The 288358-nt window shown below is 36.6% G+C and overlaps 1 protein-coding gene across 3 annotated transcripts; it reads right to left on the reverse strand.

The window, feature by feature from the left end:
• Positions 1-6363: 6363 nt before the first annotated feature.
• Positions 6364-216386, reverse strand: GABRB2 (gamma-aminobutyric acid type A receptor subunit beta2). Of its 3 annotated transcripts, none has more exons than XM_033096466.1 (11): positions 216322-216374; positions 214929-215157; positions 214683-214774; positions 213613-213680; positions 148767-148987; positions 113888-113970; positions 51642-51779; positions 49833-49985; positions 46173-46417; positions 41691-41804; positions 6364-12419 (listed from the first exon to the last, which is right to left on the reverse strand). In XM_033096466.1, exons 2-11 carry the CDS (start codon positions 215003-215005, stop codon positions 12072-12074), a joined length of 1539 nt encoding a protein of 512 aa, XP_032952357.1. In that variant the 5' UTR covers positions 215006-215157; positions 216322-216374; the 3' UTR covers positions 6364-12071. The 3 variants fall into 3 exon arrangements, with proteins under 3 accessions (XP_032952357.1, XP_032952358.1, XP_032952359.1); XM_033096467.1 differs by lacking the exon at positions 216322-216374 and adding an exon at positions 215855-215871; XM_033096468.1 differs by lacking the exon at positions 41691-41804 and having other exon boundaries at positions 216322-216386.
• Between the last annotated feature and the right edge of the window lie 71972 nt (positions 216387-288358).

The following is a 288358-nucleotide window of genomic DNA, read 5'->3' on the forward strand; positions in this document are numbered from 1 at the left end:
ATATATAGCTATAATGACACGGAAAGTTCTCCCAAATGAAGTTTAAGTTTTTACCTGGAAAAAAAAATGAATAGAAATTAATGAGGGGGTGAATTTTGGGAATGATGGAAAATGTTTCAGGAGGAAGAAACAGGAAGAGCAAAGGCTAGAGGCAAGGGAGCAAATGGTGCCCCATGGAACTGAAAGTCATTCACCTTGCTGGGAGGCTGGGGTTCAAGGGCAGGATGAAAAAAGCAAGGTCTAGAAATAAGCAACAAACAGGTCACAAAGGACTTTGAGTACCATGACAAATTTAGGCTTTTCCTTAGGATTAAGTAGAAACCTTCTGATTAGATTTCCATTGTGAAAACTTTACCTTGGCTGCATTATAAGGCATCGGCTGTTGGGCTGCCTAAGATTATGTGTCAACTTGGCTGGGCTATGATGCCCAGATAGGTAGTCAAATGTTATTTTACATGTTTCTGTGAGGGTGACTTTAGATGAGATTAGCATTTAAATCAGGGGACTTCAAATAAAGCAGATTGCTCTCCACTATGTGGGTGGGCCTCATCCAATCAGTTGAAGGGCTTAAGAGACCAAAAGACTGACTCTCTTCTGAGCAAGAAGAAATGCTGCCAACAGATGGCCTATGGCTTTGAACCACAATATCAGATTGTTTCTGGTCTACAGCCTGAGGACCTTTGGTCTTGAATTGTAATATTAGCTCTTCCGTGGGTCTCCAGCCTGCTGGTCCAGCCTGCAGATAGATTTTGGATGTTTCCAGAATTGTGTGAGAAAATTCTTTAAAATAAATCAGTCTCTCTCTATACACACACACACACACACACACACACACACACACACACACAGTATATATAAAATACACATACACACACATTCTATTGGCTCTCTTTCTCTGGAGAATGCTGACTAAGATGGCTGAGAAGGAGAGATTGAAAGCAGGAAGCCCCACCAGGCTAAGCACATGCTTTTCCCTGACCTCTGCAAACCAGGGATCTCACAGGAGCTGTCCCTACTGCTCCTGGAACAAGAACGAGAGCCAGGAGCCAGTGTCCTTATTAGCGGCCAACGCTGAAACGGGAAAAGCTTACTTCAAACTGGCAAGATTCCTGTAATTTAATTTTAGATGAAGTTTCTAAAACATTTAAAAGTTTTTATTTATTAATCATCTTGTACGTTGTATGCATCAATAAGTTTTGTTTTATATATAGAGGGAGATCCTCTAAAGGTTCAAATGAATTCCTGGCAAATGGAATGAGAAACAGAATGAAAAAATAAAGATTTGGCAGGACACTTCTGAAAGGTTGACAACCTTAAATGAATCTTTGATCCTTTAAGGGTGTTTTTAAGCATGTAGAGAACTAGGTGAAGTAACAGTCCTTCCACTGTTTGTAAATCAGGCTTCATCCACTCAGAGAATGAGAGATGTAAAGTCTACCTCAGGCCACTGCTATGCCAATGTTCCAAGAACCCCCAAGTTTACCTGCTGTGAATCTCACACAACTTTCAGAAGCATGAATTAGCCTGCACATTCAGAAACTCTCTTGATCTCTTGGGAAGCTTCAGGCTACTCATCAGCTTTCCACACGACCCAATATGTATACCTTCTTTTTCTGTATTGCCTTAGCTCTAGTGAAAGGTTCTACCTTTACTTTGGGGACTTAAAAAAACATCACAGTATAATCTTCCACATTGAGAAGTATTTCTTTTATAATTCAAAATGGTTTTAAATGAACAGAGAGAACAGCTAACCATATTTAGAGAGAAAGAAAGCAAGAAAGTAGATGTTCAAAATCTTTTGGAAGATATGTTTAAGTTGCCAATTCCTTTACTTAAACAACTCTCTGCTCTTGCCCAGATAAATTAAAGGAAACATCAACACAGCTAGAATTTGGCAATTCTCAGCTTTTAAGAATAACATTAAAAATGTAAAACTATAAACATAAAATGGAAGTTTAGAAGTAAATACTTCTCCCTTTTCTCCTCCTAAAAATTTTGGTCTTGTTTCTAATTTCTCTCTGAAAGATGTTATATCTCCAAAAGCTGAACTGAAGCTATATATATATATATATATATATATATATATATATATATATATATATATATATATATATATAGCGTAGCAGCAAAGTAAAGGGGTTAAGTCCATGGGGTTTGGAGTTAGTCAGCTCTGGGATGCAACACCGATTGCTGCCATTTTATGTTCTCGGTAACACAGTTATGGCAATAGTCCCCACCTCACACTGCTATTTCCAGAAATAAATTCACATCACATATTAGAGGAGGAGGGAGGTGTCAAGTGCTGAAGATGTTTCTAAGTTTCTTCTTTCCTTCCTCCCTTTATCGTTTATTTTTTCCTGTCCCCTTCCCTTTCTTTCTCCTTTTCTCCTTCCAGGAACACGAAGGGTGGGACCAGGTTCTTTAGCCCACCACTATGGACTAGTGGTTTATAAACTGTCTTATCAACTCTCCACATTTATTAGTGTAATTAGACCAACATTTTTTCTCATTTGCAGTACCTCCCTCCCCCCACCCAGAGTTTCAATTTCTGTGGTTTCCATTTACCCATGAGCAACCACAGTCCAAATCTATTAAATGGAGAGTTCCAGAAATAAACAGCTCATAAGTTTTCAATTGCATGCCGTTCTGAGTAGTGTGATGAAATCTCACGCCATCCCGCTCCATCCCACCTGGGACGTGAATCATCCCCTTGTCCAGCATCTCCACACTGGATGGACTCCCTGCCTGTTAGGCACTAAGTAGCCGTCTGGATTATCAGATAGACTGCCACACTGTCGCAGTGCTTGTGTTCAAGTGACCCTTCTTCGACTTCCTAATCACCCCAAAACACAACAGTAGTGATGCTGGCAACTCGGATATGCCAAGGAGAAGCTGTAAAGTGATGTCTTTAAGTGAAAAGGTGAACGTTCTCGACTTTAATAAGGAAAGAAAGCACTTGTGTGCTGAGGTTGCTAAGACCTATGGTAAGAACAAATCTTTTATCCATGAAATTGTGAAGAAGGAAAAGTAAATTTGTGCTAGTTTGCTGAGAGAGAGAAACCCCATTCACATAAATTCATTACAGTTTATATTTTTCTAATTGTTCTATTTTATTATCAGTTATTGTTGTTATTCTCTTAGTGTACCTAATCTATAAATGAAACTTTATCATAGGTTTTGGATGTATAGGAAGAAACACCTCGGTACTATCTGAGGTTTCAGTCACCCACGGGGGGGTTTTCAAACATAACCCCCTCAAATACGGGGGGGCTACTATATAGTGCCCCTCTCCTACGACTGCACTTCAGCTCAGAAATTTCTGGGTAATTTTTTTATCAGTTCTTCACTTCAGATGACTTCACTAAGCTCCAGTCTATATAGGGCCTTTGGGAAGGTGGAAAATTTACCTTGTGAAAACTTCTCCTTACAATGTTCTGTACCTGTTTATACCAAAAAGTAAAAGTTTCTATATCTTTCTTGTCTTGAGACAACACAAAAAAGTCTCATTTTACTTGTTTACATTTATAAGGTATCCGCTTCCAGTAAAGAGAAGAAAACTAATCTTGCTACTATTATTATATGATAGCATTGTTCCATCTACATACATTCTCATGGAGCTTGTCATATGCTTCTTCTTCAACCTTAGCTTGAGGAGTACAGTTACGGGACATCGGTGTGGGCTTTCTGGCACAGGAAAGATAACAGTTTCATTTTCTCTCTGATCATACTATATCTGTCGGGAAAGTAAAAGATTTCGTGTGTTGGAGGATTTCTTGCTTCTTGCATTCTAAGCTTATTCCGGCAACACTGGACTTGCAATTCCTCAAGGCAACGATGGAACAGGCAGGGCTCAGTGGTGTCTGCCTGTTTAAACTGAGCTTGTCCTCCCCAGATATCCACAGCACCACCCCCCCGCCCCCAACTCCCAGTTGTTTGCGCTAGGCCAATATTACCCATTTACAATTCCTCTTAAGCCCTGTGTACACATTTGAGTTTCGAAGACATAGGATATGAGATATATTAGTCCTCTAACCAAGTTTTGTATCTCTCGTTAACCTTCTAACTTTCATAACCGGTGTCAATTATCCCCAGACCCTTCGGACATCTATTCCTAGAAAGAGTAAACATGACTGATCCGATATCAAATTCATCCTGTTTTTTCTCATACCGCTTCCTGGCAGGCAGGGACCAAGGACGCACTAAGTCCAAGATAGGAGTATAATGGTGGCTCTAACTTCTTAAATGAAGCTGTATCGGAAGAACCACATTTGTTTTCTACTGAGATGTTCTAGCCTGTTGATCCTTTGGCTATGGACATAAGACCCTGCTGCTTTAGAGGCCTGCCTGGGGCAGTGCCAAGGGCTGACCTCTTCAGCTCCTTCGTGCCATCTGCTCTGAGGTCTGCCATTTCCCCAGGTCACCACCTCTGACTAGTGTGCAAGTCTCCACTCCCATGGAAACTGCTGCCCTTCTTCTCCTCTCAGCCTCAGAGAAATTGTTCCCGCTCTCTCCTTGTGTTTACAAACACTCATTTTCCTCAGTACTTGTGGGACTCAGCATGTCCCAGTGGCTTCTCCTTTCTTTCCAATAAAAATCTCTGAAGTGAAAAAATAAATATACAAATAAATACTAATGACCTAGCTAGCCACTTGAAACAAAAGAAAAGAGCACGACACACAGAAATCAATACATTGCGAAGAGGACTTGACCAAGAAGCCTAATCATTCTGATGCTTGTCTGAAACTTGTCACGCCAAGATTATTCCTTGGTTCTCGTCTATGTGGTGAAGTGATTCCGTGGTGGGTAGGGTGGGAGAGGGCTTGGAGAAATATTCTGCATGAAAAGTGTCACATGGTATTTCAGAATTAGAACAAGCTTTGAAAGAGAGCAAGGATATCTAAAGCTCCATGTTAGGAAATTATAGTTGGAATATGAGTGGGGGGATTTTCCCATTACCTTTTGGGAAAATATCTAGGAATGTTCCCTTCCCAAGGTAAGTAAGAGACCATGAAGTTCACCTGTTGGTGGCATTTCCTGTTGGTCCTCCCACAGTCCCCCACCCACATGGGTTCATGCACGTACACACTCACGTGTGTGCACACACACATGCACCGCCAGCTGTGTGAACATGTTCATGTGTCTGAGCATACACGTGTTCTCTCTGTTGGACACAATGCCGAAACTTAGCAGGGGTGTGGGGGTGAGGGGGTGGGATTTCAAATGCAAATGGAAGTCCTTTACATTTCTGGATTATACAGTTTGCGATTTACAATGTAACGTGAGAAGAACTAGGTTGTCACTCATCTTACAGGTGAGTCTTTCAGTAGCATCACTCCTTGGTAGCTATAGCTCCTGTAAATCATGACTTTATTGGACAATTTTGTCCTGACAGGCCGCCTCGCTCAGGCTGACAGAGTCTAATGAGGGGCTGTTTGGACATTCTAAAGTCACCAAGAGTGACAGACACTAGGCTTGTCACCAACTAATTCATTGGCCTTAGGAGAGTTGCCATGTATTTGAGAGCTGCCGTATGATCCAAGAGGTCAGGGCCTTGTGCACAACATGTGGCAGATGGCAGGCCCTCAGCAATGTTTCTTGAGAAAGGACCAAAGTGAATGAGAATTAAACAAGCCCAGTCACTTACTTTTCATGATGAGGTGGAAAGCGATTTCAAAGATTTGGGGGTGTGTCCAGCCTGGGTAGGAATCCGAGTTCTTTCACTCTCACAGGCAAGGTTCTTATTCTTTCTGATCTTGAGTTTCTTCTATTTTCAAGAATATGTTAGAGATTAAATATTAAATTTGCAAAGTACTTAGCATAATGTCTTCAGCAGATATATGTTGAATGTTAAATGAATAAGCACTTTATGTTTATCATGTTTTCATAATTGAAGCCAAGTTCTTAATCATCCTTACTAAAAAATATCTAACCTAAGGAAACAGTTAGTAATTGCTGTTAAGTTTTAGATATCACAATAGAATTTGTGATATATATGCTGAAAATTCTAGTAATGATAACTAACAATAGCAACAATAGTACTCACTGCTTACATACCACTTACCATGTATCTTGTACTGCGCTAAGGATGTCTTATGGGTTATCTTTACAACAGGCCTTTGAAGGCTGTGCAGTTATATCTCTGCTTTACAGATAAGAAATCTGAGAGTCAGATCAATTAAGTAGCTGTACAGTCAAATATCTAATACGTGATGAGTCGGAGCTCAAATTCAAGTCTGCCCAACAGCAGGTTCCAAGTTCCCAAGATTTTTGTTGCTTTTCACAAAAGCCTTCACTCTACAATTTAACTCACACTAATAGATACAAAAAGTTCTGAGCCCAATGAATCCACACACATATATCCTTTTAAGTTTTATTTATATTTCTTAGTTCAAGAATTACACACTAGCCAACATTATTATATATGTACATGCTGAAACTGAATGTCATACGTTTAAATTCAAGAAAATAATTCTTATGGGCTACTCATCTATAATCCTCATATGTTACTATCTCATGTATCCCAGAGATTTTAGTAGTCCTGTTTTTAGAAAAAACATGAAAATAAATGCAATGATATCCACTTGTGTTTTGCACTTTCTAGCCATTGGAAAAATGTGCATTATGTGCATAATAAGAAAGGCTACAAGGTAATTAGTAAGGCTGATTATCACTACATTGTGAAGAAACTAGAATCACTTTTTATAAAAGGACAAATCAGAACTGTGCAGGGACAATATTCACAACAGAACTATTTAAACACCCATGCAAATAAAAATTTTAAAAAAGTGATGGAATTTAAATTATTTGCAATCTTGTTTGAATTAATAATGTTGAAAGTGACTGACCATGGTTTAACTCAAATTATTGACCTGCAAAGGGAAAGATACAAGCTGAGAGAAGTGTCAACTTGCTTCAGATGGAACAAGGACATACATGGGCATCGATTAGTAAACATGTGACAGGACAGAGACATTTGCTTGTGAAAGTTAAAAAACACCAAGTTTTGTTTTTCATCAGTTTGGATCATATTTACCTTTATCACAAAAGAATTTCTCAAAGCAAATTAAAATCTAACGTCAGAATTTCGCATATATCTACAGAAATGTTTTACTTCAGTTTCCAAATAACGAATATTAAGAGTGCTGCTGCTTTTATTTACTTTTTCTTACATGATTTCTTTAGGGTAGTATCTTAATTAGCATTATATTGGCTCTTTACTATTTTTTACAGTTTTCTTAGTGTATTTGGAAAATGTTTTTTAAACCTTTGGTGTGAAGCAGTGTCTTTTTTTTTATTTTTTATTTTCCCTCATTTTTCTCTTTTTTTCTTTCCTTTTTTGTTTTTTAATACTTCTGGAGTCTTTGGTTGAAAGGAAGAATACTATCTAAGGACAAAACTGCTACTATTTAAAAAAAAAAGTCTTCTAGTATGTATTGTGTATAACAAATTTCTGGAGCAGGTATGAATAATCAGCATTTTTATTTCCTGTAGTGCCATCCATATAAACTTTTACTCTTTGAAAACTGAGATTTAAGTTACAACCTTTGGTTTCTTGAACTCTGACACATAAAAAAACTCTTTCGAGTTATCAATCATTTTTGCTTTCCCCATTGCCATTTCTAAGGCTATCTCTTCGTTGTTACATTCGCTACATAAACACTATGTGTTTCCCATACAGGAGACAAGAGTAGGAGTGAGTGAACAGGCAAGGGGAAGAGTATGTGTGGTTGAATGTGCGTGTGCGTGTGAGTGTGTGTGTGTGTGTGTGTGTGTGTGTGTGTGTGTGTGAGAGAGAGAGAGAGAGAGAGAGAGAGAGAGAGAGAGAAACAGGAAATTGAAACCCTTCTGTCTGGGATTCCAAACCATTTATGCAAAATGATGTTTAAATTACTCTGTTGGGGCACTGCAGTAACTGTACTTAGTAAAAAATAAACAAAAATTAAGAAAAAAACTAAACAATTATTTGTATCTACTGACTATTCATTTACAGCATGTTTAATTATTTACATAATATTATAACACATCAACTTAAGCCATAAACAGAATTAGCACATTGCCTTACCATAAAATACAAATTAGAAGTTAAAAATATTTAAGAAATCTGTTTCAATATTTACATACGCTCAGTGAAAGTCATGGCTGCTCACATTACATGGACTCTGTACACTTAGCAAAATGGCGTGATTGCTACAGTTGAGAGTATTTGCCCTAACCAACATGGTGGGGTTTAGCTATTTTTTTTTTCCTCCTCCTAGAAGGATTTTTTAAAAACATTTTCTGTTTTCTTAAGACATTTTTATTCTTAAATCACCAATGGACAACATTATTTGTTTCCTTGAAAGAGAGAGCAAGTTGACAAGCGATCTGAGAACTAGTTAATTGCCGATGTTCTGAGGTACAGTAGTATGATAGTGTCAAACTGTGCGATGGTTTGTGGGAACTGCAGGTATTGATTTGCTGATAGAGAAATGCTCGGTACCCTGTATCACTTGTTTTAACATTGAATTTGTTGGTGGCCAAATTAAAAATATGCATACACTGGCTTAATGAAGGAAAGAAAACATATTAGCTTATTCCTCGTTTTCCCACATATGAATGCATACATATGTATGTATGTTTATATGGATCTATATATACACATATATACATGTACATTGTTGTCATACCTCTTGTTTGTTGATATTTTGGCTGTTTTTGTTGGTGAATACGAAATTAATGAAAAAGTGGAACACAGTTATCTATAGAAAATGAAAATTGTCTTAGTTGTCAATTCAATGCAGGTCTTGTTTAAAATAAACACGATTCATTTTCCCATTATGCTTTCCACTGAACTTTGTCTGTGTTTTGTGCTTTTTGAAGCTAACAGTTTTTTTTTTGTGTGTGTTCCTAATGCTAGAATGTAAAGTATTTTGGTTCTTAAACCATTATTATTATTTATTATTATTATTATTTTTAACTTAGCACTGCTTTTGAAGAAATGAGAAGAGAAAAGGTCTAGATGGCACTGCTTAAGTCTTTTCCCGTTGGTGAATTGCAGTGGAAAGAACTGTAACATTCCCTATGCAAACACATGATTATGTTGCATGAGTTTTCAATTCTGAAAATGCATTTCATACCTACTAGCAGTCATGTACTATATATATACAGATTGAGAGCAAATATTTCATTTAGGCTGTGCATTTTAGAGTCACAATTTGCCTATGAATTTCACAAAGATGAAAAACACCTTAATTGCTGGCTATCTGGCTGTTTCATAATAAAAAGAAAAAGTATATGCATATGTATAAACTGATAGTACTACCACATCAGAATTTCCAGAACACACTTTTGTGGTCCTTAAATTTAACCATTGGATAGCAAGCTGACTGGTCTTCGTAGAGTTATGAGATCTAGCACCCTCCCCAACCCTCCCCCAATTTGGTGACTACAATTCAACCCCAGTAAAAATGTAGTTTAATAACACATTCTATATCTATTGTTACCTCTGGGCAGGATGATCAATTGTTTCTACCTACGTGGTTATTGAATGCTGATATACGGATTTTGCTCTAGGGCATTTGTTCTAAGGTCCCATCTTTTCTCCTTTTCCTAGTTTCTCATCACTGGGAGCAGAAATGAATCCCTGGTTATATGCTTTTGACACTCATGCTGCTAAGTTTCTTCTTTCCTCTTTGATCTAGATTACTCTGTTGATGTCTCTGAATATCAAAATTTTAAATGACAATATCAAGGATTTTTATGGCTTTTGCGATAATTGCAAATAAGAGCCCACTTCTAGAGTTGGGCTCTGAGTTGTCTCTAGAAAAACCTTTCCAGAATGGCGTTTTGGAGTTGTGCACCTGAGGTATTGATATGCTCCTTCCTGATATATGCTAAGCAAACTTTAACCCCTGGAGACAAAGGGCAGGAACTTTTATTAGTGTGATGCCCCAAAATGATTGCCCAGGAGAAAGTGTGACCCTGGTGAAACTTGAAGAATCTCCACTCTGAGCCTATAGGCAGAAACTTGTTTGGATTCTGCCCCAAGATCATACTCAGAGGTGTTCAAGTGTATAATAAAAGAAGGGCCACCGTTCCCTGTGCTGGTGGGGGAGAAAAATATCAACTGATCTTGAGGCAAATTTACAAAGTTAAGTGCTAATCTTTTTTTTCTTTTCTCTTGGATACTTGGACTAGAAGGTCAGCATGGCTCTATCATATTCCAAACTGCTGAATCATTAGGGGAAGAAAACATAACATTTTATCCACCGGCAGATACTGGGCTATGCACAATTAGGAATATTACTCTGAAAGGAAATGATTTTTGTTTTTTTAAACAGAAATAGCGAAGTCATCCTCCAAGAAAAAGTTCAATCAAATCAAACTTGAAGGAAAATTTAGCAATTCACTATTTTCTTCAAGAAAAGCAAAATACGAACCTTACACTGACAGAAATAAATTAGCTTATTCTCCTTCCTGTACAAATAGGAAATGTGTGTGTCCAATTCGTATAGCAAGAAGCACAATGACATAATTTAAAAATTGAATAACAACTATACATCGTGCCTACCTGATGATCGGTTAGCTATTTTTCTGCAGTATCAACTGAGGTTCATAACCTTCATCATGATAATGTGGCTTTGTTGGTTTCCTATTTTCCCACTCATTTTCATATTTTCCTTGATTAGGGAGATTGCAACATATATAACGAAAGCACCCTTTTGAAAAAAACTCAAACCTAACAAACCCACCAATTAACTTGTGCACATAATCTTTGAAGTAGTGTTTGCTATGTAAAATACAAGGATGAACTTCTTTGCACATAAGGAGACAGAGAGTTCGCTCAATCTCTCTGAAGCCTTACTTTGTCTCTTAAGAATATAATCAGAATTTCAGAAGCAAGAAAAACTGGAAAGGATCATTAATCCTTTAAAGAAACGAACAAATCCTTTTGAAATTCCCTATTAAAATCAGACAGAAACTTAGAGGGAAATGTTGCAGAGACAGCTGACACTGTGGTAGAAAAGCAACCTGCTTGCTTGCTTTTGTCTGTGCTCTGTATTAGCATATTTAAATGACTTCCAATCTTACTTACCTCTATGGTAATTCTCATTCGGCTAACTTTTCTCTTTTATGGTTGTCTTTTAATTACATAAAATATACAAATCTCTGAAGGTATGCTGTCAAAAGTTTGTGGGATTGGAAAAAGAAGTTTCGTTCTACCTTTTGCCAATGAACACAATATGTATAGACCAGATGCTGTGTGGGGCTGATAAGGGCCTTGATGCTTGCTTGCTTTAATTTTGTTACAACAGTTATTTCTGGATTTTCCACTCTGCTCTGGGCTGTTAACTCTTCTTTTAACCATCTAGGAAATAGTTTTTTAGAAAAATTTCTTTGGCCCCCATACATAGTAACTTTTAGAAGTCTCCTGGTCTCTAAATGTCAAAATGGAAGATGTCACAGTTGATACCCTGTGCTCAAGCAAGCTGAAACAGGCCAGGTTGGTTTCCTGAGTCTGTCTTGACTCCCCCTACCTTGTTTGAACTACCCGAGAACCTTCTAGAATCCAGTGGGAATTATCTTCCCATGGCACCGTTATCACCTTAATAAGACAGGTACAGACCATCTTCCATAAGCCTGTTCACATGACATTGAGGATAATGTTTTCTAAGCATGGTGCCATCTCAACAGCATGCCAACCTTAGGAATGAAGATGGAAGTATCTGGATATGATCACTTCTCAGCAAAATGACTGACAGTGCTATCGAGCCTTCTAGGAATATCTTCTAGGTAACTCCCCTCTGTGTAGGCTGCAGACTAAGCAGATAAAGTGGAACACTCAGACTCAATCTTGTCAGCATGTGTACAAATCACTTGCACTCTAACTGGAAAACCACAAGGACTTCAGTGTATTCATTACTTAGCAGAAGCAACCCAAATGGTATGAAATGGACCACAGGATAGGCCAGCAACTAAGGTATTTTAGCATCACTTTTGTCCTGGATTGATGTGTTCTCCAAGTCCTACGTCAGGCTGTACAACTGGTTTGAGGAGGAATCTAGTCCTTGCTTCCCGTGAGAGGCTATGTTTTAGTTCACATAGTAAAGCCAATAGACGATGTTGAAGAAGGAAAAAACCACTGGGAAGAATATGCGGGACCACCGATCTATGGCATTCACATCAGTCAAGTCGGGGATGGTGATTTTCAGTTGGGAGGCACGTCTTCGCAGGCGGCTTTTCTTTTGTGCCACGTGTCGTTCCAGGGCATTTCGGCCAAAACTATGCCTGGGCAACCCAGGTTTGCGATACTGGATGCTGGAGGCATCGTAAGCCAGCATGGTGCTCCGGGGGTCTCCCAGTCCCATCACAGCTTCAGATGTGGCCATTTCATTTTTTATCTCGAGAGTGCTCAGTAAAATGTTCTCATGGGGGTCCATCTGCAAGGGAGAAGAATCAAATACGACAATCAACACAGCCTTACTGGTGTTTGTTATTCAAGGGCGCTATGACGTAGACGTTTGGTAGTACAGTTGACCCTTGAACGACATGAGCTTGAACTGCCTGGGTCCACTTATACATGGATTTTTCTCCATAAATACTTGTACTGTTTTCAATCTGAGGTTGAGAATCCATGGAGGTGAAGGGCCAACTGCATGCGTCGATCGGCACCATTTTGTATAGGGGCTTTGAGCATCTGCAGATTTTGGTATCCACAGGGGGTCCTGGAACTAATCCCCCACAGACATGGAGGGACACCTTAAGTTTTTGGGGAGTCAAAAGTTAGACACAGATTTTCAACTGTGTAGGGATTGGTGCCCTTAACCCCCATGTTGTTCATGGGTCCACTTGTATTTATCACAGTAGTTAAGAGAACAGGCTTTGTTATTGGTTACAGTCGCTAAATTTAAATTGTGACTCTGCCACCATAAGCTACGCGAGTTTCTGTTTCTTCATCTTTTAAATGGATTTAATAATCCAACCCTACAAGATTGCTATAATGATGTTATAGACTGTTGCCAGTATAACTTTCATTATTTCTACTTAGGACATGCAGGGAAATAGAAGCCATGCTACCATTTAAAAAATTTACAGTCTTGATACTAATACATAAGAAAACCAAACTGTACTAGTATAAAATAGTATTAGGGGATTAAGTACTGAACTGTACTCCCAATAGGGGCCTAATTACAGATGAAGTAATTATAAAGCCAGAACTAAAAATAGAGGGTAACATTTATTAAGCACTTGCTGTCTATGCCAGAAACATTTTTATATAACTTCATTTAATTGATGCTTCTTAACATCAACAGTTACAAGATGTCACCTTAAATTCGTAGTATCAATATATACAGGGTGAAGGAAGAGTTTTGGACAATATACATGCAGGCAACATGTGATCTGTCAAAACACAACAGAACTCAGAACAATAAGGAACTTGAAAATGACAGCTGGACTGACGGTGGGTGATGGAGCGGTGAGTGGGTGAGGGACAAACTTGAGAGAGAAGGAAAGGAGGCAGGATTGGAGAAGAAAAGAGTCAGCCACAGTTGGCTGTACTGAGTTGAATTCTGGCCCAGGGAGGAGAATTAAGGTGGCTGTGCAGACAGGGTGATCCTTTTCTCTCTTGGGTGATTTCTTCTTGGCAAAGCTAAAAGTAAAGGGTGAATACTGACAGCATAATTCCCAAATATTAAATGATTTATAGCTTTTTTTTTTTTAAGAAGAGAAGATTTGTGTGTCTTATTTGTAAGAGGCCTCAATTGCTATTGATAATAAAACCTAGCCACAACATGTTATTATTACTAACAAGGTATATTTATTTTGGTGGAGAATCAGAATATACCAATTTCCAGTAAAATTTTTGAAATTACAGTACAAAGGAAAAGTGGCCAATGATAGGTACCGATGATATATGGGAGCAAGGGATATAAGTAAACACTTAATTGGAAGATGTACTGGTCTGAGCTTCATGAATTATGCAGAAGGCAAAACGAATGTTGCTAAGATTATATACTATCAATTAGCTTTCAAATGTGGCTTAATGACTCTGAATTATAAATTCAAATCTGAAATCTTGTGAGAAATGGAAGCTATAAAACTTGCTGGGACATAATAATTGACCAATTAATCTCTGCCCACTGATCAGACATTCTGTATGTTTGGTTTATGGTAGCATTTGGTTTATGGTAGCATCTTAATGGGAATGTTAAACAAACACATTCTTAAGAATAAGTTAAAAAGTTTATAAGACTTGGAGATTAAACCCTGTCAATGTTGAAATGCTTCTGCAAGGAAGGGCCATGCAATGGCCTTCATGATGGGTTCAATGGCCCTAGGGAAGGATAGGAATACTTAAAGGTACATACTATGTGCCAGTGCTTTGCAGAAACTATCTCACTGAATGCTCACAACCATATTTGAAAAGAGTTTTGTTTTCCTAGGTTATAAGTGAAGGCATTCAGCAAATATCCCAAAGTCACATAGTTACTAAACTCAAACCTTGATCATGAGACCAAAGCTTGGGGGAGAAGAGTGGGGCTTTCCGACATTCAAGGAGAGTGAAGCTGATAGAAAGCTGATAGAAACTCTACCGCACCTTGTTATTTCAGATCGTATGCTTACTTTCTGTTCTCTGGGTTGTTAACTGTTACTTTGCCTACCTAAGAAATAGCCGTTTAACAAAAATTTCTTTGGCAACTATGCATGATTATGTTTGGGATTAGGATATTTGCTTTTCTACTGAGCAACTGTAGTAAGAACAGTCATGAATATGCAACAGACTTGACTGAGGTAAAAACATTAACCAATAATAACAATTGTAATAAAAATAATAGAAGCCATGCATTATTATTAAGGGAAAGTTGTTTTAAGTTTAGGTCAAATGATCCTTGGATAATCTAATTTTGGTGAGTTTCTGTTCCATTATCTATGAAATTCAAAATCTGTCAGATGAGATAATTCCTGAAGCTGTATTATTCATTTATTTTTTTTAATTCACAAATTAAAAAAAATGTATTGAAAAGCACTCTGTGTCTGGCACTGTGCCAAGTACCATGGGTACTCTAAGAGTCTCCAGAAAGAATACTGGATTTGGAGTCAAAAGAATGGAGTTCTGGCTCCTCTGTTTGTCTGCTGATCTTGGAGAAATGATTTAATCCCCCTGAATCTAGGTTTCTTGAACTGTTAAGAATAGCGTTAGGGGAGATTAACTGAGAGGGGATACGTGGGAAAACTTGGGAAATGAAAGCAGTAAGTAAGTTGATTGCTATGACATGCTATGAATATAGTCGAGTAACACAAGTTCCAGTGAGGTGGGAAAACATAGCCCACAGCTATGCCTGAAAGCAAAGTAAGCATGGTGCCCTTGCAGAGTATTGGGAATAGATATGTGTCAGGAGCTTTCTCTGTAGTGGACACAGGCTGAAGTGGGAGCCGGTGGTGGTGGGAGAGGGGTATTCAACATCTGCTTCAGTGTATGAAGTACTCCTGGATGTCTGTCATATTACATTAGAATACTTCAACCTCAAAATATGATTACTTGTGTGGTCTTCATTAAGGGCATTCATAGTCAAGGAATTAACCTTAAAAACAAGCACTGTTTTTCCAGAAATGTTTTACCGCTAACCACGGAGCTGTGGAGTCAAAAGGAGTAACGTACAACCATCTCCATTTTTCTTTCTTTTCCAATTAACAGCCTGTAGAAAGCCTTCATATGCCAACCTTATTCACTTGCCTCCCAAAGACCAGTGAACTCCCGCCCCTGACACTTCACCACAGTGTCCATTTACCCCTTCTGCTTTGAGATCACCCGTTCCGAGTTCTTTTGGAGGTCTGCAACAGTGGCTCAATCAGCACTGGGAACTGTGTCTCTGGTGAGAAATGGGGATGTCAGAAATGGGGATGTATAAGGTGCAGTGTTTCCGGGTTCTGATTCTGGACTCAGACAATCCAGTTTTGATTCTGGGTTGAACTACTCACTAGCTTGGGAAAATCATTCAGACTCTGAGTTGAGTTTGCTTATATGTAAAGTGGGGGAAATACCAGTACCACTCTCCTAAGGTTGTTTGAGAGAATTATATAAGATAGCACAACTTAGCCCAGCTGTGCACATAGTAAGCACTCAAAAAAAATCATAACTGATCTTGTCATAGAAAACAATAAGTAATCCTTAAATAATACCTTTGCTTTTGTACTGCCTTTTTTATTTTTAAAGCCATGGACTGTGCAAACAAACCAGAGCTTTGAATCCTTCATATTATTGGATTTTACTTTGGTTAATGGCTTCTGTAAAGTGCTAACATAGTGGTTAGAACATAGTACACACTATTTTTTGTTATAATACCTAAATAAATTTATAATATAATATATTAAACATAATAAGTCTCGACTGAGTTACTTCTGAGTGCTGAGGTGAGACTAGTAGAAGCTGCTCTTCATTTCATAATGGAGAGGAAATACCAGATTCATAGGTTCACAGAGGCCACCAGCATCATTCTGACCACAGCGAAAAGACAGCCTTAGGCCTGAGGTCAAGAGGGAGACACCTCCAGGGATGGTGTTCAGAGCACTTTGTCACTCTACCATAATACTCATCATTCCTACCTCTTGTTTAGTATGTCTGTCCCACCACACTATATTTCTCAGTAAGGGCAGAAACAAGGTCCTTCTCGTTCACTGCTGTGTTTCCAAGCTCGTGGTATGACACCCGGCACATAGCAGTGGCTCAAGAAATGCTGATTGGATGGAATCAATTTTTTTTGTGACCTTTGGTAACTCACTTAACCTCTTCGTTAGTCATCAATAAGATGAGTTTCATTTGGCAATTTCAGCTTCTAGTCTGAAGATTGAAACTGCGTGGGACTACGTCTTGAGTTCCTTTCCGACTCTGAGGCTTCTCTGCCTCTATTTATGCAGGTCTCTTGCCAGAGAAGCAAGCCCAGGTGCCTGAGACCTGGAACCAGCATTTCCCATGGTGCCCTGGACCACTTACATGACAGATGTCTCCTTCTTACCCCAGAGAAGGGAGATTATTGAGTACAACTAGAAGCCAGGACTAAGCATTTTCCATACTGACCTCTTTCAATTACCCCAGGAGCCCTATGGATCTCATGCCCAGAAAACAAGGCCCAGGGAAGTTACGAGACTTAATGCAAGTTCACACAGGGAATAAGGCGGGGCAGGAATTAGCAAGTGAACTCTGTCCCTGTGCCATGTTGAGGTACAGCAGCAACCCCACCCCCTGCAGCATTCTACAGCTCGCTAAAGAAGACCCTCTCAGTGCATGGTAGGGGCAGTCATCTCCTCAATGAGAGGTGGATAAAAGTGTCTGTATTTAAATACGTCACTGAGGATGAGAGCTAATGCAAAGTTCTGTTGACTGCAACATTTTCAAATCCGTCGAGTAGGCATCTATGGTTTGACAGTTCATCAGCCTCACTAGTGACAATTTCTGCCTGGGAACCACTACTTCGTCACCCTCGGTTTCAGTGCACCCAGTGTGGCTGTAAGCCAATCAGAGCAACCCTGACACAGAGATTGGCTCAGTGACGGGCATAAGACCTTTATGGAGACAACAGCATGTCATGAGCCTGCAGAGAGGCGCGCACCAGAGTGAAGACTCTCAAACTGTGCCACTGGATCTGCACCTAGAACTTTGTGGCTCGGAATCTACTGAGTCTGCCGGAGATACTTCAAGTTCAAGAGGAGACACTAACTTGAAAAGGAGCCAACGTAGGGAGAAAGAGAATCCAGGACTTGATGACACTGTATCTTTATCTGGATATGACTGATTTGCTGATGCTACTAAGCAAGATAATACATCCTTTCCTTCCCTCCCTCTCTCATCTCTCTTCCCTCTTTTCGTCTTCTCTCTTCTCTTTCCCTCCCTCCCACCTCTTCCCCCACCCAGTCTTCCCCCTCCCTTAAGCCAGCACACATTGGGTTTTCTGTTACATGAGACCTAAGGAAGCCTAATGGAGATATAATTCATCTCATGTAAGAGTCTCAACAACCCTGTAATATAGGTAGGGCACGAAAGGCATGAGAGCTGTTTCACCTATAATAAAAATTTTTCATAACTCAAATTGAAACTAAGGAAATCCGTTACAGTAATATAATATTCAGTATGAAGACTGTGCTGGGTTTCAATCCTTCTGGCTGGGACCGAAAGCACCTAGCCGCTGCTAGGTTTGAGTAGCTGGCTGTTCAACAGGCTGCACTTCCTTTTGTTCCCTTGTTGTATTTATTGTTCTTTTCCCTTCGGTGGATTTGAATTGTGTTGGAAGCAAAGGTCAAGGGCAAAGGAAAAGCGAAGACTAACAGGCTTTTTAATGTTTCAGAAAGTAAAAGGGGAAAGCCTTCAGAAGTTTAGCTTGTAATGGGAACCTACCCTTAGAGTTGATTTATTTTTCATATCTTTCATCGTTTAAATAAAAGAAAAATACGACTTTTTTATTATGAATGGAGAATTGAATGGCAATTATCCTTCCTGCCGCCCCACTCCCCTTTGAAATAGGGTGGTTTTTGATATAAGTTTTTTTGTAGGATGTACCTACTGTATTATAGCAGGACAACCTGTATTCTTATTTTACAGGCCAGGGAAATAAAGTGAGGTAATTAAAATCTTACTACTACTAATTAGTAGACCAGTATAACAATTGTGGGCTGTTGATGATGAGCTCAGTGCCGTAACAGTCCATGCTGTCTCCGGCCTGGCTCTAAATCAACAAAGCATGTCTGACTCAGGTAGTGGCTTGTAGAGTAGAATAGTCTACTTCAGTGGTTCCCAAACCTGGGTAGGCATCAGAATCCCCTGGAAGCCCTGATAAAACACACATCTCTCGGTGCCCCTCTCAAGTTCCTGAGTCAGGAAGTCTGGGATGCTGCTCAAGAATCTGTGTTTCTTAAGTTCACGTGTGAGGCTGGGCTGCTGGGCTGGGGTTCACCCTTGGAAAACTATTGCCCTACTGGACCACAGCTGAAGGACATGACTTCACATAAAGAGGCAGCAGAGGCCTTGAGAAACAATGAGAAAGCTGAAGGCTCTGACCATAGTCCCCATACTGCCAAGCTGAAATGCAGTTTTCATAGACAGAGAACATATACAACTTCAATTTATTGTTTACTAGAGACAGGCATTGTATTAAAGCCTTTACACAACTACAATATTTAATCTTGACAATAACCCTGTGAGGGTGTTAATTATTAATATTCTCATTTTTTAAATATGAGGAAATTGAGAATTCGAGACAGTGAATTGCCCAGAGTTGCACAATTAGTAAGTAGAGCAGCTGGCACTTGATCTGTTTGTTCCAAGTTTCCTGCATCTAATGACCAAGCCATGTCATTAAATATCAAGAGCCATTACTCAGTTATGAGTTCTGTCTTGGAATGCCTTCTCTGTATCAGGCTGTATCTAGGCGATGACAGTTGAGAATGGAAGGAATAGGAATTGTCACATGAATTTAGCTAATCTTTGAGATTGGGTCTCCACATCAACCTTTTCAGACTTGCCCAAGTAGATTTTGTAACTATCTTTTTCTCCAGTGGGGCAGCGGAGACACAGGAGAAAACACTAAACTGCCCTGTTTTGATTAGAACATTAATAAGAGAGTTTCTCTTTAATCAGAAAGACCATGTAGCAATCTCTAATGCCTTGGAAAACATATAAAAATACTTATCAAATTTTCCTATCTTTGGCAATTTCACAAGAGACAGAAGAAATCAAAAATAAATGAAAGAAAACAGAAGAAAGAGACTAGTGAATAAACCGTCATTCTTGTAGATAAATTGCCTTTGCAAGGAGCTATGTTGCAGGCCTTGCTTTAGTCCAAGGGTCTACACTAGCTGCTTTGTAGAGAGGACTTTTACTCACAGTGTCTGGTTCAGACAACACGGCTTTTGGGAGAGGTCTCCTCAGCAGGCCACTGCCAACAAAGAAAGTCTCCTGTTTCTGACTCAACAATCCACTCTTGAAATTATGTTTTACCTGGAGTGATTGTGCCTATTAATCAAGAACTCAATGCCGAAAATTGGGGAAACAGACTGATTTATTTGCACCAGTATTCCGGAGCCCCGTACAAATGAGCTTCAGTGAATGAGGGCAGTTTGCACACCAATGCATCAGCTCTTCTACTCGCATTGGGTAGATGGATGGCCTTCTATGCTGACTTGAGTTATTTTCCAGACCAACCCATGCGCTGAAGGGGCTAACCATGACAAATTGACGTCATACACTTGGATTAAGAGGTTTTCTTGTCCTTCTTTCCATTCCCCATTCCAACATTTTTCCCAATAAGAAAAGAAACCTGCTTGACTAACAGAGTTCCATCTTGCCTAAAAGATACTGCACTCAACAGCGAAGAGTGAGCCTTATTTTTATATGATAATTCGTTAATTCCAGGTGTGGTTTCCGGGGTGCGGCTTCCTTTCCGGCACCTTTCTCAGTGACAGGTGTATGCTCTGGCGGGATGCCCTTATCTTACAGTCACATATGGGGACACAAATCACACCCAGCAACATCACATGCTTAGCTTGGGAAGGGAGAATGGGGCTATTTTAAATTCCAGTTCACCATTCATATTGTCAAGAGAAGAGAAATTGTAGAAATCCATGAAATCCTAACTCTGCAATTTCCAATTCCTGTGACTAGTGTGTGGGTAGGAGATCTTGTTTTATCTTCTATGAAATGACATTGTGACCTGAGTAAATTGAAATGCTAAGGCTCCGAACTGTTAACCACCCGGGATTACTCAAAGCACCCTTTCCAAAGGAAAAACACTCTGAAACTGCCCAGCATGCACTCAGTATGCTGAGAGGTGAGAGGAAGTTCACCCAACTAGAACACAAAATGGAAATTCTAGGAGAGCAAGAGAAGACCAGCACTGACTTTTCGAATGACTCCACCAAAGCAAATGGAGAAATAGTAACGAAATATGGCATTTAGATGTGGACTGCAAATACAGGAGACTACTGCTGAAATACCCAGGTAGTTACAGGAGGGTGGTCATTTTTAATAAAAACTAGGAAAAAAGGGAGGAGGGGCCGAGATTATTTTTACTGTCTTTTTTGCTTCTACTGTGCTAATATAAAGTGTCTGAAATGTCACAACCATATCATGAGGATGGAGTCAATACTGTATTTGTAAACAGCCCTTCCCATCAAAATACAGGAGTTCAGAGGTAGCTAGGAGCTAATTAAGTGGTAAAATGATAATTTAAATTTATGATTGCAGATTTCAAACCTTCAACTCTTTCTACTGAATATTTTCACTGTGGGGTGAAATACCTATGAAGGAGACACGAGTGGCACTCAGATATGAACAACCTGGTTGGTGTTTTGATTTTCAACTTTTTAATTCTCATGGGTAGGTCATGTTAGTACATATCTCAAGGGTTACTACGCAACCCTTAGCAAAACAGTTCCTTATTAAGGATTCAAATGAATGAATTCTTTCTTATGGGTCAGCAACCTGTGTGACCCTATTTTTTAGTCATTACCAGGTGAAAAAGATTCTGCTTCAGACACACACACACACAAATCCATCTGGCCAAGTGGGTGATTCAGACAAGCTTAGTGAGGTTTTCAGCTGTTGTTGGGGTGATAGTGAAGTTTTTAGAAGAAGTAAGAAGTAGACCTCTTAGGGTTTTCCTCTCCAAAGGACCCCAGCAGGTAAGACTTTTGTTAAGGCTATGATTAATATAGGATCAGCAGTGAGAAGACATTTGACAAGGGTGAGCCGTCCAGTGAACTGATGCTCCTGCTTTTTGGTCCTTCCCATACGGGCCCCTGAGCCTTTCAAGACCCACAATGAGAGTAGAAAGAACGACTTCAGAGATGAGAACTGGTTCTAACCCTGGCGTACCCTCGGCCTCAGTGTTCATCTAGAGAATCTAGGTGGATTTAGGGAAGTCTTTGCTCACTCCCTCCACCACCTTAAATCTCTTGCTCTGACCTCAGGGAACCCTGTGTACCTCATGACGGCAAACAAATGGGCAGTAACTGTATCTTGCTGCTTATGTATCCCTAACGCGGACGACTACAGTTGGTATGAAGTAGTATTCAAAATAAAAAATGTAATTACAGCATAGAGAATATAGTAGACAACACTGTGATAGCGTGGTACGGTTTTACACAGTTGCTGGACTTACCGTGGTGATCACTTCTCTAGGTACATAAATGTTGAATAACTACTATGCACACTTGAAACTAATATAACATGATATTGTATGCTAACTCTATTTGTAATGAAAGTCTTTAAAAAACTTGCTTACTTGAATTACTGAGAGTGTTACAGGATTACTTGATCTGAACAAGCTATGGAGATCATATAAAAGCGTGGAACAGATGTAGTAATGGAAAATAAAAAGTTAGCCCTGAAATGAATTAGACTAAAAAAATACAGGCCTGCCTGAAGGACATACAAATTCACATTTTTAAATATCACTAACAGTGGTTAAAATCACTAAGCTTGATGCATCAAATTTCTTTTAGATTTAATTTGGAAAAAGTTTGCCTTTCAGTTCCATTTAATCTATAATTACCAATTGCTTTCTTTAAAAAATGTATGGGATAACACAGGAATGATGGATAAAGAAAATTCACCTGAAAAAAAAATCCTGTAGTCTTGGAGCTCCCTTGTAAACTGCAATGCTGATCCAGTACTAGCATTTGTTTTCCCCACTGGGAGGGGCCTCGCTATAGCAAATTCTGCAGTATCTCTCTGTGCTTGAACTTTGTAAGTAATCTTCCTAATTTTTTTGTGCCTTAATATCTTCCATTCCTTTTACTCTCACAGAATCAAATGCACTTCTCTTGGAAAAATAATTCCTTTCTATGAATGTGTTAACTTATGTGAATTCATTAAGAATGCTATATAACTACAAATCACTGATTTTTTATAAATAATATTTGGATTGCAATAGAACGATGAATGTTAAATTTGGGGGAAAGGAGAATATATTCAAATTTCGGTATTTAATAATAATAATAAAGTACAATTAATAAAATATATGCTAAATTGACTCATTTCTTTTGAAAACTCAGTTTTGGTTTCATTTTCTTAATTTAATAAAGTACAAGCTAGAAGTTTCAATTAAAGTTTAAAGTCAGGAGTCATTTTAATTGTATGGGTAAAAAATAAGAGATTGGGATCATACTGAAACCCCCATGAAAGAGAAAAAGTGAAGGTAACTATATTTACAACCTATTAATTTTATGGACATTTCTTTTATCCAAAGAAGGACTCACTTTAAATTAATACAGACCCTTAGGACGTGTGCAATGGAGCCAGGTTTTAAAATGAGCTTTCCTAAGCCCAAAGTTCTATTTTGACAAATTTCAGAGCGATAGATGTGAGAATCTGCCTACCCAATTCTGATAACTTAAAGAAGTTTTAACACCTGCGGGCTTAAATCCTGAGGGATGAGGTTTGTTCTCATTCAATTTTGATCTGAATTATTGACTCAAGTTCAGGCTGGAGAGACATGATTGATCTAATCTTTTTATTAGCTGGTTCATGCAATTCAAAGCACTATGAGCAATGACTTGCTAAAGATTTGTATGCACATCATGTAATTAGTAATTCACAATTTCTGAATTCATTTTTAAACAGTACCATAGAGGACATTTGTTTTGGTTTCTTTTCCCAGGGCTGGAAACATTCAAGTGTTTCCAACGTGCAGGGGTAGAGGGAGGCGAAGAATGGTGACCATTAGCAGAAGACAAGATCTAATTTTCCCCTGTGGCTTACACATATTGTCAGTGCACATGGCTAAGAGCGAAGGAAAGGGGTGGCTTTTCCCTCCACATATCCCGCCTCTTCATAATCTTCCAAAGCCCAGGATAGTGAGTAATGAATGTGCCACATCAGGTCAAATTTCAAGACCCAATTGACGGGCATTGACTGACTTAAAGGTTGCGGCCCAAATCCTCCCAGGTCATTGGGAGACTCATGGTTTCCTATTGGTCCTGGGTTTTGAAACGGATCCTAACCTTGTCCCATAAACTAAGGAGGATGGGTTTGAGCATATGGAACCACCCATTGCCTCAGTTCTGGGTCAGAGGCGAATTATAATCTGATTCTACCTTTCAGCTAAAGGCTAGGAGACCAAGGTTTGGTTTCTGTCTTCCTTCGGCAAAGTACTAACATTTTAATGCATCTAAAAATCTGACAATTCTAGGAGATACTGACTTGACTAGAGAATTTCTCAGTCCATTGACTTCAAAAAAACCCTATCTAGAATGTAATCAGGTCCACTCATAGGTATCTGAGACACTCCTTTCCCAGAATCTTACCCACTGCCGCCTACTGCTTTTTTTTTAGTTTGACTAAGAAGCCAGAAAGCTGACGGAATGCAGACCATATAGGCAGGACTCCCATGAACACGTAACAAAAAGGTAATAGGAAGAAGCAGCATATTCAACTCCACAGAGATGCAGGGAACACAGCCAATGACCTTGGTTTCTATGGACTCAGAGTTTGGTTTGGTTCTTGAGTGGTGGGGGCATGAAGGTGGTACTCAAATGGGTCTCCTGAAGAGAGGTAGGCTGGATGGGAAGGGTACGTGGATTAGCATAAATGAGTGACTCCGTAAGTGGGAGTTCAGACATGTTGGGTACTAACTAGCACTGGGTCTAGGAGCTGTGCTTAAAAAAATGCACTGGTGAAAGCTGAATTAACAGTAATTATAAAAAAACGATATAGTCAAAATAACAAAGTGTATATAATCAGTCCTCCATATTCTTGGGTTCTACACCCACATACTCAACCAACCACAGATTGAAAATATTTGGGGAAAAAAAAAACCCAAAACAAAATGTTATGTTGTTGCTGACATGTACTATGTAGTTAGGCTTATGATGGATGTATATATTATTATTCCCTAAAAAAATATAGTATAGCAACTATTTAATTAGCATTGATATATTAGGTATCATAAGTAATCTAGAGATGATTTAAAGTATGAGGGAAGTTGTACATAGATTATCTACAAACACTATGCCATTTTATACAAGTGACTTGAGCATCTGCAAATTTTGGTGTCCAAGGAAGGGGGGTCCTAGAACCAGTTCCCCTCGAATACCAAGAGAAGACTGTACTTATAAGCATGTACCCATTGTATACAACAAAGACAAAATAACTGATGCTATGGGCAGTGATTATAACAAATATACATGGCAAATAATTAATTACAACAGAAGGAGTTGTAAGCTCCAGACAATTTCTTAATAGAACATTATTGATACTGAATAACATGTCCCTGTTTAAATAGGACCAATGAATTTGTAACATTTTCTTCATCGGATAATTGGAAGTAGGAGGACCCCTATTTGTCCTTCCTTACTCTTATACATCTTGTATCTTTTAGACCTCAATTCAAAAATTCCTTCCACTGGTGGGTACCCATGATTCTCCTTCACTACATTAGGTCCCTGATATGCTCTCCTAGTAATGTAGACACTTTCCTCACTGCCCGTTTCATTTATAATGATGTATATTTCTACAGGTATTTGTTTAAGGTGTATCTTCCCTTGGGGACGTGGGCTCAATGAGGGCAAGGAGTCAGTTTGAAAGGGACTCAAGAAGTAGCTCCTGGCTCAGCAGGTAATACCATTAGTCAGTATCTAGAGGACATGTCTGCTCTATTCCAGGCACAGCTATAAGCACTCTGCATGAATTACTCCATCGATTCCTCATCACAATCCTTTGGGGTAGGGCTCTGCTTAATTCTGAGTTAATAGCCGAGCAAGCTGAGACTCTGAGAAATTAAGTCACTTGCCGAAAGTAACACAAGGAACCTGAGTAAAATGAGGGATCTGAGATTTGAACCCAGACAGTTTTATTTCAGAGTCATCACACTTAGGATTGATGGTATATTAGGACCTATTATATGTCACCTTGAAAGAGTGAAATTCCCTACTGTTCTGAGGGGAAGACGTTTAAGAAATATAAACATGCAGCATGCAACTCAAGGAACAGTGACAAGAACACAGGCAGGCCAGTGATCAGAGCTTGAGCACAGAAGGGGAGGACAAAGGCAGCCCTGGGCCTTCATCAGGGCAGGGTCAAAGGCACACACACCTATCAGGCCTGGGGAAAGGAAGAGGGAAAGCAGAAGGGAGACCTCTACGAGTAAGTGCCAAGTTACACAGCTGGACACATCTCATTTTCTCCCCCGGGATCTTTCCTGCTAACTTGGCTTGACTGCATTTTTAGGAAGAGTCACTTTGTGAAATAAGAGGTTAGAGTTTAAAATAGGCTACCACCGTATCTAAAGCCTTTACTTCTAGACTGCAGGAATTCTCAGGGTGAACCTATAAGCATCCATCTTCCTTTGGGCTGAGGCCATAGTGGGCTCTGAAGACAGGTTAACAGCAGACAGGGTGAAAGGCAAGGTCACTAAGCTTTATGATCTTGGGAAAGATACTGAAACTTTCTGAGCCTCAGTTTTCTCAACTGTAAAACTGGTATAGTGGTATCTGCCTTATTGGGTAGAGGTGAGGATTAAATAACTCATATAAAGCACCTAAAAGAGTGCCCTATATGATAAACTCAAGGAACAGTTACTTTTGTTATTATAGAAGCAAGCAGGTGGAGGAGCTGAACTTGTCCTGTGTCATGATCAGGAGAGGTTTGGGATGCTAAACCAGTTCCCAACTTAAACTGCTGTGGAAGTGGTGACAGAGGGTGACACAGCAGGTACTCAACCACTCTTTGGGAAACAAATGAATGCATCAACACAGATGTGTTTCTCTTTGCTACAGCCATTCGGCAAAAAACGTCCTATATGTTTTAGGCTGTGTGACTCTTCTAGTTTCAGTCCCCCAGGAAAGTGTTTAAAGCTGAGACCTCATTATTCACATGCATAAGAAAAGAGGTTGTGAATAATGTTTCTTCCTGATGCTTCGTTTGGGAACCTTGTTTTGTTCTTTATCCTTACCGTGCGCAGAGGCCAAGAGGTAACTCAAAATGTCTCTCTTTGTTACTTGCCAACAGGATGAGTTAAAGTGTGGGAATGGAGAGTGTGCACCCAACAACAAAACTACGTTTTCAGATTTATTTCTGGCTTCACTTATGGGCACTGGGTCATTCTCCAAATTAAATGCATTTATAAAGAAAGTTTCACTATAATGATAATGACAACATGAAGTCACGTTTTGTAGACAATCTTTGCACAGCAGAATTTTAAATTTCAGTGTACATAAGAACATCTATATAGCTAAGTCTTGACGACATGAGTTTTGGAATCAGCTTTGAATTCTAGCTTCTCTACTTATTAGCTGTGTGACCTTGGGAAAGTTCCATAGCTTAGCTGAGCCTCAGTTTTCCTCATCTTGGAAACGAAGCCACATTATATGAAAGCTTATTTTAAGATTGAAATAAGTTATTTTAGGATCCTACCACCACGTCTGGCATACAATTAGGTACGTAACCAAAGGTAACCATTGCTATCATAGGTACTAATTTATATAAGTAGGTAGGCTAATTCTTTCTATTTTCCAGTTAGCCCCTTGTAGCTGTAGTGGATGTTGTAGTTGAATCTATCCCACCCATTGTAACAGCAGTAGAGACCGACTCTTGTTCCAGGTGGGAACTGACTGCTAGTCTTGGTATTTCTCCTCCCCTTGCTACAGATTGATTTAAGGGTAGGAGACCTAAGTCAACTGAGTCAATTAAAAGACAGGAAAGGTTTGCTGGAAGCCTTTGGATTAAAAAAATAAAAACAAAAAAACCCCAAGAAACAAAATCCCCATCTCGCCTTCTGGGCATGAATGAGGACCCTGGATCCTTATTGCTACTGGCAGCCATCTCATTCCAGAACAAGATATCACTGACAAGATTTTGGCTCACTTGCTCCCCTTCCACACCCATGCCTCAATGCATGCTTTGCACAGGCCACATACATTAAAGGTGGGTGGAAAATCAGAAGGATGTCATTAATACAATTCAAAATAGTAATACTCAATTGTTTCGGATGAAAGTCAACCTAGGACAGTGGTAGATCATGTATAATTCATAATTATAAAATATTTTTTTCTTTTCAAAATCAATAGTCTTGTGAGAAAAGTTTAATGTCATCCTACAGCAATTTTAATACTAATAAAAAAATGTCCTCCATTTATTTAAGTCACTTATGTTTTGTCAAAGGGCTTTCATATATTTTATCTCATTGCCTCCTAGAACATCAGAGTGAATTTGAAAGACCCTGAGGGCGTAGACTTCCTCATCTCCTGGATAACAAAACTTAGGCCCTGAGAAATTCTTTTCCCAGAGTTGCAGGACTTTTCAGAGGCTGACCGAGGGTGAGTTTCCTAGCTTCTTGAATCCAAATTGGACTCTGTGGCTGGTTCTACCATTTTACAGAATTGAGGACATTTTAAATGTTTCACATGCAATCTGTGATTAAAATGTACAAGTCAGAAAGAGAAATCTAGGTTTACGTTACAGCTTTAGTTAGTTCCAGCTCTACCACTAACTAGCTTATACAACCCTGAGCAGACAAACTGCTGATATTTCTGGATTTCAGGTTTTGCATGTAAAAATGAGATACCACAAGAAAAAAAAATTGTAACTATGTATGGTGATGGATGTTAACTGGACTTATTGTGGTGATCATTTTGCAATAGATATTAACATTAAAACATTACATTGCGCACCTTAAACTAATGTAATGTTACCTCAAAAATAAATAAAACAAAACCAAGGAACTAAAAATGTTGTAAAAAGTGCAACTACAAATAAGAAGTGTTAATTAAAGAAAAAGAGAGATCATTTTTTGAGGTGAGGTTTCCTGTTCTTAAGCTTGTGATTTGCACTGCGAATTGAGCAGCTAGTCTGAGCCAACTACAGAATCCTCTGTGTAGCCTTAAGGCGGCCAGCACTAGTCAGTCAGGGTTCATATTTAAAGTACACCTCATGTGTGGTCCCTGGGTGAGGCCCTTGCTATTCAGTGTGGTCCGCGGGTCAGCGTCTTTGGCATCACCAGGAACTTGGTTAGAAATGCCGACTCTTGAGCCTCACCCTAGAGCCACAGAATAAGCATCTGCCTGTTAACAAGATACCCAGGCAGCTTTTATGCACACTGAAGGTTGAGAAGCACTGGTTTCAATGATCTCTTAAACTGCTAAAAGTCAGTGACTAGAATTTTTGTTTTAATGGAATTTTCTAAGAACCTTGGGTGGCTCTCCAAACCAAACAGAATCTTCCTCCTCTATACAGTAAACAGGGGGAGGAGTTAATTGGTGAGGTTTTCTGTGCTTCTTCCCCTATAGAATGCTGAATTAATCACAACCAAGGTACCAACTAAGCCCTGGGGGGAGACTGAGCCGGAAAGGGAACGATCAAATCCACCTCTACCAGGGATCCCTTGTGCAGCTGCGGTCTGATGGCTTCTGTGCGTTTAGCCAATTACACGGTGAATTACCCAAGTGAGGATATGCCAAAGGCACCATCCACGCTCACAGCCCAACTCTCGTTAGGAGAACTGCTGTTACTCTGACAAAGCCTTGTCAAACATCTGTCCGTTCCGTTTTAACACTAAATGACCCTCAGCTCCGAGATCTGCGATGATGGCACACAATAAAAAATGTGACTATACTTTCCTAAGGATAGGCTGCAGGTTGAGTTAGGAAAACAGGAAAACGGTGAATTTGGGAAGGTAGGAAAGAACATCAAACCCAACTGCCAGTCTGATGCTAAGGCTCTGCATAAAAAAGTGAAAACTCTCAAAACAAAACCAAAAATAACCCCGTGGATTCAAATCCCAGGTTTGCCACTTATTAGCTGTGGGACTGAATATGTTACTTCTCTCTGGGCCTCAGCTTTTGTCATCAGTAAAATTTCAGAGGCTTATAAGAATATCTAGTAAATTAGCAAGCTTCATAAACATCAGAATCATTTGAGGGATTTGCTAAAATTTAAATACAGGAGGGTAGCAGCAGGGATGGGACATTTGCCACTCACCAGAACGGCTTTCTGTTTACTATCACTTCTCGGAGTGCTTTATTGGAACAATGCAAGGGACTGAGGAAAGATGCAGGCCTAATTATTGTGTACCGCCAAGTTGAGGAACGAAATGCAATGTTGCACAAGGGGCAGGTTACGCCCCCAAACTGGAGTCTTTGTTATTTAATGGCTATGTGTCCTTCGACTAGTCACTCCCGCTCTCTGGGGTTCAGTTTCTTCATTTATAAAATGAGAGGATCCTTAAATGTTTTTGAAGGGTTAAGATACTGTTGTTCTATTTTGGCCATGTACAACCTGGCTGGGCAGAAGAGCTGCTTGCTTCCTTTTTTGAGACGAAAGCTTTTCCTAAACATGCATTTGAAGGGAACATCTCCGGCCTCTGAAACTCAGCAGCATGTATCATCTGTACCATAAACTATTCAGTCTGATTATCTCATACAATTTAAGAGAATATTACAGGGACAGTGAACCATTCCATCAGATGGAGAGGGACCTGCTACTGAATTTAGAAACAAATCTTAATAGGAAAAGTCAGAGTTGTGCCCTTGTGATCTCTTTCATGGTAGCCGTCATCCATTTTAGATGGTAACCGTTCATCTAATGCATACGACCTGACGAGAACTTTCCTTGTACTGCCTCCTGCAATCATTAACACCATATGCTGAGGGTGGAACTGTGAGCCCCATTTTAAAAATGAGGAAACTGAGGCTCAGAGAGCTGTTCCCATGATCACTTAGGTAATGAGTGACAGTCACGGGGCTTGAACTCAGGGTTGTCTCAAATCCAGAATCAAGTAGGACTGATTACCCTACGTCTGCCTCTGTCCTTTAACTACTGTGCTTTTCTCCAGGAGCTATGATTTGATCAACACTTTCTTAATGATCACGCCATTGGGGGTGTTCCTTGCAAATGTGTGTCGTTTGTGAGGCAAGTCTAACGTTATCCTTTAGCGGCTAAGAGGAGGGAAAAGAATGCAAAGGAAAGACTCTTTCTTACAGGAATGCAGCCCATGTCTTTGGCTTCAGGGGGCCAACATTCTCAACTGCTGAACTAAAGGACCCAATGGATCCCAATCCCTCCCAGGCTGAGGAAATCTGCAATGCTCTGTAAAGCTGCTGTATTTACTGCTGAGGGCTCCTAGCTGCAGGGCACTCTCAGGATGATGGCACCTGGGGTTGGCAGGTTTGCCCTTCACGACTGACTCAGAGATGCTTACTCCCCTGTGGGGAGTCACAGCAGGTGTCCTCAGTGGAGGACGCCTGCTGTGGTGTCCTTGAAGCCCATGCAAATTCCAGAAATTTTTCTGTAGCAGAAGCTAGAAGGTGTTGAGAGGCAAAGAGACAGCTTGTTTATTGCTGAAGGAGATTTCAAAATTATGTCACGGTTCACTTTTGTTACGTCTCCCTAGGTTTCTTTGCCAAAATGAAACAAGCATCAGGCAATCCTGCAAACCTCTCCTCAGCAGAGACCATAAAACATTCCTAATTTCTTTAGGAAGATAAGGTTGCTAGAGGTGCTGTACTTGTTGTTTTACAAAATAATTTAATATTAATGGAAGGATGGTTAATAAAAATTTAATGCCAGTCTTTGATTCCCACGGCTGCCCATGGAACACAGTTTTCTGTCTTACTTTGTATTTTTCAACATTTCAGAATGTTTCCAGAGTTTTCTCAGTAAACATTGTATTTATGATACTAGGGCTGTTACTACATTTCCTAGAATCTGAGATTTTATCAACTGCAAAGTACACTATGAATTTATTGACAGATATTTATAAAGGAGAAGAGGAAATAAATTAAATATTTATAGTATATGTAAGTATTATATTAACTTAAAAACTTTAAAGGCCAAATCTTTGTCTCAAAATGGAAAATAAGTATATTTCTCCTGAAAGACTATGCTTGTAATCCACTACTAAGTGGGGTTGACTTACAGTACTGGAGGCATATGCTGGTGGTGTTATAATATTCAAATATTAATAATAGAATGGTATAGTGTTCAAATATTAATACTAGAATGGAATTGAGCACCCAAAGAGACAAAGTATTATTGTGTGCTTTGAAAACCACAAAGTGTGACATACATTTTTTCTGTGGTTTTGTTTAGCGGTGACCTGGGTATTCTGACAGAATAAACGTATTTTCAACTTTTAATGCCTTGTTCATGATTCTCATTCCAGGAAAATGAGTCAGTAAATGTTTGCCTCCTTGCTGAACAGGAGATGGCCAGGTTCACTGAATCAGAAGAGACTTGCTGAGAAACTGACCATGTAGTGGAAAAGAACATGCCAGACACATTCCATGGCTTTGGTCCTAAGCATGTGTTTCATTGCTGGCTTCCTAGGTGTCTGTTCCATTTTCTCATCTACACAATGGGGATTAGATCCACTGTTGCGGCCCAAGCCAGGCTGCCCCATATCCTACAATGGCATATTGATTATTTTGAATTAAAGTTACTTAAGAATTCTCCCATGAACGAAGAAAATCTTGACCTCTCTGAGCCCCTAAAAGCAGGAGATAAATCTCCCTCGTGATGGATACCCTCCCCTCTCCTGAGACACATAATGTGTCTCTATGTGAGGGATTTAAATGATAAATGTCTAACTATTACATTGTTTTGTGCACCTGAAACTAAAAAAAAAAAAAAAAAAAAAAAAAAAGAACCCAGGTGAGAAAAGCCTGCAAGCAAGCTTTGGAGCACCTTTCCTGATTTACCACCCAAGCCCAAATCCGGTTTGGATCCCTCACTAACAGACACCCACATCTTGCTTAGTTTCCTTTCTAATGAGTACCAGTTTTAACTGCCTTGTGAATTTCTTCAGCGATGTGTTGCTTCTTTGTCTAAAACTAAAATGTTGCCTGGTTCAATCATTTCTTTGAGTCTCATTTTATGACCTGAGTATCTTATTGTGATTGTCCTATGTGCACGTATTAAATTTCTTTCATTTTGTAATCTACACTTATGTAGATTTTATTATTAGCCCAGTGAGAAGAACTAAAGGAAGGTAAGCAGAAGGAATCCTCCTCTTCCCTGACACTACCTCCTTGTATCTGGTGATTTCTGAGATAATTAAATGAGGTATGGCGGGAAACACTGTTAAGTACTACACCAGGGCGCAATAACATTGAATGTAATGGGCTTGCCTGTTTGGTTATTTACTACTTATTTTACAGTTTACTATTTCATTCCCTTCTAATTTATCCAATGTAAGAAGTGTATCTTTTCAGATGAGTCATTTTTAGAGTAAGAATTGAGTCCAAAATAGTTTTAGTTGTTTCTGACACAGGAAAGTATTTTATCATGTTTGTCTCTACGGCCTTTTTTTCCCTTCACATTTTTCCAAAGTGAAATTTGTTAAAGAATGATTTTTAACCACAGAGTATAATATACTCTGTGCAAGTGTTTGTTAATTTTAAATTATAAGCAGTTGCTTGTAGTAGAAATAAATGATAGGTTTGCTAGAAATGAGGCTATGTGACTAACAAATTTCAGAACGACAGACTCAGTAAACATTGTAGAACTATGATTTTTTAAGATGGATTACATCTTGGAGATCACATCATTTTTTTTTTATAAGACAGATTGAGTCGACCGATGTTACAAATGTGGTTTGTTAAGTGTCAGAGCTGAGACTTGAATCTTGAGATTCCTGAGTTTCACTGCACTGAGTTAGAAAATTATTGTTATTTTTTCCATGGGACCAGTATCTGCAGAGGGCTATGAACAGTGCTGCTAAATGTATGTTCAAGCTTGGGAAACAGTATTAGAGAGGTCTCTTTAACTGTGTCACCAGAATCTTGACTCTCTGGTGACAACATCAATAAGAAAGCTGAACAGCATGGACCTGACTTCCCCGGGAAGAGCAGTACCTGTTCAGTCCAGACAGTTGCCTCATCCCTCCTCCTTCTCCCTCCCTCCTTTCTTCTTTCCTTCCTTCCTCCCTCCCTCCTTCCTCCTTCCCTGCCTCCCTCCTTCTTTCCTCTTTTCTCCCTCCCTCCTTAACTCCCTTCCTTTCTACTTCCTTCTTTCTGACAGCAATAATTATTAGAATACAATATAAGCAATAATTATTAGAAATGAGCATGTACTATTTATATTAATTATCTTGGGGTATTCTGGTTAAGTGATGTATGAAAACTGGGAAAGTAAGTCGTTTTTGTGTGGTTTGTATGTATATGGGTGTGTATATGGGTTTGTGTGTATATGGGTTTGTAGGTATTGTGTGTGTGTGTGTGTGTGTGTGTGTGTGTGTGTGTGTGTGTGTGAGAGAGAGAGAGAGAGAGAGAGAGAAGGACCATACTGGAAGATCAGGTGAGCATAAGTATACATGCATACACTTACTTTCTTAAATCTTAAAAGTAATATATACTCACTGTAACAGTTCAAACACTACAGAAAGTTATATAAAGTGAAAACTAGCAGTGTTTCTACCATCCCATTCTCCAAATATAACCACTGGGAAGAAAGGTTTAAAAAAATAATGCAATAACGTTGGTGCTATTCGTTTTACCCTTGGAAAAAATATGAAGTTGACCATTATTTTGCACCAACAAGATGGTCTTTCAAGATGGATTAAATGTAAAACATGAAGCAATAAATTAAGTATATAAAAAAAATTTAGACTCGTTTTACCCTTGGAAAAAATATGAAGTTGACCATTATTTTGCACCAACAAGATGGTCTTTCAAGATGGATTAAATGTAAAACATGAAGCAATAAATTAAGTATATAAAAAAAATTTAGACGACTACATGCTTAACTTAGAGTTTCAAGAGGAATTTTTATCCATTCCAGAAATTACAAAAGTACCAATAATTAGACAACATAAAAATTAAAAACTTGGTATGGCATGAATGAGAGCCTAGAAAAATATCTGCAATTCGCATACTAATAAATGGTCAATATCTCTATTATACTGTAGTTTGCTTTTTGTATTCTCTTGATTCAACTTGATAAGTTTATCTAAGGATTTTTTCCCCCCAGTGATAATCATTAGTAAAGTGGATCCAGTTTCCTTTATGTAACTTTTGTTTTTTTAGACATGGTTTTGGCACTTTATTTATGTTATGCTACTTTCTAAAACATTTGGAAGTTTTTTCTGCTTTCTGCTCTGATCTGCAAGAAGTTAAATACTACTGGAGGTATTTGCTTTCTAATGTTTGACTTGATTTATTGGTGAAATCTTCTAGGCCAGATGCCCTTTGGATGTGAGAGTTACATTTCTCTATCTTTTAAGTTTAATCTTCAGTCATTGGTCTGTTATTGTTTTCTCTTTCTCCTTGGGTCAGTATTGCTAATTTATATTTTCTAAGGATATCATGTATTTTATCCACATTTTCCAAGATCTTTACATAATTTTACCTTTCTATACAATTATTATACTTTAAAAATTTTTTACTTTGGTGTATCCATATTGGTTCCCTCTTTGATTTTACTATATATATATATATATATACATATATATATATATATATACACATATATATGTATATATATATTTTTTTCTTGATCAGTTATTTCCCTATTTTACTTAATATTCTTTTTTTGAAAACTGATTTATTTGAACATTATTTTGTTTTGATTTTCTAATTTGTCTTGATTAATACTTTCTTCTGCCTCTTTTAGATAAGTTCTTGCTCTTTTTTAACTTCTTGAATTGTACATTTAATTCAAACTTTAAAATTACTTGCTAGAAAGTTGTCCACTGTTAACTATTTTAGCATCCCATAAGATTAATTATGAAGTATATTAAATAACTATTTTTCTAAATGTTCTTCAATTTAATTTTTATATATCTTTGACACATAAGTTATATAAAGTGAGTTTATACAATTAAACTTTAATATATTACTTAGGTAATGTTTGTCATTTTCTCTTTTTATTTCCTATCACTTTAATTTATTTGGATGCTATTCAATTTGAATTTTATAGATTATATATGGATTATTAATTAATAATTATATCTTTATTTTGGATCACAATTTTTATAAAGATATCTGTCAATATTTTTTATCTTCAATTCATCTTTATGAGTAGTAATAGCCAATCCTATTGTCCTTTGGATTTATATCTGTCTCATTTGTTTTTGCCTGTGGCTTTACTTAGAATATTTTCTGATACTTTAGAAGTATTTCTAATAAATAGCATATGTTGGGTTTAGCTGCTTGATTCCATCTGAGAATCTTATTCTTTTGAGAGGTGAGATGATATATGCTCTAATTATAACAGTTAAGACAAGCTTGGTCTTCATTTTATCATCTTCATTTCTGCTCTATATTTGCTGTTAAAGTGTCCTTATCCTTATTTCTGATGTCTAGCTTCAGCAACATTACCTGTATTTTTCTTTATTCTATTTCTTTCTTATTATTACATCTAAAGTTTTTACAACATGGGTTGTAAGTTTTTGATTCTTCTACCATTATGGTCCTCAGACTTCCATGCCTCAGAGTAAACTACAAAGATCTGAGAGAGAAAAATGTAGATCTCTCAGCTTTCCAATTAAATATTTTGATTTAAATGTGTCCAGTGGAATTGACTTTTTAGGCAAGTCGCCAAGATGACCCTGATGTAGGTATTCTATGGGAGTCCCTTTGGGAGACACTGTCGTAGTAGTTACCTATGTTAATTTAAAACCTCTCCTTAGTCTCTAACTTCTCGATTCATAAACTCTAAAAATAAGGGTACATATTTGAGTCCTTGCTACAAATTAGAAAACAAACACTATTTCCATCCTCAACAACATCCATCCCAATTTTTGTTATGTATCTTCAGGATTAGTTTAAAAATATTTTAATTATCTTTTATTCTGTAACTTTAATTTTTGAAGTTGTATAGCTTTAGTTCTACCCTCTATCTTTAGTTCTATATGATAGCATACTAGCTTTTCCTATTCTAAAGTTTCTTACTTTACCTTTTTTAAGGGGCTAGACTGTTTTATTAAGCTATTATTTTACTTTTTAAAAAAATACAGACTCACTGATTCTACGTTCTCTAAGATCTTGCATGTTGAGGATAGACTTTCTTTTGCTTTTATATATCAATAATAACATTCTTAGGTTACATTGTCTCCCCCTCTAAACCCTGTCATATTTTTCCATTGTCTTATAGACAATGCTAAAAATGGTAGTTTGAGAACTAGCTTTTTTTATCTTCCTTGTAGGATATTCACATTTTCTGACTGAAAGTTCAGTATTTTCAAATGGATATAATGTGTTGGTAATGAGATTCTATCATTTTTATCTTGGAATCTAGTATATCCTTTTGGTATACTGATTAATTTCATTATAGATATGTATACATATATGATATATAGCATAGTAGTTAAGAGTGTAGCCTCTAGTCATATTTTCTGTTCAATCATTTGTTAGCTGTCTAACCCTAAGTTAATTACACTCTCTGGGTGTGAGTTAATCATCTGTAAATGTATAACAATATAGGGTAATAATAGGGACTTATATTATGATGTAACATATGCAATGTGTAAGCACGTAAAAGGAATTCAAGAAGTATTTATTAGTGTCATATTATAATTAGTTAATGTCATATTTAAATACAATCATGTGTCACATAACGATTTTTCAGTCAACAATGGACCGCGTATAAGAATTATAATAGAGATTATAACAGAGCTAAAAAATTCCTATTGCGTCGTGATATAGCCATTCTAATGTCTTAACGTAACACATTACTCATGTGTTTGTGGTGCTACTGGTGTGAAAAAACCTACTGTACTGCCAGTGGAATAAAAGTATAGCATGTACAATTATGTACAGTGCATAATACTTGATAATGATAAGTGATTATGTTACTGGTTTATGTATTTACCATACTATACTATACTATACTATTTACCATACTATATGTATTTTATGTATATGTAGTTTATGTATTTACCATACTATACTATACTATACTATACTATACTATACTATACTATACTACCATACTATACTATATCATTATGTTAGAGTGTATTCTTTCTATATATTAAAAAAAAAAGTTTGCTGCAAAAGAGGATGTCGTGTTATGCCGGCAGCTGCCTCATAAATCTCCTGTTCACTGCATCTCTTGATTGCATCATTTTCTCTTGTGCTTGATTTAATCTTGTGTTGTTTTTTTTTATACAGTAACATGCTGTATAGGCTTGTAGCCTAGGAGCAATAGACTCTACCATATATCCTAGCTGTGCAGATGATACAGCTATGCTGCACCATCTAGCTTTGTGTAAGTACAGTCTGTGATGTTTGTACAGTGACAAAATTGCCTAACGATGCATTTCTCAGAATGTACCCCCCCGCCCCATTGTTGAGTGGCACATGGCTGCATTTTTTTTTTTCTATTCCATTTTCTCCATTCTGTACTTCACTAACGTCATGGTTGTTCATGTTTAATCCGATGTACTTGTCTTTTACATTTATTATGTTTTCTCTAAATGGTTTTTCTCTCTACATCTCTTTTCCTCTGCATTTGTCATGTTTTTCTACAGGCTGAACTTTGTGTTACTGCCCCGATTTTTTGCCATACTGATTTTCTCTTTCTTGTTATTTGAGATATAGTTATTAGTTTCTATAAAGATTACTTTGCCTTCATTTATACCTTTTTAATCGCCTCTTGTTTTGTCATCTCATTCTTGACCTTTCGTTTCATAGTCTCTTTCAATTTTTGGTAAGAAAAAAACTTTTGTTATGAAAAAGAAAATTGTTAATTTATCCTGAAATACCTTTTTTTCCAATAGAATAATCATTAGAGACTGACTGACTGACTGACTGACTGACTCATTGGTAGTTTTCCTGCACAGCTGCCATGCTGTTTCTTTGTTTAGATGCTTCATTTTGATATGGGACTTTTTATAGGGTTTTCCCATTTGCTCAAATATAGCTTGGGTAGATTTCTCTGGATCCTGCTTGTACCAATATTGGCCCCGCTTATGCGTCTCTGCCTCTCTGCAGAGCCTAGGTTTGAGTTGGGTGTTGATTGTTTTTGTTTTGTTCTTCTATTGCCATCTCATTCTCTATGCCTTTTGGACAGAGAGGAGAAAAATTGCACATGGAGTTTTCAATACTTCTGTCTCCACTGCTCTAATACTTTTCACAACTGAACACAGACATCAGTTTTCTGTTTCTTTGTCATTTTAAGGGCCAGGTGGTATGGGTATGGGTGTATGGGTGTGTGTACACTGCCATGTTGTTCTCTCTCATATGGTGCTAGTAGGTATGTAAACTACAGAAATTTTCTAGGGAACAAATCGGTAATATGTATCATCATTTTAAAGGCACATAATTTAAGACACAGAAATCCCATTTTAAGAAATAGATTGAGTCAATAGTGTGAAAATATGTCAGTAATGGGATGCTTATTTTAGAGATGTTTATAATGGCAAACCATTTAGAAACAATGACAACAGGTGCTCTTTACATAAATTATGGTACATCAATTCAATAAAATGTCTTGTAGCTATTAGAAATGATTTATCTTTATACTTAAAGATACAAAATAAGTGGAAAATAGCAGTATACACAATAGAAAAACATAATTATGTATGTAAAAGGATGTCACTAATGGTGAATAAAAGCCAGTGTCAATAATACTTATATCTGGATGTGGGGGTTTGGGTGATTTTCAATGCCTTTTGTACATTTTTAAAAGAGTGATCATGAATTAGTTCTATAATTAGAAAAATGGTAATAAAGCTGAAAAAGAAAAACTGAGGAAGACACACACTGTCCACTAGCACCTCCAGAAGAAGAGCAACTATTTACTGAGTGCTTTCGTCTGACACTGTAAAAGGCCCTGAACACAGTTATCTCATTTAATCCTCTCAGCAGCATCATGAGGCAGACATTAGTGTTTCGCTTTTCAGTTGGGGACTTTGAAGGATGGAAAGGTTAAACATGTCTAATATCATACAGCTGATAAAAGATCACATCTGAATGTGGGCCAAGTTGAGTCTGATTCTAATAGGTACCATCTTCTTAGTACACCCTACTGCCTCTGAGGATTGTCACATACATCTCGATGCTTTTACACATTACAGGTTTAACAGCCCATTATTTACACTTCTGAATACCCGTTCTTATTTCATACTTTAAATAGGAACCTAAAGAACTCAAGGGACAGAATAAAGACACACCCAACAAAGAAAAGTATAAAAGCAGAAAACAGTAAGATTCATATTTCATTGTAAATCATTGAGCATTCTCTTGAACATGGCATCAGAGAGTAGCATTAACTCTTTCAAGCCATGAACTGAAAAATTTAATGCACCGAAGAGGCAAATTCTCTTTAAAACATCCTCATGACCGGAGGATTTTCCTGAATTTTCATGTAACTCTACCCAATCATTAGACCAATCATGTAGTATACTTTCATTTTGGTTTGGAAAATTTGCAACGTTCTTCAACCATTTTCATTATAAACCCAAACTCCAACCGTCAAACATGCTTTCCTCTACATGATTAGCATTCCACCCAGAAAACTGCTCAATCAAATCAGTCTACTTAAATTTCAAAAAGAGTAGCTAGAATTAAAAACAAGAAACAGCAATCGCAACACAAATGAGATAGCTCGAGGGAACAGACATAGTAGAGACTGGATGTTTAGAGGATTGGGACTAAAATAGTGATTAACAAAATCTCAAGCATCTCTTCTCCTAGAATCTACTTAGTACCATTTATCAGACTGTGTTACTATACGTTACATAACAAGTATTGAAGTTAAAAAACACTTAAAATACCAAAACAAAGTAGCAATTTGATAGGTCAACCGTTCTTGTCCCCCCCCCACAGGCAATAACAATGAGATATCAAGGAATTTGGAGTCAGAGCAATACAATTAAGGAAGAACATGATACTTAGGAGATACAATAGTGACAGCCCACCAGGCATCAAGTCCTCATAAGAAAGATCACAAGCATTTAATATCATTCACTGCCTCACCAAGAAATAGAAATTTAAAAAAACAAAACAAAACAAAAAACCCCAGACTTGGATAACTATTGGATGATAAGGTGGAATGGTGATGATTCTCATCCGCTTCCTCCTCTTCCAATAGGAACGACAATTTGCCAATTCAGAATTACAAACATGAGGATTCAGAAAGGCAATTCTAAGTATTAATATTAGCCAACATAGGCTTTCTTTGTAAAAGTTGGTTGAAGTCAAGAGTTCTGATAAGGAACAATCTCAATCATTGCCTCTTATCTCTCAATAGTGATGGGCCTGCTTAGATAATACTTATCTGTAAAATAAATAACAACAAAGCAACAAGGACTTGATGCAAACATAACATTCCCACACACAATCATCTAGGGCAAAAAACAGGTTCCTGAATTCTGAGTCAACCAACGGAAGGAATGTCCAATTTTCCACCTATTCCACTAAACCAAAGAAACACAACAAGAAAACTAAGCAATGCCAGAGTATGTAATAACACCCTGTCCTCTCAACACAAATAAAAAAGTGTCTCAGGATAAGACCCACTTGGTTTCTCTCTCTAGCACAACAATAATGACTGAATGGAACACTGAAGCTCAGGTTCATCACAGCTACATTTAAAAAAACAAAACAAAAAAAACACCGGGAAAACCCCATTAGGGTCTTACAAAAACATTTAACTTATCCCAAGTCTGTGAATATGAGTCCACAGGATATCTGCAAAGACCCCATACATTATTTAAAAGGGAACAGCTAAACAAATTGGCTTGAACAGAAATACAAATAAATGGATTAAAAACTGGCTATCTAACCGTATACAGAGAGAAATCGTAATTGGTAGTCCGTCTAGTTGGGGAGAAGTTTCCAGTTGGGTCCCACAAGGATCGATATTGGGTCCCATTTTGTTTAATATCTTTATAAAAAATCTGGAAGACAAAGTAGAGAACGTGCTAATTAAGTAGACTGATGCCACTAGATCAGGATTGGTGGTTAAAGTAAACTGGACATAGATAAATGCTACTGGTCTTTAGAAAGACCGATGAGCACAGAGAATAGAACTTCTGATTAGTTATATCTTTTAAATGTACTATTTTAAAAAATAAATTCCAAGCACTAGAAATAAATAGATTGAAAAGATCTTAGTGGCTTTGCATAACAAAAGATTAGGCACAGTGGGTACACACAGAGACACAACACTCATAAATGTAGAATGAAGAATGCCCCCAAATGGAGACCTTTTTGGTGCAGCTTTATTTGGAAATCTGGTGGTTGTAGGTCTCTCAATTATAAAAACATTGGAGTCATGAAAGAACCAATGGGGTGGAAAGGCAGAAGTAACTAAACTCACAAATACATATATACTGAGTTATTGGCAGAAAAATAAACAAGGAAACAACATAAAACTTAAATGAAAAAAAAGGAGAGCTGAAAACTTAAAGACATGAGCAAGAAAAGTGGGTGAAATTAATCAAAAGCAAATTCTACACACACACACACACACACACACACACACACACACACACAAATAGAAGAATGCAAGGGATAATAGGAAGGATTCTCCTAACACGAGGACAGAGATTATATTTTTTTGAACTACTCCAGAAGACACTTGGGGGAAAAAAATGTTCAGCAGAGCTCTTGTTGGTTTGAGGTTTATTTTTAAAATCTTAGTATTTTACAACTTAGTTTGTCATATGAAAACAACTGTTAAATTGACACTGCTTGTCAGCCATGGACTCTCATGTGTAGTCAGGTGGGTTTTTCAAGTGAAATGAATGTATAAATTAATGGGGAGTCAGCTTTTTAATTTTATATTATTTTTTCACTTGCTAGCCCAGGGGATCGCACCCTGGATAAGGACTGGAAAATTCAGTTCAAGTCTCAGAAATTTTGTTAACTTTGCTATACAACCTTGGATATTTCACTTTCCTTAAGAGTCTTAATTTCTGCATCATTTAAATGACAGGGTTTTAAGAGTGGCAGATACTCTTATTAAAATAAAAATTTACAGGAAACTAATAGAGAGAAGAGATCAGAAAAATGTGAAAGCATGCCTGCTGTGGAAATAACGTGGGCTCCTGCTCAGCTAGCCTTCCATTTGCGTCCCTCTCTGACCTCAAAGCACAGAACAATATAAAAATCACTTTAGATGATCTGACTTGCTGCTTCCATCTCTATGAAACCATCAAAAGGAGGATAAAAAAGTCAATTCCTTCCCTCCAGAGCAGCTAACAATACTTAGTTGATTATATGTGCCCTATTTTTGGGAGGGGGGCTTTAGAATGACAGTTGAAAAGAAGGGACCTTCCTGATTAAAAAAAAAAAAATAGAGCAGCTTTATTCATGATGCTGACACAAAGGAAAACACTGTGCAATCAGAGCCCAGTGTGTATCTCCCCTCACCTTTCCTGCTGGGTTAAAAAAGAAACTGGGGGAGTCTGGAAGTTTAGATGATCACCTTTTGGTTTTAATCTAATCAAACTAGCTGTAAGTACTCTGGCCTAAGGAATAATTGATAAAGTCTGAAGTACTCCATTTGCTGTAGATTTTACAGCTAGTATCTGTTGATAAATGGTTTCCCTGCTTTGACTTTAAAACTTCTAACCTGAAGCATTCCTCTCTAGATAATTCTGTCTCTTAGGAATGGGATTGCATCCTATAATGCTATCGATGTAAAATACACAAGCAAGCATCGCCAGTAGGTCTGGAGGTTGTGCATTTTATTTTAGAAAGTAATAATGTCTACTGTTTATAATACTTTAACCTTTTATTTCTATTTACCACTTACTGAGTGCTTACTACTGTGTTTCCCCGAAAATAAGACCTAACTGGAAAATAAGCTCTAGCATGATTTTTCAGGACGCTCATAATATAAAATAAGCCCTACCGTATTACCCCGAAAATAAGACCGGGTTTTATATTACTTTTTGCTCCAAAAGACGCATTAGGACTTATGTTCAGGGGATGTCATCCTGAAAAATCACGCTAGTGCTTATTTTCCGGTTAGGTCTTATTTTTGGGGAAACCTGGTATGTTTCCCCTAAGGACTATGTTATCCTCGCTATCCATTATCACAAACAATCTTCACAAAAACCTATGAGAAAGGAATTAACCCAGTTTTACAGATGAGGAAACTGAAGGTCAGCAAGAGTGATTTTTTTTTTCTATTGTCATACAATTATTAAATAGAGGGTAAATCTTGAACTGACTCCAAAATATTTCTTCGGTACCACTGTGCTAAAGCATAACTCCTCATGTCTACATGTTATGCTTGCTGATCAAAGAAAGTGGAGAAAACCACTTGCCTTAAAAAGAATTTTAAGAATTGGACAAACATCTTATTGTGTCTGGGCCTTAGTTTCTCGTGTTTAAAAGCAGAGCAGCGGACCAGAGCGGGGCTTTTATCTCAGTGATGTGGACGGTTTGGGATGGGTCATTCTTTGCTGTGGGGGCTGCCCTGTGCCTTCCAGGGGGTTGAGCAGCACCCAGGCCTCTACCCGCTAGATGCCGGTAGCAGTCCCCTGCCCCCAGTTTTAACAACCCAAAATATCTCCAGACATTGGCAGAGATCCTGTGGGGGCAAACGTTGCCTGCGTTTTGGGACTGCTGTCCTAGAAGAAGGCCACGTACTCTCTTCTTCTTTCATACTCTATGCTCTGACTTGTGGCTCCAACTTCAGCCAAAGGATGAGCTGTTTCATCACTATGGGCTACCTGCCCAGTGAGACGTTCCCTACCTCCATCGCAGTACATACACTGAATTTAAACTATCTCAGGCTCTCCAGGTTCAGTTTGCTATAAAACGGCCACTCTCTGGATCTTTAATTTATCATTTAAATGCAAAATGGTATGAAAAAATAGTGTAGATAAAGTGAAACAAGATCAGATGTTATTAAGTCAGCTTTGCATTAGGTGACTGATTTAGACTCATTTCAAATTGCGGTCTTATGAGATAGTTTTATTTATTTATTCATTTTCTTTTCTCTACTAAGGCAAGGACAATCATAAAGTGGGTTTAAATAGCATTCTCTCATTTGACACCCCGAGAGAGCCGTAATGCTTCAGTGGAATCTACTGACAGTTTTCAATAAGTGAAACCTCAGGCACTGCAGAAAATCGACAATTTCCTAGACCTGTGGTTCACTGGGTTTCAAGGGCTGTACTTAAAATTCGCATCATTACGAATAACATCTCCCAGGAAAGCAGTGCCTTTGATTACAGCATAGTCCAAAATCAAATATCAGACCTATAGCTACGTGGAAAAATATTAGTGAGTCAGAAGCTTTCCCTGGATTTAATCCAAATGAAACTCAGTGGTAGACTTTATGTATGGTATGCTATCCTTGGAATTAAATGGACGTTAGAAACACTAAAATGTCAAGTAAATAATGATTGGTATGGTTAATACTTCCAGATAGTTTAAAAGTATTCCTGTTTTCCTAGCTCCATCACTATGAACTCTGAGGCCCAGGCATAGCCCAGAACAATTTAACCAGAATTTCTTTTAATGCTCTCCCGGCCATTCATCTGGGCACTCAAAGTTGAGGAGCAGATCCTTCAAGAACGAACCGGGCTTACAATGGCATGAGAATTGTTCTTTGACTATGTCTGACCTGAGCAAGGCCGTGGACTCCTACAATCAGATGCTTCAGCGATTTTCAGTGGTACGTGTGCAAGGCATTAAGTAATTATCTGTCACTTGAGGAGAAAATTATTCTTTCCTCCCCTGCACTTCTCTTTCTATCCTTCTGATGACTTCAAGGACAAAGTCTCAGTTTGCAGCTGGTGAGTATTTAACACATCTCTGTACTTGATTATCTGTCCTTTAAATCACAGAGAACTTAGAGTTCAGGCCCAGAGCCTTCATCTGGTATAACCTAGAATTTAATAACGTAATTTTAGTTTTATTTATTTATACTTAAGTTGATCTTTAGCAAGTGATCCCGATTTATGTGATAGGAAATTTCATTTTTAAATAAATTTAAATAAAGTGAGTAAATTTCAATAAGTCTAAAGTAAGTAAGAGGATGCATTATACTTACATACTGACAAGTCATAAAGGTGGTTCTCCGATGATGATGGTTGGGACCACCCTAGTGTTAAGGTAAAGGGCATCTGAGTGGGTTTGGGCTGTAATTGTGCCTCTATCACTAATTAGCTTTGTGGTGTGGGGAAAATTACCCTTCTCTTCCCTGGGCCTTGGTTTCCTCATTCGTTAAACAAGGCCTTTAACCTATATTGCTGGCATTCTTCTATGCGTTTAAGAAGCAAGGAGGGCTTGCCCTCTGGATTTACCTTGTTGACATCCAGGCGCATCTTTTCACTGTTGGCACTGGCAGCTTTTTCAGCTGCTTTCTTTTGGCGTTGGGGTCCCCTCCCAAAGAAGATGTAGTTGACCAGCGCATACTCCAGAAGGGCCATGAACACAAAGACAAAGCACCCCATCAGGTACATGTCAATGGCCTTCACATAGGGGATTTTAGGGAGAGTCTCCCGGAGGTGGGTGTTGATGGTGGTCATTGTAAGGACAGTTGTAATTCCTGGAAAGAAAATAAGAGAGAGTAATGATGCTTCTATGTCCTTGCTACTCTCATTACAGTTGGAAAGATTATTGTACTCTTTTACTCATTCATGTATGCCACAAAATATTTACTGGGCACTTACTATATACCAGCTCTGTGACAGCCCTGGAGATTGGCATAAATCATTAATTTACACTAAACATTAATCATGTTAGAAACTTCTCTAATTATATTTTTATATTTATAGTTATAAAACTAGTGGGATAGGCTAGATATGTGAACTGAGTGCGATGTTAGACACGTATGTAGGGTGAAGTTGAGAATATAGAGAAAACCCTAGTTTAGTCTTGTGATGTGACAAGGAAGAGATGAAGAAATGAAGACTTTGGAGCTGCATCCTTGAAGAATGATTCGGAGTCACCCAGGCACCAAGGACTGCAGGTCCAGAGTGATGCAGACCTAACAGCACTGGTGGTAGAGAGAGCTTTCTGTGTAAAACGGGGGCTTTGTGGGGTGAAAGTATACAGCACATCGAAAGAATCTCAAGAAAGTCAACATGGGTACAGTAGAGGATATGATGGGAAGAATGGGGCAGAGAGTGAAGATTAAGTAGGAGCTACATAATGGAAAGCCATATATGCAGAGCTCAATGGGGAGTCTAAAATTAAAATTGTAGGTAATGTGAGGCCACTGACCAGCTTTAAGCAGGGAGATATAGGGACAAATTGTGTTTAGGAAAATCATCTGGTAGCAGTGTGGGGGAGAGGGGGGAAGCATACAAGATGGGGATAAAAAATATTAGTTAAGAGTTTCTCAGAATAATTTAAGTGAGTGATGGAAGGGAAATAATTTAAAACAATCACAATTATAGTACAATCAGTGAATGCATTATAAAGATGATATGGACAAATGATTTCAAAAATTTGGAAACTGGAGGTGTTGGGTAACCAAGTAGGAATCTAGCCCTCATATTTCTAGATTGGGTCGCCAGGCATGTCATACAAATATAAATAATACGGAAGTAGTACATGATTCCTTCTGGGAATTGTCACACTAGGTGATGGCATTTATAACTATAATTATTCATCCAGCTGAGTAAGCATCTCTAACAGCGGGGAGCAGTTTCCCTCAAAGGTATAATTGAAGGGATAGGCATAGATCAATGCTGGAAAAACCACTGGGGGACCAGAGTCCTGAATATGATATGCTCCAGCTTTGTGAAAATAGAGCTCAGAGGTCAAGACCACACAGATGGGAGGTTGTACAGGCAACATATGAACTGGAATCTGACTCAGAAACCTGTGTCCTAACACACTATCTAATAACACATCCCAGAAGTTCAGTTTAATTTCTGTGATTTTTGGGGGGACTTACGTTTTCTGATTTAATTTTACCTCTCTAATAAGATCATAATATTAGTCATCTTGAAATATTTTCCAATTTCATTTTTCTCTTCATCATTTCAAATACAGACTATCCTATACAACATGGGTCTCATAAAATTGACAATGCTGATTGTACTGTTTACCTAAATCTCATTTTAAGGTTATTTCTGCCCTAGCACTCAATTATTCACATAAAAAATTTGAAATTTCTTTTAAAAAGTAAATAAATTATTGATTATTCCTATAATTGACATAAAAGAGATAACAAATTTTCCCTTGGGAACAATAGGATTTTTACAAATTTCATTTATTTTTTTCGTTCAGCAAATATTTACTGAACACCATTTCACTATGTGAGACACTACAGACATCACAGAAGCAAAATTAGCATATGCACCCTTCTCCAATGGATCTTTGAGTATCACGAGGAAAAATGACATCACAAACCAAATAAATATAAATTATAATCGTGATTGGTCTACACAGAGGAGTTGTAAAGCATTTTAAGCAATTCAATCACAGGGACTTGACTCCGTCCAGGAGGTCATTACATCTCCCTCTCACCCTTGACCCACCACAATCTAAGCCAAAGTGATCCCTTTAAAGCTGAAATCAAATCACGTTACTTCCTTGCTCAACGACTCTCTAATTTCACTCAGAATAAAAGTGAAGCCTTTATTATGGCCTCCAAACTGCTTCATAGTCTTTCCATTGTCTCCTGCCCATATGACCTTTGACTCCTGAACTCTCTCTGTGTTCACTCCACTGGCCACCCTACTGACATGCTGGCAGGTTACTACCCCAGGGTCTGGAATGTGCTCATCCAGATATCCATGTGGCTGTTCACTGCTCCAAGCCTTTGTTCCACTGACAATTTCTGAATAAGGTCTACTCTGATTATTTAAAACTGTATCCCCTGGTACGACCCTCCTCCCTTACCTTGCTCATCTCCCTCTCTGGACTGACCATAGTATATAATTTGCTCGGCTACTCGATCTACTGCCTATTTTTTCTTACTGCTAGAACATAACTTCCAGAAGGGCACTGCTTCATCTCCGGTGCCTAGTATAGTTGGCATGGCAATAGGTGTTCAACAAATAACTTGTTGGATGAATAAAGAAATGACCCCTCCAAGGAAGTCACAATTGAATTAAGATCTCTTGGTGGAGGAGTTAATTCAACATTTTAAAGAAATTAGCCAGAACTCAAAATAATAAAGATAATGTAAAAGCTCATAAACTCACTAGATTTGGAGTTAGCAACGTAAACATGTTCATGAAATCTAATTCATTCTCTTCCTCTGGTGTTATAACAACAACAAAAAAAATCAAGCATAGGATAAGTGATGCCATAGACGATTTTTCTACAATTTTTACTTGGTTGTTTCCTGCCCTCTGCCATACTATTCTAAAATGTTAGTAAGATTTTAGAATTCTTTCTGCTTAGTTGTTAGTTACATACTACATTTCTTTGTTTCTTGCTCAGAAGAAGGAAAAAAAAGAAGAGTGGATGGGAGCGCTTCCCAGGTAAGGAAACACAGATACAAATTTAATAATTATCAAGCAACATAATACGAACTATGCTTCAATAAAAATATCACACTGATGAGACTAATTTCATTACCAACAGCTATATAGTTAACTAATTTTGACATGAAAGAGCTTTAAAACGTGCTTAATTGATTTAAGGCTCAATCAGATCACCCGAAGTCTGAGAGTCAAATCCTTGTGCTGTGTGCATTCTGGTCTCGTCTGGCATCACAAATTCCAGGGGAAGGAAAGTGCATTTGCGGACACACCACACACACACACACACACACACACACACACACACACACCACATACCACACACACACACACACCACACCCTCACCACACACATGCACACACACCACACACACACACACACACACATCACATACCACACACACACACACACCACACCCTCACCACACACATGCACACACACCACACACACACACAAACACCACACACTGTACCCCCCCACACACACACAGAGTAAAATTCCACAAACAGAAAATGGCCTACCTAATGCCACTCTTGCAGCAGAAGCATCATAATTAATCCAGAAGGAGACCCAGGAGAGGATAGTGATCAGGATGGAAGGCATGTACGTTTGCAGGATAAAGTAACCAATATTTCTCTTAAGCTTGAAGCTGAGGGACAACCTGGGATAGGAACCTAGAAAGGCAATTTTAGAACATCATCATTATCAATCAATACTTGCAGGATACTTGCCCTTAGAGTCCTATAAACAGTTTGTACATCATCCTAAACTCAATTTTAGCTCTGGGTCAAAAGCACTTTCTCCTGCAAAAGATGTCTGAGAACTCTGGGTTTTTACATACAGGAGTGACTCAGTGTTGAATACATCCCATACTCATCAATAATTAAAAGGGTGCCTACTTTTCTCTGCTTAGCCTCATATAGCGGATCAAAGATAACTCATTCTCTACAACTGTGATGAGAAGACAATTTGGGACAGTCCCTGTGTCCCCGCTCAACTGTTTCTCAGCAAGTCCCATTTATTAAGTTTTTTTACATGTAAGATTAAGGCTGCGTACTCTGATGATAGTAAAAGTTACCTCTTCATAAAGCCCCAGGATGATTTTAAGCCTGGAATCCATGGCTATGCTTCAAGTAATATAATACCTCCCTGAAATTTTGTGAAGGTTTTCCTGTGTATGCATTATTATTTTTTCCGTAATTATTGCATCCCTCAGAGTCCTAAAGGGATCCCTGACGCACCTGAAGGTGGAGAATCACTGCTCCTGAGCAGGATTTGTGGGAGATATAGCTAAAGGATCACATTCCTGAAGCTGGGTCCTTTGTGGTGATTTGGGGTGTTACACTTTAGTCAAGCTACGTAACAGAACACAGCCTTAGAACAAAACAATTCACACCGATAAATAAGTGTGTGTTGGGGGTCGTGGACGAGTAGCCTAACTAATTGAAAGAAAGCCTTGTCTAGCTTTTTGGGGCTATACCAAGCGTCTTAATATTAAGAGTATTTTAAGTAGGAACTCATTTCTACAGTCTCAGGGATTCAGAGGACCTCACACTTAGGAAAAGCTGCTGTTATTATTATTCTTTTTTTTTAGAGCTAGAGGCGACATTGAATTCTTACCAAGTCATACAACTCTCATCTGCAGTAGTTTCCAAGGACAGAAGTGCTTGAATCCTTTGCAGAGGGGCAATTCAAAAACTACAGTTACAGCACTAGCTTTTTCCTTAATTAATATGTAGCAAATAATTACTTTCTTGGGCTTTTTTTGTTAAAAAATTTGTCTAATGAAACCAAGTTAAAAAACCTAAGACCTCAATACTGGAAGTGTAAGGATGGCGAAGGCATAAGATAATCTCAACATCTGGAAGGGTTTTTAGCTCCAAAACAGGAGGTAAAGATACATAAAGAAATTCCTACCCGTTGAGGGAAATGTGAATTTCTCCTCTCCTACTCTCTTTAGAGAATTTCATTGTGATCAGACTTGAGTGAACTCTGACTTGACTCTCCCCAGGACATTTGGAAAAAAGTATGACCAATTCTGTGAGATGAATGAAGTTGAGGGAACAACTCTGACCTAGATCTTCATTTCTCTTTCTGTATTCTGTCTCCAACAATTAGTCCCTTCTCTGGCAAGTGAGAGACACAGATCTAACCCTCTCAGCTTTGCCTTCTGGAAAATAAATGGATGGGCTGCAAATGAGCAAAGGTCTTGAGGAGGGACTGAAGGTTTTCAGCAGATCTAAGGCTTCTAGAGTCCCCATCCTTCCCTGGGACCCGAGACTGAAGTAAGGGAAGACTCTTTCACCTTAATCCTCTTCCCCAATACAAACCTGTGGAAAACACCACCTTCTTGGTGATAAGTTTGTAATCTACGATAGAGAACTGTGGAAGTTCAATCTTCGTTACTCCTGTTACTGCATTATCATCACCACGCCAGTAAAACTCAATGTCATCAGTTGTGTATCCATCTGTAAAAGGAAACACAGACACACACACACAGATACACAAAACAAAAAACAAACAAAACAAAAAGAATAAAGTTTAGAAGATGAACTATGTAAGTGACAATAGGTACCAGGCTAAGCACCTCAAGTATATCACCACATTTAATCCTCAAAACGATCTCATGAGGGAAGTACACTTAGCCCCACACGAAGCCACAGGGACTTAGACAAAATAACAGCTTGCACTAAGTCTTGCAACTAGGAAGTGGTAGAGTGGGGACTTGAATCTAAGTTTATCTGATTATGAATGTCCCTCTCTCAAATATTATCAGATTATCACCTACCCTGGATGGAACTCTAAGGGAAGACAGAAGAGGAAAATCATTTAAGTTATCAATACAACAGGAAATTCTCTCAAACTCTCCCACCCCAATATAAAATATTTGAATTACAATATATTTGGGTTTCAAGTCAGAAGTGATCAGGAAGAAGTGAGTCATAAATTTTTAACACGCATAGAAATGATCTCCAAATTTGATTTTGCAGCATATCTGAAAAAATCCCCCCAAACAAAACACAAAACAAGATTAATTCCAGTAGTTTTAAGCCGTCAATACAAATGCATAGTGTAGACTATAAATGCACAGGGCATTTAGAACTTATGCTTGCATTTATTCAACAATTACTGACTGAGCACCTCCTGGGCTCATCAGTCCACAGTTACTGGGGATAGGACTCTGTATAATAAAGGCAGGTCCTCTGTTATAATTACACTTTCAATCCATGGGACAGAGTAGAATAAGCACATGTATCCTCATTAGTAAGCACACACATAACTGCAGTTAATAAGCACACATTAGATTGTAAACAGTGCTACACAAGGAAGCTTGCAATGAAATCCAGTGAATATAAATATTATATAAACTAACCCACAAAATATCCCTCCACCAAAAGCATACATTATATATGACATTTATCTCTTCAAATAACTTTTGCATCTAAGTAGGTGAATATTTACAAGTATTGGAGATGGGACGGACATTGCTCTCCCAACTTCAAAAGCAACAGAACACTTTTGACGTGTGACTAGTTAGTGCAACACTGAGGACTAGAGTGGCAATCCTTTGACTCTCAGCTCTTATGCTTTTCAATAAACCCCATTTCCTCCAAAGAGAGAGAGAGTCAAATCTCCAAAAAAGTGGAAATGGATTATTTTTCAAAGAACTGCAATGTCCTCGATTTAAGTATTTACATCAACCATAGCACAGCTCAGGCAATGTCTTAAGTTTTCTAGAAGTCTGCAGTTCCCTTTATCCATAGTAGCAACCATTTTCATCTGGTGCAGAAATATAGGTTTTTGGAAGAGCTACTGAGACTTGAACTTCTGGTTTTGCAACTATAATCTTCTGGATAATAGCTAATGGTTTTAAAAAGGCTTGTTTAGTTGCAAATGCCATAATTATGTTGTAATCAAAATTACAGTTTTAATAAATATGATCAACATGTTTATTAGCATGATCTTGATTTCAGACAATGTCTTTCTTCATGTAAAACTCTGATTTTAAATGAAAGTCCAGGTATTAAGTGAAAGGCATAAGGAGCAGATTCTCAGAAAAGGTCTCACTCATCATTATCTATCTCATTATATCCTTTACATTATCCTTAGAACTGAGGTATCTGTCCCGAAAGATAACTGCTCTTTTTCTCTGATTGCAGCTCTCCTGAGATGGCCTAGGATCCCTCACAGTCCAGAATTTCATCTCAAATATAAACCTATTCCTCATTTGTTATTCGCACACATCTATCCATTATGAAACTGTTTAAAATCAATGACAAGCCCTCCTTTAACAAAACTGTTTAAAATAACAAAGAAAAGCAAATTTTGCTCCTAGAATCAACTTAGATAGTTAGAAATGCATTGTAAAATTGAATTTGTGGTATATAAACATGAATAAAGGTATTTATGAAACAAGAAGGCAATAGTTTTTTGTAGAAAAGCATTTGTCAAATACAGCCATCTTCAAAAGAAGAGGCTGAGAGAAAAGTCAACTCTCAATATTTCTAATAGATGATTAAAACTAAAATAGTGAAGAATGTGTTCCTGGTACTCTAGCTTCTTCTCTTCAGGATTTCCCTTCTTTGCCCATCACCACAAATCTTATAACAGAAACCCTCTGTAGGCAGAGGCAGGGGAATAGCTATGGCATTTCAATACACATGTGTAGGAGATGTGTAATAGTTGTTTAATAGGTCAAAACATTATTATGAAATAACAGACTTTTGTCAAAATGCCGGATATTTGACACAGTGCTCGCTGGATAATACTTGGCAGAGAATAGGCTCTTGGGACATATTGTGGAATAAAATAGTTATTTAATACACATGTGGATTTGGGTGATGGTTGTTTTCTAGATGCTTGGCATTCGCCATTAAAAGGTACTCATCGTGTTTACACCTCTGTCTCCTGCTCCCAGCACAGTATCTGGCACAGAGTTGGCATTCAATAAACATTTTCTGAGTGACTAACAAAAAAGTCACCCAATGATAACATAGCCGTAAGAATAACCCAAGGGTTCTTCAGTATATAGTTCTCTTTATGTAACAATTGGGCAAGTTACCTAACCCTCTCTGTCCTTTATTTTCTCATCTATAAATTGGGATGATAACAACAACTACTTCCCAGAGTTGTTAGTTAGTTGCAGAAAAAATCAGTTGCTACTTGTAAAACACAACAGTACCTGGTAGATACCGCTTAAAAAGGTTAGCTAATGCTTTCTTTTTAAATATGAATTCTTTAAAAGCAATAAACTATCTTGTATTTAATGATGCCGGTTTACTGCTAGTTCACGAACACACAGAAGAACTTGCACAATGAGAAACTGAACCGCTCGACGATACTTAGAGAACTCTCAGAAGTGTTTAGAAATTGATAATAAAGCATTTGAAGGTTAGTTTGATATTTAAGATTTTGGAATCTGACACAATCGAGAAACATATTGTATGTATTTCTTAGCTAGTGCTGGTCTTAAAAACCCCAATCTTCTTAACTTCATTTTGGGTTAACCAAGTATAGAGCATTGCAAATGGAAAGAAAATGTATGCTCTTGCATCAGTGCTTTCTGAAGATGAAAGACCAACAAATCCAGGACAGTTCCAGGGTGGTGAAGTTCAAAAGCTAGCTGAATATATTGTGTAGGGTTAGCTGAAAGCAAACCTAATTTTCTTTGAACCTTCTCTGAAGGAATATTTAGCAGTATTTCAAAGTGATTAAAAATAAAACATATGCAAATATATATGACCTGACTTTGACAGCTTTCATAATAACAATGAGTGAAAATAATTAGATTTATTTTTAAAGTTATCAGAAGGAAGAGATGCACTGGAGATCTTCATTAATGTCTTGCAAATGAAATTCATCTTTTATAGTTTATTCATGGGATTCTAGAAACTGAGTCATTAAATTATATTATATTATCATTAAAAACATAACCCAGATAAATTCAGCTGGCCTATGAATACACCAAAATACAAATGTACTGGAATTTACCCGGAGGAATTAAAACTGTATAAAATGTTACAAGCCTCTGACCAGGAAAGATAAATATGAGAATTTATAAATCTATGTAAGACATGAATGATAGCTATGCTCTCTTTCAAATATTGGAAAAACCATGCACTATGAGATCTAAGGAGTAAAAATGCCATTTTAAAAACATTCACATAATAACTGAGCATATTCTCACAATTGTGACATTATCTTATTACTTAACATGGCATTTTAAAACGTTTTTTCTCTCTTAATGTCAGCCTAACTGTCTATGTTGTTATCTACTAAGTAAATAGTTCATTTTAGAAGGATTTTTCTGTGCAAAAATATGAACCTGTACCAAGAAATTAAACAGTGGTGGCTGGTAAGAACATTTAGAAGAAATGACTTATCAATGACATTATTTTTCAAGTGGGAAGCTAAAGTGGCTTATTGTTTTCTTGTTACTTATTTCAACTTAGTTCCTCAACTGGATGGTGGAATGTTCTAGGGTAGTTATCTGTTTCTATTTCCCACTGTGTCTTACACAGCAAATGAAACACAGCAGTTGCTATAATCTGTTAATTCTCAGTTGTCACAACCGGTTGGTGACAACTGACAAGTAAGGACTAGTGTAATTGGGATAATTCACACTAGTCACGGATAATTTCAACTTTTTAAGAACTATCTTGTCTCAAATTTTCTGACCTTTATATGTCTATCACAGCACTTTAAGAATGTTTTCGAATTCAACACCTCACTGAAAAAAAAATTCGCACGTTACTGACCTATTAGCATTTAAAATTTTTATATGAGTATTATTATCAGTTTTTAAATAACTACTAGTAAAACTTACTCTATATTCTGAGGAACACTCATCCTACAATGTGCTTCCTGGAAAGGGGTTGTACTGTCCATGTATTTGGGAGTCACTGTACATGGTGGCCTTTTCTTATCGTCACAGATATTTAACCTAGTCAAGTTTAGGAAACCCTTCAATAAATAATGTTTAATTTTACTTACCCCTGGATTTTCCCAAACCTATTTTTTAAGGTTATAAAAAATGCCCACCCAGGTGTGTTCCATAAAATGCTGCAGTTATTCACACATTTGTGGTGTTTAGATATGTTCTTCACAAAGCCAGGTAAGCCCTTGAGAAGGCTCATTGTTCTTTAGAAACATATCTTGCTTCTTTAGTGGATGAAACATTTTTTTTTCCCTCTAAAAAGGTTTCCAAGAAACAATAAAATCATTTGCAAACAACTGAGAACAAATTGCCTTTGAAGGGAGAACAGCAGACAATCATTTCAGGGACGCAGCACTCAGTGTGCAGAGAAGGCAGTGCTGCCATGACTCACTCAGCGACCACACCGAAGTGTGTCAGTCCACAGTCACGATGGGCACCGCTGCTTGCAGAGGCCTGGACGCTGCGCAAAGGGACACGATGGAGCACAGCTCACACCAATGACAGTTACAGGGGTGTCTCAAGAAGGAGAGAGATACACACTGATCAGCCACAACATCTTAAATTCAGCAATGAAATGGACCCAGAGACACTCACTGACATGACTCCTGAATTGCATCTTATTTTTCATTCTGTTCTTCAGATGGACTGCGAGAAATTTTTTTCCCCTGTCAAATCATTTCTAGACCTTGAGCAGCTCAAAATAAACAGCCTAGGATAGGTCAGACTTGATCCTGTGGCCTCAAGTCATGGCCTAGTGTTCGTCCCACATCAAAAAATAACCTATTTTTTTGTGTTATTCCCATTCTCAAATTCAAATCTTATGGTATATGAGAATAGGAAATCAATCATAATCAAGTAAAATGTCCTATTTTGTGCTGTAAAGAGCACTTCTTTATTTGAATTTCAATGCAAATCTTAGTCTTTGTTGTCTCTGTGTGGGAGAAGGGTGATCTGGTGGCTGTGTCTGCACATTTAGCTCCATGATGTGTTTTTTTAAGTTTTTTTCTTTATATCAAGAAAGCTGAAACAATTAGGCTAGTGGTCCAAGTAAGAGCAACCAATTAAAAATAACAGTAATAAACAAAACTAGCCACAGCAATAATAATAACCACAGCTGCCAGTTACAGAGCCCTTATGTGTCACACACTGCCTTAAATTCTGTGTATGTCTGTACTTAGAATGATATAAACTAGACTCAGTTAGGTTACCAGGAATCCTCCCTTCTACCCAACACTGCTGTTTTCATATGCATGAGCCCTAAGTCCTGAAGGAATACAGAAGAGGCAGAGAACTTTTGGCTAAAAAGATAGGCCGGTGATTCTCAAATTCGATAGAAATAACCTGGAAATCTTGTTAAAATGCAAACTTGAATTAGGTAAGAGGAGCCTGAGATTCCACGGTTCCAATAAACTCCCAGGTTGTGGGGATGCTGTTTGCCCATGGACAAACAGCCATTGGAAGCAAATGATTTAGAGACTTTTACAGAGCAAAAGTCACTATAACTTGGCATGGATGTCGGGCAAGGAACGTTTGGCCCAGAGAAGAACAATGTTTCTTCTGAACAAAAGTATTGTAAGATCAGAAATTAAAATATCGTCTCCCAGTTCTGCCTTTCTTACAAGGGACAAGAGGTAATGTTTCTGATGCTATCTCAATCCAGTGGTCTGGTTTTCTTTAATAATCTATGACCTGCAGTCACCAATAAGGCAGTGATTCAAGAAATGGGGCTAGGTCTAAAGGTTTTCTGCAAATCCAGGCCAGTTTCATGTGAATATTTAGCCTCATTAGGACTAAGAATATTCCATTTTAACATGCGATCTCTGCATCTGTTATATATATATATATATATATATATATACCTCAATAGATTAGTCAATAACTTTTTAGGTTTCTGCTTTCTTCTAGCTTATGCTACTCATGCTGCTATTTTCACTTGGTATAAAAACCGGTTGATGATGCCATTTATATACCTTAAAAAAAAGAGAAAAACAAAATTATGGAGAACTTCCTGATGGCCTTCCCAATGGGTTCAGAATTAAATGCAAATTCTTCAGTAAGGAATGAAAAACCCCATTACTGGGGCTTCTTTCTACCTTTGCAGTCTCATCTGTTACACTTCTTCCTCTTCCAGGGCTCCCGTCTGCTGCCCACCCTCTTCAGGAATCCTGACCTCCAGGTTTGGGTTCAAGTGATTTCCATTACTTGAAACACTATTCCCTCTCACAGCTAATTTCTACACACCTTAAGGGCCCATGTCAGCTTTCACCTTTCCCAAGACAGTGCCTCCTTTTTCCCTATTGAGATCCTTCTCTCTTTCCTTCCTGGTGTTTCCACAGCACTTTGCTTGACTCTCCACTCATATAGTTCTCACAGCCAGTTTTGCATGAGAGGATTTGTGGATGTGTTGGTTTCAGCCACTAGACTATCCCAGAGGGTAAAGAACCAGGTGGGACACTTGTCTGTAGGCTTTCTCCTCCTTAACAGAGGTCTTAACTAAGGGAGGCACTCGCACCAGATGGCTGAACTGAGCTGTCAATGTGTAACTCTTTAAGTGTGGTTTACCAGGTCCCGCTGTTAAAGAGTTTAGTGATGAGCACACACTGCTGGATTGCAAGGAGGCAGGACTGCAAACCAAGCATCGTCCGTGTCTTGGGATATGGAATTCCCATGCTCCAGCCTCAGTCATTTCAAGAAAGGCAGTGATGCTGGAACCAGTTCATAAAAGGGAGTTACCACATTGAAGCAAAGGTGCCTGTGTGGAAAGAAACTTCCTGATGTTTCTGACTTTTAATATATATTGTCATTCTTAAGGGAACAAAAGTATCTCAGGAGTGGCCACTGCCCTCTGGCAATGCCTTTCCCTGGGCTGATAGATTTTGCAAACCAATCTGCACAATTGCCTCCAGAGGCAGCTGATACCTACAGCTCAAATGGAATAATGCTCCCTAGTGAGAAGGGGATATGGTCACACAGAACAGTCTATTAACTCAAGGGTGATAAGAGAAGATGATAAATTAACAAGGCCAATTGAATGGCCTGGAGATATGTACAGCTGTGTAGTAAAACGTCATCAAATGCTACACCAACCCATCTGCTTTCCAGTAAGCGGTGGCAGAGGAAGTGAAGGTGTAGCTGAATGATGTTGGAAATGCTCTGAGCCTCTAATCTTAACCCATTCTTTCACAAATTTCTTTGTGATGGGAGTCAGCTGAGGACCCAGATATTTAAGGAAGTTGGCAGGATGCTCTTGTAGAAGAATTTTTGGCCTAAAAGTGTGGCTAGCCTATGATGTGGACTGTTAGCATGCATCCTGACTAATAAGAGAATTTTTCACACTGCCTTTAAATTCCAGATATGAGGCCCCTTTCCACTGTGCTTGTATAATATCCTTATTAGCATTCAATAAATTCAATTTAAATTATCTGGTAAGGAATCTATCTCCTACACAGCAGGCCCCCGGATTACAAATAACGTCATTTCATTCAATGTTTTGTTATAATGTTGACGAGATGCTGTAGGAACTTAACTCTTGTTTATATCAATTACCTCTGATAAAATTGGTTTCCTTATATGTCCTTTCAATTATAGTTGCAGAACCTACAATGATGTTAACTGAGGACTTACTGTACACAATTGTGAGTTCTTATGTAAACAGAGAGCATATATCCATCAAATTTGTAACCATGGGCTGGAGTGGAAAGGTGGCATAAATCAGAGTATACATTTGCTGAGCAGGACTGGAACTGTGTTTGGTGAGAGGGCTTGTGTGAACAGCAGGAGGGAGGTCTTGGAGGCTGCTGGCATGCAAGCTGCTCATGCAGACCTATACGAGGTGTGATCAAACAATACGGTGAATGTTTAAATAAATAAATAAATTATGACAGTAAAAGACACATTGCCATTAATCCCCCTGAAAATATTCCCCCTTGCTCAAACACACTTATCTTGTCGTTCTTGCTACTTTCTGAAGCAGTTCTGGAAGTCCTCTTTTGTGAGTGACGTTAGTTGTACTGTCATGGCTGCCTCGATGTCCTGAGTCATTTTGAGTTTGGGGAAGAGCCAGAAGTCACCCAGTGCCAGTTCTGGTGAATAAGGTGGATGAGGACATACCGTAATGTTTTTATTTGACAGAAAGTGCTGTACCAGAAGCGAAGTGTGACAAGGAGCCCTTCTGTTGTGATTAACGGAATGGTGAATGCTGCTGCTGAGTGCCATCCAACAGAAATATAGGGATCTTCAATATGGGAAGTGGTGCGTTGAACCTTAGTAACAGTGTGTGACAAGTTTCAACCTATTTGGTGCAGTCAATCAGGTGTGAGCTGCGGTTGAGAGAAGTGTGTTTTAAAGTGTGCCATAAATCATCCTCCATCATGACAACGCTCCTTGTCACACATTGCTTCTGGTATACAGCAAATTCTGTCAAATAAAAACATTATGGTGTGTCCTCATCCACTTTATTCACTGGATCTGGCACTGTGATACTTCTGGCTCTTCCCCAAAGTGAAAATGATTCAGGACATCGAGGCAGCCATGACAGCGCAACTAGACACTCGCAAAAGAGGACTTCCAGAACTGCTTCAGAAAGTGGTGAGAACGATGGGATATGTGTGTGTGAAACAAGGGGTAGTATTTTGAGGGGGATTAATGGCAATGTGTCTTTTAGTGTAAATTTTTTTTTTAAATTTAAACATTCACTGTATTATTTGATAATATCTTGTATGCATAGTTAAACATGGCATTGTTATTTTGTTTAGGGGAGTCAGGAAGAATCTATTATGCTGATGCAAGGGATTTTAAAATTACCCCAAGCTACATTTTTAAAGCATTTCCTGTGTGAAGCCAAGTGCTTCACAAGCATTATCTCATTTAATCCCTTTGAGGTAGAAACTGTTATTATCCCCATTTTACAGATGAACGAATTACAATTTAAAGAGGGTAAGCATCCTTCCCAAATATCAGAAATGGGATTTGAACTAAATCCTCTTTCACACTAGGTCTAATTCCTCAGTTACTATGTTTATCACATCACACTATTATTCAAAGTCAAATTTTTGAATTATTCTGTACTATTATAAAAATGTGTCTGTAAATTTTCCCCTCACTATACCCACACTCCTTTGTAGTGTGACTTTGCAGCTCCTCCTGGTAAGAGGTACAATATTTCCCTACACCTGGAATCTGAGCTGCCCTTGTCACTTGTTTCAAGGAAGCAATGTGAGCCAGTTCTGAGCTTGGGCTCCTTGAGGCATAGAAACTTATCCTGGCTCTTTTAGAATCACCCAAGGACCTTTGAGAAGCATTGTTTTAAAGAATTTCTAATATCAAAGTGTTATTTAAGGAAAACTGTAAATAATTAATTTTAATTTTAATTATTAAGAATTACCAAAACCTAGCATCCTGTTTCCTTTAGTAGCAATAAAAGTAATTCCCTTTTGAATAGCGAGGGAGCAGTGCATGTTCCATGCCTCTAAGTGGGCTCTGACTCCTGGCGACCTTATGAATGATTGACGCCCACAATGTCTCATCTTCAACACCTTTGCTCAGCTCCTGTAGACTCATGCCTGTGGCTTCCTTTTTGGAGTCAATCATCTCATGTTTGGTCTTCTTCTTTTCCTGCTGCCTTCTATTTTTCCCAGCATTATTGTCTTTTCCAAAGAACCTTGACTTGTCATGAGGTGCCCAAAGTAGGACCGCTTCAGTTTGATCATTTTTGCCTCCAGTGATGTTTCAGGCTTAATTTGCTCTGGGACCCACTTGTTCATCTTTCTGGTGGTCCAGGATATACATAACACTCTCCCCTAATACTGTATTAAAAGCGAATTAATTTTTTTCCTATCTGCCTTCTTCACTGTCCAACTTTCACATTTGTACATAGTAATTGGGACCCTTAAAGGTCATTCCATAGACTAAGTTAAAATAAAAATCTATACATATCTATATACCTATATACCTATATACCTATATACCTAGATATCTATATCTATATCTATATCTATATCTATCTATCTATCTATCTATCTATCTATCTATCTATCTATCTATATATATACCTATATCTATATCTCTATACACACACATTTGAAATTCTTAAAATGAAATGTGTATCATTTGATTCTTAGGTGAAGTAGAACTTACATATTTAAAAAAGGTTAACTAATACATTTGTATACAATTGAAGCCACTGTCCACCTATATCAGACTATCAACCTAGTGGAAGGTATACATACGTGAATAAAGTGAACCGCCAATTCTCTTTGGCCACTAAATACCTATGGAAAGTAATTCATTCTATAATGAAAGTGACTTTATCAGTGTGTGCCAAGGAGTTAACATTTGGAGCTTCTAACATGGAATAAAATATTTCCATCTTAAAAAAGAAAGTTTTATAGAAAACAGCTCAAGTAATGCCTAAGACTTGACCAATGTTATGCAAATCTGCTTTTTTTCTAAAATACTGATTATATTCCTGGTTTGAGAAACAAAAAAATCATTCCTTAAATAAAATTTTAAAAAATGTTGACACCAAAGATGAAATATAGGACATGTGGCTATGTCCACATTTTCTTTGAAATTTGTACCCACAAACAGTGGAGCTTAATTTCCCTGGAGTGTGGGCTGGACTTGGTGATGTACTTCTAGGACACAGAATATGGCACAAGTGATGGGATGTCACTTCTGTGATTAGATTACAAAATTACTGAGGCTTCTGGGTAAGTTTTCTCTCTCTCTCTCTGTCTCTCTCTCTGTCTCTCTCTGTCTCTCTCTCCTTCAGATTCCTTGTTCCACCATCTTGTGAGTTGCCCTGTGGAGCGACCCAAATGATGAGGAACTGAGGTCCTCAGTCCAACAGGAACTCCACAAGGAAATGAAACCTACCATAATTCTGTGAGTGAGCTAAAAAGTCCAGTTGAGCCTTCAGATGAGACCACAGCCATGACCAACGGCTTGACCACAACCTCATAAGTAATCCTCAGCCTGACCATCTAGCTAAGCCACTCCTGATTCCTGACTCCTAGAAACTATAAGATAATAAATGTCTGTGGTTTTAAGCTGCTAATTTGTTTTCAAGCAATAAATAAATAATAAACCTGCTATCCAATGCCTAACTGCTTTAAAAAAGTGAATAATGCCACCCGTATTTTCCAGGTTCTAAGAACTAGAGAAAATGCTTGCAAAGCAATCAGTACCCTGACTTAATGATTACTGGTTATTATTATTCTGATTACTGATATCTTAGTTAAAGCAAAATTTTTATTGTTATTTTTAAATTTTACATAGTTTAAAACTTAAGCTTTGAAATCCAACTTCCGGGTTCAAGTTAGCAACCAGTCATACCAACAGCAGCTGGCAGTCATATAAGGGCTAAGATTCTCAAATGATTCAGGGGCCAAAGACAATGAGTTATGTGTAAGTCCTGAGGACAGTGGTGATCTAGAGAGTATGCCCCTCACCCCATCTGAAATTTCAAATTCAAGTACTAACACCAGAAATGACACTGTACTAAAAGAGTAAAAAAGATTAAAAAAATAAAAATAAAAAAAATAAAGGTATATTATATTATAGGTAAATGTGTCACCTGAACCCATGAGTTTATATCCTAAAAATGAAAGAAGCATATTTCCATATGTGTAGAGTAATCTGCTGATCACCTCTGCTACCATCTTGTTTCCCAAATTGGGTAAAACCAATCTGGTCGAAAAATGTGGAAGCCCCTTCCATCATTGGTTATTAAGAGACACAGAAGCTTTGCTCTTATCCTAACCTAAAGATAATTAAGTCAGTGATTTCAAACCAATAAATACCAAAAGCAAACATAATTTTCAAGATGATGGGGTATTTAAGTGATTTGTGCAAGCTGTTGCCAGCCTTCTGAATTGTAGCTCTAGCATTTACACTTTGCATATTTGCAACCCAGCTTGTCTAAGACAAGTTGCCTGAATGTCTAAAAATAACTAAGGCAATACCTTTGATTTGACAGCAGATAAGTCCAATGTACACAGTGCCTTATGCTTATCCGACCAATCTAAATCCACTTTTTTTATTAGTAGCTTTTCCATACAGAAGTTGGATATTCTTCAATATCCAACATTAAAGCAAACTATCCACAAAGATTCGATAAAGCAAAACAAAAAACCCAAAGTACTAAAACTTATTTCCTTAGTCCCTAAGGATTATGCAATTGCAGATAATAGGGCAATTTTCTGACTAGAACAAAACTCAATTGATTTTCAAATTCAAGGGCAGCTTTCTCCAAACCACATTATCTTTATAGAACTATAGTTTTACAGTACAAATGATTTCTGTGATGAGAGGGGAAAAAATAAAAGTCTAATATTACCAACCCAGCAAATTAGTACTTAATATAATAGCTCTAGGATTTAAAGAGTGATTCACCTCAGTGGTGTCCTCAAATTTTAGTGAGCCAACAAATCACCCCCAGGACTGTTAAAAATGCCCATTCCGGGGCCCTACCTACAGAGAATCTAACTGTGCAGGCTTATTGTGTACGTACAGTGCTAAATGTACCAGCTGATTCTCATGGATGATCAGACTTGCATGCATGGAGAGAAATTCACTCTAGAGTTTAAAAAAATTCCTTAAAGTATTTGAGAATATTCTAGGACACAGATATTTATATTTTCTTAGATGTGGGGTATGTTAGGGACCATGGGACTCTACAGTTTTGGAGTCTCTATCTGAGTTAACAAACCTCTCCTCTGGCTTAAGGCATACATATATCTGCAAACTTGTCACGTCCACACGTTTGAAATAAAACTCCAGCATGTTCTATGGGCTCTGCCTTCAAAATGTATTCATCTAATTCTCTCCATTTCCCACTACTAATATCTTGACTATTGTCGCCATGCAGCAGCTAAACCTCGCCACGAAACAGCTTAACTGTTTTGTTTCCTTCTACCTGCCCCCAAAGAAAGGAGAGTCTGTAAGACGGAGCCTTTCAGGGACTTTGCTAAACCTTTGTGTTTGCACCTTCTGCCTCCCTGTTTGGTCCCAGAAAGATGACTGGACAGTCAATGACGAGTAAGATTCCTCACGGAAGGAACAACTCAAGCCAGACGCAGTCGCAGTGGGGACCAACAGGAGAACCCACAGGGCTCACAGAGGTGGGCACAGCCCCCCACCTTCCTCAGGCTAAGGAGAGCCTCAGCCTCTGTGGCCGCATTCCTTCCCAGAACCTGCAAGGGAAGTGATTAAGTGAGGTGCTCTCCATCTATTCATCTGCATATAGGTTTTTGTCCCTTAGGGAAGTTGAGACTTACAGTGGTCCAGCTGTCTGCAGGCAAGGGTGATTGACTTAAATCGGTTTCCTACTATGATGTATAAGATTCACAGATCTTGAGATTGACAAGCTTTATCTCCTTTGCTTCCCCACCGAACTAATAAAAGTTATTGCGCAGGCCCAATTAGGTGCCACAGCCCAGACCTTGAGGCTGCTGGTCCCTTGGCCTCCGCACTTAAACTCTATTCATGGCTGCTGTCTTTTCTTAATCCTGCGCTGCCCTCCCCGCTCCCCACAACTCTCGTCGCACAGTATGCAACAGACTATGACTACATCATCTCATACCTGCAAAGCTGCCGACCTGTTTTCCCAGCTTCCACGTTTATTTCCCTATAATCTACAGCAGGCAGTGAGCTTTAAAAGAATAACTGACCATGTCACTCTACTCACAATCTTCCAAGGGCTTCTCATTTTACCTTATAAATAAAGCAAACGAACTTCCTTACATGACCTGACTCTGGGCCTGCCTACATCTTTCCGCCAAACTCTACTGGCTTTCTCTTTGCTCTTTAAACACAACGTCATTCATTCCTGTCTCCAGGCCCTGGACCTTACCTTGCATTCTCTTCCTTCAGATCTTCCTATGGTCATCTCTTCCTCTTCAGTCAGGTTTGCTTCAGTGACCTCCTCAGGAAGTCTGGTCTGCCTATCTTATGGGGAGCTGTCACCCAGATTCCTCTCCTCGCAACAGTTGCTCTCTACATTTTTACCTTGTTTACTTTTCTCTACAGTTGATCTTTCAGGAGTGAGCTTCTTTATGTGGAATGAGCTTCTCTATTCAGGAATGAGCTTCTCCATAGCCTGTCTCTGCACTAAATATACATTCTGACAGGGCATGGAGGCAGGAATGTGTCATTTTTTCCACTGTGCTACATAAAACATCTAGGATATTGCTTAGTACCCTAGTTGGTGGTAAATAAATGTTTTTGAATAAGTAAACACTTGATTAACATTATATAATAGATAACATTGGTCTCATTATCTGCGTGTGTTCAAAATAAACCAAAAACATCTTTAGTAGGGGTGTAGTTTAAAATCAGATTAATAACTGACCCTTTAAAAAAAAGCATTGGACTTAAGCCACATCGCAATATACAAATACACAGATAGTAAGACATCTCAATGATGCTTCATTTAAATGGGAGCCTTGCCATTTTGTAACATGTATGAGAGTGTTTGAAGGCTTATTTAGTATTCATACTATAAAGGCACAGGTCCTCTCGGTTCATGTTTTATGGAGTGACGATACTTTTATAAAGTGTGTTATTTATATCACAAAAGTGTCTTACTCCAAAAATTGACTTCCGTTATTAACTTGTTGACATACTACTTTAGTTCTTATCCCTTATTTTGTTGTCATCCTCAAGTTTCACCAACATAACAAGGCACAGTGATGGATATATAGTTTTAACAAATAAAAGGATCAAACATGAGGTAAATGACATTTAAAACCAGAATTTAAATTTAAAACAGAGTTTAGAACCAAATACATATACACAAATAGAATACAGATCATTGAGTAGGCTAACTGGATACCATATTTTAAGATGTGTTGCAATAGAAACACCTGAATAATTTAAGGTCTTTTTAGAGTAGTAACGTGACCTAGGAGATCACAGAGGCTCTGACTCTGGCTCCTCTCTAGCTTCACAATTTATGCAAGAGGTACAGCATATGAAAGAAGGTGAGTACAATGGATACATTTAGCACTCTCTACCCACCCAAAACCAAACATCAGTGGGAACTTTTCCTCTCCACAGCTCCTGTGGACCCTGGACCATGCCCCTTTCCCAGCCACGGCTGACTATACTTGGTTGGATGTCTCCTCCAGGCTGGATTGATCATGTTCCTTTGCTGAGAATCTGGAATCCAAACATGGAGAGATTAAGCCATTGTGTTTACCAGAGAGATATGAAAAGGTCATGACTTGGTACGGGAGGTGAGATTAAGGAACAAAGAGACCATAACAGGCTCTGAGACAGTGGAGGAAGTCAATATGCAGAGACAGAACAATGAAGCAAGAACACCAGGGTGAAAGATACATGGGGCTCCTGAAAAATCAGAGAGCCAGAGAGAGACATGGAAAGAGAGGTACTCTGGTTCCTAAAGCCTACTTTAGGTCGCAGTTCCCAAAAAATCCTGGATCTCCTTGGAATCCCGGATATTCGCAAATAATCTTGGACATCCTTTTCTGGGATATCTCTGAGAGTGCCTGCTCTGTTTTTATTCAATGCATATTTATTTAATGTCTACTATGTGCAGGCATGCTTCTCAGCACTTATGGCATATTGGTTAAAAAAATTATTAGAAAAAACCCGCTGCTCTGACTGAGAGTACATTCTAGCAGGGGGTGACAGACAATACGCAGAAGCATAACAAACAGATGAAGGATATACTATGTTAGGAAGCAATAAGATTTATTTCTGCTTTGGACAAATTAAAAAGTAGAGAGCAAGGTCAGAAGTATGTGGAATTGTGGGAGGGCATTTAGGTTGCAATTTTAAATAGGGTAGTCAGTGCAGGCTTCATTGCAAAGCTGACGACATACGAGCAGAGACTGAAACCTGATGCAGGACCTAGCCATGAGCCTAACTGTGGAAGAGCATCTCAGGTAGAGAGAGCAGAGAATGCAAAGGCCCAGAGCTGGGGTGATGACTAGGGTATTGGAAGGACAATGAGAAATCCAGTGTGACTGGAACAGAATGAGCAAGGTGAATGAATAGGAGATGAGGTCAGAGAGGTACTGGGGCAGGGGCGCATATAACATGGAATCACGTAGGTTATTGTTTGGAATTTAATTTCTACTCTGAGTCAGGGCTTTGAGCAAAGAAAGGACAAAATCTGGTGTCTGCATTAAGAGGATTATTCCAGCACCTATGTTGAGAGTGATAAATATGGGGATTAGTGAACTGTGAAGAAGGGAAACCAGTCAGAAGACTCTTGCCGTAATTTAAGTAAGAGATAATGGTACCTTACTTATAGCGTGGTAGAAGCAAAAGACGTGGTAAGATGTGGAGTTTTCGAAATACTCTGAAGTCTCAGCTAATAAGATATCATGTAGAATATGAAAGAAAGAAATCTTATACCCTAAGATTTCTGCCCGGAGAAAATGGAAGGATGGAACTACATTAAATGGGATGGGAAAGTCTCCCACACCACAGATTTGGGCAGGAAGGTAAGGAGTTCAGTTTGGGACATACAACTGAATATATAAAGTCTAGTGTTTGGGAAAGAAGTCTGGATTGGAGATGACTATTTGGATGCCATCAGCATATTGATGTTATTTAAAGCCATGAAACTTTACGACGTAGCCTAAAGAAGTGAATGCAAATTAAAAAGAAATCCAAGAACTGAATCCTGGTGTGCTCCTGTATAGAGAATTCAGGATGAAGAACAAGACACTGCAAAGGAGACTGAGAAAAAACGAGCAGATAAGAAGGAAACCTAGAGAGAGTGCAGTCAACGAAATCAAAGGAAGGACATGTACTAAGAAGGGAGTGATCAACAGTGTCAAACAATCCTGCTGTAACTCATCACACAAGAATTCCCACTTGAGTTAGCAATGTGATAGTCATTGTCAACCATGACACATGCAGTTTTGGTGGCACAGTGCAATGGAACGGAATACCGCAATGGTTTTATAATAAAAGAAGAAAATTAGTGACTAAAGCAATTGTGCTGTAAGGTGGGAAAAAGTAACAATGGTAACTAGCAGGGTTTGTCGGGTGGGGGACTTCTTAAGTTGGAAGAAATAACAACACCATGTTTGTAACATTGATGGCCGTGATCAACAAAGAACTAAAAATTGATGGTGTAGGAAAGAGGGTGAATTGCTGGAGTCGTCCCCCTGAGTGGGCAGGATGAAGGAGTTATATTTAGATGGAAGCAGGATAACAGCAGGGGTAAGACAGATGTGTGAGTGTGAATGCTGGAAGGTGGGTAGCTGTGGTGGTGGGAATATTCTGAGTTCTCTTATGATGACTCAGTTTTCTTAGTGAGATGGGAAGCAAGCTTGTTAGCTGAGAATGCGACTCCAGGAGGAAGTGTTGAGAAAGTGAGAAGAGAGGCGACAACTGACGAGGTAGCTGTTTAGCAGAAAGGGAGAATGAATGGACCAGGAGGGTATACTATTACTATCCAGCTGCATTAAAAGAGTATTGGAATCTGTGGTCATGAGGGTAAAGGTAGACCAGTCGGTGTCCTTCATCTGAGCTAGTTTAAGTGGGCCTTTTCTTTGTACCCCAAAAGCCTTGACCAGAATATACAAGCACATGGATACAATCTGTGGATGGCAACTTTTTATTTTGATATTTTAGTAATGAAAATCCAGGACACCATTACGGGTTGCTGTGTTTTTGTTTGTGTTTTTGTTTTTGTACTGGAAGGGGGAGAAAACCCTAAATCATCTGAGCATAACTAAAGAATACTTCGTTCAAACTGTTAAGGATTTGCAAGTTAGATGTGCTGGAAAAAAATATGTATGTAGCTACAACTCAAAAATGCAATTTTTGAAATATCTGCTATTTTGTCTTGCTTATGTCATTTTCCACTCCTTCACTGTTATGCAGTGCTGATAACATAATACATATTTTTACGACTTCTGCATCACAACAAGCATAAACTTCAATAAACCTCGAATTTATTGTTCTAAATAGCATTGCTGCTAAATTGGAAATGAAATACTCTTCAAGAGTATTTCGAGGTTCCTTCTTGCTATAGACTAAATGTTGGCGTCTCCCCAACTTCATCTGTTAAAATGTAATCCCCAATACGATGGGATTTGGAGGTGGGCCCTTTGGGAGGTGATTATTAGATCATGAATGTGGAGCCCTCATGAATGACATTAGTGCCTTATAAGAGACCGCAGAGGGCCCCCTCACCACCTTATCATGTGAAGACACAGCAAGAAGCTGGCCATCAATGAACCAGGAAGTAGGCTCTCACCAGACACTGAATCTGCGGGTGGCTTCAACTTGGACTTCTACCTACAGAACCATAAGAAATAAATGTCTTGTTGTTTATAAACTACAGCATCTATAATATTATTACAGCAGCCCAAAAAAACTAAGGCCCATCCTAAACATACACACACACACACACACACACACACACACACACACACACACACACACGGCTCTGAAGCCACATAATTTCTCTTAGGGTATAGAGGAGCAGGGGGATTGATATGTCTTTATTAGGATACTGATTCTGATGATGATGATAAATGAAAACAAGAGTCTATTTATTAAAACTTTGCCATATGCCAAACACTATGAAATGGTTTAAATTACCTCTTACTACAATAATCCTATGAATGGGTTATTTTTATCCCCATTTTGGTTTATAAACTGTCAGAAATGTTGAGAATAGGGATTTTCACTATGGTAGGAAAGAGCTACAGATGAAAGAACAATGGGGTAAGTATATCTGTAAGATTTCATGTGTGTATTTTACCTTTAAAAAATTAAAAAGAATACGTTATTTCCTAGATCTGTCCCCTGAAAGAGACTGGAAAACGAACTACCCTGTAGCAATGAATACGTACCCTGGTTGCCTAGGTTGCAGTCTCTGTCACTTCCCACTTATTTAGGAAAATAGCTGATTCTCAGACTCGGGCAAGAAATATATTAATACAAGATGAGCCTAGAATATCTTGTCATATTAGAAAACAAGGAGGAAACCAAAGAATACCAGGGTGTATCAAAAAGGCTCAGGTGTTGACTTAAAGGGGTTCCCACTGGTAAAAATAATTCAGTGATTTGAGTATCAACAAAGATGGTGTGTGTGATGGATCAAAATACTTGTAATATATTTAAGTGCATACGTTGTTTACACAGGCACACACGTGCACGCACACACGTACACACATCCCAACACTGGAGGATATTAAGCAGCCAACTCATTATTTTGAAAACTGGTGAATAGAGAAAGCATCAGCATTTATTCTGCCTTTTCTGTTCTCAAGGTAATCAAATAATTGATATAAGGGAATTGTTTTTCTATAGAAATACTTCAGCTAATAAATTAAGATACAACAATCCGATAAGAATATGACCATTCTGAAAGTTTTAATGAAGTATTGAATCTAGGCTGGTACCAGCACAAAAAGAGTCAAGCAAATATTATGTATTTCTTGATGAAAAGATAATCCTCACTATGAAGTATTTTGCCAAAAAACTCCCACAAAACTGAATCTGGTTAAGACTCTAGATCTAATTAAAAAAACAAAAAGCAAAAACAACTATGGAAAATAGAAAAAAAGGTAAAAGATAAGCAAATATGAAAAGACACCACAGTATGCAATCAGCAGTCTTTCTGTGGGAAACTCTAAAGAAAAATATGACTCAGTTTTTTTTCTTTTCAGCATAAAAATTGTTAGTAAAAAAGAGCAGGCAAGAAATTATACACTAAAAATGAGTTAAGAGACTGAAATGATTGCAATTGTATGGACTTCATTGGATCTAGTTATGAACAAATTGTTTAAAAAAAAGATAAGTACATGTGAATAATGAATTTTTGATGGTATTAAGAAATTACCGCAAATTGTTAGATGGAATAAGGGTATTATTTATGTTTTGAAAATGTTCCTTATCTTTTGATGTTACAACTGAAACACTAATGGATACTATTATACTATTATATCTGTGATTTCATCCAAGGTGGGCATACAATAAGCATATAGATTAAACACAACTATTGAAGCTAGGTAGTGGGTACGTGAGAGTTTATTGTACTATGCTCTCTGTTTTTCTATATGGTTGAAATTTTCTATTAAAAGTTAGAGAAAAAAAGACAAAATTTTACTTTTTCACCCATGGGCTAGTAGACAGAACAGAGTTAGGATTTAAGCCCAGGTCTATGGCTTGTTTGTTTACTTGTTCATTTTCATATTTTTTCTTTTATTTTTTAAAGCTACGTCTTGCTGTTTCTACAACATATGAAGCATTTGAGTTATAAAGCAAAGCTTTTTCTTTATATGGAAGCCACAAACTACATTTACAAATAAGACAGAATGGAGTGTTAGGAAAATTTAGGTTTTCAGAAACACAGACAGCTGCTGCTGTTTTCCGAAAAACCAGAGAGGCTATTATAGCTATAGTCATAACATAATTTTAATCAAAAAAGATTCTTAGAGAAGTGGAATTTAAATATTAATGTTTTGTTTATAATTTTAACAAATGGAAGGGGTAAAAAGGTTATATTATTTTAGTAAAACTCATTTTTCTCTGCTTCACATTTTACTAAGGTTGCTCAAGTGATAAAAATCATGTATTTTGTTTTAATATAATACATTAAACATTCATTCTGTAAATGTGTAATCCTGGGATAACACTTATCCAATTATATTATTTATTCTATAGTCCACACTACTTCAATTTTCCTGAATATATACTGAGTAGGAAATACACAAAAATATGGTTCTTTTATGATTATATGCATATGTATAAATCTACATAATCCGATTACGTAACACATGTATTTATTACACACACACACACACACACACACACACACAGGGGGTGCCAAAAGAAAGTACACATTTTAAGAGATGTTATCTATGTATTACTTTTTGAAGTTGCATTGAATTACGGTTCAATGTGTATAGTATAACATTTGCTCAAAAGATGGCGTTAATCAAATGAATGCTAGCGTGATTCATTGTATTACAATTTTAATACAGTTTTCTCCTTTCTTAAAATGTGCATACATGTTTTTAGCACCCTCTGTATATATAATTCTATTATTTGGTAATTGTTTTATTTTTAATTCTCAGTAGGGTTTTCCTCAAGGCTGATGTGCTAAAATAACCTGGACACTGTGATAACTAAATAGGGAAACTATATGACATAGTTTTTGGTTTATTTCCCTCTGTTTTGTTCACTGTACTATCACAGTTGCTTAATAGGTTATTGATAAAAACAGAATGAATGGTGCTGAATTTTAAAATCGCGATAATCCAAAATATTTGCATGAGAATGATCATTTACATATAAAATTTTGGATATAAAAGGGTTTAAAATTTATCTACTCCATCTGCCCATTTCATATGTGTTTATACCTTTCTATGTACATATAGATACGCTAAAAAATACCTTATGGTGAGAAATATAAAAATAATTTTGACACAGGCTTCGCTTCAAATATTTAAACTAGATCTTACTTGTTGACTGATAATAAGACACCTCTTTCTCTAATACAAAAACAATCTATTTGTTTCTTTCTTTAAGTTTGATGGTTAATATGTAGCAAATGTACAAGAAGTACCATATAATCACTATAATGATTACATACAATAAGCAGGATTTCTTGCAAATTCATTTTAGATTACTGAGTGATTTTTATATTATTTAAAAGAATATTTATCCTATAGGATAAAGTGACTTGCCCAGAAGAGCCTCTCTCTCTCTCTCTCTCTCTATATATATATATATATATATATATACACTTAAATGCCTTGATCCAGAAAGCCATTCTAGGTTTTATTAGCTGATGGTTCCACAATCTAATATCACTCACATGGATTTCTTCAGGTCTACAGTCATTATCACAAATGTAAACTTTTTCAGATGAAGAAGGTGTTAGACATGTTAAGACAAATTACTAGCACTAAGTAAGGCTCAGAGCAATAACTAAAGGGAAACTTTGTTAGGAGAGTGGGTGGGAGGTACAAACCAATGCTCTTGACCATAGACCTATGATGAGATATCCCAGCTTTGCCTAGTTCTAAAACTTATTCCACTGTATGGGGGAGGAAAAAAAAAGTGTCCGTGTCTACAAATCTATCTTCTCACATATTAAACTTTTGAGGCTGAGATTAAATGGCTTCTTACAGGAAGACTTGATATCTCTAGCCTACATTAAACCCCCTTTCCTGAATAACTGAAAAAAAAAATGGCATTTTTATAAAGTACTTAAATTTTTTGATAATTCTTTGATGACTGCGGTGTTTCCTGAAAGGCTATTTAATACAGTACAGTTATATGTCTGAATCACTCATAATGCACATATGACCTTATTAGATACCGTGTTTCCCCGAAAATAAGACCTAGCCAGACCATCAGCTCTAATGCATCTTTTGGAGCAAAAATTAATATAAGACCCGGTCTTATTTTAATATAATATTATTATAGTATAATATTATTATTTAATATAGTATTATTGTAATATAAGATTATAATATAAGACTGGGTCTTATATAACATAATATAATATAATATAATATAAAACCGGGTCTTATATTAATTTTTGCTCCAAACCCTATTAGAGCTGATGGTCCGGCCAAGTCTTATTTTCGGGGAAACACGGTATACTTCGCTACTGCACCACCACCACCACCACCATATTTTAATAACCTACAGACATTTTTTAATAATCAGACATTTTTATGCACGTTAAATAACCCTAATGGAAAATATTATCACAATTTTTCAGATGAAGACTTAGAGATAGAGAGAGGTCAGGATATCTGCTCCAATCAGCCAGCTAGCTAGCAACAGAGCCAGCATTCTATCCTTTGCCTGTATATCTCCAAAGGGTTTTCTTACTCACTATGCTTTGGAGCTTCTCTTATGAGCTGTCTTGTTCAAGTAAGATGCACAGGAGGCTCTGAAATGGCAGTGTAATGAAGATGTTGAGAGCTAATGATGTTTTATTTTTATTCTTGTTGCAAAGTGGGTTTTGTGAAAGACTCTTCTTTCTGTCTCTGAAATCTCACCATGTTACACAACTTGGGACACCCCTTAAGGCTGGGGTCATGCTTAGGTGGGCCTTTTGTCTGTACCTGGCAGGTATTAGGTACTTCCAGTGTTCAGTGAGCTGGCATTAAAAGTTCTCAACTTATCCAGAATGACTTCTGTAAAGCCAGCTAAGTAGACACTTTTATGTCAGGGAGCCTTTTGTTCTGCCCAATTCCCTGGAGACTCAATGTTATAAAAAGTAACCTAGATTCTAAAGAATACAATAAAGCATTTCGAAAGAAAATGACAGTCATAGAAAGGGAATCTCTTTCAAAACTGCATCTAAAATGAAAAGTATGACTGGCACAGCTAGCTCCAAGGCAGAAGGCTGATGATGATGGAATGACCAAAGAATATCTATTATCTCTCCACCACCTAAGGGTTGCTGTTTCCACTGCTCTTAGCTAGGAAATAGGCAAGTGATTGTCTTCCACATTTGGATACTTGAATCTCATTCAAGTAAATGTGCACAAAGGCCTATACATTTAGAACCGATCATTTGACATTATCTGAATAAAATCAGCAGAGATCTAATTTAACCAAAGAAAAATTTCTATCTAAACACCAGTCATCTGGCTACCTTGAAAGCAGGAGTAACATTCCCCATTGTCCTACTTAGCACATGGTAAATGCTTAATTAATTCTTAACTGAAAGAATGTATGCATGAATGCATACATGAATAAATGAACAGTGCTCCATATTTAATAGAAAAATCTGGGCATGGTTACTAGGACGAATTGGTTATTTATCTACTCTGTTGTAGATAAAGATTATCAAAATTTGTTTGAAAAAAAATCTACCCTTTTAGAAATTCAGATGTTGCTGTAAGATATAGTCCCTAGAAAAGCAGAAAAAAAAAATCCGTGAGAAGAAATAAACACATTTCCTAAATTATTGATCTTTTAAGTTCCTCTTGATATCAATAGTCCATATTAACTTCTTCATTCCTTGAATTTCTTTACCGTGCAATTTAGCATTTTTATAAACTATTTCAAATTGTAAACATCAGAGAAACTTACTGTATATGATTTTAAAACACATTAAAATGCTATAATTGAATTAAAACACATGGGTTATTGTGAAGACGTAACGAGATAATCCATACGAAAATGACCAGCCTCAGCCCTGGTACATATTAAGAGCTCAATCAATGTTAGATATCATTTTTGTTGTAGAAAATTGAAATAAAATGGTAAAAACAACCAATCGCATATTTTGAGTTTGCTGAAATATTATGAGGTAGCATTTATTTTTCTCTCCAAAAGCAATGAGTAGGAATTATCATCTCCTTTCAATTCTCTCCAGTTTATACACTGAAATTTCTGTTTTATTTGTTGTATTTAAATCATTCCCCCCCACACACACATTTCCTATTACCAGCACAATTCATACACCCATATGCATTTATTTTAGGTTGTGTCTTCTTCAGTTTATTACTTAAAGCCTTCTTTTCCTTATCTTTAAAACACCCCAAGAAATGTCACTTTGAGTGTCAGAAAATGTTACATGTTTCAAAGTACAGTGGGAATCACATATATATCTAAAGACCAAGTTTAGCTTCAAAACATTAACACCAGGAAATAGTCAACAGAATGTCACAGCATTAAATGTCTCCTTCAAACATAAGGAGGCATTTTAATGAAAAACGTTTAAGATTTATCTGGAATAAAACTTCACAGTCCATCTGTAGTCAGGTGATTCAGCATAGATTCAGCTCACTGCACACAGCATACCTGATGAAGATACCCCAAATCTATTGTCTACACGGGTAAATCTAAGCTCCTACCGACATTGTGCTTTAACTTTGGGACCTCATTACACACAAATAACCTGTTTAATTTATGGTTCAATTCTCACATGCACACACCCCTAGCCCGCTTTCACACACATTCCTATCTCCTAAAAAATTTAAAAGACAAAGTACATAGGGAAAAAAATCTTTAGAAAGGAAGATAAATGAGACCTCTCTCAACTAAAGACAAACATTTCCACAAAGTATTAATACTTTTCCAAAATTGCTGAAAAATCCATTGAAATGACAGTGAATGGCCAATTACAGGCCAACGATTTGATTCGAGGCTTCTGTGTCACTGTATTGGCTATTATTGCTTACAGTATGGGGTGACAAATGTAGAAAGTGCTTTTGGTGTCCACAGCATCTGCCTCTACAGAACTGGTGACGTAAAAATTTTACTAGACTAGAATTTGGGAAACAAATGTATCACTTCAGATTTAACTGCTGATCAAACCTGTTTCTCCCCCCCCCCAAGTGTTTTTATTTTTTTAATTAAAACTTATTGGGGTGATGATGTTCGAGAACCATATGATGTCACTGATATGTGGGATATAAAACTGAAAGCAACAAAGGAACAAGACAAACAAAGAAAGAAACAAAACTCATAGAAACCTGTGGTTTTAGACGAGCCGCCATCTCTCTTACATACCCCTTCCCCATAAGCAAAGTGGGGATCAAAGTACTTGTCCCAACCCAAAAGGTTATTGCAATTATTAAATGAGAAACATGCACGTGAAATAGAAAAGCATAAATATCACAAGACATTGCAAGTAAGTGAAATGAGTGTTTTTAAGTGATTAAATTGCCAGAGTACAGAAAGCAGTCAGACCATAATCTCCCAAACCTATTTTCATTACTGAGACTTGGGCTCCCTATACTGTTTTTATTTCTCAAAGCTAAATGATACTTTTCTAACTATACTAGTTTTTCTACTCCTCTTGAACGTCCCAATCTATCAGTTCAATTTTTCCTGCCTAAACTAGAAGATGCACGAACTGTGCCTCTGAAGTTAATTCTTAGCCCTGTATCCTGACCTGTGTCTGAATGCCATCCCACACAGCTAATAAGTGAACTACCCAAATACAGTAATGACCATACCACCTTTCTACAGGAAAGGCTTTGATGGGTTCTCCATCTCGTATTGCATAAATTCTGCATAATTTTGCAATCAAACTGGACTCTCAGATCTTGAGTACTAGAACCAAAATTCTGGTTTCCTATTGCAGGTCATGGAAATTGTGTTACATTATTATGCAGCAAGATGTGATGCAAGGCCCAGTTTTAGGAACATTTATCTAGCAATGTTTTAGAGATTACAACAGAAGACAGAAAAACCTAAAAGCAGGGAGCTGTAGGGTCAGAAGTTGCTGAGCACGGGCCTACCGGTCCAGCTCCACCTACAGATACTACTTTGTAGCAAAAATTTTAAATTTGAGAGATTTCTAATTTCCCTTGGGGAAAAAAAACAACAAAAACAAAAACCAAAACTATTTGGCAACACTCTTCTGGAGTTGAGTAGAGGCTGCCTGCTATAGAAGTTGCTTGCTCTTTCTACATGGTCTGACTACTTTATTTATACATCCCGTCTGGTTTTTCTTGGAGGGGGTGCATTTCATTTTCCAGTGCCTGTCTAAGAAGCTATAGTGGTCCTAACAAGATATGATAAAGACTTAGACTAGAGAAGTATTTGTGGGATTGGACAAGGGAAGAAGCTAAGAGACATTTAGATGGAGGACTTGTAGAACCTGTTAGAGATTAGGTGGAAAGGATGAGGTATAATTTTAGTTAACTATGTCTTCCAAATTCCTGGACTAACAGACTGCTGTTTATTCCATCTCTACTTAAAGTACAGTTTTTCACATTTAAAAATGACTTTGAAAGTACAATGTAGGGTTCTGTATAGGAACTTTTATTTTTAGGACAGAATCAGTGTCTTTAGATCTTTGTTTTTTAAAGGGAAGCTAGAAATTGACCCAATTGTAAATGTTGACAACTAAGTAATGCCTGTGGGTCCCACTGAACCTGTAGGTCTCCAGTTGGCAACTACTAACCCTGGGGATGCCTGCCTTCATATGTCTTTAGGTTTTGTTACTAGAACAACTTGCTTTAGAATTTCCGATCAAGTTCCCAGTTTCTCTTGTATAGCAGTGAATAGATTAGCATGTCCAAATCTACCCTGTGAAATAGATTTCCAGCAGGGAAACCGGCAGCGCCTGCTGAGAGACCACTGAATTGTTCTCAGTTAAGTTTTAAGAGACACATTTTTTCTAAAAATAATATTTTACATAGCAGTTCTATTTTTAGTCTGTGTAGATAAAAATATGCATTAAATATGCACATAAATGAAGTGCAGATTTCTTATACTCATGAGAGATTACCTCCATTTCCTCCATAAAGATAAAATTTATACAAGACAGAACTGAACTTTTCCTTTAAACTGAAAGGAACAAATTACTTAGTGTGATCATTTAAATAACATGAACTTAAAAACCTAATTTATAATGGGGAAACATGAGAGTTCTCAGAGAGAGAGAGAGAGAGAGAAGGGCAGAAGGGGAGAGAATGGAGACTGCAGTCTTTCACATGGGTTACTAAATGTATCAAGATGCCATAAGAAATTCAAATTAAAAAAACTCCTGCATAGTAAAGGAAACCATCAACAAAATGAAAAGACAACCTATGAAGTGAATGAAAAAATTTGCAAATCATATACCTGATAAAGGGTTAACATTCAAAATATATAAAGAACTCATACAACTCAATAGCAAAAAGCAATCTGATTTAAAAATGGGCAGAGGAACTGAATAGACATTTTCCCAAAGATATACAAATAGCCACCAGGTACATAAAAAGGTGCTCAACATGAAGAACCATCAGGGCAATGCAAGTGAAAACCACAATAAGATATCACTTTACATCTGTCAGAATGGCTACCATCAAAAAGACAAGAGATAACAAGTGTTGGTTGGCAAGGATATGGAGAAAAGGGAACCCTCGTGCACTTTCGGTGGGATTGAAAATTGGTGCAGCCACTACGGAAAGCAGTAAGGAACTTCCTCAAAAAATTAAAAATAGAACTAGAATATGATCCAGCAATTCCACTTCTGGCTATATACGCAAAGGAAAGAAATTACTCTCGAAGAAGAGTTACCTGCACCCCTGTGTTCATTGTAGCATTATTTACAATAACCAAGATATGGAAACAACCTAAGTGTTCATCGACAGATGAGTAGATAAAGATGTATGATTCTGCCATAAAAAAGAAAAAGAAGAACTTGCCATTTGCAACAATATGGATAAACCTTGAAGACACTGTGCTAAGTGAAATAAGTCAGACAGAAAGACAAATGCTGTATGATGTCACTTATATGAGGAATGTAAAAAGACAAAACAACCAAACAAAAACAAAGCTGAAATAGAAACAGAGAACAGATTGGTGTTTGCTGGACACAGGTTGTGGGAGGAATGGGAAAGGTGGCCAAAAGGTATAAATTTCCAGTTATAAAATGAAGAATTTCTAGGGCTGTACTGTACAACACATTGACTACAGTTTCCAATACTGTATTGTTGATTTGAAAGTTGCTAAGAGGGTAGATCTTAAAAATTCTCATCACAAGGAAAAAAAGTGTAACTATGAGGTGATGGATGTTAACTAAATTTATATGGTGATCATTTTGCAATATATACATATACTAAATCATTGTATTTTACCCGTTGAACTAAAACATTATATGTCAGTTATTTCAATAAAACCAGAAGAAAAAAAAAGAAATTAGAGCTGATATACTCTAACAGTTTCTTTCTGTACTTGGGAATGGATTTGCCAAGTTATTAATAATACACACTTCTCATTACAAGTTTGCTACCTTTTCCAACAACTAGAATTCAGCCATGTTAATACTGATCTGAAAACTTAAAAAAAATATTCGTCAGTACACTTGCTTCTCTTCTTATTTGTCTTCCTTCGGAGTTTAATATTAAATGGTGGCTTTCTTATAGTTCACCTAACTTGAGAAGGTAATTGGTGGTGTCAAAGAAGTTTCTTTGACTGGTCGCTTCAAATCTTTTCTTTTGTAATAAATTAAGCAGTTTCTGCTTGCCAGTCTCCTCCTTCCAATCTGTTGAAGACCAACTGATGCTTAGAATCTTCCAGTAATTTTTATCTATCATCTCGGTGATAGCTAAAACTCAGTAGAATGAAGTCCTCAGTAGGGCTAAAAATCATTAGGCTCATTATTAAGAAGAAAAGACAAAGGTGACACTTAGCATAGTAGTACATGGCACTGGAATCTATGCTTTTCAACAAGATATTTCTTTTTCAAAAATGAAGGGGAAAAATACCAGATTGCACGCAGGAAAACAACCGAAACATTTGCTATCAAGGAGAAATATAGTGAGTTAGAGGAAGTGTCATTTGGTCTCTTGTCCTTTTGTTAAACACTAGTAAGCTCACTAACAATCCATTAATCACAACACTGATGAAGCTGATCTTAGCTCCAGTTTTGAGAGATCTGGGTTGTGTGGAAGCAGAGCTAAAAATATTATTAGGAGCATACGTGACTTGGGATAGGCTATGTAGAAAGAAGGATGCGAACAGATCTACCATCTCCATTTATCAGAATGTGCCTGTGACTTTGCAGCCAAACTCCGTACATCTGTCATTTTGCCTAGATAAACCGTTCTATAACTTCCCATCAACTGTGGGTAATCCAAAAACATTTTGCTCTCCTTTCTTCTCCTCCAGCATTCAATTTGGTATTTTGGTAAGACCAGGCACTCAGAGTATTTCAGGGAATTAAATCTTCTGCTACTTGCAAGTAAAGAAATGATTTAGTAGCTCACACACTTAAGAATCTTCCTTTCAAGGAGGTGGCAATAAACCCGAGGTTATTAAGCAGCAGTCACCTTATTACTCACTGGAAAATCTAACTTGGAAAAGTGGCCACAGGTTATTAAAAATGTCCCCTTTGGTGGCCAGGTTGGTGGAAGAGCCGGGGATGTGAACATGACTAGACTTCAGCCTTTGGGAAAGTCAGCATCTCCTTTGCTGTGAATTTTCTAGAGTGCACCGAATAATGTTCCTAGCCTGCTTTTAGAAATATCATGTAACAGTATGCTATTATTTAAGACTTCTGAGGTTGGTATTCCTACACTTTTTCTCACCTCTTCCTCCTTTTAGCTCTGACAGCTGGTCACACTGGGTACCAAGGGTATGTTAAGCTATATTCTTGTCTCCCTCCCTCTCTCTGACAAGAATCAATTTCCAGAACATAAAAGAGTGGATATTGTTATTATTAGTCAATGCTTTGTTTCTTAGCCATGATCTAGACAGAAACTTTCTTGGAAGCACAGTTTTAGAATGTCAGGGTAAAAACAATGACCACTCATTTAAATATATATTTAAATCATACACAAAGAATTTTCTTGTAATAACAATGTCTATTTAACTAATCTATTATCTATCCATCCATCCATCCATCCATCCATGCATACTGTGCCGTTTCTAAATTTCTAAAATATGTATCTAACGATAAAACAAGGCACAGTATAATCTCTTTTAATAGCCTTTAATGCATCCTGTGGACTAGAAATTTTAAAAGCCTGCTATGTTGAATTTATTTGAAAAGAAAGCACTAATGTGAAAAGGGATGATGTGAAATGAAACCACCATCAGCCTATGCAGCAGCCTTATTCCAGAGCTGGTTGTCAGGGACAACAGCTGTTTAATACGATCCTGAAGGAGAGAAACTCTATATACTGATGCTAAGAATCTAAGAGTGGGAAGAGGTCCCAAAAGTCCTGTTGTTTGACCCAAAGGAGTCATAAAAATGTTTCACAATGGCATGAATTCAATTATTAGTTAATTAATTAAATTCTTTCTTGTCTGTTGAATTTTTGATATTGCCATTTTCCCCAGAGGTGACAGATCAAATCAGACCTGCAGATGTGTTGCTTTGGACCACCCCCCAGTGTTTAAAAAATGTTTCTTTAATTACCTGCCAAATACTTCATGTCTTAATTTCACATAACTGAATTTGAAAGTTCTAGAAAAATCTGAGAATGTGACACCATTGGGACTGCATTCCTGCACAGGATGGTCCCACAGGCCAAAACCAGCTACAGCTGATGCTACAGGGAGGGGGGTGCACTCTTCTAATTCCATATTGTCCCCATGATGTGTGCATGGTCAGCCTCACTTACTTTTTTTACCTCCCTAACCTCCACAAGTATTTGAGATTGTGGCCCTTACTTTGGGTCATTTCTAAGATATGTCCTTAAGTCTGGGAAATGTACTCACTTACATGTGTCCTACTAGTCAGAATCACCTCACACCCACTAAGGCACACCGATCATCACGGCTCCCCCTTTGCATATACTTCTCTTCATTGTAAGGAAAGCATTCGTGCACCCGCCTTCCTTCTAGCGACATCGCTTAGATAATATTCATAATAATAAAAGCCATTCGTACTTATTGACGGCTCACTCTGTTCCAGATATTGCCCTCAGCTTTTTGGATGATTCATTCATTCATTTAAAATTCATGTCAAGTCTAGTTGGGTATTGTAATCTCCTCTTTACAGAGGAGACAATTAAAGGACCAGTTATGAAAGCAGTGATGATGAGTCGCGATCTGTATCTGAGCAGTGTGGATCCAAGCCTACCCTCCACTCTGCTAGGCTGAATGCACTAAGCTCTAATGCATTAACATCATTGCAACAGGGTTCCTTCACGCAGGGGAGAAACAGCTCCTGGCTTGTTTAGGAAGAGAGCACTAACACAGAATACTCATTTATGGGGAAAGTCAAAACTGTGAAGTGCTGGGGTCATCACTATTGTAGGTTCACATACTCTCTGTTCTTAGGTAGATGCCTATATTCTTTTTCCTTTTTGGAAATCCCAATGCACACCGGAATTCTACACGCAAATGTATCTTACATAAAGACATCCCTTGGGAATCCAAGGACAGTATCTATGGGTAAATAATCATTTAAACATCCCAGGTAAGAGTCCCTTCTCAATTCATACACAAGATATATTAGTAACAGACATATACGTCCTGCCTTTCTGGGCTAAATATCTCCACAGACTCCCACTGATTCAAACAGAAGCATTTCAAACAGATGACACATTTCTCTACACTCATAACACCAAGAAAAAATAAAACAACAAATAATAGACATACCCGACAGGACTTGTGTTACATTAATTCTGGAACTGTGCTTCCCCCCAAGAGACCATCTCTATGAGTTAGAAATATTCAGGAATGTCCTGAAAGATCTGAGAAGTAGATGGGAGAATCAAGTCTTCTGATTCTTTCTCAGCTATTAATTGTCTCCTCTAGCCTCCGCATGTCAGGGCTTTGTTGCCTCAAACTGTGTTTATTCTACAGTTCCACCTCCTCTAGGGGCCATCTCTTCACTAAGCAGTTGCCAGCATTTTCAGTCCACAATGCAGCCATTCTCTGAACACCCACAATACTTCAAGTCTGTACTTACTTGAGTTCCTTCTTTTATCTCCTTTTTCATATTGTCCTCTCTAGCTCAGTCTTCTCTTCTGAGCTCTCACCTCTTGTATCCAAGTATCTTCTTGACATTTCAGCTAGACTCAACTCAATTTGCACTACCATTAGACTTTTACTCCTTTGGTTAAAATGAAGCTTAGGGATTAACGCCTGTTAAATTATAATATAAATGCTGTTCCTGGGAGGGGTAATACTTGGAATCATGGTCAATGTTTTTGCCACAGTGTGAAAATGTTGAGTGCATTCTTTCTAGAGAGCAAATGTGAAAAAATACTGAAAAAAGTCTGAAGGAGGAAAGGGACAAGGTGCAAAAAAGCGGCAAAAGTACTGAGAGCTCAACACCTGCTAATTTTGTAGAGTTTATATCAGTTTTTATATCAGTTAAGTACCCTTACAAATGACTTTTCTATCTTTTTTTATTTTTTTGCTTTGCGGTTCTATCTCTACAGAATCTGATTCGTTGAGTTCAGAAGTCTACATCTTAATCATATTCGAGGTCACTGTGATGCAATGGTCCAAGGACCACACGTTATCAAACACACCCTCTGAAACCAAGTCTATTATTATTGGAATCAGGTCTGCCTTATTCCACAACTCTATAATGAAAAAAATTTCCCTCCACAAAAATTTACCTCTTCAGGAATTTAATTTACCATTGAGAGTATGAACTGTCACTTGGGCAATGGAAAGAGACTTTATTATTTTATGAAATGCCAGATCACCTTCACTGGTAGCTTATCAAAATTCTGGACTTTATAAATAAATACCTTTCTCTTTCTTTTGCTTTATGGCATGCTCAAATATTCTATAACTTCCTGTTTAGAACCCAAGTACATCAGCTTTTTACCTAATTGCATTTGTAAGTAAGAGCTTCTGACTTTGGGAGTTGAGGATTGAGCTGCAATGCGCCTGTCCAGGGATTTAGCTTCCTGTGCAGTTATAAGAGCAAGGCTGAGTCACTAACCTTTCTGCTGAGGACATGCAATGCTCTTGTGAAAAATAAATTTGTTGAAAATTAGAAAACAGAGAGTGTTGAGAGCTGAGTTCAATAGATTTTTAGGTAATGCAGAAATATTTGACAATACAATGCCATAGACATGAGGGTGAAAGCATTCCTATTACATGGAAGCAGAAGGAGAGACTGCAATAATGAGGTAGAAAGAAAATGGCTGCATACTGGTACAACGCAATGTGACATCAGATGGATTGTTCTCAAGATTTTACAAGGGGGGAAACAAAATGGGCTTTATTAAATGCGAGGGAGAGTAAGAGAGGGGTCAAAGGAAAGAAATAAACATGTGCTGGGTGCTAAAATAAACAGATCTTTACCTGACTTCAAAGGCCTTACCACAAAACTTTGGAACAAGAGAAGATGCTGAAAGACAGGTACTTGTACCCACATGGCTGATTTACCAGAACGTTCAACTTTCCCAGTACATATTATTATTTCCCTTTTCAGTAGAAGAAACATGAGCTTTGAAACCAGGCAGTGCTGGGTTCAAATCCCAGGATTTGTGTTTACCAGTTTGAGTGACTTGGGTGAATCACTTAAACTTTCAGAGCCTCAGTTTTTACAGCGATATATAAAATGGAGATCACGATATCTACTATTGGGACTATTGTGAATGTGTCAGGCTCTGAGTATAGAGAGCCATTATCTCTAACAGTACCACCATAACGGCATTATCATCATAAAGATTTAGGATGAAGAAAAGGGTAAGAAGTGAACTGACGCCCTCCTCTGCAGATAAGGCAAAAAGGGTACCCAGGGTATGGGGTCAGGCGTGAAGGGGAGAGTCCACAGGTGACTTGGATGAATAACCCATTTATTATGTGCAGAGTTGCATTCTGACAAGGTTGACTGATTGAGGTGTTAGGATAAGGTCACATTCCTATGGGAAGGGGTGGGCTTTATTCTGAAGGGGATGAGTGGATATTCAGTGTGCTCTTTACAAATAGAAAAATGTCCTCTGACACTTTGAGGAAGGTAGAGTGATACCTTCTAGAAGTCTCCAAGCTGAATATGAAATAAGAAAGTATATCGAAGTAGTTAAGAGCATAAGCTTTGGAGTAGTCAAACTCTCAGTTAAGTTTGGTCTCTGTGACTGTTTAGCTATAAACTTAGGCCAAAACATTAACCTTAGTTTTCTTTTCTATTAATTGAGAATAATATCTAGTTCATAAATCTGGTGTGCAGATCAACTAAGATAATATTTACACACCGTATAGTATGCATATTTTCAATACATAGTAATCCATTAATATTATTAATAAGATATGTTATCTGCCTGCACGTGTTAGGCTTTCTGTTCATCCCCCTTTTGATGTCATCACACCTTCAGTGATGTACTGCTCAAACAACCAACCTCACCTCAGCCTTGTTGTACAGATAAAAACATCTATTTCCTTTTTGTTTATAATTGAATCAACTCATTGAAGAGAAAAGAGACACAGAGAAAGGGGAGAAAAATGGAGAAGAACCTGTAAGTGGCAGATGAGGACAAATGGGAAAGGGCTGTGTGGCTTAGCTCGCCTTCATTCCCAGGGAAATCTCTATCCTCTGTAGCCAAGTTGAAAAATCTGGACAGTATATTGTTATGGAATAGGAAGTGTTTCATCAGAGACTTCCCCAAAGTTAGTCAGATACCCATCAGATGGACGGGCACAGCACTGCAGCTCCCCATCTCGCAGTTCAGCACGAATCCACGGGTCTTTCACTGTTTCTACGGATCATAGTCTGAACTTTTCAACCCTCTCTGTGGGTCACAGTCTTTAATCCTGTAAGTGAATGATTCCATAGCAATAATATGTCTGCTTATTCTAACAGATTCTCCTTCCTTGCTGGGTACATGAACACTTGGATATCACTCTGATTTCATGGGTACCCTTCACCTTTCACCCCAGGTCTTGCTCCTTCCTGGCCATGCTCATTGTTACATGACTGGCCTCCCAAGGACCTAAATTCCACTCACTGCTTTAGAATCTTCTGGACTATATGACATGTTGTATTTCTGCCATATATATATATATATATATATATATATATATATATATATATATATATTAGGATACACACACACACATATATTAGGATATATATACATACACATATATATGTATATAAATAAGTATGCACACACACATATATATGTACACACACACACACACACACACACACACACACACATATATTAGGAATGGTAGTCCTATGGCTCCATTCTAGATTGCTGTTAAACACTCACTCTACAATCTGATCATATAGGCCTATTCTTCACTTTGACAAAACAAACTTCCATTTTTTTCTCAAGCAACTCTTGGATAGATACCCAGAGTTTCCAGTCCCACCATCTATCCCCTTGCACCAGTTTCCTGGTAACCTTTTCTGAGGCAAGGCTACCAAGGACCCAATAAACCTCTGCTTAACCTTCAAGAGATCTCTGGATAGACAACGAAAGAATATGGTTTTAATGAATCAATCCTGTCTTCTCCCTTTGTTTATGTTTGTTTCCCCCAAATTTTCTTTTTAATGTTAGAAAATTTTGTTTTGCATTTTTATTGTAGTAAGACCATTTAATAGGAAACCTGCCCTTTCAATACATTTTTAAGTGTACCATACAGTATTGCTAACTAGGCACAATGCCGTACAGTGATCTCTAGAACTTCTTCTTCTTGCATACCTGAAACTTTTTACTTGTTGAACAGCAACTCCCCATTTTCCTCAACCCCTACTCCCTGGCAACCATCATTCTACTCTGTTCCGATGAGTCTATTTTAGATTCCTCATAGAAGCAAAATCATAGAGTATTTGTTCTTCTGTGACTTGTTTATTATAGACTATTCCAAACACATACTCGAGAACACAGCTTGCATAACAATCATATTCCCAGCACCCAACCTTAAGGATGACCACTTCATGGACAACTCTGTTTATTTGTTCCTGTGCTGTCCAGAATAACATTTGCCGTGTGTTAGTTAGTTAAAATAACATAAAGTTTGGATCCTAAAGTGCAGTGGCTACATTCCAAGGCCTCAATAGCCACACTGGCAGGTGACTACCATACTGGACAGTGCAGCTCTACGAAAGAGTTGAATACCTTCATTATTACAGATTTTTTTACTAGACAGTGCTAACTTATATCCAACCCTCTTCCCTTACCACATAACATTTTGAAGCAAATATCCTGTCATCTAAACATAACACCAATACATGAGCAATATGTTATGATATAATATATAATAATACATAATAACAAGAATAATAATATAATGGCATCGAATATGGAGTCAGGAATAAAATGTCCCCATTATAATAAAGTTCCTTAACCTAGGTTACGCGGGGTACATGGGGAGTGTTCAAGAGCTCAGCAAACGCTTTTAGGTTATATGGAAAGCTTTGTTAAAGCATATACATGTATTTTTCTGGGGAATGATTTTAAGGTGGTTCTAAAATTCTGATAAAGGTCAGTTTTTCCAAATTCAAGAATCACTCCCTTAGGAAAATGTGTGGTCAACTAGATAAAGAGATGAAGCAGTTTATTTGCAAAGACAACTGTAAAGCTAACCTTATAAATGTAGGGTAAAGAATTTATTCTTAGAGATATCTTTTTGCTACACAATTATTATCTTTAACTTGTTGGTGTATAGATGGGTGTCTGGAGTTTTCATCTGCCACATGGTGGTGTGTAACTGACGGAGGGTGTGCAGTGGCGTGGAGCGTGCCGCTCAGTTTGTCTTTGGTATAATTAGGTTAAGACTTCTTAGAAAAGTAGAGAATTTGCCCTAGGCTTCTCTTGTGGTAACTAAGTGTTCACCTTCATTCAATGACCCAGTCGTTTATTCATTCATTCAGCCAACATCTAGTTGGCTAATAGCACCCACTAGGTGTCAGGAAGAGAAGTCTTGGTTTTGGTATGAATAAAAGATGATTTCAGCTCTTCATGAACCCTCATCTGGAATGAAACTTTGGCTCTTGGGACATTTAGCATTACTGAGGATAACAGCCAAGGCCCGGAAACAAGTTGAGAAAAGAGTTTTCTTCATTCAAAACTATCATTTATCCAATAATTACTATAAGGCAGGCCCTGCACTAAGTGAGCCACACAGATGCAGTCTTTCCCTCACAGAGATGATGTTCTCCACTGCATCCCACCCAACATCCCCATCCTGAGTGTTGGCAGGGGGAGGGATGTCTCCTGATATATAGTGTTCAGGGTAGTTAGAAAGAGAAGTGGGTTATATAGCGTTTCATTTCCTGGGACTCCTCTTCTCTCATCCTCTGAGTTGTGCTCCTGATTTCTACTCCCAAAATGGCGACTTGTTGCCCCTTTACATACTCTTCCCCAGGACCACAGGCTAGACACCCAAGAAGTCCACTAGAGAATGAGCAATTCCCAGCTGCAGCAGCAGTCTCCTTGTTGAGCATCCCTGACCCTTTCCAGAAAGTTCCAAGTCCCTGATTTCCTCTGGATGGGTAGTTTCTTCCACTCCAGCTGCAAATATCTGTATCTCTACACACTCTGTACATACTCCCAACAGAATTCTAGCACATCAATAATTTTTGAAGTCTTTACTGCAAACTTTTTCATTAACATTTCCCTGTCAATACATTGTCCAGCAAACTTCTCCCCCGATTTCTTTCTCGGTAGTAGTGACGGGCAGAGGCCCTTTCATTTGGAAAATTCTTTATGAAACAAACAAAAACAGTCTTCTTTATTGATGGTTTAACTAGTCACTACATTTCCTTAGTATTTCAATGCTGTTTTTCTTGTTAGGAATGGAGAGAAAGTTCTGGGTGGCAAAATGGGAGAGAGGGAGATTGATCTTAGTTTGTTAGCAATCAGTAGTTTAAGAATCCCTGTACTCATAAAACTGGAAAGCCAAGGTATTTTACCATGTCAACAAATATTAAGTGCTTGTTTACTCTGTGCCATGTTCTGTGCTAACCCCTGGATATTGAATACCGGATGCTGTAAAAATGGTCCCTTCTCTAGTGAAGAATACACTTTAATGGGAAAACACATTAAACAAATAAACAGCAAAGTAAATACATACTTATACATTGCAAGAAGAGCGATGGAGTAGGAAAAATGGAAAAATATCTGGCACTGAAAGCCGTAAAAATAAGGAGGCTTAGCTAATTTGATTGGTGAGGGAAACTTCCAGAAAAAAAAAGTGACATTTAAGCTGCATGGTGGGAATTAGCCAGGTGAAGCTGGGAGAGATGGTTATGGAAGTATACCCCTCAAACAGGAAAAAAGATTTGCCAAAACAATAAAGACGAAAGGAGTTGACCAGTTTGAAGAGCAGCATAAAGAGAATGGGAGAATATGTTGCAATTAGGGGGTCTCCTATTTGTCATTCTGACGTGTCCCTTCTTTCAAATGCAGGATAAGCTTGGGGTACACTTCTGTTTTATGCATTATTTTTTTTCCCAAATAAAATGAGTTTTGTCTCTTGTGCATACTTGGACCCTCGATATTATCTTCAAATAAAAGGCAATGGAATTAATAAGATAGCAGGTGAGTCTAAAGTCACTGTGGAAATCCATTTTAAATTACAAGTTTACTGCTGCACTGATACTTCCGTTGGTGGATTTACAATTGTTGGTTCGTTTTAAACCTGCTATTACAATGCGGTCTTTGCTAATGTTATTGGCAGGGAGAGTGTAATGATCACCCTAGGAAGGTCGAAATATCTGCATTCTGTTCTGGGGTCAGGAACTAACATTTTGTGTGGCCATTGGCAACTTATTGAAAAAATTATGTGCCTCAGTTCCCCTATTTATAAAAACCACGATGAAAAAGTTCGCCTTGGGGAATTTAGCAGATAGCAAGGATAATTAAATGTATAGAGATCGTGAAATTATCTTGAAAAAATAGGAAGTGCTATGCAAATGTTCCCTATGTCATTTTTTCGGAGTGGAGTTGTTAGGAGGTACCTGGCAGTCTGTGCCGTGGCCGTGCACTTCGGCTCTGGAATCAAAATGCCAGTGTCCAAATTGCCTCCCTCATTTCTACCCGTGCCAGGTTAGCTAAGTGATTTATCTTGTCTGCATGTCTGTCTCCTCATCCAGAAAACAAGAAAAATAAGTCTCTGTTCGCACACTTATTATGAGGATCAAATGAGATAAGTCAACTGAAGTTTACAGAACAGTGCCTGTCACATAATTAGCTTTTAATAACTACTACCTATCATACGTGCGTGTAGGGACGTAATATATAGAAATAGATACTGAGAAGCTGTGTGGATCCCTTGATGTCACTGGGTATTTCTTGAGAACTCCCAACTCAAACTGTTTCTTGGCTGCTGTTCCCTTTTCACGTCCAAATTATTCTGCTAAAATAATCACTACACAATTTTCACACATCTTTGGTTTAATGCAGTGGACCCAGCCAATAATCATTTTCACCCATCTGAGGTTTGCACTTAACCTTAGTGGCCCTCATAGATTTATTTAAGCTTGCAATCTCTGCCAATATTATAAATAGTGACATGATTTCCCCCATAAATTGTACCAGTGTAAAGGGTCTTAATATGATTTAATTCCACAGGAAAAGCTTTAATATTTCTACAGTAAATACAATCCAGAAATTAAAATATGAAATAGTTTGGCACCCTACTACATTACACTTTTGCTATATTTGGAATGCCAACTCCATCCATTCTTTTGATTGACAGTACACAGGCTTGTTCCTTATGCAGCCTGGGGGGGCTGACGGGCATTTATAAATCTGCCAAAGAATTTAAGGAACTCAACTTGTTATGGAAATACTAGGTTATATCAGTAGATTGGAAGAATATATAAAATTATATAAGTAAATATTTTTATCATTTTGGGGTAGCAAAGTATCATAACTAAAACACAGCACCTAAATTTAAAGGTAAGAAAGCAAAAGACCAGGTGATGAGAGCTCATAAAAAAATGCAACTTCTCTATGATGTAATTCACCATAAACTAAATAAAAAGACAAATGACGAACTGAAAAAAGTGTCTTTGTAAATATAGGACAAAAGATTATCCTTCCTCAAAACCAAAAACAAAATGAACAACAAAAATGAAACATTTTAAAAAGAAGAAAAATTAGCATAATATTGGCCAAAAATTGATAGGAGAAAAATATCAGTATCTGATAAATATTTGAAGAGATGCTCACATGGACTAATGGTCAGAGAAAAACGCACGTTAATTAAAGAAAACAGTCTCTACTCGAAAATTAAAATAGTGATAAAATAACACCATTTGAGAGTTTGCAATTTACACAATTCTTAGAGAGCAATATGATGTATCTATTCCATTAATTTGATATTCTCTAGAACACGAGTGCAAAGACAGGTGGAGAGTGCTTTTCACTGCCTCCACTGTATGGCAGTGAACAGAGAAGACCTAAAGGTTAATCAACAGGATAATGATTAAACAAGTCACGGTGTATTGACATGAAGTGTTGAAAAAGTGAGTGATGGCTATTAGTACTGACACTGAAGGATGCTGATATACACAGTACCGAGGGGGTTTGATTGTTATCGTTACATAACAATATGTATTGAAAAAAAATTCTAAAGGGGGTATATAACCTATTAACATTGGTTGGCCCTGGAGAGTACAAACAAGGGATGACTATATGTATATATATATACATATATATATATATATATATATATGTATATATATATATATATATATATACATATATATATATATATATATACACACACACACACATATATATATATACACACACACACACACTTTACTTTGTATGTTTATATTTGTATATCATGATCAAATACAAATGTGATAATATGCCATTAAAATACCTAAAATGTCTGTTTTCTAGTCCTATGGTGGGCACTGATGGGGCCTGCCATGTTCCCTCTGCCCTTAGTCTTGTGAATTCCCGACTTCACATATTTGCACTTTGGTCCTTCCAGCAGCGTGTGGTAATCATGTTGGAGTTGTCAGTATAACAGGTCTGTTCACCCAACATGAGGCTCCCTATGTCCTGACAGTCTCTCACCCAAGATAGGAAAAGGACTAATCCCATGAAATTTCCCCTGGGAAACCGGGAACTGAGAGGCTCTTCAAGCAGTCTGCAGCCTGGCATCTTCTGTTTGCTTTGTTGAAATTGTATCTTTATCAGAGTAACCTGAAACTTGTCTAAGATTTACTGCGTATCCCCGAAAATAAGACCTAGTTGGAAATCAGCTCTAATGCGTCTTTTGGAGCACAAATTAATATAAGACCGGGTCTTATTTTACTATAAGGTGAGGAAAACTTCCTTATAGTAAAATAAGACCCGGTCTTATATAATATTAATGTAATGTAATATAATATAATGTAATATAATACCAGGTCTTATATTAATTTTTGCTCCAAAAGATGCATTAGAGCTGATTGTCCATCTAGGTCTTATTTTCGGGGAAACACAGTATGTGTCAAAATATTAATTTTTTTTGATCGAACCCTGTTCTCTGAAGGATTTCATAGAATCGAAGAGCATGTGAATAAGATCATTGGTACAAATTAGTTGTACAGAAAGTGTAGCATATCTGTACCATACAGAATTCATCTACTGCCTAATGCCAATATTTTCTGATTTTCATGCTGAAATAAGGCCGAAACAACAGATGTGAACAATCCCTCTTTCATGTCAACTATTTTTCTTTAGGAAAACACTATACAGTTAAAATTTAATATTCAAACCTAGGAAGTCTAAAATCGAATGTAATATTATGTAAGAAACTGTTAGTTTATATAAACAGTTAAACTACTAAAGACTAACACGTCTAGAGATTTTTAAATGCCATACTTTAAAAAAGTGAACCAGACACAATTAAATCAGGGAATATATTGATATACAAATCCTAACAGCTTTAAGGATTTAATTTCAATTAAACCTTATAAAACTGGCACAGAAAACCTACAGCAGGTTTTGAAAGTCCAAAATGTCAGTTGATTAGAACATAGACAATGGAACTATGATTTGGGATTACAAACTAAGTATATATATCGTTTGATTTAAAGGTGCCTTCAATCCACTACGTGCAAACTTGCTGACCAGAACTCTAAGAATCCATGGGAGGAGGATTTGAAACAGTGGGAAATTCTGTTTTAACACAGGTTCCTTTAAAGATGTCACATAGAGGAGTTGCCTTCCTTTTGATTCCAACTTGTGAAAAACATTTCAGAAAGATTCAGTAGAAAAGGTTCTCAAAAACATCATTCATCAAAGATGTCAATAGAAGAAGGTTTTAAAAATTAGTCTGTTAATACATTAAAAGCAACCATTTAACGAGTCCACGAATTTGTTATGTATAGCCTAGCCACATTTTTCAAACTGAGAGATATAATTTGGTTCTGATGTTGGCTTTTTATTATACAAACCATATTTTTTGTTGGCACAAATGTTGTCTTATGAAAATAAGTAACAGTCTCGATTAATTTTAACTCTAGAAGATAGATAAAATAAGATACATTGGCCATTATGCATTTAATCATTCTTGTGCCATGCATCACCCTCCATAAAATCAGATGTTTTAAATTTTTTTAAATTTAGATTTTTTACTGCCAATGAAATACAATAAAGTTTAATGTATCACCAGATCTTTAACCATCCTTAAATTCCAATTTGCCTTTAATGACAACAATACATTGATTGATTACTCTAATAAAAACATAATTTTCCTTTAATTTTGGTAAAAATGAAAACACATATAATATTCACATGATATACTGTAGGTTTTGGATACTTCCTCCCTTAGAATCACATGTGCAAAATAAATATAATAAGACAGCTTTATTTTCATCAATCCCCAGCTCATTTTTTTTTTTTTTTCAGAATCAGAATAAAAAGAAGGGACTTATAACCCAGATATTCTAGCCCTGGTTCTGTCACTAACAGATTAATGACCTTGAAAACATTGACTACTTATCTGCAAAATTAAATTGTTGAACTAGACAAACTCGCAATACAGTATATTTTATTACAACAACAGGCAATGGGAATAATACCAGAATTTGATGCATCCAAATTAATGCTTAAACGTAAATTAGAAGTTGTTTTTATAAGTTTGTAATCACCCAGATCAGCCAATTTAGCAGGACGCAGCATGTCAAAACTGCAGATAATTAAACTTCTAAGATATACTCCTAAAATTCTGTCTTTTTACTGACTCACGTTAAAATGTGAGGAAAAAAACCTAGACTTTGACTCATCATCTTTGTGCTGAAGCATAAGAAATTTCACCAATTAATGAGATTTGTTTTGAAAGCTTGATTCTTCATAGATCTCATATTCAGTTATTATATTTGCAGATATATAGATAGATAGATAACAGGTAGATGGCTACATGTACACACACACATAAATATATATATACATATATAAAATGCAAGAATGTGAGGGTGTGTGTGTGTGTTGCGTGCAGAGAGAGAAAGAAATGGGAGAGAGAGAAGACGGGGGATTAAGAAATTGTTTTAGAATATTTTTTATCAATATTAATGAAGTTTTCATAGAAGATTTCATTAATATAATATCCGTATCTGAGATAATTCTATTAAAAACCTTTGGAATAATAATAAAAACCGTCTGGAATACATTCTTATTATAATATCTTACATTACCTCCTGACAGAGGAGAAACAAATTACAGAAGCCTAAAATTTTATTACTTAATGAATAAATAATATGGATTTGAAGTCAGAAAGACATAGCTGTAAGGATACATTCCACAGATAGGACTTGTGCTACTGGGAACTTCACTGAATGTTTCCTGAGCTTACATTTCCTCAAATTCAAGAGAAGGATAATAATAATGGTGATAATGGTGATGATGATGGTGGTGGTAGCACCGAATTCATAGGGTTGTTTTGACAATAAAATTCGGCAACATATATATACAAAGCACAGTCAGTGCCTGGCACATACTACAGTACTTGGTATTATTTTTCTTTTTGAAATAAAATTTCCATATGATAAAATTATAACTGATGTTTAAAACTAGTAAGACAATTAGTTCCATTTCATCATACTGGCCTTTACATGGGCAAATGCAAATATCTCAGTGTAGCCTGTTCTCCTCCTCCTTTGAGTCAGCTCTGCTAGATTTTGTGTATTTTCTGAAGAAAGTAAATTAAAAATTTGGGTGGATGAGTCTAATCATGAGAAATGTCAGACAAACCCAAGTTGAGGGACATTCTAAAGATATTTGACCAGTCCTCTTCCAAGGTTACGAAACAAAGGAAGACCGAGGAACTATCACGTTAAAAGATACTACTCTCAAGGCATGAGATTAAATGCGACATCTTGATTGATTCTCGAACAGAAAAAGGCTCATAGTAGGAAAAATGGTGAAATTTTAATAAAGACTAGTTTAATAAACAGGGTCTTACCAATCTTAATTTCTCAGTTTTGATAAATGCGTTGTGGTTATGTGAAATGTTAACTTTAGGAGAAGCTGGATGAAAACCCCAAGAAAACTCTGTACTAGTTTTGCAACTTTTCTGTACATCAAGTTATTTCAAAATAAAAAAAAAGCTAAAAAAAATTGGGTGGAAACTGAGGATTAACACTTTCCATAAGTGATCAGGCCTTCATATTAGCCTCTAATTCCTTTCTCCCAATACTTTACACCTAGGTTTCTCCTGTAACAAGCCTCTCAGCACTGTCCCGGACCCACCTATGTTCTTGCATCCACACCAGTACTTCTAGGAAAATGGTTAAGAACAGCATAATATACCCGCATTTCACCATCTGCACCTTCTCAGATTTCAAATAAGTGTCAAAAATAGAAAATTTATGGTCCAGGGGCTATCAGTGTTGTTGAACAGAATTCATTCCAGCTAAGTTTTAAGAGCATGACATCTTTTTATTACTCTAATAAATTAAGAAGCAATGACAGTTTTGGGCAATTAGGTTACATAAACTTCTTACCATAAAGACACATCATTAGGTTATATTTTTAAACTTCCATATGTCACCCAAAGTTAGGCAGAAAGAAACATGCAATGCAATCTTTATGACAGATTTTCTTAAATCCAGCAGTTTTCCCATTTTTCCTGACATTTTGTTGAAATTTTAATACTCGACACTTTGGCATTTGACAGGTTTGGTTCGACTAACTTTGTCAAGTAGGAGCATATGTTATAAAATGGCAAACCATGCTCTCTCTCTCTCTCTCTCTCTCTCTCTCTCTCTCTCTCTCTCTGTGTGTGTGTGTGTGTGTGTGTGTGTGTGAGTACAGTGGGTCAATTTAACAAAACAGATGTTTAAAAATCTGTGCTATCAAAGAAGCATGAGTAGGCTATACTCTTTGCAAAACAACTTTTATTTGGTTCTGTAATCACTGAGATGTCCTCTTGGGATGGAGTGGTGGGGGTAAGAGGAAGTTGGATGTGAAATAGTTTCACAGGGTAGAAAAAGGACTTGTTCTATTTAAAATATAAATTCTGAATTCTCATATGGCATAGAAAACTTAACCTCATAGCCAGCAGAGAATATATAATATTAGCATTAGGAATTATGTCCCAGAAAACTGGGACCACGCCTTAAGAAACATCTCTTGTTTTTTGTATATGCAAGATCTAAGTAAACATGTTTCATTATTTCTCCAATTAGAAAGATAGTGACCCACAGAACCTGGATGCAGATATCAATAAGATATAGTGAAAAATTCTGCCCTTCTCAAGTCTAAAGGGCAAGAAATAGTAGAGAACAATACACCAAACCAAGACACTCGGCATTCATGATGGTTCATTGGTTGTCACTAAGGCACTGAATCATGTCCCCGTATTAGGGAGCATCTCCCATGCCAAGCCTTCTCCTATCAGTGCAGCAGTCCACAACTACCGTGGAGGGACAGAGAGCAGGACTGGAGACATGATTTGTGGGGTGCAACATTAACATGAGGGGTCCCTTGCTCACAAATTATTAAGAATTTCGGAACAGGGACTGCAAAACATTGTCAAGCTTGGGGCCCCTCTAATCATGAGGACCTATTTGCCTGCCCAGGTCTCATGCCCATGAAGCCAGCCCTGACAGGGTTAAATTCTGGATGCAGCCAGAGATGTGCTCGAACTCCAGTTCTGTCACTTACTCGGACACAAAAATACTGCTCTAGGACCTTCACAAAAGGTCCATGTGATAGTATTTGTGATTCTCCTTGTCTCCATTGGGAAATGATCAGGAAGCTAAATAAATAAGAATAACCATAATATTTTGTGTAAAAAAACTAGGGACTGTCTGGTCTAACTCCTACACTCTCTGAAGAACTTCACGGATGTCTGGCACTAGTCAACGGCTCTGACTTAGGTCTCCTGACGCCAAATACAATGCCCTTGTGGTAACATTGTGGTGTAAGAGGGGTTGCCATGGCTCCAGTTTTAGAACCAAGCAGCCTGGGCCCAAATTCTGACTCCACTGCTCTGTGACACCTTGGGCAAGTTACTTAACTTTTCTGTGCCTCAGTTACCTCATCTGAAAAAGGGCAGATTAAGAGTACTTCACAAGATTAAATTAAATATTTCATATAAATAATTCAAAACACTGTCATACAGAGAGTGTTCAATAAATATTAGCTATTAATATTTCATGCTTCCCCTCTAACCCCCACCCCCTTTTTGGAAACTCTATGGATAATTACATTGATTGGGAGGTGAAATGAAAACGAAATTAGAGAGTTAAGTGGATTTACAGCCAGTTGAATAACTTTCTAAAACAAATTTGTATTAATGAGTTGATGTGTATGTGGCAGGGCTACTCTTAATATTATTCAAACTCTTTACTAACAGTTTAGGGAAAAAAATGTTGTGGTATGGTTATAAAAGTTGTTAATGGAACAATTCTAGGAGGGATTTAAAAAAATTTTTTGAGAATCAAGACACAGAAATGGCTGACAGAATGAAGGACTAAATTAAATAAGATGAAATTTCACAGGGAGACCTGATTTATTTTTTTATTAAAAATAAAAGATATAAAAGACTTATGACCATAAAGTTGACCAACGCTCCAAGTAAAATCACAAGATACTGCGATTTCCCAGAAAATAAATACAATTTTAAGCTGCATTAATAGGGTAACCAGTGAAGGAAAGGGTGAAACATGCTCAAATTTTAGTGTCACTTAAAAGTGGGGTCAAAAGTTAACAGGCCAGGTCTAAGGTTTCTCAATATACTCACTTTTGCAACTGTAAAAATGCATGCCATACAAAAACGGTTATGAGCTGGACTTGTCTTACGGGTCATAGTTTGCAAAGCTCTGCTCTAAACATTTTCATCCAATTAAAAAGTGGAGATTGTCAAAGCATATAAAAAGTAAGACCCTACTATGTGAGACCTACTTTAAATATAAAGGCACAGAAACAGTGAAAATAAATGGATAGAAAAAGATTAATAATGCAAAAAAATGCATGATAGTGCCAGATGGCTCTTTTAATATCAAATAAAATACACTTTTAGCCAAAAAATATTACCAGAGATAAAAAGTGACATTTCATAATAATGCAAGGGAAAATTAGTCAGAAAGGCATAACAATTATCAATGTGTATGCCACAAAAAAATAGTCTTCAGATACAGGAAGCAAACATTTACAGAATTAAAGAAAAATTACCCAAATATAGTAGAAATTTTTTACACCTCTCTCCCAGGATTTAATACAGCTAGGAAATAAAATAGTGAAGACATAGAGTATACAAACAATATGTACTATTAACCATCCGACCTAATTGTCATGTGTAGAACTGTATATCCTTCAGGTACAGAATACCCATTCTTTTTAAGTACACATGGCGTATTTACCCAAGATAGACGAGGCTCCATCCATTTTTTTTTAAAAGGATAGAAACTGAAAGGAATGTATTCTCTGATCACAACAGGACTGAATTAGAAATTACTAATGATACTATATCTAGGAAAATTCCAACTAATTATAAGTAAAACAACACAATTTCAAATAATTCATTGAGACAAAAATGAAATCACAAGAGTAATTAAAAAATATTTTGAAAAGAATGACTGTGAAAATACATGAAAATTTTGGGAAAGCCAAATAAAAAAGCAGGGCTTAGAGAGAAACTTGTATCTGTAGATCCTCATATGAGAATAGAAAATTTTGATTGAATAGCCCAAGATTTCACATAAAAAAATCTAGAAAAAGATGAGTAAATATAAGAGGAATGTGGGAAGAAAATAACAATAAAAAACAGGAATCAATGAAATACAAAACAGACAACAGAGAACATTGACAGAATGAAAAGATGACTTTTTGAAAATAGTAATGAAATTGGCAAATCTCTGGCATAATTAATCAACAAAAAAGAGAGAAGCACAAATCAGCAAAATCAAGACTGAAAAAGGGATTATCACTACAAATGTTATGGACATTAAAAGGATGATAAGAGAGCACTGTGAACAACTGTATGCCAAAATTCAACATCTCAGAAGAAATAGACACTTATTGAGAAATATAACTTACCAAAATGATACAGGAAGAAACAGAAAATCTGATTAGCCATATACCTACTAATAACATTGCAAACTTTATCAGAAACTTGCCCAAAGGAAAACTCCAGGCCCGGATAGCTGCACTTGTGAATTCTATCGAACATTTAAGAAAGAAAAAGAAACCACCAAACTTACACATTTTCAGAAAATGGAGGAGGCGGATGAATGTTCTTAGTCATTTTGGGGCCAGTAAATCTCCAATACCAAATCCTAACAAAAGCACTTACAAAAACAAAAAATTATAGCTCAATTCCCCTTATGATGCAAAAGTCCTATCACCCATTTCTCCTGGTGCTGAAGTTGGACCATGGCCCCCTGGGATGTCCCTATGTTAGGACAGAGAGATGACAGGGACTGAAGATTTCTCATTGCCCCAGGACGGTCATTCATCTCCTACTTGGCAATGGAGAATCAAGCAGATTATCCGTTTTGTTTTCCTTTCTGGAAAACCCGATGAAGCATTCTAATTGTCTCAGATTTCTCAGAAGAAAAAGAGGGTGAAAATGAGAATCACAAACCTCTTTTGCTTTCAGTAAATACTTTTGCTCACATTTGAACAAGTCTTTTTTATATAATTTCTCCCAATTCTTTTCATGGTTTCCCAAGCCTGGAGAGGTATCGATAAGTATGTTATGTGTTTAAGAGAATATGAGCTACAGTTTGAGTTCTGTTCTGATGCCACCATTGTTTCTATTAACTAAACGAATGAACACCAATAGAACGGTTAAGTTACCAAACTTTGTAATTAGACCTTCGGGATTAAAGGAATTCCAATCTCATCACTTCCAAATGTGTGTTTTAAATTACTTAACCCTCAGTTTCCCCATTTATAAAATAGGGATGACATTGTATCTACGCAAAGGGCTACTGTGAAGATCAAGTCAGATTATTAATGTGAAGATTAAAACGCTCAGCACAAAACTGGCATTCCAAGTGGTAGCTGCTGTTAGTGTTACATTGAATATGCGTCTTCAAATCTTAAAAGGGTCTTTTTGTTAAACCTTAAGAAACATTCTGCTAATGTATCTTCACAATCAGAAAATTGTTGCCGGTTAGTATGACCTTTATTTACTTAAGGTGCTAAGAAGAGAAGTTGGAAATGGAAAGACTTATTCAAGTAACAACTATTTTTGCATATGTAAGTAATTTATACTACTTTCTGTCTTCTGCTCATATATTAAGTGACTGGGATACAATTACGATTCAGAACAGCCACAATTATCCAACTCTAGGCCAGCTCATCCTTAATCTATTTTGCCCATTTCTGACCACCAACCCTTACCATTTGGCCATAAATTGATTAAGTTTAGACTCAAGTAGTACTTTATGTCAGAGGTTTAAGTACAAACAAAATGCTTCAGAATATATATCCATAATAAATATTTATTTCTATAGGTGATAAAAAGAAGCATTTGAAATCAATTATTCTAACAAGAGTGGCTTTCTTTTAGTGAGAAATAAGTCTTTTTAAAAAATCCCTGTTTATCAGAAAGGAAATATTAAAACTTATGAATTGTTCTGGAATTTTCCACTTAATATTTTGGACCATTGTTGACTATGGGTAACAGAAATCGCCGAAAGTGAAACTGTAGATAAGGAAGAACTATTGTGTTCTTTTAAAGCAGATGTAGCTGGTGATATGTTGATTTTTGAGAAAAAGGTCCTTGATGATGTCTGTCTGGGACTGAATCCTGACTCCACGCCTCAGTGTGTGACCTTTACTTAATCTCTTACTCTCAGTGGGTTGATATAATACAAAGAGACAATACATGTAAAGCATTTAGCAAGTGCTCAGTAAATTCTGTCTATAACTATCTGTCTATCTATCCATCCATCCATCCATCTATCCATCTTACCTACCTACCTACCTACCTACCTACCTACCTACCTTCCGATGTATCTTTCTAATGTGGTCACCAGACAATTCACATAAAGTCTCTAACGTTTTCATTTAAGTAGCCTCAAATCACTTACAAATAGCTTGCGGAAAAGGAGAGTGATAAATCCCAACAGAGAGGCATACACTTAGGAAATGCCTAATTCTACTACTTTGTTTTGGGAGGTCTTGGATCTAGACTGAATTGGGTGAAATAAATAAATTAAATTGATGAAGAATTTCCTCACTATCTGTCATCAAAGCAATGTAGGAGATAAAAGATAATGTAAGACATAACCCTTCTTTCAAGAAGCATAGCAATCTAGGTCTTAGCTGCAAACAACATAAACTGACTTGGGTTAAATTAAATAGAAGACTCATTTGTTAAACTGATATCGGAGAGCTTATAGAAGGCCAAAGAGCCGGGTGTGAAGCTATGAAGTCAGGAACATGTCCATAATCATATAGCAGAACTGGTCTAGGGATGTTAGCTGTGCCACTTCCACTGCTGGGTAAGGGTACTACAGCTCTCATTGGGGAGACATCACTGACACATGCCCCTGAAATGTCCACTATCCACTGCCATGGCTCTTACCTTTCTTAAGCTGATTCCCACTGCTGAGATTTCCAATCTCTCATTGGAAATTAGAGATTTCCAACTCAAAGTTATATAATTGGTAACACCTTGATCTTGCACCCACCTTCTAGTTGCAAGGGAGGCTGAGAGAATGAGCATCTGTCTTTTTTAACTTTTGCTATGGGTGATGGACTCTCTTATAAAGCAGGAAGTTCTTTAAATTTAGTGTTCAGTTATGAGGCCAGTTATGAGGCCATTTGTTATGTGGGCAACAAACATAACAAATATCCATGGAAAGCACATAAAATTCAGCAGACAGGATTTAAAATGTATAGAATTATTAGAAATACATTATTTATAATTCCAAAAGAAATGCATTAATTTTATGTTAGGAATACAAATAAGGAAACGGCAGTATAATGGTTAGAGACATTGGCACTAAAATCAGACTGCTCTGGGTTCACATCTCCGGGTGGTCACTCTGCTTAGTACTGGGTACTTGGCTGACTATGTTCCCCAGGCTCACTTTTGTCTATGGTTCTAAACGTGATCCAGGCTCTACCAATCAGATGCACTTGCTGGAGACCTGAATTCAGAACTGAACTGAGTGGGGAGAGTGGGCAAGGCATAAAACATCTTTCATTAGCACAGACTACCTGAGAAGCATGGACTACCTGAGAAGCACACATTACCTGACAAGCAAGTCTATCTAAGACGTGCAGACTACCTAAGAAGTACAGTCTACCTGAGAAGCACAGACTACCTGAGAAGTACAGTCTACCTGAGAAGTACAGTCTACCTGTCAAGCACAGTCTACCTGAGAAGCACAGACTACCTGAGAAGTACAGTACCTGAGAAGCACAGACTACGTGAGAAGCACAGACACCTGAGAAGTACAGTCTACCTGCGAAGTACAGACTACCTGCGAAGTACAGACTACCTGGTTTGGGGCTGGCAGCTAGAGCAGTGGGCTCTATTGAGCAGGCAGTCATAATACTTCGGCAGGAGCAGAGATGGCCTCACCAATACAAGGTTGGGCTGTAATTGTGGGAATCATATCTAAAAGCTTAGCTTAGAGTCTGTTTCTTCAGTCCTTCCAAGAAATCTGTAAGCCAAGTAAGTCTCCTTCTGCTTAAACCAGCTAAGTTGGATTCTGTTTTCTTCAACTAGACATTCACTTGCTAACCTGTGTGGCCTTTTGTAAGTTACACAACTTCTCTAAGGAAACAAGTCCTCATTTGTAAAAAGGAAATGACAGTAGCAGCTGCCATAAGGTTCATTTAGGTGAGATTGTGTCAATATAAACACAGCAGAGTCTGGCACAAAGTAAGCATTTAATAAACGGTAGTACTGTTAATGGTGATGGTGGTCCTGACAATATAATAATCATGGTCCTGGTTACAATGGAGGTGGCAGCAGGGACAGATGGTAGGCTCTGGAGGCTATCCTGAAGATTTGCAAAAACGAATCATCAGTATTGAAAGCCTACTGAACGGAAGTATCTTCAACTGGTAACATAGGGAGTTAGGTCCAGGATCTGAGAAAAAGCAGCCTGATTTGTAATTCATTGGGCTTTAATTATTATACCAAACAGAAACAACGTGAGGCCGCTGGTAATGCTTCAGGGAAGGTCTGTGGGTGTATTTACACCTCTGGCTTATGATGTTCACATCAGGTTTCACAAAGTGCTCTCTAGCCTACACTAAATATGCTACTAGAAAAGCCACAAATGTGGCATTTTCACTTCATTAAAATCACATATAAAATGAAGCCCAGCCAAAAATGAGACAGTTTTTGCAGGATGATGGCATTGTTGGCATCTTTCCTGAGCCTAACGGAAAACCAAATAAACAAGTTTGTACCCCCACCCGCCATGAGATTTGCCATAGAAAAATGTGTAATATACAATGAACACCTAAACTGCATTTTTAGCCCTGATGGGCAATTTCAAAGCAGGAAAAAAAATGAGCATTACAAACATAAAAGAAGGTGGACATCACTCACTCTCAGAAAGATAAATATACATAATGTGAGCTTCTGAGCAGAGCCTGATCCAACACTCAGTGTCCTCAGGGACTTACACACTCACTTAATCTTTAAGGAAATGCTTTGCCTTTAAGAAGCCATAAGGGGAATCAGTTTCCTTGTAATTGATCCTGGCTGTTCTTTGAGTCCCAAGCTGAACCTGTGCAACACATCCCTGAGCTTACCTCATGGTCTGAGGGGCGAGCAGTCCTTAGGCTCTGGGCCCATTTACTCACCAAGTCAGCTTAACACAGGTGAGGGATGGAAGCCAGTGCATTCTGTTTACCTGGGTTTTGCATAGTGTTTATACTGATGCCCTATCAATGTTATAAGACAAAAATTTAATAAAGGATTGTGTCTACTGCTAAAAGATTTCTCTCCCAATTTTCTGTATCTAAAGGTTTAGATTCCAAAGGTACCTTGTTGATTCACATGGAAGTCCTGATTAGGGCCAGGATAATCTAGTTTATGCACATTCTATCCATGGGCAAGCAGTTACTATGGTACATATGCACACTTCATTAACTGCTTCACTTTGCACATCGCATCAGAAACAGCCTAATGTACATTCAGGAAAATGAAGCAAGAAGGCGGATGTTCACCTGTGGGATTGGCAGCTACTAATTTGATACTATGTACTGTTCTTTTTTTTTTTTTGGTTTTTTGGTTTGCCCACTGAGGAATAATAAAATAATGGTTTCCTTTGCAATTAAGACAATAACTATAATTCTTCAATTCTAATGAAATTTAGGTTCCTTTTACATTTCAGTATTTTTGAAATCAGGATATATCTACCAAAAGATGAGTACATTCAATGTAGGATTTTATTATTCTTATTAATATAATACTGAATCTTATAATTGGTGGTATTTAAGATCCTGAAGAGGCAGGCCATCTGATCAGCATGCCCACTTCTCCTCTTGCCCCACCCTATTCAGAGAAGAGGCTAGCTATGGCAACAATCATATAAAAATGCAGAGGAAATCCATGTCAGGTCAGAGAACTTACATCAGTAACATATTTTGGTCAAATTAGCCCTTTATATACCAATATGAATACACTACGAAGATCAGTAGACGTATAAGGAAAACTGTCACCATGAAAAAGAAAGATCGTGGTAAACATACATCTTTACAAAAGAAAACAGAAATATAAACAGAGTGGAAAAAAACTTGTAAGAAAACTTAAACTGATAGCCTTTAAATAAAAATAAATTGATATCTCTTATGGAATGTCACAGATTATGACATTCCATAAGAGAAAAAATGAGTATGGAAAATGAGTAATCAAAGAATAAGGAAGAGTTCTTAGAAACTGAAAACATGATTGTCAAAATATAATACTAGTAATAATTTTAGATTAAAATAAGTATTACTAATGTGGAAGATAAAACTGTACAAATTTTAATTCAGAGCCTCGGCAGGTAAATATGGAGAATCCAAAATCTCTCTAGTGAGGATCCCAGAAAGAGAAAATAAAGACTACAGAAATAAAAATGAAAATTGTGAATTAAAAAAGGAAACATTTCTGTTCACTTAGAGAGGAAAAACTAGAGTTCACTATTTTTATTTTTCACATTCAAAATCAAGATAAATCCTTCATAACCAAGTCACTGTCTAACAATTGAAGAATTAGAAGGGAAAAGTCTTAAAGTTCCAGATAAACAGTAAGGTCACAAATAATATCTGCATGAAGTGCCAGAAGTTCTAAATATATATCCTGGCACTTGTCTAGGGACACGAGGGACTAATAATAGTTAAATAAAGATCATGTTTCAACAAGGTATCTGCACCCAGCAAGGACAGGGAGACAGATCCCTCACTTCCGCAATGCTAGATACAATTTAGGAAAATATCAGAATAGGACAGCAATGTAAATTAAATTTGTATGCAGTGACTCCGGGGAGCATTTGCGGTGCTCTTTGCTTTTTCCTCAATAAATAATTATGACTAAAACTCAATGGAATATCACAGGAATATTTTTCTCATTTGAAATAATTCAAGGATCACCTAAAATACTGGTTGTGATTCTAAAAGCCTCAGTGGGGTTATAGATTATTTAGAAAGCCAGGAATTTGGGGGGACTTAGCCTCATTCCTCAGAGATACAACTACAAAATGCACTCCTGTGAGGAAAATCGGAGAAAAAAAAAGATTACTAGGTAAATAGCGACAGACCATGAGCAACACACACACACTGTTCTGCTTAAAATCTTAGCGAGATGTGATTTGCCTGTTTTCCTAAATAGCATTGCTCCCAGAGGTATATGCATATGGCATCTGCACCCTCACATAAACCAGTGCTTGGCTAATTGTCCTTTAACTAAAGATCTACTTACTCTTGCTGGTGCCTAATAACTACCAACCCAGAGCTCTTTAGAAATCATATAATCCCATCATGTGCCCAATGTAAGAATTTCTTTTCCAGAAAATGGTTTTACAGCATATAGCAACCTAGAGGATTTTTCATCAGCTATAATTGCCATGACTTTTTCTTTTTAATAGTTCAACTTAAAATTGCCTTTTGGCATCTTTTGCCATTAGTCTAGTTTTGCCCTTAGGGCAGACATAGTCTGCTCTCTTACGAGGAAATTCTGCAGTTATTTGAAAATAGCTATTCCATTTAAATACTACCACTCTGTTGCCCTAAGTTTCCTGTCCTCAAGGCAAAAGCATCCCTTGCCCTCCTCATTTCTGATACTGGTTCTTCATACTCCATGATTTATGAATCTTTTACATTTTGGTCTTCTGATAGATAAATATCCCTCTTAAAATGTTGTGACTCTCATGGAGCATAATATTCCTGGAATAATTTGATAATGATAACAATATGCTATAATAACAGCTGCTACTTATGGAAATATCAGAACCAAGAATTGCACAAAGATCTGTCTTATCTGTCTTATCTGATTACGTGTAAAATACTGCAATGCTGCAGAAATGAGAAACCATAGCTTAAATAAGCTAAGTGACCTATATAGTTAGTTTGAGGATCCCATAACAGACATCTACCTGTATTCAATGAATGTCCTCTCATCCATTATACCACACTCGCTCAGAACCCTATCTGATTACTACTTCCTTTGTGATAGGTATTTTGAATCTACTGACATACTTTAAGGTGCCATCAATTTTCACTTTAGGAGTAGAACACAATGAACTCTTGTTTCCTCTAAATTCTTAAAAATATTATATGCATACCTACTGAAACATTGACTAGTACATAGCATAAACTGGATCCAAAATATATTAACCCTGTGCCATAGTAAATTTGGTCAATGCCTCAAGCTGCTTTAATGTATTAATCTATATTGACCTCTTTAATAAAGAGTATTTAGGAGGAAATTGTTGAGAAGAAAATAGAGCCTTTATTCCATCATCAACTTAACAGCAAGTTGTTTTTATATTATATCGAAATTGGAATTCCCTAAGATGACAACGAGCACATTTGTATTTTCTGATTTCCTAGAGCATGGTATCTGCAGGAAGAGGAGATGCCTGTGCCAACACACTCTCACACTCACAGGGACCTCTGCCGCACTGACTACAGAGGCTTTACATCAACAGCAGGTGATGGCTGTCTTCTGTGGCCAGTTTAAATGTTAACAAAACCATGAATGGATTATACTTAAAAATGGACTGCCTTTCACTTCATCCAAGTACAGATGTCAGAGAGCTTTTAAATGCTCCTCTCTGGATTTTTTGGGCTAGCTATTAATTTATTTCCCTTTAGCCAAAGTAAAATAAATTAATTTCCATTTTATACTGTAGGCATAGCTGGCTGAGGCATTCTATGAGGAAACAGATAGCCCTTCAGATAATGAGACTTAATTGAAATATAAATGCAAGGGCTAGAATGAGATTTACAAAGGTTGAGAAGGGCAATGCTGTGCTTTGGGTCTCCCCTTGGCTGGATACACTAGATCTCATAATAAGGGCAAATCTGTGGCAGTATGGGACTTTGAAAATATAATAACCAAAATTAGTGTGGTTACAGTAACGACTATTAATTACTGAGGCTACTGTTTATTAGATATCTACCATTTACAGGCAAAGTGCTAGATTCTTAATCTGCATTAGTTCCTATTAGTCTATATTAGTTCGTTTAATCCTCATAACAACCTCATGTGGTAGATACTGTTATCCCCGTTGGAGGAAACTGAGACTCAGCTAAGTAGGGTGACTTTCCCCATGTCATGCAGGTAATCAGTGACTGTAAAAGGCCACCAAGAACTGGTTTCTGATGCTGCTACAAAGGGCAGTGGTAGGAATTTTTTTTTAAGATCCTAAAAGGAGCTTAAAAAGTTTTTTTCCTGTTAAACTGGTCTCTCCAAAATCAGTGGCTTTACTAACATAAATCAGCTATCAATCACTACATCAGCTCCGAGCCACTTGCCACTCAGTGGTTACATGATCTTGAGCATATCATTTTACCTCTTTGAGTCTGTTTCCCTAGTTGTAAAGATACGAATGTTAATGTCTACCCTGCAGACTTTAAGCTATAAATGCTTACAGGAGACAAAGAAGGTCATTATGTAATAATAAAGGGGTCAATTCATCAAGAAGATACAACAATCATAAATATTTATGCCCCCAACATTGGAACACCTAAATATATACAGCAAATACTAACAGAACTCGAAGGAGAAATAAACAGCAATGCAATAATTGTTGGGAATTTTAATACCCCACTCTCGACAATGAATAAATCATCGAGACAGAGAATCAATAAGGAAACAGCATAATTGAACAACACTATAGACCAAATAGACCTAACAAACATATACAGAACATTCCATCCAATAGAAACAGAATACACATTCTTCTCAAGCACAGAGAAGCAATAGAAAAGGTTATAAATATTAAGAGTTGGCTTTTGGAAAAGATAAAACAAAATTCACAAACTTTTAGATAGATCAATCAAGAAAAAAAGAAGGGAGGACTCAAATAAATTTAGAAATGAAAGAAGGGCCATTTACAAGTAACACCACAGAAAGACGCTGGATCATAGGAGACTGCTATGAACAATTATATGACAATAACTTGGACGATATAGAATAAATAAATTCCTAGAAATATCCACTAAGACTGAATTATAAAGAAATAGAAAATCTGAACAGACCAATAATGGGTAAGGCGACTGAATCAGTACTCAAAAACTTCCCCAGAATGATAAGCCTAGGAAAACATGGTTTCACTGAATTTTACCAAATATTTAAAGAAAAATTAATGCCAATCTTTCTGTAACTCTTCCAAAAAGTTGAAGAGAAAGGAACTCTCCCAAAGTCTCTTTACAATGCCAGCATTACCCTGACACTGAAGCTAGGTAAAATACAATAAGAAAACTATATGCTAATACCCCTTATACATACAGATGCAAAAATTCTCAAAAAAATATTAGCAAACCAAATTCAACAAAACATTAAAAGGATCACACACCATGAATGAGTGGGATTCATTGCTGGGATGCAAGGATGGTTTAATATTATACAAATCAATAAATGTGATACATCACATTAATAAATAAAAGATAAAAATCACAGGATTGTCTTGGGAAAAAAGCATTTGATAAAGTTTGACACTGTTTCATGATAAAAATTCCAACCAATTGGGAATATTAGAAATGCATGTAAACACAGTAAAAGCCATATATACGAAGCCCACAGCTAACATCATACTCAATAGCGAAAGGCTGAAATTTTCCTCTAAGATCAGAAACAAGACTAGGATGCCCACTCTCACAACTCCTTTTCAACAAAGTACTGTGAGTCCTAGACAGAGCAAAGGGGTAAGATAAAGAAATAAAAGACATCCAAATTGGAAAAAAAAATAGTAAAACTGTCTCTGATTGCAGATGACATGAAATCATATCTATAAAATGCTAAAGACTGCAGAAAACTACTAGAACTAATAAATGAATTTTATAAAGTTGCAGGATATAAAATCAAAATATAAATACAAAAAACAAGTTGCATTTCAATACATAGACAATGAACCCTCTGAAAAAAAATTAAGAAAGCAATCCCATTCCCAATAGCATTAAAAACAATAAAGAGAAATGTGATATACAGGGGTTGCCAAAAAATGTATACAAATGACTTGTATTCATCTTTTGTTATTGATATATATTGAGTACTACAATTCTTTCCTTTCTTAAAATGTGTATACATTTTTTTTTTGGCACACTCTGTTTATACTCTTCTATATTCTTAGATAGAAGAAGGAAATCCTGCCATTTGTGACAACAGGGATGACCCTTAAGGGCATTATGCTAAGTGAAATAAGTAAGGTAGAGAACGTCTAATACTGTCTCATCTGACTTATGTGGAATTAAAAAAAACAAAAACATCTGAATTCATAGAAACAGATTAAATTGATGTTTGCCAAGTGTAGGGTCTGGGGGGCAAGAGGTGAAGGTGGTCAAAGGGTACAAACTTTCAGTTATAAAATGAATAATATCTGGCTACCTAATGTACAGCATGGTGACTACAGTTCACGATACTGTGCTGTATAGTTGAAAGTTGCTAAGAGTGAACCTTAAAAGTTCTCAACACATATACACACACATCCATACATACACACACAAAAGATAATCATGTGAGTTGAAAGGCATGTTAACTAACATTATGTGGTAATCATTTCACAATATACCTGTATACATATATCAAACCATCACTTTGTACATACATAATATGTCAATTATATTTCAACAAAGCTAGAAAAAAATCTACTCTACCTCATTTAACAGGGCAACTCATTGCAATGAGATATGTACAAGCCCTTTATAAAACATAAACTTTCTAAAAGTCTAAGGAATTACCATGTTAATTATTCAACATTCATGTCACAATTACAATTTCCTTGGGTTTTGCCTTCGTCCTTAGGCACCAATTTTTTAAACTAAAAAGGCTGTGTTTACTTACCTGACAGGGTTGTGAAAGGCTCAAATGAAATGGTATCAGTGAAAATGCTTTAATCGTGTACAAATATGATTATTTAAAATTTCAGTCAAATTCTACCACAAAAAATTCTCTGACCACTATAACCCAGGAATGGTACACAGCAACCTACCATTTTCAAAATGTCGTTACATCAACAACTTCAAACAACCAAAGAATTCGGGCTCTGAAGAACATTATCCTGCACTGTAACCCTTATCGTAAGTTATAAAAACGCAAAGTTATCCCAAAGATATTTACATAAAATAATCACAAAAATCCTATAGAGCAAGTTTATTAAATAGTTCTGCATGGCAGAGATCTAATGTCAAAATAATACTGATTTGGAAATACAAGTATGAAATCAGGTTCTTCCAAAAAAAATGCATGTAAATTTAATTATCCCTGGAAGCTATTTTTTGAAATGGGCAAAAATACCCGCAATGTGTCATAAATGCTATATTTCCACTCAGAGCAGTGATTTAGAGTCACGCTGCTTGCCACAGCTAGAGTTCCTGACAAAGGCTGAGAGTATCCGCACAGCAGTCAAGCTGCTCATTATCTAGAAAGCTAGATATAACATTGTCAGCCTCCAATTGTTTGGTGGGATGAGGTATGAACACATTGGAAAGAACTGACAGAGAAAAGAGATTCAAAATCCTACCCCACCTCAAATGACCTCCGCGTGTTACCTCTGAAATGGAGACGGGTTATGAAATTAACATTTTACCGAGCAGGGTAGGTGACTGAATCATCAAGAAAGACACTGAAACTCTGGCCTAGAAATGCAACAGCGCTGCAGAACAGGTCAGCACCAGAAAGAATATACACACACATGTGTATACGCCATTCTTGCTCATCATATGGCCTTCAGCAAGAATATAAATTTTCAACACTGAAAATAGTCCTTCAAAACAAAAACATCCTACTAGTCCACACTCTATGAATATTCCAGCCAACCCAGAAGGCCACATTTTATGTTGCAATAGCAAAGTGCAAATGTTTATGAGATCAAAAATCATTCTGACATCTTCTGTCTCCCTGCCACCTTTTCCTATTGTCCCAAGCTTACTGTATCAATAACACACCTTAAATGGCTGGAATAGCCCTAGGTTTCCATCCAGGCTCTTAGAATCTTCCTTTTATTGCTAGATTAATTCTTCCCTTCACATCTCTCCCAGGGATTTAGGGACAGGACTAAGAGGACAGCAGTATCGCTGAGGGAAGATATTAGAAGTACCTCCTTCCATCAAATTTAGTGTGCTAACAGGACCTTTGCGGGACCTGTGGTCTGCACATAAACCAGGGTAGGAAGTCTCTGCCTAAGAAAAACATTCAAGCACAATTCAGTTTAGCTGGATTCTCAGAAAAACTTACAGCTTTCAATTTCCAAAGTGCAGTTTTGTTCATCCAACGGGTACCTCCTTAGGTCCATCATGCAGGCAGCTGTGGTTGTGATTCTAGAAGAGAAATTACAATCATATATGCTGTTAGCTGGTCCACGGCTAGAGTTGGAAAAATTAATTCCAAGTATCAAAGAGGAGAGAACTAGGCTTCTAGGAGACTGATTTAGCCAACGCTCGAACGAAAAAGAGCTCTGCAACTTTGGAAAACCGTTATGAGCCTCATGCTGATTTGTAAAATAAAGAGACCCAACCAAATCATTTATTCCCCAAAGTGTGGTCCATTACCTACTTGTACCAAATTCACCTGGGAGTGTTTGTTAGGAAGTTTCCATACTCCAGAATATTTTGGGGTGGGGTGGGATCCCAGGACCCTTATTTTATGAGCATCACAGGTGATTAAGAATATTAACATAGATATTTCTCTTCCATTCATAGTTGTTTTCTCCTTCCTTTCTCAAGATCCTAAAATCTAATCTTCAATCAATCCTAGCTTTGATCCATCATTTTTGACCTTTCTATGCATAGTATAGTACTTTGCAAGTGCTTTCATACACATACAATCAGCCTTTCATCTATCACTTGAATTGCTCTGTCCTGAGTAATCTGATATTCTTAATGACTTGTTAGAGAGCTTCCTCCTATGGGCTGGCAGAGTTATTTATTTAGACTACTGGGTACTTTTATTATTTCATAAGAGAGAAATGAATCTGTCCCTTTAATGTCTTTATATTTCTCTGTCATCATTTTTCACTATTCTTTCTGTTGAAGACCAAGTAGAAGGAGCCAAAAACATACAGGCCTAACTGATTTATCAATACATGTTTTCTGAACAATGAGGCAGAATAAGGTCATGAAAAAAGTACAAGTTTTAGAACATACCAGACAGAGGTATAAATTCTAACTCTGTCTCGCTGACTGATTCACATCAAGATGGTTAATATTTCCTAACCAACCTTAGTTTCTTTGTCTGTAAAGAAGTTATTAACAACAATAATTACCTAACAGGGTTTCAGTAAAAATTGATTTAATAATTTGTACAAAGAATATAAAAGAGTAAGTGACATATAATAGGTCCTTAAAAAAATACCTTTTGCAACTGTAACAAAAAGAATAAAATACCTAAGAATAAACTTAACAAAGGATGTAAAGGACCTATACACTGAAAGCTATAAGGCTTTATTAAAAGAAATTGAAGAAGACATAGAGAAATGGAAAGCTATTCAGTGATCATGGATTGGAAGAATGAGCATAGTTAAAATGGCAATGTTACTCAAAGCTATAGATTTGAGGCAATCCCCATCAAAATCCCAATGGCATATTTTAAGGAAATATAACAAAGAATCATCAGATCTATATGGAATCACAAAAGATACTGAATAGCACAGCAATCCTAAGGAAAAAGAACAAGGCTAGAGGTATCACACTCCCTGACTTCAATTTATACTACAAAATGACAATAATCAAACATGCATGGTATTGGAAGAAGAACAGACACAGAGATCAATAGAATAGAATTGAGAACCCAGAAATAAACCCACATATACACGTATATGGACAGATAATTTTCAACAAAAGAGCCAAAAATATACAATGGAGAAAAGGAAGCCTCTTCAATAAACAGTGCTGGGAGAATTGGAAAGCCACGTGCAAAAGAATGAAACTAGACTGCTATCTGTCATCATATACCAAAATTAACTCAAAATGGATCAAAGACCTAAACATAAGACCTGAAACAATAAATTGCATAGGAGAAAGCATAAGCACTAAACTATAGACCTTGGGTTCAGAAAGGATTTTATGAATTTGATCCCCAAGGCAAAAGGGAAAAGCAAAAATGAGTGAACGGGACTATATCAAACTAAAACGCTTCCCTAAGGCAAAGGAAGGAAAAGCAAAAATGAGTGAATGGTACTATATCAAACTAAAATGTTTCTGCACAGCAAAATAAATCATCAACAAAACAAAAACGCAACAAATCAACAGAAGATATTTGCCACTCCACTAAGTGGCTAATATCCAAAATATATAAAGAACGCATGCAACTCGACGACAACAACAAAAACCAAACAATCCAATTAAAAAAAAAAATGGGCGGAGGACCTAAACAGAGACTCTCTGAAAAAGACATACAGATGGCCAACAGTTATACGCTCAACTTCACTAGCTACTCGGGAAATGCAAGTCAATACTACAATAAGATAGCACCCCACACCTGTTAGAATGGCTATCATCAACAGGACAAGTAATAACAAGTGTTGGAGAGGTTGTGGAGAAAAAGGAACCCTCATACACTGCTGGTGAGAATGCAGACTGGTGCAGCCACTATAGAAAACATCACGGAGGCTCCTCAAAAAAATTAAGAACAGAATTACCATATGACCCAGCAATCCCTCTTCTGGGTATTTACCCCCCCAATCTGAAAACATTTATCTATAAAGATGTATGTACCCTTATGTTCATTGGAGCATTATTCACAAGAAATGCAAACAACCAAAGTATCCTGCAACAGATGATTGGATAAAGAAGATGTGGTGTATATGTATATACAATGGAATATTACTCAGCCATAAGAAAAGATGAAATACTGCCATTTGAGACAACATGGATGGATCTCGAGAGTATCATGCTAAGCAAAATAAGTCAGACAGGAAAAGTTGAGAACCACATGAATGATTTCATTCATATGTAGGTTGTAAAATTGAAAGCAACAAACTAACAAGACAAACGAAAACTCATAGACACAGACAACAGGTTAGTGGTTACCAGAGGGTGAGGGAGAGGGGAAATGGAAGAAGAGGGTCAAATATGCAGCGATGGAAGGAGAACTGGCTCCAGGTGGTGAACACACAATGCAGTATAAAGATAATGCATTCTACAACTGTACACATGAAAGCTATATATAATGTTACCAACCATTGTCATTCCAAGAAATTTAAGAAAAATAAAAAAATACATCTGCTGAAGAAAACTAAGAGTAGAAATTGAAGTTGAATCTGACCAACTCTGGCTGACTGCTCTGAGTGGCACTACACTATGTGCTGGGAACAGAGAAATAAGATGCAGCCCCGCCTTGGGAGAAACAGTCCACAGCTAAACCTTCTTCATCAAAAGGTCTTGGGCAGAGCTTAGCCAAGGAAAGCAGGTGGACTGCGTCTATGGAGTTTCTTAGGTGTGGATCCTACTCCTCAGTGGTAGGATGAAAACACAGTATTGTTCCTTTATCCAAGGTTTTGCTTTCTGTGGTTTCAGTTGTGGTCAACTGCGGCCTGAAAATTAATGGAAAATTCCAGAAATAAACAATTCTTAAGTTTTACATTGCATGCTGTTCTGAGTAGTGGGACGAAATCGTATACTGTCCCACTCCGTCCTGCCCGGGACGTGAGTCATGCCTTTGTCCACCATTCCCACACTGTGCAGTCCCCCTGCCCATTAGTAACTTACCAGATTCCCTTTCAGAGTATTGCAGTGTTTGTATTCAAGTGACCCTTCTTTTACTTAATAATGGCCCCAAAGGGCAAAAGTAGTGATGCTGGCAACTTAGATATGCCAATGGAAAGCCGGGAGGTGCTTCCTTTAAATGACAAGGGATGTATGTATAGGAAAAAAAAACAAAAAAACACCCGCTATATATAGGGTTTGGTACTATCTGTGGCTTCAGGCATCCACTGGGTGCCCTGGAACATATGTCCCACAGATAAGGGGGACCTACTCTGAGTGATTAACTTAATAGAAGTAGTTCATGCCTCTTTAGTTTGATTGCTGCTTCTTTAAGGTTTGTGCTCTGTTAAATTTTGTTCACCTTTTTAGAAATAAGTACTTGAGTGTCCTGATGCACATCCCTTCCTTCCTTTCACCAAGACCTGCCTGCTCCCCAGCCTCACTCCCTCCTATCTTCACTGCTTCCCTTGAGCCTATGGCCCTGTCACTTGGCCTCCATGTTACTACAGTGGTTTGGTCTCCCAGACTCTCCATTTGCCTCCCTACTTATATTTACACAATAGTCAGAGCTGTTTTAAAAACTTAAGTCAGATTTTATCACTCCTCTGCTTAAAATTTTTAGTGGCTCTTCCAATAAAAGCCAAAGTCTTGGCTAAGGCCTACTGTGCCCTGAATAATCCGACCCTTCCTTCCCAATATTATCTCACATCACGTCTTCACTCACTAGCTTCCAGCCTTCGCTTTTGTTCCTTCTGCCGAGCAGCATATGTGTCCCCCTGATCGTCACGGAGCCCTCTCTTCTGATCCTTCCACTCGAAAAGCATCTCCCTTCCTAAGCGGCCACCCAAAGTGGGTGCCATAACTAATGCTTCATCAGCTCTGTTTATTTTCTTCAAGCAATTATCACAATCCGAAATTAACTTGCTTATTTGTTAAGAACTATTTCTCATTATAAATCTTTTATTTAGAGAATTATTTTGTTGCATTTTTTTTCTCTTTTTAACTTAAAATTATAACATGGCTTCAGTTTTAGAGATTCTTTTCATATTTTTAACAGCAAATAAATTTTAATCCATTTAATTAACATTACATAAATAATTCCAGAGTCTATCTTATTATCAAATTGTTTGTTTCTGCTTCCAATGGGATTCATCAAGTTCCTAAATTCTATAAATGTTAACATTGACACTTCATTCCTTACTCAGGGTTAAAAAATAATTTTTTAGCTATGTGATACTTGGCTGAGTTTTTCACTGTTCCACTGATTGATTGATTGGTTGATTGATTTATACATGTAGATACAACCTGGATTGTCATTAACATACAGGGACGTACATTATATAGAAGAGAAATTTCCAAAGTATATGAAATTAGGTCCATTATGGGCACACTGAGCACCCATGATATTTGTATAAAATAGTTGAAATACTCCCTGTCTTAAGAAAGTAGAGAAAATTAACTTCATCTGATAGAATGAACACAAAGGACATGAGAGTTACAAGGGCACACGTACAATAAAAAAGGAGAGATTCATAAACAGATGCCTGGCTGTAAATTAAGTGAAGTTTGCAATTGCTACTACGGGTTGTGGTTCACACTTTCTGCTGATGCATATTCATGGCAACTAACATCTGTGAACTAGTGTTGTAAATAAGAAAAAGAAATCGACTAATGCTATCACAGAAGCAATGAGTTTCTACTCATGTTTTAAAAATAAAGTAGAAGAAAGTGTTTTTCTCACATCAACAAACATTCATATTTATACCAGTGTTTCACATTTTTTAATGCTGTAACATACTTCATAAAGCTAAAAAAAATATTCTCTAGTTGATATTTATGAGGTATTTGTATCTCCTTTTGAATTAAAGCAGAAACTCCATAACCAAAATAATCCATTTGGAATTTTGATCATACAGACCAGTATGAGTGACCTGAGACAAGTCACCTATTTTCTCCACCAGTTGGTTGGCCCGGAAAATTTGAATTAAATACTTGGCATCGTAATTTGTCGTGAGATGGTAAGTGCAAGAAGAGATGTGTACCTCGTAAAATGATCTGCCACTTCTGTTATTACTACCTGATAATGAGCAGATCCCATGATAACTCATTTGACCAGCAGTTATTTGGTGGAATACACACATATGTGCTTGTATACATGAAGAAGTATAGAACAATCACATACTTAAACTGTAAGCAAAGCAGAGCTATAAAATAGGGTATAAACAGCTTCCCGACATATAAATATGCAAAAATAATTTGCCATATGTGTATATGGAGCGCTGTTTAACAGACTTTAAGACAAAATACAGATATGCATCTATTTGTTACATGTGTAACAAACATGCATCTTTTCCACGCGTTTTTTGAGATCAGGAACCACACCTGTTTGTTGTCTTAATTGTATCTTAAGCACTTTGCCAGGTGCCTGGCACTTGTCACTAACCCAAGATTAAAATAACAATAATAATAATAATAATAATAATAATAATAATAATAATAACAACAACAACCAACACAAAGAAAAGATACTCATGGTCATAGCATTCTCAAACTGAGGATTCTGAAGCAATTCTCTATAGAAGTGTCTGATTTAATTTACATTAAAAATTCTTAAATTTTAAAGTCAAAATCATCCTTATACAAGAAGCTACCTGGAATGACTCTTACTCAGAAAATCCATGTAAGGAACATCAAAACCTATTCTTTGAGACTTTCTGATTTATTAACAGGGTGAAATTTCTCCAGGAATAATTCAGAACAACAAACACACCTAATGAGCTTTACATGAACATGACTTTCTGAATCCTGATACATATCCTCAATGGGCTTAAATTACTCAACACCACTACTAGGAGTCCTTGAAGAGAGGCTAGTAACTTATCCAGGTATCCTGATTAACTTTTAAGACCATTGTGAAATATATGGAGACAGCTCTGTCTTCAATCAAAGGAAACAGTCAATGACACCTCCAGAATGTACCTCATTTACATGTGGCAAATCTTCTGTAGTTAAAAGTAGAAATATGTCTTCCCTGGGGATGAATACAATTGCATGATAAAAGCCACCTTTGCGAAATGTCGATATTCTGAATAGGCTAAGAGATCTTTGGATAAACCCTTTATTCCTTAGTTACTGGGCACTGTTATCCAAAAATGACTGGTGCTATAAAATACTGACACAGAGCAAGAAAACTAAATATGTAACATAGCTTAAAACAGTTACTAAAGACATCTATAAAATCAAGAAATACAACAGCTATGCCGGCATTTTGTACCAAAGCCATAACATATATTTTATAGTGTCATTATCTGAGATTTAATGATAGCATCATTAAATTGTATCATCCCAAGTTTGAACATGACCAAAGATTTTCAGCACCTACAGATGCCTTTGCCCCTCAGCCAATAGGAAATAACTCAGAAGCATAATCAACATGGCACGTTTCAGGCCTTTCAGTGGACTCTTGGTGGGGAAGGGCTTCAAGAGCTAAACTACACAGTTAAACATGTGCCTTTACATGCAAGAACTTGTTAGGATTTCAATCACAGATTGTAAGAGACTTTGAACTTTTACTTTGATTTCTTTATCTAGATAATCATCTATATGCCACAAAACAATTGTTTTTTCCAACAATTTTATATGTTTTTAAGAAATTAGATGGCTTATCCTCAACTATATTCAAAAAGTATTGTTTAAATTCACAGTATGCTTTTACTTTGTTAAAAATGTACACTCGGGGTGGCCGGATGGCTCAGTTGGGTAGATCGCGAGCTCTCAACAACAAGGCTGCCGGTTCAATTCCCACATGGGATGGTGGGCTGCGCGCCCTGCAACTAAACATTGAAAACGGTGACTGGACTTGGAGCTGAGCTGCGCCCTCCACAACTGGAGACAATGACTTGGAGCTGATGGGCCCTCAAGAAACACACTGTTCCCCAATATTCCCCAATAAAAATAATAAAAACAAGTACACTCACTTAAAAGTACAACTTATTCTAATTACAAAAGATAAAGGAATCCTATAGCATTAGTAGGCATCATTACTAGAGAAAAAGTAAGGTGTAAAAACGATCAATCATCAAAAAAATTGATAGTTTTGTTAGTTATAAAAACAAACTAATCAATAACTTCAGCTGGGGCAAAAAAGACCTACATACTGAATTTAGGAATTGCAGCATAGAACTGAAAGTTTGAAAAGTGCTAAAGAGCACATCTTTTTTTTTTCTTCATCTACTTTTTAAAAAACAACAGTTTTTTTTTTTTCAATTACAATGGATATAGAATGTTTTCAGGGGTACAACACAGTGATTAGACATTTATATAACTTACAAACTGAGCACCCTGGTAAGCCCAGTATACATTTGGCACCATACATAGTTATTATGATATTATTGACTATATACTCTGTGTTGTATTTTACATCCCATGACTGTTTTCATAACTGACAATTTGTACATTAAACTGCACATTTGAATCACTTCCCCAAAGGTACTTAAAATTTTCTTGCTTTTTAATCTCAAGCAGTCTTGATGTTATTTTGTGTCTCACATCCATTTTTAGTTAGGAAATTTCTCATGTTTATCCTTCTTGCACTGTGCTCTTGCTTTTTCTAGAGTAAGTAGCATACTGCTGTAGGAGTTAGGTGACTTCAGTTATGGCATTCTCGCTAGTAATAATCATACCTCACATTAACTGATCACTTACTAAGTTCTAGATGTTATCTAGCATTACCGAAATGTATTATCTCATTTAATACGAGGAATGTCTTATTATTATCTCCATTTTATAGATGAAAAATTGAGACACAAAAAGGGAAAGTGATTTTCTTACATGTCACAGAGTAAATGATGGAGTTGGGATTTAAATCTAGAATGTTTTAATTGAATCCACATACTTAACTAGTATGGTAAAACTAACTAGCGAGTAGACCTTGAAAAAGTCATTTAACTTCTCTAGAGGCTTGGCCAGTTTCCTACTCCCAAATCATCTTGGAAATTTTATAGTCCTATGAAAATACATTACATGTTCTGTGACCCTGTACATCTTGTAATTTTGTTTTACCCACACATTCAAATGCTGTATTTCACAGCTGTTCATTCTGTTTTACTCAATTATGGAGATGAGCCCACCCCAGATAAGCAAATACAGGCCTCTCCCCAAGGAGTCCCACTTAATATTCTCCCTGATTGAAGGTCTCCTTCAGCATTTTTCTTCCAGTCTATGCTCTTGATTTACCTCCACAGAGGCCTTCTGCTTAAATTAAAATCTCCAACACTTACGCATAATTGTTTGTAGAAGCTCTCTACAAGAGAGTCACATGTGCTACTTTGTAATCACTAAAAAAAGTAAGATTGCTAGCAATCATGTTCCCATTTGATAAATCGTTTCAGTTGAGAGCTATTTGTACTCTTCTGCAGCTGCTTGATCTTCTGTGACTCTGCTTTTTTGGAATCTTATCCTCTGTGAAGATACTTTGACTATTAAAGGGCTAGACAGGCTTTGCTACAAATTCAGGTACTATTAAGAAAAGACATTTTCTTAAATAATGTACCTATGACATCCAAACAGCAGTATCTCACAGTCTCACTTTGTAGGCATATAAATCCTACTCAATCAAAAAATATTAATAGATATGGCTAGAGCAATCTAAGCCTTTATTATTCTTCTCTTGTCAGTCCCTTTTTACCAAGTTTTCCCACATTACACTCCTGATGGCCTCATCTACATATCCTGGGCTTATCTCAGGAATGAGAATAACCATTCTTCTAAATTATGTCTTGAAGGAAGTCTGAGCCCCAGAGAAAAAACAGTACTCATTCTATTTTCTCACTCATGACCTAACAACTGAAATCTGACTTTAAGTCACTGTAAGAGATTTAACTGAACCAGAGCCACTGACCTACTAGAAAGACATAGAGCTGGGACTCTTTGGTTAATTTCAACGGTGATTTTTTGGGGTTGTTTGTTTTTGTTTTTCATAATTTAAAACAATGTTTAAATAGGTCAGATAGTTTTTGTTGTATTCATTAAAATATATTTAGAAGATCTTATTTTGATTAGTGACATACTGGAGTCATACCATGTCAGATTGGGTTCATCAGTTTTATTCCAGTCATTAAATTTTTTAACAAGTAAGAGTGACTTACAGACGTTAATTTATAGTTAGCCAGTGACAGACTGAGGTTACAACCTCAGCTGGGTCTGTTGTCATTTCTTCCAAATCCCATCCAGTATTATTTTAAAATATAAACTACACATGCTGATGTCTTCCTTTGCCTCTCCAGCTCCACCTTGCACTCTCCACCCTCAAACACCATCTTCTGTGGCCCTAGAGACTAGACTGTATGGACTTCAAAAACTTCCTCCCTGGTTCTCTGGCCTTGGATTGGATTTGGCCAATGGGGAGCAGTGCAGGAGTTTAGGGGAGAGAGGGGAGTGAGACCGGGGGAACTGTATCCCCTGACCATTCCCTGCTCTCCCCCTTAGGGAGCAGATGGCAACCTGCTGATCCCATCTCTGGGAGGGAGGAAGGGGGTGCTGTTCTGTCTCTTTGTAAACTGCTTCTTTATTGCATTCTCCTCAAATTATCCCATTTTCAGTACGCCATCTGTTTCCTGTCGGGCCCCAGACTGGTAGAATATATTATAGAAATGTATTTAAAATCTGAGGATTTTCTAGTTGGGCTATCAAAAAAAAAAATCAGAAGCATTTCATTCCTGGGACCTTTATCTTGGGATTTTTAAGGATGAGGGGATGAAGGTCCCCTCCACCTTCAATAAGCTGCCTCCTTCCTAGGAGTCCAGTCTCAGTACATCATTGCCTACCTACGAAGCCTTCTCCCTGCACCTTAGCTCCTCCACCACCGTTGCTGGAGGAGCTGCCGGATCTCATTTTATTGCCTTCATAATACTTATCAGTATCTGAAATCATCCTGTGTATACATTTATTTGTTATTTCGTCTCCCTGGTAGATTCAGGGTCTATCTTAAATTGGGTTTTCCAGGGGTCGACTCTGAAAGATGCTCAATTAGGGGTCATCCCCTGTGAAAGGGAAAAAGCAGCAGAGTGGACAAAGAAAGAGGTTGCTGCTCATGTCGGCCCAACGACGCGAAATTTCTAGTGGCAGTATGGCTATCAAGGTAACCTACATGTGACTGAAACAGCCTTTAAACCGCCTCCCCACCACACACACACACACACACACACCCTTCCTTGAGCAGCTGGCATTAATGTCTGAGGAAAGACTATGCCTGATTCATTTTTTTCTCTCTCTCTGGAGGCAGCGCACTTGCTGGAAGTCGAGTGGGAAACATTGATCCGGCCCCTAACATGGCCTCACACATATTTTTCCTGAAGGACATGGCTGCAACTGTGATAACTTCAACCCGTAAAGTAAAATAGATTTTACTGTTGTTATTGCTGCTGTTATTTTTTAAATGCGAAAAGCAAATTACTCAGAGCTGCCTCCTGTCACACACTGGCAACTCAGCTTGTACTTCTGACTCCAACAATCTCCACAAACAATGCAGTCTCAGGCCTTTCGCCACTCCTGATCTCTAACTGCAAAAGATTTCCTTCTAAATGGTGTGAAGATAATAACACAGAAACGTTGTCTAAATTGCAGTTGGGAGTGCCTGCAGGTGGAGCTCAGACACCCTACCACTTAATAATTACTCCAGACAGGATTGCGTTCTGTCTCTATCAGGAAGCTGCTTTATGACTCTACTTCTCCAACAGGAAGAGGGAGGATCTTCTCCTTGCCGGTCAACCACTCAGCCAATGAAAGACTTTTACAACTCAGCCAATGAAAAACCACGACAGTTCAAACTCCCAGTTCCCTCCAATGGACTCTTTGTTCACAACAGCCCCTTTGAACACCCCCTTTCCACTATAAAAAGAACCTTTCTCTCCTTTGTTCTTTGGACTTGTGAGTGGTTCACCTTTAGGCTGTGTGTCCCAAGTTGCAATTCTTTGTTGTTCCCAAATAAACCCATTTTGCTGGAGAATTATCTGTCTGTGTATTTGCTTAAGATCAACAATGTTATTTTTACTATTTAAGAATTAAGTCTTTTACATAAAATAGACACCAAATATGTGGAAAAGTGGTTACCACAATTAGAAATACAAATTAAGCCATGATGATTATTGCTTATCTACTTAGCAAAAATTTAAAGAAATAATAGTATTTAGTGCTAAGATTCTGCAGGGAAACAGACCCTCTCACACATGCTGCTGGTAGAACTTTAAATTGGTACGAACTTCCTGGATGGTAATTTGACAACATTACTCAAAACCCACCAAACGTGCTAATCTTTGGTCCTAAAATTTCACTTTAAGAGGTTAATGTGAAAACAAAATAATGCAAAACTATATACAAGAATGCTAAGTGCAACTCTAAACTAGGGAAAATGCAACTATTCTACACATCATGTATATGACTATGTAAGTGTATTTTGATTTAGGCACATGATGCAATATAAAAAATGCTTGGAAAAGAGTGTTGACATAAGAAATTATTTTTGATTCTTCTGCAGAGAAAACAGTGTATTAGAAAGCAGTGCAATATAATTTCACATTTATTTATAAAGGTGTATTGAGTGCACAGAAAAATGACTAAAAGTATAATAGAATAAGCAGTGGAAATATAGTTGGTTTTTATTTTCATATTTTCTGTAATTTCACTGTTTCTATGATAAATGTGCATTGCTTTTCTCTCTCAGAAAAGTTATTAAGATAATTCCCCTTGTCTGCTTTAGTCTCAGTCAAGACTATTCATTGCTACTTGTTTATTACTTTTTTGCAGAGTCTGTTCTTACATGAGAACATTTTATATTGCACAAGATAATTACATTCCACAGGTAGGAAATGTTGGTCAGCTAACTTTGTCAAATGTAGGCACTTCATTAAATTTCCTATGCCATTATAATGTTGGTGGAAATGTCATCATTTGATTATACATTCTTAAGGTAGAAAAGATGATTAAATGATATACATCTATGTCATTTATACACAAATTTCTTTCTGATGATTGAATTCCTTCCAGTAAGATCTCTACAATCATTGTTCTAACTTGAATCTCTCCAGTGACTTGGAACTCTTTCTAAAAGGAATGTATTCCATCTTTGGAAAGCTATGATTACCAGAAAGCTTTTCTATATTTAACAGAAGTTTCAATTTCTTTAATTATAAATTGTTAATTCAGGTAGTTGGCAGTTTTTTGTCTAGGGAGTGTTTCTCTTTTACTTAGTGATTCATTAGAGTTTTTGATGTTATTTTGTTGTCATCAAAGCTTATCAGTCATTTACAATTTTACTTCTTAAAATGCTATATGTCTAGACAATCCTTCTCCATCTTGAGATGAGATAATGATTTCACTATATTTCTGTCATGTTTCAAATTTTACAGTAATTCTTAAATCCATCCAGAATTGATTTTGACATATTGTATATGCTGAGGACATGCCCTATATTTTTCATGGGCACAACAGGCTACCATTTTATGCCTAGCAAATGGTCATTTTTAAAAAATGTAATAAGTGGTGAGGATACAAATAAAATGGGTTTGCATAATTGCTGGTAAGAATATAAATTGGTTCAACCTCTATAAAAGGTAATTTGGGTATCAGAAAGTTTGACATACTGGCTAGTAATCTTACTTTTAGGGGTTTATCATGGGAAACAATCAAAGAAGAGGACAGGAAGCATATATAAGGATATTCATCCCCACATGACATGCAATAGTGAAGAGTGGCAAGCACGGTGTCTGGTAAACTAATGTAAGACTCTCGTATACACGGGCATAGAGATCAAAAACAGAGTCGTTGGGGCGAGTGCTCTTGGCCTTAATTCTGCCTCTTACTGGGTGACTCTGGGACAGCACATAAAGAGGATCTGTTATAATGTAAAAGGTCCTGTTGACCTCTGGATCATTATTTATTCTGAGTTCTGTGAAACATGACCTTGAGAATCTCAGCAGAAAGTAAAGAGACTACCTTTGTTTTGACGTGTGGAAACAATTTCATCTCTTCAGGAGCTTTTAGTTGCTTAGGATGGAGTTTCAAAATGAGTAGAGGGATGTGTCCCTGTGGGTCAGAGTAACTAAACACTGAAATTCAGAGAGTTTCTCACAACCGAAGACTGATTAAAACAAAAAATTTAGAAGCTAAACTGGAAAGAAAAATGTATTTAAAAAGTTTCACCCAGAACACACCTGTAATTCTGGGTTGTTTGAAAACACAGAGGAAAGAAAAAAAAAAAAAAAAAAAACTATTTTTTATACCCACATGAAAGCACACTGAGTAAGAAGCTTAGGTGACTAAGAATTAAAGCAGAATAAAATTAGTCATAACAGTAAAAAATATTGCAGCTCATTTTACATAAAGTTTTCAAAGAAACAGAAAAAGTTGACCAAAAAAAAAAAAAACATCATAAACACATGTTGAAAATGACAACTTACAAAAAAGGTCACTAAGATATTATTGTAACACATCACAAAAAGACAAGGATGAAAACAAGCGTACCCAATTCCTGGATGAAAAATGACAATCGATAACAGAAGATATCAGAAGGGAAAAGGTGTGTAACACTGTGTTTCTATGAACAATTTCATTTCATCTAAGCTGGATATGGGAGCAGGGCTAGAGGAATGAGAGGATGGACAACCAGGTTAAAGAATGGCTGCACTGAAAATATTTTCTCCAGCTTAACATCCTGGTCTCTCCATCTCTGTTTCCCTCTCTAGAAAAAAATTAAAAATATGGCAAAATGTCTTCACAATTCAGTAAAATGTTACTGAGTATAAAACCCAGTTAATTGTTTAACGAATGGCTGGATGAACTCTGCTGTGCTAGCTGGAAAAGAGAGAGCCGACGGATTGATTTAATAACAGACTCTATTTATATGGAGGGCTCAAGGGAGTGATGATTGGCTGTTCACATTTTCTGCTGTGGACCAAACAGGAAGCTATGGTCATAAATTCTAACATGAAGGACATAGAGGATTTAGGTTAATCAGAAAGATGACTCGGCTGATAAAGGCTGTAAAATAATGAAATGGTTCCCTAGGGTAGATGGTAGATTTCCCTTTGTGGAGCCGATGTGTAAAGAACAGGCTCATCTGTCAGGGTGATGAAGGCAGGGGCTGATCATGGCACAGGAATGGTGTCAGTGACAGTCTGTACTTTTGGGTTCACTAAAGCAGCCTCTATCTTTCATTTTCAGCAATTGAAGCAAAAGCCTAAAGCCTTTGCAGCCTCAGCATACCTTTGCTAATTTGGCTTGTGACGGATTTAAGCTTAATAAAATACACAATAACCAGAGGACTTGTTACATGCAATTAAATAAATAAAGAGTTGTAATAGAGCTTATAAACATAAAAGTATTTCAACGCATGCTTAATGACAAAAAGCGCGAAGGTAAAGATATATTTCTGTTGGGTAATTATTAACAAAAACATTAAAGACAATCCTCAGAGCACTTGGATGCAACGTTACATGTGGTTATAATTTTCACGCTCAGAGTTCACATTAGTTAAGGCATTGGTGGTGGTGTAACATTATAATGCTGGTAATGAATAATTATTTCTAGAGCAATGATTTTTAAGTGATTAAGGTGTATTGTATCACTGTAACACATCTGATTTTGTATTCGCTTTCTCAACAGCCTCCTTGTCTTACACAGTTCCTTACCCCTACCTGAAAGCATATGTGACTGTCTTTTCCTGACAAGAAAACAATAGACTAATACTTACCAAACATTTGCCATCCCAAAGAGAAATACAATGCAACAGATTAATGGCTGCTAATTCTTAACCTACCACTAGGGAGTTAAAGAGAATGTAAGGATTTTGAGTTGGAAAATGTGTAAATTTCAAAACGTAAAATTAGCAAGTTTATCATGACTTGGAAGGTGACTTTGAGAATGGTATTAAGCCCCTGAGTTGTAATATACCTGAACGAAATAAGGCAGTTGACCAGTATTGGTCTAGCCATAGACGGCCTACATTCTGCATGGTGTTTGCTCAGCCCTGGAGAAAATATTCTATAACATTATCAAGATGTGGTCTTGGGCCTTACAGACCTTACAATCAAAGCCCAGATATAAGATAAACTGATCTAGGAAGATACTAGCTGTGTAACCGTGGATACCTATTTAACCTCTGTGAGCCGCGGTAATGACAACATGAAAACAGTAAGGGCACCTACCTCTCCGTATGGATGGAGGGACTGAAACAATACATACAATTGTTTAGCATGAAATAAACATTCCTGCAAACTTCAGCTATAAATATATTTATTTTTAGTTATATTTATTTTAGGCATATGTGTTAAATATAAATTCTTTGTGTTATAATAACTCCAATAAAGAAGATGATTGGGAGCTGAAGCAATCATTGAGAGAAAATGAGCTATCAGCTCAGTGATGAAGGATGGACATGATTTTGCGAGTGTAGCTGGGAGGGATTTTCCAGTTAGCGTGGCGTGGCATGAGCACATACTCACAGCCAGTCACAGGGGTAAAATGGACAAAGCACCTTGAGTTGAGATTTATACCTGGTGAAAGGCTAGATGAAGGCAAACAGCAGTTGACCTTAAGTTCTAAGCAACTAGTTCATACTTTAATCTACTGAAAACTGCCAAGTGCGGTATGACATAACATGAAACAGAGTGCTAACATTATAAGATACTTAAATCTAATCGAACAGTCACAAACTCAGATGCCTAGAGAGTCAAGTTTATAACCTCTGTAGTGTGTGGCGTAGCTTCGACATAGGACAATACGGGGTAACAGGGGACAGGTGAACTGGAGAAAACATACCCTGTCTGAACAAGTTATTATTTCTCAGCTTAGCTGATGTTTGCCATGTGGGAAGTAAAACCCTGGGTTTCTGATGATTAGATGCTTTAAAAATATGATTAGGGAATATACATTTAAAAATGAAATGTCTTAATTTTTAAAAGTACCTTGTTGGTCAAATAAAATACTTCCATGAATTGCATCTGTCCCGAGGGCTGATGGTAGACTGCGCTTGCAATAATCTGTAATTTTGTAAATGAGGGAAGCAAGTCGGACACAGAGTGAGCTGGGCTCTGAACCAACGGTAAGTGTATCCAAGGTTCGACCAAAACTCACTGGAGGCCAAGGCTCCTTTCCTGTCAGTGTGGGACCGTGTGAGCACGTGCCCGGAGACTGGGCATCTGTGAGGTTTCAGTACAGCCTTCATTTTACTAATATATAGCTTCAAGTTTTAAATTATCTTTCATCAGAGCCTCGAAGTTATGTAGTAGATGAAGGCAGGTCAAATTAAGATTTTAAAAAGCAAGTGTGATTGTTAGTTCTCTTTTCTTGGTTTCTGTGCAGTGGAGAGGAAAGAACCTATATTGGGAGTCACTCATTCATTCAGACGTGGGGACAAACACTAGTGTTTCCCGTTTCTTAGGTACCTTGAGGAGGTCAGTTTGCTTGTCTTTAAAAGGGAAATAATGATAAACATACAGAGTTGCTGGAGAATGACATGAAACTGGATAACCTGATGACATGCTATCACAACTTCAAGGAAGACAGGAAAGGAAAGACGATTTAAGGAATAGAAACAAATGTTCTGATATGAGCATTTATGGTCAACTTCCCTGGGAAGTGTAATTTAAAACTCAGCAATGATAAGAGCCAATTAAAGCACTAATAAAGTGCTTTGCCATTCACATAATATAGGTTGGTGAAAAATTCAGCCATATTAAAGCAGAAATAGGTAAGGATGGGTTACACATCATATTGTTATTAAGATCAATTGCTTCTATAATGCAATATAGAAGAACTGTGAATTAAAGTTAGTTTGCACAGTTAGAGTAAATAAGCTGAACTACTATAAATTTTCAAATAAAATTGATGAGTTGGGGAAGCAGCAAGACTTGCAATAGAACAGAAGAGTTCTAGATTTACAACTGTGACTCCAAAAGACAAAAAATTAGCATTTTTAGAAAAGAGGTGGGCTTATATTTGGAACCAGTCTTGAATTTAAATCAGGACCTGGCATTTCCAGCTTTGTGGCACTGGGAATATTAATAATTCCTCTAACTCTCAGTTTCCTTTTCTGTAATATGTGGGGGAAAATGTCTATTTTTATAGCGGTGCTGGTGAGAAGTCACTTAAAATGATGTCTGTGAAGCATTCGATCACTTGCAAATCCTGAGTGTTCAATACATGGTAACGGCTCTTATCATCACTACTACGGTATATTTTAAGACTCTGAATGAGGTCAAGAGGAAAATGATAGAATATTTTTTAAGAAAGATGGGAGCAATTAAAAATACTATTGCAAAATACTTCAATTGATGCTTTGGACAAATGGATAGCGTGATGAGTTTTATACTAAATGCTGTATGACTCATGTCAGGTCTGGAACAGCAAATTTGTGTTTAGATCTTTCTTCTACATAACTGGCAGGAAAGCTCCATCCAACAGTAGTCTCCATGACAACAGGGAGCACCTTAAGTATACACCCTGTCAGCATACCTTTTGTGTCTGTCAAGCAGCTAGTAAAGTATCCTACAAACACTATGTAGGCAAACCCCTTAACAATAAAGAGTAGATTCTAGATTTCCTCTGCACAATCTTCATGCCTCTTTATTTGATAATGGGGTCTAAAAGAAGTGATACAGAGCAATGAGAAATATAGCACTTCCATCCTCAGATTCATTTGAAAATAACTACCTAAGACTACCTAAGGTGGATGCTCAGTGCTCTCAACTCTGGAAAATATAATTTTATTATACATTTAAAGTATAATTCGTGTAACTTTTGATTTAAATAGATGTTGAACTAGTACCATCTATAAGACTGGTGTTCATTGATCATCAAATGTTCAATAAAAATGTTGGGAATGCTTTATCTGTCTGAAGAACTGGGCCATGTGCTCCAATAAGGGAACATGTTATAAGAGACTAAAACTTTGTATGGGCTAAACTATTGGACAAAAGGCTAAATTTGACCAACAACTGGTCAGCACACAGCTTTAAAAATGTGAGTCTGAATGACATAAACCAGGACATAACCAGGACATGCATGGCCCAGTTTCCCTGTGATACCTTTCCATCCTTCCCTATAACACCTTTTCCGATTCACTTCCCTCACTAGTCCACCCAGCCCCAGCCACAGCCCCAGTGGACATCTGAGTTCATGGCCCTGACTCATAGATACAAATTGTGCAAGACCAAAGTCATCAGCAGCTTTCACATATATTGGTCTGTTTTTTGCTCTTTTTTATACGAACATAAGAGTACGTTGGAATTAAACAAACACAATTTATTTCTGTTTGTCTGGAGAGCTTATTCCATTTTTTTTTAGTGAAATGACTCTTCTGCAAGTCAAACACACATATTTATGGGTTATCAGTGCAATGAATAATAAATAAGGTAAAAAGGTGAGAGATCTCACAGAGACGGCATACTTGTACTCTTACAATTCTGAGAGTCACACACATGCTCTCTAGAGGCCAGTTTGGCCACGTGTCACCAAATCTACAAAAGGGTACATACTTTTTAACTCTTTATTGAAAGACTTTGCCTTTAGAACTTTTTATTGAAACAGATGTCCAGAAAAGTGCTCAACTCTTAAGTGTATAACTTGATGAATTTTGGGGGAGAACAGCACCCAGATGAAGATATGGATTATTTCCAGCACCTCAGAAGCCCTCCTCAGGGTTGTTCCAGTCGCTACCCCTCCCCAAGGTAACCATTCTCTACTTCTCTTAACTTAGATAAGCTTCATCTGTTTTTGAACTTCATTTAAAAGGAATATTACACTATGCTCTATTTTGTGTTAGCTTTTTTTGTTCAACTTTACTTTTGAGATTTATGCTTCTACTTTTTGGGAATGGGGATAGCAAAATCCTCTGGCATTATGTGCCAAGTGCTCTAATAAAATGTCCTTAGAGGGACTCCCTGGACAGTTTTGTTTTATATGTGGAGTAATTTGGAGGGAAGATGCACAGGAAAGCTGGAAAATAAGAAACAATATACATATAACTTATAACATGTATTGTGTGTTAAGAAGTTCTTCAGTGAAAACATCAAATGTTTCTCCATCCATGGATATATACATATATTTAAAAAAGAGTTCAACACCCAAGGTGTTGAAACAAAAATCATTTTCACCAATTTATGCAGTTTCCAGCAATTCTTTGGCAAATGTCACCTTTGGCCACAAGAAAACCGTAAGCATTGTGCTCACTATTATTTTTCCTAATGGCCCTCTTGCCGTCAATTTCTGATTATTAATCAACTAAACATTTCTTGACTTTATTAAAATCATTCCTAAAAATACATTCTTGGCATATTTATAGATTATTTACAATCAGAAGAACCTTGCAGAATGTTTCTCTGTCAATATTTAAATATTGAAAAAAGTATTCATAAAACGATAATTTATTTACCTTTCTATATACTTAGATAAAGTTATCATTCATATATTTGTCAGTCCTTTATGCTAAAGTTATATTTTCTACAAAATGTTATAGATTTTCTAAGAACTTATGCCAGTAATCTAATTCCTTGATATTTACTGATTATGATGAAAATATTACTGACCCATCTCAAACATCTTTTCCTGCATGTTTAAACTGTAGCATGTTATTTTGAAATAAAGATTCCCAATGCAAGACTTTACTAAATATCAGGGAAATGTATTGTTGATTTAGGCAGGAAGTACACTCAGATTTCCCTTTGAAATGAGAAAAATTTAGTATTATACTGTAAAAATGCATATATATATATATACATATACATATATACACACACACACACATATACATATATATGTGTATATATATAATTTTATCAACTGATATTTCCTAACCAACATTTCAGAAGATTTTCAGTGCAATGATAAATGCTATTTGTAGTCAAGTTCTAAGAACTCAAAGACTTTAAATTGTACTCTGGGTCATAAAATGGACGAGTAAATGCAATGCACACTGGATCACGCACTCACTTGAAAAGGGGCTCCCTAATCCTAAAGTCCAAACTCCCAAATCTTACCAACAAAAGGCCCTTCTTTCCCTTCCAACGCACCTTGTTTCTTATAGTTCCCCACCTCAGAGTCCATGCTCCAGCCATTCTGAAATTCTTTTACTTAGCTTTCTTCCTTTACTTTCATTGTTCACACATGCTGTTCCCTCTACCTGGAATCCACTTCCCTCTGCTCTTCCCACATTCTATTTCACCTGGTTAACGCTATATCTTCACTCAGGTCTCAGTTTACATGTTATGTCCCCTCCACAAACACTCACTCACACACACACACACACACTTATATTATATGTAAATTTTATATATATAAAATTATTATTATTATAATTATAACCACTTTACAAAGGAGGCAAGAGTGGTCCAGTGAAATCTGAGGCATTCAGATTTGTGGCTGGAATTTAAATTTATGATTTTTTTCCTATAACAAATGAGCAATAGATAAACAAGCAAATCATTCACATCTTGTCTATCTTTAAATGTGAAGACTAATTTTTTGGTAAATTATAATAAGTAATATTTTTAGAGAGAGGTAAAAGGTGCAATGCAGAGTAATTGTTATAATTTCAGAAGTCAAATAGACTTGGATCCAATATTCAGCTCTGCCATTACCAGCTGTATGACTTTACGTAGGTTACTTAACATTTCTGTGGTTCACTGTCCCCTTGTATAAAAATACCTACTTCTTGGAGTTAAAGCATGTAAAGCATTTAGTATAGTGCACCTGGCCCCAAATGACTACTCAGCAAATGTGAATTAAAATGAATGATTATATGAGAGAATGGAAAAAGAAATAAGGAAATAAATCAAACATCACGAGCAAAAGCATATGCTTTGTATTCACAATGATACATCCAATCTTGCATAGAATCTCCTACCACCAGAACACTGAGGTAGCCATTTCGTGGCCAGTAGCCACAGGAAAAGCTTAATGAGAACTGGACTTTACTGTCCACGCGGGGGAATGTTAACTAACAGTACTGGAGAGCTCCCATCAGCAGACAGAAAAAGAGGTGTATGCACATTCTCAGTCTAAGCAATCTGCCTGCAGGAATCACTGTCATGGGGACCCTTGGATTCCATGGGTGGCAGACACCATGACCATTACCTGGATCAGATGGCAAAGAATTCCCAGCCACTGGCACTCATCTGTTCTACCCTGCCATCACATTCCTTTTTCATTTCTCTCTTCTTTTGTTTTTGTTTTTTTGATCTTGGAGTCCCCCTCTAGCCCTGTGATATGTTTCCCATCTGTTCATGCAGATGGTGCTACCAAGAGAAGTCAAGAAGTCTGGTGTACCCAAATCCCTCTCGATTCAGTCTGTTCTCTCTACCACAGAGCAGTGGGGGAAAGAAATGAGAAATTGGAAGCCATATTTTAAAGCACAGAAAGGTCACGGCTCACGTAAAGAAAACATTCATGTTCAGTGTCTGGTTTGAAGTGTAGGTTGTCGACATTGGTAAGCCCTTACCCTGACATTCTCCTGAACAAAACTATGTCTGCAGTAGCTGACAGCACCTGGAATAGAGAATTAAGCCCTTCCCTACCCTTCCCCCACTGCCTACCAGATCTTAGCAGGCAGCAACTGAGGGAATTCCCTTGTAAACTTGGATCCAGGTATATTTTACATTCTTTTATATCTATACCTATGAAAAGTGAAAATCTGCAAGGACAAAGTAGCTTTTTGAAATTAAAGAAGGCTGCCACTGAATGATGGTAACTTGATTTTGTACAATTTAAAAATACTACAAGAGAAAAAATTGATCTACGTGTCCCACTCACGATGGAAGCAAACAGAAGTCTCAGCATTAGTTAAAAAGAGAAAAATCACAAAGAAAGGAAAAGTAGCATAGGGTAATAATGTGTTCCTTGTCTGAGATGCCCCAGATTTTTGCAATAAAATAAACATTAAAACCAAAACCTATCCAGTGACAGACTAAATTCAGCCTTTCAGGTGATTTCAGAATCTTAAATTTCCTCAAATTGAAATGTCTGATAATCCCTATTATTTGGAACCTGGCTTCTCAGAGTAAAACACTGTTTTTCTTATGCCTGCAATTTAGAAGTTCATTTTCACTCCTGTGTTGATTTTCCCTTCTGTTCTTTTAATGCATATCCCTACCCAGCCCCTAGCCACCCATGCAGTGTCGGACATGGACTTTTCCTCCTTGAATGTAACTCCACTAATGATCACATAAAAACTGGTCCTATGGTTTGCCTCATCCCCCAATCAGAAGGCGATGACTGAGTGTGTAGAGATGTAAAAAGGCTCCATGGATTAACCCTTAGTAAATAACATTAGTGTAACAGTGAAATATATAATTCAGTCACCTACTAAATCAGCTAAGAATGAGCCAGTTGGGATTGGAGGAAGTTTTAATCATGATCATGCTATGAGCTGCTTTTACATGGACGTAAGACTGACCATTGTGTTCTTTATATCTAACTTCTCAAAGGAAAAATCAACCCATGATTCTAGCCAAATGGACTAACATACTTATGATTTGGGGAAAATATTGTTCTGAGCAAATGTAAGTCATTCTTTTCACCACACAGTAGTCAACCTTCTACTCTTCTCACAGCCGGCCTTATCTGTTATCACATAGGGAACACACATATGTGTGCATGCATGTGTACGCACACACACATACACTCTGAATTATAGACAAGATAGAATAATAACACAGACATACTCTATGCTAAGCCAAGAATGTGATATCTGCTCTGTAGTCAATGAGAAGTTATACACATTTTTAGTGATAAAACATTTGATTATCATGAATAAAAGAGAACATCCTCCTTGAACTCAATGGTAATACATTTTCTGAAGTGTGTACCTGAGAAGCACTAGCGCTCATTAAAAAGTGTTTTCTTACTGATTCCTTCTGTGGTAGAAGGCTAATATGGGTCACCTAAATTCCACCTTGATACAATTCTCTGTAACTTCACATCTCTGTCTTTTAAAATACCACACTGATTGCAAATGATAAGGTAACATAAGAAAACATAATGCCAATGGAAATTTCTACAGTCAACTCATATTTGTATTGAAATCACAATTTGAGAAGCTGAATTGATGACAATTGCTGACCCTGTCTTTTTTTCCAAAAAGCCATCTGTTGAAGTTGGTATCACCTCAAGTACAGTCTCTCTGCTAATATACCCTGTTTTCCTGAAAATAAGACCTCACCGGACAATCTAATGCGTCTTTTGGAGCAAAAATTAATATAAGAACCTGATCTTGTATTATAGTAAAACAAGATTGGATCTTATGTTAATTTTTGCACCAAAAGATGCATTCGAGCTGATTGTCCGGCTAGGTCTTATTTTCAGGGAAACACAGTAGTTCCCCCACTAATAAAGAGAAATTCACTAGCCTGTAGGAGAATCATATTTTTTCACCTCATTGAAACATAACAAATCTTTGATAACTGGGTTCTAAATGATATCAATTTGATTTTATGCTTCTCTTTCTACTCCAAATTTACCTCAATATGCAAATCCATTGTTTGAAAATGTTAGATGTGATTTTCGCATGATATTCCTTCATTGAGACAGAATGATAAATCAATTTGAGAGAAACCCTACAGATCCCATTCAACTGATTAAAGAGAGTCAGGTAGTTGGACAGATAAAATACGAAGTGCTGGGGATAAACCACAATTAGTCGCTCATATATATATATACATTCAATGAATATTTTGTCATTGATTCTTCTGGAACAGATTCTGGTCAAGATGCTGGGATACAGTGCGGAATAAAACAGAGGCCTCTGCTTGCATGGAGCTCACAGTCTAGTGGAGAGAAGCCAACGAGTGGCAAACAAATGAAAAATGCATTTAGTGATAAAGAACATAAAACACAATAAAGTGGAAGAGAGGGAAGAGAAAGTTCTGGGTAAAGCAGTGTCACTTAACGTGCTTCCTGTGAGCACGTGAGCTTGTTCTGGCCTGAGGACCACTGCACTTCTGTCCCTTCTCACTAGAACACTCAGATCACTGCTGTCAGTCTTCAGAAACAACATGTAGGTTCAGATGTCACCTCCTAACGCAGGACTCCACCTCTCTCTTCTAGTCACTCTTGACCAGATCATTCACTCTGTTTAGTTTATTTCATAGAATTCATCATGATTTTCAGGCCTCGTATTGACTATTAAATATCCTGTTTGCTGGTGGTTTATATGCTTCCTTCACTAAGTACAAGCTTCTGAGATGGGGACAATGTCTGGCTTAGTCACTCCTGTAACCCCCACCCCTCACCTAGAGCAACATGAGCTGCTCACTCAGTAGTTGATTGGGTGCATCGACACATGGTTGAATTAAACGTTCAGCGATTCACCTGAGTACAATGGCCCTGTTTCATCACATGTAAGTTAGAGCTACTGGCATTTTCTCAAGATTCCTTTTGGAACACTACACAGACATTCCTAATTTTAGGTAGTCAAAATGAAGAATTGCGTGAAGCCATTATTAGTCTTATGAAACTTCTGAGTATGTCCATGTCTGCTACCTCCCAGTCCATGCACTTGGTCATTTCTCTGCATTAAACCTGTTAGAATACAAAGGGCAGGGGCTTGGGAGTCAAACAGACTGGGATTCTAGTCCCAGATTAGACACTTACAGCGGTGCTGCTTTGAACAAGTTACTGAATTTGTTTAGGCGTCAGTTTCCTCTTCTTTAAAAATGGAATGATATTAGTTATCTAGCAGATGGGATTATTTGGAGATTAGAAAACACAACATATGCATAATACATGACACCCGGCCCATACCCAATTGATTTTGACCACTATAAATACCTTGGTAACTATAGTAATAACCACAACTGCAACAACAGCTATCATTTAATGGGTACCTACTGTGTGCCAGCTATTTTACATAGGTTATATTACGTAATTCTGCCCACATTTTTGGAAGTTAAACGATATTAGTATTTCTAATCTAGAGTTGTTAGGTAACTTTTTCAAAAAGCACAAAGCCTTAAAAACAAATTCCAGAACGTGGCTCTTATCTACTCTCCTATCCTCCTTCTCTTCATCTCTCTGTTACATATATTCTTCTCCCATTAATCCCCCAAGTTTTGAGAGTCGCATTTTAGATGTCTCATTTGTCTTTGTGTCAACCTATGACAGTGTTGACACATAATAAAGATTTACCACCACCAAATATCATACCTAATCATGCTAATCATGATGGCGAACAGCAGAAGAGGTCAATGTTAGAATGTCTGTAGCAACATTAGTAATAGTAATTAATCTTTACAAACAACTTGCTATGTGCCAAGTACTTTACTAAATGCTTTACAAGTATTCTTTCATTTAATCCCTGCAGGAAACCTACACAATAGGTACTATAAGGCCCTATCTTACTGATGAAGGAGCTGAAGCTCAGAAGCATGGGCACCACTAGTTAGTGACAGAGGAAGGCCTTGAGAAAGGCAGTCGGATTCCAAACCCCTGCTCTTAACACTTGGCACTACTGCTACGTCAGGGCTCATCTGCTCTGTGGCCTCACTATGCAATCATCTAAAATGCACAGATGCCTCCTAGTATTTTGATGCCTGAAGAAAGTTTGAACTTTATGCTGGTCTTCATAGTAGCTTCCCTCAGTTGTCAGCCTGTCACAGTGGCTAAAATATAAAGTCCTAATTATTGTCTCTATTACGGCTGGTGGGAACAATCCAACACGGAATTAATCTCTTCCTCCAAGGACTATGGCCACTGAGCTTTATGTTGCCTTTTATTCTGTCTGTAAGAGTGCAGATAATGAGCTCCTTCTGAGAAGCGAAATAGCTTGAACATTCCATCATATGGTGATTGTGACTTGAGTCTTTAACCTATTACACTGGTTTGGTTTCCAAAGAGAAGATTGCTTTATTTGTTACATCCAGAATAAAGAGGGAGAGTGGGCTTACCACTCATTTAGCAAATCAAGTAATTAAAACTTTTCCCCAAAGCATTTTAACAAAAAATTGGAGAGGTGAATCCCATAGGTTGGGTAATTTTTTATCTCCTTGTTTTCTTTTCTTCCATGGGGAATAAGGCTGAAAAAATACCCCAGTGAAAGACATCTATTTTGCTTGTTCCAGAAAATATAGACTTTCTTCAGTGTACTCTGGGATCTTTCCCAATAGCTTGGTAGACAAAGCTACTTTTCCAGTTGTCTGCATGTTGGAGTCATACGGCTAATAGCTCAGTACTCCTTGCTTTTGCTTCCGGGATGAGAATGCTGATGTTACGGTTAGAGCCAAGAATCTCAAAGACAGAATGATGTCTGTAAGGCCCTGATGTGACATATCAGTTATGTGGGTAATCACTTCTTGGATTATGTAGTAATAACTGAGCTTCTTCAACCTAGCAGAAGAGCCTGTGGACAGGGTAACTCTCAAGTGGCTTTCAGGGTCTCCGGGAGCCACAGAAGCCACGTGGCCTCCTCACTTCCTCTTAAGGCTTTGCATTTTGAGCTAATTAATTTGAGACAATCTTACTGTGGTTGCTTTTCCCCTAGTCTTAGCCCTCTTGATACTCTACAATATGGCTGTATAATTCTGAGACAGAACAGAATTTCAAAATCCCTGTATCCCATAGTGCATACCGCTTTTCCTTGAACCTGGGTATTCAGGTTCAGAAGTGAAACAAACAAAAAATGACTTTCCACATCTAAACACCGTGTTTTTTTGAAAATAATACCTTGCTGGACAATCAGCTCTAATGCATCTTTTGAAACAAAAATTAATATAAGACCCGGTCTTATTTTACTATAATACAAGACTGGGTATAATATGATGTAATATAAAATAACATAATATAATATAATAATATAATATAATATAACATAATATAACATAACATAACATAATATGGGGTCTTATATTAATTTTTGCTCCAAAAGATGCATTAGAGCTGATTGTCCGGTTAGGTCTTATTTTGGGGGAAACACGGTAGTTGCATAAAATAAAACTCTTCAAGAATAAAGAATGAAAAGAGGAGTGATGATATTAAATTATATCTGAGGAATATACTAGGTGTGCTGTTTGTAGTGAAACAGGTATAGGCTAGCCCCAAACAGTGCACAGGTCCCTATTGTGGAGTCCTGCTTACGACTGAGAGAGTCATACTCATTTATTTATGAATGATGACTATGCCAGTCTCTCTACAGGGGAGACGAATGACCATTAGAGGTTCCTTCCAGGAGTCTTGGGAATTTTCGACTCTACAGTCTTCTCCTTCCAGCAACATTTTCAGTACCTGCCTTCTCCAGGAGTCTTTTATAGCCGTCTACCTAGACAGAGATTGCACTTTCTCAGACTCTGGGGAGGTGACTGAGATAATGGGCTTTGGGTGTACTTCCGAGGCTGAAACTCCCTAGCAAGTTACTTACTTCCCCCAAACTTAAGTTTCCTCAGTTATAAGATGGAGCTAATCGCAGCCTGCTTCACAGGATTGTTTAATGCAGGTAATTTAGGGCTTCCCATATAGAAATTACTCAATAAATTATATTACTACTATTATTACTATAACTATCTCAATTAAACAAGTGTTCATTTATATTTGCTTTGAACAGATCTTTGTCTAATTAAAACTCTGTCATGAGTGAACTCATTACAAAGATGATCTAGTCTAACTATGTGTTTTGCCATTTTGCCAAGCAAGTTGCCAGCGAAATCTGCCAACAAAATTCACTGAATTCATGAAATCAGGGTGGTACAAAAGTTATTCCAAATGCGATTAGAGAAAACTTTCTCTTTAAACTAATGCTGAGGACACTGCAATGTTTCCAGGCTTGATTTACAGAAGTTACTTCTGTTGTTCTTCAGTCTTAATGTGAGACAAATAGAAAAAAGGTGTACATAAATATGTCCATATAAACTGACATATGCATGTTTATACCCTTAAATGGAAACGCACGCGTGCACGCGCGCGCGCACACACACACACACACACACACACACAAACCAGCAAAAACTTTAATTGCCCACGAGGAAATACTTTGCTTAAAATAAAGTAAACCCAAATAAATTAAAATAAAGATCTGGCTTCTTTCCATGCTGACAGTATTCTTGTCACCCAGAAGGTTTACTCCTAATGAAATTGGGAATATTCAAGTACTCCCTTGGAATGTGCTATGTATGCCAATACTGTATATAGATACATTAGCGAGCCCATGTATGGCACGTCCTCAGTGGGTTCCAATGCTTCCTTCCTTTGCAGACAAGGCGCAATTCAAAGACACCACTGCATTCATTCTTTGGGCCTACGGTGTAAGATCCATATCTTTCCTGGGAGTACAGCTGATTTGTTCCTTACTTGGAAACCTCTGGAGCCTCTGACAACTCATCCTTTCTGCAGTAGTTCTTTCACCCTTGGGTTTCAGGGCTGCCACCTCAGCTATCATTTGATTGAAATCAGTGGACATGAGGACGAGTAGGGATCCATCTCGCTGACAGTAAAAGACACCCACTGACTACCGGAATGTGATGAGTTGGCAATATTTAAGAAAAAGAAGGTAGGTAGACTTTCTTTTCCTCTTTAAATGTTTTTATCTAGAAATCAAGCAAAATGTGGCAACAGAAAGAGTCCTGGATTATTTCCCAGGGCTGCAAAATACATACCACCTCCATTTCTAAGTCTCGAGAATGGAGTAATTCTGACTTTGCTATTTTTGATTTGGATTTGATGTATTTGCTGACAACGCAAACTCCGAGGAAACAAATGACTCTGGCAGCAGCAGCAACAATAATAGTCCCTGGGTGAGGAGTTATGGGTTTGGGATTCTACACTGGCCTTTGGCATCAACTGCGTGATGTTTGGGACAGTCATTTCCCTCTATAAACAAGATGAACTCGAAGATGACAGAAATTACTTCTAAATAAATGTATTTAAATCTAAATAATGTTATCTTCTAGGGAAAAACGATGGGCAAAATATTTCTTTGAAAAGTTTCTTACACTACTTTAAAGAGGATGCATTCTGTAAAACTTTATGATATGCACCTTGTCCCACAAAGATAGAGATACACGAGGTGATTTTTCTTGCTTGGGAACACTGAGAAAAATCTAGAGAACAGGGTCTCATGCTCTGGTCAGGAGGACTGATATTCTTAATAAATCTCTGCTGTTCTGCCTGACAAAAGACACTCAGTATCTCTATGAAAATGAATTAAACCAATTAGGAAATCTGAGTTAAAAATTGGTGTATTAATGTTTGATAGACTACATTTCAGTGTGGAATGGGTACTCAGTTATTCACTTGTCTAATATCCTGTAGTAAAGCTTTAGGAGTAGAGGAGGAAGATACAATGAATAAACCCTGCCTGTCTAAATTCATTACAGGCTAACATTATCCTTTGCCATTTTCCCAATGACAGAACATACATAGCAGGAGGTGGTTGAATTGCCTTCTGCTTCCTGCTGAATTTTTCTTTAAGAATGTGAACCTTTAATCAAAAGTGACATGTTTCTGATCTAATGTTACATATGGGAGGTGTATAGACATATGAAGTCCAGGGTTTCCCCCTCACACCATATGACAAACAACTATTTTTAGATGGGCCAATTACTATTGCAAGAGTAGGAAAGTCATTCCTTCCATGAGAACTGCCCTAATAAAATCAACATCAGCACATCTCCCAAGCCATTTATTTAACCAATGAGACTATAAATTGCAACCACACAACTATAAAAGTATAAACTGTGCTACAAATAGCTTTGCCCGTTTGTCACTAAAATATTAAGCAAATTTTAAATAGTAGTCCTGCATTTTATCGCAACAACCACGTTACACTTTATCTCAAAACCATAAACCATATCCTACACTAAATGAAGAATGATACCCAAAATATGTTAGAAGGGATTTATTGACATGGCAAACATGTTCATGATGCATTTACTGCTAAAGAAAAAAAAATAAGGTCACAAAACAGTATTTATAATGTGAATCTGTTTTTGTGAAAAACTGCAGGTATGCTTTTTAAACTAGAAAAACATCTGGAAAAGTATAAAGCAAGGTAGAAGTTACTGGTTAATTCTGGGTGATAGGACTAAGGATAATTCATAATTTATCTGAATTCTCTATTTTTTCAATATTAAATATGTATCACCTCATAATAGAAAATTGTTTTAATTGTGTTTGTTGAAGAGTTTTAAATAATGTAATAAAATGCTAATGACATAATGTTAATGACTTGGCATGAGTAATACGCAGTCCAATTTGGACTCAGATTCTGAGTTTTAATACCATTGTAAACTGTTGTGTTCATAAAAGATGCCATTAGTCAATAATTTAGGCTTTCTTGCATACCTGAATGCAATGATTTTGTTTTTGCTTTCCTAATTAATAAGATGTTTTTCAAGGAGATAAATGCAATTGCTAAAGCACTGAAATACCATGTTAAGTATTGCTGTGTGCATAATGAGGTGGAAATCCTAAAAATATGTCTTTATGCCATATATTAACAAAAATCACTGGACGATGGAATTTTTAGAGCTAGAATAAAATTCAGAACTTATTTAAATGAAAATTAGAAGAACCATTAATTTTAAGAATAGAATGCAGATCTCCTGATTCTCTGTCCAGTATAATTATCCATTAGCTTTCTGAAAGCTAGTAAATATCTCCCCTTTTTTATGTCAATAATAGTCTGAATTGTGTCTCTGCTACATTGTTTATGATGTCATGTCAATACCAGATTAAACCTGATTTTTACCTGCTAGTACTTTAGCTGGTTTCACTGACAAAAATCCTGTATTTTAATGTCATTTTGCCTTGAAGTGTTCTGAAAATGATTTGATTGGGTCAATTTTATTTTAAAATAAGATACAGTTAATCTGTTTGAAATACTTGTTTTATAAATTGCTAGGGATTCTTCAGCTTAGTCAACTGTATACTCCTGTGTCAACAATTCTATAGCTGGGTTCCTCCCAAGAAAATATCCTTCCCCACCTCTAGCTCTATCTCCTGACAGAAATCTCTAAATAGTATCATAAAAGACAGGAGGTATTTGATTTTATGATCAAATTGGTATAATTGAGCTATCAACCAGCCAAGGGGAAAGGTGACGATCTATATTCAAGAATTTCATTATTCTTTAGCCACAAACTATAAATTTAAGCTTGTAAAAAAGCATTATTCATCACTTTTAAAAATTATTTTTATATTCGGTAGCTCTTTAAATCAGTTGAGAAAACAGACGAGTGATGAGACGTGGTGAGAATAAAAGGAAAGGCTGAGTTTTAACTGAAAACGACTGAGCACATGCTACAAATGCGGCACCGGGCTAGGGCGACAGGACAGTTTTAAAAGCTGCCATGACCACTTGGGTCTCAAGCCAGGCTTCTCATTTCCTTGCTTTTGATCTCATGCTGCCAAATGCAATGCTGGAGCTAACTGGTTCACTAAGTTGGTGTTCTCAACACTGTTCAAACATCCTTTGTGTGTGCTTTAGTCGTTCCCTTATTGACTCTAGATATGCCTGGCCTAGACCTTTCCCTTCTCTTCATCTGTTCACTCCCACTGTTTTCATTCTAGACAAGGAACCTGGTGTCTTATTTCACAGAATCATGAAAAGATAACGGGGATAAAATTCTATAATATAAAACTACTGACTTAATATTTAAAGCTTTTCCTGTCCTATTCTTCTATGTATCAACCATCCCCGGCATTCATTTATTTATTAAACAGTAAATAACATCGAACACTTACTACCCACCAAATGCTGTGTTACTTGAAATATGTAATTTTAATTCCAAGTCTGATGTTAGCTGATAAATTTTAGATTCATGGATCATAAAATCAGAGGATGATTGGGCTGTAAAAAAAATATTGGTATTATCTAATTCAGGCTCTCATTTATACATGAGGAAATTAAAACCCAGAGAAGAATCTCAAGGTTTAACAAGAAATCAGTGACAAGCGTCCAAAGTACAACCCAAGTTCCATTATCAGTCTATTTTGTTAAGAAAGTTGGTTTCATTGCCCAGTGATGTCCATTTCTCTCCCTGCACCGTATTAGAATTGTTTCCAGTGTGTTTAAAATGATTGTCCACCTGAAAAGCAATGGGATAACTGGGAGCCAGCTGCTAACCAGTGTTTTGGTGATGGGGAAACAAAATCTAACCAGAATGAAAACTTAAAACCTACGATATAACAATAATGTTTAAAATACATTCCATATTTCTAAATCTCATTTTCTGGACTCTCCAAGGTGACTGTACCTACCTTAATGTAAGCCTGTGGAGTAGCTGGGCACTATCCTTGAAATTCTTGCTATCCAAACACAATATAGCAGCATTACTAGACTCACAGCTCCTGCTGGAGACAGTGAGAAGCAATGGGCACAGCCCACCTTTACAGGAAGACGGCTTCACAAGTTTAGCACGGTTTTCACAGAAGAGCTGTGATCACGCTCCTCCCTGGGTTATGGCCTACTCTGGTTTTCTGTGGTCAGGGATCCCACCCACGGAGCCATACATCCTTTGACAGGAGATGGCCTCGTTTTCACACACAGCTAGTCAAAGCAGATGTCACGCATAGATGATTCTCTACTTCCAAGAGATCAAAAATATTCCTTGGCTGCAGACTTAAATCTTCAGGGATATTTTCAGAGATTCCTAGGGCTCTGAAATACGACATTTTTTTCTTTTCCAAATTTGATCAGGAACATTTTCAAACATACAGACAAGTTGAAGGAATAACACAAAGAACACCTACATATTCACCACGAAATTCAACAAGCATTAATATTTTGCCTACTATTTTCTGTATCTTTATTCTGTTTTAATACCTGAAAATTTCACTGAAAAAACCTCTACACAGGAGCTTACTCAGATCCTCTCAATGACCTCCTCCCTCCCACCATCTTCTCCAGCCGATCTCTGTGAATCTCAACGGGAGGGAAGTTAAGCGTTTTGCTTTTACCTTGAACTCACTCACTCATTCATTCCCTCATTCAGGACATTCAGCTCAGAGACCTTGTTCTACCCAATTCCTGGGTCGGTGCCTTGATATTAAAGCTCTCCCTGTCCCAACTTTGTATGTCTAGGCCTTCACCATTTGCTTTTCAATTCAGACGGATGAACGCTGCCACGAGCACGTTCTTTACAAGGATCTCACCTGTACCCAGAATTCCTCGTAGCATAAGTCATCTCTTAGTAAACCGGGACAGGTATGAACCTGAGACCTAAAGATGCATTTTCCATAGATGACTGGGGCCTACTGTTCTTCCGGGCCTCCCTCCTCCCTCGACAGTCAAATACTATTTTCGATACAAATATGAGAAACAAACTTTCAAGCTGGCTTATAGGGATCTAGGGCAATGCACCAGTCAGGCATGCTGAATATAGCAGATAATGCAAATGAGATATTCCAGATAAGATAGACGTGGGAGTGAGCATCATCCCACTGTATTGGTTAAGAGCTCTGGTTCTGAACTTGGAGCAGCGTTCAAATCCTATCTTCAAAGCATACTTTCCTAGTCATCTTAGGCAAGTTGCTTCAGCCTCAGTTTCTTCATTTGAAAATAAAGATCATAACAGTTTCTAACTTAGGAGGCTGCTGGAAGGATTAACAGTATTAATGTACAAAAGCATTTAGCTCCATGTGTGACGCCAACAAACATTCACTGAATAATACTATTACGATCAAGTACATATTAATGTAAAACAGAATAGATCGGAGGCACTTGAACATTTCAGAACTTGGAGTTTCTTCCCCTATAATGCAGAGGAAGTCTTTATATTGTCATGTTTTCAGAGTAAGATATTTTTTTCTTCATTTTCCCCCCCGAGAAAACCATCTATTGCTTCTAAGACAAAATAAACTTCACAAGAAGAAACAGTCTCCTCACTGAAACAGCAGAGCATCACAATGCTTTTCTGACCTGAAGGTACATTTAAAAGTATAAATTCATTATTAACAAATATGAGATCATGACTTTATTTGCACATCTGATTGCTCTTTGGAGGGTGACAAGGCACAGAAAGCCTTCCTGTTGTCAGAGGACCAGACCTCATTCATGAAGATTAAGAGCATCTGCCACATTCAAATAAGTATTAGGCATTCTTAATATTGCTATTTTCTTTTTTTTTCCATTTTAGGGAAACCTTATGTCTCAGCTATTTTGTTATCGTTTATCTCTGCTCCTGAAAGAAAGCAGCTTTCGGTTCAGCAGCTGATGTTGGAAGATGATTCAGAAAAAGTTAGCCTTCACTGGGCTTACGTCCCGCTGTAAGCATGCTCCTCCTCTAAGCTATCAGATGTTCCCTAGATAGGAGGTTTAACCGCTCATCAGCAGACCTGAAGGAGGAGTGGGGAAAACAGTACAAAATGTGCCCCTGCAATAAAAAGCAGTGATGGTTTTGTTCAGGAATAAAGTTCAGTTTTGAAATGATGCTACAGACCTGAGGCCATAAAGGACAGTCCCATCCGGATGCAGGCGGATCATGCGGTTTTTGACGGTCACCCCATGCACAAATGACTTCTTATCATTCAGGAAGTAGGTATCGGGCACCCAGAGCTGGTCGGCTACTCTATTGTCCAGAGTTAGGTTTAAAGGTATTACATTATAGGACAGCCGCTTATCTCTCCAGGCTTGTTGGAAATACATTGTCAAGGTATAATCCTGTGAAAGTGAGGGGAAAAAAAAAGGTTATTTTGTACCCAAACAGACTTGCGAGACAGGCAAACCCTGCAGTATTCACAAGCAAAGAAAACCTACAACCATCTACTATAAACATATACTGTGCACACGTAGGAAAATATTCATTTCTAACCCATTCTTACTGAGCACCTACTATGTGCCAGGCACCATGGTAGGAACCGTACACACAGAAGTGAAGAGAGTATTTCCTCGTGAAATTTATTATACATTACCCAGGAAGAAAGTGGTAAACATGATGACTTTATAATTCATTTGTCTTTCCCAAAGAGGGGTGCACAAGATTGTTTTAGGTGGGACATAAGTACAATTGTGAAAAGCAGTTTATTTATTATAATAATAATTGTAAGAGTTCGTCAATGAGAATCCTAACTGGTCTAATCAAGGTGGGTTTCCCAGAAGAGGCAACATTTACACTGAAACTTAGGCAGCTTCCCCTCTATCTAAACAATATTATCTCAACTGGTATTTCGTGAGAATTTTAATCCCAGGATTATGAATCAGCAGGTGAGGGTCTTTGCTTTGAGGAATAGTGAGTTGTTGGCCCTCGTGTCTCAGTGCCCACATTTCTCTGTGGGGTGCAGGGTATAAATTTATACAATTTCTTTTCCCTCCAGTTCCACTAACTATAAATGGGGCTTTTAATGCATACCTGATCTAACCAGATTATTACGGCTATTAAATGTATAACTCAAATGCAATTTGTAAACTACAAAAAGCTATATATTATGAATAATTTACATATATATTGTGACATGTTTTATCCATTAGAGGCCTTTGGGTCCAATGTAACTGCTCTCTCAACCTTCTTTGGGTGACTAAATGAAGGGCCAAATATTCCTTTGAAAGGATAATTACCATTCTATTTTAAAATAAATTCACAATGCCCTACTTGAGGGCTTAAAAAACACATACAACAGAACCATGTATTAGTCATCTCTGCAACCTGAGAGTCTAGTGCAGTTGTAGGGTACAGATAGCGAATGAATGTCCAATAAGGTGTGCCTATTGGATTTTTGCACATATCTGCACATTTGTGGATAAAATACACATTTCAATCCCTATGAAGTCCCTGAGTTTTTCTAACCCTTGTTGAGATTTATATATCCTAATTTGCTTATGTGATTTTAAAATATGACTTGTAAGATATCTGATAAGAAAACACTGAATGGTTTTCATAGGGAAAGTATAATCAGTCAGCTGCAAAAAATAAATATATATATATATTTCCCACCCCCTGGTTTCATAAATATACAAATTTTGATCAGCCCTACACTGACTTCTGAATGAACGATGTAGAATCACACTTCTATTCTAACAAAAGATATGCATATCCTCAAAGTACTGTATATGAAATATTTGTAGGTAAAATTTACTTTAGTGAGTCACTTTAGTCAGTGCTCTGGACTGTGGAGGAACACTGCTTTAGTAAAGGACCAGTCTGAGGATATCCAGAAGGGCATCTAGACTTATAGTAAAAGGAACCTTTTAGACTTACGAATTATATAACTAGAACTAACAAAGGACCAGATGCATTTTTGCATGTGTCTATGTTACAAATAGCCTAAAAATTAGGACATAAATAAAACAAGCAATTTATACTGTGCTTGAGAGAACACATTTAGTGATTTCCACTTCTTGGAGATCATGTGGAAAATTTATTATCTCTACTAGAAGATAGAGCAACTTAAGCTTCTTTGATAATAAGCCTTCTAAAGATTTAGGGGAGAGAATACAGTCCGGATGGTGCTGGAGTTAGTCAGTGGAGATGTGTTTGGACACAGGAAATTGTATTCTCTTTTGGGCTACATAAATAGTAATGTTGAGAGATCCTGTGTCATATGCTAACTCTGTTATTTGTCAGCACAGAAATGCCTGCTAAGAAATGCTCCCAGACAGACCCTGGTGATTCTGCTAGCTGTCACATCAATTTTCATTTCATTTATTTTTAAGTGATACATTATGAAACTGTCAAGAATGGAAGAAACTCCTGAATCTAAATAAATGTTACTGGGTTTAAAATGAGTGGTTCAGTGTTCCACCCTCTTTCCTAGACCTCCATCCACCCAAGATAAACCCTTTGGACTTTCATACAGAAAGCATATCCTTCACATTTAACGACCCCACCTTAGGGAATCGGTCTCTCATTGGTTTATTCAAACTGGAAAAAAAAATCACAAAGAAATCACCTCGGCTCCACAGTCCATGGCATAATCAAGCAAGAAGGATTTTGATGATCACAACTAAAACCAATAGACTTTCAATGCCAAACAATATGGAGTAAGCCCATCTCTCTTACAACTTACAACTTAACATCTAGGAAAGAATTTAAAAAAAACAAAACAAAACAACACAAACAAAAAAAAAAACACTTAAGGAATATACAAAGTAAAACACAGTAAGCAAATGGGTAGGAAATAGAAAGATGAAGAAAGACCATTCCAATTGTGAGTGTTTTGTTTTTTCTCTCTCATATATATCCTTAAACACACACACACACACACACACACACACACACACACACACACACACACAGTCAAAACCATAAACCAACGGGGAGATATACCATGTTCTGGCTTAAAAAGTGAGTATTGTTAAGATGTGAATTCTCCCCAAATTGGTCTGTAAATAAAATCCCATCCCAATCAATATCCAAGAAGGAATTTTTATAAATAAGCACAAGCTGATTCTAAAATCTATATGAAAAGCAAAGGAACAAGAATATCAAAACAATTTTAAAAGGGAAGAACAAAGTTGGAGGACTCACTACCTGATTTCAAGACATACCACTAAGCTACTCTAAGATAGGATGGTAGTGCAGTATTGACAGAAACAGAGATCAATAAAATAAAAGAATCTAATAATAAACACACACAAATATGTTCAATGATTTCCGACAGACATACAAAAGCAATAGACTGGAGAAAGTATAATCTTTTTAACAAGTAGTCTGGATTAACTGGAAAATCCACACATGAATGAATGAATGGATGAATGAATGAATGAATGAATGAGAAACTCAAAACATATTTACACCTTATATAAAAATTAACTGAAAATGTGTCGCATATTTAGGTGTAAAATGTAAAACTGTAAAACTGTGAGAAGAAAACATAAAGGGAATGTTCTGTGACCTTGAGTGAGATAAAAATTTCTTAGGTACAACCCCAAAAGCAAAAGCAATAAAATAAAATATTGAAAATTTGGGCCTCAACAAAATTTAAAACATTTGTTTTATGAAAGACACTAATGCAAAACTGAAAAGACAAATCACAGACTGGGATGAAACCTATGTAATTTTACTAACCATTGTCACCCCGATAAATTTTTTTAAAGTTTAGTGGGGTGACAACGGTTAGTAAAGTTACATAGGTTTCAAGTGTACATCTCTATAATATATCACCTATATATCACATTGTGTGTTCACCACCCAGAGTCAGTTCTCCTTCCATCACCATATATTTGATCCCATTTACTCTCATCTACCACCCTCTCTCCTCTCTTACCCTCTGGTAACCACTAAACTGTCGTCTGTGTCTATGAGTTTTGGTTTATTTGTTTGTCTTGTTCCTTTGTTGTTTTCGGTTTTACATCCCACAAATCAGGGAAATCATATGGTTCTTGACTTTTTCTGTGTGACTTAGTTCGGTTAGCATAATAATCTCAAGATCCCAATAAATTTAAAAAATAAAAAAAGAAATAAAATTGATGCCCTGAATATTTTTAATGAATAATAAATCAAAGAACTATTTCTTTTTCGCTTTACACAAATAACTTTTAAAATTCTTTTGGATATTTTCTTTTGGGCTCAGTAGCAATATTGTGAACATTATGTGCCAGGTATCCAGAGACAAATGATTTCTTGAAATTAATTTTTATAAGTGAGCTCAATAAATGATATGAAAAAAAAAGAACTTTCAAAACGCAACAAATAATCCCATAAAAAATAGGCAAAACGTATGAACAGACACTAAACCAACGAAGATATGCAAATGGCAAGTAAGCACATAAAATGATGGACAGCGTCATTAGTCATTATGGAAAATTAATAACTAAAATGCAATCCAAGTAAAGACCATCAGCATGAAGTTGAGTAAATAAAACATAGTACAAATATATAATAGAATATATGCAAGAATTAAAATATCATTGAAAAATATGTATTGATATGAATAGATGTTCTCAATACACTATTAATATTTTATATTGTTATATATAATCTTTTAAAAAAGAATACTGTACAATATCCCATTTTGGAAATATGTATCAATACAATGGAAAAACATGTCTAAAATATAAATATTCACAGTGGTATCTCTATGTGATGAGATGACAAGTGATTTTCAATTCATTTGTTAATCTCTCTATACTTTTGGTTTTATAAAAATGATTTCTGTAACTACTAAACAAATATTTCCTTGTTGAGTTAAATTATACAATTAGCTTGTAACATTACAAATATGCCTTTATTTTCTACATATTTTAGAGCTCAGCATGAAGGAAAAAGAAATATAGTCACAAATAAATGAGAAACCCTCAGCCTTTCAGTTTATTGTTAACATAGCACACATCTCCTGTGTACTGATCAAGGTGTTTTATCTAGAAACATACAAGAAGTAAAAGCTTTAAGTGGTCAACCATTTTTTTTTCCAGAGAAGTTTACATTTAAGTCATCAATGAAAAGTAAAAATCCATCCCTATATTTCCTCCTAAACACAAAAAGGAGATCCCCTTTACTAATCATTATTCTTGAATTATCGATAAATTTGCTCTCCCCACCCAATGACTTTCCAAAGTGACTTTTCATTCTATCCCTTTTCCACATGTTTCAGACACCCTCAGAGCTACTGGTGTTCTTTCCATTGTTCATAACTTCTCTAATTCTACTAGCAAAGTCCCCAGGGCTGTGGATGAGGATTTCTCAAGGACACGATTTATCTGTCCAAAGCAAAAAGAACTCAGAGAGAAATGCAAATATTCCCACAAAGCCCTTTCCACATTCCTAGCTTTTTAAAATGTTCCCTGTCTTCCACATAGAGTCCACAAATTGCTGCTTCAATTACATGTCATGGTGATATTTCCACATTCTTAACTTCCTAAGCTAGAATGCACTGGGGTAAGATTCAGCTCCCCCTTAACAGAAGCCATCATACCGGACGTTCAATTGCAGCATTTTGGAAGAAACACGTGGTAGCAGCTCTGACTAATTGCTACAGACACATCCAGGACACGAGAGCTGCACCTAAGATCACCTATGAGGGAAATACAAGTTCAAAAGTGATTATTTTCTTGTACGTGAAACTAAAATGTACATGGTCAAAGCAATGAGTCTTTCCACTATTTTGCTTAGGTCATTTTGGATTTCATTACTGACTTAACTTCTCAGTGATAATTCTATGGATGGCTAAAAAAATCAAGCCGGTATAACCGGTTATCTCTGTCCCTTATCTTAATAAAGCAGGGGCTCAATTCACCCTGAAATCATCAACATTAAAAATGCACTTTGTATGTATGATTTGTTCCCAACCATTTTGTGCTTTATTACTCTGTAAGTTTATGTTAAATTGCTTTCAGGTAATTTTTTTTATCTAATTAGTCTGTCCCCTATTTTATTACCTCACATCGACCCGAGGCTATCACTTTTCACATGCATTGTCTCATTATTCTTCACAACAGCCCTATAAGTTATGTACTGGATTTACAATGTATTAGCTGCTGTGAGATCTTGGGCATCCCACCAAACCTCCCTGAGATGTCATGCTCTGTAAAACAAAATAATAACTCCTATTAGTAAATTAATTCACCCGAGGAAAGTGACTAGTAGAATGCCTGACTCAGATGAAGTGTTCTACAAATGTTGCTGTAACCATTATTCTCATCAATTCCATTTTCCAGGTGTCACATCTGAAACACAGAGAGGTGAGTGACTTTTCCGATGTCACTCAGCCCATAATTTTCTAATTTATGATTTGGCTAGGGGGCTCTCTGATCATGGAGCCCGTGTTCTTAGTACCTTGGAATACTCACCTCACTGCCAGTTTTGATTTTGACTTATCTTTTCCAAACATTGCTTCTATTCTCTTCTACCTGCCTCCAAAAAGTGAGGGGGGGACATCTATCTATCTATCTGTCTGTCTGTCTATCTATCTATCTATCTACACAGCCATACACAGTAGCAGCAACCAAAACAACAACAACTAGAAAAATTTGGGGCATAGACAAAATCAATTATTGGAGGGGAGAAAAGGTGAATGAATGTTGAACCCTGAGAATTCTCTGGGATTTGAACACTGAAATAGTGCATACAGGCATGGATTCCTGGATACACATATAAGACCCAATTTTTGACAAAATGTGATTGCATCAACTCACTTTGATCCTGCTGAATGACTAAAACATCTCTGGTTGTGATGGAGTGTATGCCTTGTGACTGAGAAGCTCAAAGTAACTAAAGGGACTACAAGGTACTATCTATAGTAATGTACTCATTGCAGAAGTAATTCAAATGGAAAACTACTTCTAGCAAAAAAAAAAAAAAAGCTTGGCTTAAATTCACACCATTTCAGGAAAATTTTTTAGTAGAATGGTGGCAATGATTATTCAACTCTTAGATGGAACAGCAAGAATTCCTTTTTTTGTGAGCAAAACTGTTTGAATTTTGGCAATTTTATATGGTCCAACCTAGATATATGTTAGCTAGTATGAGAGCAAACGTATTAAGTTTATTGCATACAATTAATAATTTTAGGTTCTAAATAATTAGCATACACCTATACAACATAATTTTGAAAAATAAAAAGTTAATTGTTTTATCATTCTATTTTTTAAGTGCCTCAAGTCTGTGTTCAGAGTGAGAGGGAAACTCAGATTATGGTCTAACGCCAAGGAATTTGCAAAATTCTCTGTGACACTTTTTGCCTTGATAAAGCAACAATATCAAAGCTATGTAGATTGTATTCCTTTTGAGTACAACCATCCTAGAAAACACTCAGCAGGTTTTTCTAAACGATATTATGATGGCCATTTAAATAACCTACTTATTACAAAATATCAGAAGTTGGGCACTGTGCCATGATGTAAACTGAGGAAAAGTGTATATAAAGGGACAACATTTTCATAAATATTAAAAAAACAAAAAAAAACAAATACCTTTCCTTCTAAGAGCACAGGTTTGGTTAAGTTGATCAGGAAAAATTAACTATATATATACCATGTTTCCCCAAAATAAGACCTAGCCAGACAATCAACTCTAATGTGTCTTTTGGAGCAAAAATTAATATGACTGCTCTTATATTATGTTAGATAAGACCTGGCCTTATATTATAGTAAAATAAGACCAGGTCTTATATTAATTTTTGCTGCAAAAGATGCATTAGAGCTGATTGTCCTGCTAGGTCTTATTTTAGGGGAAACACGGTATATCTCCTTGAGGACATATATATCAAGGATATATATCCATATATATATATATGTGTGTGTATATCTATATCTAGATATATATATATATATATCTGCATATCTATATCTATTTCTATCTATATATGTGTGTGTGTGTGTGTGTGTGTGTGTGTGTGTGTGTGTGTGTGTATGTATACGTCCTTCAAGGAAAATGGCATTGCATTTATGGCTCAATGACATGACGCCATTAAGTTATTTTTAAAAACTGACATTGACTAACAGAGGTTACATACATATCACCATTCTATTTTCAAACCAAACAAATTCATTGAGTGACCACTGATGCAGATTGCTACTCTCACTGGGTCTGATACATCTGGTGGTGGTCTTGAAAGTGATCTTTGAAATTTGTGCTGTTAAGTTTTAAAAACCCATTTTCTGCCTACAGTACACTGGCCAGTGGTGCACATTATTTTTAAGTACACCAAAATGAATTATTCTGAAGATGATTTTTGTGTTTCAGATCCCCTGTAGAGTTTCCTACAATGGTTCATTAATCTGCTGGCTACAAAAGAATAACTTTGGGAGAGATATTGGAGAGAAGGGAACAGGCAAATCCCATGTGATTTATATGAGCATTTGTCATGGCAGATTACAATGCATACCACATCAGAGTATATGTGCTATAAAATAAATCTGTTGTACCTTATTTTGTATACTTACAGTGGGTAGAGACTGTTCTCTCTATTTGACTATCTTGTTTTTTCTGTTAATTCTAAGCAGTGATTTTATAAGAAAAGTATAAGGAAACTAACAGAGAGACAGGAAGTGCTATGTAGATCCTTTCCGATATTTTAGGTACTTATTTTTGTTCTGCTCAGCATGGGAGAGGCTTATTCTCTCTGAAGCAGCAGCCTCTGATGAGATGTGACAGTATTAAAAAGAAAGAACATTTTAAAATAAATACGTATCACCGCTTTCATACTTTTGACAAGCTTGTAGAAGCGGAGAAGAAGGTCAAGTTGAAGACTCGGGCTGCAGCAAAGAGAATATGCTTAGTCAATGCATCCAAGAGAATACCTGATGTGCTGAGATGAAGAGAAATGCACATGATCACTTTGGAGGCGAAGCAGAGTTTTTAAAAAATGTTGAGATAAAAGTGGCATTGGGCACAGGGCTTTACCACTGCTGCTGTCTTCATCAGATATTCTCATTATCCACTGAATGAACCACCGGCTAGGATTTCTGGGGTTGAAGTGGCATCCCCTTCCTGTGTATGACCACCCATCACATAGCTGACTTCTGCAAGTGCAGAGTCAGCACTTGATAATCGTTCTTGAATCGGGCGCCCTCACACCCACTCCAGTCCTGGCCCTCCATGACGGATAGGCATGACTCTCAGTAGCCTCTAAAAATTGTGCTGATTGGTTTTTCATAAAACTGATGATAGACAATTTGAACACTATGCAAAGATATGATGAAAAAAATTTAAATAGCTCAAAATATCACTATTCAGAGTAACCATGAACACATTGGACCATTCCTTTAGGTAATTTCTTTCAATGAAGTGTTCTCAGTAATAAAAATTGAAGGTATTATCATATGTGAGCATACACATGCCTACACACACAACTTCAAATTTTTGTATTTTTTTAAAGCCAAGCCTGGGACGATTGTCCTCATCCTCTCCCCCACCCACCCCAACACACCCACACCCACTCTCTCCTAATTATTTTTGAGGCCATCAAATGCAAGCCAGCACAATGTATCACATGTAAACCACAGTGTGTGTGTGTGTGTGTGTGTGTGTGTGTGTGTGTGTGTATGGGGAGAGAGAGAGAGAGAGAGAGAGAGAGAAAGATCATGCCATCCCCAAATCTGGTATTCGCCATGATTAGCTTTAATCTATTATAAAAACTTTAATAATAATTAAAAAAGCATAGTAAGTCTTACAAAAAGTTTACGTGCATTCTGACTCCATGTACTCTGAAGGCAGAGTTGTCCATGTGCTTTCTATACTTAATACAAAATTCAGTCTGAAACTAGAATGACTCAGCCCTTCATCTTTCCCAGGCTCTAGGGTACAATGTCCCAGAAGGCAGCCAAAGGTCCTGAAACCCTAAATCATCCAATCTTAGAGTTGGGGGACTTAGTTTGGAGTCCAGCCCTCTAAATTTACAAAAGAGGAAAGTGAAACCTGGAAACCTGTAATTCTCCCCATGACTATTCAGCCACTTGCAGGCTGGGCAGAGGCAGACCACATGGCGTGGGGTCCTGCCATCCCAGGCTCCCTCCCCATTCACAGGTTCATCATGAATGGTAAGCTTTGCTGCTTTCAAACCCTCTCATTCAACATTAAAACACATTTCAAGGATGTGGGTGGGAAGGTGGCATGGGAAAGATGTCCTTCACAATGTGTTTGTACCTTGGTTTCAGAGATTTAGAAAATAAAACCATATGCTACGAAAGGAGACCTGCCCAAACTACTCTGCTACATCTATCCAGTAAAGTCTGGCCTGTCACCTTTTGGTTCCCTATAGTAGAGTTGGTTTCTGATGGAAAGACAGATAGCTTTGAAGCAAGATGGTTACCGTGACAGTTTTCAAAGTCCAACCTCATTCCTTCTAACTTTAATTATTTTCTCAAAAGTGTCTCAGAGGCAGTTTCATGGCAGAAAGGAGTATCTTTAATGCACGTTACCATGTTTCCCTGAGAATAAGATCTAACTGGGAAATAAGCCCCAGCATGAATTTTCGGGATGACATCCTCTGAACATAAGCCCTAATGCGTCTTTCGGAGCAAAAATTAATATAAGACCCGATCTTACAGGGAAATACGGTAATTCTGAAGCTGATTTTCTCTTTAGAAAATTAGTTGATCTTTGGGCCATTTAGAAATTAGTTGATCTTTGGGCCATGGCCAAAACTATCTAGAGCAAGTAACTTTCTCCCATGTAGTGCTGAACCCACAATCCCAGTCTTAAAAAGGTGGTACCCCAGAGGCATGAGCATGATCGCATCACTTCCTTTAAAACACCTAATTTAGAGCCCTGTACAGGATTAATATTCAAAGATACCCCTTTGGCATACAAGTCCATTGATGAAATCTGCCCCATCTAATATAAAAATTTGAGATTATTTATTTTGAGTTGGGTATTTTGTTTCATGTTTAATTGCCACTTTTGAAGGGTTCTGAAAAGCAGACAGCAACTACTCTCTTTGTCTTCAGAATTTCTAGATTTTGATAGAGTATTTCCTACTTGTGTGTGCTAGGAATTTTCACATATATTATCAGCCTAGCCAAAATGTGCTGCAGACAACAACAGCTCCACTAAAATGTTTCTCAAGAAAATTGTGCCATGATCAAATGTGTTAGGAAAATATTACATACATCTATGTTTTTCTTAGAGATTTACCAGGAACATTAATTTATTAATAGCTGTGAGAAGCCCTCCAGTAAAAAAATATTAACTTTGTTTAGTCCAGAATTTCTCAAACTCATTGACCATGTAATGAATAGGAACTAATAGAATTAGAGTTCTGAAAACACACTGAGAAATGATCACACATTGCAGGATACATCACTCCCAGTCTTTCCCATGTGTATGTGATGCTTCTGTGTTATTTAGGGAGGATCTCTTGATTTTTATTCCTTTCTTAGGCTGCATGCTATACCAAGACAAGGATTCTCTACCGTGCTTACTGCTGTATTCCCAGGGATGAACAGAGGCCCTAACACATGGTTCTGTCTCAAAAATAATTCTGAAAGAAGGGATGGAAGAATTCAAGTATTAAAAAAAAAGTTAAGATACAATCAAGAAAACAAAAACAAAAAGACATAATAGTCAGTCAAATATTCTACAAGACTATTGTCTCCATCTTTTTATTGAATCAGTATTATTTAAAAAAGGAATTGATGGGGGTTAAAACAGATTCAAGATGAATAATTCTCAGATGCATGTTGTAATTCTAGAGTTAAAAATCTGCTTCAGAAAAGCCCACTATTAAGGAAAACTTGTGGGAAAATTCATATGGTATGTTATAGGAGCAAACACATTGAAATAGAAAGGTAGAAACGATTGGTAGTTTAGGATGTAGCATAAAACTCACACACACACACACACACACACACACACATTTGATTTAGACTAAAAAAAAAAAAAAACCTGGATGAAAATACAGTAAGGTGTTAAAAGTGGTGGGGTTTTTATGATTTTATTTTCTTATTCCAAAGTTACTCTTGAACGAAAGAATCCTTGCTCCCAAGTCCCTGACAGATGGTAACCCAAATTCTGCTTGGATATGTCCAATAACTGAAATCTCTACCTGGCAAGGCTGGCATCGCACTGTTGGATTATGGCAATTACAAGAAACATACTTCCTTATGACTTTCACTCATTGATATACAAAACATCTTTAAAAATCTAACTGATATATGGTTTGAGAAATTTGTCCTAAACTACGGCTTAAAGACAAAAGGAATGATTTCACAAAAACATAGCTTCATTTCATTTAAGCCTCCTCCATGCCCACTTGGTTACCACTATGCCCATCTTATTTGATTCAGTTTACAATGATTTACATGGATGCTGTCTTTACAACCATTATTTCTGGATTTAAAACATCGACTCAAAATATGTCTAGAGACTAATATATATTTACTCCCCAAAGACATCACCTGTACTTATCATCTTCTCTTGAGTTTAAAAGAAGTCACGTATTATATAATCATGGGATACAAGGCGCAGCATAGGGAATATAGTCAATGATATTGTAATAACCATGTATGGTGTCAGATGGATACTAGATTTGTCAGGGTGAGCAGTTCATAAGTTATATAAATGACAAATCACTATATTGTACACCCAAAACTAATATAATATTGTGTTAATTATTCTTTAATTAAAAAGAAGTCATCAACTTATGTTCATGTCTTCTCTTTCAGGAACTCTTAGTAAATCCTCCTTCTCTGATATGTCCTAGATGACATGTCATGTGGCTAACTGTGACTAGACACTTCTCCCCTGAGTAATGGCCCACCTTTCCAGTTCAGTGGAGAAGCAGAGATGAGAAGTCATGGAGAACAAAGGAATCTACCTGGAGAGAAGGGCCTCCAAAGGAACCAGCTCCTGATTCATGAATTCCTTCTCCCACATCATTTCCACCCAAAGGGAACCAAAACTGATGCTCATTGTTTTTAATTGTTCATTTTGTAGAAATGTTAGGCTATGTGTAAAACTAAGTATCGAAAAGAACATCCACATTTCAGAGCAAAGAGTTTACTTTGTGTCAGTGCAGCTTGAAAAATGCATTCACTCATCTCCGTGTCACAGCTCCCAACTGTAGTTAGGCCACCATTGTGTCTCACCAGTACTGTGTCTATACCTCCACGCTTGTTCCCACTAACATATTTTCCACATTTTGCCAGAGGCAGCTTCTCAACATGCAATTCTGATCATGCCATTACCCTGTTTATAATTCTTCAATAGTGATCTACAGTCCTCAGTATAGAGTTCAAACTTCTTAGTGTGGCATATAAGGAACTACATATTTTTCCTAGCCTCATCTCCAGAAATGTCCAAGCTCAGAGGTTATTCTTCAGAGCACTGAACTTACTTAATTTCCTTGATTTTCTTGGTTACCCAACAGCTAGACCTTTGCTCAAGCTGTTTCTTCTGCTGTATTACTCTTCCCTTTCCCTCCTACCTAGCCATCTCCTCTTCATTTGAGCAACTCCTATTTACTCTCTAAGTCCTAAAGTACACACCGCTCGCTTCCTGTATGAAGCCTCTTCTAATGACTGATTCTTCACCTCCACTGCAAACCCCAACTTCTACCCGCACGGAATCCTGTTCTGGTCACTGTGCTCAGTAGTGTATCCTGAGTGCCACCAATCACTACCACACAGTAGAAATTCAAAAATATTTGTTGAGCACATGGATAGATGGATAAAGCACTTGTGAATGTAACAACAAAAGGACACTATAGCCCCAAACTGTGCAACCTGAGGAATGGTTAAGAGATCGTTGGAAGATATCTGAAGAAAAGGGAGCCATGTTCATGCAGGCTCACTTGCTCATATAATAACAAAGCCATTTTTACCTGGAGGGAAAAGAGAGCACGTATATATAACTCTGGGCTAAAAACAAGAAGTTTAAACAGCAAAATCTGACTTAACAGAGACGTAATTATCTGAAAATTATAGGTATCAAAATGCAGACGTCTGCTATAAAAATAAAAGGAATACCCTGTCATGCAGGAGCATAGTGTAGAAATTGGGAAAAAACAAAATAAAACAAACAAACAAACAAACACACTTGTCAGAGAGTCATTGTAGATATCCGTGATGTGGAGAAGATAGAAGTATCAGATGAAGACTTCAAATAGATAGCTCACGGTGACTACAGTTGGGTGAGGAATAACTACTGCCACTCCTACTGTCACCACTGCTCAGTATCAAGGGCCTAATGTGTGCAAAACACACCCTTTTATGTTTGACATAAATTGCTTATAATCTTCACAGTAGCTTCAAAGTGTGATGATAGCCTCATTTTTTTTTTCAAAATTAGGAAATTGAGAATTTAGTTACTTATTCAAGGACCACAGTTATAACAAGTGACAAAGAAGGATGCAAACTCAGGACTGTTTCCAAGGCCTTTACATGTGAAGATTCAGAGATGAATGCACAAGGCTACCGTTTAGAAGAGAGGACGATCACCATTTCTGGCTTCTGCCTGCCCCGATTCCATTTTTTCAATTTCTGGTTCTAGTACCCTACACCTCTCTTTCCCACACTGTGTCCCTGCCATTCAGATGGTATTGACCTCCCACTCTTGAGATGTTCCCATGAGATACGCCTGGCTAGATTGCTTCATCCTCCTGGTTTAGAGACGGTCATGTGACTCCAGCTAAATCCGTGACACTCAATCCCATGACTTCTGTTGTAGAAATTTGGAGAAACAAGCTAGTTTCCTTTGTGGCCTGGAACTTTGGAGGTCACCATTTGGAAAGCACTTGCCTAGAATAAAGGAAAAGTCCAGCCAAGAAATGGAGAAAGGCCGATTCCTGATGATACTGTGAGCACCCAGACCCAGGCATGCCTAAAACCAGCACAATCCCTGGTCACTGTAATTACTGAAATAATATATTCCCTCTTAGGACTGTTTGTGTTTTGTCTCAGTCACTGGCCATTTAAGTAAACCATGCCTAATATATAGAACACCTACTTAGGGTTAGAGTAATAAAAGAAAAATGGGCCCACACTAAAGTTTTAAAATAAAGTAGGATTTGCATTGCACAGGGAAAGGGAAAGTCTTCCTCTTTAGCTACAAATGTGAACACATTTATGAAATGACCACCCTGTGCCAGACCACCTACTTGGAAAGAGTCATCATAAAATTAATAAGCCACCATCCTGGCCCTCAGTGTTCTCGGAGTTAGGTCTGTACATTTCATCCACCACAAGTGAATGAAGTCCAGACCTAAATATATTGCCCACTGAATCTAAATTCCTGGAAAGTGCACACATGGAGGCACTTTGTCAACAACGATAGATTGCATTTTAATTTCCTTAGACACATCACGCTAAGAGGTTCTGATTCATCTAGGATATGTTGCAGCCTGGCTCACGCAGGCACGTACTATCTCAGCCTGAGCACATGACCAGTTAGGCCAGCCGGATGGTGGCTCAATTTTAAGTGCATTAGTTTGTGGCGTGTTAAGTCAGCTGTGTAATGCATAAATTTATATATCAACTTGGTGGCTTTCCTTATGCCACTCTGAAAAAAAACACACTTTTTCCTCCTATGCAGTCCTATTTTTCTAAGTCCCCTGTGCAGCTGGAGAGAATAAATATTCATTTCAGAGAGCCATCATCTCAGCACTGGCAATCTACTGTGCTCCAAATGCTACAGAAGTCACTGTGATGAACTGCCTCTTACAAATAACTTTCGACTTCGCTGAACATAGCTCGTGTGACACGAGCTTTCTTATGTGCTTTGAATTCCAGTCAACAGGGAATCTTCACCAAATTTACCAAAAAGAAATAAGAAATCAGATCTTCAATTCAGCAACAAGATAGGGTAGTCGCTAAGCAAACAAAATTCAAGAAGATTACTATAATACAAGTACTTCATTCCGCAGCTTGTCCTCATGCTATCTAAAAGCCAAGGACTGACACTTTTTTTTTCCTAGGTCTGCCTGACTCAGTGGCATTGGTGATTGTGCAAACGTTCTTCCTCCAGTTTTGCTGGTGAAAACTATTTATTTGTCCTTTACCCCATGCTCTTCTTCTGAGAGACAAGCTGAAAAATGAATTCAAGATGTGGTGGTTTTATCTCATTATAGAAAATATTTGTTGCTTTCCTACATAAGTTATTATAGAGACCTCTAGCATTTTCCCCCAAATTGATATAAAATGATAAAAAGTGGACAAAGGCACATAGTAAGAGAGATGGGGGAGGGGGGTCACTGTATTTCCCTTTATCCACGTTCCTACTGATTGCTCTAGTGAAAAATGCATGCATGTTAAGTTGCAAATACATGGCTATGAGGTTGAAAACTATTGAACTTGAATTTTTGAAAAGGAAAAATTCAAGTACATTTTTGGGTTTTGAAACTGAAGAGAAAGGTTTTGGAAAAGATCTTAAATGTAAGGAAAACGCTTCCTATCCTGTGACTATAGTCCATTGCTGAAAGCCTCATAGCAGAGATACTACTGCACAACCCTGGGTTTGGAACTCAGGCCTGGTTTGCTCCTTTTCAACTGTGTGAATTTGGCAGGTCATTTATCTCTTCTGTCAGTTTTCTCATCTGTCAACTAACAACATTAATGTCACATTTACAGAGTGGCCATGAAGACTGAACAAAATAATACTTATCCTCGTGCCTGATATACATGCAGTAAGCACTGGGTAAACGGCAACTAGAATGATGGGAATCACACTTAGGTAACGAGAATTCCCCCACTGCTATACTCCTAAATTCCTATGTTCTGATATTTTCACATCTCAAGATTTGAAAGGAGTTTGACTGCTTAAGACTGTGAGACTACTTACTGAAACCAGATGATCCAGTCGCATAGACTAAAAAATCCTTAAGAACATGAAGAGGACAGAGTAGCCCCACCTCTGTTAAAATGCACACGAACATTTTTCATAAACCTTCATGCACAAGAACAACTGGCCAGTTGAGTAGGATGAACAAATTAATCATTGTTCCTTCTCCATGGCTTATTCTATGAATAGAAATGATGCTTCAAGGGTCAAAATAGTTTGGATGAAAAGTGGAAATCTCTTGAGAGAGTGGAACAGAAGAACCTGGCTTCGCACAGGTGGTTTGGATTCTTTCAGTTCTGGTTTTCACTTTATTCTAGGGACCTTAAAAACGGAAGGCTCCCATAGCTTCAGGAGACCCCTTCAAGTCTCATGCTGATGTGGACACTGGGGTTTAGTCCTAGGACAAGATTCCAGGCCCACAGGGATTGGATCCTCAGCTTCTCAGGAAGGATGAACTACATGTATTTCTCTCACTGTGGTCTTTACTGTTCTTTACCTATGGCTCATTATCTCACTTTAACTAAGCATTTTTTTTTTTGGTAAGAAATGACTTTATAAATATGGTTTTATGGCTGGAGAGATACTTATGAAACCCTAGGGTGGGAAACAAGTTATTGCCTCTTACTATTTTAACTATTTTATGATTATTGGCTTTTGATTACAGAATGTTTTAAGGAAATCTCTCAGTTGTTAAAATGGCTGATTTTTCACATTACAGTTATCTTTTTATTATCCTCAAGTGATAAAATTAATTTCTCTCCTAAATTTTTATCTAATCCATTCAGTGTGCATAGCACCAAAAAGACTGTTTTCCAGCTTACAGCACAACCTGTTTAGCTGTTGCTTTGTTACTAATTTTATGTGGGATCTCTTCAAAACAAAATATTTACAAAGATGCAGACTGATGTTAGGCTGTACAATAAACAGTAGATATTATTCACAGCTAGGAAAAAGCACTTAGCAAACTCCTGATTCAGAAATCTGTTTATGGTTGTGTTGCAAGGATAAATTTTTTTTTTAACATTATGTTAAGTGCCTCTACTTTGATTATCTGTGAAGAGGTTAACATATTATTAGAGACCAGAAATCCCTTCTAAAGAAATGCAAGACATCCTGAAATTTAAGCTGATCGCCATTTGATGGTTTGAACCATGGACTCTAATGAAACAGTGACCATTCTTCAAATGAACAGATGATTAGGGTTGAAGATGGATGGCTGCTGAGTAACAGAGTTGTAAGTAATAGGATTTCTAACCACAGTTTCTTCCCTGCAGAGATGACCAGCCTGGTTTTGTAGTAACCTATGTATCTTATAATAATGTTAATACAATGGAAGATAGAATGATCCTCAAAATGATGTACATATATTTTAATAACCCATGAAAAAGACAACAAAAATAATAGGTAGCTTATGAAACACATATTCTGGACCAATTTCCATAGTTATCACAGTTCATTTAATCTTCGTAACAACCCTATGAGGTGGATATTATCACCATCTTCCTTTCTTACATATGAGAAAACCAAAGGAAGACAGAGTAAGTAAATGTGTCAAAGTCAACCAACAGGTGATGAGGGATCCCGAACTCAAATCCAGGTAGTTTGACTAAAGAGCTCAGGTTTTCACTGATGCAGCACCTTAGTGAAATCACTGACATGGGCTACATTGAGAAAAATGTATCAGGTCATATACTTGAGCAATATTGAAGTTGCCATACAAGCTTTTCTGCTCCATACCATGTGAAACAAACTGCATTGAAGGATTTATGTAGTCAAGGAGCTATCTTTTGGGGGGAAAAAAAATGCTTCCCAGACTGTTTAGCCTTAGGCTTATTAAAAACTATGCACGTGATGATTATAAGAATACAAGCTCCCTCTCTTTATGAGCTTGTACTGTTTTTATAGACTTAAGTTCTACATTCAATCAAACATTTCCCTAACACATACCATGGATCTCAAATTATGGATTATGGGGCAGCAGATCAGAAAATGCTTTTAGTAGTAGGTCAAAAAAATCCAGTGTTTATGCTTTAATCGTGTGAGGTTACTGACAGATGAAAGAGAGAGAGAGAGAGAGAGAGAGAAAGAGAGAGAGAGAGAGAAAGGGAGGGAGGGAGGGAGGGAGGAAGAGAGGAAGAGAGAAAGAGAGAAACAAAGAAACAAAGAAAGAAGTTAATTTACCCCACATATAAAGACTTCAGTGGTTTGGGGGTGGGTGGGATATAATTATGTCAGCTTCGAATGTGTTCAGTTGTGTAACCATTGAAGTCACCTGTACTTACTCTCTCTGGATAGGGGTCTACTGACTTCAGAAATAAACTACCTGAGACAGCCTTATATTCTACATATCATGTCTAAAAGCAATTTTTAAAAATATAACCTGCATGTATGTCCAGCACTAAGGTAAGTATTTTGAAAGATATAATAAATGGTCTGAAGAGAAAATAAAACGTCTGAAGGAATCACCTGTGCAAACATTATAGAGTACTGGCTCAGAGTCAGACAGACGTGGTTCACAAGGGATGTTTACAGTTCATCCACAATGTGCACTTGGTAAGTTACACAGGTATCTGCCACGCACACTCAACACCTTTTCATGGATTATAAAATGGGGATGATCAATTGTACCTGGTGGACCAGACATATTATTACTTAAGTATTTAGGATACTACGTAGCACAGGGTAAGATGCTCAATAAATATCTGGAATTACTGTCTGCTCAGCCCATAAGCTTTAGGAGGTTAAAAGTTATCTCAATTTCAGTCAACATGGGTCTAAAATTAATGAGTAAGCTGATAGAAATCCCAGGGTCTTATTCTGAGTTTGTCACATAGTACCTTCACAATACATTTTGGTAAAGAGCTAACAGAACCTAAAACACACATCTGCCTCCTGGTGAGTTATTTTTCCTTTAAAACATTCTCAAACCACACTTCTAGACGCAAGAGATACATATCATCCTTTTTCACCTGGTTATTGTTCCTAAGTTGTTTCTAAACGAATCATTTCTCCTGGATTTATTTCAAAATAGCAGAGTAATACCTATTTAGAACTCTTTTCTTCAAGCTAGAATTTCACTGTAGTTCTGAGAGGGTGTTTAATTGTATCACCAGGTATATTGTATCTCCACCCTTTGAATATCCTTCTTCATAAAAAGGAAATCCTCTTGTGGGGTAAATAAAGCCAGCATAACAAAATGAAAATACCAAATTTACCCATAATAAGGTCAGTTTACATGAGATATAATTGTTGGCCTTCAAATTCACTGAAAAACGTCAGGGAAATAGTAATAATAGTTATACTAATACGATGACGACCACGAGGACGAAGACGAAGACAATGAAGAAAATTTTCCTGAGTGCCCCAGCAAATTATTTAGAAGTAGAAAATGGTTCCTATGTGCATAATACAAATGAAAACTGAGTGAACAGTTTTAAGACTAAATTATTTCCTATAAGATTTAAGTCAATGACTCAATATGTCATTCGTTAGTGTTCCTTAAGAAAGGAATGTTTTTATTTACAATTCATGTACTCAGTGAAAAACTAGCTGGGTGCAAATGCAATTCACAGGAACTATATAATGAAACAAAGTAATTAAATAAAATCAATTATTCCCATCATATTCTGATAAGAGCAGTACTGATCCCAGACCAGAAGAAAGGATTCTGAAGGTATCATTTAGATGTTTTTCTAAGGGCCCACCAATAGTATGGTGAGTGTCCTATTCATTTTGGAAGATATTTGCCCAATAGTATACTGGGCAGAATCCCTTTCAGAATCTTCAAACCAAAGAAGGTTGGAAGTCTTCCAGGATAAGTCTTCCAGGAGTTCTTGACTGTAAAGGTAAGACGTTTGCCTAGAAAATGTTCATTTGAGAAATGCATTCCATGTATGACTGGAGATTGTGTCTTAGAGCAAATTATGATTGAATGCTGATTGCATAACACACTGCATTCTGTCTATAAAAGCAGCTGTTTTACCTTTTGATATGTGTTCAGCATCAAGAGAGCTAGAATGAGTATCAATAGGCAGTGACAAATCAAATCTTGATCACCTAAAATCATCATATGTGAAGTGGTCAATAAAGACAGTGGTGTGTTAGGGAGGTTGACTCTTTCTAACTCAGGTGTAAAAATAGATTGATAACTAAATTATTGTTCCCAGTAGGGAAAAGGTGTGGTATGTTAATGAATTCTCATATTTCAATTGTATTTATTAAATAACAACCTATGCCTTCACTAAAAGATCTCAGAAAATAAGTCAATAGTATTTCAAAAAACAAACAACAAAAAAACTTGATTACTCTCAATTTTAACACCAGGCAGTAAGACTCACCAAATACTTTTCATCATATCTATAATCCAGGTACAAGGCCTTAATTTACTAATTTAATAAATTGACCTCAATATGTTAGCATTAGATGTTATTGTTAGCACTTCTCTGTCTCTTCCTCTCTATATACAATCATGGTGATCCTACCTTCTACATATCTGTAGAACCTACTCCCTTCCCCGTATTCTAGTCCCTGGTGTCTCTGAATGAGCATCCACTTCTTGGATTAAGGCAGGAGATCCTCAAGGTCCTCCTGCTAGGCATCCCATTTCCCCGCAACCCAGGTACGTTCCACAAGGTCTATAACTTTTCATTTCATTTCTTCCCCCCCCCTTTTTTTTCTTTTTTAGGGCCTGTTCAATTATTTTAATTAAAAAAAAATGACAAATACTTGCTATAAGTTCAAAGTGTATAATGTAAAAAGAAAACATTTACTCATTCTTTATCAATTTTACACCCGAAATGTAGCCACTGCGAACAGCTCGGTGTGAGAATCATACCAAACATGTTCATCAGGCATTTTCACTTCATGGTACATCTCAGATAGCTTTCAAAGGAGTGCGTATAAATTTATCTTATTCTTTTTATTTCTACGTAGTGTTTTATTGAATTGGGTTACAAACATTTATACATTCATTCCCTCATTGGGGTACTTTTATGTTGCTTTCAGTGGTTTTTTTTTTCCCTATTATAAATAATGCTGAAACAAATAACATTGCAAATATATATTTTTGTATTAATGCTAGTACTTCTGAATTAGAGAGGCCTAAATGTAAAAAAGTTAGATCAAGCTGCATTTTTAGTTTTGAAAAATACTGTCAAATAGCCAGCAACAGTGTTTCGAATTATTTAGAATATTAATGATATTTTAATGTCTTCCAAAAATAAGGTGATCTCTCTATCATTCCTTTAATTATCACTAAGGCCGAAGGCCATGTCACATATAAATTTGACATTAAAATGACTTCTCATTTTTCTATTTTTTTCCTTATTGATACTAATGAGATGTTTACATATAGATAGTGACTCTTTGTTCTAAGTGATTTCCCCAGATTCTAGAAAAGAAGTAGGAGAGTCTTCTATTTTATTAATTTCATGTTTTATCATATAACCATTAATCATTTTAGGCATTCCATCCCTTTTCCCATTGATTTGAAACGTAATCTTTTCATATACTAAGTTTCATTGATCTACTTAATTCAGAAATTTACTCTTGGAGATGAAAGACTCATTCTTACTTTCAAAAGAATCCCTTTGAGATTTTGATGGAAATTTCATTGTATTTTCACGTCAATTTGGGAGAACTGAGGTCTTTATAACATTGGTTCCAACAAAACAAGAAAATATGTTTTTTGTATAACTATTTAGATTCAATTTTGTTCTTTACATAAATATCAAAGGATATTTTCATCACAGTTTAATGGATAACTGCTGACACAGAGGAAAGCTACCAATTTTTATATATTTATATCTGATCACCTTAATAAAGTATCTTTTTAGCATGTGTGGAAATATATTTTTGTCTTTAAATCTATTAATATAGTGAATTTCACTAATATACTTATGAATGTTGAAGGATTTGTGGCTTATAAAACACTCCTTGATATGATATACACTTCTCTAAACAGTGAAATATACATCTATAGTTATAATAAGGAACAGCCTCTAATAAGATCTCAGACTCAAAGGCCTGTAGGAGCCAAGAAGGTGATGTAAATTAATTAAGAGTTAGACCATTGATCTGTTGATGGGCATTGGTCTTGACAATGTTTCTATATCTTAGCTACTGTGAATACTGCTGTAATGAACAAGGGAACACTATTATTAATATCTCTTTTAGATCTTGTGTTCAGTTCTTTTGGATGAACATCCAGAAGTGGGATTGCTGGATCACATAAAAGCCTTTTTTTTTTAAGGAATATTCATACTCTTTTTCATCGTGGCTGAACCATTTTGAATCCCCATCAACAGTGTACAAGGGTTCTAATTTCTTTTTTTTTCTTTTACAATGGAACTCTATTCAGACTTCCAAAAGAAGGAAATTCTACAATACGCAAAAACATAGGTGAACCTTGAGAATATTAAGCGAAGTCAAATAAGCTAGTCACAAAAAGACAAATACTGCATGATTCCACTTATATGAGGTATCTAAAAGAGTCAACTTCGTGTAATCAAAGAATGGAATGGTGGCTACTAAGAGCTAAGCAGCAGGGAAATGGAAAGTTACTAATTTACAGGCATAAAGTTTCAGTTAAGCAAGATGAATAAGTTGTAGGGATCTGTGGTACATCATACCTATATAATATTATACGGTATACTTTTGTAACAATACAACAATATTGTATTGTACACTTAAATATTTCTTACAAGAGTACATATTATGTTAAGTATTTTTACCACAATCAAACTGTTTTTTAAGAAAGAAAAAAAAAAGAGTTAGACCTGGGGAGTCGTAAAGGCTTTACGAACTAAAAAAAATTAAAAAAAAAAAAAAAGAACAGAAAAAAAATGATGTTTGGTGTTTTAAAATGCATGCTCATTATATGCCTCTCAAATAAAAGAAACCAAGAATAAATTAACAAATAGGTGAAAGTAATTATCTTTTGGTATGTGTTCTTTTGTGCAAAAGATATGTTTTCTGCTTTTCATTCATCCAGTGATCTCATATTGAACGCTGGTTTAATCATGTGTATAAAACATAATTTTAAATACTGTGGTGGTGACAAAATGGAATTAAACACCTCTTTCTTCAAGGAGCTTATAATCAGAAATACATAACAAACAAAAATTGTATCAGTTTCCAGATTCTTACATGCTATTCTAAGACTATCCACATGTGATGACATAAAAGAAGAATTTGGAAATTGCCTGTTGGATTATGTATTAATATATAAGAAAGAGTACGAGAATGGACTTAATTTATATTCTACTGTCCTAGTCCAATGTAAATCATGGATATTTTACCTTATATTATGTAAATGAGTTGACCCATGTAGACATACAAATTCACCTTAACAATTCAAAAATGGTGGGGATATATTTGTTGATCTGCATATTTATGTGAGTCTGCATGCATGGTGTATATGTGTGTGTGTGTGTGTGTGTGTGTGTGTGTGTGTGTGTGTGTGATGATTGAGGACTGAAAACATTTTCCAGTATCTCCTGAAGTGGAAAGAGTAAATTTCCTTTTCCATGGGGAGAAGCATTAAATGTGAAGTCAAATTTTGCACCATATAATCTACTCAATATTTCTCCAGGCGGAATATAACATTCAAAGTTAGTGCAATATTGCACATTTTCAAACCCGAAATGCCACTGGTCTCTTTGTTTCTTTTAAAATCCTATTTTAGAAAAAATTCAAATGAGTAAACAAATATCCCATAGCCATTTTTTATAATATATACTCAGAGAGAGAGTGCATTCCATTACTCAGCAACTCTATATATATGAGTAGTAAAAACCTAGAAAACTAGCCCATATGAAGTCTTTTCATTGGTTCTAGCTTCCTAACCCACTCTTCCCTAATAGTTTAACATTTAACATTTTAATTGATTACAAAGTTTTCCATGTTTAAAGTTGTTGCTGTTGTTATTGCTCTCAGAAATTACATCCAGTCACCTCTAAGTTATAATCTTCATTTTTAAATACTTTACAATTTATTTTACAACTATTACTCTGTTTTGTATGACAAAATGTTATATTCACTGATCACTGTTATTATAAGAAAACCTACTTGAATAAGCCCTGCCTTATATGCTTATGAAAATTATCTATTCTTTATGGTATTCATAGTAGTTTGAATCCTATAAATTTGATCAAAAATAAAAATTTAGAAAGAAATATTAATTGTTATCCCATAACAACATACTACAAAAGAAAGGGCAAACTGATTTATATAGCAGAATAATTTGAAAGCAAAAATAATGATTTAATGTCATCAGAACTTAAAAAAAAGTTTCTGTTTTACTTACTTTAAAGGATTTTTTACAGTTCATTCTCCTGTTTAAAAATTTAAAGATGATGGCCCTGGAATACCCTGAATTTCTGCTGTATCCATATACCCTTGAGAAATTAAGTGTCAACACCTCAAAATAGTGGATTCTGTACTCCAGAGGCTGAATGGTATTCAAGGTTCAATGATTAAAATTGTAGCCATAAATGGAAGATTTCTCTCCTAGTGTTAGTGAGGTTTCAGCACGCTATTAGTTGAACCAGAAATAAAGTCTGAAACACATTACACAAGGAAATATGCCACTCTAAAATAGAGACAGAGAGAGACCTCTTCATGAGTTGGCAGCACACAAGAAAGGGATTTCATAGTTCCATACCCTTACGTCTTCTATGAGTTAGAAAAATGAAAATTGAAGCAAATAAGCTCTGTATGCTTCCTCTGATCCAGTACTGTAAACCTTCATATTACACTTCCCATAATCAAAGAGGATTTCACATTTCCATCCCTAACTGGACATCGTGAATGATGCTGTAACACATTCTGGAATGCAGAAGTAATAAGGAGGGCTAATAGCCTTGGTGACAAGCACCTACCACTCTCCCTTTTCCAAGAATGCCAGGCCGTTGACAACAGGCCACTAAACTGTCTTCGGGAGGCAATGCGGGCACAGCTAAAAGTTTCTGAGAAATCTGGTAGAGATCCCTGATTCTATTCCTTACTAGCTCTGTGATTTGATTTTGGATAAGATATGTAACCTTTGATTATTTTGTCCTACCAGAGAATTAGCGACCATAACTACCTTCGAGTACTTATGTGAGGGTCAAATAAATTAATCATTCAAAATTCTCAAACAAGTATAAGGTACATAGTAGTTCAATACATATTAATTTTTCAATTTATTCCTTCTCCAAATAAGATTAATTTTCTCAAACTGAACAGATATTTGTTTGTCTTATAAAAATAATTTACAGTCATTGTAGAAAACCTAGAGACCACAGAAAAGAATAAAGGAGAAAATAATAAACCATAACCCACCAACTAGAAATAGCCGCTGTTAAAAGGCTGTTATATAACCCCCCATAAAACAAATATAAACTTTTATATAACCATATTATACATGCTATTTTACTTTTTAATTTAAAATATATCTTAAAGCTCTTCTATATCATTTTAATGTCCACAAAGGATTCTCCTCATTTTAAATAAAACCAATAGTCTCAATGATTTTTCTTCTGTAGTTTTTTATCTAATAATATTCATAACTTTGCAAGGGGCGTTCTTAAATATTACATTTTTATACACTTGGTAAGTAAAATATGCACTTAGGGAATAGTTTATATCTATTATTATATTTGATAGACCTATTACATAATCATAGCTGTTTTTTTCCATAAGACTCATGCCCCCCCTTCAGCTGCCTTTAGGTCCTTTTTGAACTTAAAAAGCAAATAACCCAGTAATATGAACATCTGAGGGAGACACCCCCCAAGGTGGAAGTTTTAAATCTTATGTATGAAAAGCTTAGAAACTGAGTTCAAGGTTACTGAACCTTCCAAGATGAATTCTAACTCAGTGAGCCCCTGTATTACGATGTAGATTTAAAAAAGTATTTCAAACTCAAAGATGATTTTCAATATGATTATATCCCGTCTTTAAGTACGTAAGGCAGCAGGGCATCTCAGCAATAACTCACTTAGCATCTGGCAAGCTTCTCCCAGACCCTGATGTGTGAGGCTGCTGGAGGACAGGCCCAGGCACGGGGAGGGTCCTTCGCACCGCCAGGGCAGAAAGCGCCACCGAGACCCCACATGTTAAGACCCCACACGTAAGTGATTCTCTTAGGCAGAATCTATTCTGAACTCAGCATGGCATAGTCATTCAGTCTCGTAGGAACTCAAGTTTAAATGCACTGCCTTCTTCTTTGTTAAACAATGACTAGAATTTCCCTGGGAGCCTGAGCGGAAGGCAGCCTGCCTGTGAGGCTGATGAAAATCTCTGAAGCCTGGAATATGAGATAGCATAATCAAGACAATAATATCAACACAGCATTCCCATCACAAAAATCCCTTTGTCCCTGACAGCTCAACTCCAACACATTGCACTAGCTGAGTTTTGTTTACAGCCTTTCAAGTTACTTGCTAGAAGGGGCAGAGGGCTCATGGAAGCTCACTTATTTTATTCCCTCTCCAGCTGGGCTGCTGGCCTGTTCTAAAACTGGCCCTGCCTGAGGAAGCCTCTAGTAATTCTGTTTTTGTTGTTGGAGTGCAGCTACCATCCATATACTATACCACTTTGGGTGAAAATTTCCTTTATTTGGATCTCTTGGTCTAATTCAAGATGACTCAAAGATTTCTTGACTGTCTTCAGTATGATATGGAGATATTTCTTAGAGAAACGTTTGGCAATAATACATTTTTGGAAATCAAGAGGTAAACAATGCTTCACCCCTAATTTCCTCTGAAAAGCTACTGCAAAATAGGGCAGTAATGAAAATACAACTTTATTGCATATGGGAAATACTAATTTGACCATGAAATTTAGTAGGCTTTGCATGGATCATTGAGCGTGTTTCTGTCATGTGTCACCTAAAGGATTCAAATATAGAAAGAGAAGAATGAAATCGTTGCCTTCATATACATTATAACTGGTTCTTTCAAGGACTTGAATAGCAAAGAGTGTGTACCATGCAAACATATTAAGTTAACTGTCCTTGGTATCTTTGAGGAATCACTGTACCTCCTTTATTGAGGATTTAAGACAGATTTAAATTATTTAATTGTTTCATTTCTTCTAGCATATATAAAATAGCACCAGTGTCATTTACTCTTTTTTTTTCAATTAAAGTTTATCGGGGTGACAATTGTTAAAGTTACATAGATTTCACGTCTACAATTCTGTAATACATCACCTATATATCACATTGTGTGTTCACTACCCAGAGTCGGTTCTCCTTCCATCACCATATATTTGATCCCCTTTACCCTCATCTACCAGCCCTCTCCATCCTTACCCTCTGGTAACCACTTATCCTATTGTCTGTGTCTATGAGTTTTTGTTTCTTCATTTATTTGTCTTGTTCTTTTGTTGTTTTCAGTTTTATATACCACATATCAGTGAAATCATATGGTTCTCAACTTTTTCTGTCTGACTTATTTCGCTTAGCATAATAATCTCAAGATCCATCCATGTTGTTGCAAACAGTACTATTTTGTCTTTTCTTTTGGCAGAATAGTATTCCATTGTGTATACTTCAAAGGCAAGGGAAATAAAAGCTAAAATAAATGAATGGGACTATATTAAACAAAGCTTCTGCACAGCAAAAGAAACCATCAACAAAATAAAGAGGCAACCAACTGAATGGGAGAAGATTTTTGTAAACAACGCCTCCGGTAAGAGGCTAATATCAAAAGTATATAAAGAACTCACACAACTAAAAAACAAAACAAACAATCCAATTTAAAAAAATTGTGCAGAGGACCTGAATAGACATTTCTTCAAAGAGGACATACAAATGGCCAATAGACATATGAAAAAATGTTCAACATTACTAATCATCAGAGAAATGCGACTAAAAATCACAAAAATCACACCAGTTAAAATGGCTATCATCAACAAGACAAATAATAACAAGTGTTGGAGAGTCTATGGAGAAAAAGGAACCCTCATGCACTGTTGGTGGGAATGCAAATTGGTGCAGCCACTATGGAAGGCAGTGTGGAGGTTCCTCAATAAATTAAGAATAGAATTGCCATATGACCCAGCAATCCCTCTCCTGGGTATCTACCCAAAAAATCTGAAAACATTTATCCATAAAGATATATGTGCTCCCTATATACAATAGCCAAGACATGGAAACAACCGAAATGCCCATCGGTAGATGACTGGATTAAGAATCTGTGGTACATTTATACAATGGAGTATTACACAGCCATAAAGAAGAATGAAATCTTACCATTTGCAACAACATGGATGGACCTAGAGAACATTATGTTAAGTGAAATAAGTTAGACAGAGAAAGACAAATACCATATAATATCACATATATGTGTAATCTAAAGAAAAGAATAAATGAATGAACTAATCAGAAACAGTCTCACAGACATAGAGGAAAAGCTGAGGGTTGCTAGATGGGGGTGGGGTGGGGATAAGAGGGAAAGTGAGGGGATTAGAAAGCACAGTCAGTAACCACAAGATTGCCACGGGGATAGGAAAGTCAGCTTGGGGAATGTAATCAATAATGTTGTAAAGATTCTGTAGGGTATCTGATGGACACTTGTCTCGTTAGGGAGACCACTTCAGGGAAGATGTAGATGCCTGATCACTGCACTGTACACCTGAAGCTGAAGCTGAACAATAATGAATGTCAACTACAATTTTATATATATATTTTATATACATATATATATTTATATAATGGTTACAAGAAGCGGAGTACAGCATTAGGAATAGGGACAGTGGAAATGTAATGGCTGTGTGCGATGTCAGAGGGATAGTGGATGGGGGAGGGGGTTGACACTGAGGAATATAAATGATAAATGTCTAACTATTAGATTGTTTTGTGCACCGGAAACTAATTAAAAAAATCTAAAAAAAAAAAAAAAAAGATATATGTGCTCCAATGTTCATTACAGCTTTATTTACTGTGGCCAAGACATGGAAACAACCAAAGTATCATAATACTCTTTAAAATAAATTAAGAACCAAAAATATCATATTCCTATATCTTTCTCTATTGGCTCTGATATTCTGGAGTTGCAATAACCTCAGGTTTGGGTTGAAAATCTATTAAATTCCACTCATCAAATCAAAGAGAAATAAATTAGATTATTCTTGCAGGCACCCTTTTTCAAAGTCATGCATTAATCCCTTTCTCTAATACTAGCTTATCAATCACTATATTTAAAAAATAATTTAAAATAGGAGAATACACATCAGTTCTCTTATTTAAGAAAGTATGCACTACTTCCTGAGACTCAAATTATTACTGATAATAGATGGTAAACATGAAAACAGAATCTCATTTTGAAAATAGAGAACAAATTAGTAAGTTTTTTCTTTTCTTTTTTTCTATTTTGTCTGTATTTGAATTATATTAGAAGCCTACAAGGTGTGTAGCATTTAAAAGCCTTAGTCCAAATGAGCTTGAGCAAAGTATTCGGGCCTCATTTCTTCATCGGTAAAATAGTGGGAAAACACTAGACGATTTAATCGTCTGTGGGCTCGTGTAAGCTCTGAAAATTAATTGCCTTTCTCTTAAGTATTCAGGAGTTCAAGATTTCAAAGGGCAGTTGAAAGTAGTAAAATATAAAGGATGTAACTATCTCTAAATAATGGAATTATCAGCACTTCTCCAGATATCACCAATACGATGCCTATTAATAACTAGGCAGTATTTTGAAAACAATCAACTAAACAATTATTAAAATACAACAAAATTTTTTTTGTATTAATACAAGAACCATCTGGGGAGCCTTTTCAACCCATTTGTTACAATGACTACTAGATAAATTAGATAAAAGAGAAGCATAAAAAAGCCATGTATTCTGTCTTCATTCTGGAGCTGCAGAGAAGGGAGTCAAATCATGGTGAACTCTGCTAACTGCTATGCTTATTCTATTAATTTTTTTTGTTTGTTTTAAGAAATTACTAAATCCTGTAGCTCTTCATACTCTGTGATAGGGAAAATTGATTTTTATGGTTCAAATCCTAAGCCTACTGGCTAGAACACTGATAAAGAAAAGAAGCCATTCAAAAACAATAAAACAAGGCAAGTGGTAGAAAGTCGTCAAGGTTCTGTGAGTGTAGAACTGCAGATTTAAAAAATTGAAATATGTAGGTTCTCTGAGAGTTTATTTCCTAACATGGGTATTATCACTCCGAGGATGATAATTGTAAGTCTACTACAGAGGAAAGACCTAAGGAGATTTGGAACTGAACATCCAAGCTACTACCTACTTGCTGTGTACCCTTAACTAAGTGAACTAAGTACCTCTACCTTTCTAGGACTCACTTTCTGGTTTTTCCTCCCTCCCTCCCTCTCTCCCTCCTTTTTCCTCTCATATATAAAGCAAAGGGGCTGGAGTAAAAGATCTTGAAGTCAACACTGGAGCAATGGGAGGAACATGGACTTAGGGATGTGGTAAATGAAGCTCCATTTATAAAATGAGTATTATAGGTTTGCTGTGGGGATTAACTACTAAATGTACATAAATGACCATTGTTTTGGGTAACATTTAATGGGGAGATGGTGAGTGAACTGTTTGGTTTGCTTGTTGTTTGTTCCTGATGTTGTTGATTTGTTTTGCCTTCCCTTCTCTCACTTTATAACCCCTTTTTTTCAAATGATATCAAACTATTAGCATGAGTCTTCCTTAATAGAGAATCATATGTATAATATTGTTCTCATTGTGAAAGTAAAAATCCATTTAATTCAAGGGAGAAATCCATTTAATTCAAAATTTAATTCAAAAATTTTGTTGTATTTTAATAATTGTTTAGTTGATTGTTTTCAAAATACTGCCTACTTATTAATAGGCATTGTATTGGTGATATCAGTGATTTCTACTTCAGGTTTTATGTCATGAAAAGATGTTTCCAAACATATCAAACAAGATCATAAAATTTCCCCAAATCTTTTAAACTCTGTTATGTTTAATTAAGTTTTTTTCTGATATACTTATTTTTAAATAGACAAGTATCATCTAGTAGATGGCATGTTTTAAATGACAAATACATTTGCAGCACTTAGTGAAACTCCTTGAAAGTTCTTGAATAAGTGGGCCTTAAAAAACAACAACAACAACAACAAAAACATTAAAAACTCATTGGCAAAAGTTCTTGAATAAGTGTTCCTTAAAAAAAAAAAAAGTAAAAATTCATTGGCCAAATTATAAAACTATCTTAAAGTCAAAAAGAAAATATAAAAAGGTATGCACATGTATGAAATTTATCTTTGAAAAGAAGTCTGAACTTCTTTTTAAAAATCTTCTTTGTGACAAGTCTTTGTTGCAAAAAAAGAATGCGCTTTGAGTGGTATTCAAAGGATGAGAAAATAATTTGCCTTTAGCAAAGTGGAATTAATTACCTTTCAACCACATATCTTTAAACAGACAGTTGCAATTTTCCATTATCCATTTTAAACTGTAATAGCATTTTGAGTGCTTTATTTTCAAAATGTTAAACTATTGCTACTTTTCCTTTCGATGACTTAAAAGACAGCGACCTAATTATGCTTTTATTTTTCAATGTAAATGGCATAGTTTTAGAAACCTACCAGATTAAATGTTTAGTCTTAAGTTACTGCTACACTTATTCAGTATTACACGGATAACTAGCATATTTTCTATGAATAATCTAGTAAAACTTATTTGACATTGAGATTTTCTTTAAGGAGTTTTGTGCATGTATCTGTATTTAAATCTACAATTTATTTCTTCTCTCTACAACTAAAAGAAAGCTGGAGTGATATGTTAAGTAACCTAAAACTTTAAAATATCTTAACAATAATATTTCATTGTTAAAATGATTTTATATACACAAATAAAATGCACACATAATATATAAAATTATAACACGTAAAATAAACTATTTTATGCATTTTAAATAATTATTTTATAAATTTATATTTATATTTTATATAACTTTTCTTATATATAAATAAATATGCTGTTTATATTTATGTTAGCATAAATATTATTTTATATAACTTAATATATTTCCATTATGTCATGAAAATCTAAGTGTAACTTCCTTATATTGATGGAAAAAACTATGATCTAAATCAGAATATAAAATAGGGTGAAAAAATTAAATTTTTTTGAAACAATGAACTTTCAATAAGTCAGAGAACAAAGATTTCAGAGGAACACTCTGGTCCTTCAGTTGAGGCTCAAAGAGGCTATTCCTTAGAAGTCAGGCTACTCCAGATTCAAAAACAAACAACCTGATCAACAAAACCCTGGAGTGACTATATTTAAAAGTGACAAATCAGACTTCTAGGCAAGGAGTCTGACTGAATTTAAAGAGGGAATGGCACACTGATAAAAGCATCAATTGAAAAAAAAAGATAATATGAAATATGTATGCATCTAATTGCAGCACTTTGAAATATATGAAATGAAAACTGACAGATCTACAAGGAGAAACAAACTTAATTTACAGCTATGGTTGGAAATTTTAACAACTGTTTCTAAATAGTGAATGGATAAAGTAGAGCAAAAAAAAAAAAAGATCACACTGAAGATGTGAATGACCCTACAAGCCAAATAACCTAATTAATATTTATAGAACATTACACCCAGACAGAAGAGCACACATAATTTTCTAGTGCACATGGAATATTCACTAAGAATAAACCGTATGTCAGGACATTCAATGAGTTTCAAAATTTTATTTATATATATGTGTACATATATATATATGAATGGCATCATACACAGTCATGTATATATATACATATTCTATTGTTATCAGAGAGCAGAATATATATGTACAGTCTGTTCTCTGAGTATATAATCAAATTATATTTCAACAAAAACAATAAGAAAACCTTGAAAATCACACAATATTTAGAAATTAAACAAAATACTTTTACATAACTCATGGATTATGTAAGCAATCACAAGGGATATTAAAATATTTTGAACTGAATGATAAAAAAAAGACCATTTCAAAATTTGTGGGTTGCAGTCAAAACAGTATTTACAGACAAATTTGTAGCTTTTTATATGCCTATATTCTAAAAAAACATAAAGATTTAAATTTACTGGTCTAAGATTTACCTTGAGGAATTATAGAAACAAGTGTAAATCAAACACAAACTGTAAAGAAGAAAATAATAAATATAAGAGAAGATAACCATAAAATGGAAAACAGTTTAAAAAGTAGACCAAAAGCAGATTTTTTAAAACTATCAATGAAATTGATAAACTCTTAGACACATTGAGGAGGAGAAGGGAGAGAGAGAAAAAGGAGACAGAGAGAATACAAACTACGATACCTGGAATGCAAAAGGGAACATCTCAACAAAGCCTCAAGCCATTAAAAGGAAAATAAGGAAATATTATGAACAACTTTATGCTTATACTTTTTCCAGATTAGATGAAAGGGGACAAATTCATTTACAGTGACAACTCACACAAAAATGACATATGATTAAAACACAAATACAAATTTCCCATTAAGTATAAAATAAAAACAATTCAGAATGGAAATTTTTGCACATAAAGAAATCCTATAACCCCAGATGCCTTCACTAGTGATTCAATCAAATTTAAAGAAATGCTATTAATTTTATGTAAACAACGTCAAAAAATGGATGATGGGTCAACATTCCCAATTTTTATCTTAAGCCAGCATAACTCTAATACCAAAACCAGAAAAGGATATTACAAGAAAATTATTCACCTATTTTCTACATAACCATAAGACACAAAAATCCTTAACAAAATATTAGCAAACAAAATCTAGTAACATGTTAAAAGATAACACAGCATGACCAAATAGAGTTTATTTTAGACAGGTCAACATGATTTAATGTTTTAAAATCAATGTATATATCTCTCCCCCTCATTAGCAGAAAAGAAAATTAATGATCATATCAATAGATTCAGAAAGAGCATCTTATAAAATCCAACACCCATCTGTGATGGAAAAAAAAAGAAAAAAAACCTCACAGCAATTAGAAACAGAAGGGAAACTTTTTATCCAGTCAGACATTTCTGAAAAAATTGCAGATATCATATCTAATATTCAGAAACTTATTCCTTACTAAATTCAGAAATAAAACGGCAGTCCTGCTATCATCACTTTTATTCTATCCAATAATGTATTGTGGCTTGAAGCCAACAGTAATAACTAAAAAATATCATAAAAATTAGACAGGAAGGAATAAAACTCTCTATTCACAGATGACATAATCATGTAACTATAAAATTCTATAGAACATACAAACAAAAGTATTAAGATTGATAAGGGAATTTAGGAAGCTCATAGAATGCAATTTTAACAATAGTAAAACTGGAAAATAAATTAAGTAATCCCATTTATAAAAACATTAAAGACACAAAATACTTAGGGAGCATTTTAACAAACCATGTCGATACCTCGACACAAACATTCATGAGATAAATTAGAGAAGACCTAAATGAATGAAGAAACACATCATGTGCATGGATTGGAAGACATAATATTGTTAAGGTGTCAATTTTTCACAAATTGACCTATTAATTTGATACAATTAAAATAAGTCTTCCAGTAGGTACTTTTCAGAATTGATAAGCTTATTACACAATTTATATAAATCTGCAAAGGAACTAGAATAACCAAAACAATTAAGAAAAAGAAGAACCAAGTTGGAGGACTTGATTTCCAGTCTTATTCTAAAGCAGGAATCAGTAAAGGATGGGCCACAGGCTCTCCGCTTGTTTTGTAAAGAAGTTTAAGTGGAACATAGCCAAAGCTATTCAATTCCATATTATCTGTGGCTGCCTTCATCCTCCAACAGAACTGAGTAATTTTAAGAGAGACCTTATGGCCTGCAAACCTGAAATACTTAGTATGTTCCCCTTTAAGAAAAAGTTTATTAACCTGTGATCTAAAGCTACAGCTTTCAATATATTGTCATAAGAGACAAATAGAGCAACAGAACAGACTAGAATCCAGCAATAGGCCCACACTTACATATTTTAATTTTTGACAAAGGCACCAAAGCAATACAATAGAAAAGTGTCAACTGTTTAAACAAATAATTGTAAAACTAGTTATCCATCAAAACAACAACAACAAAAAAAAACCAAAAAACAACCTTGATTCCCTACCTCAATTCATAGAGAAAATTTGATTTAAGTTGGGTTGTAGACCTAAACACAAAAGCAACAACTAACTATAAAGCTCCCTGACGAAAACACAGAAGAGTATTTTTGTAACCTTTGGACAGCCAAATATTTTTTGAACAAGACACAGAAAGCATTAACTGGGTAAGAAAACATTGATAAATCAAACTCTATAAACAAATTTACAACTTCTGTTCATGAAAAAGTTGTTAACCCCACACAAAAAGGCAATGCTACAAAATAAATGACCAGACACTTCAAAATTTTTGAGGTCATGAAAGATAAGGAAAACTCAGGAAACTGTCACACGTTGGAGGAAACTAAGAAGACATGAAAACTAAACTTAATATTGCATTCTTCAACAGATTCTGGACCTTAAAAAGAAAATTAGAGGAAAAACTGGGGAAATCTTAATAAAGTCTGTAGGTTATTTAATACTACTGCACCAATGTCAATTTCTTAGTTTTGAAAATGTTACGTAAAATGTTAACAACAGAGGAAGCAAGGTGAAGGGTATTTGGGAACTCTACTATCTTTGCAACTCCTCTGTAACTCTGAAATTATTTCGAGATAAAACTACTGAAGGGGGAGAAAAAGGTTGTTATGAAAATGAATAGACAAGTCACAAACCAGGAGAGAAAAAATATATAAATACACATATATATGTGTATGTATCTTATAAAGGATTGTGCCCAGAATGTGTACATAACTGCAATAACTCAAAAACAAAATGACAAACAATCCAATTAAACATGAACAACAACAAAAAAAAAAACTGAAAAAGACACTTTACAAAAGAAGATATGCCAACTGGTCAATAAGCACATGAAAAATTGCCCAACAGCATTAGTCAGCAGAGAAAATGCAAATTAAAACCACCATGAGCTACCACTACACCCCCACCAGAAAGGCTAAATTTATAAAGAACAACACCAACGGTTGGCAAGAATGTAGAGCAAATGAAATCTTCATACACTGCTTGTGGGAGTGTAAAATGAAATGACCACTTTGAGAATAGCTGGGCAGTTTCTTACAAAGTGAAACGTAAACCTTCACCAAGACCAACGTATCCCACTTGGTACTCGATATTCATCCAAGAGAAATGGAAACGTGTACACAAAAGAGACTTAAACAAAAATGTTCAAATACTGTTTTAAGATAAAAACTGTTAAATACTAGCTATTAAATAAAAATGGACTTTTTTACCTGTTACTAAATGCCTACTCTGTCATAGGCACTAATACTAAGAGCTTTATAGATATAAACTTACTTAACCCTCACAAAAACCCTAGGCAGCTGCATATGTTGCCTGTGAATTCATTTATTCCACAAATATTTAAGAACTTGTAGTGTGCGAAGCAATGCTCGAGGCACTGGAGACATGACAAACATGCCCTGTTCTCATAAAGCTTGCTCTCTAGATGAGGAAACAAATGATAAATAAAGACGACACTAACATGAGTAACAGAGTCATCCCATTTTATAGATGGGGCTTGACAGATGGAGGCTGGCATTTGAATCCAATCTCCCTGACCCAAGATGCAGAACACTTGAACCATTACACTATAGAGCCAAACAGAAGACCAGACTCCTCTCAAGACAACGTCCCTCCTTACAACTTGTCACTTTAGCAAGTAGACAGACATTAAAACAAACCAAAGTAATTTTTAATTAAATTTATACTAAGGACAATAATCTCTCCAGGTTTCTAAAGAGAAAACAGGACTAGATCTGTGGTTTTCATGGGGAAGAGGCAATGACCAAGAGACCTGAAGGGTGCAGTTAGGATCCTGAATACAAGAATATGTACATGGTATCGTGCCCTAACATCAATTCGGCACAGTATAGGACAAATTATTTTCCCTCTCTATTCTTAATTGGTTTCACACATCATATTGATGGTCATCTTTGTACACGACTCCAGAATCATCAAGTTTCTTCCAGTATTATTAAAATAAGGCCTGTGAATCTGTAAACCACCATTGTATAAGTAAGGTTCTAGAATTAACTTAACCGAATCTATTTTTTTCTAGGCTATTCTCTCTTTGAAGAGGCTTTGTGGCTCCTTTTTAAACCAGCAATACTTAACTCCATTACAGATAGCTATATACATGAGGCAACGCCACATAAATGGAGTACTAGATCTCTCTTATTTCATTACTTAGCATCAGCCTCAAAATAACAGACACAGAACATGGTATGGACAATTCACTCTGTGATTAAAGTACCCTAACCACCAATTTAATGTCAGGTACAAAGCCTATATTAAATATGATCAGCTAAGTGAACTTCAATGATTTTCATCCATCCCAATGTCTTGCAAGATAAAACAGCTTTCCAGTAATATGCGTACCATGCCTCCTCATTTTATACCGTATAGTTTAGCAATATCAATCAATGCGTACAGCTCTGAATATCACACTCGGTTTTATTACTTTGAAAATTGGGCACATGCTGTTCCTTTTTACCTGAAAAGGCCTTTATTGTATTTTTTGCATGATGAAAACCAACTCAGGTATCTCATCCTCTGAAGTCTTCTCTGACATCCTCAAGAGTTAATCACTCTTTCCTTAGAATCAGTGCTATCTCACCTAGAACCAGGCCGGTTACTGTACTCATAGCACTGTATTGCATCATTTGTTTACCTGCCTCCCGTTTTGAGTCAGTCTCCTAAATATTTCTTCATCCTGTCCTCACATCACCCACTCCCATGAGTCATACTATCATACCCAGTATTACACAAGATATTCTACCGAGAACGGGGGGCAAAGCAACCAATCAGAACAAATGTTGGCCTTATACAACCAGTACAGCTTGACTGGATAACTCGGAACCCTTCCTCCATAACCCACCGACCATGTCGTAGGGGGGCCGCCATCTTCTGTGCTTAGCCACTTGCATCACTTCCTAAACGCCTCCCTGCCTCGAGCTTCATCCCCTTTAATCTCCTCTTCACATTGTAACCAGCATGATTTTTCTCTAAAAGTAATTTATGAGTACTCTTTAAGACTCAGCTTGACCTTCACCTGCTCAGAAAATTCTTTTATAACATAAATCAAAAAAAGTGAAGTTCTCCCAGGAAAGTCTTTATAAAATTCTATTTTATTGTATAGTATTTGTGAATTTTAATTATTTAAGCTTGGATTTCCACTATAGCCTTGAAGACAATAGTTGGGTTCTTCTCTTTGTGGATCTACCAATGTATCCAAATAACCTAACATGGTGCCTGACACACAGACTTCACACACACACACACACACACACACACACACACACACAAATCATTATGGAAAGAAGGCAAGGAGGAGGAAAAAAATCATTTTTCATGATGATTTGACTATCCCAAGTTTTTGCATCTTCTAACATACTTCTTCGGTCTTTTAACGGTATATCCACAATTGTTAGAGGCTCAGAACTATATCCTTCCTATTCTACAACAGTCAAGACAATGAATCAGATTATAATAACCATCATGATACTATCAGTATTCTGACAGCGTATACTAACACAGATATTTTACCACACCATAGATACATTCATAATAAAACAAAAGGGGGCTTCGGTACAATGATTAAGAAAGCAGCAACTTCACATATATACTGCATACATCATTATAGGGTATCGCTCATGGATATATTTAGTCTGATGGCACACGTGACTGCTCTACATCAAAACTGAAGAGGGAAAAAAAAGGAAGATTAAACGGACAGATCAACATGCCTAGAAAATCTTGCTGTTTTCTAATATAAATTGTATGAGAGTATTTTATTTTACATCTAAAAGAACATTCTTTTCAGACTAAAAATACAAAGTCTTTTGGAAAAAAAACTTTTAAAATACTGAGACGCACACATATTTTAAACATTTATAATTTTGCCCCATCCAGTTTTATATTACATAAGCAATTCTTACTAAGTTACTAATTAGAACAAGACAAAACAAAACTTGCTCACCACTTAAACTGAAAAGCAATAGATTCAAACAAAGCCAATGAATACAAAATATTAATATTGTAGAATGAAAAATATATACCCAAATGCTATTTTTAGCATGCTTATTACATGTTTCTTATTTTGAAGATGAATATCACCAAACCCAACAAATTAAGTTTCAAACAGGATTTTATAGCAACCTACTAGGGTTTAGATAAATCTCTACTACTCTCCTCTGTAACACATATCTATAAATCTCAACTAAAACTGACCATCGATAGAAAGAAATTGCAATGAAAAAACATCACACACACTGGAAATGCTAACTACAATGAAGGTGGAGATGACTGAACATGTTTTCCGCTGTGTTTCTTACTAGTAGTCAACAGTTTGAAAACTTTATTCCAGGAATAAAAAATTTGTAAGTTTTAACTTGTGCATCATTCTGAGTAGTGGTATGAAATCTCATCCCACTCCATCCTGCCTGTAACCTGAATCATCCCTTTATCCAGTGTCTCCATGCTGTGTACGCTCCCTGCTCATTCGTCACTTAGTAGAGTCTTGATTATCAGATTGTCTGTGGAGGTTAAAGAGCTTGTGTTCAAATAACCCTTATTTTACTTAATAATGGTTCCCAAGTGCAAGAGTAGTGATGCTGGCAATTTGGATATGCCGAAGACAAGCCAAAAAAGCGTAGGTATGTACAGGAAAAAACATAATATACATATGGGGTGGTACTACGCGTGGTTTCAGGCATCCACTCAGGCTCTTGGAACGTATCCTCTGGGGATAAGGGGGGACCACTGTACTATAATTTGGCTTCCTCATCATTTGACTTTTTTTCAAATACATATTCATTTTAAATTTCAGGCATTTTAGGCTACATTTCATTTGAAACAAGAAAGCAAATTATTTTTCATATAGTTATACTCTTTCCATACTCTTGCCAAAAATGTTACCCAAATGTGATTTCATTCCAGAACTGCATATATATATATATATATATATATATATATATATATATATATATATATATATATATGTAATTCTTACAATGTAGACTGCCCGAAAATGGTCCTCAGTGTGCACCCAAAATGATGTGTACTAATTATAAATTTACGTATATTGGATCCACAGCCAGAGTAGAATTACAGCCTTTTAGAAAACTCTGTAGTGTTCTGCGGTCTCCCAGATTCTTCAGTCAAGATTAATGTCCACCCATCATTCCAAACTCCATCATCTCAAACTTTAGCTTGAATTTTGAGTCAACCTAGTCTCCATTTATGACATGAGTGAAATTAGGAGATTACTTATGCTCTAATCTCTAGTTTTTCCACATTAAATATATCTTACTCTCAGAATTATTAATGAATTTTAAATTAGAACATGTATGTTAACACAGGCCTTATCAGAACAAGTGTTCATTAAGGAATAGCTATAGTATCCACATTAGTTAGGGTCAAATTGACACATAAAATTAACCATCACAATATCACTGATCCATATTTGTTGACACTGTCATATGCAATAACACTCTATCCACTGAGATCACTTAATTTCAACTCCTACTGAGTTCACTTGGACTATAGCTCAGATAGATAAGAAAAACGACCATGTTAGACAAAATAATCTCAGTCTATAATGTCAAGCCCTTTTTTGGGTGACATCTTTTTTTTTTTCATTAATAATATCCCTCTAATCTTTTCCACATTAAAATCTTCAAGATTTCTCTGAAACTGTATTGAATATTTGACTAAATGAGAGTGAAAAAGAAATAGAAAAAAAAATTCAAAAGTGAAAGAAACTTTTGTTTTCAGCAATAAGGGTCTATTATTGGAAAATATGTTCCATTTACCTAAGAAACAATCTGTAAAACAGATCTTTTTAATTTGGAAAATGAATGAATATATTATTGTGCACAAGTGTAGCTGTGAGAAACTCAATTTTACTAGAGATTTTTCTGTTTCTATTATTTTCTAAGCACTTTAATTAGCTAAACAAAATATTTAAGTTCTGGTATGCTTGGCATATCCCATTAATTCCACACTGGATTTAAGTTCCTTTAAACGTTACTGATTTTTAATTACCATGCAAATGTATTAACTAAGCTTCTTAGAGCTAAAGGTTAGAAGCACATGCAGAAGAGCTGATAAAGGAGTTTGCCTTTTTCCTGTTGGTAACAAAAACAACTTAAAGGTTTCTATTCTGTGCCTGGAACTCTTTTAAGATTATTTGCAATACACTAAAAATGTAATTCTCAAATACCTTCATGAGAAACCCAAAACGTATTCATTTTATAGGTAAAAAAACATGTTCAGTGTCAGTTTATAGAATAATCAACAGGTATCAAAAACTGACATGGTAATGTAGGGGAAAAAAGTAAAAAAAAAAAAAAAAAAAAAAAAAGAAAAAAAGAAAAGAACATGCCGCACTAGAAAGGTCAGGGAGTCAGTGGTGACTCACCTGGCATGAAAATGTTGGCCACATTCCTTGGCATCTTTTCTGCCCACTACTTCTGGAGCTTTGTGAAGAGGCAACTGCTTTAGAAAATGAGCACCAACTCTGGAATGTTGCTGGCAAGACTCTGAGTTTGTCATGTAGCATTTACCAGTGGATTTGTCATGGGTATTGTACATTACCTCCCATTCTCACTTTCCTCATCTGCAAAATAATACTGACTAGCATAACCTGCACATAATAGGACTTAAATAAGTTAATATATAATTTATTATCGCCGATTATTCTTAACTCCTTTACCATAAAGATTGCTCAATACTATAGATAACGTTTACAGTTCAATATAATTAATATTTAATATAGTTTAGTATTTATTTAGTGTAAAATGCTAAGAGCTTTACAAAAATTCTTTCATTTAATCTTCCCAACAACCTCATGAGGAAGATATTATTATCCCTGCTTTGAAGATAAGGCAGCTGAGTCAGCCTTGGTTTCATAGTTGGTAAGCGACTGACTGACTTCTAAACTCCCGTTCTTAACCACTGTGGATTCTGTGGTTTCTGCAAAAGACACATGATTTCATCACAGCAACCAGAGGTAATAACTTCTATGTCCAAATTATGAAAGAGGAAGGTAAACATAAGAAAGGCAATGAAAGTTCTTCAAACATACATTATTAATAAGGGATCAGACTAAAATTCAGCTACTTTTTATAACTTCAAGAGCAATGCTGTTTCTAATATGCCACTCTCTTCTGGTATAGGTAATATAGGATTTACAAAGAAAGAGAAGACCTGATTCTTGTTTTTGAGGAAGATTTCAACACAATGGTTTTTATTCTTGGGAATGACACTGTCCAGCACATTTCACCAAATATACTTACTGAGAAATTGCAAATGTACTTTCTCCAAATATTGGTTTGCTCAACCAATGCTCAAATGATCAAAACGGCACAATGGACCGCTATCAACAGCCCAGGTGACAAAGACAACGACAGAAATGTAGCTCTGACTCAGGGAACTGAAAAACACTGTCACTCACTTAATTAGTTCCTAGGCCTTGATGTATCTCTACTTTTGTTTCCAGGAACCATCATACTTAAGAAGTCATCTCACCTCATCTCACTTAGTAAGCATCTCACCTTTCTCATGCCTATAAAGCAGCATTGATTTTTCAGAATCGATGGTCACACATACACATTTTTATGTCTGTACTACTCATCCAATTGTGGGCTGGAAGAAAACCTGGGATGAGGGATTGATGTAGACACCCTCTCCAGATACCCAGTGTAGTATGGCTGGGCATTGCAGCAATTGTAGTGGCCTCTACACTCAGGCTGCCCAAAATGGGTCATCATAGGTCATAAAATCGTGCCTTAAAATCACAAGGGTCTGTTTATAGGGCTGAGTCTAATGAACATATCCTACCTAAATTTTGGTGAGAAGGAAGGAGGTGCAACTGAAATAATTCATAGATGACAAAGTAAAACTGAAAATTTGTTCATGAGAGAACACTGTGGTAAATTTGAAGAAATCAACTTTAGCCACCTTTCTGCACCACCTGGGAAAAGCTTATTATTTTCTCAATATTTCATACAAAATTAAAAGTATGAATAAAAATAATCCCTTTGAAAATAGCAGTTCCTCATCTAGATAAAGACCAATGACCTAAACAGTAAGTTATAAGGAAAATAAAGACCAAGGTTTAATCCACGTCTAAAAAAAGTGCCTCATACAGATACCTGCAGTTATGAACTTTACCAGACCCTTTCACCATAACTTAACTGAAAAAAAGACAGTGAGAATTGAATTCTAATGTTTTTAAACACTGCATTGCACAGAAAACAAAGATGGCTAGAAGGTGCTCTAAATATGACCCACATAACAGAAAGGTGTCCTGATTCATGCAGGATAATAAAAGAGACACCGATACAGTCACTGGGTATTTTGAGAAGAGATCTTAAAGCATGCACATTACTTTCCAACGTAAAAAAAAGGCCTATTACAAACCATAATATATAAACTAAATCAGAATTCTTTGTGTCATACCTATAACACAAGCTATTGACCTAAACTCAAACATTGTATTTTAGTTAGAAGTAGAATTTATTAACTCCTGAAACAAATTTCTCTGGAAAGCAGTAGTGGTGCTTTTTTCAGCACTGTCACCACAACTACCTTTGAGTTTTATAAGGTTAACAAAGAACAGGAGGTAGCTTCAGGGCAGAATTTATGAAGTGGTAATGAACACGTTCAGAGTCGGTAAAGAAAGGTTACGTTTGGATGTCACTATTTTGAAAACGGCTCTGCCCTTTCACACATACTAGAAAAGAAATGAATAGGCAGGTCAGAAGTTCCCTTCTGGAGACCATGAGCCACAGCTGAACTGATAACACCTTGAAAAGAGAATAGAAATCGAGCTGTGCACACGTAAAGCCTCTCAGAGTGCACTCACCAGATGTTCATTTCAATTATCTTGCAATTCAAAACTGCTTTGCTTGGAAATACATTGCTTGTATTTGGCCTACACTCAGGTATCGCCCCTTGTTTGAACAGGAACAGATTTTCCAGAAACCCACGGATGAATTTATGCAGGAAGCTTTACGGAGCGCTCCTCTAGGTCCCTATTCTGAGAATTATCCACACTTAAATGTGGCCACCCAATCTCTGCTGATAAATGGAAAACCAGTGAAACCTCATGTTGAAACCTTTAGTTTTCATTAAATTTCAACATAAAAATGTTTTCATATTACAGAAGTTGACTATTTTTAAAGAATCTTGTTACATGTAAGTCTCTTTAAAGATTGAGGCATTAAATGAAATATACAATCAATAAATGACTCACAATTTCTAAAAGAAATGCATATTAAAAGAACAGGCTAAATTCAGAAAAATCCCAGTGACATTTTTATGGGAAACTAAAATTTAAAAAAAAATAATATCCCAATTTAAGAAGACAAAAAAAAATGATTTAAAGTGAACAAAGGTGAGGAAAGATAAAATCTGCAAGTCATTCTGCAGTTTCGTTTTTGAATCTACAAATCTCATGATATAAAAAGTCTAAAAAATCTTTCCAACAAGCAAAGCAAGATCAGAGTGGAATAGAAAATACATTTGATTTTTCAAGTGACATGGTCATATTTTTTTCTTTATAGTTCTCTTTTCCAATGTTGGTTTTTCCCTCTTTTGCCAATGTTGATATTAGATTTTGCATTAAGAGTGAACATAAAATGGGCCATAGCTACTTCTTTTTAGGATAATTTACCATCAAGTGAAGTGTAAGGCCATTAAATGTAAGAGGAAAAAGTTCATAGTAACTTTTAAATATATAACCATACTTCCCATCTGGCCATGAGATTATGTGAGTTGTATAATTAGGACATATTGGTATATATAGACGGATGGCTTATAAAAGCTGGATGTGAGAGTACTGTCCTGTGTTACTTGTAACCTTGAATACTTAACTGATAGCTCTTTCATCAAAAAAAAAAAGGGGATTCAGACTGAGTGAACTGTAAGATGACTTTCTGCTTTGCTAATTTTTATTCATACGCTTTAATTTACCAAGAACTTCATGAAACTAGGCAGGTATGAAATGAAAGGATCCTTTTACTTTAGTTTGTTCAAATTCTTAATATTCAGTTACCAACTGTCCACTATTTCATCTCTTTTTTGCATAACTACTTTGAGAAGAATCTCTTTTGACATAATGTGATAGCAACATTCATATGTATCAAAGTTGAATTTTAATGAATGCTTTCGCCGCACAGAAAGTATCTTAAAAATTAAATTATCATATTTAATCTTCAATCAAATCCAGGGAGAGATTTACTTCATTGTACAGATGAGAAAACAGAGGTTCAGAAATTAACTTGCCTAAGTTCACACGTGCTTGAGATGTTAATGCAGTCTGTCTGTGTCCAGCCCATACATTGGAAACCTATTCACAAGAATGCATACGTCCTATGGGAGCTGGTACCCTGGCAAATGTCAGGGGGCAAGCTCTGTTGTTTCAGTATGCATTCTAGGACTATGGATAAAGCTTATTTGCCTTTGTGAAATGAACAAAAAAGGACCATGGGTGAACTCCTCATCACAGCTAGCCACGTCAGACCTCAATGATCAATAAAGCTTGCCAAACAATCAATAGCTACTACAACAACACGACTGCCTCAGAAAACACATATAACAAATCATATTTACTGATTTGGGGGAATTGTCTGCAGGAAGTTTACTTTGTTGGCTGTGGCTAGGAACATCTATGATTTACGATGCTTGATTAAACGTGCCAATCCTTCAAACCTAGACCAATTCTCCTGGGGAAAGAAAAGATGGAGGACCATTGGTTTTAGTGGTTTCCTGAGATTACCCAGGACATTAAAACGAAATGATGCTTAGCATGTCCAAGCTGCTCCTTCTGGATTAACTATTGGGTTTATTAAAGCTTTAAAAGAATGTCTTTGGTGCCTGGTCCAAATATTTTATCCATGGTCAAAAAATCATCTATCATTCTTTCTTACTACCTTAAAAAAATATTTTCCTTGATTATATGTCCACTAACTAGTCTGCTTCCTGAATTAGTAAGTAGAACACTGAATTTTAGTCTGTAAAATCAGGATTCCACTATTTAGCTAACCATATGATTTAGTATTAATAAGTCACTAAACATCTCTGGATTTTATTTTTGAAAAAGAGAAAGAACTAGAGGAAGAGAAGGAAGGATGGAAATACAGATGCTTGTTATGTTCACTTCCCAGAAATGGTGGGAGGATCCAATGAGGTAAATTATATTACAGTGCTTTTAAAATCCTCAAATGTGGTAAACATGTTAGTACTGGAATTATCATTGTTTGAAATATTTTCACTCAACCAGGAAATAACCTGGATAGCACATAATAAAGTTAAAAAAGAGAGAGAGAGAGAAAGAGAGAAAGATGGGTCATAATGCATGTTGAAAGACTGTATCTAAACCAAACTATGGAGGTTGAGATATGAGCAACTTGGGACATCACAGTTATAGACTTCTGTCTTGGCAAAGCAGGTAAATCAAATTTTGAAGGTAGGAAGGGACATGTATTTTTAACATTTGTATTTTATTTTACTATTTTTCACACTCTTCGAATGACCTTGGCAACTATTTTCAAATGCATCAGAGAAGACTGAGTTGCCTTTCTAGCATTAATAAGCTAAAACAGGTTATTTTCTTTTCCTCTATCGTAGCAGGAGAATGGAAGCTATCAAGCCTGTTGTAGGGCATGTGCATTTTCTGCGGTAAAATTCCATGGTATTTCCAATAAGCAGGGTGTCGTTTTCCATATATGAACCTTGAATCTTTGTCTTTTGAAAATAAAGCTTTTGTGAGACTCAGTTACATTTAATAGCTGTTATCACATGTTTAAGATTAGACACATTTGAGCCAGAAAGAAAATGAACTCTGTAAAGAGCTGAGAGCAGAGTTGGTGTTTTCATTTTAGCTTCTCAACAAAATTCTTCTCAGACATATTAGTATACATGAATATTAGCATCTGTCAACTTCATTGCCGACTCCTGCAGACAGATACCTACCTCGGGACAATGATGCCTCTAAAGCTCTACAGAATTAGCAAAGTGCTTATTCTGCAAAATGATTTCAAAATATTCAGTTGGAAGGAAGCAAACTTTCTGATAAACAACACAACTACTGTTTGTCAGCTTTTTTCTGGCCTAATAAGCAATGCTGTCTTTTTTTATTTTTCTCTCGTTCTTTCTAACTTCGTTTCAAATTTAACAATTTAGAAATAAAAATATCTGCTGGGTTTTGTTTTTGTTTTTGTTTTTTTTTAAGAATCGAAAACTCAGAATTTCATAACTGGAACAGACATGTTAACCCAATCTTTTCCTCCCTTCCACACACTCAGAATTGTACACACTCAGAAAAGAAAAAGGAAAAAAATAAAATAAAACACCTGAGATAACATACTGGTGGGTAGGTGAATCAGATTTAGGATTTAGGTCTCATGAATCCTAGCCTAATGCCCTAAGATTCCTTTCTACCACAGATTCTGCCACTAAGCTTCTTTGACAATTCTATGATCATGTGTTCTTCAGGATGTTACCCTTGATTTGGTAACATCTCTGATTTGGTGTCCACTCTGTATCAACTGAAGTCATGAATGTCTCAGAGGTCTTGTGGCATCATACAAAATTAAGTTTCTCTGTGTGTATAATATTGTTCATAAATATTATTGAGATTTATTATGTGCAAAGAACTTTACTAAGCCTTCTATGGAGAGTAAATCATTTAATTTTTAGAATCATCTTTTGAGGCTGATACTATTATTATTCCTATTCAACAGAGAAGAAAAGCGATGATTTAATTAATTCAGTAATTTGGGCCACATTACACAGCTCATAAGAAGAGCCAAGATGCCATGGTCCAGATCTTCAACTACTGCATAACGCTATCAGTGTTTATAAAAACATCAAAGCAAAACCATACACCCCACAAATTTTTCATAAGTAAACTTGCCTTTGTCAATTTTAAGAAAGTGAATATCTGCCAGTTGGAGAACTAACAACCAAATGTATTTAGTTCTAATCACACAATAAAAAAACAGTTTGTGTTTCATTCTGTTTTTTAAATACATTTCAAACTATTTGAAAATCATTCGATATTAATAAAGATGTACAGGACTGAATTTAAACCTTCGCTTTATTTATCTAATAGACTAAATTAGTTCATTGTTAATTTGCCTGCTCATCTTACATCTGAAGTAGTACGGCATTTGCATTAGCTGTTACGTCACAATCATTACACTGCATTTTATGTACAGTCTGGTACTCCTGTTTAGCTTTGCTCTTTGCTTTAGTTTTGAATCCTAGCCATAATTCCAGTGTACAAACTTCAGAAAGGAATAAGAACTGCCTAAATATGTCAAGTTGGGAAGCATTCTCTGAAAAGTTCTGCACATCCTACTGTCACCTCCTTCAACGTACAGATCCTTATATAACTGCAGGACTCCTGTGATAAGGCTGTACTAGGATTTCCAGAGCAAATTCTGAAAATCAACTGAAATACCCTTGAATAAAAACTGCAGGTTGAGTGTAAGCGATGATAAAAACTTCTGAACGAAACTATCATTTTGTTGTGCTACAACTTCTTGGGAGCAAGAAATACTAATAAAAGGAATTATAAATTATTCTATCATTAGTTTAATTCGGCTATTATGCAACTTTCATGAGTCAGACCCTTTTCTGAGCTAAAGCTGGCTATGGCTGGAATAGTCAAGTAGAGAAACATGGCCGTGACCTCAAGAAGCATAGTCTGATGGGCCATGGCATTATTTCTTCAGTAGAGCAAAACTTTTAAGGACCAAGAGTCGAAAAATATTGTCTTCCTTCTAATTCTTATATTAATCAAAATATTAATTTTCTCAAAAGCATCCATCCATTATTAGGTCAGAAAACTTCACAATTTACTACAAAGCAAACTGAACATAAGTTACTTCACCTCCCTTAAAAAAAAACACAAACAAACAAAAAACAAAAAACAACGGAAAAAACTATAATAGTTGAAGAGCAAATCTAAGAATAATTAATGGACAAAGAGCCTCACATTATTTTCTGTAACTCTTCCAGTTCTAATCCCAAATACCTTTTCCTTGTAATGCTTTCCTAATTCTAATAAAAATGTATTTCCCCGTGAAATCATACCTTCAACACATTCTCACTTAATTTGAATCATCTCTTATTCAAGGAAAGGCCTAACAGATAAACAAGCAAGAAAACTAAGTAATGACATACAATTCCATGGGCTATATCTTCCATAGGTTTATATATGGAGTATGTACTTTATATTTCATATTTGTTGTCCTAAAACAAAGGTCAGAAAATTTTTTTCCCTATAATTACAGTACAGTAAATACTTTGGACTTGTCAGGCCTTATAGTCTCTGTCGTAACCACTCAAGTCTGCCTTTATAGTGCAAAAGCAGATACGGATGATATGTAACCAGATGGGCCTGGGTATGTTCCAATAAAAGTTTATTTATAAAAGCAGGCACCCAGCCATATTCGGTTTACTCCTGCTCTAAAATATCAATAATCTTTTGGCCAACACTAGCTGAATAGAGATGAGCATAATCATCAAAAGCACATCTCATTAAAATTCAGTTTGAAAAATATTCTAAAGTGTATCTGTGAAGATAAAATTTTATAATTATCCTTATAAAGGAAAATAAATCTATAGATGATTAAGAATCAAATTCCCTTTTAACTGTGCTGTAGTCAGTATTCTGTTTACAGTAATACTATATCTGTTCTTTTTTTAGTGAAAACACAGAACCTAGACACAGTTGTCAAAAGACCAAACCACTTTTGATATATCAATCAGAAGTCTGAATTCATTGAAATCTAGTATATCAACACTTTAATACCAAACATTCATCTAACATATGCATTTCATTTTGCATGTAAAAATTCATATTATATTCAGTAAACGCATGCCAAATAGCATGGGATTCTTGGTTTTTTATAGTTTGCCTATATCGAATTACACGAAACACATTTTCCCATTCAAGGATGTAGTCTTTTAAAGTTGATGCATGTGGTATTGTTATTTCATATTATATCTCAGTCTCTTATGTATCTAATTTAAGTTTATCAGTATTAAATAATTGAACTTCACGATAACAAGCACTTAAACAGGAAAAAAATAACCATTTTATGGTTACATATGTATGTGTGGGGTGTGTGTGTGTGTGTGTGTGTGTCTATCTAGGCACATGACAACCAAATACTATTATGTTGACAATGCTGGGCTGGTTTACAGAAATGCTTTCTTCCTGCAACTTCTGAACTTTTGGTTTTTTTTCTTAAAGACACAACTGGCTTAATCAAAAGTTACAATTCAACTGAAGAGTCACTAAATCCCCTAAAATGTATATAGCATATTTTCGCTATACTTTTGTAACACATATTGAAATATTTTCTAGAAATCTCAAACTTCATGCACAACTAAACCATTCTCAACTGAAGATGGTAATTTGCTTTACTGGACAGTTTGAACTGACAAGTCAATGCACTTGAAACGATCAAACCAATTATGAATTTAGACTACCATAATGGGAGAGTTTTCATGGTTCTCAATCTTCTGGTGATCAAGTCCCTGGATAAAAGTCATGATCATATTTAGTATTGAATCCAGCTAACTCGTCACTGTGAAACAGGTACTTGTGGCAATAGTCACACATAGTGTATCGGTTATACTATTTTGTTCTCTGGCTGTAACTGTTCTCAACAGGAAAATGTCCTCTTCAACTATTTGTAATGGAACTATTGATACTTCAAGTAATGGACACCAGAGATTATTGGTGGAGCACGTGATGATGATTTGACTTTCTACATCCAAAAATGTTTTCATATTTTCATAAGGTTTATAACATGCAAGAGAAAAATGGAATACATTAATCAGAGACTATTGTTTTAAATCTAAATGTTACTCACTAAGGTTATAGAAATAGAAGGAATCTTGAAGGTTATAAGCCCTCAGTGGTAACTCATGTTAGTTCCATGGAACCAAGTAAATGAGTCCTATATGGTAGAAGATTGAAATTGAAATAAAATAATCATTTTTAAATGTTTAAATGTATTAGGACTGTAATAAGCTGCAAAAAGGTGCATGTTTCTACAAATACATTTCAAATACGTTAGCGATACACAAGGCAGCCTCGGAGCATAAAGTAAAATGGAATTGGTACCCTGAGTTGCAAAATTAAAAGATGTCCCTTTTCAAATGTATATATGGCATTTGCTCTTTTGGCCAAGAATCAAAAATAATCAGTGGATATAAAAATCCCATTTGTAATAACTATAAAAAACTGTACAGTAGTGAAGAATAAATTTAACAAGAATTATGTAAGACTCACATGGAGAAAACTGTAAAATTTTACAGAAGAACATGCATAAATGGAGAAAAAATAGTATGTTCTTCAATAGGAAAAACCAATACTGTTGAGAAGTAATTTCCTTCCAAATCCCTCAATGAATTTAAATGGCATTACAACCAAAATACTAGACTTTTTTAACTTGCCAAAACTGAAAGATTATAAAAACATAAGTATTTCATAAGTGGTTAAGTATAATTAAGTAGAAACCTAATGAGGGTAAATTTGGGTTGATATTTAGCACTGTAATAATTAAAACCATATGGGGCTGGCACAAAAATATGGAAAGTATTAATGCAGCAAATTATAGCATAAAATCAAAGACCTGAGGACATAGTGATTTTCTGAACGATGAAGACAACATTTCATATCCTGAAGGAAAAAATAGATTACTTAATTAAATGTTATTATGACATCTGTCTATGTACCTACCTATCTCTCCCTTATCTATGTATAATCCTGCTTCAGAACTTACTCTAATACATGTATACATCTCAAATGGATTCAATATTTATATGAAAAAAATATATAAAATACTGAAAGATCAGTTGAACTTTTAAAAAATATTCTTGAAGTAAACAAGACTATTCGAAGTCTGAAAACCAAAGTCAAAAACCGTTACATATTTTAGTACATACGAATATAATCTTCTGAACACTAAACGATATTTCTCACAAAGTTATTGCACAAGAAAATATGTTTGAAATATATGACACAGTGTTAATCGTCTTAATATACAGAATTCTACAACATATAAGTAAAAATAGTTCTCCAATAAAAATCAATAAATGACATGAAATGGCAAGACAGAGAGAAGAAATATAAATGTCCTATAAACCCAAAAAGTTATTTGAGACAGTTACCTGGAAATAAATAAATAATAATAATAATAATAATAATAATAATTCAAGAAAATTACCAATTTCACATAGCAGATTAGCAAATGTAGAAAGAATGAAGATACTGAGGGAGATACCCAGGACTGGTTTGTGTGTGCAATGGAACTGCATACACTGGTAGTGTGAACATAAATTAGCTCTTTTTTAAAGTATAGATTTGTAAAATGTTTAAATATCTAAAATGTACAAGCTCTGGTTTCCAGTAATCTCACTTCTAAGAATTTATCAGGGAAAATAATTTTACAATTCCATCAATGACATATAGGACTGTTTAATATAGTTTAGTTCACAATAATAAAAATCCCCCGAATAATGATAATGACCATCAACAGAGAATTGATTTAATAAATATGGTACAGCCATACAATCAAATTCTATGCAACCATCAGTATTATGCTGTAGAAAAATTTAGGTGGCACCAAAAGGTGTTCACAAAATGTTAAGTACAGAGATCAGTATAAAACATGATAATTCTATTCCATGTGCATGTATGTGAATTCCCAAGAAGTCTGGAGATTTAGTGATTCTTTTGCTAACAGTATTTATTTATGGGTGATGACATTAATAAAAATCTTCACGTTTCATTAAAGTTTACTATATTACTGATTTTTCTATAATGGGCAGAAATAATAACAAATCAGAGTTAAAAATCACAGAATTTTAAGAAAATTATATGACAGACAAATTCACCTGCTTTACATAACAAGTAGCTGAAAGTTACCTTATACCTTTCATTTAATTTCCTCAATTTCCAAATATAGAAACTGTGGAGAAGAATTTAAGAAATGTGTACAAGGTTTTATCATTGGTGACAAATTCAGGACAAATCCATAACTTCCTAGTACCTGCTTTTGAAATAAATACTGACCTTACTAACCTTTTAGCAATAATTATAGAAATAATCTCTTAAAAATTCAATAGCATATTTTAGTACAAGGACTGCTCACTTCCAAAAGAAATACAGAACTCAGTAGTTATTTTAAATTTACACACACACATACACATACACACACACACACACACACACACACACACACACACACGGCCTAATTTTATCCTTAATTTTTATCAACCTAATTGTTTATTTGATAAAGTAGAAAAAGAATAAAATACATTAGAAGTATTTTGTTTGAGCCACATTATTTTTCCCAAACTTGAGAAACACAAATCTCTTGGACTGACCTTGAAATACATCGCAATTATTATTTCACACAAATAATAATCATCATTTTACTGAGTATACTGAAATAGGTACTACCTCATTAAACTAACAAGACATGAAGGGCTGACATTTTTTTGGTTCTAAAAGTCTCTCATAAAATTTAATCAAAACCTAATTTTGCTATTAATTCTCTGGATTACCAGATACTTTTTTCATACCATATACTTTTTTCAGAGTAGAGTTTTGTTTTGATCAAGAACTGAATTCATTCCCCAGTGATGAAGAATTGTTTATAACAACCATGAAAAAAGCAAATCATAATCTTCAACTTATCCACAAACCCTAATGCTGCTGAAACAGCGATAATTACTATTCTAATTGATCTTCAAATGACTTAGGCGGTCCACTTTTGCATATTACAAGTATTATTCTTTCTGTTCTATTTGTTTGATTTTTGTAGCACCCAAAGTCATCTGGGAAGCTGGAATGTGGATTATTAACAATCATCCTGAGAGACTATAATGGAGGCAGGCCCATTCAGTATTTTAAACTTCCTTTTCCTTTAACTTGAAAAAAACACAAAATAAAGGAAATAGAGGACAAATGGGGCTCAAATCACCATTCCAGCACTTTTTTGTTGTGAAATAATGAGGGCTGTATTGTCTCGGTTCTAATAGATTCTAACAGAAATCTTTTAACGCCATTTACCCATCTGTAAAATGTAATGATATTTCTTATTTCATAGAGATTTTGAAATTTAAATATGAAATCATTAAAAAATTACGTTTCATTTCATAGAAATTTCTCAATAATGGTAGTGATTTTCATAGTGTTGTTAATTATAATAAAATATAAGCCAGTTATATGTTAAAAGTATAATGTAATTTTTCAAATCCTGCTTTTCACTGACACTTTTTATTTAAAATATTTATTTATAAACTATCAAATGATTAAAAGGACAAAGATAATCCACATGTACTTTGATATGGTTGATTCCCTATTATATAAATTCCAAAGTCCCTGATTATATACACATCCTTCTATGGCAAATCCTTGTTGCATATTTTATAAAATATTCATTTATACTAAGCAAAACCCAGCTACCATGTAAAAGGTCTTCTGCCATTTCTCATCTAATGGAAGAATATTCGAACTCCACCAGGATAAGAACCATATATGTCTGTCTCTCCATCTCCCTTTCTGGGTCTCTCCATCTCTCTCTCTCTCTCTCTCTGTCTCTCTGTCTCTCTCAAGCCCAACAGTATAAGTAGCATTTGATATCGTCAAGTTTTGTTCCTGCTATGATTGCACTATGCACTAAAACAATACTAAGACTGGATGCCCAGACCTCCAGGATTGTGGCATTTTTTTCAAGTGCGAGCATAAATAATTCAGAGGTTTTTGTTTTGTTTTGTTTTTGTCCAAATCTGGGAATTTTACCACAGGACACATTTATAATACTTGCCACTTTGATTAAACATCCTAAGTGAAGACAATTCCACGATAACAAATGTCCACCTATGTGGTCTACGGGATGAGGATGATCACAGTTAGTTTGCTAAAATAACAAGATAAAGTCCTTTTAAATGCGGGTTTAAATGCCGGCCCATTAAATACGTAGTTTTATGGTCTCCTAGAAAATGTGCAATTAAGATATTACAATGATGACTGATCTTTCCAGATAACCACAGATTATCTGCCAGAAAATAGTACGTTGTAGTGTTATAAAAGCAATTGGCAAAATTATTTTATTCCGATGTCCTACAGAAAAGAATTGGACCTCTAAAACCTAAGTCTAAAATAAAGCATCTGAAAAATCTGAAAGAAATAAGCAAACTTGGTTTTTCATTTAGTCTATAATTCTATAGATCTTTCATCTGTAAATTTGGCAAGTACTTATCCTGACTTTTCAAATAATAAGGGTATCACTCTCTAATGAATTCTCTTAAAAAAAAATGGTTTGACACACAGGCATACTCGTGTGATTCAAGTAAACACTTATGAGCATTCTTCCAAGACATAAACCGGATGCAAATTTACACAGCCTAGCGGATCAGTCCCACCAGTGTGGAAAGAGAGAGCTGGCTTAACAGTGAGTTCGTGAAAGAAGAGTGATTTACAAAACTGGTCAACCAGAGAACACTTCAAGAGATCTTCAGTCTATTAACTCAAACTCTCATTTGGCCAAAGAAACAGAAGTATGAATTTACAAAATAAATCTTAAAGTTTCTTTGTCTGTAAGTAGATCAAAAAAAGAAAACTAACACAAAAAGTACTTAAATTTCTTTTTTTTTTTGGATCAGGGTGGCTTCAACAACTGTAAGTACACAGAATGGTGATTAGATTTTACAAGTCAATAACTGGCATCTACTTACTTATATTTAAAACCTTTTCACATTTCTATTTCTTATTTTATGATAGTCTTAAAAATGCCCTATAAATCATTTCACTTAAGATTAATGTTAAAAAATATTTCTTGAAAAATCTACAGTTGATGAAATGTCCACACCCTCATGAAAACTGACAATTTTTAAAGATGATTTTTATATATTTGTTTAAAAGTAAGTTGTCTGATTGTCAATACAGTTAACTTGTAGTCCTAAGAAGCAGGAAGATTTAATAATTATCTTAAAACAAATACTCTATCTTGGAGGGGATGAACAGCACATGCTCTAAAACATTACTTTTTCTATGTTGCTGCTTTAGAAGTTGGAAGGTAAGAATAAACGGGACTGTTTCAATAGAAAACAGCAATCACCTTGGACTTATCTGTATTACCAGCCCTACTATTCAATATTTTTCCCATTAGCAGAAAAATATGCAGAATAAAACAGACTTTAATTTTCCATTATTCATTGTATCCTTATTTTCATAGAAAACTCAAACCCGTGTGAAGGCTTTCACACATGCAGATTCCTGAACGCCCTCCCTGAATCAGACTCTGAATATGCGCCCTGAAAATACGAATATTAACACTAGAATGAGATGATTCTATTGCACAGCAAAGTCTGAGAATTATTGTGAAAACCTGGTTCTCAACCTTTTATTTTGATTCCTCTGAGAGAGACAACCACTCTCCTCTCCCACCATCTGAAACACTCTTCTCTCCATCAACCCTCACCTCTCCAATCAGGGAATCAAGATTAATTCTTCTCGACTCTAGAGAGAGCTTTAGCTCAAAAGTAAAAACCATTTCATATCCTCCCACAATATAGCCTAACCAGTACCCTGCCGGTTATGCTAGCATTTGATAAACACTTGCTGGTAGCATGACACACTGTAGCCCCTCAATTACTCATTTAACAAATCCATTCAATGCATATTTGTTGAACATCTACTAACTGTCAGGCTCTGTACCAGGTACTGGGGATGCATGCAGACACTGACCATGTATTTGCACACCTCAAAATCTCTGGTCTTCCTCCACGGATTACTTATGTATCGCTTTTCTAAGATACATGCAGATTTGCCAAAAAACTTCATTAAATTGTTGCCATTGTGTGAGGAGAGAAGTTATTTCATCTTCAATTGCCCAAACAATTGCTTCTAAGTTAAGACCTCTTGGCAGGTAAGTAGGTGGTAGGTGCCAAATTATAGAGCAAGGAAAATGAGACTTGGCAGCAAAAATGCAGAAGGAATGTTAACAAAATGAGCATTAGCAAGAGCCAATGGGCTGAAGACACCCCGATATTTTTCCATATAAATAAGGATAGGATGATATAAACCTATTTCTCTCCTTGTTTAATAAAACATATATTTGCAAATAAAACACACAAGCGGAGCAACATGTAAACCTGGTGTTTTTATCTTTTAAAAACTCAAAACCATCTACTTTCTTATTCCTCTTTTAACCACCTGATTCAAAGTAATTTTATGTCATCCAAAAATGTAAATTGATTTTGGAAAAACTCGGTAGTATCAGGATAGAAACAGAGTACAAAGTACCTGTGTAAATGTGACTCAAATTGATATATAAAACTTTTTAAAAAATTCAATTTATATGCTTTTTAAATTTAGTTTGCTATTTTGCATATGATTTGTATATTATAGTTAATGCTATATAAGTAAAAGTAGATATGCTTCTCAAATAATCCGTAGCTAGAATTAAGACTAATAATCTATGAAATGTGTTGTCAAAATCATTTCTGAACAAAATACACAACTGCAGTCTAGTGGGATGGCTAAGGTTGAAGAATGCGAAGTCAGTCATTGGGTAACTGTGGCCTTGATCAGTCACTTAACTTCTCTGGGCCTCAGGTTCCTCATTTGGAAATAGGTCGCTTGTAGGCATCTCACTCTGTTTACGGAAGGATTAGATGAGATAACTCACATCAACATGGTACCTGCACAAGTTATGCCCTCAATAAGCAGTAGCTATAGTTATTTTGTTACAGTGTGTTACGATGATGGTAGAAAATGTTGGGCACTATACGAGAGGAGGAGGAAAAGGGGAAGGAAGAGAAGGAAAAGGAAAGAACATAATAGCTTGCTAAAATTGGGTAGGAGAGCTTCCAAGCATAATGTTTCAGAGTTAAGCCTGCCTATGGTCAGTGAGTGTTCACGCCACTTTCACCATGCTTCCTGCTTCTTGGCTGTCCTTCTGTGTGTCCCAAGTAACCTCATGTACCCATTCTCCACAGCGGCCAATTTCAACCTCTAATCTCAACAGAAAACGCCTCCTATGTCACCGAATACAGAGGTCTTCAATCAGGGGAGACTTTAGCTTCCTATCCGCCACCCCAGCTCACTGCCCACTTTGTATGCACCACCGATGCCCTTCTCAAAGACACTCCTCCTCCAAATTATATGACTCCTTTCCTCAATTACCCTCTCCCCACTTCACCTCGGATCCAAAATTTTCAAAAGTATAGCTTCCACCACTAAAACTCCTTTTGCTACACTTACCAATGAGCTCTGTTATTCTATCTGGGAAATATGTCTCAGAACTTGTTTCGTTTAATCCTTGTGGCATCTGACTGACACGAAAAAGAAAATTCTCAAATGTCCTAAATTAAGTTACAGTGGGCCAGAGAGGGAGAGAAAGAGAGAGAACAGTTAGACTGTTAAGAGCTGGGGGCTGGCTGACAAAAGACCTTTGACATTCCTGAATGTATGTTGGAGCTCTGAGTCTACATCTGGGCTTCGACTAGACGGGCCACAATCCACATACGCAGGGACTTTCAAGATTGTTGCCTGTAACCAACCAAAAGTAGTAACTATTTCTTCCTTACTGACGTGCTCCAGTCAAAGACCTGCCCGTGCTTCACCTTATCCTAACCCCCTCCTATCTGCAGCCAATGTAAATTCTTCCAAAACAACTTACATCTTCTTCTCCAAAACATAATGTATAAAAGTGCTCCTCAACTCCAAGATGGCGGACACGTTGCCTCCTGCACCCGAAGCTGTTGCTGGTGGGTTTACTTCCTGTCCCAGGACCTGGTCTTTTACGTCCCAATAGGAAAGGGCTTTCAGGGAGTTACCTTTCTTGTTTGTTTGTTTAATATGGAACAGCTGACCATTCACTTTTTCAAAACCTCTCTTGTGCCTCAGCTTTGAAGACATTATCATCTGCAGGTTCCCCTACTCACTCTCTGCTGCTGCTTAGCTACTTTTTAGTCTCCTTAGTGGGCTCCTTTTCAGTGTTCCACCACTTAAATCACAGTGCTCACCAGATCTCCATTTTTAACTGTCTTATCACATTCTGTTTTTAATTGTACCCATCCATACATTATAATAAGTAGTACCACATACATGCTGACATGTGCAAGTTCATCTGTCTAGTCATGACTCCTTCCTAAACTCTAGACTTCTGGAGATTCCATGTGTATAGAACTCAGCATATGCCCACATGCCTCACCCTCACCACTCCCTTCTCAACTCGGCGGTCTTTCCTATGTTCTATGTATCAGTCAATGACACCATGAGAAACCTAGGCTTCACTCAGTCCTGTCACTTCTACCTTGTAAATGCCCTGATTTTATGTTTTCTCCTTTACATCCTTGCCTTAGTTCATCAATCCTTCCTGGATTTTTTGCAGTGGGTTTTCATCTTATTTCCCAACTTTAGGTCTTGCTCCACTTCAATCCACCCGCCACATTTCAGAAGCATTTTCCTGAAGTGTGAATCTGTTCTTGTGATTCTTCTATTTACATCCTTTCATGGGTCACAAAATTTAAACTCTTCAGCAAACCACAAAAATTGTCTTCATAATTTGATCACCACCCATGACCTCAATGCCAACGCTCACCTCCTCACTCCCTCTTCCAAATCTAGCCATTTTCAGCTACATGCTAATCTGTAATCTCAATTATTTTTTCTTTGTCTCATTCTCCTATATGCCATCGTTCTGCATAAAACATATCCATAGACTACTAACTCTCATCTTCACCTACCTAATTTCTACTTAATACCTCAGTATTCTATATTTCCAATCTTCCCTATATATTTTCTCTTTTAACGCACTTATGATCCTATATCGTGATTCTTTCTACATTTGTTGGTTTAAATAGTGAATGCCTTGAAATTTATGATTATGAATCTATACTCTGTTTCCCCAAATATATGTGTCTGTGAATATTAACAAATTACCGTCATAAAAACAAGTACTTCACTCAATATTTGTGGCATTCTACAGGAATCAAATATCCAACAAACAATTATATACAGTCAAAACCGCATGGGGAGAGATACAATAATTTTGTCTATATGTATTTTATAAACATGAATTAGGAAGACAGAATAGATATGTAACATATACAGCAACTTAAAATACCAAATAACAAATGGATGATGTAGTAGTCTACAAGAGACGGAGGAACCCATGGGAGGCATAGACCACCAGGTACTCATTGGATATTCAGAAAAAGTTTTAAGGAAAAGATAAGACGTACCCTAAGGATAAGTACAGTAAAAGCCTGCGGTAGAATTAAGACTAGTGAACACCACCTATATATTACGTTTTATGGGGTCTTGCTCACTGCTCTGTTCCTAAGGCCTAACACATGGCTTGATCATAGTAGCTGCTAAATAAGTATTTGTGTTGAATTGAATTTTAAACTTTGCAGCTGGTGATACAAGAAAACATCTGTTTTGTTTCTTTTTTTAAGGCAGTACTTTTCTCCATTCACTATTCCATAAAAAGGTAATTTGTGTATGTGTTTACTAGAACTCTTTCCTCAAAAGTGAAATACTGCTTTACTCTTTGGTTGGCAAATGTGTTGTTTCAAGATGGAGAAGAATCTGCTTTAAATGAAGAGAAATCTATTTCAGTCCATAATCCTCAGAGCCAATTTTAGATTTTAAAACGCACTTTTCATCAACAATCTTAACAAAGAGATTCCTGCCAATTTAACCAAGACATCTAAAAATATTTCATTCGAAAGCCAAGCTTTCTGCTCAGGAGCAATCTAATTGAGACCATGTTCTTCCAAAGATCTTGCATTGAGCCAACCATCACCTGAGTCACATAGCTGAGGAAGATAACATCATCACCCTCCTGAGTAAGAACTCACAACTGCATGACACATAGGAATTCCACAATTTCCTTAGTCTGTGCTGGATTTCCAAGTTTCCTAAAACTTCTTTGTACCCTACAGAGCTATTATAATAAACCAAACCCCAGACACACATAACTTCGAGTTGGAAATCAACTTAACATATCCCCTTTCACTTGAAACATAAGGAAACTGAGACCTATCAGTGCCAATTACTGACCCAACCACACTTAGGGTAGCAGCTGGAGTGGATGCCGGGTCTCTTGAGTGACAGCCTGGTATTCAGTCTTCTATATAAGCTATGTTCATAGAACACCAGCACCTTCCACATATATCGTTTCATTAATTCTGGTGGTCACCTGAGATAGGTAACCGTGGGACTATCAGTTCCCTTTAACAGGTGAGTCACTCCCTCAGGATGACTGAGCAGCAGAAGCAGAACAAGCATCCTAGACTCCTGACTCAGTTCAGGGTTTTCCGAGCTCTGCCATTTACCAGGATCATCACACCGACAAGGACCTTTTTCTATTGGGACAAATGAGTCAATGACCATTTAAATGGTCCGGTGCCTACCATTCTTCAAAGGAAGATTTGCTATAATAAAAGTTACAGATATAAGAGGTTGTAGGACACAAAGAATAATAAGGTAGAAACGTGTATGTTAATCAATTCTGAGGGTTCATTAATCAATCAAACATTCTTTCAAAACTGAATCTAATCAAAAATCTTAATCCTTTAAGACCTGTACATGGGGGGCAATATGCCATAAATATCTTCTTTTATGTAGACACCAGTGACGGAATTTCCCATCTGTTGCTTCGAATCAAATAACCATATTTAAATAAAATAGCCATATCACAAAATTTTTCTTTGAAGGATTAACTTAAGGTCACTAAGATTGCTAGCTGAAATAAGTGTTTATTTTACAACAAGTAAAAATGTGTCTGGACAAGTCCCCTTGTGTGTCAGCATTAAGCTAAGAAAGGAATCTGGCATGGGGTTTTCAACACTTGGTTCTAATCATTAATTCTACACAACTGTCCTATTTACAACCTGACATTTGTTTTTACTTTCAACATCCCATGATTTTTCAGCATCAGTGAATAACCTTAAGAGATGACACTTTGTCTTAGCTGGGTCTATATTTTGACTAGCAGGTCTTGGCACTGTGTCCAATTCAGATACCTTTCCAAAATGCTGCATGCAGGTAAACCTTTTAAGAAGAAAAAACACCACAACCCTCTTCTACTCTAAACAATTTGGAATATACTACATCTATGCTATTAGCTAATCTAGTGCAGCGACTTCGCCTCATCTCATCATTGTCTCTTCGGATACTAAATATTTCTTAATTTTTCTATAAAATCCCCTTTTGTGACACTCTAAAGAGGAAGGTGGTAAAATAAAATTTGGGAGGCGAAAAGAGCATAAATAATTAAAAATGCAAAAGCGAGGAGTCTAATTCAATCACGTGAGGAACACAATGAACCACACCTGATTTCTGTATCACTGTTTTGAGCAGCATAGTGTATACTCAAGTAATTGGGACTTAGGAAGTAGCCACATTAGAACATCTTTAATTTTTTTATGGTAAAACTCCAAGTACAAACTAAAATCCCTCTGAAATCCCACAAAAGTGAATATTTATATATCTGGTAAATTAAATAGTATCCCAAGAAAGAAACATTCTCTACTCACACAGGGGATTTTCAAAATGTATGGGAAATCTGAGGTTCTGAATCATCTAATATTGTCTTTAATCTGTGTTTTATATGCTAAATGGTAAAAACTTGAGCAATGATTGGAAGTAAGAAGATACGCGTCATTAAAACATTACTAAAAGAGCTGAATATTCCCTCCAGTAGTCATGAAATGTTTCATAATCTTGTGATGCTTCAAGATTATCACCTATATTTGGACAGTGCAGAGGGGGACGGAGCTGGTTATTTGAGCTTCCTCATATTTGAATTCTGGGAATATGAATATTTGCGTAATGTTGAGAGTGTGTCCACTACAGAGTTCTTCTGCTCTCTTGAGTTAGTAAGTGTCCTGACTTTCAAGTCCTGATGGCTGGCTCAGAACTATTTTGCATTAAACTCTACATACTACATCCTCTTCTTTAACAGTGCATTGCATTTCTAGACAACACAATCTTCTGAGAAATGGCTGTGTGCTATCAGAATTGAAAGTAACAGTGGGACCTTACACTCAAATGTGGGCTTCTAGAAGAACTTTTCCAAAGGAGAAAACTTCAAAACCACAGAGAATAGTCACTGGAGATATGGCCTAAGTGTGGGTATCTGGGACACTAATCTGTCCTGTATGCCTGCAGTGCCCCAACATGGACAGCAGGGGGCGCGCCTGCGTGAAGCAAACCCCCCACAAGTGTTTCCCGGTTGGGAACATCGAGGCTTTTTCTCTTAGCCCTTCCTTGCCCCAAGTCCAGGGAGGTAGCCAGTAAGGAGTTCTGTTATCCATAAATTGTAAAAGCTTAGGACATGCGGTGAATAGCATTGCAGAAGCGACGGGAGATGGCACAAAAGTTTGAGTTCACCTTTTGAAAACAAGGGTGGTCAATTTTTATTTTATTTATTTTGGTGGTCTGGGGGCTTAAAGGAGCTAGTGAGCAACTGGGGGCAGTGCTTGCCATCAGCTGTAAAGAGGACATCTCTGAGAGCAACAAGTGGACATGAGTATCACCGGGTCATGTATTCAGCCTCTTTGCTACAGTTTAGTTTGTAGGTTACATTCTCTTGTTAAATGTCAAATCAAAACCCTCCCTTCTTTCCCGGAATACCCATGCCAAACCAGAAAATAACTTGATGAAAGGGGTTTCCCATTGAACTTTAGGAAATGTGGCTTCTGCAGAGGCTCTCCTGCATGTGGCTGTGTTTTGCATGTGAATGTGTGATGCATTTTACTTGCTTTATGTCAAGTCCCAAGTATGAGAACCAAATGGGAAAAATCCCTAGGGACCAGAAAGAGCGGGCTCTGAACCCACAAACAGAATGGATTCCAAAGTAAAATGCCCTGCCCTCACCCCCACTTCACACATATGGTCAGACACACCCCATTCCCACTGGCTGACTACTTTCTCCCCCTGCATCCCCAAATGAAGGTTTGCAGCGACCCAGCCATAAACCTCAGTACTCACCATATTGACTTCAGAAACCATATCGATGCTGGCAATGTCAATATTCATTCCCACGGCCACTGGTGGACCTGCAAACCAAGATGGTCAGCCACGTGATTTCTCGGAACTTCATTCATTCTTAGCAAGAGTTGTCCCCAGTCATGGGACACTCTGTCCCAAGTCCCTCCCCACTGCTCACTCTCAAATTCTTCAAGTCCCTGCTCCTTTTTTTAAAAAAAGGTGGCAGGCGCTCCTCCATGAAATGCTGTATTGAACATGCACACACATGTCCTCATGGAGGAGGGATTCCAGCTCTGTCTATATATGCAGATGTCTCAGCACAAGAATACACACAACTCACCAGAACACAGGAACTGCTCTAGCCCAAAGGAATCTCATATATTGTGTTGAAACCCCTTCCTCCTCAGTCCACTCCCCCACCCCACCCCTTGCTTCTTTATGCAGGTTTTAACTCTTTGAGCTTCCTAAGATTCTGAAGCAAAATTAAATGGACATATCAGGGTATCTAAAGCTGCAGCGAGAGAGGTCCTGGATGCTTCTCCCCCCTCCCACCGTCCCTATCCTCCAAGCCCCTCAGCCCTCCCTTCCCACCATGCCATGCAGGGACTGAATAATATCCAGACACCAGTCACTTTAAAACATAGCCAGAACTCTTCCAAAGTAGGCGGGCACAGGGGTTAATGCCACTTCTCAACCAATTGTCTGCACATCTTGTCCTCAAATATGTTCATGACTGCCTTCATTAAGCCCGGTGCTGTGGGCACACCATTAACTAAACTTAAAAGATTTGTATCTGAACGAGGCAAAGACAGTGAAGCAAAGGATTTATAACAGCAATCACCAGCACACGCTAAGAGGGTCTCAATGAAAGACCATCTAAGGGCTGGATAATAACAAATCACCTTAAGTTTGGCTCAGTTTCTCAATATGGTAATACAGAGACACATTGAATAAACCACAGGCACCACGATGAGAGAGAAGGAAGACAGCGAATGCAAAGCTCCAAAGACAGCTTATAAAAAGAAAGGCTATAGCTGGGCTGTTTCTTATTTCCAAGGCAACCCCATTACCTCCAAAATCTGGTCTCAGACGTATGTCATAGCCTTTCAGGAGTCTATCCACCGTCTCTTTAACCAGTGACATATTACTAGGGTCATTGACACTAAAGAAAGAAAAGACAATAAACAGGCATCAATAAAGCAGCAAGCACAGCGTCTTCAGCATCTGATTCTCACTACAGATCCCGGCTCACAGAGGTATGCAGACAGAGCCCTTCAAAGTGAGAAAGGAAAAAGAGAAACGTTGGGCACACTTACCTCTGTGCACAGACAGCAGCGATTATTAAGGGGAATGACCAAATCCCAAAGTAGCCCTTTTTCCGGACTCTCCACATCCCTTTAGTTTTTGATGGGATTGAGGGTTTCACTGAAGAGAGGAGATCCAACTTAGTCTGCCCAGTGCAGTAATTCTAATGTGAGGCGCATGCGCACGGCGTACCAAAACATCAAAGGAGCAGCAGCGGCTGCCTGGGACCAAGCAGATTTTCTTGCAAAGGGGAAAAAAAAAGGAAATTAAAGGGGGAAAAGGAAAAACATATACATGTATAATATATACATATTTGAATACTATAAAAAAAGTCAGCGAGGACTCAGAGTAAAAATCTTTGTTGTCCTTTCGTTAAGACAAAATCAACTAGAGTGGCTGGTTAAGTTTTGGTAGTTCCAGGAGGCAGTTTTGCACCTCGCGGGTTGTAGGTTGTGTGTGTGTGTGTGTGTGTGTGTGTGTCCCCTCTAAATGTACAAATCCAGATTATAAATTTAAGGGACAGCAGGTGTGGAGTGCGAGAGGAAGATGGGTGGCTGAGAGACCACTTCTGGTCTCAGCAAGCAGATGGGAGAGGAGTTTGAACTTTATTTCCTCAGCAGATAGCATCCCCTGCCTGGGAAAAGATGGGTGCTGGAGGTGGGGGTTGTGTGGCGAGGGGGGGCGGGGGGGGTGGAGAAGGGATGGTGGGAGCAGGAATTGAAGGGGAAAAGAGAAAATAAACCAATGGGAGGAGTGCTGAGCAATCCGTTGGATTTGGGGCGGGGTGGGGGGAGCCGTGGGGAATAAAAAAGACACTGAAAAATAAAAAAGGAAGCCAGAAAAAGAAATGAATAAAATGCTGCTCGGTCTTTTCTAGGAGTCAAGGAGCAAGCTTTTCCTCACTACTCATGAGCGATTTCTTTCTCCTGCTCCTCACCCTTTGCTCCCTATTCCCAGAGAAGAAAACCTCGGGGTCCCGATTTCTCGCGGTGTGACGTGCCTGACCCGCTAGTCCCGATTATTTATAGCAGGAGGAGGTGGGGGAGGCGACGAGAGCAAAAAGGCAAGGCTGTCTCTCCAGGTTTCAGTCTGATTCTGCAGCGGGAAATTATTAGTAGGGAGGGTGGGGTTTGGATTGGGGGGGTTCATAGGAAGTAGGGGCGGGGGACTGGGGGATGCGGGAGGCAAGAGCCCTAGCGTGGGTGCAGGGAGCAAGAGGGTTTGGGCGTTGACACGGTGCAGGTAGGGCAGGTGGCCGAGTGGGATGCGCCTGGCGGGCCCCCACGCCCCCTCAGAGCATACGCACACCCGTGCGCACGTGCAGGCGCGCGCACACACACACACACACACACACACACACACACACACACACCTATGCCCGCCTCGCCGCCCGCTCCTCTGTACCTCGCGGGCCTGCACTCGCCGCCCACTCCACCGCGTGCGGAGCAAGCGCCCCCGCCACCGCCGCCGCCACCGCCACCGCCACCGCCACCACCACCACCACCGCCGCCGCAGCCGCCGCCGCCCTTGCCCCAGCTGGGAGGGCGCGTGGCGGGGAAGAACACTCGGTTATTCAGGGGCCGTGCCTCGGAATTCGAAACGCCAGAGCAGTCCCTAGGAGGCAGGCAAAATGAGGAAGGAGCTCTGGGGCCGCCCTGGGCACCGCGTTCTCTCGTGGTCTCCGCACCACCTCGTCTTCTCTCTCTGTTCCGGGGCTGAGAGGGACTCGCATACCCCGAGGCTGCCTCTTCCCTCCAGCCTGAGGCTGGATCAAGCTTGCCTAGGCTGCCGGGACCCAGAGGAGACAGCGAGCGCGCTCGGGGACTGGAGAGGGAGGGAGTTCATTCACGGAAGGAATCTTGCCTCTGCCCGAGGGAAAGAGACGTGCCGCGGGCGCCTGGAGGTGCCACCAGGCTCGGGGCATCCAGACTGTTTGAAGGAGCCGGTACGAATGGCTCTCGGGGCACTCCCCAGTTTATCTTAGAACGTGGGTGGAGGGGGGTGGAGGGCAGGTGTTCTCACTACCCCTCCCCCGTTCCTCTGTGAATAACTGGAAAAGTCAGAGCTCAAACCTACATTCTGGACCCCAAAGCTTAATTTCTAACTCTTTCTACTAATCATCCTTACTATTAACTGAGCACCTACTATGTGCCAGGAGTGCATCATTCATTCTTAAAATAATTCTACTTTAGCTTTCACTTCAATTTCCCCACATTATGGATTTAGAAACTGGCGCGCTGAAGGGAAGGAACTTGCCCAAGGTCACCCAGGTGGCTAGAGGTGGAAGCAGGATTGGACTCCAAAGCCAGCGTCCCTAACCATTAGACTAGACTGCCTGGACTGCCAGGTCCAGGACCTTGCAGGCTGCAGGCTGGTCGCTGCCGCATAGCTCCCTCTGCCCCAGGAGCCCTCGGCTGCTGCGGGAGGAGGGGGGCGCGCTCCGCCCCAGGCTGGCCCGGAGGTGTCAGAGGATGTGGCGAACGTGTCCAGGGTAGGGGGCCGTGGGCAGGTGTCGCTCGGCAGGCTTGCGGTCTCCGCAGCACCCAGCACTCCTCAGGGTAGTGGTCCAAGCTGCACTCTTGACCCATTTACCACTTGACAACCTTCCCTGCCTAGGTCAGAGGCTCCTTCTGGGGCAGTTTGGGGTGATGACTCCAAGGGATGTGCGGAGGCCTGAGGGCTGGGACGTGGGAAGCGGACAGGTCCCCTGGGATGGAAGGCGAGCAGGAAGGAGAGCTGTGTGCCTTCACCGAGTAAGGGTGTTTCTGGATTAGAGACAGGGCCAACAGCACTTAAACAGTGCTGAACTCCGGCCTGGCCGTTCTACCGGGCTGCGGAGGCTTTGTAGGAGTGTGTGTGACAGAGAGATGAGGTGGAGGCGGAGGTGGAGGTGGATATGAAATCTGTAACTCTCCTATTTGTAATTACTTGGGTTAAGAGTTATAGTAATCAAAATGTGTCCCTATGGCCAAGGAAAATTGCCTCTTTCTTTTAACTCTTATACACAGTGGGAATATTTTATACAAGCTAAGTGTATTGAAGAGAAAACAAAGTTTAGACTGTTAACATTTATACCCCAGGAAATCAACTGGTAAAGCCTTCTCTTTCTCTGGAAAACACCTCAAAACAGGGTTTTCCTTCTGACCCTGTTACCCTCCTTGAACTTTCTGCACTACCTGCCCCTCTTACTTAGGCTCACTGCAGTTTGGGTTGAAAAGAACAAAATTCGGAAAACAGAACAAAACCACAAATACTGTCATCCACTGAAAATGATGATGATGATGGCCCAGTGAACGATTAAAGAGTATTTGTTAAAAGTCTACTATATACAGAAAATTAAGGGAGAAGAAGGCAACATATTAAAAGAAACTTACATGCCGACAAGTGAAACAATAGCACAACGCAAACTGAAAGTTTCAAAGGAACTAGAGGCCTACCTTTGTGTTCAAATTTTGCTTCAAATTTGTGACTCGGGCAGGTCCCTTAACCTCTCTAAACCTTAGGTTCCTCATAAACATGAAAATAACAATAGTACCTTCTCTACTGGATTGTTGTAGAATGACATAGACTTACTTGCAGCATTTGGCATGTGATTAATAAATATTAGCAAATTTTCAATGAATAGACAGGAAAGCAAACACAGTTTTAATAGCATTAATCTATAAAGACTGAGTGGACATAAATTTGGTGGAATTATCATAGATTAATGAGAAGAGAAGATCAGACATTACAGGGACATTACAGGGAATTAAGGTAAAGTGATGAAGAAAATGTATTCAAGACCCAAGCAGCAATCAAAAGGGGAAAAGATAAAAGAGTATTTATTTTCCTTATGTGGTAACATCTCAGGGATATCTCTTACCAATAGGTGTAACTTATAGAATTGAAGAGAGATTCCTACTAGTTGTAAAACCTGAGATCAGCTTATACCTAAAGCGAGTCTTTATTGTACAGCAGAATCAACACCAGGACATCTCTCTGGAAGACTTTGCTGATAACGCTGCCTAGGAATGTAAAAACAGGAAGCGTAATATGCACGTGAGAGTACTGCTAGAAACTGCAGATGTGTCCGTGGTTAGAGAGCAACCTCCATGATCCCAGATGTACAATGAGAAGGCAAAATGTTAAGTGCTCTTAGGAGATCATGATTCAAAATCATCTCTGAGTATGAAGCATATAAATGTCAAGTAAAAACAGTCACTAGCCATCTGCTATTAGTCTTTGCTATAATATCTATTAATGTATTTAGTAAAAATATATTGGGCACCTACTCTAGGTCAAATGTTTTTATAAGCACTCTGGTGATGTATTGTAAAGGCAGACATGGTCCTTATCCACTTGGAGCTTATATTCCAGCGTGGGAAAGAGCCAGGATAGAAGTAATAACAGATGTAGCATGTACAGTGAAGTGGGGGAACATAGGATATTAGGAATCCATAATTGGTGCAGATAACTCAGTTTGAGGATTTGGGTAAAGCTTGCCCGATGAAGTGATTCTTCAGTTGAGATCTGAAAGATGTATTAGCCTGATGAAGAGTTGGGGGATGAATGTTGCAGGGAGAAGAAACAGTATGTGCAAATATCCTGGATAACAGAGAGCATGGCATGAGGGAAGAATGAAGGAAGAACAGGAAGACTAGAGAACAAGGGTAAGAGAGGCTCTAAGAGTAATGCCCTTGGAAAGCTGGCAGCAGCAATCTGGGACCACTGATCTGCTGAAGTAGAGGAGTGACAGGACGTTTGAGTTTTACGACACTGGAGGAGGATGGTAGTGGCTGGAGGGGATCTTTTATTGCAGGAATCCAGATGAGAGATAATTTTGGTTTGAGTTAGGACAGTGACAGTGAAGATGGAGAAAAATGGCTGGAGTTATATGGGAGAACTGGCTCAACTTTGTGACAGATGGGATATGGGGAACGAGAAAGAAGAATTCAAGGATGATTCATACATTTCTGGTTTTTGCAGCTCAATGGTCGTGGCAGAAGAAAGCTGATGGGGACAACACATTCAGTCTGGGTCATGATAAGTTTAGGTTCTTACCTAGGCTAGCTATTCATGGTGCACTGGACGTTTTGACATATGCACTTGAAGCTCAGAACTGAAGGGTGAGCTGGCACTAATACACAGTTTCCATGTTCCATCCTGACACTTTCATTTCCCTTCTCTGCTTTAATTTTTCTCTTTGGAATGTATCACTATATAGCATATTTTATTTTACCCACTGTAATTCTATCTTCCCACATGGAATGAAAGTTAAAAAAAGAAATTGTTGTCTGTTTTGTAACTGCTATATTCCAGTACTCAGTGCCCAAAGTAGAAACCTAATACATATGTTTTAATGAATCAGTATATATTTGATGATTCCAAGGATGTAAACAACTTAAATCATGGGAATATATGAAACTTATCCAGGGAAGATGAACAGAATAGAATAGGGGACCTTCTGGTGAAGGACAATTACAGTCATCAGAAGAAGCAAATTAGGATTGGCCCACATGGTAGGAGGAAAACTCCCGTGGTGTGATCAAAGCCAAGGAACGAGGATATTTTGAAAAAGAAAGACTAGTCAACTGTATTAAATCCTTAAAAAGGTTTAAAATTTTTGAATAGATATTACAGGCTCATGGTATAACATTCAAAATGTAAGTCATTCTGTCCGTCTGCCACCCTGATACCCTTCCTAGGAATATAATTCAATTGGAAGGGGGAATAATGTGGCATTCCATATCATGGCCTTTTGCCAGCTAAAGAATAAGGATGGGATATGCCCACAGGTGCCAGGTCACCTTCCCTAAACTCCTGCTGTTGGTGAAGCATCAACAAAGATGATTTTGGAGGAGGTTCTCCTGGAACTCGGGTTACCTATTTAACATATAAATTGTTTCAACATTTGTATTTATTATTCTTTTTGAAAAATGAATAGCAATCTTAGCTTTGCATATTGATTGGGGTCTTGTTAAGTAGCGTGCAGAAATTTCCCTAATATTGGAGTAGGGAGACAGTCAAATAATATATAGAAAGAAAATATATGTTTATTACTTCCAGTACATACAATTTCAGAGATTTACTAATTACTAATAAAGTGTTGCCAAGTATATGGCTTCCAGAACCTACTGTAATATCCACAGAAGAATCATTTTAAAGTAACCTCTCCATGTATCTTATACATGAATGTACTTTTATTTATTTTCATGTGCTAAAAAATATTCCTAGAGTATAATTTTATCAAATACTTTTTTCCCTTTATGCTAGTCAAAAACACTTTTTATTTATTTGTCTGGCAAACCTTGCTTCACAGACACTGGAAAATAAAATTACTCCTGAATTACCATAAATCCAAATTATGGGCTTATGGCTTAATGAGGTTTTATTCTGCAGAATTAGAAATGTGAATTCTATGCCCACTGTTTCTCTTTCAGCACGTGGCACTAACATTAAGCCAGAGTTTCCATAAAATTCTTGACAACAATCAGCCTGATGACATATAAATCAATGTAATTTTTAACTAAAAATATAACATGTAATAATAAAAATAAAAATATCAATATGTCAGATGCTCTTCCAAATGTTTTATACCTATAAATGAACATATTTAATCTTCACAATATGCCTATAAAATGTTAACTATTATTATCCCCATTTTATATATGAGGACAGAGAAGCAGAGATTAAGTAGTTATGTGATTATAGAGTTTATAAGAAAATATTAAAGGACTCAGGCCTTCCTGATAACTGTGTAAGTTTATAAATAAAATTCCTTTACGTTTATCTCCTCAGCTTGTCTCACCCACTGAGTAAATATAACAGAAATAAAATCTTAGTCCAGACGAAGGATCTCTGAGCCTAACAGAGATTGGATTTACCAATCAAATGACCAATGGGAAATTTTGAGAGCTGGAGTTACTCAACACCTTTTGAAGTATACCTTTCAGCATCACCTCAAATTAATCGATCTTCAAGAGTAGAGAAAGTGTGCTTCAAAGTACAAAACAAAGTGGCTGATGCTCTAAATGGAGGTAAAATGATCAGACAAGGACGTTACCTAAGCTCTGACACTGTGGAGATATGAATTCCATTCACGCACCATCTCAGGAGTAATGAAACACTACATCCCTCATGCTATGAGAGGACAGAATGGGAGAAAAGTCCTTTTACCTACTGCTTCTCAAGACCTGAAGGGGAGGAGAGGTGTACCTTATAAATATAAGTAAAAGTGATGTATAAGCAGTGACATTGAAGGTCCTAAAAAATAATTTTTCAAAATCTCTCTGCCATTGAGAAGTGGCCAAAGATAGGTAACCGGAGGTGTAAAATGGAGTTTTCCAAAATGTAGGCCACAACACTGAGTCCTTTTCTGATACCCTTCTGCCAGAATTATTTATCTACTAGGGGCCCAAGTTAGAGAGTTCAGGATTTACAGGCATTTTGAGGGCCTATAAAAGTTCTCAAAAATGTACATATTGGCTCCATCTTTAAAAAGCAAATGGCAATGTTGAAATCAATTGATTAATTAAAAGACTATAAAATGTAATACTATGTCTAAATTATACAAATTTAAAATTTATATGGGGAAAGTACATTTTAATCTGCTTTATATTATGTCAAGGGGCTTCCAACAGTTAGAAGACTTGGCATGGGAAGGTATTAAAAAGCTCTAGGTCTCTCAGGCAAAGTTAGCTTCTGCCTACTTGTACGCCGCTAAAGCCAGTTGGAGTGTCTTTTTTGGTTTTGTTTTTGTTTCCACCCCCTTTGGAAACATCTCCATTTGCTAATTCTACAAGCAACTATTACTCGTATTTTTATTGTTTTCCCAGCTCAGTGCATTTACCTAAACTGTATGAAGCACTCAGTAATTGATAAATTATTATGACAATGACTATTCGTAGCTAATATTCATTGAGTGTTTGCTTACGAGCTTGCTCACTTTGCTATAAACACCAACACTTAGTCATTTAATTCTTTGAAGTGTATTCGTTGGTAGTGTATCGTTCAGTGTTCTTGGGGTTGAAAGTGACAAGAAACAAACCCAAACAAGCTACAGTGAATATTACACATCATGTAATTGAACAAGGGTGTTCAGCTTCGAGGACATGTGGATTCAGAGGCTTAAACTACTTCATCTGGTAATTGTATTTGATGAACGTTGGCTTCATTCTCAGAGACAGGCTATCTTCTAAAGATGACCATCAGCTACTATCCTATGGTTTAAGTTTAGCGATCCTGAGAGGATTAGCAGTGTAGTAACTCCACCAAAACTATAAGGCAGGACACTCTGTGGGGTCTTGGATCATAGTTCCATCTTCAACCTAGCACTTGCTCTGATTGGTGGCTGGTTGTCACTCCTGGTCCTGAGGCTGGGGAAACCATATCCAAACCATGTGGACTATGAACGACTGAGGAATAATTATCCAAAGAGAGATGGTTGATGTGCTGGTACCAGAAAGATGAGGAATGGATGCTGAACAGATAAAAACTACGGATGTCTACCACAGGTAGAATAAGTGTTATGACTAACCGTATCTTTTTTGATAAAGACTTTGTGACACAGGACTTGGATATGACCAGAAGAGGGACCTGGACTCACTCTATGGTCTTACATGAATGTCCTTGCAACTAGCTGATAAGAATGAATAGATGACTCTAGGGTATCTTGTCTCTCAGATTCACGTCAAGGGTAGATGATTAGTACTTATATTTTAGCAAATCACATATTCCTGTGTTAAACAATCACCCTGAAAAATTTAAATATAATCATGGTGTAACTGAATAAACATATGTAAATACATGCAAAGATCAACAGAAAAATTTAATAAAATTATCAACATGATTAAATTACAACTAGGGATAGAAGATCCTTAATAATTGAATATTTCTGAACTTAAATTATTTCTTAATAATTGAATATTTCTGAACTGAAAAATATTACAATATTAATGTCAAAAATTGCATAAGCTCCCCTTACCTACAGTAAGTCTTTATCAATATTTGTTGAATAAATGAATTTTACAACAATCTTTTTGCTGTCTAAGCAATTATATAAAATACTGCCCACATTAGTAATATTAAGATAGTTTCTTAATTAGATGTTAACATATAATTTTCATTAATAAATATATAACTTTGTTTGGTATTTAACTATAACACGTAAGTCACTGTTGATACTAAATGACCTTTCCTGACACTTATATTCTAACCTCTCTGCACCTCATTAATTTTCACAAAATAGTATGAGGTGAGTTCTAACATTATCCCCATCTCACAGTTTCCTGAAGTGTCAAAGATTTTGTGATTTAAAAAAGCTTCTCTTAAGAAAAGGAGGAATAGAGAAGAACTAGTCAAAGTATCAGAATGAATATTTTCTTTAATTGGAAACCTAAAGAATAGCTATTAATACACACTCTTTTCTTCTATTTGTTTTAACATAATTCTCTCATAATAGAAACTGCATGAAGATATGTTTTGTTCCTAATTCTTGAGAAGATGAATTTGGTTTTAAGTTCAAATAAATGATCAAGAACTGTCAGTGGCAGTGTTCCTTGAGAGGGATGTGGTGTGTGTTGGCATAGAATGCAGCCTTTGCTCCATAAGATAAAGAGAGTCTCTTTCAGGCCAGAAAACCCATAAACCAATATCTACCAATGTTTATTGTTTTAAGTGTAATTTTTTCCCAGCTTTACTGAGGTATAATTGATATATAGCACTTCATAAGTTTGACTTGTACAACATAATGATTTGATTTACATATATTGTGAAATGATTGCCACAATAAACTGAGTTAACATCTATCATCTCATATAAATTAAAAAAAAGTGTTTTCTTGGTGATGAGCATTCTTAGGAATCACTCTCTTAACAACTTTCAAATATGCTATGCAGCACTATTAACTATAATCACCATGCTGTACATTACATCGCTAGTACTTATTTACCTTACAACTGGAAATGTGGACCTTTAGCCACCTTCAACCAACTCTCCCTCCCTCGTCACCTGCCTCTGATAACCACAAATCAGATCTCTTTTTGTATGAGCTTGTTGGTGGTGGTGGTTTGTAGGTTCTACATATCAGTTAAATCATACAGTATTTGTCTTTGTCTCATTTCACTTAGCATAATGCCCTCAAGGTCCATCCATGTTGTTACAGATGGCAGGATTTCTTTCTTTTTATGGCTGAATTGTGTGTGTGTGTGTGTGTGTGTGTGTGTGTGTGTGTGTGTGTGTGTCTATCACAACTTGTATATCCATTAATTTGTTTATGGACCCTTAGGTTGTTTCCACATCTTGGCTATCGTAAATAATGTTGCGATGAACATGGGGGTGCAGATAACCTCTTTCACATAGTGTTTTTGTTTCCTTCAGATATAGTCCCAGAAGTGGAATTGCTGGGTCATATGGTAGTCCAATTTTTAGTATTTTGAGGACCTCCATACTGTTTTCCACAGTGGTTATACCAGTTCACAATCCCACCAACAGTGCACAAGGGTCCCCTTTTCTTCACATCCTCATAAGCATTTGTTATCTCTTGTCTTTTTGATGATAGCCATTCTAATAGGGGTGAGCTGGTATCTCACTTTGGTTTTGATGTGCATTTCCCTAATGACCGGTGATGTCAAGCACTTTTCCATGTATCTGTTAACCATTCATGTATCTTCTTCAGAAAACAAAAAAAGAACAAGACAAACAAATGAAGAAACAAAAACTCATAGACACAAGCAATAGTTTAGTGGTTACCAGAGGGTAAGGGGGAAAGGGGGTGGTAGATGAGGGAAAAGGGGATCAAATACATGGTGATGGAAGGAGAACTGATTCTGGGCAGTGAACACACAATGTGATATATAGATGGTGTATTACAGAATGGTACACCTGAAATCTATGTAACTTTACTGACAACTGTCACCCCAATAAAATTAAATATATATATATATATATATATATATATATATATATATATATATATTCAGGTTCTCTGCCAATTTTTTAATTGGATTGTTTGTTTTTTTTCTAGATATAATTTATCTTAATGGGAGTTTAGAATTAGGAGATTTAGCTGTTGGAGCCAATGATATATCAACAAAAAGCAATAAGAACTTTGGGAATTTGGTATGCTCCAAATATACACTTTATCTAGAAGTTGGCATGTAGGCCCTTGACAGTTCAAGAGATGATTTTGGATATTCATGGACAGAGGTTTAAATAAGAGAGCATCACAATTTGTATCAACTCTCTTTCTATCCTGATTAAGTCACAAAATATCTCAGTTTGATGCCAAGATGCCATTTACATTCCTCTATGACTTGTTCCTTGCCCATTTTAACTGAGAGGCATAAGTCTTCAGATGCAAATCACTGGTTTTTATCATTTCATTATGGATATATTCCATGTATGGTCAATAATATCAGTTAGAATTCCAAAGGTAGTAATATCACCTTTCTTTTTAAGGACATGTATTTAAAGGTATGTAAATTCAAGGAAATATTGATAAAATAGCAGAGCATGTGGTACATGGATTTTACAAAAATAACGTAGGTGGTCTGCAAACATTTGGGAATCTCTGACTACAAACAATTCAGGCAGGAACAATCTGCCCAAGTTTGATAAGATATACTCTCCTAGTTTAGCATGAAGTGAGTGCTGTCTAACTCTGAACTATCTACGATCATCAGAAGTCACAAGTGTGAGTGAATGATCCGCATCCAGATATGAGGTAAACCTGAACAGCATTAGACAATAGGATCATCTCTATGACACAGGGTGTCGAAGTCTAGTTCAGCAATTCAGGGCATATACTGAACATCTTTGCACGTAGAAACGTGCTGGGTTCTGCAGGACACAGGAAGATGACTTAGACAATGTTCGCGCCCTCAGGAGCTAAATTTTAGCAGGCTGAAGAGGATAGCAAAAATGCCTACTTTAAGCAACAGAATATTAATGTTGCAAGTAAAGCATAAACTAAGAAGAGCACAGTCCAAGGAGATTGCAGGAAAGAGATCACAACTGGTTGGAATTAAACAGGAAAGCCTTTACTAAAAGGATGCTCTTTGAAATGGACCTTGAAGGACAGGTAGTACATTATTGTTACTGGGAAATGACGCTGTACCTCGGCTCTTCTGTTCTTGAAGGAAAGAATTCAATCAAGAGACAGTTTGTGCAGCATAAAACAGTCAGAAATTTATTAGTAAGAGAGTACACTCTGAGACATGGAGCGGGCTGGCCGAAGAGAGGGAAGCAGCCCCACCTTACATTGTACGAAGGCTTGGATTTCTATGGGTAGAACTGTCTCCCCTCTCCCTTCTCTCATCTTTCTCCCTGAGGTGCCTAGTCCTCTGGTCTGGCATTTAGCAATGCAATTCTTTGATTTAGGGACATGTATAAACACAACCCTTTGATTTAGGGACATGTATAAACACACCCCTTAGGGGTATGTGAAAACCTGGAATCCTGTTGAACTAGTAAGGTATTGATGGTCCTGACAAGCAGGATGGTTCCCCTCTTCTCTGACTTTTAACAACATACCTCTTTGATTTAAGGGTATTTGTGAGCCTGGAGTCCTGCTGGCAGCTGCCAGGGGTGTGGACCCAAGTAGGAGCTGCAGCATGGGGCTTTGTAAGCGTGGCTAAGTTTCTCCTTCTCCTGCTCATTTCTATCTACCTACCTACCTACCCTATCATTAATACAGTTATTACTGGGTGATGGGAAAGTTTGAGGCAAGTTTCTTCATTGGCAAATCAGTGTCTGGCTAAAGTCAAGAGATAAATGGCTGGCAAAGTCAGCCAAGAAGTGGAGAACATTAATATTAGGATGTGAATTTCAAGTTATGTAGACAGATGTAGGATACCCTGGGATCCAGTCACCTTTGGATCATTCATCAGGTGTGCTATAGTTGCCACATCATTTTGATTAGAGATAGGCAAACTTTTTCTGATAGTAAATATTTTAGGCTTTGCAGGCTACTCAATTCTGCAGTGGTGGCGTGAAAACAACCACAGAGAAACCTGAAAAATAAAGGTGAGTCATGGATTAAGGAGCAATAGGGAAGAGGAAAAAAAAGACCCACTCATGGGAAAATACTGTTAGATCTTTACTAGAAAGAAAGCAAACAAAACACTTGTCACATCATGGAAATGGTGCTGGAGATTTGTGAAGGTCTTTCATGTCCTTTCTATATGCAAAGGGGCACAAGAGTGTTTGGAGGGAATGGCATAACATCATAGATCATTTTAATCTTAGTGTGAACTTGAATTGACTTGGGGAAGAAAACTTGTATCAAGGATTCTTTTAAAATTAGACTGGAAAAGCACTTAAGAATTTACTGTAAGAAACCTGAACGGTAAAAGGGATACTTATCTAATTTTTTTTCCCCCTCTTGGGAACCTGAGGCATGTGGCAAACCAAGAGCTGGCTGCCCCCTTCCATCCTTCTATATGGAAATGGAAGTATAAACAGGATGTAAGAAAATAAAACCGTTAAGATGTTATTTTGACTAAAACTGAAGTTCTACTAGGGAAGAAGGAAGAGTGGGAGAGTGATGGTAGACAAACGAAAGCTAAAGTTTAAAGATGGAAAAAAAATCAGTTATCCGTTAAAACAGTTTGAAGATAGCAAACAGATTTAAAAAGACCCTCAAGCAATCATTGAGAGACTAAAGTAAAATACAAAATTGTATGATTTTTACATATAAAACAAGGAACTTTAAATAAATAATTAGCTTGTAGTAGGAATTTCTGGTCTATACCTTCAAACAGTTAATTTATGTGTTTTCCTCTGTTAGTAAAGGCATACAGAAGTCAATGCTACTTCTCCTCCCAAATCCCCTCAGATCATTTTTGTATTACACACACACACACTTTTTTGGATTGACTTTTTATGGCCAGTACCTGTATGCAAACTCTTCAGTATACCACCCCTGCACTACTGGGGTATCTTGGGTCATTGGGGAATACCTGGAGTGTTCGCAGCCTCTACGGTACCCATTAACCAATGATTGCCTCGTGGGAATAGGACAACTCACAAGCAATTTATAGTTCAGAGATCCTCGTGGAATCAAGCTCAAACTTATTCTCTCAATGGCTTTTGCTTGAAATCTCATCCTTATTCAGTTTACCCCCTCCCCACTCCCTGTCTTATTTCCTCTACTTGCTTATCACTTGCTAAAGAATCCTTCTCTCTTGGTCTGCTCCTGGGGAATGAACCTCAGATCAGTGGAAAATATGAGATGCATTCTAGGGAAACCCTTGGTTTCTGGAAAATAAGACATCATTACTGGAACTCTGCAGATGAAAACTATATCATGAGTTACGTAAGAACAATAACCGGTTTTGCTTTATTGTTTTGAACATTAGCTGTGTGATTTTTTTCTTGGGGGGGGGATGGGAGGTGGGGAGTAGAGGGAGGTGGACAAGTTATAGCTTCTACCTGTCTCTTAGTTATCTCACATGAAAAATGAAGGTGTCAAACTAGGTGATGCCTAAAGTTCCTTCCAGATCTAAAATTCTGTGACCTAAATCAGGGCAAATTATGGATCTCTGGCCAAGTCCAGCCCTGTACCTGATTTATAAATGAAGTTTTATTGGAATACAGCCATACTCAGTAATTTAAATACTTTCTATGCCTGCTTTCATGCTACAACTGCAAAACTGAGCAACCTATAAAGCATGTACTATTATCATCCTCAATACTTTTTTTTAATCAGATGAGGAAATTGTAAAGTAAGGTTAAGTAACTTGCCCAAGTTGCAGGGTGAATAATGGCAGAGCTGAAATTCACATTCAGCCCATCTGCCCCTAGGGCTGGTACTTTTAACCTTCCCTAATTTGGGAAGGCCATAATGAAAAATGAGTGTTAAATCCTCTCACTCATAGTAACTATGTTGTGTTTATTTTATTTTTAGTAGCACAGTTAACAGAAACATATGTGGAAGCATGGACGGAGGACAGGGAGGGGGAGTAAGTCTGCAGGTTCAACAAAGTTATCAGGATATAACACTAACAACAAAAGATTTTTTCGCCATCATATGCAGTCCTAAAATGTGTTTTTTTGTCCTCTTCATTTTTCCTCATGGTGCAAATCACAGACACATTCAAAACCCAATTCACAACTGAGATACTTGACTTGGCCCTCAGCATGCCAGTATCCTGCATTTGTGGAGTGGAACTAATCATTTTATGTCACTTCTCATTTCTAATCCCCTTCCCACTTCCTCTGAGATTGCAATTCTGCTTAGGCAATGTGATGAATGATCCAAGGGTAGACAATTTTGCTGTTGACAATCCACAGTGTTACAGTGCATCAGTGCAGACTGTTTTTTGTTTGTTTGTTTTTTATTGTTGTTTGTTTTGTTTTGTTTTGTTTTGTTTTTTTTTGGTTTTTGAGTCCATTGAGATAAATTCCCTCAAAATATATGTGTGCATCCTTTTCACTGCAGTGAAGACTCATTTGGATAGAACAAGTTCATATGCTGATGTAAGTTGAGAAAGAAGAAAACATCCCAAGGAGAGGATAGAGAAGCATTTTTCAATGTATTTTCCTTAAATGATAGGTAGGATTTAGAATACAGAAAACCACGGGTAGCTAATATAAATTCCTGTTTGTTTGGTTTATTGATTTTTTAATTTTTATGGTTAATATTTTGTCACGTTTTGACAATCACATAATGTGAAGTCAGTTCAAATAACCTTGTTTTGACTTTATAACTATTATTTAACTCCTTTCCTTATGTAGGTAAAATGGGTGATACCGTCCTCATTCTGCCCAGGGCAGAATTTCTTAATATTATCATTTTTAGCAGTGTTTGGGTCTGCGATAAGATGAAATAAATTTATCTCTCTTTCTGTGTGTGTGTGTATGTGTGTCACAGTGCCATTAGGAAATGATTGCCTGAATATGTAATTGCGCTAGCCACTGTGCTGAAACATTTAATATGCTGTACTTCATTGAATCTTCACATTAATCTCTGAGATTGGGTTTGACATCTACAGTTTTCAGATGAGGAAACCAAGATTGTAAAAAGTTAAAGGACTTGCCCAAAGTCACACAACTGGTTAATAACATATTCAAAATTCCATCTCAGGTCTGTCTGACTCTCGGTGGTAACATTAAACGCTGTACAAGAACCCAAACAGGTAAGGTATAGAAATCCTCAAATATTAATGTAAATTGAGAAAGATAGAGAGTGCCAAGTGGGGACCAGATAGTAGTGATGAATCTGGATCGGCGGTGTGAAGGTAAAGAAATGTTATTATCAAGGTCAAGAATAGATGGATGATATCAGTCACCAAATTAATTAGAGAAATAAACATTTATCCTGGTCAGAAGCTTGGTATCAGGGATTTGGGACAGGTGCCTATGTCCGAAACAACACCAGGGCTAAGAAACAGGGTAGAAGGACTGAGTCCTACCAGCATTTTCATTGGCATGTAAGATGTAAGGGAACCTGATTGAGCAGAAATGTTCTGAACTAAGAAAAGGGAATCCGCATTTATTGAGTACCTATTCTGTGTTGAACACTGTGCATGAACTAATATATGTTAGCTTATTTACTCTTCACAAACATACAAGAAACAGAGACCACAGAGGTCAATTATGGTGTCTACAACTCCACAGGCGGTAGGGCAGAATATGGACATGGTAACATTGAAAAGCATGTTGGCACTTCCCGATGAACTAAAAAAACCATGCTCATTATAGGGTGGTGTGACTATCAGCTAATAAAAGAAAAGGTTCTGACAATTTAGGAAAGTTCCAAAATTATTTTTTTTTCTTGAAAACTGGTAGAAAAAAAGCAAAATGACAGAGTATGATTGATTTTGAAAACATCCACGTATTATTTAAATGATATCTACTTGCTCTGAAAGTATTTATCGTTCTTCACCCACATTTTAATGCTATACATGTGGAATCCATACATATAAACTGAATCTGCCTCTGAGATTGGGAAAGTGCAGGGGAAATAAGTAAGAGAAAAAAATACTAAGTTTCTTGATGAGTAATACAAAGAGTTCAAAGCAGACAGACTGTTGGGAAATATAAATTCTACCTCCCTAACACTTTATTTTTAGGAGGGTTCTCCATGAAGAATATAATGCATCTATAGTTTAGGGCCTGATTTGTCAAAAGTTTCTCACTATGATTTGGCCAATAAGAAAACTGAATCCAAAGTGAAGAAACGAGCCCTGGAGGGCATAAGAATGGGTGATGAACTTCTGTTGACAGTCCATAGGTACCCTTTAATAAAAACTAGCAACTATGGCATCAAATTTCTTTTGCTTAAATCTAAAGTCATAATATTCTAAGAACTTATACAGATGATGACTTTATATTGCAGCCAGGTTCACTTTTCTTTGTCTCATTCCTGAGGCTCCAGTTTCATTCTTCTAAGGTAGTTTACTTGCATTGTTTTCCTGCACAACTTTAAGAGGTGTAGCAGGTTCATCTAATCAAATCCTTTTGCCCCATGACCTTCCAGACACTACATGTCAGAGCCCCAAATTATTTCTGGAACTTCATCTCCATCACTCTCTTCATCCTTCACTCCAGCACTCCAGTCCATTAACCCTGGCCATCCACACCAAGTGGGCTTCTTCCCCTGAGCTTTGTCTTTGCTGTCCCTCCACCTGGAATACTCTTCCCCCAGATCTTGGCTGGCTGCATGTCCACATCTCATCTCACACAGGACCTGACCCAGAGTGGCAGCCCCTATGCTTCTCCACCTCTAGTCAAGTCTTTATCCCATTATAACCTTTCACTCTCTTCTCTTTTGAACTGATTTTTTAATCTTTTTTATTGTTTGTCTTCTCCTATTAAAATGCAGACTTCAAGAAACCATTTCTGTCTTCTTCAACACAATTCCCAAAGCTTCTGACACATAATAGGTCTAAAATAAAAATTTATATTCAATGAGTGACTACATTTCAAATCCTTCCTTCTCTAGGAATCTTTCTATCTTGACTTAATAGTGCTGTTTCCTTCCTCCAATCACCAGTAAGAGTTGTACATTTTTGAGAATCATTATGTGAAATACTTATATGCTTTAATCTTTATAACAATTCAGCAAAGTAACTTGTAATATGCCCATGGAAAGTTACAAAGCTAATACACATCAGAACCAGAATTCAAACAAAGGTCAGATGATTTCAAAGCTGATGATCTTGTTATTAAGCTATGTAACTAATTGCCATCTGATGCGGATGTCTTTTCTTTCTTTTTCTTGCCTGATTACTCTGGCTAGGACTTCTAGTACTATGTTGCACAGGAGTGGTGAGAGTAGTCACCCTTGTTTTATCACTGATCTTAGAGGAAAGGGTTTCAACCTTTCACTGTTGAATATGACGTTCGCTGTGGACTTATACATGATGATCTTAAAGTGAGATACTTGGTTGTGCGTAGTATCTCACTTTATAACATGCTGTCTCCTGTACTTTTCCAGTCCAACATCTCTCCTACCTCAAATCCTGAGTTTTATTTTATAATCTTGACATTGTTAGGAATTCTTTGACTACCTTGTTATTGGATTCTTTTTCATTTCAACAGCACGGAACATTGGGTAAGGCATACTGTAGACATGCTATCAATGTTTGTTGAAGTTAATTGATTAAATGGGTAAACAGATGACAAGAATATATATAAGGAACACATTCTAGAAAGTTCCTCAGAGTACATACTAATTCTGCACTGAATGGAATCTACTGTTCATACAAATACGGAGTCAGAGTCATCACTGTATATCTCTTAAGGTGAATTACTGGAATAGAGTTGCATAATTATATGTGGAAATTAACCAGTCCTTTCAAAATTCATTGTGAAATCCCAGGAAATTAATTTGAGGTAAAATATTTCCCCCCTAGATTAACAGGTCACATCGAACGCGCGCGAACGCCCACAGACGCGCACGTGCGTACTCACATATCACACGCGCGTACACACACACACACACACACACACACACACACACACAAATGGACTCATCTGGTTACTTTCTGTCTCTGAGGAATTTTCTTGAATTTTTTATTGATTCTCAGTGACTTCCTGCAGGTAAATGGCTTTTAGAAAAACTGAATGGGAAGGCTACTGAATGGAAACACCACATTTTTAAGTTATTTTTAAGTATCAACTGAGAACACGGGAGTGGAGGAAAACAACTATATATAATTTAGATCACTTAGTGAGACTGAGAATTAAGAAAACTCAATTCTATTTTTAGGAGTTAAATCTTGTATACTTAAAAACATTGATATTCAATACTTTTACTGAACACTTACTGTGTGCCAAGTGTTTTCTAGGCACTAGAAATGTAAACAAGACATTATTCCTTTGCTCAAGGAAGGCATGTTATAGTGGGGGAATCAATTACTGAATAAAGAAACCTGCAAGGAGACACTTAATAATGAATTGTGAGAAAGTGCTTTAAGAAAAGAAGGAATAGTGAGGAAAGATTTTGGAAGGAGGGGTGTTGAGAAGTCAATATATGCTACGTAAAGAAATTACATTTAAATGGGAATTTGCAGTTATCACCTGGGCACAGAGAGGTAGTGATGGTGTTGGGGTAGAAAGAAGGGAAGGTAGTAGGAGGAGAGTCTAGTGGAGACGACAGTGAGTGGGACGTCTCCTCTATTCTGACATAGGAAAAAGACTGGTTAGATTGAGGAACTCCAGTGCGGCTGGAGTAAAGAGAGCAAGAGGGACCCCAAATACTAAGTCCATATTTGGTAGGTAAACCAAAAAAGGTGGGGCTACTGACAATGGCTCTTAAAAATATATTAGTGGGCATTTTTCGGTGATAGGACTGATTTAATCAGATGCCTCTGTATTCGTTTATGAAGTCCCCATGAATTCACTTTTTCACTATTTAAAAAGCTCTTGTCGAATGCCTGAAATATGCAAGGCACCACACTATGGCCTGATGGCATTTAGAATTGGCCATCATGCTAAAATAAATTTGATCATTTACAAACTGAATCGCAGAATGCATTATTTTCATAATATTAAAAAAAAATACTTTGCATTCAATAGCCTTTGGACAGGAAGGATGAATGAATTCACAAATAATTCTCAGGATTTGTGATTTGAACCAAGGATCAGGCTCGATGTTTTCCTCCTTTAGGTTGACTCCTGGCTTTACTGCTTCCTGAGTGTAGGCAAATGCATTCTTTTCTTTGAGCCTCAGTTTATTGCATTGTAACCTGGGGATTATGGTAAACATCTTACTGGACACACAGTTATGGGAGGGTAAACAGATAATGCACGTGAAACACAGATCTCAGTTATTGGCACGTATTAAAGACCTAATAAATGGTAACCGTTATATTTTGTTTCACACACTAAACCAGAAGAATATTTTCTTTTAACTGTAATATTCAGTTTGAGGGCATTTATGTGACTGTAACCATGCCTGGCTGATTGTTAGAACTACCAGAAATAATCATTTGATTAGTCTGGGAATATGGCTGGGAAGCTGGAGTGTTTAAAGCTCCCCAGGTGGATCTAATGTGCAGTGATGGTTGCAAATGACTGACCTAGAGGCTGTTTCTAGAGGATGACAACAGCTAGCTCCATTCTGCATCCCGACCTACCTCAGGTAAGAATTCAAATAAGAGGTGAAATCGCCAAAGGGCAGGTGAAAGAAGGTACACACTACAGCGTTAAGGAACCTGAAAGAGCCATGTACTGTGTTCCTCGGTCCCTACATTTGCTGTTTGCCCTACTTTTTCTGTCTGTTTCGTGGCTGTGAACATTCAATCTCTCTTTTCCCGAGTATCCTAGCTTCCACTGCCTCTTTGTAGAACCCAGTGACACCAAGAGCTAAAATTACTCTTTCAAATCATTAATAGGAACATCTTTGCATCATGTCAGTACATTTAGTAGTCTCCCAGCAGCCTGAAAAAGCCTGGTGGGAGACTTTTTTTTTGTATTTCTGAAAGTGTCTGATGAACCTGAAGGAATATTTTTCAGAGATTTGAGACTACAGATTAGTACGCTCTTTCAAATATGGTATCCTTTCTTCCAATATTTCTAAAGAACTTCCCTAAGTCATTTCTTCGATTATGTATTCTTCAGTGCAAAAACTTCCAATGACCCCTGCATGATGACAGCATAACTTCTAATTCCTTGAATGTGGCTTTCAAGTCTCTGGACTGTCTGGACCAGTCACTGTTTTTTGACAAGTCAAACTGTTTCTGGTGTACAAACCCTGTGTTGTAGGCAAATGATCTATTTATGGTACCCTGGTCATACTTTCTGCTTTTTGCCCTCTATACCAGTGGTTTTCAAACTTTAATATGCATACGAATCACTGGGGTATCTTGTGCAAGTACAGTTATTCATATTTATTAGTGTTCATTAGCAGGGTTGGGAGTGCAATGAGGTTCTATATCTCTAACAAACTACTATGTGATACAGTTGTTGCTGGTGCTAGAACCACACTTGGGTAACACGGGTCTGTACATTGGCTAACAAAAATCTCAGGTGACCTAGAATGTCCTATCATATCTTCCTTGCCTATCTCATTTCTACTTGTCTTAAATGTTTATGTGATGAAGTGATTCACCGAGATATTAATTTGCTTTCTTTCCTCATGGTCCTCTCATTCGTCATCCGTTTCACAAAGCATGATCTCGTGTGCCTCCTTGTCTCAGGAGAGACTTCTGTTTCTGGGACAAAAGAAAGGTGACTTGAAAAACACATCCTAGTCTATTTACACCCCCCTGAGGCCTAAGCCATTGAAAAGAATTCTGCTGTGTTTCTTGGAAAGGAGGAGACAGTCTGGCTGTTTGAGAAGGAGCAACAAACAGTGAGGAGAATCCCTTGCCTGGGAAGGAGGTGGAAGTCCCAGGAGGCCACAAGCCTGAGGAGATGGTTGCATGCTGTTCTAGGGTGCTGGAACCCTAGCAACAGTGCCCGACCTTGCCAGAGATGCCAGCACCCTAAGTTTGCATATAAACAAGAGAATCTTGGGCACTGAAGGGGGAAAGCTGCTTCCTCCTCATTTTTAAACAAATTCAGAACCTCTGTACAAATGGGTGGAGGTGGACTAAAAATAACTGAGGTGATGCTCCATATGCTGCGGAACTGACAAAGGTTTTAGGTTGATTTATAAAAAATAAATAGATGCTTCCTTTAGGGCTGAATGTTGGAATCAAGTTTCATATGAACTAAACTTATTTCCCATCCAGTCTCCTCCCTAAAGCATGATTTGATGTGTTAAAGGGTATTGGGCTGAGACAAGGAGCCCCGACTTTGGAATTCTGGTTGGGATCCTACTTTGGGAGGGATGTGAGCCTCAGCATTCTCATTTGTAAACATGTGGCTCACAGCACTTAATTCATAGGATTAAGGACTAGAAATAATAATGCAAAGCATGTGGCATGTGATGTCTGAAGAGTAAATTTTGCTATTCTTATACCTACTAATTCTACGACTATTATTATGGTTGACTACCATGTTCATTTTTACTGTCATCAAAGTAGCAGTTTAGTCTTACAGTTTGACATCCTCAGAATTCGCAACACAATGTTCTGCTCATCATTTATTTGAACATTATTCAAAATCCTCCTGTACAGCAACTAGGCACTAAATAACAAACTTTGACCATGAGGATGACTGTGAATTTATTACCTACTCATGATAGTTATTTTTTCCATATATCTCAGTGCCATATCTGTAGCATAAACTCTGAAGACAGAGCTATATTTTATATTTCTTTATAATCTATTAGTGATTGGTGCCTTATGAATCGTAGATAGCAAATATTGGCAACTGGTTGTTGCAAAGCACTGACTTTTGCTAATTCAAGAGAAGAGTAGGACAGAGAAATTTCACATGTAATTTTGGCAATCTGGGCTTAGAGAAACTACTGCATTTTACTTTGTATTACCTCCGCATTGCTTTAAGCTTAATTGTACCCAAAGGCAGCTAATGTTTTGTTGTTTACCAACTAGGCTAAATGGTAGGGTACACGCCACTACAGAGACCAGAGCAAGGACAAGCAGACTAGTAAAGGCAACCACTTTTCTTCATCTGTTATAGAAATATTTTTGCAAAGCTTTTGAACCTAGAGTATCAAGGAAGAGATTACTATGCTGTTAATCCAATTAATAGCTCATATTTTTAAAGTAATATCCTGAGTGTCAACAAAACATAACAATCAATTCCTTAGAATTCAGCTAGTAAGGGGTTAAATTCTACCACAGCCACAGAATCATTACAGCTGCTGTCAGAAATGCAGTAATTACTTTGGTCAACATTCTCCAAGAAACTCCAGCTGCCTTATCAAGCTTGCTTTGTCAGAAAGACTCCTTTCCTGTTAGGGGCATGAGTGTCAGAATAACTACTACGGTGCCATTGAAAGTGTTGGGAAAAAAGTATATGTTTCAGAAGCCACACTGTGCCTTTTTTTTTTTTTTTGCTTGCTTTTGAGGTTCTGATAATATCTACCGTGTTTTTAGACAACACTCCACTGAATTTTAGGGACTGCAGAAAAAAATAATCTGTAGCTTTTTTCTTTGAAATTAAGTCCATACGAAATCAATACTGACAATGGCCGTGAATGCAAATATCCACCCACCCAACATCAACAACAGTGAAGGTAGCAGGAACATATATCCTGAATGATCTGAGACTGTATCACCTTAATGGGACGAGCCTCTGAATAAAAGCCTAGCTCTAGACCTAGTCATAGGTCAAGAATAATTTATTTGATCAGTATCAGTATTCAGGGAAACTCTCATCATTCATGGAGTTGCAGTCAATTCAGAGATCACTTTCAGTTCATACAATTACTCATCATGTCATTTCCCCTTTTCTTGTGTGAGACAAGCTTCGGTAAGGAGGAACCAGGGACTGATGAAATGACAGTTATAGGCAGGTGACAAGGAAGGGATATGTGAGGAAAGAAGAGTGAAGAATTGGAGTCAATGGAATTAATTCAAGTGCCGTTAGAGTCCAAACCCTACACTATAGCACTTAGCAATGGAATGTTCCAGTAGAAGAACTGAAATAGTAATAAGCATGGGGAATAAGCTAGTGAGGGGAAAAGGCTAAGTCCTTACTCTCATGTAATTTATATTCTATTTGGATAAAGACTGATATAACTATAATGAATAACAAGCTAATGTCCAATAGGGATAATATGAAAGCTATGAAGGATAAATGAAGCGAAGACAGGAAATTTGAGGCTAGTCTAGAAGGTGTGATCAGAGAAGGCCACTCTGGTGTTTGAAATTTGAATGGATACCTGAAGGATGAAAAGTGCCAGAACCAAAGAGGAAAACAGAAATCCTGGCAAAATGAAGGGCAAGTACAAAAACTCTGAGGCATGGAAAAGCTTGGAATAAGTCAAGAAATGGAAGAGACATTTTCCTAATTTGAACTTTAGGAATAAAAGGTTACCTGGTTTGACATTAGTTTAGAGAGACTGACAGAGTCTTGTAAGCCAGAGTAAGGAATTTGCAATTTAAGTGCAATGGTTAAATATGACATTGCTTATGTTTCAAAATCTATTATGTTTTCCAGCTATAAAATATTGGAATTTCAAATTTATAAAACCATAGTATTTACATTAGCCCTCCAAAAATTAAGAGGTTAGATATAAATCTAAGGAAATATGGACAACAGTTATAGGTAAAAAACTTAAAAAAAAAGAAAAACACTGAAGAAAGGAGATTTAAATAAGTAGAAATGTATTGTATATTCATATGTTGGAAGACTCAAAGTCAATAAGATGTCAGTTCTTTCTAACTTGATCTATATTTAACCCTACCCCAATCAAAGTTCTAGCAAGCTATTTTATAAATATAAATAAGCAGATTCTAAAATTTATACGTAGATGCAAAGGACATGGAATAGCCAACACGATGCTAAATAAGCAAAATAAAACTGGGTGACTAAACTACTTATTTCAAGACTTATTGTTAAGTTATAATAATCACAACACCTAGTTACTAGTAAAAGAATGGACACTTAGATCAATGTGACAATTAGAGAGCCCAGAAACAGACCACTGCAAATTTAGTTAACTTATTTTTAACAAGGGTACAGGGAGATTCAATGGAGAAAGTATAGTCTTTTTCAACTAATGGTACTGGAAAGGATAGTCTTTTGGACCAGTGGTGCTGAAATATAAGAGGAGGTACATATAAAAATATGACCCTCATTACAGATACTATACCTTATACAAAAATTAATTAAAAATGGATTATGTACCTAAGTGTAAAATTAAGAACTATAAAAATTCTCAGCAGGTGATCACAGTTTATATCCACAGTGCTATTATGTTGTTAGCACGAACTTGCTATGATGTGATAAGAATGGCACCTTACCTCTGTGGATCTTTGCCCCAAAACCCTAAGTAACTTTAGTTTAATCATAAGAACAAAAGAAACTCCAATTTAGAGATATTCTACAAAATGCCTCTCAATTACTCCTCAAAACTTGCAAAATAGTAAAAAACAGGGACAGTCTCAGAAACAGCCAGTGTGGAAAAGCCTAAGAAGGCATGTCAGATGAATGTAATACGGTGTCCTGGATGAAGTCCTGAAACAAAGAAACATTAGGTAAATTGGAAGGAAATCTGAACAAAGTATGAACTTTAGGTAACAATAATGTCAACATGGATTTATTAGTTGTGACAAATACACAACAGTAATGTAAGATATTAATAATGGGGGAAAGTGGATGTGGGGTATCTTCACAACTTTTCTGTATATCTGAAACTACTCTAAAGTAAGACCATTACTTAATAACATACTGTGGAAAATCAAAAATAATAACTCAAGAGTCCATCAAGAGTAAAACAGATAACAAATTCAGCTCTATGCTTACACTGCACTAAAAATAGCAAACTTCTCATCCATGCAACAACATGGATGCATTTCAAAAATATTTTGTTGGGGGGAAAAAAGCCAGAATCAAAAGATTTGATTTCATTTATATGTTTCTATGTGAAAAATATCAAAATAGCAGTTGCCTCTGAGGGACGGAGATTGGGAAAGGTCATGAGAAAAATTTTGGAGTTCTGAACATGTTCTATACCGAAGTTTGGAAGTCGTTGTGTGATGAATATATTTATCAAAACTCACCGAATTGTATCTTTACAATTTGTGCCTTTCATGTCATGTAAATTTACTTCAAAAACATCTACATTAAAATTTTAAAACTACTTGGCTACTGTGGAGAGAGTAAATTTTAGGAAGTAAGACCAGTAAAAAGGAGACCACTGAGGAAGCTACTACAGAAGTCTGGAGGAAAAATACATGATATAACAGAGAATGAGAGAAATAGATGGATTGGGGATATATTTGGAGATGGAGAAAACCAGGACATGCTGTAGACAATGAGAAATTTTTATGGCGAGAACTCTGAACTAATCAGTAGACCTAGGGATGAGTTTCAGCTCTGCTACTTTTGAATTTTGTGATGACACATGAGTAGCTTCATCGGTTTGGGCCTTTGATATCCCATCTTTTAAGTTGGCTAATTAGACTTGTCCTACCTAGCTCACAGGTTCCAGAAAGAACTGAATGAGAAACAGGTTATAAATTGCAGTGTACTACAGATATGAAAATTATTGTAGTGTACTACAGATATGAAAATTATTAAATACGTTTCGTACGAAGCGTGACAGTACTGAAAAATGTATTGTGGGTACTTTAATCATCACTGCACACAGGTGAAATATCCCACCTTAAGAAGAAGATCTACTTCTCAAGAGGGATACCATAATAAGAATCTCAAACTGGGACCTTAAATTAAGAATCCCAGACTACAGGTTAGAAAACAAATTTTGAATACCTGGTAAGAGATCAAGGTTGCAGTACTGAGAAAAGAGTGCTTATAGTGTTTATTATGAGAATCTTCAAAATTCCACACATGGACCTTCCTGCAATATGATGACACTTCAACTCCACATAGTTTGCATCTGCTTGCAAATCAGCATAGAGGGGCATTGTTATATCTTTGGAACAACTTATCAGAGGCTATGCCACACTAACTCTATGCTCAGAACTCTCCTGATAAGTCCAAGACGACAGCCAATCAAATGTTACTCTTCCAAGGTTTCCTAGGCAACTGACACGCAACTAAAGAAAGGAATTGCACACAGTTGAGAAGAAAAATACTGCAGCAATTTTACCTTACTGATATTTTTCCTTCCTAAAAAGAAATACACACACACACACACAACACATACACACACAAACACACACACACAAACACACACACACACATACACACGACCCATTCTGGAGAAACAGAGCACTAAGAACCAGCAAGGCAATGAGACAAAGGACCAAAGCACCCTTCTTGTTCAAATCTACGAATATTACTGTCTTCTGAAAGATAGTTACAGATGATAATTTTGAAAACAGTGATACAATTTGAAAAATGCTTAACTTCCTGGAAAAAAACAATTAGGATGGCACTCTTGCTCTATCCTTATTCTAAACTGATTCGTTTGTTTGGAGTATTTAAAAAAAAAATTTTAATTAAAGTCATTGGGGTGACAATGGTTAGTAAAATGACATAGGTTTCACCTGTATGATTCTATAATACATCATCTAGATAGCACATTGTGTGCTCACTACCCAGAGTCAATTTTTGTATAAAAACCTGATCAGGTGGGTACTGAAACCCGTATTTGCTACTTAATTTACAGAATGTAGGACATACCCAAGACTTAGTAGGTTCTCACTGAAAAGGATTGCATCAATAAAGAAACAGCACTGAATCTTCTGATTCTAGAATGTCCCTGTCTTATCCCTAACTCAAGACATACTCACGATTAGCTCAGGGGATGATGAGCAAGCACCAGATTTAGAAGCAAAGGAGCAGGAGTCTTTCTCTGGCAATTTTCCCTTTTCTTATTTGCTTCCACTTTCTGCATATGTAGGATGCAATCAGTATGTTCTAGCTAAGGTCTAACTAAATCAAATAAATCCCTGTCTCTCACCTTTATATTCCAGTGTATGGATTTAGCACTTTGAGAGGAGATGAACTTGAGTAACTAATTCATTTAAAAAATTAAGTCCTTACAATGTGCCAGGTACTAGAAATGCTGAGTGGTATCTTAACTGGTATTGAACAGATATTTCACATCCAAAAATTCATCATATACTAGGCCTAGCCAAATATGACAGACTATGTAGAGCTGCACAGAACTTCGGTGGCATGTGGCCCGATTCAGGATCTCTAAATCCTGGAATGACATTTCTCCAGCAACCACCACAGCAGATTAGAAACTGAGTGATACACAGAGAACTAGCCAGACAAATGCATTTTCTTTAGTACTAGCTTAGTTTTAACTCTAAACCCTACCTCTTTGATCTCCTGTCTTGGTATTCCACATATGAGCCTCCAGAATTTCTAAAATCAGGCTGAGTTACCTTCAAATCTAGACTAAAGTTTAGGTGTCCAGAACATAAAATGTATTATATCGGGAACGAGATCTGCTTGTTTACTCCAATATCCTGAATGCCTAGCAGAGACACTGAGCTTAGCAATGTTTTGTTGGGTGAAAGAATGAACATGGGCTCCTCTGTGTCTCTTTTCTCCAGGACCCATCTTAGTAGACCAGGGGGTGGCAGATGGGTATTTGGAAGGAAGCCTTGATCTCCCTGGAGAGATCAGATGAAGTCAATAACATTCAGGAGTCTTTTATTCTAATTCCCTCATTGAATGAATACAAATAGTGAATTCCAGGGAAGGGTAATGTTTGCTGAAGGTCGTGTGTCTGGTTAGCAGGAGAATTTCTGAGCTTGTTTCATCTTCCTCCTGCACCACAGCGTGATTGGAAGTAATGAACTGAATGTTGGATGAGGAAACTCGGTGCAGGCCCTTTCAAAGGAAATATACTTGATCCATTAGAGGGCAGAATCTGGATCCTGCAGAGTAAACACCTGCATAGTAATGATACAATTTAAACAAATTAATTCTTATAATGTTTAAATCATATATTTTCAAAGGGTGTACAGAAGATTTTTGAAAATTTTCTATGGCTGTATGTATACTCGTATGTAGAGATAAATCTCTAGAGTAATCTACAATAAAATGCTATCAGAGATCTCTGGGTGATAGAATTTTATGTCATCTCATAATTAGTGAAATATAAAGTTGATTCTATCACCATATTAGCCAACACATGTACTATCAGTTTTAAGATAAATATATGAATATACAACATTATACATAAATACATCTGAGTTTGTATATAAATATAATATAGTGCTTCGTGTGTGGTAGGTTTCAATATATTTTTATATGTAATTTATTCATATCTATTAATACAAACATACCTGCAGTAGAAGTCTTTAGACGATTGAATAAATTATTACATACTTTAGATAATTTAAAATGGACTAATTTGGATTTTGTTTAGATGAGGAACACATTAATGATAAAACCTTCAGTCCTGAACTGGATTATGCTATCTAGAATTAATCGTGTTGCCTCCAGAGTTTTGGTTTTATGAAAATCTCAAATAATTTATGGCTTTATGCATACATCTGAAGATACCCCAAGCTGAATTATTTGAAAAGAAAACAAGGCTGAAAATGAAAAGAAAGGCAGTCCTGCTTCTCTTCAAGAGATAGAGCTCACCAACGAAAAAATCACTAAAGTAATTACAGCCTGGTTATTGTTTTCAAACTGTCAAAATAATTCGCTTCCAAATATCTTCTATTTTCCCCGTTTGTGGATAGCAAAGATAAAGGAAAAAAAGACAGAAAGGAATACTGCCCAGTGTAGCTATTCTTAGATGATTCTCTCAGGTGGCTAATCACCAGGATTAATTAGCAAGCAGCTACTGTGAGAACCTGATCTTTTTCCTTGATTCTTAGTCTTACATCACCAGGTATTTTCTAAAATCAGGCTGAGCACGTCCATAAATTAAGTATCGACGCTTGCCCCTGAGGGAAGAATACTCACAGGTATCCATCCAGACAGCAGGAGTCGTGCTGTGAGTGCAGAGTGAGGCAGTGACTTGAAAAATACATTTGCTCCCACCCACACCTTCTCCCACTGACAAATGCTGTGGCTCTCCAGGCCAGAATTCTACTCCAACAAATAGATTTACCAAAAGAAAAAGAAAAAAAGGGCGCGGGGAGAGAAGAGAAAAGAAAAGCCTGTCAGAGATGGAACACCTGCATAAAACTGAATATCTAAATGTGCTCACACTCCCAAAATAGTACTTCCCAAAGCAACTGAGAGTTACTGTCTAAAAACCAATGCATGTGTCTAAACAGGCCATGGTTAAACACATCTGGTTATGGGGTTGGTAGGCATGGAAATATGAAGATGCTTGCTGGAAGTGAATGTAACAGCCATTTTTTTATAGTTCTAAATTCTAAGCTGGTTAAGAATACCACCTACTTCCTGCAACCCAAATCTAGAGCACCATATTCAAGAATTCCATATATAACAACCCAGATATCTGAGTTGGCATTAAACATCATCTTTCACTTTTTGATGAACATTTTTGAGCTGGTGCTGGAATGGGGGGGAAGAAAGAGGAAGGGGTGAGGGGTGGGAGCAAATGCTATTACGTATGTCCCATTTCTTCTCTCATGGACCTTCTGCTTCTATAAATTCATTATTTTTATATAATATTACTAACACATATTCATGATTTTGTACAGAATACCTTTACATTGGACATAAAAAAATACAGAACCTAGATATTTATTCTTACATAATGGGGGAGAAAAGCCTGAATAATTGGCATGAGGTTTCAGAAACATGGAAAACTGTAAGACTAAGTAAGAGACAATATGTAAACCGTTTCACTAAGAAGGAACTGTCAGAGTGTACTTTGTATGGAAGAACTATGCCATTCATTCCGTGAGCACCTTTGTTTTTCCATTTTCTTTTCCTCCTCTGACTTGCTTATCTGTAATGTCATCTGGAATAGAAGCTAGGATATTTTTGGGATCACAGAGCATCAACCTGAATCATAGTCTCTATGAAGAATGGGAAAATAGTCAGAGGGCTCCCAGGGAAAGAACTACAAAGTCATTTAAAAACCAAGATTTATTTGCAAGTTTTATCTCTTCTTTGAAGCATCAGAAATGATAGCTCTGGGGTATCCCTCAATAAAAAATAGATTCAATGTGTGTCATACAGATACTTTTTAGAAGTTCAAACTACTTTGCAATATCATACACTGTCTGTTTTTACAGTCATGATATTTTTCTTTGCAATTATTTTTTAAGGTTGAAAAACAAGTATTTAAGAGGAAAAAAAATTATCATCCATTATTACAGAATGCCCTAGACACTCAAGTTTGTTAGATTCTCCAGCCTCCTGCTTCATCAGTTGACCAATGGTGTTATAAGTAGAGCTTACGGAAATCTCAAAATTATTTGTATGTAAAAAAAAGTTAATTGAGATAATAATAAGTACACCATAATAAAACATTACTGAATCCTTAACATACATGCCTGGCACTAGGATAAGCATTTTGTATTTATGTAATCTAATAACAACGTGTTTGTCACAATGATTAGGGTTGTCCTTCAAACATTTCCAGTAGACAGTAACTGTCAGTTGCTTTGGGAAGTACTATTTTGGGAGTGTGAGTACATTTAGATATTTACTTTTATGCAGGTGTTCCATCTCACCTGAAACCTATGTAAGTTACTAAGCATTGTCACCCCAATAAACTTTAATTAAAAAAACAAACAAATATAAAAACATTTGCAGCTCTTTTAAAAGGTCTAGATGGGATTACATTCTTCTGACACTTTGAAGTTGGATGAGGCCATATGACATTTTTTGGCATGTTAAATATAAGCAGTGAAAGCCAGGTCAGTACCCAATTATCCACTTTCTAGTGATCGGCAAAATTTTATGTGGTGGCTACTCTATCAGCAAAGGTTCCAGAAGGAGAATAAATAAGTAGAGTCTTTCAACTGACCCACAAAGAAAATGTAGCATGAATGAGAGGAAAAACAAACAAACAAAATTTTGTTGTCTATGCCGCTGAAATTTTGGAATTGTTTGTTATCACAGCATAACCTGCCCTAGCATGTCTTAATCAACAGCTTTTCAAGTAGATACTATCTGCATTTTACCAGTAAGTTGAAGGGTAAAGTAAATTTTCTCACTTGTCAAGGAGTCAATAAAAGAACTGTGACTGGTATAATTCTTTCTGACATTGAGCCTAAATCATTGCCACTAACCTTATTTCATGGACTTGAATTAGTACTTAGAATACAATTTCTTTTACATGAACTTCCTTAGTGGTTCTAGAAACCACTGTTTGTGATACTGTTTCTTTGGAATATCTTCTTAAAGCCAAACCAATATAAAAATACCATCTATAGCACTTTCGTATGACTTACAAAGCATTTTCACAAATAGTAACTCATTATATCTTCACAATAAACCTGTGACTTAGGAAGAGCAGGTATTATCCTGTTATTACCGGTGAAGAAAATGAAAGTACAGAAAAGTTAATAGTTAGTTGATATGCTCAAGGTCATATAGATAGGCAATGACTATGACAAATTCTAGGATGAGAATCCCAGAGTCAAGAATTATTCTCCAAAGACAGCCACAAGAGAGAGGTCTGTAAAGGTAATGATTAGTCCTGGCACACAGGAGAGAAGCCTGTTGTTAAACTCAGCTCTGCAAATAATTTGCAATTTTATTTTGCAATCAGGATCATTGATAACATTTTCTAATAACTCTTCATTGCAATCAGTTCTAAAAATAGAACTGATTAATATTGCTATAAACATAGCAGAAAACCTCAAGCTCAGATTGCAAGATGATTGTAATTATGAAAGTAACTCAAACCAAGTGTGAAAACCAAAATAAAATGCTTTAATACTGCTTATTTCTGATCCTTAAGTATCACTTTGAAATTTCCAAAAGAGAGAGATTATCCAGGAGGAACAAATTAAAACTGTCAACAAGAAATTGCTGGACCTGTGTGTAAAAGCAAAATATTGTATATTTGAGAAATTGTATTTTTGACAGTATACAATTGCTACGACGTGAGCAAATTTAGATTTCTTTGAACTTCAAAACAGCAATTTACTCCTCGTTGACTACAATTTTAAAGTTCTATTTTAGTGAAGAGTTATTGATCCCTAGTTGAGAACATGCTTGATTTCAATATTTCTTTTTAGAATGACACATTATTTTAAACACATTTATATGGTTAGAATTAATTTTTTGGTCTTTAGTTACTAAATGTGGTACATTAAAAACAATTCTGGAAAAATGCCACATGATTATAAGTAACTTTGAGCATGATAGTGCGTATTTTTGTAGATTGTTCACAAATTCATTTTTGTAAGTGTTATCTGGAAGGCAAATGATTTTAACTAGGAGAGAATGAGCAAGGGATATTGTGTCCCTCGGGTACATTTGTCCAGCAAGTAGCTGAGTCAGGACTAGAACTCAGCTCCAAAATATCCGTTTCCTTGTCATTGGGTCTCACTGCCTTGAGATGGTCAGCAGTCTCTTACATGAGTATACCATGGCTTACCAGACCACCGAAAAAGTTGTCCAGGTGTAGTCTGACATGTCAGAGCAAGAGGGCCTGCATGTTGTATGTAATTCCTTTTGCAACACCAGTGGGATTTCCAACATCATCTGAAGTTACAATTAGATTAGCTCCAGACATAACAAAAACTCAGCTCTGAGGCACAAATTTTGTAATTCTCTTGAATAAGGAAGCCTGTATCCAAATTTCAAGTGTCAGACATGATGCTAATTCTGATTTTAGCACATCTCTGATGGAGGGAATGTAATAATTCTGGTAAGTGCTTTGAACTCATATGTTTCATGATTTTCTTTGCCATCTCTAGCTTTGCAAAAGTCATGGTATTCAGGACTTTTCATCTTGTGCTTGACCTATTTGTAAATGATATTTTGATTCCATGTTTATATTTTTAAATGTACATGCATATATGTGTAGCTATATCTATATTTCGAGATATATCTAATATGTATCCATATTTGTATATATATATCTATAGTTCTATATATGTATATGCATAAATATATAGATATCTATAGGTAAAGATATTTATAGATATAACTACAGATAATGTAAATATAAATATACACACATATATACTTACAGAAACAAATTAAGACCAAATATGTAAACGTGAAAAATTGGAAGCAAATACTTTGAATTAGATAACTGCATTCCTCAAGGCCTACCTTGAACACTAAGTCCTTCTGAAAGGTCTCTTCTCCAAATGACAATTGTCGCTGCCTCCTTTGAACCGCTCAGCAGTACACTCTTCTCACAGAACTTTTCTCAATCAGCCTTGGAACAGTAATGAAAGCCTTGACATTCTGATGTGCTGAGCACTACTTAATTAACTTGATTTTCAACCAAAGCTTAAGAAGTTCCTACAATTCTCTTCATTTTAAGGTGAAAACCTAAGATGGAGAGATTGAGTGACTTTCCCAAGATCACATGAGGAAAAAAAAAATGTAGAGGAAGAAAGTGAACGAAGGTCTGCCTGACTCCAGTGCCTCATGTGCGGTTTAGTCTCACTGACTTATTCATATCAGAATATTTGCTGGGCCTTACTATGTCCTGTAGTATGTTCCAGGATTTGTGGTAGGCTGATGCTTCAGCGATAAGTGAGACCGCCAAGAAATAATCATTCTAACGGGAAGCCAACAGCAGGGCCGTCTGATTATATCGGTAGCATGAGATGAAACTTGGACAGAACCCACAGTTATTAATTAAGGAATTATTCAATCTGATGTGGATGACTTCAGCAGCTAAAAAGTAAAATGAAAAACCGTAAAAACAAGAGTTACGGAGTTGTGTCCCCAAATCTGCATATGAACTCCAACCGTCTGGCTAACCATGAACTATGCATGTGTGGGACAGATTCCAAGCTTACCAGCTAGGCTAAAATAACTGCATGGAGTTTTCAGAGACATAGGACAGTATTTGGAGTTTGAGTTTAGCAAACTAATAGCTTGATAAAACAAAACACATTAAACATCCCTGAGAAAAGCATGGTAGAAACCAGAGTCTCTACAAAAAATCATGGCAATAGTTGGGACATAACCCAAAATACAATATATGAAAAAACAAACAACAACAAAAAACCTGGAAAACACGTTCCATATTTAAGAGAAAAGACAATCAATGGAGACCGACCCAGAATTTAGAATTACCAAATATTTTAAAGTAACTATTGTAACTATAGATGTAAATGAAAATAAAATCATAAAGAGTAAAGAGGTAGCAAATCTCAGAAGAAACTATAAAAAGAATCAAATGGAAATCCAATAACTAAAAAATACAGTATCTGAAGTAAAAAATTCACTGGATACATTTAATACTAGCCATAAGATGACAAAAAAAAAAAGAGCCAGTGAATATAGGTCAACAGACATTATTCAATTTGAAAAAAGAGGGGGGAAATATTTAAAAAATGATGAGCAGGGTTTGTGGGGTAATACCAAACTCAAACATATGTGTAATTGGAGGCTTAGACGGAGAGAAGAGAGAGAATAGAGCAGAAAATATATTTCCCAAATTTGATGAATGGCAGAAATCAAGTGCTTCAACAAGCTCAGCAAACTCCAAGAAGGATAAATACAAAGAAAACTACAGTCAACACATCATTGTCAAATTACTGAAAAACAGAGATGAAGAGAAAATCTTTAAAGTACAGAGAAAAATGACACAAGAAAACAATGGTACAAATTGTTGCTGGAGTCTCATCAGAAACAATAGTGTTTAGAAGACAGAAGAACACTGTATTTACAGTGCTGAGTGAAGGAAAAACTTGTCACCCAGAAGTTTGTAACCAAGAAAAATATCACTCCAGAATAAAGGTGAAATAACAGCATTTTAAGATAAATAAAATATATATTTGTTAGTTGCAGACCTGCATGAGAAGATATGCTAAAGAAAGTTCTGGCTCAAATAAAATAATTCTAGATAAAACTTGATTGTTCAGAAAATAATGAAGCAAACTGATATGATTTCCATCTGTTAATGAAAACTATTTCAATCTGGTCTTCTGCAAATCACATATATACAGATCTATCTATCTATCTATCTATCTATCTATCTATCTATCTATCTATCTATCTATCTATCTGTCATCAATCTATCATCTCCAAGTAGTTTCGTAAAAAAATTTGAATCTGTTTATTTCTTGAAGCAATTTTCTTAAAGTCAGTAGAAACATCTATTAGAAATCCTAATCATTTTAACAGAAGCTTACAGAAGGGAAAAAAAAATCAGCTGACCCAACTCCTTGCTTTAAATTCCTCTCACTGATGTTTTCTTCCTTGGGAAGTTGTCCAAAAAAGATGATAAGTCATTCCAGGTCCTCACCAAGAAAGTTCTTTTTCGTTTGGATCACAATTTTCCCTGCTTTAATCAAAGTCTAATTTTAAAAATGAAGCAAAAATGCATAGAAAAGCAAGAAGCTGCAGACTTTTACCCCAAATACTAACTTTCCTTACATTCAAAATGACAATAACTTCAGCTTTAGAATCTAATTTGTTGCCATACTCTAGCTGATAAACATCTTCATCCTATGTTCTTCATCTAATAAATATAAAAGCTTTTTTTTTTGTGTGTGTGTGTGTGTGTGTGTGACTTTTCTGACTTAGGACCACCTACCTTTTTACACATTTAGCTTTGTTTCTACTCCTGTTTTCAGAAACAATTTCCAAAAGTCACTCAAGTTTCAATTTACCTAACAAATAGGGAAATAAGGCATTCCTCATATCTTAGACTTAGCACATTAAAATTGCAAATTAAAATTAAGTCAAGGCTAGAAAATTTCCACAGGTGAAACAAATTTAGGCAGTGTTGGCTGAGCCAGGAAGTTCTAATTTTAAGGTTTCTGAAACTGTGTGAGAGTGTGTGTATTTCTGCGTGTTGTTGTAATCAGGATGACTTAGCTACAACCTTCATAATACTTCACTTGTCACTGGATCCTTTCAGCTTTCTTCTTCTTTAAAAAAAAAAAATGTCAAAACTATGTTAACAGACCTACAGTCTTAAATGAGTTTTATTCTTTCGCATTTCTGAATTAAGTACAATGGTCCACAAATTTATGTCTTGAAGATGAAGGCACTGCTAATGCCAGAAATGTTACAGGCTGAATTGTTTCCACCCCACACAAACTGATGTGTTGAAGCCCTAACCTCCAGTACCTCAGAATTACCTTAATTGGAAATAGGGTTGTTACAGATATAATTAGTTAGGATGAGGTCATTATGCAGTAAGGTGTCACCTAACCCAATATCATTGGAATACTTATAAAGAGGGCAATTTGGATGGCCACACACATACACACACAGGGAGTAGACCATATGACCAAGAAAGGCAGATATCAGCCAGGGAAGACCAAATAGGAGCTAGGAGAAAAATATAGAACAGATTTGCTTTCATAGTCCTTGGATGGAATCAACCCTGCTGATACCTTGATTTTTGGACATCTAGCCTCCATAAGTGCGACACAATACATTTCTATTGTTTTAAGCCACCCAGTTGCTGATATTTTGTTATGGCAACCCTAGAAAACTGATGTACAGAGCAAGAATAGGCTCACTTACAAGTGACCAGAAAGTGGGAGAAGAGACAGAGTTATACCCAATAAAAGGAGTGAGTTATGTAGCTCAGTCTGGCCTGCGTTTTGCTACCATGCTCCTTCAGCAGTGAGAAATGACACACAGATGTGTCTGTGAGCATGGTCTCTACTTTTCCGACTCCTGGGTCTCTCTGCTGACATTCCATACACCATTACCAAACTTGGCTATTAAACATTACAAATGGTGGCTGTAAAAGGATCCCCAAGGCTATGAAGGGATTGGTGAGCAATGAAACCCTTAATAATGTGGGAATGACAGCTGTTAGTGACTGAAAACCAAGGAGTAAGGATTCTGTGGGGCTTTGTCCACCTGCTGAGAGAAGATCTATTTTACTTTCCTCTCCCTTACTCCTTTCTTAGCATTGAACTTTGATTTTTTTTTTAATCTCGGGGAAAAAATAGCTATTGGTATAGGAATTAATTGAGACTATGTCTTCTGTTTCTTTTAAACTTTTTCTTGACCTGCATGGCACTGAGATATGCTGAATAAATTAATTATATTATTTGGAATGTTGGGGGGAGGGTTGCTTTTAAAAATGATAGAAGATTCCACTTAAATTTAAAGTAAAATAATTTTTTCTTTAAAAATTAAGGAAGTCCCTGATTGTTTTGATGGATTTAGAAATGAATGAGTCCAGGAACTTTAATGGCATTTATATAGATCTGTTTATTTCTATTTCTGAATTTTGCTTTCTTCTCTCTTGCGATTGGAGACAGAGAGCTATGGAGAGCCATAAATCTCTCCTCCTAATAGCTCCTTAGAAAGTCCTGGCATTCACTCTGATTGGACCCCCTTGGGTAATATACCATTTATGAGTCAATCACTGTGCAAGTTCTTCAAAGTTCCTTCGACCTAGGTTCTGTAAAAATGTCTGGAGTTCTGATGGAGCACGGATTAAAGTCAGGGGTTGGGTTAGAATAATGTGGAAATCACTCGGTTCTTTTAAATACAAAATAATTTACTTAACTGACTCACCCCAAAAAGTTTAATATGAACAACTACTCTGTGGGAGGCAGTATGTTAGAGACTGAGTATTAAGAGTCAAATAAGACGCGTTTCTACTTGAGAGATTTGTAGTCTACTGGGGAGACACATGGATAAGCCAATAAATATTCTAGTGTGTTACGTGTTGTGTAATAGAAGCATGAGTGAAGTGCTATATGAAATAGAGGAAGTTAAGAATTAATATTATTTTCTTCTGTCTGGGCCATGGCAGGTCTAGAAGTAGGTAGAGATGTTTGGAAAGGCTCCACAGAAGAAGCTGTGTGAACACACTTTGAAAGATAAATAAAGATGAAAGAAACAGAGAAAGAGAGAGGCATGTAAGCAGAGGAACAAAATATTTTCTACCACTTATAGACAGGGAATATAGCTTTTGTGAGGAAAGTATGCCAACCACTAACCTAAAATCATCAAACTTTTAACCTTATTCTCTGGCTAGTTGTGCTGAGCTTTGTGGTTCTGTTTTCTTCCTTGCCTCACTCTTTCCCTCCCTCTTTGTTTCTCTTTCTTTCTTTTACTTTTTGGTAGGAGGGAAGTAGTAGTCAAGAGTAGAGTCTGACAGACCTAATGTGTTTAAATGATAGGGACTTATTTAATCCTTATAACAAAATCTCATGAACATGTAACAATAATTAATTTTAACCCAAATATGATTTTGCGGTTTCATTTTATTTCTGCATCTTTCCTGTGGGAACATCTCTTTGTAAATATACAAATTCACTGGATCCTGAAAATTTTAAATGCACGTGCCTGTTAATGTTTTTATAACATGTAAGCTTATAACTGATGAGTTTATGTCTGAATCCTTGATTCCCGACACTGGGTTGTGTGATCCTGGCAAGTTGAATTATCTGGGCCTCTGTTCTATCTCTAAGATAACGGTGGTCATAATAGTATATATATCCTCTTCGGTTTTTATGATGATTAAAGGAAGACTATCTATGAAAAGTACTTAGTAGAAACTTTGGCACAAAATAAATGTTCAATAAATGTAACAGAATGACTGTTAGAAATGTAAAAGAGATTTTATGCTTTAATATCCAAATTCCCATTGAGGATTAGCACAGACCCATTTTTTCCATAAAGCTGTTATCCAGCATTTAATTTAAAGATGGTTCAATCATATTATTCTATTTTTTAAGACCAATTTTTATTGATAGAGCATTGGTCTCAGCATTGGATGAAATGGGGTCCCGATCTTAGTTGCGCACCAGTTGGCTTGAGATTGGGCAGGGACCTCAAGCTTATTTTTAGGACTTCAGTTTCTTCATCTGTAAAATGACATCAATGACCTCTACTGCCTTCCAACTGAAAGGTTCTATAATTTGGATAACCTATAGAGGCCTCTATATAGCCCTTGCTTGCCAGGCTATGGTTATATTACAAATGTTTTCTTACATATAGTGTATTTAGGCATTAAATCAGAATATGAACATGGTGATTCGGCAAAAGTGTTAGAGTTCTATTTTAGGGTGATGCATTTTATGGAGGTCTCTGCATGAACATGCCCATTTAGGTGTAAATGTATGTATATGTGACATTTATAATCCTATAAATAAGCCTGTGGGTATACAGAGAAAGCAAAATACGTTTAAATATTTATTTTCTAAGCCTGGCGCTTAAAAAAGCTTCACTTTTAAGTTCTGTGAGCCTACCAGGAAAATGCTGGCCTAACCTAAAAACTCTGAAATGCGTCTTAGGAGACAGTAGGCTCCCAAAGATGCAGGGGGTCAGTGTCAGGGCAGTGGTCCTTTCAGGCTTCTTGAACTCAAAGTGAGGTGCACTCAGCTTGGAATTACCCCAGCTGAGAGGGACCGGCGTACTGTAATATAAGATCAATTCAATGCTTTCAACGAGCTTCAGAAAAGATGAGACAAGCACAGCAAACAGAGTGAGGAGCTGGGGATTCAAAAAGGTCTTCTAACTTAAACTTGTTAAAAGGTTGAGGGCATTTTTAATCCTTAATAGCCTTTTGGATGCTCCAACTGAAGCAACAACTTGACCATCCCGGCAGATGTGTTTATTTGTATCACAATAATGTATCATGTATGTATGTATCATCATGTATAGTGGGCAAAAGGATTTGACATCTCTAATGCACACTATGATTTAAAAAAAAATAATTGATTCAATAAGACAAAAGCAAAACACAAGCAAAATAAAAATCTGTTTTCCCAGAAGTTTTTCTGATCTTGGTATCTTTTAGAGGGAAGAATGCAGCTTAATTCCCTGGAAAAAAGGACTATCTACAGTATAGCACGTGGGGCTGTTTCTGCCATATTTGGTGATGGGCTGTAATGATGGCCATGGGTAGGTACTAGGAAAATTCTGATTACCTGAGGTACCCATAGGAACAGACTGTAAACCAGTACAGCATTTAGAAAAGAGCACTGAATAATGAAACAGTGGAGCCAGGATGAAGCCCTGAAACCTCCACGAATTAAGTCAAAAACCTTGGCCAAATTCACTTAATCTCTCAGAACTTTATTTGTAAAATGGAGTTGGCTGCATTTGTCTAGCTTACACCACCTTATTGTGACACTGAAATGATAAGATGTGTTAAAGTAATTTGTACACTTCATTAGTTAATTCAAAATTTAAATCTTCCACACCCATCAGTACCTAAAACACTACAGGGCATACCTCCATAGAAAGTAAGGTGTTGTCAAATTCTTCCAGTATGGTTTGGACACAAGTCAAATACATAAATCAAGCAGAGAAACAATGAATGATGGTGTCTTTTAAACTGTATATACATAGCAGCTAACAGCATGACAGCTAAGAGCATAGACCTATCTGAGTAGGTCTATCTAACTTCATTTCCTCCTCTTCCAACCATTTTGTCTCTGGACATTTTTTTGACTCCACTTCCAACAGCTTTTTATAGAAAAGTTCCCCAAAGCTTTCTTCTAATGCTCTTTGCTATATCGTTTCTCACTGGATAGAGTCATTACTTCTCCGTCCATGTGGGGTGGATCTTCCATTGCCCTTCACTGATACCAGCTACTTACCACCAGCGATTGCTCTGATTGCCCAGTGTTCATGCCTTATTTCTCACTGTCAACGTCATACTAGCTATTAACTGTTATCTTTGCCTTGGATGACTCGTGTCCTACATTCCAACTTACTTTTCAAAAATTACACCTGGAAGTCTCAACAACCTGTCAAAAATAATCAGTAAACCTGATCTCATTGTCTGCTCTGCACAGATTGGCTTTCTTCCCTTCAGTGCTTATTTTGGTATATAGCATGATGATGGTTTTTCCACTCAGGCTTGAAAACTAAAGTTTATTTATTGGGTTTTGGGGGATTTTTTTGTTTGTTTGTTTTGTTTTTTTTTGGTTACTGCTCTTCCTCCACTACTCATTAATTGCTCTAGCTTGTCATTTCCATTTTGTAACACCTTCTTTGTTCAGTTCTCACTTCCAGTACCTAAAGTGAGGGCTGTTTACCTGAATCATTGTACTTACCTCCCTGCTTCCCGTTAATTTTCCGTCCATTTCTCATCCCAAACAATGTTTCCACATCAATTTGATTATGCCAATTTTTATTTAAAAAAACCAACAACTTTCAAGACTATTTCACTATTTAGTAAAATCAGCAATCAAAGGGCTTCATGTTCTGCACCCGATATGCTATTTCTTTCCTATTTCCATCATGTACCCGATACTCTGCTCAAATGCACAGAGATTATATTCAGTTATAGAGAATCAGAAAAGACATCAAAGAAGAAGTAGTATTTGATGTGTCAGGATCCCTGCAATATGTTTCTGTGAAATGCTACATTGGTTCCTCATAATGCTAATTTTACCACTAGATGAACAGCACAAATCCACCCACCTCTGTGACATCTCCCCTGATTTACACACAGTAGAATGTGATTTCCCCTTATTTGAAAATTTCAAAGTGCCTTGTCTTGTTTAAAATTGTCTTACCACTTTCTGCCCATCATAGTTATTTTTGTTTTTGTACTTGTTATTCTCTCTGATAAGATTTCAAGCTCCTTGAGAGTAAAGACTTCATTTTTTATTCTCTGTAGTATATTCATTCATTTTCATTGTATTGGAAAATTCCAAAAGGTAAAGTAATGCTTATTCTGATTACTTCCAAGGTTGTAATTGGAATAAGAACATAAAATATTATAAGTATATATATAGTGATATATATTATAAATATATACTAAAAACCATAATCAATTCAGTGATCTGAATGAATTTTTCTGCTTATAAATGACTTTAGAAGAAACAATTGCAACTAATTGTTCTTTCTTGTCTAACATATTTTAGTAAACTATTTCATTGACTGGAAAGTAACAATCAATGCCTACAGGGAAATTAAAGTTCGCTAACCTAGTTCTTTTTTTGATTTGCTCTCTAGCTGGAAGAGACTTAAGGATTGTCTGCTACAAACTTCTCTTTCTGAAAACAACGTGGCAGTTTTCTCAGTTGGTGGTGTTTCTGTAGCTGTGTAAAGTCAGTTAAAATTTCACATACAACAGTGGATTCTATTAATCTTTTTAAAAGACAGTCACTTTAAATGACATGGCAATTATATGAGATTAAGAGTGATGGTGTCCCATCAGGCTACAAAGGGAAGTTAGAAGTTTTTGAAATATATCTCCATCCATTGAGGTCACCATCATTAAGATAAACTATCTTTTCTTCCCACAAGACGGCCCTTGGTGACATTATCTGAACCACGATTTCATAATGAATGGACTTTAGGTATAAATTATTATGAGTGTACATACAATTTTAATCTCTATTCTTTCTTTCAATAAAATTTTATTAAGTGGCCGCAATGCTCTGAGGATTGTGTGAGCTAAACTTCTAGAAAGGAATTTTTTTAAATGTATTCTACCAGGCATTTATTGTAATAGATGGCCTTTTAAAAAAATTTAAGACGAGATCCTTTGATCAAATGATGTTGGGAAATGTCTCTATCTCCCTTTTATGAATGTCCAGGAATATTTGCATATGAAAGCTTCAAATAAGTCAAACACTAAAGAAGTGCCTGACTCTGTTTAATCCAACTTCTTCTACACTTTACAACTGGGGATATTTTTTTTAATGTTCAGTTGTACAACTTACCAAATAACCTTCTGGAAAATAAACTTCTCAGACTTAGCATTGTCTCAGTATAGCTTACCAAATCTTATCACATGCTGACATACCCAATTTGAGAGACATGCAATGTCTCATAGCAGGATGGTACCCTGTTTGGAAGACAATCAGGATTTCCATTTTCACCCTTACTTATAATCTGCTTAACTTTTAGAATGTCACTTCACCTCTCTGGGCCAAATTATTCCCATTACAGAAAAGTGAATTAACAATGGATATATATTCTAATGGTGAGACACAGATCTTACTATTTCTTGATGTTTTCATCGTGAAATTTGAAAAGAGTATGCCTGTAATGCTATTAGGATGAAAAATATAGTGCACCTAAGAAGTTATGAACACAGGACAGGGAGAACATGCTTGGTGTCAGTAACATTCAGTTGGGACAGCTCACTTAAGGAGCTATGGACATCCCAAAAAGACATCTAGAGAACTGTGGTGATTTTTCCTCCCAGTTTTCTTTACTATAGCACTAACAGTTTATTACTATTCAGTTATATGTCATTGGATTTGGCTATGCATGTCTCTGAAACAATTGGTAAAGAAAATACAATTGAGTTGGGCAATTGAAATAATATAAAATTTCGTAATAAAGATGCCTGACCACTGTACTGTACACCTAAAGCTGAATAAATGTCAACTATAATTACATATATACACAGACACACACACGTAGTGGAGTACGGCATAAGGAACAGAGACAGTGGAAATATAATGGCTGTGTGCAGTGTCAGAAGGATAGGAGATTGGGGGAAAGGGGTTTCCATTTTGTGAGGGGTATAAATGATAAATGTCTAACGATTACATTGTTTTGTATACCTAAAACTAATAAAAAAATGAAAAAGAAAATTAAAGCAATGATAGATTTTTAAGGATCCAATGTACCAAGGAAAACTTGAATGCTATAATGATGGTTAATAGAGATTTGATTTGAGCGCTATTTAGTGGAAGCCCAGTGATTTAATGAACATTATTTCAAAGGGTAAATGGATAAGGGCAAGGGATTTCTACCACTTTAAAAATAAATACTCTTTGATATAGTTACATTTGCTGTCTCTTTTTAACGAATGATTTTTTTTTTAATTGCAAAGAGAGGTAAATGTGTTACTTAGGTCCTAGTCTTCAACTAAATGGCTGTGTGACATCAGATGATGCAACTTTACTTCTGTGGCCCTCATGGTTTTTTTTACATATATTAGGTTGGCGCAAAAGTCACTGTGGTTTAAGCAGTTAAAAACAATTGCAAAAACCCACAATTATGTTTGCACCAACCTAATACAATAAAAGGCTTGAACCATACATATTTTGGGTCAAAAATCTCTTATTTTATGAAACAACGTAGAGATGTCAGAACTATGATCAACATGAAGGCAAGTTAATCCAATACACTGTATTTTCTACTTGCCCCATTTAAAAATGTGCCTTTAGCATGAGGTTATTTGAGAAGACCAATTCATGGGTAAAGTCAGTTAATAGACATTTTGGGCCAATGTGCTTTGGGGAAACACACGAGTCAAATGGCTTTTGTATGCATACATGGAGATCCCAAGAGTCTGCTAAGTCATTAGACCTGAGTAAGTTATAAAAGAGGTATCATGGCTCAAGCACACAAAATTTAGTTGCATAAACTTTACCGGGAGTCAAAGGGAATATCTCATAGAATATCTTATAGGAAAAGTATTTGGCTGAGTTGTGGAAATAATAATCTAGATATATGTTTAATCACTTTTTGGTATTAAGGTGAAGAACTAGTTTAGAGATGCAGTATATAATACTCATTAAAATCCAAGCCAGAGTGCCCAAGTTTAAACCCCAGTCCTGTCTCCTGTTAGGTATATGCTTTGTGGAAGTTACCCTCATTCTCTGTTACAGTTTTAATCATCTGAAAAATTAAAATGATAACAGTATTTCACAAGACTTTTCTGATAATTAAATTTAAGTCTGCATGTCAAACATGGTACCTGGCTTTTATAACAGGTGCTCAAGTAATGCTAGCAACTTTTAAAATTAGTACTTGAAAGTTCTGGTTTCAACAAAGATAGAATAGCAAGATTCATACTGATCATCCTGCTGATGACAATTACAAACTTTAGCAGATATAAAAACAAATATTATAATAAAACAATGGTTTTAAAGCTCCAGAAAGAAACCCAAAGCAAGTAGAAACTAAAAGAAAAACAATCTCTAAAAAAGGGAAGCAAACTTGGTGTGTTTTGCAATTAAATAGCTATTTCCAAGCGAACTCCCTAGGGTCCATTATCAAAGAAGGAAAATAACTAGACTTGGAAATTATCACTTTTACTGGATGAAGAAACAGAGTTGGCGTCTGGAGCTGCTAGAATGACTGGAAATTGATGGAAAACATTCCTCGAAGCAGGACACCACAGAAGTGGAAGCACCAAAATTGTGTATAAATTCTCCTAAAATATTGGTCGACGCATAAACTGGCATGTGGAAGGTGATACATAAGGAACCCAGAAGAAAACTGGGAAAATAAAAACTCAAGCAGAAATGTCAGCAACCTAGTGCTAGGGAGAAATTTGGAAGACAAGTCCCAATAAGTTAGAGGGTCTCAGTAAACGTCTTGGGATTTCCATCAAAATCCCAGAAGAACCACGCCTTAAGGGGAAGAATCCAAGGCTACATCATGGTTCTAAGAACAAAGCCAAGGTCCTTAAGGGGCACATTTAAAAGACAGCGTCAATTAGATCAAGTCAATCTGCCAGTTTTCAAGTTCCCTACTGAAAGGAAACATAACAATCTGTCAACAGAGACAGCGTAATCCAGATTTTTCTACAATATATTATCCACAATGTCCAGTAAGCAATTAAAATTTATAAGATAAAATTAGGAGAAAAAAATGGATCCAAGGATAAAAATAAAATCAACAGAAAGAGACCCAGAGATGACTCAGATATTGGAATTAGCAATAAAGTTATGTAAACCAGGTTTAATAAAATATTACATATATTATAGATATGTTGGAGGATTCAGGAAAATGTGGTGAAAATAGGTGAACAAATGGAGAATCTCAGCAGAGAAATGGAAAAGAAAAAAACTAAAAAAGAACCAAATGAAATTATTATAACAGAAATATATATATACACATCTATGTGTATATGTGTGTGTGTGTGTGTGTGTGTGTGTGTGTATAAATAATAGAAAAGGTCTTGGATAGGCTAGACAGAACAAGGAAAAAAAGGCATCAACAAATACAAAGACAGACCAGTAGAAATAATTCTGAAACAAAGAAATAAAACTGAAACAAAGAATAAAAATATAAAAATAAATACCAGAACAGAGCATTTGAGACCATTACATAATGACCAATTGTAATATGTAATTGTGGTTCCCTAAGCAGAGGAGAGAAGGAATAGGGAAGAAAACAAATATTTGAAGAAATAATAATAATATTTCTAAAATTGATAGAAGACATGAAGTCAGAGAACCAAAAATCTCAGGAAATCGTAAGCGAGAAAAATACAAAGAAAAACGCACCTGTGGGCATTACAGTCAGACTGTTAAAAACCAAAGAGAAAGACAAAAATATTAAAAGCAGCTAAAAGAAAAAAAAGAAAAACTCGCGCGTGCGAGGACACACACATAATAAAAAATTTACAAAGCTTTCAAAATAATATTTCAGAGGTCAAATAAAAGTTTTTAGCTATATACAAAATGAAATCAGAACAATGCATACTTCCTATCTATGTTCCTGATATTTTATGTCTATTAGTTTGAGTTACAAATTCAGGTATTTGTATCGTAGCACAGTTGAAATCATAATTTTATTTTCCTATTGCCTACACCATGCTAAGTTCTGGATTAGGTGATTTCATGTTTTTTATCTCATTTAGTTTAAGAAGGGATTTATAAAATATTACATTTCTGACTGTTGCTCAGCAGTTTTCTTGTCTCGTATCCTTTCATTAACATGACACATAAGCTTCAATAAATATTTTTTTTTCATTTTAACTTACTAGTTTCCCCATTTCTGAACTATAGGCAGAGAGAATATCTCTTACACCATTGTATCTCTATTGTACCATGCAGTGTCTAGCACATAGTAGGTGACCAATAAAACTTCACAGTTTAAGTGGATGATAGAATGAATTCAAATACCCCTTTACCCGGAAGCCTTTGCTCCTAATTCAACACTGACCTCTTCTTGTTCTAATTTCCAATGACAAAACGGTAGGTTTTGAACAGTTGCTTTGCAACAAGAATTCCACTAGATATTTTACATATATTACTTGTTCCTCATCCCAACCTAATAAGGTCAAAATGTCTTTCATATTATATGCATGACTCTCTATCCTCTACTTCTGCCAAAAAATAAACACTAGATAATTTATTTTAAAACATCTTGAAAATTGTGGATCATAAGAAAAATGTACTGCTTATAAATGACAATTTTGCACAGCCAATTAAACAAAAGAGCTGCACAAATAGAAAATGCCATATTAATGCAGATGATATAAAAGTTACTGATGAACATTTCTGAAAAATCACAAATTGATTTTATTCTACCGCCAGTTATTTTTTTTTAGCACCATTAAATTTAAGATAGTTTCTATTATGATACAAATATAATTATTTTGGGGGAATAGAGCTAAAATAAATTATTAACACTGATTTATATTATAATTTCTTCCAAAGATTATCATGCATAAGTCTCTGTCAAAAGGATAATGCTTTGAAAATTCATTATATAAATTATTTTTCCTATTTTTTCAAAATTTAACTATATTTACTCACCTAAATAACTATTAAATGCACTGAAAAGAATTAGGGAAAATTGATTGTTTCATTTAATTATCTTCATAAATATATTTGTGAAGTTGTTATGTGCTGCATAGATTATATTATTTCATAATAAAATAAGCTTCTGAAAATTAAACTAATTTTTATTGGGGTTATTTTCCTGGAATAAAATTATTTAATAGTAATACAACTATCACATATTTTCAAGATTACTAGCAGACCTAGAGTAGGAATATATCTTTTAATTCATGACCCAAGAAAATTGTCTGTTTACTGTTTTTAATTGGCTCCCAGGGCATCTTTTCTATTAGAAGATATTGTTCTTTCCACTAATCAGTTTTCTCTTCAATAGAAAAAGTCAGATTTCCTGCACATCGCCCCAAGATTTTAAGCAATTTCAATCCCATAAGCAATAATTATTGTGCCATTTATAAACAGGGAGTCATGAAATAATAGAGTGCATTGTGGTACAACACCATCCCACTTCCGACTATAGTTCCTTAGAATAAAGATGTTTAAAATGGGTTAATTCATTCTAATTAAGTCGGAGCTTATGATCCTCCCAACAATTGAGTATTAGTCACTTTGTACTGTATCACTGATCTTAGAAGGGAAGAAACTACACATGTTAATATGTTATGGTGACTTCTACAAGGTAAGATATTTTGTTTATACATAACACAAGATGTATCTGGGGACTGGAGGGATTAACACACATCCTAGGATTAGCAACGCAGTTTAAAGAACTAGTATGCCAACGTCCTGGTTTTAGGTCAAAGATTTGTTATTGTTCTATCTAAATTTGTTAGAAGGTACGCTTGTTCCCTTCCATTTGTGTTTATAGAGGGAAAGAGAAACTTCCAATTCTTAGGGAAGAATATTTGAATGGTATTTCTTCCCTTCAACTCATTTCCTCCTTTCCACACAGAAATCAATAAATGCAAGGAGGTAACTTTAGCAATACATTTCTCAAATACATGACAGAATTCACTATGTTTCTCTCTGCCATATTCTCCAGTTCTGCTTTACAGTAATATTGAGAACTCTGTTTCATTTGGCTAATTACATCTATTTGTTAGAAATCTTAAAAGAAGAGGGGTGCAAGATATAGTGGCCTCACATTTCTAAAAGTTGGCAAAATTTCAGCAATTAACTTACCACCCTCCCCACTCAAAATAAGATTCTATAGTGCTTCCCAGTTTCTTTTGTTTTTTGGGTTTTTTTTTACATCATGGCACATATGGAAAATTGTATTCTTCGGCAGATTGAGGTAAACAGAGGAAGCTGCCTGACAGTAGAGAGGGATCCGGCTGCCCTTTAAGGTGCAAAGAAAATTTCTTATTGAATGCTTATTAAACATGATGCATGGTGTGTGTTTTTGTTTTTTTCATTATTTCTTTAACACATTTGCTAAAGACAAGTAATCTTAGGGAAAGGTATTTGCATTGCATGAACCCCGAAGACAGTAATAGAGATCTAGAATCCAGCCTATTATATTATTAATACCAGTAAAAGCAAGTCTTACTTAACTGGTATTTTGACATGCCAATTATAACTATTCTTACATGTCCCTTTAAACAGACTTCTATTAGGCAACTAGAGAAAGGTAGAATGTTGCAATTGTTTGTGTACTTCTAATAATAACACTTAATATTTTAAAACAGCTATTCTCCAAAGGAGTCCTAACTAGGCTGAAATCATAATAGAAAACAGGACTATGTTCTGGTAATTTATTAATTTGAGATGCCGTCTGTCATTTACTCAGAAAGAACTGCTTCTTTTTTATTTTGATTCCATCCTCCTCCTCCAATTAAATGATCAAATACCAACTGATTTAGCTGCAAATATATTACCTACAAATATATTATCTCTATGAGGTTCTATAATTAAGTATATGATCTAGATAAATTAGCATCATCATCTGTTGTTTTACTTGGTCCAAAAGAATGTGAAAAGTGAGGTTTTAGAATTACAGAAACTTAAGACAGAAAGTCTTAAGTAAGCATCTACACTGGAGATTGGCATATTTTTTTTTTTCCTGTAAAGGGTCAGATAGTAAATATTTTTGGCTTTGCAGGCTAGACAAATTGCCCTAGGGACTGCTCACCACTGAGCTGTAGGGCAGCTGAGGCAGCCATAGACAAAAACCTAAATGAATGGATGTGCCTGAATTTGGTTTATGGGCTGCAGTAGTTTGCTGATTTGGGATCTAAATTTATCTCCATTTGTAGATAGAGAGAGGGGACAAAACTTATCTCTGGCTTCAGATCAATGGCAGGGAGCCAAGTCTCTCAGCTCCCAATCATTCACCCCTTGCATGCTGTTACATCTATTTGTGGTAAAAAAAAAACTAGGAAAACGTCACTAAAACGATCAGCGGTTATTTTATTTCTGGTACACAAATATAAAAAAAGTAAACAGACAAATACTACTAGCTAATATTATGTATTCTGTACTATGTGTTATGTAACATGCAAAAATTTTATATACATTTTATTTAATCCCTACTCAACCCTATGAGGTATCTCTCATTTATATATAGGAAACTGAGGCTCAGTGAGATCGGGTACATTGAGCAGTATACAAAGACTGTAATTGGCATAGCTAAGAGTCCAACCCAGTTACAAAGCTGATACTCCCACTCATCCATCATACCATACAACCTTCATTTACAAAAATGGTGAGTGTAGTGGCCATTTATTGCTTAGGGTCACCCAACTCTGATTTTATACTGTTTGGTAAACTGTAATAGAGTAATAATCACCCAAATATATTAAGTCCAATTCCCTAGAACTTGTGAATTTTATCATATTTGGAAAGAGGAACTTTGCAGATGTAAGTAGGATGTTGAGCAAAAGAGATTACCCTAGATTGTCCAGAAGGGAACAAACTCACAGGTGTTCTTATAAGAAAAAGGCAAAGGGAGGTGACAGAGACAAAGAGGAGGAGGCAGTGTGACCACAGGGGCAGACATTGGAGCCATGTGGCCACAGCCAAGGAATGCTTGGGGCAATCAGAATCTGGGCAACACCTAGAACAGATTCCTCCTCAGAGGCCCTGGAGAAAGGGAGGCTCTGACTGATTTGGGGCTTCTTGCATCCAGAACTGTCACGCAATATTTTTTGTTTGTTTGTTTTAAGCCATTTGTTACAGCGGTTTCAGGAAACTAATTCAAGTAATAACACCCTGATTTCCTCTAGACCACCATCCCTCCCTTACTCTTTACTCATGTGCTTCTGATTGAAAATGACTACACCCCTGTCTGGAGGAGGGGTGCATTCGATTAGTCCTAAGATAATCACAGCATTACATCCCTCTGGCCCTCATGTTTGGCTCAAGAATGGATATATAACCTAGACATCCAATTAAAGGGAGTATATGAAATTCATAGCTACTGGAAATATTTTAACTTTCCTGCTGGATTGGGGTCGGGGGGCGAGGAGTGGAAGAGCATGGATTACCTGTTAGAGATCCTAAAACCATGAAGGAAGAGGTTGCTTAACAATGGAAGCAACCCAGAAGAAGCCAAACCAGAAAACGGAAAAACTGAGCTCTATTGGTATATTAAGATTCTCCAGAGAAACAGAACCAAAAGAACATAAGAAGACGGATACAGATGATAGAGATCGAAATGGAGACAGAGACAGAAACAGAGAGAGAGAGAGAGAGAGAGAGAGAGAGAGAGAGAGAGAGAGAGAGAGAGAGAGAGAGAGGTTTGATTCTAAGGGGTTGATTCACAAGACTATGGAGCTATGGAGGCTGAGAAGTCTCACGATCTGCCATATGCCTGCTGGAAACCCAAGACAATGGGTGGTGCAGTTGCAATCCAGATGCAAAGGCTTAAGAACCAGAAGAGCCAAGGGTGCAAGTCCCAGTCTGAGTCCAAAGGCTTGAGAACCAGGAGCACTGATGTCCAAGGGCAGAAGAAGTTGGATGTCCCAGCTCAAACAGAGAGCAAATTTGCCCTTTCTCAACCTTCTTTTTTCTACCAGTATTCATGCCCTCATGTCAGTGAGGGCAAATTTCTTTACTCAGTCAACTAATTTAATACTAATTTCTTCCAGAAACACTCACAGATACACCCATAAATAAAGGTTTACCAGTTATTGGGCATCACTTAGCCCAGTTAATCTGACACATACAATTAACCAGCACAAGTGGTTTCTTCTGAGTCCAGGCATAAAACTTCGACTAGAGCTAGTTCTAATGTTAGATTTCCTGATTACATGAGTCCCCCATTCCCTTTATTGTTGAACTAATTAGAATTGAGTTTTCTGCCATGGCATTATCAAGATTCGAAATGTACAATGGGCTAAATATTTCAAAACTTTGTATAAATAAAAAACAATTATTATTTCATGATTTTTTTATCTCACTCAAAATGTAGAATCCATCAGAAAAATATTTGACACATAAAAATATTTTGTACAAAATCTAGCTTATACTTTTCCATAGCATTTTTTTATGGGGAAATAAATACAACCTATGAATTCTTTTCATTCTTCATTCTTTATCTAACTGCTGAAATGGTGAGTCTCACCAACTTGAAATCATTTTATCACTTTCTATTTATCCTATAAAACCACTTCTTTGCTTTCAGCATTTCTGAAATCCTTAAGATTTTGTCAGTTTCTCCATTCTTTTCTTAATCTTTTTTTCACTTTTTCATTCTTAACTTATAGGTTAAGCATTAATTTTATGTCCTTCAGAAACAGTAACCACAGAAAAATAATTCTGCAATTTCTTTGGGAAAGATGCTTTGTATTTTACCTCAAAACAAAAGATTTCACCATAGTAATCTGTCTCCAAATGATAGTCTTTTAAAAGTTTGTATTTAACCAAAAACTTAAAACTAACTGAAAATTCAAATGCTCACTCTGGAAGCTTAAATTTTTTTAGACAAAATCAGCAACTGTTGTATGGGATAACACATTCAAGAGGGCTTTTTCTGATTTATTAAATGTCAATAGATAGTAATAACTAAACATAATTGCTTAATTACCAACATTTTTAAATATTCACAAGTTTGTTTCAAAATATTCTTCTTTTGTTCACAACTAAATAGAAATGGTGGCTAAACACATGAAACAGAATTTTAAAAAAATGAAATGGCATGTCAATTATTTTTCAGTAAAACTGAAAAAAAAATGTAATGAACCAATGCACCCATTGAATATGCAAATATGCCAATCATTACAGCATAATGCTTTCTTTAATTTGAAGGGTGTTTGAGTTGTGTGCTAAGAAAATTATTGAATAGAGGAAGTTTCTGATAGAGGCAGCAGAAAAATAGTAAGTTAAAAACTCTGCAATAATTATCAAATATTCAAATACCCCAAATCTTCCTATCATATAGTGGAAATATAAAGACCAGATATTCTAAATGAAAAGGCTTTAGGTTAGTCTCTGATTGTTATATTTAAGAAATACAGAAATATAGGGTGGTAGAGCACTAAAACATAACCTTGGGACATATTATCCAGAGAAGCTGTGATACCAGTTTAATCAGGAAGTCTTAAAGTAGTGCCTTTTTCCTACTGAAGTCATTTTCTACAAGCTGGTAGAGACAGAGGCAGATAGTATGTCAAAGAGAAAAGAGCAAGTATTCACTGAGTGCATTCACTTTGTTCCAGAGACTTTGTTCAGCACTTTTCATGCCATATTGTGTGTGATATTTATGACCTTATCATAATTAACAAAGTAGATGAACTACTGAATAGAAAAGAAGACTTACAAATTGACAAGGGACAAGATGGATCGTTTGGTGTATTATTTTGGTAATGAGAAGGGAAAAAAATAAATTATGCAGTGATACAGATTTCAAATGAAATAAGTTAACTGTAATAAATAGAACATTTAAAAATGCAACTTCATGGAAGAATCATAATTGAATAAACCAACGGTTTTTTGAGCACCTACCATGTACAGGACATTGTACTAGGCTTTACAGTGAATGTGAAAGTTATGCGCTCTATTGATTTTCCTCAATGTCATGGAGTTACTTGGAAACAACTGGTTCTCAGAGTAGTTTCCCAAGAGAAGGTGGAAGTTGAGTGCATTGAACACTTCTTGTACACCACGGCAGTCTTTTGGTTTCACTTCTCATTCCAGTACTGCTGCTATGATCAATGCAGAACAGTTGTATTGATCCATTTCATCCAGACAGAACCTCCTAACACTTGTTTCCAACTCTAAGGCTTTTTATTAGGTACTCCAAAATGTACAGTCTGGAAATGTGCTTGAGCGCATGGCCTTCGGGTCTCTCTCGGCCAATGGGGGATAGGAGTCTACGGATAACTAATTCCCCCTTTCTTCTCCCGTCGGGCTGTCTGAAGAACATACTTTATAAGGCTTCTTAGACGATCCCCCCAGGATGGAGAATCAGTAGCACATTAGTGGTGCAAACTGGATAACATATGTTTGCTTGATACCCCCTCCTTACCTGTTTCATTACTCCTGTCCTGCAGGCTGGCTCTCTAGGATTGGGCTCAGGAATCAGCAAGACTGCCGTTTAAATCCAGGCTCCACTCATTGAACAGAGTGATCTCAGGCTAGGTAATTAGTATGTCTAAGCCTCAGTTTTTTGATCTGGAAAAAAAAAATGATACAATTTTTGTGAATTTAATGTGCTAATGTTTGGCAAATAGTAAGCAGAAAATGAACACTGATGACAATTTTGTAATGAAGAGGGCAGTCAAGAACTACAAGGAAAGAGAAGCATTTTTGTGACACATACACTTACATATTCAGTAAGATATATTTAGAGCATACTCAAAATCCTGTTATCACGGCCTTCATAGACAGAAAGCAGCAGTTAAAGACTATATATGCACATTATCATTCACGGCTGTTGGATTTGTTTGCCATATAAATAAAACTGATCTGATGCAAATGCAAAAAAAAAATTACCACTGATTCATTTTCATTTCGTATCTACTGTAAATTATAACATTTTATCAGATAGTAAAGTGAAGTCAGTGAACAGACATGTTGTTTCCTGTATTAGGAATTCTTGAGCCAATTCATTTTCTAATATTTCTCACCCTGTCAACGTTCCTAACATGCCTAAGGGAAAGTTCAATACTTAAAGATGGAAAGATTGGAGATATTTTGGCAGGTGATAGAAAAATAAATATGTGATTGATACCCACTGAAATATTTGTTCTGTACTCTTTCAATTGCACTTTTGTAGAAGAGCCATAGCCTAATACTTTCTTAAAATTAGTATTTGGTGTGTACATGTTAAATGACCTTTGTGGGAAAAAAAAAAATCAAAGTTTCATTTCTTAAGTAGCACGTATTTTCTAAGGACAGCTGAAGTAAAATAATGCTGCCAGTTCTTTGTCATATTTGACTTCCATTTATTCCTATTTGCTGTAATATTTGTTTCCGCTGTTCCCAAAGCATGTCATGATGACAGACAGAGCTAACGCACACAAAATTCAGAAAATAATTAAAAGCAGATTTGTAGATATGATTTCCCAAGTTATTCCACTATATTCGCCTCAGTTATTTCAGTTGAAAAAAATGTTAAATTTCTAATTAGTCTCTATAAGCAAACTAGACTTTTTACACATGTATTATGTTCCACATTCATGATTTTCTGCTTTGCTTTAAGTTTTTGGTTATATGAATGTGTTAAAAATGACCATAACACTATGTAGATGGAACAGATGAAAGAAGGATTATAGAATTTACTGCATAGTTCATATGCATGGAAACTGCAACTATAATAATATCTGAGGCCAAGTAAAGAATAATAATTTTGTGGTAGGCTTATGTTGGTCTATTGGCTTTTCTTTGCATTTTTGCTTTGACACCTAAATCTTTTCATTATTTTTGTGGGGAAATGTAGGATTTACAATTTTTCACTTTCATGGTTGTTCCTAAAGTTTTTGATCAGTTACCTAGATAAACTGAACAACGTAGACATAATCTAAACCTTGAAGCAAAGTTTGTGTACATATTACTGAGAAAATGATTAAACTTCTTTCTCTTGTCTTTTTTGATGACTATGCGAACACATAGTTGAATGCAAAACTTAAGCCATTATTCAAACTTACACATTTAACTAAATTTGTCAGTTACATATAGACTTTTTTAATTGAATTTTTACTTCAGCATTTTTTAGTAAAGGACAATTGTTTAATAAAGTTATATTAAAATGTGGGCTTTTATATTGATTCAATGATTGTATCAAAGTATCATAAAGAGTCCCCTAGTTGAGTGCTACCGCCATGATTTCCACACAGGAATTGTATTTCAACACAGAAATGGGTCATTTTGTTTTTCCAGCTTATCTCCCGCAACAATTTTACCTGAGAAATCACACCCTTGTGAAATGTAGTCTTCTCTTTAGTTCACTAATAGCCAACTGAGACGAAAGGCCACTATGGTCGAAGACACAAAGAGAAAATACAGTCGTCGACTGCTGAGCATTTTAGCTCCTATCTTCAAAGGCACAAAAAGCACAAAGAAAGTCAACATAAAGCAGTTAATTCAATGCAGTGCTTTATAAGAAATTGTGTGGAAATGAATAATGTGAACAACTATACCTGTAGAACTGGATGGTGAAAGCTACATCTTAAGAAATCGCTTAGCCATACACTCCTCCTTTGTCTTGCCTTCCAAAGGACTTATATGAAAGAAATATTCTGTGTTGGGACTTCACTTTGCTATTTTGCTTTCAAACAATACCCACTGACAAAACTAGAGTTGGGATCTGAGGTGTGAAAATGGAAATACAGCTGTGAAGAGTACTCCTAAAAATTTATGTAGGTGTTAACGCGGTAGCGTTACCAGCCTCCATTTACACTTTGGCAATCCATCCTTAGAACATATGTCCAGCACCAAAGACTATTCCCTGAAACATGCGTGGATCAAACTGCAGATGGGTGACACGTTTCAGGCTGAACAGATCTGAAAGATGACATTTTCAGCAACAGGAAGAGCACTGAGATGTGAAGATGTGAGATGTGAATCTCTGTTCTCATGCTCTCAATACGGAAATGACACAGAAGGTGCTGAAATATCCCAAGTGTCATCACTTCCTGGTGAGACTGGCACATATTTGAGTGATTTTAGACACTTTACTAAGACACTACTCTTGATGAAATTATGTTGGTAAATTAACCGAGTACCTACTTTGTCTCATGCAAGAACCTTACTTGTCTTTTTAAAAATCCGTGCTTCTTCTGAAGTGTCACGGAAGGAAGTTTTTTAGCCAAAACACATTCAAAAGTAGATTGAGGATAAACCAAGAAATGTCTTTTCCATCCCTTTACACTCTCCTCCTTTCACACAACTTTCCTTTCCTAGGGTTCTCTCCCAAAACAAGCAGCTTCCTTGAGAGTTTGGCAAGAATCTTCCCAAAAGCTCTGTGAGCTTGAAAGGAAAATGGGATTTGTAGGTATTTCAATAGCATTACTCACCTCTTTGCCAGACTAAAAGTGTCTCTTTTCTTCCAATTTGATTTCCACCCAAATAGAATGAAGAACTATATGCCAGAATACTGTAGGCTGGTAGACCTGAGTTACCTCATTATAGCCAATCCCTACAAGCCTTTCCAATGGTACAGGTACAAACTATTTAATGCTACCAAGTAAGGATGTTGTATGTAGTGTTATACTCAGTGAGAAAAGTACTGAGTAACCCTGAAAAACGTAACACGGGTTGAGAAATAGATGTTTTTGAATGCAATTTAAAGTACATGGGTGCTAATGATGCTTATCACAAAACTCTGAAAGAATGCCATGTTATATAATACATTCTGCAAATAACAGAGAAAATAAAACATTCCACCTTCAGGAAGGGAATGGTTTGGCACCGAGTTCTCACAACTGAAGCACTGCATTTATAATAGAGTACGTAGCCCTAGGAGGTACAGAAACAGAAGATGATCTTTTCTTTCCTCTGTTTTCTAGAACATATAACATGTAGCCTGCAGGCAAGTAGAAAAACTAATCACAGGCTACCTCTTCTCTCCTATCCAAATATCAGGGATGTGGCTGGAAGATAGTTCCAGAAAGTTTGCTTTCAGAATTTGAAGTCATCAACTTGAAACCTGATTTAATTTGTTTTTCTTGTTAGCCTTTTGCCTCGGAATTCGTGCATCATAATCTATCAAACAGAGAGCTAATACTTGCTTACATTATGAAGTATAATTTAATAGAGCAAAATCCCATGAGAATTAAAGTTAAGAATCTGATTACAGGTTGGTATAAGCTTAATAAAAGGTGGCTACTACTTCTCCTCTGTCCCCCAAATGACTTATCTTCCCCTTAAACAAGCAAAATACTACCACAGTTGCCAGGGAAGAAAAATAAGCTATGAATACAAAATTTCAAAAAAATTATTGGCCCTACATATAGGTAGTAAAAGTGTCCATACTCAGTCATACCTCATAAAGTTCCTTTCACAAAACTGAATTGCTATGTATTTTTATATCATATTATATTATATTATATTATATTATATTATATTATATATTATATGTAAACAGGACATAAAATGGCATAATGGTTCAGTGAGTCCCATGCCTGAAATAAAAAATGTACACATTTTAAGAGATATTATCTATGTATGACTTTTCCAAGTTGAATTGAATTACGGTAGCAATGTGAAGTATGACATTCTCTCAAAAGATGGTGTTAATCAAATGAATGCTGGCATCATTCATTGTATTACAATTTTAATACAGTTTTTTTCCATTCTTAAAATGTGTATGCATTTTTTTGGCATCCTCTGTAGATAGATAGATAGATAGATAGATAGATAGATAGATAGATATAGAGATATTTACTGAAAGAAACTATGCTTCATTACAATTGTTTGAATTCATTGAGCGCAAGCAACAGAGGCTATTTCAGGCTAAGTACAACAAAATATATATAATGTATTGGAAGGTTATAGGTTAGTCTTAAAAATCAAGATTACTTGTTATAGGCTGAATTGTACCCCCTCTCCCCAAATACATATGTTGCTGAAGCCCTCCAGGACCTCAGAAGGTGAACTATATTTGGAAATAGGACCTGTAAAGAGGTAATTAAAGTAAAGTGAGGTCTTTACTTTATGGGTGGGCCTGATCCGATATGACTGATAGCTTTATATGAAGAAGAGAGTAGGACACAGACAGGCACTCAGACCACGTGAAGACAGAAGAAGACGGCTACCTACAAACCAATGAGAGAAGCCTCAGAAGAAACCAACCCTTCTGACATCTTGATCTTGGATGTCTAGCTTCTGGAACTATGGAAAACTTAAGTTCTATTGTTTAAGCCTCCCGATCTGTGAATTTGTTATGGCAGTTCTAACAAACACGGTACTGAACGACCAAGTCTCAGAAAGAATGTAAGTAAGATTATTTCCAGGAATTATTGTAAAAACTAATGAATACTTATTTCAGAATTTCAGCCCTTGTACTGAATAAGCATGAACATTGTCCATCGCTACACAAATTCAGAGTACAAAATCCCAGGAGAAAGAAGTTAATTGGCTAAAATGTGTAACATGCCTCCCCCTTGGCCAGGTCAAAAACATTATCTTCATGTATACATGCACCAAAACAGCATAAAATAAGAGAGGGAGGGAGCCTGAATAATACAATAAATAATTTATACTACTACTACTACTAATTTATATAGTAAATAATTTACAGTAACATTTTCTAGGATATCACACTCTTAACAGACGAAGATCAAGTATAGAGTTCCAAAGTCCACAGGAAAAAGACCAGAATTTGTATGAGCAGACATAATCTCTGCATGTCTGTAGAGTGATGGGAGAGTGGAGCAGTGGGCTGTAATATCGGAGAAGGAATGAGAGAGAGGACACACCATTTAGAGATGGTTTCGTAGAGCATTTCGTAGAGACATTACTACGAACCTGTCACACAGGTTCTATATTTGTATGTGACTGGTATCTCCATAAGGAATTGTTATTCCTCTCAACTCACAAATTTGTTTCTACTTTTACTCTGTGTTAGATTTTGATTGCCAATTGAAGATGACCAGTTTCCCTTAACACCATACTCTCTCCTGGAATGAGGTCCATCGGTTTGGCTAAGGACACCTCATCTATAACCCATTTCCATGATCAATGGGTTTCTTTCCTTGTCTTCTAACTATCCTCTTCATGGCCTTTATTTTCTCCTGTTGAAACTTTTCTGTTCAACTAATTTCTTCTACATTAAGTAGGACTCAGTTTTGGACTCAGACACCATGTCTAATAAGATATCCACTAATCACCACAGAATATAGTTTTCTTCCTCCAACTACTAGTTATATGTATGAAGACACAATGTTAGCTATTAAGATTGGAAAGGAAGAAGTAATACCATATCTATTCAAAGATGCCAAAATTTTGTACGTAGAAAATCCTGGGGATGCCACGTAAAGGCTTTGGAACTAAAAGAGAAGCTCAGTAAGATATAAAATAAATATACAGAAATCTCTTGTGTTTCTATAAACTAGCAGTAAAATGAACCATATATAATTGTAGTTATGAAAACAATTTCATTTACAATAGCAACAAAATAATAAAATACTTTCAAATTAATTTAACAAAAGAGTGAAAGACTTGCATACTTAAAACTACAAAATACTGTTTTAAGTAACAAAAGAAAACTTAAATAAATGGAAAGACATTTTATGTCTATGGATAGGAAGATTTAGTGTTGTAAAGGTGGTAACAGTCCTTTGATTTATCTGCAAATTCTATTCAATCCATCAAAATCCCTGCTGGTAATTTTGCAATGTAATCACAAAATTCATGTGGCAATGCAAGGGACACAGAATAAACAATGATAAAAGAAGAACAAAGTTGTAAGACTTACCCTTTCCAATTTCATATTTTACTACAAAGTTACATAATCGACTAATGCGGTACTAGTATAAAGCTAAGCTTATAGATCATGGAATAGAATTGAGACTCTAGAAATAAGACTTTACATTTATGGTCAATTGATTTTGAAAAGGGTTTCAAAAACAGGAAAGAATTGTCTTCACAACAAATAGTCCTGGCATAAATGGATAAATTTATATGCAAAGAAATAAAATTGGATACCTATCTTACACAATTTATGCAAATTAACTGAAAATTGATCATGGACATGAATAAAATAATGGAATCTATAAAAGTCTTAGGAAAAACCACTAGAATGCATTTTCATGTCCTTGGATATGACATCAAAATAATAGGTGACATAAAGAGAGAAAATGGGTTTCATAAAAAAAAAAATTTTTTAATGTGCTTCAAAAGACACTGTCAAGAAAGTGCAAAAGCAACTCACAGAATGTGATAAATGTCCCAAATTCATGTTCTGTAAGGGGAATTCTATACAGAATAAATAAAGAATTCTTACCCTCAACAATAAAAAGACTCAAACAAAAATAGGTAAAAAGATTTGAATAAATATTTCCAAAGATGATACATAAATGGCCAACAGGCATATGACAAGATGCTCAAAATCATTAACAGTTACATAAATGAGGATCAAAACCAAGGTAAAAAAAATTAAAAAAAAAAGATGCAAAACATTAAGTGTTAGCAAGAATGTGGAGAAAACAGAACCCTCATGTATTGCTGAGGGCAAGGAGTATAATATGGTCACTTAGAAAAAGATTTGGGGAGTTTCTCCATATGTTAAACATTAATTTGCCATATGACCCAGCAATTCCACTCCTAGGTATGTACCCAAAGGATGTGAAAACTCACATTCAGACAAAAGCCTCTATACAAATATTCATAGCACATTACTCATAATAGCCAAAAGAAACAGCAATAATCCAAACGTTCATTCACTGATCAATGGATAAACAAAATGTGATATATCTATACAATGGAATATTATTCAGAAATAAAATGAAGTTCTGGTATAAATAAATATTTGAATAAGTAAATAAATGGAGGGAAAAGACAATTCTCCCATGCAGAAGAACTACAAACTACTCATGTAGATACTCTGCCTTCAGGCAGATGGGTAACTCCTCACCTCTCAATGTAGCCTGCACATAATGACTTTTGTCCAAAGAGTACAACATGGAAAGACAGGGAAAAGAGTATCTTCACAGTGGAGGAATCTGACAAACACTATTTCAGCAAGATTTCCAAAGTCAAGATCAACAATAATGAATCCTGTTGATAGTAAGTTCCTTTGATGTGAGATGAAAATGGCTCTTTATCTTCAGGAACTTCCTTCACTTAACCCATAACCCAAATCTAATCATGAGAACAACATCAGACACATCCCAATGGAGGGACATGCTGTGAAATATTTGAAAAGTACTCCTCAGAATACTCAAGGCAATTGAAAACGAGGAAATTCTGAGAAACATCACAGCCAAGAGAAGCCTAAGAAGTCATGGTGATTAAATGTAATGTGACATATTGGATGAAACTCTGAAGCAGAAAAAATCCATTAGACAAAAACGAGCGAAATATAAATACAGATTTTAGTTAATAATAGTGTATCGATATTGGTTCATTAACTGTAACAAACGTGCCATAGTAACATAAAATGCTAATAATAGGAAACGGGGTGTGGGTATATGGGAACATTCTCTACTATCTTTCCTCATAATTTTTTTCCGTGATACACGCTACCACATGGATTAGCCTTGAAAAAATGCTAAATGAAAGAAGCCAGTCCTAATACGCCATATGTTGTAGTTCCATTTCCATGACATGTTCAGAATAGGCAAATTTGTAGAAATAGAAAGTAGATTAGTAGATGCCAGGGACTGAGGGAGAGGAAAAAATGGGATTGCATGCAAACGAGTTTCTTTTTAGTGTGAAGTAAAGTCTTCTGGAATTAGACAGTGGTGATGGTTACACAACCTGTAAATATATAAAAAACAACTGAACTGTATACCCTTAAGGGTGAATTTTATGGCATGTGAATTAAATTATATATCAATAAGACTGTTACTGAAAAACCACATATGGAGACCTAATATTAAAACAGAATTGAAAATTAACTGATCAGAAAAATTTCAATCTATTGACACTTACCCAATCTTAGTGAATCTCTTTGATGTGTGTGGCTGTCAAAGAACAAACACCTAACCAATCACTTTCTTTTATTATTTTTCAGCCAATAGGGTTAGAATATCTCTATTAAACAAACAAGTTTCATTTCTTGGACACATTTAGAGCCTTCTGTGAACATTGGTTAAGGTGGGAAAGGTATAAAAACTCTTTATTGCATCAAGTCTCCATCTGATATATTAGCCATAGAGACTGAATTTTTGAGGTGTAGTATGAGGTGTTAAAGAATCTATTCATGAGTTATTTAAAATATCAAGGAATGGGAAAAGATTTCTCACCACAAAGAATTAAAGTTGCAAAATTTCTCCATATTTTTCTTTACACTCTCCTTCCCTTTTGCATGTTGGTGTTTCTGGTGTTCAGTTTCATATAACCCAAAAGGTTAACTAAACATCTGCACAGATTCTTCCAAAAGTAATAAAAAAATACATTGAAATAATTTCATACATGATATTTTTTAAAAATCAGAAGGGCTGTCATGAATCAAAAAATAGTAAGAAGTTCATTGGACTTCCGTACTCTTATTTTATTTTGGGGGCTGTGTGATTTGAAATCTGTACAGAGGAATATTATCTCAGTTCAATAATGCTTTAGGATATTCCTAGTCATGTTTCATTAAAAGAGAAGTATAAGAATTGGCGAATTATTTGATATTAAAATTTATACAATCTCCTTGAACATCTGCTTCTTCAGTCTTGGAGAGCAAGTTGTGTTCAATAAAATCTCCTGAATCCTGAGTAGACCCCAGAAGTGGGACTACTGCACCATACGGTCATTCTATTCTTAAGTTTTTGAGGAACCTCCATACTGTTTTCCATAGAGGTTGTACCAATTTACATTCACACCAGCGGTGTATGAGGGTGCTTTGTTCTCTATGTTCATTGAAGCATTATTTACGGCGGCCAAGACATGGAAACAACCAAGGTGTCTTTTGATAGATGATTGGATAAAGAAGATGAAGTACATAGGTATTTACAATGGAATATTACTCGGCCATAAGAAAAGATGAAATACTGCCATTTGTGACAACATGGGTGGATCCTGAGATTATCATACTAAGTGAAGTAAGTCAGACAGAAAAATTTGAGAACCACATGATTTCATTCACATCTGAGACATAAAACTGAAAGCAACCAACTAACAAGACAAACAAACAATAGGGTAAGGGGGGAGAGGAAGTGGTAGAGAGAGTAAAAAGGATCAAATATATGGTGATGGAAAGAGAACTGATTCTGGGTGGTGAATATACAATGCAATATACAAATGATGTATATAGAATTGTGTACTTGCAACCTATGTAATTTTACTCGCCAATGCCACCTCAATAAATTTAATAAAGATTAAAATAATAGAAAAAAATCTCCTATATCTTTGCTGACCAAATACTTCCTGTACAATTATATGAGTATAGAGAGAGGATGGTCCGTATTAGCTGGCTCAGAGATGAAGACTTAGAATACTCATTGGAGAACATGCGGGCTCAGGCTGACCAAGAATAAGTCAAATGAGTGATGAATGCCCAGGGAATCATGGGAACTTTGGATCTGATGAGAACCTTAGACTGACGGGGCTGGTGGTCAGAGAGTAAATATTGGTATATGTTTCTGAGGTGGCGTTTTTCTGTGTCCTGAAGGTTCCAGGATGTGTCCCTGGGAACAGGTGGCTAAAGTAGACTCAGTGAGCAGCACATTGTTGAAGTAAAATAGATCCTGGATGAGACAGTTACATGAACACCAAAATAACTCAAAATTACGATAGAGGTTTTGGTGGAGCTGAACGTTGTGCATCGTGTTTCTAAGTGAATAAGGCCCCATGCGTCAAAGGAGAGTGGCTGACTTCAGCTTTCCTTTCCTTTCTCGATGCAGCTCATATTTGACCTTCTCCACATGACCTCTCTCTGTGGCAGTCATTCATGTTGTTTGTCTAATAGTTCTGACTCTCTGCCCTGCATAGTGACATAATAGGATTGTACATCCTGGCCCCCTTGAAAACCAAGGCAGTAGATTTTAGATGCCCTCAAACCTTTATTCTTTCTATTAATTCTAATAATAGTAATAGCAGATACCATTCATTGAGTGATAGCTTATAACATCTGTGTTTTGCCAAGCAATTTAAATGTATTATTTCATTTAAACCTTACAACAACTAGCTCGTATTATCTGTGACACAGATGAGAAAAGGGAAAGCACATAATGTTTATAACTTGAAAGTAGTGGAGCTATTTTGAAATCAGGTATTCTAACCACAAAGGGTGTGATAGTTAATTTTGTGTCAACATTACTGAGCTATGCACAGGGGGCTCAGATATGTGGTTATACATTGTTTCTGGGTGTGTTTGTGAAGATGTTTTTGTCTGAGATTAGCATTTGTTATCGGTAGTCAAGTAAATTAGGAGGCTGAGTCAAACACACTGCCCTCCCCGACATAATGGGGCTGGGGCATCATCTGATCACTTAGGGCCTGAGCAGAACAAAACGGTGGAGTGTGGCAGAATTCTCTCTCTCTCTCTCTCTCTCTCTCTCTCTCTCTCTCTCTCTCTCTCTCTCTCTGCTTGACTGTCTTTAAGCTGGGACATCGGTGTTCTCTTGCACTTGGACTAAAATTTACACCATTTGTTCTCTTGGTTCTCAGGCCTTGAAACACAGATGGGAACTTACACCACCAGCTCTCTTGAGTTTCCAGCTTACTGACTGTAGATTGTGGGGCTTTCTCAGCCTCCATAACCATGTGTGCCAATTCCTTATAATAAATCTCTTTATATCCTATTGTTCTATTTCTCTAGAGAACCCTTACTAAAAAAAGGGGGTAACAAAATTGGGTAGATCTTTCGCCCACAGTATAGATCTCTACCCTTTTCTATTGCCCTACCTCCTCCCTTCCTACCTTCACACAAATTCTAAGAACACCATCATTTCTTCTGCTGAGTTTCTGATCTATCAGTGGATACTCAGTGGGCACTAACCAAGTGAGAGTATAATTTAATAAGAATGCTTGAAATTTGATTCTTTTCCAACTTTAATGCAATATAGCCTGTAGGTTTCTTGGAAGTTTCTCAGAGTACACAGGGGCCTACTATGGCTGACTGAGCTACACACTTACCTGAAAAACGAATCTACACTAAAAAAATAAGCACATTTCTGGCAATGCGATACTGAAATAGTCACTGAGATTTCCTTATAAATAACCCCTAGTGAAAAACATTAGAAATAGTTATGCATTTACATCCACATTTCTATTATACAAAAATGAAATACTGATAAAATATCTAGTTTCCTTAATAATATACATATCCACTTATATTCTAATCTCTCACACACTGGCATTTATTGGCATGCTTGAATAATATTATTGCAACAAGTAAACATTTTTATAGCCCATTAATTTTAATTAAGTACTCAAATTATGCACTATTATTGTGCATTATATTTTCTGATGTAAGCAATAAATAAAAGTAGGATTTAAACAAAATATATCACATAAAAAAAGCAAGTTGCATGCCTTTTAAAAGTTGTTTCCTAGTCTTGTGCAGAAATAGAAATAAAACAGAAATGATAAAACTTCACTTAATGTTTAGTTTACATTTATGAGGACAACATACTCAGTATGTATTTACGAGGGTTCTGATTCAGGTCATATTATATAGAAACAAACTCCCTGTAACTGGGTTTCACCTCTAGAATACAGGAATACCTCGTTTAATTGCATTTCACTTTATTGCACCTCAGAGATATTGTGGGGTTTTTTTTTACACAAACTCAAGGTTTGTGACAAACCTGCGTCGAGCTGGTCATTGGCGCCATTTTTCCAACAGCATTTGCTCACTTCCTGTCTCTGTGTCACATTTTGGTAGTACTTACAATATTCAATCTTTTTCATTATTATTATGTTTGTTATGGTGATCTCTGATCAACGATCTTTGATGTTACTATGGTAATTGTTCTGGGGAACCACAAACCAAACCCATATACGTACATTGAGATCGCTGTGGTTTTCCTGCCTGATAACACAACAGTCATTCTCAAGCCCATGGATCAAGCAGATTTTGAATTTCAAGTTTTAGTATTTAAGAAATACACTTCATAAAGGCTACAGCTGCCATAGATAGCATTCCTCTGATGGAGACGGTCAAGGTAAACTGAAAACTTTCTGGATAAGATTCACCATTCTAGATGCCGTAAAGAACACCTGTTCATTCATGTGAAGAGATCAAAATATCAATAATAACAGGAGTTTGAAAGAAATTGATTCCAACCCTCATGGATGACTTTGAGGGGTTCAAGACTTCAGTGGAGAAAGTATCTATAGAAGTGGCAGAAAATAGCAAGAGAAATAGGATTAGAAGTGAAGCCTGAATGTATGACTGAACTGCTCTCTCATGATAAAACTTTAATGGATGAGGAGTTACTTATTATCAATGAGCAAAGAAAGTGGTTTCTTAAAATGGAATCTACTCCTGGTGAGGATGCTGTGAAGACTGCTGAAATGACAACAAAGGATTTAGAATCTTACATAAACTTATTGATAAAGTAGAGGCAGGGTTTGAGAGAACTGACTCCAATTTTGAAAAAAGTTCTACTCTGGGTAGAATGCTATCAAACAGCATCACGTGGTACAGAGAAATCACTCATGAAAGGAAGCATCAATCCATGCAACAAATTTCATTGTTGTCTTAGTTTAAGACATTGCCATAGCCACCCCACACTTCAGCAACCAGCACCCTGATCGGTCAGCAGCCATCAACATGCAGGCAAAACCTTCCACCAACAAAAAGTCTATGACTTGCTGAAGGCTCACGTGATTATTAGCATTTTTTAGCAACAAAGTATCTTTTAATGGAGGTATGTACATTGTTTTTTTAGACATAATACTATTGCACACTTAACAGGCTATAGCATAGTGGAAACCTAATTTTTATGTGCACTGGGAAACCAAATATTTTGTGTGACCCGCTTTCTTGTGATACCTGCCCTATTGCAATGGTCTGGAACTGAACCCACAACATCTTGGAGGTATGCCTGTAATATTTCTTTTTTATTAGCAGCTAAAATGAAGGCACCACTCTTGAGCAATAAGGAACTATGGAGCAAAGTGAGATCACCTTTCATCTTTCACAAATCTTAAGAGACTGTGTTTCCAAGACCTTCAAATGTAACTGATTGATGTGATGTGACAAATTACAAGTAGTTCTTAATGGGCTGGTTTGGACACTTTGGGAATCGCATTTTTCTTTTGCCTTATTCATTTTCCTTTTTGACATTCAGATTCTGCTACCCAGCACACTGTGGGTATTGGAGGTACATAATTAAATTTTTCTCAATGACTTTTTTTGCATAAAAAGCTAATATGAAGCCCCGTAAATCTCCCTTAGATGTGCAAATACATAAAGAGCACTCCAGGAGAGAAGCATAAGTGAATAACAACCTTGAATTGTACATCATACCATGGTTCTTACCTGGTCATGTAAATGTCCCTGAATAAGCATTCCTGGAATATTCTGCAAGCTTGGAAAGAGCAGAGGCTGCAGAAAGGGAAAAAAAAAAAAAAAAACCCTTCACTTAACTGGCAGTTTTCCAATCTACTTTATTCTCATATGAAATGTTACTACCTGAGTTTTTTTCTATCCGATGTAAAATGGCAGTTATTAAAATGTCATCTTTTGATGGAATATATGCATGTGTATACATGTATGCACACATCAGGTATACATGCATAATTGGGAAGAAAGGAAACAAAGTTCATTTGTTCACACACTCACTCAGGCAATATTTATTAAATACTTATGTGTTAAACATTGTACTAAGTGCTATGGAAATAACTTTTATACATCAGTTTACTTTCTAAGTAGGAGGAGGGAGACCCTTAAACAAAGATTTATATAAACAATATTTAACTACCATTATAAGAGCACAATACAAGTAACATGTGCTGCATGAATATATACTTGAAGAATCAAAACTAGTTACATGGGGGAAGATATTAAGAATAGGTAGATTTAGCTGTGAAACTGACATTTAAGTTGCAACTTGGAGTAAGAGTTGAAAGGTAAAGAGGATTCAGAAGTGATAGTCATCATAATAGATCCATTCCTTGTATTATATATTCAGAAATCGTTGAGGGATATGCCTCAGTGTAACAGACTGCATCATGAATAAAAGCTAGGCATCAAGCCTGAGCATAATTCGCAATGCTCCCAACAACCAATAAAAAACGAAGTATTATTTTGCAACTAAAGACTGAGACCAAAAGATGTTTTTGAGAAGAAAACTGATTATTGCTTCTATTTCTCTGTTACAGCTCCTATTTTCTCCACAAATCCTTTTCCTATTTTGACCCAAAACAGAGCCCTGAAAAAGGAAGATGAAACAGTGAAAGAAGCAGTATTCAAACAAAAGGCAAATAAGAAACAGGAGGCCAGAATATTAGACATTAGTTGCAGACATAAATCTCTCTTGACAAATTCTGGCATGCAAAAAAATGAAACTTCTTCCTCCCTGATGCTATAGCAACTGGGTCTTATTCAGTGCCAAGGCCTGGATTGAGGACAGGGCATCTGTTCTCAAGCATCAGTGCAGAGAGTTGACAGTGAACTTCCGTTGTCTCTGTCTGCCTGGCCCTGTGAAATCTAGTGGTTCTCTGTGTCTCCTGAGCTATTCCTGGGGGACAGACATATGCTTGCTATCCCATTTTCCTGATCTACCATGCCACCATTTCCATCCTGGTGCTTTGCCTCCCAGGTGGTGTAGCATGGCACAGCAACCTTGTTCTTTCCAGACCAACATATATTTCCATGTTTCTCTACTCCCCTAGCCTGGGGAATCTACTTATAGTCTGAGCATAATCTGTCTCTTTTTCAAACCACCTTGTTAATGTCGATCACTATAGGGCTTTCTGGAAACAAAATCTAGAAGCTGAAGTGTATTCATGGCTTTCTGCTCCTGCCACAAACTCTCCTGAGACAAGGAAGGATAGAATTTGCCACCTGCTTGAAGGAGGAGACGCAAAGGTAAAATGAAGAGGAAGAAATAAAACAAAACTTAAGATTTCGAATTATTTTCCAAAGAAAAGTAGAATAAGAGTGGTCTAGAATAGGTGATTACAAATGAAACAAAAACAGATAACCCATTGATAACTGGAATAAAAGTGAGCCGTCATGTGAGGTCTCCATAAATCACATTCCCATTGCCTCTGCACCTCTGCATCTCCCAGTTAATCACCTGTTTGCAACATGGTAATTGCGTACTTGAGATGTTTTCTCTGGAGGCAGATGCAGTGTCCTGCTTTTCTTGTTGTCTCCCCTTTAAAAAACACTTCAGTATCAGGCCACTGCCTATTTGCTAATCAGATTACGGAATGCAAAAAAAACGGAACATTTTAACCACAACATTTCAAATATATGAAGATCAAAAGAAATATTAGCATAGTAATTAAAAGATAAACCAAAAGATAGGTAATAAAGCTTCATGATGACAGAACCAAGCCTTTTTCGTTGAACCTGTGGAAGCTCATGTAAGGTCTAGTACATATTAGATCTAAATGCTTGTTGAAATTTTGAAAAAAAACGCAGTGTATACGTTTTCATAATAGGTTCTTTCAAAACATGATTTAGAGATACATTTGAAATTTTACACATATGTATATATATGTAAAATTTCAAATGTATCTCTAAATCATGTTTTGAAAGAACATGATTAGTATATATATATATACTAATTGTGTGGTAACTGCTCTCTATACATTTCTGTATTTGAAAAAGCTCTTCAAAATAAAATAACCATTGTCAAGATGTCAGTTCTTCATAACTTGATCTACAGATTCAGTGCAATCCCACTAAAAATCCCATCATGTTATTTATTGGTAGTGACAAACTGATTCTAAAGTTTGTATAAAAAGTCAAAAATCCCTAATATCCAATACAAGACTGAAGGAGAACAAAGTTGGAGGACTGATGATACCTGACTCAAGACTTGCTATTAAGCTAAAATCAAGACAGTCTGCTGGTGAAAGAAAAGACAGATTAAAAGAACAGAATACAGAGCGCAGAACAGACCCGCATAAATACCATCAACTGGTATTTGACAAAGAGCAAAGGTAATGCAATGGAGCAAAGACACCTCTTCGATGACTGGTACTGCAACAAGCGGACATCCATATGCAATAACGATCACCATCCCATCACCATCATCATCATTATCATGTAGACAGAGACCTTGTACCATTCTCAAAAATTAGCTCAAAACAGAATCACAAATCTACATGGAAAATGCAAAACGATGAAACTGCTAAAGATAATATAGGAGAAAACCAGATGACCTTGGGGATGGTAATACCTTTTTAGATACAACACTAAAGACACAATCCATGAAAGAAATGATTGGTAAACTGGACTTCATTAAAATTAAAAACTTCTGCACTGTAAAAGACAATGTCAAGAGAATGAAAAGATAATCCAGAGTTGGGGAGAAAATATTTGCAAAAGACACATCTAAAAACAGACTGTTATCCAAAATGCATAAAAACCTTTTGAAACTCAAGAATAAGAAAACAAATAACTCTATTAAAAAGTGGGCCAAAGACCTTAAGAAGACAACTCACCAAAGAAGGTATATGGATGGAAAATAAGCATATGGAAAAATGTTCCATATCATACATACGTTATTAGAGAAATCGAGTTAAAACAAAGTGAGATATCACTACACACCCATTTGAATCCAGAACATGAACACTACCGAATGCTGGTGAGGATGTGGAGCCACAGGAACCCTCATTCATGGCTAGTGGGAATTCAAAATGGTACAGCCACTTTGGAAAACAGTTTCTTACTAAACTAAACTTACTCTTACCATATGATGCAAAAATTGTGTTCCTTGGTAATTATCCCAAGGAGATGAAAACTTATTTTGACACAAAAATTTGCACATGGGTGTTTACAGCAGCTTTATTCATAATTGTCAAAACTTGGGAGCAACCAAGATGTCCTTCAGTAGTGATACATAAATATACTGTGGCACATCCAAATATAATAATAGAAGAGCATTCAATGTTAAGAGAAATTAGCTATCCAGCCATGAAATGACATGGAGGAAACTTATACGCATATGGCTAAGTGAAAGAAGCCAATATAAAATTCTATTTAAAAAATAAAGAAAAAAGGGTAATATTTTTAAACCACATGAATAAAACAATATTCCCTTTTTACCTTAAAAATGAGAAGATATATGACATTTTACTAATTTAGTTTCAAAGTATAAATTGGCTGGAGCTTCATACTAACGGCCTCTTTTCTGTAAAACATAATCTCCAGTTTAATGTCTGATTTTTCTAGAATCTTCAGGATCCAACTCTCCTCTTATGGTTAATGTCTTTTCCATTCCGTGTTCTTCCATTTTACTTGGGTTTTAGTTTAAACACTACTCCAGATAAAGTAATCAGTAGATAATATGTATAAAGTTGATCCAAATGAGTGGGTGGCCCCAGAAATCACCAATAACCATTGCATTTACTAAAATTTATTTATATCCTATATACTTTGCCAAAAGTTTGGAGGAGCCTCATAGAAAAAAGACAAATCCAAAGTGTAGAATAGAAATAGGAAAACAGGAATAAGAATAACATGAAAATATGAATAACACAAACAAAAAGTCAAGTATAATTCAGTTTTGAATTTTGAGTTTCCAGGCAGCAAAATCAAAAGGGGAAACATGCTCAGTTACATAGTTTGAGGAAAGAAAAATACGTCAATTTCTCATGAAAACAATGATTTCCCTATCACTTAATTTTATAAGAAATTTCCCAGGTAGGACGTAATATAATGGATACTAATTTATTTTTATTCTTTCCTGTAAGAAATGTTTCATATATCTATGTGTGTGTGTGTATATATATATGTATATGTATATATATATACACACACACACATATACACATATATATGT

Source organism: Rhinolophus ferrumequinum, chromosome 24 (assembly GCF_004115265.2).
Source record: "Rhinolophus ferrumequinum isolate MPI-CBG mRhiFer1 chromosome 24, mRhiFer1_v1.p, whole genome shotgun sequence".
In the NCBI taxonomy this organism is placed as follows: Eukaryota; Metazoa; Chordata; class Mammalia; order Chiroptera; family Rhinolophidae; genus Rhinolophus; species Rhinolophus ferrumequinum.

Bases quoted from the DNA above. Each gene is read 5' to 3' on its own strand.
- GABRB2 (XM_033096466.1), bottom strand. From the start codon at position 215,005: ATGTGGAGAGTCCGGAAAAAGGGCTACTTTGGGATTTGGTCATTCCCC. The intron at 214,775-214,928 runs GTAAGTGTGCCC...TTCTTTCTTTAG, and splicing joins GCTGCTGTCTGTGCACAGAG to TGTCAATGACCCTAGTAATA. The intron at 12,420-41,690 runs GTTAGATAGCCA...TCTCCCTTGCAG, and splicing joins ACGATTTCTCTCTGTATACG to ATGGACCCCCATGAGAACAT.